The 288,358-nt window shown below is 47.9% G+C and overlaps 1 protein-coding gene across 1 annotated transcript; it reads left to right on the top strand.

Moving 5' to 3' along the window:
* The first annotated feature begins 84,875 nt into the window (after positions 1 to 84,875).
* Positions 84,876 to 243,873, top strand: FOXO6 (forkhead box O6). Its single transcript, XM_060258319.1, has 2 exons — positions 84,876 to 85,369; positions 242,382 to 243,873. Exons 1-2 carry the CDS (start codon positions 84,893 to 84,895, stop codon positions 243,819 to 243,821), a joined length of 1,917 nt encoding a protein of 638 aa, XP_060114302.1. The 5' UTR covers positions 84,876 to 84,892; the 3' UTR covers positions 243,822 to 243,873.
* The last annotated feature ends 44,485 nt before the right edge of the window (positions 243,874 to 288,358 follow it).

The following is a 288,358-nucleotide window of genomic DNA, read 5'->3' as shown; positions in this document are numbered from 1 at the left end:
CCCTCATTGTTCAGGGGGTCGGACAAGATGACCCTGGTGGTACCTTCCAACTCTGTGGTTCTATGATTCTATGAAAAGAGCCAGTGCATCAAAAGCAGGTGAAGGTCTCAGAAGCCTTGTGGATATCCACTCAGGGCATTCAAAACAGTTATGGGTGATGGCTCCATCCAGAGGGACTTTAGGAACTGTAGTCCTCTGAAGAAGTTTCCTCCAACCTTCTCCGGTTCCCCAAACTTAACTAAAGGAAGCCTAGGGCTGTGGAACCAGCTGAGAGCAACTTCCAGTGTTCAACGTGCTTCTTTTCTCAATGGCGAACCATCTTCCTCCATGCCTGTAGTGCAATGGCAGCTTCCTCCGGGCCCTCGCCTTGAGTTCGAGCAAAACGCCAGGCTGTGCGCTCGCTTTCTATGCTTAAACACATCTCAGGGTTCAGATCACAGCTTCGCTGCGGCAGTTAAGCAAAGTAACACATTCATATTTTGTAAACTGTTTCTCACAGCTTGTTTATTTAGGGTTATAACTCGAGTTGGGCTCCTTATGGAAGTGTGACTCATTGTTTAATGTGTCAGCTTTATTAGCAATTCTTGTTTTTGCCTTATATTTCCTTTGCTACCACTAATTGCAGAGCCCACTGTGAGCTCCGGTTTCCAATGGCAGTGTACGGAAGGCAGGGGAAAAGAAATCAGACGCTGCTCGATAAGACACCCGCGGAAATAAACAAAACCCAGCTACTTGCAGAGGGGCCTCGTGAGCAAGAAATGAACAATCTGCGGAGAGAGGGGCTGCTTGAAATGGAGTTTGTCCACCCTGAGTACACATTCCCTAAAAGCTATGCAGCACTGAAATTAAGCATCCATAGAGTAGAAGGCCTTGGCTTCCGTGCTAGGACGACTTTTTTCTATGGTACCATAGAGTTTTCCTCTAAAATTACTAGAGTGTCTGGGGAAAACCATAGTTTTCCCCAGACGCTCCTAGAGCGGCTGCATGTGACGTCGGGGCGATGACGTCACTTGCGAGTGACATCATCATGCCGGTGACATCGGGAAGGGATTCCCCCCACCGCCCGCAGGTTGGGGAACTCTGGTAGGAAAACCCCCGCCTGGCCCGGGAGCTTGGCAGCTCTATTCCATGCATTTCTGCAAGAACTGGTTGGCCACTGAGTCAAACAGGTTGCTAGACTATATGGACCACTGGTCTGATCCAGCAGGGCTTCTCTGCTGTTCTCACGCTGTAGGAGACCCAAGGAAAGCCCTGCTGAGTCAGACCAAAGGCCCACCTACCTAGGGATGCCAGCCTCCAGGTAGGACCAGGAGTCCCCTCAGAATTACAGCTCGTCTTCAAACTATCAAGATTGAATTATTTTAAAAATAAAACAGTATGTTTTTTTTAAAAGAGAGATTTATTTATTTGATTTTTAGACCACCTTCCCCTAAATAGGGCTCAGGGCAGTTCACAATGCCCTATAAATACATTCTATTATTCCAATCAAATCATAATTAAAAAAAATAAAGAACACAATCATGGTGATAAAATATTTGCAACCATGGCTTTTCTTGAGCAGCAGCACAGTTCCAGCTGCAGTGGCACTGGAGTGTGTGGCCTATTATGCAAATGAGTTCCTGCTGGGCTTTTTCTACAAAAAACCTACCCCTTGGAGGGGCGGGAAGATTAAAGGATAAAGGAGGCCAGGCTTGATGTCAACTGCTTATGTCCTCAACCATAGTTCATTTGGAGAAAATGGCTGCTTTGGTGGGCGGCTCTATGGTATTGTACTCCATGGAGTCCCTGTCCTTCTCAGCCTCCACCCCCAAATCTCCAGGAGTTTCGCAGCCTGGATCTGGCAACCCTAACTCCCCATCCCCTGCTGGTGGTCAGCGGGGACTTGGCAACCTTACACCTAGCCCAGCATCCCATTTCCCACAATAGCAAGTCAGATGCTTCTTGGGAAAGCTTATGCAGTCACAGGCAGGGGTCATTTGCGTATACCACACCCCCCTGACATCACCAGAAGGTGTACTAAATTATATCACCTCAGCATCTACCTTAAAATGCTTCTTGATTTAGATTTGTCATAATAAAACCTTACTCCCATCATACTTTTAAAATTACTTTCTCCTATGTAGCCACAGTGGCATGATGAAGATTTCCATCTGTCTGCTTTAGATGTTTTGGTTATTTTCCCATTTTTTGTGGGGGAAATATTAGAAAGTTTGTAAAAGAGTTCAGCAAAATTTTCCCAGGGGGTTTGAACAATGGAGCCCAGAAGCAAGTTTCTTTGCAGGGGGGAGGGGGAGGAAGAAAGAAAGAGTACAATACAATTTAGAGGTTCTGGAGTTCCGTGCCTGTGAGCTCCTACTCAAAATGAGGCCTGGTCCCAGGCCATGTATTGGCTACTCTAACTACTAGTGGTTCTCCAAAGTCTTATGGAGAAATCTTTAACATCACTTCCTATCTAACCCTTTACACTGGTGATGCCGGGGGTTGAACCTGGGACCTTCCGCATGCCAAGCAGGTGTTCTACCACTGACCCACAGCCACTTCTTCACTGGACGTCTCACATGGAGCTGCTTTGTCCTGAATCAGACCATTTGTCCATTGAGATCAGTACTGTCTAACCTGACGGGCAGCAGCTCTCCACTGTCTCAGCTGGGAGTCTTGAACATCACTTACTACCTGATCCTTTTAATAGGAGATGCTGGGGATTGAACCTGGGACCTTCTGCATGCCAAGCAGAGGCTCTACCGCTGAGCCCTGGCCCCAACCCTAACTCTGAGAAAGGCAGGATAAAGTTAGAGTCCAATAGCAGCTGCCTTAACAAAGGACAACCTCCTAGGAGCAACCATGACATCACAATGTGAGTTCCATATATGGCAAGGGGTTGGACTAGAAAAAGCCCCACCCCCTTGCCATTCAAAACCCAGAGCCCCCATGAATGAGCTAAAGGAGAGCAATTCTGCTTTCACTGGAGTGGTCAGAGCAGAATTGTAATTTGTCTTTAAAAGCCTTGGATTATTCATTGATTGATTTCACTGGACAACACCAAAGTTCTTGTAATACAGTACAGGTAGGGAGCCCGTGATACTCATGGTGGGATCCTCCCCCCCCTTCCCCCTTGCTGCCAAACCAGCTCCCTCATTGACAGCTCGGCAGGGAAGGGAGGGTGAGGAGTCCCAGTGTTCCCTCCAGGGTGGAATTCTAGCAGGAGCTCCTTGCATATTAGGCCACACACCCCTGATGTAGCCAATCCTCCCAGAGCTTACAAAAAAGAGCCTTGTAAGCTCTTGGAGGATTGGCTACATCAGGGGTGTGTGGCCTAATATGCAAAGGAGCTCCTGCTAGAATTCCACCCCTGGTTCCCTCTAAGCTGTGTTAGTGTGAGCTAGCTCACAGTTCTTTAGCCTCTGGCTCACATATTTTTGTCTTAGTTCAGGAAAAATGGCCCCAGAGCAAACTAATTTATGCAGTGGCTCACAACTTTTATGCCAGTGGCTCACAAAGTAGAATTTTTGCTCTCAAGACTCCGCAGCTTAGAGGGCACTTGATTCCTTAGAGCAGGGGTGTCGAACTCATTTGTTATGAGGTCTGGACCTAATGTTACCTTGTTGGGATGGGCCACATGTGTCATAAAATGTAATGCCAGGTAGGGAAGATATAAACTTTATAAAGGACACAGACAAACACACACACAGCCTAATCCAGTTTACTGGCTTGCTGAGCCTCACCCAACAGAAGGAAGAGAGGCTTGGCTCAGTAGCTCTGCTGTGCAACTGAGAGAGCCTGGCAAAGCTAGCTCTCCTTCCCTCACTTCCTCCCCAAGGGAGGAGCTTTGCTCTGTAGCTCCTGTGTGATTGAGCAAGACTGGCAAAGCAAGTAGTGATGCAGAAGGAAGCAAGAGAGGGAGAAGGAAGGACAGGACAGTGAGTTGCTTGCAGGCCTGATAGGAGCCCTCCAGGGGCCTAATTCAGCCCCTGGGTCACATGTTTGACACCCCTGCCTTGGAGGAAACTTCCCACTTGACTCCTTGGTTACCAGCCCTGTGGGCCCCCCCCCCCATTTTATTTAGGGGGAATTTAAGCCCCCAATGTATTTTGAAAACACTTCAGATTTTTCTGCAAACGTGGGGTTTCCCCAAGTTTGCAGAAAAATCTGTTTTGCATCATTGGGGCCTGATCTGTGGATTTAGATATCCACGAATGAAGGCCAGACTACACTATCAGATACGGAGATACTTTTTCTCCCTCTCCCATAATAGTAGAAATCAGGATCAGCTAATGAAACAGATTCAGGACATACCAAAAGGATGTCCATCATCACACACCTTATGGAATTCCCTGCCACAGGATGCAGCCGGGCTAGGCTAGCTTCAAAGGAAGGTCATACGGATTTGTGAAGGATTACTGGCTAGCAGCCCTAAGAGCTAAACAGAAAGTTCAGATGGCTGCTGCTCACACCTTGTTGTATGTCTTTGTTGCTTTCTCTCCATCCTCCTCTGCTCTGTTAGCCATATCAGTTGTCTTTCCAAAACTCTGTTCCGCTGTGCTGTTCCTCAGCTCTCCCTGCCATCTCTCTCCAGCCTCTTATTCCTGAAAATAATCTCTTCCTTTAGATTTCGGGTTTCTTTGTCCTCTATTAAGATCTTATTAAAAACTCAGCGCTCCTCTCTTCCATTTCCTTCTTGATGTTCTATTGGACTTCTTTGATTCTTTTCCTAGCCTTACGTTAATTGTTTTATAGGTTTTAGCTGCGCTCCTTGAAGTCTTACCCAGCTGGCACCAACTGTTCTATTTCCTTTTAAGCCTCTTCTCCTTTTGTCTCAAAGCCAGGGAACTTGGAGGCAGAGACTTGTTGGGTTGTGCTTCTAGAAAAAGCACCTAAGATGTTTTAGGCACTTTTGGAAAGAACGAATGCCAAGCTTGGAGCGGCTACAAGGAAACCAAGATTTTGTATATTTCCTCCTCTTTCCCAAATTTTCTGGAGCATGCTCAGTTCTCAGTGCTGTTGATCTATATGTATGTGTTAAGTGCCAATTTATAAAACTGAGGGCTGTGGCCTTCCTTCGTCGAGTCAATCTGTCTCATGTTGGGTCTTCCTCTTTCCTTGCAGCCTTCAGCTTTTTCTAGCATTATTGGCATTGCCAAGGAATCTAGTCTTCTCATAATGTGACCAAAGCACGATAGCCTTCTAGATATTTTACCTTCTAGGGAGAGGTCAGGCTTGATTTGGTCTAGAACCTACTCACCTTTTTGGCAGTCCATGGGATTTGTAAAACTCTCCTCCAACACCACATTTCAAATGGATCAATTTTGTCCTGTCTGCTTTCTTCATTGTCCAGTTTTCACCCATACATAGACACAGGGACTGCTTGCAGATGGATTAAAGGTCCAAATGTGTGCATCTGTCTGGCTCCTCTATACTCTAGCTGCTCTGAGGCAGCTCAAAAAGCTACCACTTACAAAGTGATAGCAAATTCTTTTGCCACATGCCATTCACCTTTCCGGGCTTCTGAATGCTGGAGAGCACAAGTGAGGCGGATTGGCAGCGTGAACCTGCCAATCTGCTCTAGGTGCTCACCGTTCTCCTTTCCGTAAAAAACTGCCCTAGGCGCACGGGCACATGAGCGAATGGCCACTAAAAAACCGTAAGGAACGAAACAAACCACACTAAGGGGATTGTGCGAACAACTGTCCGACTGCGCTGAAACACACCTTGTGTGAGATACAGGCATCTTGCACAGGAGTATCTTTGTCCGCTCCAGTTTGGGGTAGCACAGTTTGGGGTGCCTCCCGTGTGCTCAAAGCTGCCCATCTGTACCCAGCCATAGAGTCTGTCTTCTGAAGCTGACATTTGCTCCAAACAAAGCAATCTCTATGGTCCGGAAATCAGATGTAATTCCAGGATAACTTCAAGCTCCACTCTGAGGACAGTAACACTAGAGCTGACCTACTTCTGTCTGTTCGCTCCTTATGGCTGCCAACCGACAGGAAGGCCTGGAGTTCTTCTGGAATTGCAGTTGATCTCTAAAGAGCAAGGATCAGTTCCCCTGGAAGAAACAGCGGTTTCAGAGGCCTTGCATCTCCATTGGGTTCCCTCCCCTCTTCAAACTCCACCATCTCCCTCCCCAAATCTCCTTGAATTTCCCAAGCTGGAGTTGGCAACCCTATTCCTGTTCCTTTACTGATTCCCCCACCCCCAAACCAGACTTGCGAGTTTCCTGCCCAAAGCAGGGGATGCCCTGCCCCTAGCTCCTACTTGCTCAGCCAGCAAGAGAAAAATGTTTAAAATTTGCCATCAAGCGATGACATCATGTCTCTTCCAGGGTATTATATAGCGAGTTCAGCCGTGAGTAAGAAACATAACTCTTTACTGAGAAACTCTGAACTGAACTACAACCAGGCAAAACAGGCAATATATACAGTAGGAGGAAGGAAAGACGCACCCCTTTTAGTTGGTGGGAATCTGCCCTATTGGTGTCTCCAGGATCCTTCATTTGCATGTGCATTGATACATGCCTAGTGCCCCGACTGGCTGGTTCACAGAGAATGGCCAATTGGAGTGTAGGCATTTGAATCCCGGAGGGTAGAAGCATGTTTCAGTTACACTCAGAACAGTTTATGATCAAGGCATAATACAGGGGAAACCTAGAAGTGACACCAGTCCAATCTAGGAATCATCAGAAACTCTATTGGTGATTCCTAAAGAAGCATAAAAACAGTGCCAGGTTTTCCCTGGATATGGCATCATGCAATTGCTCGATGGTGCCCCTATGTCCCTGCCCGTCTTACCAACGGACAACTCTATTCTCAACACATTCCAGCATTCTGGGCTTCCGAACTCATGCTCAGTCCTCTTCCCCCCTCCCTCATGTTGTTTCTTTTTCTTGGGATGATTTTATGAAGTTAGGCTTTCCTGCACTGCTGCAGTTAGTTCCCTGAGTATGTAGCAACACTAGCAACCTCTTTGTAGGTGGCCTGGTTTTGCTGGCATCGTGATTTTTTTATACCGGCCACCCACTTGACTATAAGATACAATAAATAACACTGCTGATAATCTGTAGCCAATGATCCCAAGATACTAGCAACACAATGGACATTTCCCCCTCCCCATCTCCTCTAGCAGTGCTCTCCCTGCCACATTACCTTTGGTCTCACTCCCCAAATCCAGTGGAACAATAAAAGAAAAAAAAAAGTCGCCACATGAAGCAAGTCCAGGCTTCATCCTCCCTTGGCAAAGAGCACTTTGCAAAGAAAGGAAATTAAAAAAAAATAAATACAAGCGATAAAGTGCACTTGACAGAGTCCTTTTAAATTACCCCCCCGCCCTTTTCCCTCAAAACATACAATAAATCCCACGCACGGTGCCATAAAAGTACCTGAAATGCTCTTTGAAAGATTTATGGGCACCCGACTCTGATTCTCCATAAAACGAACATGCCGCTCACAAGATAATTTCTCATCAACCATATTTCAGATTCCTGCACTCCGCCAATCCCGTGGAATGCAGTGTTGCCAACCAGTCTGAATTACCGCTACTTAGAAATAACAAGAGCATCTGATTTATAGACGCTATCTGGGATCTTATCCCTTTCCTCTCCAGCTTTCTGGATCCAACTTTGTTATTTTTTCAATTTCATCAAATGCCAGCGGATGATCCCTGTGTTTATCCCAGAGAAAATCATCCTGCCGTTACCCTAAACTGGTTCAGGAAAGCTGATTTGGAGAATGTCACACCTGATGGAGAAAAGGATGGCTTCTTCACAGTTTCACACGGAGGTCATTTGTGAATGCAAAATTCGGGAGCCTGTGTGGTGCAGTATTTAAACTGTCAACACTAGGATCTGGGAAGCCCAGGTTCAAATCCCCACTCTGCTGTGGAAGCTTTCTGGGTGACCTTGGGCCACTCACACAATCTCAGCCTAGCCTACCTCACAGGGTTGTTATGAGGATAAAATGGAGAGGAAAAGGATATAAGCTGCTTTGGGTCCCACTGGGGAGAAAGGCAGAGTATCAATAAAGTAAATAAATAAATACAGAATAAATACATGGAAAAGATGGGACACAGCATCTTCCTTGTTCCTATAACACAAAAGACAAATGTGTAAAAGCAGCCTCTTAAAGCATGACTGGGAGTTAGAAACAAATTCTTCTTGGCTCAGTTTGGAATCAGCTCAGTATTTAGGAACTTTCTCAGGTGAACATTTTTTGAGGGGGAAAATCAACAATCATCTACAGATTTATAAGCCACTTTTCTCTCAGTGGAGACCTAAGTGGCTTACAACATTGTTCTCCTCTCTTGTGTTTTGTCCTCACAACAGCCACCTTGTGAGGTGGGTTAGGCCAAGAGAGTGTGACTTAATCTGCCAGATCTATGGCAGAGTGGGGATTTGAAGCTGAGTCTCTCTCTCTCTCTCTCAGACCAATTCCTTCCTAGCAGTTCCTCTGCCCCTGGGCTTCTGCTTGATCTGCGGCTCCCTCCAGTTTCTCATGTGGCTTCCTGCTCTTGTTTTAAGAGTTCCAAAAGCTGCGAGGGAAATTGGAGGGAGCCACAGATCAAAATGAGCCCGTGCAACAACTGGTGGGAAATAGATTGCTTGAGCCAGGGAAAGCAGAAGTCCAAGGGTGGAGCAACTGCTAGCGAGAAATTGGTCATACACTCACTCACTCACTCACTCACTCACTCACTCACTCACTCACTCACTCACTCACTCATGAACAAATGAAGCTACCTTATATTGAATCACATCACCAATGCATCAAAATCAGTATTGGTTATCTGACAGGTAGCAGCTCTCCTGTGTCTCTGGTAGAGATCTTTCACATCATCTATAACCTGAATCTTGATAGCCCAGGCTAGTCCAATTTTGTCAGATCTTGGAGGCTAAGTAGAGTCAGGGCTGTGATGCAGAGACAGGCAACTGCAAATTACCTCTGAATGTCTCTTGCCTTGAAAATCTTTCCTGGATGGTGTTTGACACTGTGTCGGAACCCATGAAACTGCCTCTTGTTCTGCTCTCCTTCCATATCTGATGGGGCTGTTCTGTGCTCATCTCTCAAGCCATGTCCAGGAACGGGAGCCCAGGGCCAGAGCTGTCAGCCTTCGAGAGGCAGAGAATTGTTCTCTGATCAGCCACCCTTGGAGGGCACCGGTGCATCGGATCTCTCCTGCAGCTTGACATCTCAGCCCTTCTGCATGACTGCCTCCTCGAGAGGTTGGTCTTTCCCCTCTTAAACACACACAGAGAAGCAATCAGCGAGTGGCACACAAAGGAGAAGCGGAACACATATGATAGACGGGCTGGGAGCCCATGGCCCATGCTTGGGTGAGTTTTGAAGCCAGCGCAGGCTAGAAATAATTATAACAACTAATTGTTTGGATGACAGGAACCAGGAACTGACTGCAGCAGCAACAACAAATATTTTTTTTTGCAGGATTAATTAAAAAAGACTGAGAAAGAAAAACACTGTTTAGTATATTGTGAGAAATAAATAAAACCCTTTAACTAGGAATGGTTTCCTTAGCAGAGGAAATTCCAGGGCAAAGCTTTGAAAAGAAACAAGGACAACACAAAATACTGATCTGTTTCCTGATTTGCGGTTGAACTTCACTTGCTCCTGAGGCCTTGAGATGGAACAACAACTGGCTACTTGCACAAAAGGCAGTGAGTCCCTTGCTGCAAAACTGCTGTAAAGCAGGCTGCTGGGGAAGGTAGTGAGGCGTAACCACTGGCTTCTTCCAGCTCAGATGGGGATGTCAACCTCCAGGATTATAATGCATCCACAGTTCAGTTCCCCTGGAGGAAATGGCCACTTCAAAGAGTAGACTGTATGGAATCCCAAACCCACTGGGGAGGGATGGTGGCTCAGTGGTAGAGCATCTGCTTGGTAAGCAGAAGGTCCCAAGTTCAACCCCCGGCATCTCCAACTAAAAGGGTCCAGGCAAAGAGGTGTGAAAAACCTCAGCTTGAGACCCTGGAGAATCGCTGCCAGTCTGAATAGACAATACTGACTTTGATGGACCCAGGGTCTGATTCAGTATAAGGCAACTTCATATGTCCATATGTTCACTGAGTTCTAGGGTTGCCAAGTCCAATTCAAGAAATATCTGGGGACTTTGGGGGTGGAGCCAGGAGACATTGGGGCGGAGCCAGGAACAAGGGTGTGACAAGCATAGTTGAACTCCAAGGGAGTTCTGGCCATCACATTTAAAGGGATAGCACACCTTTTAAAATGTCTTCCTTCCATAGGAAATAATGAAGGATAGGGGCACCTTCTTTTGGGGCTCATAGAATTGGATCCCCTGGTCCAATCGTTTTGAAACTTGGAGGGTACTTTGGGGAGAGGCACTAGATGCTATACTGAAAATTTGGTGCCTCAACCTCAGAAAACAGCTTCCTCAGAGCCCCTGAAACCTCCAGATCAATTCCCCATTATACCCTATGAGAATCGATCTCCACATAGGGAATAATGAAGTGCTCAGCAGACATTCTCTCCCCCTCCCCCACCCCGGTTTCTGGCAACTCTGAAGTGAGGGATTGGCCTCTCTATTCACAAGTTGCAGCCAACTTCTTCCAAGTAACACAGACACCCCATCCCAAGAGGAAGCCTTTCCAATCGGAGACTGGAGCCTCCGGAGGGGGAAAGTCACATGATGGCTTTGGGGGTGGGGCTTCCCCCGCCAGCCAGCTGACTGGGAATGGGAAGGAGCCTGGGAAAGCGGAAGAACCCCTGCTGGGACCTGGGGATTGGCAAGCCTACTGAGTTCCCTTCCCTCCCCTTCTGACTTCCCAAGAAACTGGCCCCAAATCTCCAGGAACTTCCCAAGCTGGAGTCAACTCAGCTCACTTTCACAAGTTCTCCAGGGTGATCCAAACATCGCACTCCCCCCTCCCCCGTGTAGTGAGCAACAGCACAACTGGGGATGCCAGCTTCCAGGTGGGACCTGGGGATCTCTTGGAATTACAACTCATCTCCAGACTATAGAGATCGGTTCCCTTGGAGAAAATGGATGCTGTGGAGGATGGACTCTGTGGCATTGTACTCCACTGTGGTCCCTGTCCTTCCCAGGCTCCATCCCCAAATATCCAGGAATTTCCCTACCTCAATCTGACAACCCTACCCCCATCCCCCACCAGTGGCCAGAGGGATATGACACCCCTACAAGTGGTAGTCAGGGAATATGCATGGTCAGGGCTTTTTTTGGTAGGAAAGTCCCAGAAACTCATTTGCATATTAGGCCACACCCTTGACACCAAGCCAGCTGGAACTGTGTTCCTGTGTGTTTCTGCTCCATAAAAGCCCTGTGGATGGTCCAGAAGGCTTTTTTCAAAACTGTGGTTGTGCAGTAGGGATAGTGTACTGTCCTGGCACATACAGGCCATTACATTTTGTGATCACCCCCACTCAACTTAGGTAGTGTATCCATTGCATTGACGACTGTTGAATGGAGTTTGGTTGCAAGAGAAGTGTGGCCAACCATTGCTTAATGCCTGTGACATTACTCGTGATGACAGGTGCCTACTGGATAGTGTCTGTGATGTCCACAGTGCCTGTGTCATCACTAGCGATGACAAGCAAGTTAGCAACCCAGTTCTTTCCTTCCTTCCTTCCCTGCCTGCACTCTTTTGCATTTTTCACTATATACTTTAATTAGTTTTAGCAAGAAAGGTGGACTGTAAATGAAGTCAATAAATACATTGTAAAGTCCTATGGTTATTTTCAAATGGTTATTTATTTGAAGCAGACAACAGATATTCGCTCCCGAACCCAAGTTCCTGCTACCTTGTGAACTATTTGCTCACATTCCTCTGCAGCCCTCTTCTGCAGTTGTGGAATGTGTAAGAATACTTTAAAAACAGCACCTAACCTACAGAACAGAAGTTTAGCTTTCTATCAAAGCAAGGATCTATCCATCACAGGGATTTGGGATATTGTGTTTCATGAACAATTTGGGTAATAATCTGGAAGGAGGGTGGGTGTTGATGGAAAATGAACGCATACGGGTATTGAAAATATGTATGCCCCATACTTTTAGCATATTTGCTCCTGCGGTGATTGCCTTAAGGCTTTGTTTGTTTTGTCCAGATAGTTTGCACAGAAGCAGCAAATAGATGGGGGGGAGGATGGTAGGTGGAAAGAAAGCAACTTTAACTTTAAATGCAGTCTCCAAGCCACTGACTGGCTTGGCTTGGAGAAGTGATTTAAAGAGAGAAATGCCTTCTCCAAGCCAGCCGATGGGGTGGTGGGGACTTCAAGAGCCATACAATATGTGTGAAAGAGCCACATGTGAAAGAGCCACAGTTTGGCCACCCCTGCTCCAGAGTCTCAGGCAGAGGTCTTTCCCATCACCTTCCACCCAGCCCTTTTAACTGAAAGAAAAAGAGTTGGGTTTTATCCCCTGCTTTCCTAATTTTGTGCAGGAGCTGACCAGAGCGGCGCTCCGGAACCTCTAAATTTTATTGGTCTCTTTCTCCCCGCTCAAGAAACTTGCTTCTGGGCTCCATTGTTCAAACCCCCTGGGAAAATTTTGCTGAACTCTAAGATTTGACAATTTCTATTATTTCCCCCCACAAAAAATGGGGAAATAACCAAAACATCTAAAGCGGACAGGTGGAAATCATCATGCCACTGTGGCCACACAGGAGAAAGTAATTTAAATAGTATGATGGTAGTAAGGCTTTATTATGACAATTCTAATTCAAGAAACATTTCAAGGTAGATGCTGAGCTGATATAATTTAGTCCACCTTCTGGTGATGCCAGGGGTGTGTGGCATATGCAAATGAGTCATGCAAATGAGTTGTGCTAATGAGCTCCAGCACCTTTCTCTACAAAATGACCCCTACCCTAAGGAGTCTCAAAGTGGCTCACAATCACCTTCGCTTCCTCTCCCCACATCAGGCACCTTGTGAGGCAGGTGGGGCTGAGAAAGTTCTGAGAGAACTGAGACTGGCCCAAGGTCACCCAGCTGGCTGCATGCGGAGGATCCTGATCCTCCAGATTAGAACTGACCGCTCTTAACCACTACGGCATGCTGGAGATGCCTGGGATTGAATTTTGGACTGTCTGCATGCAAAAACAGATGCTCTACCATGGAGTCATGGACCCAACCCACTTTTTGACATAAAAGCTACATTGGGACAGAACGTCTATTCCAGGGGTGTCAAACATGCGGTCTGGGGGCCAAATCAGGCCCCCAGAGGGCTCCAATCAGCAACTGGCTGTCATCTGCTTCCTTTTCCCTCTCTCTTACTTCCTTCTGAATCCCAGCTTGCTTTGCCAGGAGTGCTCAATAGCACAGGAGCAACAGAGCAAAACCTGTATTTTCTCCATTTGCTGAGACTCTTGCCTTGGGGAGGGGGGGGGGAGAAGAGAGAGCTTGCTTTGCCAGACTCTCTCAATAACACAACAGAGTTATGGAGCCAAGCCTCTCTTCCTTCTATTGGCTGAGGCTCCTCCCCCTCCTGGTCCCCTGGGGAAGGAAGGAAAGAGCCAGAGCTTCCTTTGGCCAGTTCCTGGGCCCCATGGGAGAAAACACCTTTAACACTGAGTTAATATTTTAAGGATGTTTTAAGGGTTTTTTTTAAAAAAAATCTTCGTGCTTGTCTGTGTTCTTTATAAAGTTTATATCTCTGCTAAAAAAAAAAGGTAGTCCTTTGTGCAAGCACCAGTCGTTTCCAACTCTGGGGTGATGTCGCATCATGACGTTTTCACCAGGGCTGGATTAACAATTAGGCCAAGTAGGCACTGGCCAGTGACCCCCACACCTTTAGGGGCGCCAGGCCAGCTCTCCTCCCCGGATTTCCTCCCTGCTTGCAGCTCTCCTAGCCTGCATGTGCAGCCAGGGCTGGCTCACCCACTAGGCAAACTAGACAACTGCCTAGGGCACTGGGAGGTTGGGGGCGCCGAATTGGGCTCTCCCTGCCCCCCCATCCAAGGCAATTGCCTGTTTGTCACTGCCACCTCCCGCCCCCTCCCTTCCCCTCCCCAGCACAGCACAGTGCCATACTCCACCACCACCACCCCATTCAGAGGAGGGAGAGATGAGGCTGGGCCCTACCGGCTTCAGCAGGGCCCAGGCTTCTTCTAAATTCTTTGAAGAGCACGCAGGAGGAGGAGTTTTGCCCCTCCCCCACTTCCAGAGGTGAGGGAGGGGTGAAGCCTGTTCTAGCGCCCTCTTCAAACAACTTAGAAGAAGCCTGGGCCCTGCTGAAGCCAGTAGGGCGGACTCTGAGCCTCGTCTGTGCTGGGAAAGGGAAGAGAGAGGGCGCCAAGCCTCATCTTGGCACTACTCGTGAGTAGGCTGGAGGTGCTACTCACGAGTAGGTGGGAAGCTCCCTCTTCAAACAACTGAGAAGAAGCCCGGGCCCTGTCGAAGCTGGCAGGGTCGACTCTGAGCCTCGTCTGTGCTGCGGAAGGGAAGGGAAGAGAGGGAGCAGTGGATGGGGGGGGAGCCTTGTCTTGGCGCTACTTGCGACCAGGTGGGTGGTGCTACTTGCGAGTCGGCAGGAGGCCGGCAACTCGGGCGGGGCAGAGGTGCACTGTGCCTAGGGCGCTAGAAGGGCTAGGGTCGGCCCTGCATGCAGCCAGCAACTGAGCTGCTCTTTGCCTGTTTCAAGAGCCAAGCTCCAGAGGGAAGGGCATCTACAGCATCCTTTCCATTGCCCTGGCGTACTGCTTTGCCGCCTTCCCCCGTGTTGGCTGCAGCGCTGCAGCGCTGCAGATGCCACCACAAACCCCTTGTGGTTTTTCAGGCTCAGCCCACCTTTGCGCCGCACACCGATTTGTTTCTCACTGCAGTCCTTGGCCTTTTACAAGGTGGCGTCACTAAAACCTTAATGATCGCCTTCATTTTTAGTGCAGTGACTGAAGTATCCCTGGATTTAAAAAGCCATAAATCCTTTGCACGAGGAGTGCATCTTCCCGGTGATTCATGGCCTGCGCTGTTTCTGCAGGCAATAAAAGTTTCTGTGATCTTACTTTATGTGCTGTGGTTTAGCACCTGAGGCATCGAGCATTGGCAGAAAACAAGAGGAGATAGAAACTTGAGAGGTCTTGGGAGAGAATGAAAAACTAATAATAATAATAATAATAATAATAATAATAATAATAATAATAGTAACTCAGGCATTATATATATAACAGCAAAGGGCTGCTTCTCATCCCCAGTTGGGGGTGGGGGATCCCCCAGTTTGGAAGCCCTCCCCCTGCTTCAGGGTTATCAGAAATTGAGGTGGGGGGGTTAAATGTCTGCTGGGCACTCCCACTTGATGTAGTGGTTAAAAGTGTGGACTCTTACCTGGGAGAATCGGGTTTGATTCCCCACTCCTCCACTTGCACCTGCTGGAATGGCCTTGGGTTAACCATAGCTATTGCAGGAGTTGTCCTTGAAAGGGCAGCTGCTGTGAGAGCCCTCTCAATCCCACCTACTTCACAGGGTGTCTGTTGCTGGGGGAGAAGATAAAGGAGATTGTAAGCCGCTCTGAGTCTCTGATTGAGAGAGAAGGCGAGGTATAAATCTGCAGTCTTCTTCTTCTTCCATTATACCCTATGGAGACTGGTTCCTGTAGGGTAAAACGGAGAATCACTCTGCAGGTATCTAGGGCTCTAGGTGGGCTGTTTCTTGAGGTAGAGGCACCAAATTTTCAGCATAGCATCTGGTGCCTCTCCTCACCCTACCTCCCAAGTTTTGAAAAGATTGGACCAGGGAGTCCAATTCTAGGAGCCCCAAAAGCAGGTGCCTTCATCCTTCATTATTTCCAATGAAGGGAAGGCATTTGAAAGGAGCACAGTCCATTTAAGTGTGTTGGTTGGGTTATGATTGAACTCCCTTCAGAGTTCAATCATGCTTGTCACACCCTTGCTCCTGGCTCCACCTCCCAAAGTCTCCTTGTTCCACCTCCAAAGTCCCCAGATATTTCCTGAGCTGGACCAGGCAACCCTACTTCCAATTACCTTTTGGGGTTGTTCATTTATTTTTTGAAAACGACCAGGTGCAAGAAAACATTGGTGCTGTTCTAAACAGAGCTACATGCTTCTAAATCAATTAGAGAGAAATCTGCGTAGCATTAAGGTTGCCAGCTGCATGTTGGGAAATACCTGGAGATTGGGGGGGGGGGGGAGGTGGAGTCTGATTTGGGTAGAGTCTGGGGAGGGACTCCCAAACTGGAGAGCCAGTTTGGTGTAGTGGTTAAGTGCACAGACTCTTATCTGGGAGAACTGGGTTTGACTCGCCACTCCACTTGCAGCTGTGGAATGGCCTTGGGTCAGCCATAGCTCTGGCAGAGGTTATCCTTGAAAGGGCAGCTGCTGTGAAAGCCCTCTCAGCCCCACCCACCTCACAGGGTGTCTGTTGTAGGGGAGGAAGGTAAAGGAGATTGTGAGCCGCTCTGAGACTCTTCAGAGTGGAGGGCGGGATATAAATCCAATATCATCATCATCTTCTTCTTCAATAGGGTATAGAGTTCACCTTCCAAATCAGCCATTTTCTCCAGAACTGATCACTGTCCTCTGGTGATCAGTTGTATGCCCAGATCTCCCGCTGCCACCTGGAGGTTGGCAACCCTAGCATATGACACCACTGCAGCATCCTTATATGAATGTTAAATGCAAGACCCCCTTGACAAAATGCCGCCTCCAAGCATGGGTGGTGCTAGTGATAAATGCATTGCCGATCAGGTACGATGGCATGGGCATTAGCCAGTAGATTCCTGTGACATTCAGAACAATGGCTTGAGCTGCCTTTTTGTAGGAAGGTCCTGCCAGAGTGCTCCAAAAACAGAACAAATTGGCATGCCACTGCAATAGCAGAGGGGTGGCATTAGTGGAAATGAACTGCCTCGAGCAGATCCATAGAGGAAACGTACCTCTATTCTCAGTCAATCAATCAATCAATCACTCAATCTGTGTTTGATGCAACTTGGGGCCAATGCACACACTGCCAGATCTCTGGAAATGTGTCCCTTCAATATGCAATTTGAAATAGTTCCTCTGCTACGTGACAAGCAAGCTGTCAGCCTTTCCTGGGCACAGGAAACAGCAAGGGCACACCCCCACTGAACCAGGAGAGCTTACTAGATACATGAGCTATCACTTCAGTGGTTTTGCTGATCTCCTACCAGAGCTTAGCATAATCATTGATCTAGCCCTGATCTTAATCTCAGCACATCAGCAAATGCCACCGGACACCTTCTGCCTGCTTCTGCTGCTAAGAGTCTCTCATTAGCAGGGCCAGGTTTGAGGACCAAAGGCTAGGCAGGGTCACGGGGAGACCATGGGGTTTGCTGTGTTACGCCAGGTGTGGGAAGGGTGGAGGAATGTGGGTAGGTTCCTTTGGCCTGAGTCCCAATTACCATGTGCTTTAAGTAAAGAGAATGAGAGGAGAGATCAATCTAGGACTACACACGCTGGTCTTGATGCCGTTTCCCTGCTCTTGGAAACTTACAGTTGGGTTATGATTCCTCGAGGTTGATTCAAATCTCTCTATAGCAGGGGTGGCCAAACTGTGGCTTGGGAGCCTCATGTGGCTCTTTCACACATATTGTGTGGCTTTTAAAGCCCTCACTGCCCCAATAGCTAGCTTGGAGAAGGCATTTCTCTTTGAAATCACTTTTCTAAGCCAAGCCAGCCAGTGGCTTAGAAAATGCATTGAAAGTTAACATTTCTTTCTTTCCACCTATCCCTCCCTCCCTTCCCCCATCTATTCCTTCCTTCCTTCCTTCCTTCCTTCCTTCCTTCCTTCCTTCCTTCCTTCCTTCCTTCCTTCCTTCCTTCCTTCCTTCCTTCCTTCCTTCCTTCCTTCTTGTTTTATGGCTCTCAAACATCTGATATTTATTCTATGTGGCTCTTACATTAAGCAAGTTTGGCCACCCCCAATCAATAGAGTGCTGGGTTAGGACTTAGGAGTTGTTGTTGTTCAGTTGCACAGTCAAATCCGACTCTGCAACCCCATGGACCAAGTCATGCCAGGCCCTCATGTTAGTTACATCAGTAACACTGTCCAACGCTGTCCAGTGTGATCCACTGGAAAAGGAAATGGCAACCCACTCCAGTATCCTTGCCAAGAAAACCCCATGGACAGTAATAAAAGGATCTAGGAGACCCAGGTTTAAATCTACCCACTGCTGTGGAAGATCACTGGGTGACTTTGGGACAGTCACTCTCAGCCATACCTACCTCATAGGGTTGTTGTGATGATAAAATGAAAATGAGGAGGATTAGGAACATAAGAGAAGCCATGTTGGATCAGGCCAATGGCCCATCCCGTCCAACACTCTGTATCACACAGTGGCCAAAAATTTATATATACACACACACTGTGGCTTATAGCCACTGATGGACCTCTGCTCCATATTTTCATCTAACCCCCTCTTGAAGCTGGCTATGCTTGTAGTCGCCACCACCTCCTGTAGCAGTGAATTCCACATGTTAATCACCCTTTGGGTGAAAAAGTACCTCCTTTTATCCGTTCTAACCCGACTGCTCAGCAATTTCATTGAATGCCCACGAGTTCTTGTATTGTGAGAAAGGGAGAAAAGTACTTCTTTCTCTACCTTCTCCATCCCATGCAGAATCTTGTAAACCTCTATCATGTCACCCCGCAGTTGACGTTTCTCCAAGCTAAAGAGCCCCAAGCGTTTTAGCCTTTCTTCATAGGGAAAGTGTTCCAAACCTGTAATCATTCTAGTTGCCCTTTTCTGCACTTTTTCCAATGCTATAATATCCTTTTTGAGGTGTGGTGACCAGAATTGCACACAGTATTCCAAATGAGACCGCGCCATCGATTTATACAGGGGCATTATGATACTGGCTGATTATTTTGTGTCCCCGTTTGGGAGAAATGCAGAGTCTGAATGAAGCAAATAATATCTGTCTTTCTGTCTGCTTGCCTGCCTACAGCATCATCATTTTCTCTTCCCTTTTATCCTCTTGACTGTGAGGTAGGTTACGCTGAGAGAGCAAGAGTCCAACAGCACCTTAGAAACTAACAAAATTTGTAACCAGAGATGAGCTTTCGTGAGTCACTGCTCACTTCTTCCGGTACAGCTAGAAAGTGAGTCCATCTGTCCTTATATCTTGGAGACTGGAGTGATTTCAGATGCTGAATGACAGGAGCAGGGCAGTGACTCGTGCAAACCCAGATGCTGCCACAAATTTTGTTAGTATTTCAGGTGCTCCTGGTTTCTTGCTTTTTTCTGCTGCTATGGACAGACTGACATGGCTACCCATCTTCACGGGTCCACAGTCATCCCAGTGAACTTCCGTGCTGAGTAGGGATTCGAATCTGCTTCTCCCAGATCCTAGTCTGGCACTAACCATTATACAGCTCTGGCACACGGTGTCTGTCCACCCCTTAAAGCGATTGCCTAGCAGTTCCTTGCTTGTGCTCCACCATCCTGCTGCAAATTCAGAGTTAGAAGCCGGCTTTTTATAAACTGAATAATCAGGTTCTGACGAAGAACATCTTCAAGATGCCAAATTTTATCGACAAAAGAGAGGAGGTGTGAAGTGATGGAAAGAGATGCAGCACATCGTTGAGAGTCTTCCAGCAACCGGCGGCGATGTTTGGAGTGTCTCTGTGCCAGGGCTGGAGTGCTGAGTGTCTTGAATTGTACCCTTTGGCTCAGATGTGGTGTGGAGAGAAATGTGCTGCCTGCCTGCACCTTAGAACTGCAAACATTAGAGCCCTTCAAAAACGGGCTTCCGTTCATTGCAGACAGAGAGATTTGTAGCATTAGGAGAAATAGCACTGGCCTGATGGAGTCGCGTTGGCTTGGCTTAAAGAAGTCAGTCTTGGCTTGGCCTGCTTCAAAACCTGTGCAAATCTTATTCTTCCAGGACATTGCAACCCATACTTCCACCCCACTTCCAGCCACAAGAACAGTGCCAGTTCCTGGTTCCAGACAGGGGCCTCCTTCTGCCTTCCACCAGATCCCCTTTATACCTCCCTTCCCTTCCACCTGGGCTCCCACCTGACAGTGCATCCTCCCCAGGGTTGCCAAGTCCGATTCAAGAAATATCTGGGGCCTTTGGGGGTGGAGCCAGAAGCAAGGTTATGACAAGCATAATTGAACTCCAAAGGGAGTTCTGGCCATCACATTTAAAGGGACAGCACACCTTTTAAAGGCCTTCCCTCCACTGGAAATAATGGAAGGGTAGGGGCACCTTCTTTGGGGGCTCATAGAATTGGACCCCCTGGTCCAATCCTTTTGAAATTTGCTTTGAGGAGAGGCACTGGATGCGATGCTGCAGATCTGGTGCCTCTACCTCAAAAAGCAGCCCCCCCCAGAGCCCCAGATACCCGCAGATCAATTCTCCATTATACCCTATAGGAATCTGTCTCCATAGGGAGTAGTGGAGTACCCAGCAGACATTTCCCTCCCCCACCTCCACTTTCTGATGACCCTGAAGTGGGGGAATGGCTTCCAAACCGGGGGATCTCCTGCCCCCACCTGGGGATTAGCAACCCTAATCCTTCCCTCTCATTGCCTGCGCCACATGCCAGCAGCTTGTGTTGGGGGGATTTTGCAATGCCGGTCGGCCCTGTGGCAGAGTCCCAGGCTGCCCTCTCTCTTGTGCGTGTTCCAATCTTCCCTCCCTCCCTCTAGGGAGCTGCTTTGTGTGGGCCTGGGGCAAACCACATCCTTTCCAAAGTGCCCTGGGGACTCTGGGGGTGGAACGGGTGACGTGCTGGAAATGCTCAGCCTTGGCTCTTCTAGCCAGAACGACACCCTCATTAAAGCAGCTTGGAGAGGCTGTTGTTGGGGCTGACGCCCACGTGTGCCAGCAGCTGGGCATGCTGGGTCAACCCCCCTGGGTGACGATGAGCTTGGCGCGATGTTTCTGCAGGGCTTTCCAATGGCTCATGCTTGGGAGACTGCAGGCTAAGGACAGGGTGTTCCTCCCACAGTGCCTGGCCCCACCCACACCAGGCCGTGCAACTAAAGAAAAAGGCAGGATGGACCCACAGTGTTGCAAGCCCTGCATGGAAATGCATTGGCCCACAGTGCTGAGCTGCCTCCTTCTCTCCATCGGTTGGATTTCTAGGGATGCTAGCATAAGATTGGACACTGCATGGGACAGGCCTTGTAATGAGTCATAGTCTGTTTCTAAACCAATCCTGACTTTGGCAGCCTTTAGACCAGGGGTGGCCAAAATTGCTTAATGTAAGAGCCACATACAATAAACATCACATGTTTGAAGGAAGGAAGGAAGGAAGGAAGGAAGGAAGGAAGGAAGGAAGGAAGGAAGGAAGGAAGGAAGGAAGGAAGGAAGGAAGGAAGGAAGGAAGGAAGGAAGGAAGGAAGGAAGGAAGGAAGGAAGGAAGGAAGGAAGGAAGGCAAATAGATGGGGGAGAGCATGGTGGAAAGAAAGCAACTTTAACTAAATCCATTCTCCAAGCCACCAGCTGGCTTGACATGGAGAAGTGATTTAAAGACACAAATGCTTTCTCCAAGCTGGTCAACGAGGCTGTGGGGACTCTTGAGAGCCACAGTTTGGCCACCCCTGCTATAGACATCTGACTCTGCTTCTCTGCTGTGGGTATGAGCATAGCTCACTGCCATGCTCCTGTGTTCCCTCCCTCATCCACTCATGCTCAGAGGACAAGCTTAAACATGCCTGGAATAGGGTTGCCAGCCTCCAGGTAGGGCCTGGAGATCTCCCGCTTTTACAACTGATTTTCAGCTGGCATAGATCAGCTCCCCTGGAGAAAATGGCTGCTCTGAAGGGTGGATGGACTCTATGGCATTGTACTATGCTGAGGCCCCTCCCGTCCCTAAACCTCCCCTTTCCTGGATCCACCCCCAAAGTCTCCAGGTACTTTCCAACACAGACCTGGCAACCCTATTCTGGAGCCTTTGGTTAAACTGTAATGTGAGAACCAGTTGTGGCATAGTGGTTAGAACATCAGAGTTCAATCTGGGAGATCCAGATTTGAATCCTCATTCTGCCATGGAAGCTTGCTCGGTGGCCTTGGGCTGCCAGCCCCACACTCGCAGCCTAACTTACCTCACAGGGTTGTTGTGTGGGTAAAACGGAGGACAGGAGAACAATGTAAGCCACTTCTGGGTTCCACTGAAAAGAAAGGCGGGGTATAAATTAAGCAAATATATACATTTACCCTGATGTCCACACTTGGGCCAGTCTTCATGCCCTCCCTTCCTCCCACATGAAAGGAGCAGGGGTTTTTTGGAGCAGGAATGCAGTTCCAGCTGGCCTGGAGTCAGGTGGTGTGGCCTAACATGCAAATGGTTTTTTTCCTACAAAAAAGCTCTATGTGAAACAGTGGTGATGTCAGAGGGTGTGGCCTAACAAGCAAATGAGTCCCTGCTCAGCTGTTTTTTTTAAAAAAAAAGCCCTGGAAAGGGAAATGGAAGAGGATGAGGAAAAACATGTTGGTGCATACCAGGCTGGCAGTGGAGTCTGAATGCAACTTTAATTTCCCCCCTCTACATGAGAACATTTTTTGAAGGCATTGATAATGATAACTGTTAGTTCAGAATTAAAGTCCACTTGGCTCTTATAAGACCTTGATAAGCGAGCAAGGGGTTGTTCCTTGCTCTCTATCTTGCTCGTGGATTTTTTTTTCTCATGCAAAAAAAGCGTTGATTTTGTACTGTGGCACATACAGAGACTTCCGATCTGGTGCTTCTCAGCTGACGTTCTCCCATTCAAGAGCCAGTTCTATGCAAAGAGGCCCCAGTTCTCCAGGGCTGGTGCTAGCAATTCTGCTAGCCATGGAACGTCCTACGGTCCAGACTGGTTTAAAGGAGAGTTGAGTGAATTTCTCCCATTCCATTTCTTCACTGAGCTGGAACTCCACTTCAGCCTCCCGTCTGCTCCCTCTTATTCCTGATTTAGCCAGGAAGATTTCTAAAATGACCCAAACCTTCTCCTCATCTCTCTCTGTCTCTCTCTCTCTCTCCTGTGTTCACATGTGCACTGAAAAAACCACTACCTTGCATGATTGTGTACAGATTCTTACAATGTGGTATTTTACCAATGCATCCATGCACTCCTGCAAATTGGCAGAACAACAGACAAAGCACACCTGGAGACACCTGTACCTCTAATTGCATTGAGATTGCTTTGGGGCAGTATTTTATTAGTGCACAGATGCACATCAATAAAAATTCACTGTGGTTGCAAAGAGTGTATGTGCAGCACTTGGCACAAAGACCAGAAATAAACCAACAGAACAATGGAGAATCCCTAAAGCGCTAGTCCTACTTCTCAAACAAGAAGGTTAACTCAGAACTCTGCTTTCAGAGGTAAGTCACATTGGTATGCATGGTTAGCTGTGTCGGCATGGATCTGAGTCCAAGAGCACCTTAAGAGACCAACAGGTTTTGGGATGTCTAAGTGTAATATAGTTGTCTGGAGACTGGTTGTAATAGAGGGGAGATCTCCAGGCCCCACCTGGAGGCTGGCAACCCTACCCATCCTGGCCAAAACATTAGAGATCTGTAACATCACTCATATCCTCATTATATCAAAACAGCATGGTGTTCATCCATTATTCTGGAGTGCCTTGGAAGGAAGGGGAAAGGAAAGAAGGAAGGAATGAGATGGACTCACTGTCAAGACAACTAGCCTTTAGAAAGAAAATCACTCCACTTCCTCCGTTTGCCAGTCATTTTCTGCATCTGGCTTTCAAGAGGTGAAACATGGGCATGCCAATAAAAAGAAAACTACCTAGAAGACACAACAAGTCCCTCTCTTTCCAAGATCTCACCTTTTGGGGAAGATTTGGAGTCACCTTTTAGGGGGAAAAAGGCTGCCTGCAAGGCCAATGCCTTCCCTTTTGCTTCGTTAATGTTAAATAGTGGGCTCAATGCATGAGGAGGCTTAGTTGCAGTTGATCACAGCTCTTTGTTAGTGATTACAGCATGGTAATAGTCAGACTAAGACTACTAAACTGGGCCAATGGGGCCAACTATATACACACCCAAGTTCCCACGTTTGAACGCCATTGGGTCATTTGAACCAGCAGGGGGCTGGTGATTGGATTGGGGAAGCAGAGATTTGGATCCTGCTTCCCATTGTTCCCAAGTCCCCAGGCTCAGTCCCAAGGCTCCAAAGAGCCAGGCAGGAACTAACAATCCGCATGAAACACAAAGTCACACATACACAACAGAGCAGCCATTTGCTCTGGGGGAACTGAGCTCTGTTGTCTGGAAATGAGCTGTAATTTCAGGGGATTCTCAAGTCCCACCTGGAGGCCGCCATCCGCATCCCTGTTTGCAGATAAGCATCCTCGAAATGTTCTCGGGGCTTCTTTGTGTTCTTTTGGGAGATCAAGAGAAGCATCTTTAGTGACGGCTGTGGCCCGCCAATGTATTTGGATCGGCAGCGTCTTTGCATCTGTTCAGTTTTGCAAAACCACAATACAACTCTGCTTAGAGGGAAATGGCGTTGAACCAAATGGACTCAGTGAACTGCCCATGTTGGATCAACTCATGGTAAGTTTGACTGTCAAAACAGGTTTGCTGCAGGAATCTGCAGCAGCCCTAAGTGGAATCAAACTAGGCAGGGCTGATGAGAACTGTGACAAGCCCTGGAAAAAATATGCCTTGTGCCTGGCCCATCCTTCCACATTTTGGGAAAACACACACAGCGAGGAGGGAGCTTGCCCATCTTTAATGGAACAAAGGTAGGGCAAAAATCTCTTTAGGAATCTTATTGCTTCAGCAATAGTTAGAAGCCTCTCTAGGAATCTATAATCTCTCATTTTGTCCCATTGCTTAACTGGAAAAAAGAAACAAAGCAGGTGCTCCCTGAGAGCACTTCAAGTCAAACAATTGGTTAAAACAAGCAATCTTGTAAATTCCTAGAGAGGCTTCTAACTATTTCCGAAGTCCTGAGATTACAGTGCCAGTGGATGAAACAAGACAGGAGGATGCCTTGGCTTCCATGCTGAGTTGGAGAAAATGGCTGCTTTGGAGGGTGGAAGCTATGACATTATACCCCACTGAGGTCTCTGTCCTCCCCACTCCTCACCTTCTTCAGGCTCTGCCCCCAAACTCTCCAGGTTTTTCCCAATCCAGAGTGGGCAAGCCTATTCCTCCCTTCCCACCCCGAGCAAACTGGCTTGGGGAATTTTGTTCCAGTAGGCACTTCAACAGCCCTGACTCTGGATCACATTAGACATTCATCAGAATCTGTCAGGGATGCCCCAGAGTCCAGAGGGTTCAGCCAGAATGTAGGCTGTGTAGGCCTGCCCATCTCGAATGGTTGCGCAGCCAGTTTGAGGAGTCCTTGCGGAAAACTCGGGAGCTCTGGGTGCAGAGATTGCTCTGGTGTGGCACCCAAGCATTTATTTTCACAATCACTGAACACCTGTGCGATGCAAAGTGATAATTAAGATTGTGCTGGGTGATTGCAGGCAAAGGGTCAGGATGACGTCGTTGCCATCACAGAACGTGTGTTGCAAAGGGTGTAGTATTTTCATGAGGGCTGTTGCGATGATTGTGATCGTGACATTTGTGTCACGATGACTGTGACGACAGTGTAGCCAGTGCTAGCAGAGTGTAATTTTTGAGAGATGGAAGGAAAGAGCAGAAGTGGCAAAAGTAAGCATTTGAATACATAGGTATGTGACTAATAATGTTAGCAGGGCATTGTGGTTAGCATGCTGGATGAGGATCTTGGAGCACTGAGCTCAGTTTTGTCCTTTGCCATGCAGATCACTGGCCAGATATGCTATTTTAGCCTCACCTCCCATACAGGGTTGTTGTTTAAGCTGCCAACTCTGGCTTGGAAAATTCCTGGAGATATGGGAGTGTCTAGGGAGGGTGGAATTTAGGCACAGGAAAGAGCTAAGCAAGGACAGGATGTAACTGTTCAGACGCACAGTATAATCAGATGTTGCTGCTGTTTCCTTCCAAATTTAAAGTGGCTGATCAGACAGCAACATCTGCCTCCTGGTATTTTGTGGTAGCCCCCCCTCCCAATCCTTCCCAGAACTGGATTATTTTGTTACCTGCTCCTTTGCGGTGTTTTTTGAATTCTCCAGTTTCACCTGTTTTCTCTGTCTGGATAGTTCTGCTGCGATATTAACCAACTTCTGGATGTCTGAAGGCTGTCCCAGAGAAAAAGGAGCCTCAGTCATCCGGTTTACGGTCACCATTTTTTTTTTACTACTTAGTAATATGCGCATAATCACATAATGTTTTACCTTATGCGCATGTGCGCATGCACATAATTGTGGAGGGGAGAAAGAACTGCACGGTGCCATCGTGTGGATGGCAAAAGACAGAGTGATTCGAATTGCAGTGTGGCAGTCTGATCGATAATATCCAGAACAAAGATATTCGGAACAGAACCAGGTCAGTTTAACATGGACTCAACACGCTGTTTGAACAGGGCCTAGGACTTCCATTTCTCCTAGACTCTATGGTACACCATACAGTCTGCTCTTCCAAGTTGTCATTTCCTCCAGGGAAATAGCTCTGGAGAACACTTATGAGGAGAACTCCAGGGCCCATCTGGAGACTGGCAACCCTAGTTGTAGTGAGGGTAACATTGAAGTGGAAGGCAGCAACATAAGTCTTCCATTTTCACCCTTTGCTAGTGCCAGGTTTTCTCCATTGCAGCATTTTCAAACTGTCTACAGACCTTCCCCCCCCCCCCCTTTTAAAAATTATGTTCCCAATTTACCACTGCCAAGCCAGGCAGCTTGCAGAACCAAAGGAAAGGGAACCCTGTGAGAAGTTAACATACACACACACACACACCTAACTGAAACAAAAACAGCTCATTTAAAAGAAATTGCAGCAGCAATTTGCAGAATGTTTGGAGAAAGGAACCAAATTTGGACTCATGATTTGAAAAAAGGGTAAGCATAAAAAAGTGTGGGGGGGGGGTTGGGGGGAGGATATGCTGGAAACAGAACACCGCAACAGAAAAATCTCTTCTTTCTGGCCACCACCCAGTCACTAAGAGGGAAGGCAGCATGGCATCATAGGCCAATCTTATCAAATCTCGGACGCTCAGCAGAGTCAGCCCTTAGAAAGGAGACCCCCAAGGAATACTCTGAAGGCAACAGCAGACCACCTCTGCTTCTCACCTGCCTTGCATGGCTCTTGCTGGGGTGGGCATAAGTCAGTCACAACTTGACTGCACTTAATAGGGTTGCCAACCTCCAGGTGGGGCCTGGAGATTTCACCCCCTGCATTTACAACTCATCTCCGGAGTGTGGAGATCAGTTCCCCTGCAGAAAATGGCTGCTTTGAATGGTGGGCTCAGTGGCATCATATCCTGCTGAGGTCTCTCCCCTTCCCCACACCCCGCCCTCTCCAGGCTCCACCCCCAGAATCTCCAAGTATTTCCCAACTCAGAGTTGACAACCTTGCATACATGTGTATCCACCTATGTTCAGATGATATAGCCGCCAAGAACAGAGCTTCAGAAGATGCCTTGAAAGGAAATCCCAAGGGCTGTGATCCCCCCCACAACAGAGAACTTTATTTAGATCCCACTTTTCTCTCCACCAGAGGTGCAAAGCAGCTTCCAACACTGTCCTCTCCTCCCATTTTTATCCTCAGAACAACCACCCTACAAGGTAGGGGAAGCTGGAAGGGTGTGACTAGCCCAAGATCACCTAATGGATTGGGGGGATTCAAGCCTGGGCTTCCTAGATCATAGTCCGATATGCTAACCACTGCCCCACACTGGCTTCACGAGGAAACTTTTCCCCCAAATGCCTTGACTTCCACAGTGAAAGTGGACAGCCGCTGCCAGACAATAGATCCCTTCTCACTTACCCAGCTGCCAGCTGGATTAGCTAGGCAATGCGAGTAGGTTCATTGCCTGTGGGATTGATGGGTGTAAATGAATAATCTCATAATACCAAACTCTTTCTCTCTCTCTCTGTCTTTCTGTCCTGGGCAGGCCTGCCCTAAGCCCCAAGCGCCAATATCAGAAGGCACAGCTGGCATCAATACCTACCTGCAGTGGGTTTCATAAGAGCTGGCAAGGGAGGAAATGCAGGGAGGAGTTGCGTAACCTCCTGAAATTAATCAGGGCTAGAATCAGAATCGAGAAACTGGCTTCTCACGAAGAACCAGACTTGCTAATGAGCCGTGAAACTGGGTCAAGCATTTCCCACATCGGCAGCTGGTGACTGGGGTTGGCGAGAGATGGCGGGAGGCGAATGTTACAGTAGACCTCCGGAGGAGGCGTCACAGGTGATAACAGGTGTCAAAAGGATGATCGGGGAAGAGGGAGAGGGAGAATTTCAGCTTAGCTGAAAGGCCCGTGTTGAGACAGATTCAGGAATTCATGTAAGGCTTGCTGTAAAGCATGTTACATGTCTTGAGCCCGTTTTGTTGGGATTAATCAGTCTCATAATAGCTAGGACACTGTTACCAGCTCAACAGTCATCTGATTTAAAAGACAAAGATTTGTCCACTTTAGAGGCCTATTTATTTCTTCATTTATATTCTGCCTTTCTCACCAATGGGGATGCAAAGTAGATTACACAATTCTCTCTTCTCCTCCACTTAGAGTCGGGGTCCCCAAGCTTTTTCAGCCTGAGGGCATCTTTGGGATTCTGGCATAGCATGCCAGGCACAGCATTCCAATGGCTACCGCAAAATGTCTACCACAAAAGGCGGAGCCAGCCACAAAATGGCTGCCACAGGTTACCTTTAGTCACACAATGAAGATTCTTGTGCTGTAGTGGCAGCTGCTCCCAGAAAGATGTTCTTAAAACTCCACAGAGCCAATCAAATCCTCAAAGGCCAATCAGGAGCCCTGTTAGGTCAGAGCCCCATCTAGCCCTGCCTAATTTTCTAAAAACACTTGGCCAGGGACAAGAAAAGGTGTTGATGAATGCCATGGCACCATATTCGGGGGCTCCTGATTTAAATGGAAGTGCTGTGGACTGAACCTCAGACTTTTTGTATGCCTCAAACCTCTTTCTGTTGGGACTAGGATTTAGAAGACCTAGTTTTGAATTCCCAGTCTGCCACGAAAACTTGCTGGGTGACATGTTCCACACCTAATCTACCTCAAAGGGTTGTGAGGATAAAACGCAAGGGAGGAGAATGACATTTTCACTGTTATATAGGTTTTCTGCATTTTTGTTAGCATTTTAAAGGCAAAAATATGACTTTCTAAAAGGCTGCATTCCCCACCCCTCCATTTTTAAAACAATAACAACAGGAAAGCTGGTTTCCTTTAGGTGAGTTCAGAGGAAGGGTTGAAGTATGAAACCTCTCACACCACAGTGCTGGTCCAAGTTGGAGCTGTCTGCACACAAAATTTGCTGTGACCTTTACTGCATCTGTTTGGACCCTCCTTATCAAGAGTACAGAGGCTTAAACAGAAGACAAAAGAAAAACATCTCTTATCATTCGGTTTCTGGGTTGTTGTTTCTTTGCAGGGGGTGGGGAGCAGCCCAGGTTGTTTTCCCAGGTCAGTCACTGAAGATTCTGTGCTCTGGCATGACTCTCAATAGACCTAACTCTGCCATTGTCCTCTAACGAGCAGCAAGGAATTCTGGGAAGGCTGCCAACTTTAGATGTGAAATAATATGGTTAGCTTGGTGGGGCCAGGAGATGGAACCAGGATCCATCCAGCAGGGGCAGAACTAATAGCCAGAAGTCCTTGTGCCTGTGGCAGCTGGAAACTGTGCCTCTGGGAACCTTCAGACGTAAGAGGAAGGACCAGGTGTGAAGAACAAGCCCTGCAGAGGGTGTTGCTGAGATGCCATGTTGCTCTGCACCCTCCTCCAGGTGTCTAACCATCCCTACGGCATGGGAAGGCCCCTCAATGCACCAGGCAGCCTCTTATGGCAGGCCCTATACAATAGTTCTTGAAGCACATGTCTGAGTTGCATGGCTCAAGCATGTTCCGTTAAAAGAAAAAAATGCTCCTGACTTTGTCTTGCAATGTTCTGGCTACTAGCCCAGACTACTTTTTAAAAACATGAACATCTGGCAGCTGTCCCAGAGGCCAGCCATATGGGGGTTCCCCACCCCCACCCTGCAGCTTGTTGGCAACCCTAAATCCTGGCTACAGATTCCCCAGATAGAAGGTCAAAAGGAACACAGAAGGCCCTCCCTGGATAGCCCAGGCAAGCCCGATCTCATCAGATTTCAGAAGCTAAACCAGGTCAGCCCTGGTAAGTACTTGGATGGGAGACTTCCTTGAAATACCAAGTTAGGAGAACAGGGACAGGCTTTATTCAGCCACTTCTCTGAATATCCTCCATGTCCCCCGTAGGGGTCAGTCACCAGAGGTCCCCATAGCTTCCAGGTGCACACACACACACACAGCAACACAGAAGGTGCGTGTGTGGGGGAACACAATTGGTATAACTTGCATTCTCCAACCTTTCCACCAATGATCTCCAATGGCTTGGTCTCTGAAGATATAAAATATAAAATCATCCTATAGCAAGTCAGACTATGAGGGCATCTAAAGTTTGGTGTAGTGGTTAAGCGCATGGACCCTAATCTGGGAAAACTGGGTTTGATTCCCCCTTCCTCCATCTGCACCTGCTGGCATGACCTTGGGTCAGTCATAACTCTCTCAGAGCTGTTCCTCTCAAGAGCAGTTCTCTCAGAACTCTCTCAGCCCTACCTACCTCACAGGGTGTCTGTAGTCAGGAGAGGAAGGGGAAGGATATTGTAAGCTGCTCTGAGACTGTTAAAACGCAAAGACGAGCTTTGGCTCCTTTCAAGCCTCCTGGGGAAAAAAGGCATTTCCTCAGAGACACCATGTTGGACCAGCTTGATGATGTCACATCCAGGCTTGTACTACAAGTGATATTGTCCCATCGACACAACAGTGATTTCCCAGGCAACTTCCTCCCATGGCCCTTCAAGCAGCAGTGGGGTCGAGGGGCTGCCAGGTGAGAGTGCTGGCATCCCTGTCTAAGGCCAGATCCCACAATCCCCAGCTAGATTGGGGACCCCCATTCTAATGCAACCTCCCTGGAATGGAAGAATCTGTGGGCACCCTCTTGGTAGGCCCACAACATGACTGTTGGTGGTGACTGTGGGCTGGGACAGAACTTCCTTTGCTTTGCTCTCCATCCCGCTGATATCGGAACACCACCGTCTGGCTGACCAATGACCGCCACTCCCTGCCTGCAGACTCCTTTTGCTTCACCAGAAAAGCCGTATGAGCTGCCCAGAGCTCTCATTATCCACCAGAAGGCAGATTTATAGGTTCCTGTGGTGCACTGATGGCACAGGGCATTCCCCAGCCTGGTTCCTTTGGGGCTTAGACACCGGGCTTTGTGCCCTCACTCCTACAGGCTGCTGGAGCAGCGGCAACAGTGTCCTAGCGAGTAGAGTCTCTCCCCATGAGTCAGTACAGCTGGTTTGCTACAAGGCAGGCATCAGAGCACGGGATCATTTCTCAGCAGAGCAGGTCACAGGCATGATCGCCTGGCTTTTTGATAACATGATGCAGGGGTTTGTGTGTTGGACGAGGAGCTGAGAAGCCCAGGTTCAAATCTCCACTCTGCCCAGTGCCCCAGGTAGGAATGCCAGCCTCCAGGTGGGACCTGGAGATCCTCTGGAATTACCTCCTGCCACGCAGGAGAGGGGGAAGCATTCTGCACATGCTTAAAGGCACCCTTCTTTTTCTGAGGAGCACCCAGCTCTGGGACTTAGGTCAGGAAATCCTTTTCCACTCAGGAACTGATACTTACCCACTCAGCTTGCTTTTCTCTCCCCCACCCTTCTTAGTGAATTTTATTGGTATATTCGTTGTCAGGGGTGGAATTCGAGCAGGAGCTCCTTTGCATATTAGGCCACACACCCCTGATGTAGCCAATCCTTCAAGAGCTTACAAAAAAGAGCCTTGTAAGCTCTTGGAGGATTGGCTACAATGTGAGGGTGTGGCCTAATATGCAAAGGAGCTCCTGCTAGAATTCCACCCCTGTTCATTGTAAAGATAGAGTATTCCAGCCCTGGATTAAAAATTGCTCTCCAAGATGGGACTGCAGCCCACAAGTGGTGAAGGCTGGAGATCTCCTGGAATTACAACTCATCTCCTGACTACAGAGATTGGTCGTCCTGCAGAAAATGGCTGCTGTGGTGGGCAGCCTCTGTGGCTTTGTATCCACTAAGGTCCCTCCCCTGACTCCACCCTCTCTTTGCTCCACCCCCAAATCTCCAGGAGTTCCAGAGCTGACAGCCCTGCCTCCAAGGCTGTTTGTAACAGATTAAAACAACACTGGCCTTGAGGCAGTACTCAGTAGCCTTCTTGGGAGAGAAAGGATAACTGCCTCTCTTGAGTTTTTGACTGAGGGCTAGGAATGTCAGGTTTCCCCTTGGTCACTGGCTGGGGATGGGGGGTGAGTTAGGGTTGCCAGCTCCAGGTTGGAAAACTCCTGGAGATTTGGAGGTGGAGCCTGGGGAAAATGGGGAGCTCAGTGGGGTACAATGTCATGGAGTCTACCCTCCGAAGCATCCATTTTCTCCAAGGGGACTGATCTCCGCAGCCTGGAGATGAGCTGTAATTCCAAGGGATCTCTGGGTCCCACCTGGAGGCTGGCATCCTTAGGGCAGAGACTGCTGCATCCCACTAGTGGATCTCCTGATGGCACCTGGTTTTTCTTGGCCACTGTGTGACACAGAGTGTTGGACTGGATGGGCCATTGGCCTGATCCAACACGGCTTCTCTTATGTTCTCCCTCCTGGTCTACAATCCTGGAGTAATGTGGGACATTAATCTAAAGAGAAGGGCTCATTTTACACATTTCAACCCTTGTTGCTTCCAGATGAAAATCCATGGTCCTCTTTTGCTTCTCCCTCACTAGGGTTGTCAGGTCCCCCCTGGCCACTGGCAAGGGATGGGAAGGTAGGTTGCCAGGTCCAGGCTGGGAAACTCTTGGAAGTTTGGGGATGGAGCCTGGGGCAAACTGGAACCTCAGTACGGTACAGTTCCATAGAGTTTAGCCTCCAAAGCATCCGTGTTCTCCAGGGAAACTGATCTCTGCAATCTGGAGATGAGCTGCAATTCTGGGAGATCCCCAGGTCCCACCTGGAGGCTGGCATCCTTATGCACCTCGAACTTGTGTCGCCTCCTTTTCACACCTTTGTCTGTTTCTGCTCACACTGGATTTGTCTCCTGGGTGGAAAGTCGTGTGGAAAAAGCCATATATGTGGAAAGTCATATGGAAAAAACCTATGGAATGAATCAGACAAGAGCCAACACAGAAAAGTCATCAAGGGGGAAACTGCGGACAAAAAGATAAACAGACATCTATAATAGAGGCAAAATCAGGAGCGCCCACTCATTCCTAGACCTGAGCCATGGCATGAAGTAGTTTGGTAGCCAAGGATGGCGCTTATTCTTCACCAAGGCTGTGGAGACAGCATTACATGGTCTCTGTGCCCTCTGGCACCTCTGTGCGGGGTGAACTGCCAAGATGCTTGAGAGTGAGTGAGTGAGAGAGAGAGAGAGAGCAGAAGCAGGCCCCAATCCAACCCAACAGATGGTTGTGCCTTCCTGCAGCCAAGAGACCATGTTTGCACATGCTGCATTCAAAGGGCAGGATTCTCACCACTTCACCTCCAAGAGGCTGGCCTGAGCCACACTCTCTTCTCAGCGAAGCAGAGGGGATGCTCCACTGATAATCCCAGATAATCCTCTTTTGGGCTGGATTCATTTTTGAAAGTCAATAAAAGCAGCTGAGATAAACCTCTGGTCCATCTGACCGGGACTCGGTGGCTTGCAAGAGGCAAGAGTAGGCAGGGGAAATCTTTGCATTGATGGACTCCCCTATCTCTCTTGCTCAAGCTGGACCAGGGATGCTGGGCCAGGCAATCTCATCCTTAGGTCCAGCCAACAACAACAACATGCAAGTTATTTGGGGGTTTTGTAAAGCCAATGAAAAACTGCTTATTTCACTCATATTGACTCTGGTGGGTTGAAAAACTGCACACAGAAAAGAGAAGTTGCAAAGACCATCTCAATCTATGTCTGAGATCTTTAAGAAGCAGTATGGTGGAGTGGTTAGGGGATCAGTCTTATTGTAAAGTGAGTTCAGTCAGCTTTTTAAGCAAGCAGCAACAGTTTGTTCAAGAAGAAACAGCCACACAAGAACAGGCAACACAGCAAACCATACACATTTTAGCTGAGTAGAACATGCCCCCTTTGGTTGGCGGCAATCCCTCCTATTGGTCTCTCCAGGAGCCTTCATTTGCATTTCCTTGAGAAATGCCTTGTGCCCTGATTGGCTGGTTCTGAGAGAACGGCCAATCAGAATGCAGGCATCAGGGTCCTGAAGAGTAATGGAAGCATGCTTGAAGCTCAAGCCTTCAACAGTACAACACAACAGTATAACAGGGTTGTAGTTAGGGAAGGCAAGGAATGGGGATTGGGTTGTGGCTGGGGAAAGTCAGGAACGCCATTTGCCTCCTTCAGACAGGCAATCTTCCACCAGCTGTGTCCTCCCACCTGTATTTGCATCTGGTCCAATGAGAGAACAGTGGAAGGGAGAAATGATATCACAGTACATATTGACATCACATCCACGTGAAAATTCAGACATAGTTTCGGCAGGTCAGCTGACACCTCTGAAATACCATAGAGCAGGGGTGTCAAACATAAGGCCTAGGGGACAGACCCGGCTCATCCAGGGCTCTTATCCCACCCATGAGCAACTGGTATGTATGGAAATATAAAGTACTCCGCCTTTTATGTATCTCTTGTTTAAAAAGAACTAGTCTTGCATATGGTTAAATAAATTTATTGGGGCTTTTGTGGGCTTCCCAGTAAATCAATTGCTTTTATTACTAGGAATCAATTGCTTCTGTTTATATTTTGAATAAAAATAATATTGTTAATTGGGTTTTCCTGTGTTCTTTATACAGTTTATATCTCTGGTACTTGGTATAACATTTTTATGGCACAGATGGCCCGGCCTGACAAAATGACATTTATGTCAGATCCATCCCTTGTAACCAATGAGTTTCCAGAGTGTTGGATGATGTACTGACATCACATCTGGATTTTCACCTGGAAGTGATGTTGATGTACTCCATGGTGACCTATCATCCCTAGGGAAAGCCTAGATTCAAGGCCCATTCAATCTTCAAGATCACTGGGTGATCTGCGGCATGCAGTCTTGTGGAGGTTGTTGTGAAATGAAATGGGAGGTGGTGGGAAAATGACATAGACCGTTTTCGCACACAGCTCACCTCGCAGTCACAATCCTGTTCCCTCCGCAGCGTCTGGTCAGATTTCCCACCATCTGCGCCGAAGTTACAGGAAGTGCCGCAGCTTTTGCGTAGCAAACATAAACCGCTAAAACCCAGTTTACGTTTGCTACACAAAAGCCGCGGCACTTTCTGTAACTCCGGCGCAGATGGTGGGAAATCCGACAGACGCTGTGGAGGGAACAAGATTGTGGCTGCGAGGTAAGCTGTGTGCGAAAAAGGTTATATACTGCCTAGGTTCACCAAGTACCTGCATCCAGAAGACAATTCCCCTCCATTGTGTTCATATTTCCGCCACCACTCTCTTTTGTGGCAGGAGAAAAAGAAGGGAAGGGAATATCATCTGACTCAAAAATGTAGTAACTTTCAGGTTATGCTCTAGTCTAGGACTTCTCCCCATCCCACCCCGAAATCACTTGTGGTTTGGAGGGTGATTCCTAAAACATCATCTGGAACTAGACTGTCTGACACCCTAGGCAAGGCAAACTTCTGCTCCCCCGCCCCACACTGATAATGTCACTGAGTCATATGGGAGGTGCCCAATTCGGTGCCCCCAGAGGGCCAGCACCCTGGGCAATCGCCTAGTTTGCCTAGTGACAGGGCTGGCCCTGATCTGAAAAATGACATCACTTCCAAGTCAGACAACCCTCCTCAGGTCCTGCCCCAGAAATCTTTCTTGAGTTGTGGGTAGGCTTCCCAATCCCCAGGTCCCAGCGGGGGATCCCCTGGTTTTACAGGCTTCCCCCCTCCCCCAGCCAGCTGGCCGGCGGGGGAAGCCCTTCCCCCACAGCCATTATGCAGCTCCATGAACAATTCCCATAGGGAATGATGGGGAATTGATCTGCGGGTATCGGGGGCTCTGGGGGGGCTGTTTTTTGAGGTAGAAATGCCAAATTTTCAGTATAGCATCTAGTGCCTCTCCCCAAAATACCCTCCAAGTTTCAAAAGGATTGGACCAGGGGGTCCAATTCTACGAGCCCCAAAAGAAGGTGCCCCTATCTTTCATTATTTTCTATGGAAGGAAGGCATTTTAAAAGGTGTGCTGTCCCTTTAAATGTGATGGTCAGAACTCCCTTGGAGTTCAATTCTGCTTATCACACCCTTGCTCCTGGCTCTCCCCCAATGTCTCCTGACTCCACCCCCAAAGTCTCCTGACTCCACCTCCAAAGTCCCCAGATATTTCTTGAATTGGACTTGGCAACCCTAGTTGTGGGAAGAGCCTTGTCAACCATAATGCTATGTAGGGCTGCTAGCAGGAAAGCTGGGATAAAACTGTAAGAATATGTACAATAGTAGGGATATTTTCAATGTTCTCATTCCCGTGGCTTCAACCCTGAAACTCCAGGTTCAGTTTTGCTTCCTGGTTCAATTTTATTTCCTGCTTGCTTCTTTTTAGACTGCTCTGTAGATGAAAAACTGCCTTTTTACATAGTTTAGATTTGTTTAGGTATTTGTGGGTTTTGTGATGTATTTAGGCATTACGATTTTTTAATATGTGTATGTGAGCTAGTTTTAACTGTTTGGCTGGTTTTCAAAACAACACCCTGGGGACTGCAAGAAATCACAGTGGGGGGATAAACCTTTCGGAATTCAAATATCCCATTCCTATTCTGGTTCTCAGAAACTAGAGTAAGCCAACAAACACTCAACTGCTCTCAATATTCCCTGATTTTGAGAGTATGCTTAGTCCTCATTAGTCCATTTTTGTCTGTTTCTTACACTTAACCAGGACTTTTTTTGAACAGCAAAGCACAGGAACACAGTTCTGGCTGGAGAGCCAGTTTGGTGTAGTGGTTAAGTGTGCGGACTCTTATCTGGGAGAACCGGGTTTGATTCCCCACTCCTCCACTTGCAGCTGCTGGAATGGCCTTGGGTCAGCCATAGCCCTGGCAGAGGTTGTCCTTGAAAGGGCAGCTGCTGTGAGAGCCCTCTCCAGCCCCACCCACCTCACAGGGTGTCTGTTGTGGGGGAGGAAGGTAAAGGAGATTGTGAGCCGCTCTGAGACTCTTCGGAGTGGAGGCGGGATATAAATCCAATATCTTCTGCTTCTTCTTGCTTGGCATCAGGGGGAGTGGCCTAATATGCAAACAAGTTCCTGCTTGGCTTTTTCTATTAAAAAAAGCCCTGTGTGCAACAATGGTGATGTTAGGGTGTGTTTCCTAACATGCAAATGAGTTCTTGCTGCACTTAACAGAAAATCTTGTGCAGGTGTAGTTGAAACCACTGGCTTTACTATTAGATACAGTCAGGGCTTTTTTTTTGGAGCAAGAACACAGTTCCAGCTGGCTTGACATCAGGGGGTGTGGCTTAATATGCAAATGACTCCCTGCTGGGCTTTTTCTACAAGAAAGTCATATGTGGAACAATGGTGACATCAGGGGTGTGTGGCCTAATATGCAAATGAGTCACTGCTGTGCTATTTAAACCAAAAAAGCCCTGGATACAGCACAGTTGCCAGCCATTCATGGCAGCCTGGGGGATAGGGACACCAGTGGCACGGCTGCATCAAGGGCCTGATGGAATTTCTGCGGCCAACCTGGAAGTGCCATCACACTATCAGGACAACATATTAGGGTTCACTGGTGAATGAATCCCAGAGTGTTGCATCAATGGTGCGACACCATTTCTATTTTCTCCCCTTAAATGTAAATTTAATGGCAATTTTTTGCTTATCCCCCTGCCGCCACCTTACTAAGTAGTGGCTGGGTCTGAGGGCTGCCACCAAGAGATCTCCTGCTTTCGCTGGAGTCCTGGCAGCCCTGCTATAGGGACGAGGGAATGTACATTTTCTAACAAAATCAGCAAAACAGCTGTTGAGTCCTCCTTGCTTGAGCATCCCACCAGGATTTCCGGGGCAAGAGGAGTTCCTACAGGATGAGCTAACGGCCAGCCTCCCACTCAGACTCTGAAGGACACATCCCCATACACCCATGTAGTCATTCAGGCACAACGCCATGGCTAACTTGAGTCCATCATTCCACATGTGCTACGCAGTCATACAGAGGCCAGCTGCCAGGCAAGCCCAAACCTCCAAGCGCCAGAGGCAGCAGTTCTAGTTCAGGCCTTGTCATGAAGGGCTGCGATCCAAAGAGCTATTTTTGACATGCCTGGTGGGATCTGGGGAATCTTTAAAAAATGAAGAGCAGGCCACTTGTACCATATCATAAATGGCTTTTGAAAGCCTTTTATAGGATTTTTTTTTTGGGGGGGGGGGATGGTTTGTCATGTGACACATTAAGGGATTGGTGTTTTGAAGATCACAGGTCCAAGGCCTGTTAAAGCAGGTGGAAGCTGGGTCCTGGCAAGGGATACAAGGGTGTGTGTGTGTGTAAAGTGCTATCAAGTATCAGCTGACTTGGGGCGACCTCAGTGGGGATTTCAAAGCAAGAGATTAAACAAGGTGGTTTGCCATTCCCTGCTTCTGTGTAGTGACTCTGGTATTCCTTGGTGGTCTCCCATCTAAATATTAACAAAGACCAATGCTCATTAGGTTCTGATGAGATCTCAGTAGCCTGGGATATCCAGGGGAGGACAGAGATGCAGGACACTTATCAAAATCACATCACGATTCAGAATAAACCCCTTGTCCTCCAGCCAAACTGATATAGGAGAGAGCAGGATCAACTCCATTAAATGTTTCTTTATTCATTTACTTGTAATAAGGCCCATTGTGAGGAGAAATACAATGGGCACTAGAAATTTGCTGTGGATGAGTGTCATGCCTTGGCAGGGGGCGGGAGCAGGGCTGGGGAGGGAAGGGAAAGGTAGAGGGAGGCAAGGTATGTTGAGAAGACAGCTGTTGGGAAGTGGAGAAAGTGGGGAAATGTGGGGTAGGTTATCAGAGAAGGTGGAATAGATTGAGAAAGAAGGGATGGGGCAAAAGAGATGGCGGTAGATTGCTTTCAATTTCCTCCCTCCTCTGCAGCTTCTACCTAGGAAAAGTATTGTCCTTCTCTGCAGTGGGGACCAAAGCAACTTACATCATTTTCCTCTCCCCCTTTTGATCTGCACAAGCACCCTGTGAGGCAGGTTAGACTGAAAGTCTGTGACTGGTCCAAAATCATCCAGTCAGCTTCCACAGCAAAAAGCTGGGTGTGGCAGACCCTGCTCTAAAATGCCAACTGCCATGTCACACTGGTTGCCCTTGGGGGGGGGGGGTTTGACTTCAGCTGGGTATAATGATTCAGAGTGTACCATTTTTTTCCAGGGGGACTGCCATCTGCCAGGGACTCTTTTACATCAACTGCTTCTTCTTCCATTGAATTGTAGATGCTGGGGCTCAAACCTGGGACTTTGTGCTTCTTTTCAAGACCGCTGTGCCCTTGTCCTGTTTATGGCCCTCAGTTGGACAGCTCTCAGTTGGTTGATTAGCTTTAATCCACATGTACAGATCATCTTTGAAACAGGTCACGATGAGTACATATGAACATGGGAAGCTGTTTGTCTATCATGGTCAGTACTGCCTAGTCTGACCAGCAGCAGCTTTCCAGGGTCTTTGGCAGAGGTCTTTGCCACAATGTGCTTTTCACTGGAGATGTCAGGGCTTAAACCTGGGAGCTTCACAGATTCCCTCCCACTGAGCCATGGCAGCTCTGCAGAAGTTGCAGTCATCATCTGGAGCATTAATTCGCCTCATCTAAGAATTTGGGACACCCCAGTATCCATTTAAACAAGAACTTCTTTTCAGCATATGAACATCTTTCTCTCTTTTTAATTAAAAATGTGATATTCCACTGTCTGCTTCATCAATTTGTTGTTTCGTAGACAATTTGCATTTCTCTTCTTTAAAAGAATGCTGATGTAAATTTAATACCCCCATACATACCTAGTGTCATTATTCCATCCATTTTCTTGTCCACCTTTGCCAAGTTGAAAGTCTCCTTGGTTTATGGTCAAGATGGATCCTATTCCTATTATTTTAAGTGGTCTCTGGAACCAAATCTTCTGTTAATTTGCTATGCAATAGTAGGTTGTTGTAAGGGGCTTTGCGGAAGCCCTTTATTAAAGAAAGACGTTCACTATAACTAGTTTTTAAAATTCTGAACCTCAAAATAACTCTTATCCATCGTATAGATTTCAGACAGTATCGTAGCGGCTAAAATGCCTTTCAACACTTAGTCTGGGCAAGCTGTTGGTTCCAAAAGGTTCTGTGACTTTCAACTCAATCATTTTCGAGTATGTTTCTTTGAAACCCAGCCTGGAAATTCAGTAGTCCCAACTAACAAAAAAATTACGTTTGTCTATGTTCATCATAGAGAGCCCTGTGGTGCAAAATGGTAAGCTGCAGTACTGCAATCCAAGATCTGCTCACAACCTGAGTTCAATCCTGGCGGAAGCTGGGTTCAAGTAGCTGGCTCAAGGTTGACTCAACTTTCCATCCTTCCAACGTCAGTAAAATTAGTACCCAGCTTGCTGGGGGGAAAGTGTAGATGACTGGGGAAGGCAATGGCAAACCACCCTGTGAAAAACGTCATGTGATGTCACCCCAGAGTCAGAAATTACTGATGCTTGCACAGGGGACTACCTTTACCTTTTTATGTTCATCATGGCACTTTGATGATAACCTGTGGGTTTCCCCCACTCCTTTACGCTCTTCCTCAGCGAACAATTCAGGCCAAGTCAACAGTGACACATTGCTGAGTGGCTAGAACACCCCATTCATACTTATGTGGCATCATCTCCACATTTGCTAAGCTACCTACCTGGGGCATGACGGAATGCAAAATTCAACAGAGAGATTCTAATAAGAATAAGCAGAGGGATCCATGTGGAAGGCGCTGTCAGTGGGTTTTCCCCCTCTCACGAGAACTGAACAGCTGTTCAGAATTCAAACTGGTTTTTAATTATTATTTTTATCAGATTGTCCATAGAAAGAGGGGGAAGAGAAAGGCCAATTAAAAACACTCCTGAAACTGCGTTCCTGTTGTCCACTGGACTCTGCTTCAGGGATCCTCATTCACCCTCTGGGCAGCACTGGAATACTGCCCTCCTGTAAGGCTATAGTCAGTAGATCTTGCTTAAACGCTTAGGGCGTTTTCGCACTCACGTTCAGCCGGCGCGACCCCCCTCTTCACCGCGCAGGATCTGTGCGGATTTCGCACTAAATGCCGCGGAGCAGCCTTTTGCGCCGGAAACTCCCGGCGCAAAAGCCGCTCAAACGTAAACCGCCAAAAAGCAGTTTCCGTTTGCGCGGCTTTTGCGACGGGAGTTTCCGGCTCTTCCGGCTGCTCCGCGGCATTTAGTGCGAAATCCGCGCAGATCCTGCGCGGTGAAGAGGGGGGTCGCGCCGGCTGAACGTGAGTGCGAAAACGCCCTTAGTGTACCTTTAAGAAGAGATGCTTGCGAGTTTGCTTGAGTGGTACAGCTGTATCCCATGTGACACTGCTTTCCCCTCACCATTGGGCAATTCCTTCCTCCTCTCTGTTACTACTTATTCCACCTGCACTTTTCTGTCCACGTTCTCAAGAGGTAATTACACTGGAAGCACCGGGAAAGGGCCACAGTCTTTTCACAGGATTTTTCTTTGAAGATTTAGCTCTTCATCTGCATCCTGCTAAGTCTTAATTGTCTTACTCTTACATCATAGGAACTGTAAATTTGGCTGGACATTGTGCTTTCTTATTGCATGTTGGAGCTGTGAATAAAGTTTCATTTATAAGGAAGAGCCTGCTGGCTGTCTTGCAAATGAGGTCATTCCTTGGGGCCAAAAATAATTGGAATTTTGAGAAAGGACAGTGAATGCCACTGCAAAATGGCTGCCATGGGAGTTGGGACCAATCACAAAATGGCTGCCACTATGGGGGAGCAATCAGAGAAATGTTCCAAAGCAAGTAGCCTCCCATGAGGAAGGCAGCTATTTCTGCCTGCAAACTTGAGGGTAATGGTCTTCTGAAGCAATTCTTGCTTCAGTGCTGGCTCTTTGTGCTTTGGGGGAGAGCTGTTTTATTGAAGAAGCAAATAGGCATCCAGAAATACATCAGTGGGCACCATGGTGATATCAATGCTCTACTTAATTTGTTTTGATCTAGAAAAAAAGAATTGGTTTTCGGAAGGGAGGGAGAAAAAGCTGGTCACTTTCTTAAAGGAGTGCCACCCAATGACCTCTTTCTGTGCTTCTTTTGGTGACCTCCAGGATCACAGCTCCTTCCCAGACAATCCTGTCACGGCCTTGAATACTTTGCATGCTCCTGCATTCAAAAGAGCCCAACTGTTCATTTTCTTAAATCCCAACTATGAACCTTTTTGCTGTTTAGGTTGCTAAGTAACACACAGCTGTAAGAGAAAAGTACATGCCACATGCAAATCTGGCACGGGCAACGGCAGACCTGGTGGAGATTGTCAGCCAAGATTGTTTCTTTGGAATGCCTGCTTCATGCCAACGGTCCAGCTGAGACTTTCCACCAAAAGGAAGAAAGGGTTGGATGCCACGAGATGGACAGTGTCTGTGTTAATTGACAGGACAGCTGAACATCAGTGGTTTGCTGATTCTGGACTTCCCTGTTCAGTCTGCACCCCCAAATTTGTGGCTTTGCTATCTACTGGCAGATGTGAAAGCCCCCCCACCCCAGTCAGGCCGAGTGACCAGTTGATGTTGTGCCCAATGTGGGCACAATTCATATAGCTTCCCTTTACTCCAAAGAATGTGTAAACTTAATTTTCTCCTGCACTGCCCAGTCTAGCCAGATCTGGAAAGCCAAACAGGGACAGCCCTGATGAGGACTTGGGTCCTCATCAGGCCACCAAGGAAGTCCAGAGTTCCTATTAGGGTTGCCAGGTCTTACTTGGCTCCCAGTGGGAGATGTCTCTCACATGCACTTTTCGATGTCACCCAGAATTGACATCATCCTGCCGGAGACATTGAGTGGGGGACACTCTAGCATTTGGGTTAAAAACTCTATGGTGACCCCCCACCCGACATGCCTGGTGCAATGACATCACTTCATGCTGGCGACATCAGGTGCTGAGAGAGCTTTTGGGGGGTGGTGGTCCCCCCCACTTACCAGCTGCATGCTGGCGGGTTGGGGGCCTCCAAACTGGGGGAAAACCCGCTCGCAGTGGGAGGCTGGAAACCCTAGTCGCTATAGAGTGACAGGCAATGGCAAACCACCTCTGAATGCCTCTTGCCTTTAAAACCTTAAAAGGTCATCATATAGTGGCTGTAACATGAGGGCACCTTAAATTTTGGCCAGAGTGAGGATAAACTGTGAGTGGATCCATGTGGATGAGGGTTATTCACTTCAGATTGAAAATGCAATTTGCTTATAACCTGTTATTGGCAGTTCAAAATCTTACTGACGTACAACGTGCCTTGGACGAAACAAGCAAGCAAGCGCTCCGGCTCAAAGAGAGCCTGCAGCCATGGGCTCCTCACTTCTCCCACTTCTAGGCTTGGGGGCGGAGCTGCCCAGCTCACCAGTTGGGCCCAGGGGCGGAGCCACACTGCTGCACAGCTTCCCTGGAGCCCAGCTCAATGGCCGGGCTTGGGGGGGCGGGGCAGAGCTATGCTGCTGTGGCAGCTTCCCCAAAGCCCGGCTCACTGGCTGGGCTTGGGGGCAGAACCATGGTGCTTCTGCCTAGGGTGGCAGAGCATCTAGGGCCAGCTCTGCTGGTATGTGAGACCATTTTGATTGTATGGTACTGCCATTGGATCCTCTTGCAGTAGTTTCTGACGCAACTGCTTCCATCAAAAGAGGTTTCTGAGCCCTTAAGGTGGCCTTGGCCTGGATAAGGGCCAAGTCTTCCCAGGCACATATGCCAATGGATCAGAGGTAGCTCCAAGGTCCACACTGAACCAAGCTCACCATGAGAACATCAGAAAAGCCCTGCTGGATCAGACCTGCGATCCATCTAGTCCAGCATCTTGTCTCACACAGTGACCAACCAGTTGCTCTGAAGGGCCAACAACATGGCATAGAGGCTCCCAACATTTCCTCTTGGCACTCACATTCAGAGGTCTACTGCCCCTGGATGTGGAGGTCCCCTTTAGTCAACATGGACACCAATGGACCTCACCTTCATAAATCTGTCTAATCTCCCTGGATCTGCTGAATTTGAGCTGCTCCCACAAGTCAAATCCCATAATTGTTCCTAGGAGTCAACAAAGACTGCAGTCCTAAAGATGCTTTCTGGGGAGTAAGCTTTCTGTATTCTCTAAATTACCTTTGTGTATCCAGCATCCTGCTCTGACATGGATGGTCCAGGCTAAGCCCATGTCATCAGATCTCGGAAGCAAAGAAACATCAGACCTGGTTAGTACTTGGATGGGAGACTACCAAGGAAGTCCAGGCAGGCATGTCTGTTAATCTCTTGCTTTGAAAATCCTACAGGGTCACCCTAAATTGGCTGCAAGTTCATGGCACTTTCCACTAGTTTCCTGGACCAAGGTTTCCTAAGCCCGCTGTGACATCAGAGCAGGTAAGCCAATGAAAGACAGAAGGGCCGTGACATCACACAGAAGATCACTCTCTTGCTGCTGGACAATGCAACCTCTAAACTTTCTTTAAAAAAAACAGTGATGAGAATATAATAATATAAGGAATACATTTTCAGAATAAAGAGAAATATGAGAAATGGAAATAAGTCTTCCTGAGACGGTGGGGTGTGCGTGTGTGTCTTTTATTACACACTGCCTGTAATCAGAGCACAGACTGGCAGCTTCCTTTTGGCACTCTGTTCTTATCTCCCGCTGGCACAAAAGCTGGTGCATTTTTCACAACATTCTTTTGGAAGGATTCATTTCAACTGAATAGATTTCTGCATAAACGAAAACAGTGTTATGAGTACATTAATGGTAAGAAGAAAAGAGTATCACAAATGATGTAGTCATACACAAGCTGCAATGCAAAACACTTTCAGAACTTTATTGCTCTCTGAGGCTCTCTTCTCCAGATCTAGGAGGAATAAAAGATTATAGTGTTCTAGAACCCAAACTGGTGAGTTCCAGTACCTAGGAACAAAACGACAAATTTTTTGGAGCATGTTCCATTCTCAACACACACACCCTCCCCTTTGCAGCAAACAATGCAGCAAATACCAACTAAAATTTAAGCAACAGTTTTTAGGGGTCCAACTGTGGTGCCTGGAGAAAAGCCTGCAATTTATGCTTACTGTGCATACAGGTGGCCCCAGATTCAAATTACCATTTCCCAGTTAGAAGCACAGTGGGACTTGGCCATTTTTCTTTGCCTTAGGGTGGACAGAAATCCTCTTTCCCAGAACTCTTTTTTAAAATGTACCTTCCAACATGTCTCAATTCTGCTTCAGTCCAGTTACAGCAAATGTTGATGGATTCCTAAGCAACTGGAGGTTACCTAGAATTGCTTGGGGTTGGGAGAAGCTGACCAGGCAGTCTGGGGGAATGAAGGAGGGTGAGTCAGAAGAAGGAAGAACTGAGGCCTTGAAAAGTTTCCCCATCCACAGTTAGCAACTTGATAGCACGAAAAAAAGTGAAACGATCATGAGTTGTATTTCTGCTTGAATCCGAGTAATTATGGGTATATTTGCATTTATGAATATCAATTAACATATGGGGATTTTATGCAAATTTGTCCTTTTTTGTTCTCTTTTTTGAGGACACCTGTTCTTTTTGTTCAGGGGTGTGGAACTCATTTCTTAAGGGGGGCAGATCTGACATAAATGAGACCTTGTTGGGCCAGGCTATGTGTGTCATAAAATGTAATGTCATGTAGCGGAGATATGAACTTTATAAAGGACACAAACACAATTAAATATATTTTTAAAAAAATTAAAATAAAACATGCTTAAAAGATTAGCATTCTTGAAATATTTTGTCTAACAGTCTCTGATACCTGACACCTCTTGCTCTGAATTATAGCATCAAAATCTGTAGCAATCTTGAGTATGCTGTTCAGGTGTTGTTCAGGTGTGTGTTTGTAAGTCGCAAACCTACTTTTGATTTATTATCCATTACAGAAATTGCATGGTCAATGCTTTGAGCCTAAGACCAAGAGGAAAACATGAAATGGCTGGGCATTGCAAACTTTTGTACATAAGTTGCTTCATGTGCTAATCAGCCAAATACAGAAAATACAGCCTTGGCTCTGTAGGTCCTGTGTGACTGAGCAAGCCTGGCAAAGTAAGCTGTGATGCAAAAGGAAGCCAGAGTGGGAGAAGGAAGCAGATGACAGTGAGTTGCTTGTGGGCCTGATAGGAGCCCTCCGGTAGCCTGATATGGCCCACGGGCTGCATGTTTGACACCCCTGGTTGCTCCCCTCCCCAAATGTCTGAGATCCTGGAAAGCTACTTGTCAGCTGAAGAAGACAATTCTGAGCTACCTGGACCAACAGTCTAACTTGGTATAAGTCTGCTTCTTAAGAAAATAGCAAGCTTTTGAAAGAGACAGAATGATTCTATAGCCAGAATTGATACAATGACAATGTTTATGCAACTTCAAAGGGTCCTGCTTTATTAGCACAGCCAAATCACTCGAGGGCTCCTCCTGTCTTACTTCTTGTTAGAAAAGTGGAGAGCAGCATAGTGTAGTGGTTATAGTGTTGACCCAGGAGCTGGGAAATCCAGGTTTGAATCCCTAGTCATATCATGGAAGCTTGTTGGGTGACCTTGAGCCAGTCACATACTCTTAGAATGACATCTCAGATGTGAGGGTAAAACAGAGGAGAGGAGAATGATTGTGGGGTGAAAAAATCATTTATTTGAATTTGCTGGGTGACCTTGGACTAGCCCTACATTTTCAGCCTAATCTGCTTCACAGGGTTGTTGTGAGGATGAAATGGAAGAAAGCAGAACAGCAGAAGCTGCTTTGGATACCCGACCAGTGGATAAATAAATATTAATATATCATTTCTCAGGGACGTATGTTCCAGTGTATCTGATGAAGTGAGGCCTGACTCACCCCCCCCTCCCCAAAGCACTTATTCTGGGATGCATTTTGTTAGACTTCAAGAGATCACCGGGCTGTCATTTTATTCCGCTGCTGCAGACAAAGACGGCTGCCCATCTGGAACGTGTGCCTATTGTCACAATCCCTGTGCAAATGCCATGTGCCGTGCCAGAGAGGGCAAAAGCTGGGCAAAGCAGACACGGCTGGATTTCCAAAGTGCTGAAAGCATTTGACTTTAACAAACCAGCACGCTGCAAGGGCAGCCTGGAAAGATGCTCCGTGCCAGTCGAGGCCAGAGGATGCCGGATCCCAGCCAGCACCTCCAAGCCAAGCCTGAACCATCCGCGCTTTGGCCTAGCCTGGCTGAGGAAGCTGCGGCCTCTCCTTGGACCGCACGCTTGCCGATTACTTCCACCTTCTGCTTTCAGCTCAGCTGTGCTGGGAGGAGCAGGTCTTCCCTTGGACACCGTCTTTGGTCTCCGTCTGTCTTGGGAACGACACTTTGGTGCAGGCCAAGTGATAGAAGCTTCCGCTTTGGGAAGCACTCTGTGTGTGCATGTGTGTTTCTGTGGCAGCTTGTGCATTTCTGAGGCCCTTGGAAACCTTCCTTGATTCCTCCCCTTGGAAGGCTTTCAGGGAACTGAGCGTACTTTACGAGCTGACCTCTCCTTTGAGGTCGGCAGGTCTTCCGAGCCCAAGCCTCAGGAATGTTGGATCGCAGGATTTTTCAGATGTCTTGCTAGTTAGTTTTGTGCTGCATGCATTTTAAAAATAATCCTTGGACAAATTCCTGCCTTCTTCATGAGCCCGGAATCCAGAAACTTTGAAGGGAACAAAACAGCACGGATCATTCGAAAGAAGCAGCTGTAATTCTCTGCAGTGCTGAATATCTTATCTGACTGCCCTCAGGAATAGCACATAGATAGCCTTTTCAACCTGTGCAGTGGTAACTGATTCTGCACCAATGCTAGTGTTAGGGCCACCATAGCATCATGGTTAAATGGGTAGACTTCAACCAGGGAAGATAGTGAGAGACCTCCTGTCACCCCGATGTGCCAGTGGGAGGAAATGGAAATTTTTTACTTCTAGTAAACACTGGAAGTAACATCATGGGCTCTCTAGGAATTGCAACCCCCCAACTCTATGATTTTACCATAGAGTTTTTGTATATCCAAAAGCACCCTGTGATATCACTTTTGGGGTTTTTTTAAAACTGGAATTATCATCAGCATGATGCCAGCATACCAGTTCCTTATGCCTGTTTGCTCCTGGGGGCTTCTACCTGTGGCGTGGCAACCTGAGCTAGGAGATCCAGGTTCAAATTCCCACACTCCCATAAGCCACACTGGGTCACCTGGCACCTCACATATGTTCTCTTCCAATCTTTCCTACCATCCTGGATTACTTGAAGGAGTTTCTAAAGCTTGTTGCAAAAGGAGAAATCTGCCATTCTTAGCTTTTATTGACAGCTAAACAAAAAGTATCATTTGGCATTGTTTTTTTGACCCAAATAATTCATTTCAGTCCATTAACATCCCAATTAAAGGGTTGCATCCACCCAGCTGTTTCAGTCCATCTCACCCCAATCCCCCCTTCTCCAAAACTACACCCTCCCCAGTCTCCACCCCCTCCTGAAATCTCCAGGAATTCCCCAACCCAGACCAGGCAATAGGGTTGCCAATCCCCAGGTGGGGGCAGGGGATCCCCTGGTTCAGAGTCATCAGAGAGTGGGGGGCGGGACGGAAATGCCTACTGGGCACTCCATTATTCCCTATGGAGAATGATTCCCATAGAGAATAATGGAGAATTGATCCACGGGTATCTGGGGCTCTGGGGGGGGGGGCGTGTTTTGAGGTAGACACACCAAATTTTCAGCATAGCATCTGATGCCTCTCCTCAAAACACCCTCTGTGTTTCAAAAGTCTGTTGGCCACTCCATTATTCCCTATGGAGACTAATTCCCATAGAGGATAATGGAGAATTGATCTGTGGGTATCTGGGGCTCTGGGCAGGGGGCTGTTTTTTTATGTAGAGGCACCAAATTTGCAGTGTAGCATCTGATGCCTCTTCTCAAAGCACTTCCCAAGTTTCAAAAGGATTGGATCAGGAGGTCTAATTCTATGAGCCCCAAAAGAAGGTGCCCCTATCCTTCCTTATTTCCAATGGAGGGAAGGCATTTAAAAGATGTGCAGTCCCTTTAAATGTGATGGTCAGAACTCCCTTTGGAGTTCAGTTATGCTTGTTCCAACCTTGCTCATGGCTCCACCCCAATGTCTCCTGGCTCCACCCCCAAATCCCCAGATGTTTCTTGAATTGGACTTGGCAACCCTACCTGGCAAGCCAATTTAAATGTTAGTCAGAAGCCACATTGCAGGGAACACTCAGCTCAGCGCCCACAACAGGCATTACCTTGCCCCTTGCTTTCTCCCATGAACAGAAGCAGTGTGGCAAAAGGCCAATGGTTGAGCTGACCCTGGTTATCTTGCTGCTGAAAGGCCCAGTCTGAGTGGCCCTGAGACACTGACAGAGCAGCTGGGGCTCTAGGGCCATGGCCCACCACCGGGAGATTTCCCTGTAAGTCAAATGGCCAATTCCCCCAGCCCTCATGGTAGCTATCGGCTTCCGTACTTGGATACCAGCGGCATCTGCTCAAATCCCTGCTTTGTACTCTGGCCAATCCTATGTAGGAACGACTCAAAGATACAGACTTCTTGATAACTGCTGGATGGATACCATTGAATGCAGATGCCTATACCCTGGGGGAACCCAGGTTCCACAGATTTTACTTGTGTATACTAAGCAGAGGATTTTTGTTTTTTTGCTGTTCTCCTCTTGCAGGGTGTTAGTCATAAGAACATAAGAGAAGCCATGTTGGATCAGGCCAATGGCCCATCCAGTCCAACACTCTGTGTCACACGGTGGCCAAACCCCCCAAGTGCCCTGGATATTCTCCAGAAGGAGAACCTGTGATATGTGCATGTGTGTAAAGTGCCAATCAAGTGACAGTTGACTTATAGCCAGCGAGGTGCTTTCAAGGCAAGAGAGAAGCAGAGGTGGTTTGCCAGAGTCTTCCTCTGCAGAGCCTTCCTTGGCAGCCACCCTTCCAAGTATTGGCCCTGCTCAGCTTCCAAGATCGAACAAGATTGGGCTATACCAGGAGCAGCCAAACTTGCTTAATATAAGAGCCACATAGAATAAATGTCAGATGTTTGAGAGTCGACTTGGAGTTGCAGATACTGGATTGGCTGCCTATTTGTTACCACGTAGAATAAATGTCAGACATGAATGTCAGATGTTTGAGAGAAAGGAAGGGAGGGAGGAAGGAAGGCAGGCAGGCATGCAGGCTGGCAAATGGAGGGAGGGAGAGGTGGAAAGAAAGCGACTTTAACATTAAATGCATTCTCCAAGCTGACAGCTGGCTTGGAGAAGTGATTTAAAGAGACAAATGCCTTCTCCAAGCAGGCCAATGCGGCGGTGGGGGCTTTGAAAGTCACAGTTTGACCATTCCTGGGCTATACCATGCCATCTTCCCTCCCTCCTGGGTGGGAAGCAGAAGTATAAAGGAGCCAGAATGTCTTTGCATACGCGCAGGTCTATTTAACCCTACGGGGTGTTGTAGGCATGGCTTCCTCCTCTTCATCTCAGTGGCGTTTCTGCGTGCGAGCCCTCTTGATTTTCCTCTGCGCGCTGACCTTCAAAAGTGGTCCAGCGCATTGGGCTTGGACACTGAGCCTGAGCGGATGGCCTTTCCAGGGCATGCCGGCCATGCAAATGCAGGGTTTTGGACTTGCCACTCCTGCTCCCAGGGAGGCTCAGGAAAACAACGTAGCCAGTGTGTGCTACTGGGAAAGCAGCCACGCTCCCTCAGCTTGCCGAGAAATGCTGGGCAGAGTCCAAGCCTAGGAGTGGAGTGGAGTGGAGAGGGAAGAGAGAACGCATTCCAGGAGGTGTGGGGGGGTGTGTACCTCCCCACCACCCCCATTTTAAATGTGAAGCACACAGAGAGGTCTGAAAATGCTCGGAAAATGGGTATTGAAAGGCAAAAGAGGAGGATTGGTTCTCTTGTGCAGCAGGCAAGCTTACCAGTGTGTGACATTTTTTTTTGCCAGAGAAAGGGTGTGTGTGTGTGGGGGGGGGGCGACATAAAATCAGGAATTATTTCTCAGAGGCGTAATGCAAGCGAGGCCTGCCAGAAGAGCTGAGCAGCATCTTTAGATGGTGGACAATTCATAAATCATTCTTCCTAAACCCCATCCTGAGAACGGAATGTCGTGCACAGCCATGTGCCCCTGCTCTGGCCTGGTGTATTCCTACAGCTGGTTTATATGACTGTGGATGGGAGAGTTTTTGCCTGCTGCTGTTTTACTCATTTTGTCACTCTGTTGTTTATGAAATCATGAAGCTGCCTTCAGAGCCTAGACCACTGGTCTGTGAAGGTCAGCGCTGTCTACTCTGACTGGCAGCTGGTTCTCCACCAGGGGTATCGCCTGCTAAAAAAAAGGTAAAGTCATTTCTGACTTTGGGGTGATGTCACATCACGACGTTTTCACAGCAGCCTTTCTTTAATGGGGTGGTTTGCCATTGCCTTCCCAAGTCATCTACACTTTCCCCCCAGCAAGCTGGGTACTCATTTTACTAACCTCAGAAGGATGGAAGGCTGAGTCAACCTTGAGCTGGCTACTTGAACCCAGCTTTTGCCGGTATCGAACTCAGGTCGTGAGCAGAGAGCTTGGACTGCAGTACTGCAGCTTTACCACTCTGCACCTGCGACCTGATCCTTTAACTTGTAAATGCTGCAGATTGAACCTGGCACCTTCTGCAACCCAATCAGATGATCCACCACAGAGCCACAACCCCTCCCTCCTTTGATGTCTGCAGCTCGTTTATTATCAGGCACTATAACTGGCACTAGAGAGCCAGTTTGGTGTAGTGGTTAAGTGTGCGGACTCTTATCTGGGAGAACCAGGTTTGATTCCCCACTCCTCCACTTGCACCTGCTGGCATGGCCTTGGGTCAGCCATAGCTCTGGCAGAGGTTGTCCTTGAAAGGGCAGCTGCTGTGAGAGTCCTCTCAGCCCCACCCACCTCACAGGGTGTCTGTTGTGGGGGAGGGAGATAAAGGAGATTGCGAGCCGCTCTGAGACTCTTGAGTGGAGGGCGGAGTATAAATCCAATGACTTCTTCTTCTTCTATACATGAAGCTGCCTTATACTGAGTCCGGTCCACCAAAGTCATTATTGTCCAGTTGCTCTCCAGGGTCTCAGGCAGAGGTCTTCCCCGTCACCTACTGCTCCGTCCTTTTTAACCAGAGATGCCTGGGTTTGAACCTGGGATCTTCTGCATGCCAAGCAGAGGCTTTTCCACTAAGCCACAGATCCATTCCTATGGGGCTCTTGATCCTTCAAGATCAGTATCGTTGACTTGGACTGGCAGTGGCTCTCCAGGGCCTCAGGAAGAGGTCTTTCACATCCCCTACAGCCTGGTCCTTTTAACTGGAGATGCTGAGGACTGAACTCAGGACCTTCTGCATGCCAAGGAGAGGATCTTCCACTGAGCCACAGCCCCTCTTCAGATATTACTCCCATTTTGCAGATACTGGATTGGCTGCCCATTTGTTACCAGGATCAGTTTAAGGCATTGGCTATCACATACAAAGTCCTCCATGTCCTTGGTGGCTCTCATTCGCCTCTCTCTCTGCCCAGCCATGAAAACGCTGCTCACGCCAACAAGGGTTTCTGAAGATACCAATCCACAACTGGGCAAAATCAGTAATGCTCCATACATGCTGTCACGACTTCCCTCTTAATGTATGTAATGCTGCCACCAGGAATTTAATTCCAAACACTTTATTTAACATTCCCAACAGAATTGTGCCGAAGCTCTAAGGCTTCTTTGTTGGACTATGTGGCCCTGAGAATGAGACTCATATATTTTAAAATCATAGAACTCCAGGTTAATATAAAACGAAATAAAACTTTATTTGTACAATAAGCGTATTGGTTTCAAGATGTGTATTGCTTAATTCTTCAGTGAATAATAATAACTTTTGGCTGAGGTGCCACTCTTTCACTTCACACACTCCTCACTCTCAAATCCTCCTTTCTCTTCCTAACTCAACTTTCTGACAGCGCATGCCTCTCACACTCCTATAATACTCTGACAATATTAGGGCTTGGCTTTCTATCTAGCCCCTAATATGTCCTCTAAAGTATTCCACTTTTCATCTCTAGAATCTTAATGCCTTTCACGGCACTATATGGGATTCTAATCAGAAGACTGCTTCTCTGGCTCTGTAGACTGCTGACTGACCACCACTGACAGCTAACTGCCATCATTCTCCTGAGAGTTCACCACTGACCCCCCTCTCCACACATGCGTTACCTCTACCCACACTCTCTCAATAACCTTACTCATTCATTCCCCCTCTTTCACCCCCCCTTTCTCGTCTGCAACTTACCAACATTTAAAGGAACCCACATATATAAATTCAAATGATTCCACACATGCTCCCTCTGTTATGGCCACCACCTTACAGAATAGACTGTTTATTCTTCTGGCTTCCTGAAAACTATGCAAAACTCTTCAAGAGGACATTTCTGCCCAGGCAACAGTGTTGCATTCTACTAAGTGGTTTGCAAACTTGTTAGGCTAAAGGGGCAGGGGTGTCAAACTCATTTGCTATGACGGCCAGATCTTGACCTTATTGGGCCAGGCCACGTGTTTCATAAAATGTAATGCCAGGTCAGGGAGATATAAACTTTGTAAAGGACACTGACACACTCAGCCTAATCCACCTCACTGGCTTGCTGAACCTCAGCCAACAGAAGAAAGAGAGGCTTGGCTCTGTAGCTCTGCTGTGTAATTGAGAGAGCTTGGCGAAGCTAGCTCTCCTTCCCCCACTTTCTCCCCAGGGGAGGAACTTTGCTCTGTTGCTCCTGTGCAATTGAGCAAGCCTGGCAAAGCAAGTTGTGATACAGAAGGAAGCAAGAGAGGGAGAAGGAAGCAGATGACAGTGGGTTGCTTGTGGGCCTGATAGGAGCCCTCCAGGGGCCTGATTCGGCCCCCAAGCTACATATTTGACACCCCTGGGTTAGGGACTGTGATCTCTACTACACAGCATAGCTGTCTGGAAGCAGGATCCTATGACGTCGTCGTTGCACTGCTTAATGTATCATGTGAAGACTCATGCTGTGCTTTCGGGCTGGTTCCAGACTTTGACAGCCCTCACTGACTCACTCTGTGTAATCTGCCCTGAGCCCCTGCCAGTAAATTAAACAGAACGCTGCCTTCTGAGTCAGACCCTTCGTCTATCAAAGTCAGGACTGTCTACTCTGACTAGTAGCAGCTCTCTGGGATCTCAAGCAGAAGTCTTTCACATTACATCCTACCTAATCTTTTTTCGCTAGAGATGCTGGGGAGTGAATCTGGGACCTTCTGTACATTGAGCAGATGCAGAGCCCCTTGCCCGGGGTGGCCAAACTTGCTTAATGTAAGAACCACATAGAATAAACATCAGCTCTTTGAGAGCTGCAAGACATGAATATCAGATGTTTGAGAGAAGGAAGGAAAACAGATAGATGGAGGGACAGGTGGAAAGAAAGCAACTTTAATTTTAAATGCATTCTCCAAACCACCAGATGGTTTGATTTGGAGAAGTGATTTTAAGAGAGAAATGCCTTCTACAAGCCAGCCAATGGGGTGGTGGGGCTTCAAGAGTCACACAATATGGATGAAAGAACCACATGTGGCTCCCGAGCTGCAGTTTGGCAGTTTTGGGAGTACCAAACCACCTCACATATCTCCTGAGAAACCTGTATAAGGGTCAAGAAGCAACTGTCAGAACAGGATATGGAACAACTGATTGGTTTAGAATAAGAAAAGGAGTTCGACAAGGATGTATATTGTCACCCTGCTTATTTAATTTATATGCAGAGTACATCATGCGGAATGCTGGCCTGGATGAAGCACAAGCTGGAATTAAGATTGCTGGGAAAAACATCAACAACCTCAGATATGCAGATGACATTACTCTAATGGCAGAAAGTGTGGAGGACCTAAAGAACCTCTTGTTGAGGGTGAAAGAGGAGTGCACAAAAGTAGGCTTGGAACTCAACATCAAAAAAACTAAGAAAAGGGCATCTGGCCCCATCACACCTTGGCAAATAGAAGGGAAAGACATGGAAGTAGTCTTCACATTTCTGGGATCCAAGACTTCACATTTCTGGGATCCAAGATCACTGCAGATGGTGACTGCAGCCTTGAAATTAAAAGACATTTGCTCTTTGGGAGGACAGCTATGGCAAACCTGGACAGTATGATAAAAAGTAAAGACATCACCCTGCCAACAAAAGTCCGCATAGTCAAAGCAATGTTATTCCCAGTAGTAATGTATGGCTGTGAGAGCTAGACCATAAGGAAGGCCGAGCACAGAAGAATAGATGCTTTCAAGCTGTGGTGCTGGAGAAGAATCTTGAGAGTCCCTTGGACTGCAAGAAGATCAAATCAGTCAGTCCTAAGGGAGATCAACCCAGACTGTTCACTGGAAGGTTAGATGCTGAAGCTGAAGCTCAAATACTTTGGCCACCAAATGAGAAGGGAGCACTCCCTGGAGAAGATCCTGATGCTAGGAAAGACAGAAGGCAAAAGAAGAAGGGGATGGCGAAAGATGAGATGGCTGGACAGAGAAAGAAGTACTTTTCTCCCTTTCTCACAAAACAAGAACTCATGGGCATTCGATGAAATTGCTGAGCAGACAGGTTAAAACGGATAAAAGGAAGTACTTCTTCACCCAAAGGGTGATTAACATGTGGAATTCACTGCCACAGGAGGTGGTGGCGGCCACAAGCATAGCCACCTTCAAGAGGGGTTTAGATAAAAATATGGAGCAGAGGTCCATCAGTGGCTATTAGCCACAGTGTGTGTGTGTGTGTGTGTGTGTGTGTGTGTATATATATATATATATATATATATATATATATATATATATATATATATATATATATATTGGGCCACTCTGTGACACAGAGTGTTGGACTGGATGGGCCATTGGCCTGATCCAACATGGCTTCTCTTATGTTCTTATGGACAGTGTTACTGATGTAACAAACACGAATTTGAGCAGACTTTGGAGGATGGTGGAAGACAGGAGGGCCTGGCGTGACTTTGTCCATGGGGTCGCAACGAGTCGGACTCAACTGTGCGACTAAACTTGAACCATTTCCAGAAGCGTCATGACCCTCTTTTGGATTAGAAATCAGTGCTCTAGAACACCATATCCTATATTATGCAGGGGCGTCAAGCTCATTTGTTATGAGGGCCGAATCTGACATAAATGAGACCTTGTTGGGCCGGCCCATGTATGTCATAAAATGTAATGCCAGGTAGCAGAGATATAAACTTTATAAAGCACACAGAAAAACACAATTAAAGATTTTAAAACACCCTTAAAATAAAACATGCTGAAAACATTAGCACTCGTTGCTCTTAAAGGTGCTTTCTTTGTATCTTTCCTGTGCGATCTAGGGAACTGGGCAAAGGAAGCTTTGGCTCTTTCCTTCCTTCCCCAGGGGACCAGGAGGGGGACAGTCTCAGCCAATAGAAGGAAGAGTGGCTTCGCTCTGTAGCTCTGCTGTGTGATTGAGAGAGCCTGGCAAAGCAAACTATTCCTCCCCAAGGGAGGCATCTCAGTCAATGGAGAAAATAGAGACTTTGTTCTGTAGCTCCTAGGTGATTGAGCAAGCCTGGCAACTGGCAAGGCAAGCTGTGATGCAGAAGGAAGCAAGAGGGAGGGAAAAGGAATGATGGCAGATGATGGCTAGTTGCTCGGCAGCCTCATAGGAGCCCTCTAGGTGCTTGATCCGGCCACCGTGCCGCATGTTTGACAACCCTATCCTATAGCCTATCCATTGGACTGGCTGGTCTGTTTCCAACTGGGGATAAACAACATATCATAGAGCAATTATGTCATCTTATTATCTATTAAAATAAAAGTGCAATCCTAAATAAACTTCCACTCATCTATGCCCGCTAAAGTTAATGGTCTTAGAAAGGTGTCTGTTTAGGACTACAGTACAGAAGGCCTTAGATGCCCCCTCCCCCATTTATTTATTTTGCTTCTAAATGAGCCCAGGGCACACTAGGACAGAGTTAATGAGCGTAGCAGGCTGAAAGCTTTCGGTAATGTGTAAAATTGGAGGTGGAGGCACTGCACAGTGATCCTTGGTATGAGAATAAGGGTGTCTCTGTTTTCATCTGTGACATTTAGGTGGCATGTTAAATCAGCCAGGGGTATCAGATCGGCTCTCTGGTTTTACTGCTGGAGAGTAGAAATCTGCAATGTCCTTGGAACCAAGCAGGGAGGAACCGGGTATAGCTCTGCCACAGATGTAATTTTGGAGGGGGGCTCAGTTTCACCTGATTACCCAGCCCAAGAGGATGGTGGACTGTGATCTGCCTGTCTCAGATGTAGGGCTGCCTACATTGGCTTGGGAAATTCCTGGAGATTTGGGGGGGTAGAGCCTGGATATGGTAGGGTGTGATATCACATCTAGGTAGTGTTCTAGAAATTTCCTCTTGCCTTTATGGCAAATACCATAGTGACTAACGGAAATTTCTGGAGTGCCATCATCAACACCATTTCCCTTCCATTTTTCTCCAACATCTCAAATGAACATGGCTGTAGAATTTGTGTTTCACTTGACAGGGGTGGCCAAACTGTGGCTCAGGAGCCACATGTGGCCCTTTCACATATACTGTGTGGCTCTTGACCCCATCGACCAGTTTGGAGAAGGCATTTAAAGTTAAAGTTGCTTTCTTTACACCTCTCCCTCCCCGCCTATTTGCCCTCCCTCCCGCCTATTTGCCCTTAGGTTCTTGCCCTTTATCTTGTGCCCAAGGCCTCATGGCTTCAGTCATGCGCAGACTTGAAAAACCTGCAGCTGGTGTAGAAGAAACAGTCATCTGGATCTCAGCTGGCAGCCATCTTCCCATCATTCCTCCTCCTGCTGAAAGCTCCCCTGGCCACGTCCAGGTCTTAAACACTTGTAGCAGCTATTCTAAGCCACCTACAGCAGAAGGCCATCCTGATGTCCACTGGCTTAGAATCCAGCAGCGCCTACCCCTTTGCAATGGCATTCTGCTTTTCCTTCCTGAAGAGCAGCACCGTGCACGTCCTCCTCCTGATGCCTTCAACGCTCAGCAATATGTGGAAAAGCAATCATCCCCAAATTCAAATGTCGCAGGCAGAAATTTCCCACTGCCTCCTTGAGGCTTTCAACAGAAGCCATTTGCATGTTCCGGTGCGAGTCATTAAGTGACGAGATGTTGAGAGATGGGATTCCAGGCCATGAGCCTATACACATGTCAGTCAGCTATGAAAAGATCTTATCAGAGCAGTGCGCTAAATGAGGTGTGTGTGTGTGTGTGTGTGTGTGTGCGGGAGGAAAGAAGAGGGGGGTTATGAGCTGAGACGTCAGCAGAGAAATGGTATGTTGGAGAATATAGAATTCTGTGAGCTTCTTCCTGTAAAGAGAGCAGACACCACCTCAGATGCCTCAGCCGACATCACCATTACCTGAGGACAATTCGAGGCCTCCCTTGACATTTGTCAGGAGATAAGTGCATTCACTATCCAGAATCCTCAGACCAGACCAAAACATCCGCTTGCAACTCTTGCAGAGAGCTTCAACAGTGTCCTGAAGTGACCTCTGAGGTTAGGGTTGCCAAGTCCAATTCAAGAAATATCTGGGGATTTGGGGGTGGAGCCAGGAGACTTTGGGGGTGGAGCTAGGAGACACAGGGTGGAGCCAGGAGCAAGGTTGTGACAAGCATAATTGAACTCCAAAGGGAGTTCTGGCAATCACATTTAAAGGGATCATACATATTTTAAATGCCTTCCCTCCATTGGAAATAATGAAGGATAGGGGCACCTTCTTTTGCGGCTCATAGAATTGGACCTCCTGATCCAATCCTTTTGAAACTTGGGAGGTGCTTTGAGAAGAGGCATCAGATGCTATACTGCAAATTTGGTGCCTCTACATCAAAAAAACAGCCCCCTGTCCAGAGCCCCAGATACCCACAGATCAATTCTCCATTATCCTCTATGGGAATTAGTCTCCATAGGGAATAATGGAGTGCCCAACAGACATTCCCCCCCCCCCTGTTTTCTGATGACCCTAAAGCAGGGGGAGGGTCTCCAAACTTGAGGATCCTTTGTCCCCACCTGGGGGTTGGCAACCCTATCTGTGCTTGTTTGCAACTGCTCCAGAAGAACCTAGCATGCCAAAATGGCTGCATCAACCCACATTATTCACAGACAAAGACTGATTCCTCAGCAGCCTTTGTCCTGGTCTCATGCTCCTTTTCCCTGCAGCTTTTCTGCCTGATTTTGCACATGCTGCTGTGGTGCCTTGACTTGCCCCTCCTCTTTCCCAAGTTCCCTCCGCCGCTTCAGGATCCTGGTTTACAGAGAATCCTGAGGCCACAGAGGGAACTTGGGAAAGAGGCGGGGCAAGTTGCGGCCCCATGGCAGCGTGTGCAAAATCAGATGGAAGAACCATGGGAAAGAGGAGCACGGAGTTGGTCCTGGTTTCATTCTCGGCTCTCGAGTTTGTGTGGGGCTGGGAGCAAGCAGGGAACACGCAGCCCCACTCCAGAGATGCCAGTGCAGAATCTGGGGAAAAGAGCCACCCTGTGGAACCCCACACAGAAGGGAGGCAAGTGCTAAATGCGGAATCAGACGCATTAATCTGAATGGTAATGGAAAAAGATGAGCATGTGAGGCTGCCTTATGCTGAATCAGACCCTTGGTCCATCAAGATTGGTATTGTCTACTCAGACTGGCAGCTTCAGGTAGAGCCTTACCTATTAGCGGATCTTTTTAACTGCAAATGCTGGTATTGAACCGGGGACCTTCTGTATGCCAAGCGGTTGCTCTGCCACTGAGCCACAGCCCCTCCTGTGTTTTTGCATTTTGTGATAGCAGGGGTTTAAACAGCATTCATCATATTAACTTGATGAGAGACGTTGTGTTGTGAGACTCAGGTTCAAATCCCCACTGTTCAAATCCCCCCAGGGAGACTCAGGTTCAAATCCCCACTGTGCTGTAGAAGCTCACTGGGTGACCTTGGGCCAGCCACACTCCCTCGGCCTAACCTACCTTGCACGGTTGTTGTGCTGGTGATAACAACAGAAAGGGAGAGAAGGGTACTGTAAGCTGCTTTGGGTCCCACCTGGGAAGAAAACTGGGGTATAAATGACTAAATAAATACCCATAAATGACTAAATAAATAGCCAATTAGGGCATACTAAAAATGATGCAACTAAATAAACAAATGGGCACCGTCTGAAAATGAACCAGCTTCATTGTGGAACTGAGCTCAATGGGAGGACATGTTCAAGCCGTCTTAGGCTAGTACCAACCAGAGGTGGAATTCTAGCAGGAGCTCCTTTGCATATTAGGCCACATCCCCTGTTATAGCCAATCCTCCAAGAGTTTACAAGGCTCTTTTTTGTAAGCTCTTGGAGAATTGGCTACATCAGGGTGTGTGTGGCCTAATATGCAAAGGAGCTCCTGCTAGAATTCCACCCCTGATACCAACACAGATTATGGGGGAAACTTGGAAGCTCCCATCTACAAAACGGGGGCAGCTCCCTGAGCATAGAAAGTTAGCATGTTAAGGAGCAGGTTACGTTTCTCCTTGTGTTTATTTTCCCACCCTTTTTCTTATTATCCCTCCTACAAACTCTTGGGGGAGCTCCGTGAGAAGAGAGAGCTTTATTCCAGCCCAAAACCAGGTCTGTGTGCAATCCCGTTGAGTAAGGCGCGTCTTCCTGATTATCCAAATATACCATGAAGCAAAAGTGGATACATTTTCCTACATACCTTTGATGCTGGGCTTATTTCTTCTTTCCACCATTTGATCAAAGGAAATTGTGCTGTTATCTGAATGTGTCTCCGTGGCTAATTCATTTGCAGTGATGAAAGTTTGCTATCTTGATAATAACTTGCTGGGAGAAGGGAGAAAAAAAGACAAGGCTTAAAACACACATATACATGAGGGATCAGGTAGGGGTAGGTTTGTGTGTGTGTGTGTGTGTGTGTGTGTGTGTGTTTGTCTGGGAAGCACAGAATTGTACATTTCTGACAAAGGAACTGTAGTGCATCCAGATGGGATCTAGCAAACCTAATGGCATAGCAGCTAAGAGCAAAGGCATGTTTAATGAAGGATGACCTCTTCTAAAGCAAAAAGCTAGTTGCTTTTTGGGGGGGAGGGAGGGGGTCGTGAGCATCCCTTCAGGAGACGTGAAAATGCTTGATGGGCATTGGTGATTCGCGGCACGTTCCCAACATTCACACATTCCAGGGCTGGGTTAAGACTTGCTGAGGCCCTAAGCCGGGGTGGCCAGCCTGTCTGAGCACCTTTAGAATTTTGAAACAGGGCAACGGGTGCAACCACACAAATGGCCAAACAGGGGGGCGGAGCCATCCACACGCATAGAGGATGCCCAAGCACGGGGGATGAGAGGAGACAGTTTTTAATAGGGGAAGAGGAGTCAGAGAGCAAATAAAGCCAACGCTGATAGGTGTACAGAGCCGTAAGGTAGGGAAGGTGGCATGGTATAGCCCAATCTTGTCAGCTCTTGTAGGCTAAGCAGGACTGGTACTTAGAAAGGAGAGCACCAAGGAAGGCTCTGTAGAGGAAGGCAATGACAAACCACCCTTTCTTCTCACTGGCCTTGAAACCTCTTGCTGAGGTCATCATAAATCCATGGTATAGTCCAATCTCATCCCATCTTGGAAACTAAGCGGGGTTGGTACTTGGATGGGAGACCTCTGAGGAAGACTCTGCAGAGGAAACCAATGGTAAGCCATCTTTGTTCCTCATTGGCATTGAAGCCCCCTTGCTGGGTCATCATAGGTTCATGGCACAGCTTGATCTCATCACATCCTGGAGCCAAGCAGAGTTGGTACTTGGATGGAAAACCACCAAGGAAGACAATGGCAAACCACCCCTGCTCCTCACTTGCCTTGAAAACCCCTTGCTGGAGTTGCCATAAACTGGCTGCAACTTGATGGCACATATGTACGGAGCTGCCTCTAACAGGAGGAAGACAGAAAGTGGCATTGAACCTGAGCTCTGTGAATACATGAAGCTGCCTTATACTGAATATAAGATCTTTCCAGCTAGTTTGGAAACCATCGATCAGGAGGGACCGTGGCTCAGTGGAAGATCCTCTGCATTAAGTCCAAAAGGTCGCAAGTTCAGTTCCCGGCATCTCCAGTTAAAAGGACCAGGCAGTAGGTGATGGGAAAGATCTCTGCCTGGGACCCTGGAGATCTGCTGCCAGTCAGAGTAGACGATACTGACTTTGATGGACCGAGGGTCTGATTCATTCTAAGGCAGCTTGATGTGTGGGGTGTGTGTGAGAGGGGGCGGGTAACCTGTGGGGGAGTACATTCGGTTCGGCTGAACTGAATAGACCGCCGAATACCCCCTGATTCGGAAGTATACGGCGTTGTATACTTCCAAATCCAATTAGAAGGCATCACATGGGAGCTGTATACGGATCCCCGTATACTTCTGAATCAATATTCGGAAGTATACGGAACTCAATGTAAAAGGCGGGAAAGGAGCTTCTGCAGTCTCAGGGAAGCTGCCTGCCTCCTTTCCCGCCTTGGAAGCCTTTTCCTGCCTCTCTCATAGCCTCCCTGGGATCAGGGAGGGATGGGGAGGGGGAAAGGAGCCCCAGCAGCCAATCCAAAGCATGCATTTGCAAAATGCATTGCAAATGCATGCTTTGCAGGGCTGTTGTGTAGCTGATGGCTGGGCTAATCCCCCAGCCATCAGCAACATTGTTGTTTTTTGTTTACTTGGGTATCCCAGTAAACACTGTTCTCTGGCCAATCACAGAGCAGTGGTATTTTTTGAAACTGCTCTGTGTAGAGCCAAAGAACCTTTTTAAGGAGTCTGCCTGGCTGGACGCCATTGCATTGCTGCTGTGTTGGTGTTGGTGTGTGAGAGAGATTGTGCTGTGCTGGCCCTTGGCCTCAGCTGCTGCTACTCTCTCTCAGCCTTGCTTGATCTGCCTGGAGAAGAGAAGAAATCTAAGGTAAGACAGTCTTGGAGTTCTTGTTTTTATTTTAGTTAGGATAAAAGTAAAAGGACTTTTTAAGACTCACAGTCCCTTTACTTATCCAGATTTGGGTGGGTAGGTAGCTTATTTGGGGTTAGGGGGTTCTGCTGGTGGTGGGGGGTAGCCAATTTGCCTATATCTAACTTTAGTGGGAGAACTTTTAAAAGTGCAGTGTCCTTTTACTTTTCCTGATTTGGGTGGCTTGGATTTCTTGGGGTTAGGGTGAAGGTTTTTTGAGGGGAGGGGTTGGTTAAGTTCCTGTATTGTTAAAAGTCAAGTTTTTTACTGTTTTAAAAGGATTCTGTGTTTGATTTGTTGCTGCTGTGTTGTGCTGCTATTGTTCCTTTTCTCTTCTGGTTCTTGGGGGGAGGGGGTGTTTGGCCTAATTTTTATTGTTAAAAAGTTCCGTTTTTAACTGTTGAGTTTGTTGGCCTTTTCTCAGTTGGATTTGTTTGGATCTGTGTTTTTGTTGGTTTTGCATCTTGTCCTGTTGTCCCTTTTCCTGGTTCTGGGTTTTTGTGTGTGTGTGTGTGTGTGGGGGGGGTGTTGATTGATTTGGCCTGAGGTTTTTTATTGTTAAAAAGTTCAGTTTTTTAACAGCTGAGTTTATTGGCCTTTTGTCAGATTTGTTTGGATCTGTTGTTGTTGGTTTTGCATCCTGTCCTGTTGTCCCTTTTCCTGGTTCTGTGTTTTTTTTTGGGGGGGGGGGAGGAGGGTTAAAAGTTAAGTTTCTTTCTGTCACGTTTTGGTTTTTTTTAATTACCTCTGGTTGGTGTGAGGGAGTTGGTGTGTGGGCTGTGTGGGGTGGGTTACTTTCATGTTTTTATAGAGCTATTTTTGGAGTCTGAGGGTTTCATGCAGTTTTGGGGGCTCTCCCTCAAACCCCCTGCCCCCCAGTAGCCTCTGATTATGCCATATGTTGCCATTGAGTTCAATGGCCCATAGGGTATAATGGTGGAATAGGGAACCCCTGGCCCAGTCTTTTGGGCACTTGGGGGAGTTCATAGGGGAGAGTCCCCTGCAGGTCCCCTGCAAATTTGGGGGCTCTCCCTCAAACTCCCTCCCCTCCAGGCAGCTTCCAATATACCCTATTTTGCCATTGATTTCAATGGCCCATAAAGTATAATTGGGCCATATATCCGGAAATAGCCATATATCTCCCATATATACGGCTATTCCGAATACCGGTATTTGGAAATATACGGTATTCCGAATATTTTGGCCCCGTATATTTCCGAATCCAATTAATTTAGAATTTTTTTTTGCACACCCCTAGTAACCAGTTCTTAGAGGCTTATCTTATACCCAGAAAGAGCTAAGTTCTGCAAACCCAGTTTAGTCCAATGTATAGCTCTTTGGGTAGAACCTCCATTTACCTGAGCACCTAGTGTTCTTGCAAAACCTTCAGCATTCAAGGGGAACACACACACATGAACACCTGAAAATGCAACCCGGGTGTGGGTGCGATCGCACTTTGCAGGAGCGCTCACAAATACGCCCAGTAAGTTGGCACTGCCTCATACCACTTGGCTGTTACTTGACAGCACCAAGAGAGTCCCTTGCCAATGTATTCCAGAGCGGTAGCTGTGTTAAGTCAGATGTGGGGGAAAACAGCAGACTCCGGTGGCATTCTGCAGAGCAACACGGGCCACGGCACAAGAGACTGAAGGAACCCTGCCGTTTCTGAACTCCTGCTTGCGAGAAGCAGGTCTTTTTTTTGTAGCAGGAACACTTTTGCATACTATGCCACCCCACCCCCCTCATGTAGCCAATCCTTCAAGAGCTTACAGGGCTCTTATTACAGGGTCCAGGTGGATTGGCTACATCAGGGTGTGTGGCCTAATATGCAAAGGTTCCTGCTACAACCTTTGCCACATCAGGGTGTGTGGCCTAATATGCAAAGGTTCCTGCTACAAAAAAAAAGCCCTGAAACATTCCTGGACTGAGATACAGGGGCGTGTTGTGGATAGAGCATTGGACTAAGATCTGGCAGACCCAGGTTCAGATCTCCACTCCACCAGGAAGTTGGCTGGCTGGCCTTGGGACAGTCGCTTCCTCTCAGCCTAACCTACCTCACAGGGTCACTGTATGGGTGATATGGAAGGGAGACCAAGGTTGGAAGCTGCTTTGTGTCCCCCTTGGGGTTCATCGAGAGTTGGAGAGTGAGTGAGAGCCAGTGTGCTGTAGTGGCTAAGAGAGGCAGACTCTAATCTGGGAGAACGGGGTTTGATTCCCTGCTCGTCCACCTGCACCTGCTGGGTGACCTTCAGCAAGCCACAGTTCTGGCAGAGTTGTTCTCTCAAGAAAAGTTCTCAAAAGAGCTCTCTCAGCCCCACCTACCTCACAGGGTGTCTGTTGTGGGGAGGGGAAGGGAAAGGAGATTATAAGCCACTCTGAGGCTCCTGAGTGAAGGGCGGGGTATAAATTCAATCTCCTCCTCCTCCTCCAAATAAATAAAGTGGGTAGGGGCCATGGCTCAATGGCAGAGCTTCTGCTTGGCACGCCAAAGGTCGCAGGTTCAATCCCCACCATCTGAAGTTGAGAGGACCAGTTAGCAGGTGATGGGAAACACCTCTACTAGAGACCCCGAAGAACTGCTGTCAGTCAGAACAGGCAATGCCAAAACAAACAGACCCATGGCCTGATTCAGTATAAGGCAGCTTCATGCATTCACAGTGGACAAGGACTGGCGAAACCTGGGTTCAAATCCCCCCTCTGCCATAGAAGCTGGCTGAGTGAGGGAAACTTGGGTTCAGATCCTTCCAGTACTACCAAGCTCACAGGGTGATTTTAGGCCAGCCACTTAGCCCAGCGGTGGCCAAACTTGCTTAATGTGAGAGCCAAATGGAATAAATGTCAGATGTTTGAGAACCACAAGACATGAATGTCAGATGTTTGGAAACTGCAAGAAAAGAAGGGAGGGAGGGAGGCAAATAGGTGTGGGGGGGAGAAAGCTGGAAAGAAAGCAACTTTAACTTTAAATGCTGTCAGCTGGCTTGGCTTGGCAAATGTATTTAAAGAGACAAATGCCTTCCAAGCTGGCCAATGGGACAGCAGGGGCTTCGAGAGCCACACAATATGCGTGAAAGAGCCACGCATATTGGCTCCTGAGCTGCAGTTTGGCCACCCTTGTCTTAGCCTAACCTACTTGCATGGTCTTGGGGAAGATAAGTTGTCCCAAGAGGGGCACGGTGCTATCCCTCCTGGCCATCAGCCATCCGCATGTATTTGTTTCAAGACACTTCCAAGTCGAGCAGCAGCAGCCGCAGCCAGCTTATTAAAAAGCTGAAGGCTCCCTCCGAGGAGAGGCCTTGCCCTCTTCCAAAAAGCAAAGTGCTTCCAGAGGATGATAAATCAAAAGGTGCTGATTAGCATCGGGGCTCTGACACTGCACAGGGAAATGAGTTCCTAACTGGGGGGGGGCACCCCAATGAAAATCAAGGGGGGGAGGAGAGAGAGGGAGGGAGGGAGAGAGAGGTGTGCAGGCCACACCTTGGCGAGGAGCTCTTTTGCCAGGAATCCAGGGCCGCTGACAGATCTCATCCCCAGCTGGGCACGTCTTGGGAGAAAGAAAAACAAACAGGTTGGCTGTCAAGAGAGGCCCTGTTGCTGATGGCCCTGCTGATGGGCTGGAAGGTCGGAACAGTGTCTCCGTTTCTCCCTCTGACACTGGTAGGGCTTTCTTGTCATGCCGCGCTTGGCTGGAGCTGCAGACTCCAGGGATCCCAGGCTGGGTCTCGCAACAGGTAATAACGCAAGGGCAGGCCAGCTGTTGTGGCTACGGGAGAGGCGCAATCTCTCCGATCAGACACCTGCTTCCTCCTCAAAACCAATCCCATTGACAGATAGCCCTGCTTTGCATTTCTGAGTCCCGGGAACCAACGCTGCAAATCAAGGGCAGTGCGGTTCAGTGGCTTGAGCGCTAGACGTAAAAAGGAACGGACAAAGCTGCCTTCTAGCCTTAGTCCGTCAAAGTCAGTATCGTCGACTCGGACTGGCAACGGCTCTCCGGGGTGTCAGGCAGAGGTCTTTCACATCATTGACTGCCTGGTCCTTTAGAACTGGAGATCGAACCTGGGACCTTCCGCATGCAAAGTAGATTCTCTACCAATCAGCCATAGCCAGGCCAAACTCTCTGTTCAGCTATGAGCCTCCTGCAGGGGGATAGGGTTGCCAGTTTCCATGCGGGACCTGGAGAACTCCTGAGATCACAACTAATCTCCAGAAGGCAGAGAGCAGTTCCCCTGGAGAAAATGCCTGCTATGGAGGATGGACTCTACGGCACTGTACCCAGCTGAAGTCCCACTTCTTCCCAAACCATGCCCTCCCCAAGTTCCACACCCAAAATCTTCAGCTATTTCTCTACCCGATGCTGGCAACCTGAGGAGGGGAAGAAAGCCTCTCTTGCGCCGACTAACCTACCTTGCAAGACTGTTGTGACCCTTGCAATGCTGGCCTTAGTAGTAGGGTTGCAAAGTCCAATTAAAGAAATATCTGGGGACTTTGGGGGTGGAGCCAGGAGACATTGGGTTGGAGCCAGGAGCAAGGGTGTGACAAGCATAACTGAACTCCAAGGGAGTTCTGGCCATCACATTTAACGGGACCACACTCCTTTTAAATGCCTTCCTTCCATAGGAAATAATGAAGGATAGGGACACCTTCTTTGGGAGCTCATAGAATTGGACCCCCTGGTCCAATCTTTTAGAAACTTGGGGGGTATTTTAGGGAGAGGCACTGGATGCTATGCTGAAAATGTGGCGCCTCTACCTCAAAACACCCCCCCCAGATACCCATGGATCAATTCTCCATTATTTCCTATGGAAATAAGTCTCCATAGGGAATAATGGAGTTCCCAGCAGACATTTCCCTCCCCTCCCCCCACTTTCTGATGACCCTGAAGCAGGGGGAGGGCCTCCAAACTGGGGGATCCCCTGCCCGCACCTGGGGATTGGCAACCGTGCTTAGCAGAGCTACCCCTTTCTGTGTCCCCTGAAGGCAATGGAGTTTAGGAGGCCACAATGCAGTTTAGGATTGTGCTGTAGAGCTCTGTGCAGAGAAGCGCAGGAGCAGAATATAAGAAGCACCTGCTTTCATCTTGTATTCTATTTCAACTTTCTTCTAAAGGTCACGAGAGGGGGGCCAAATCCCCAGGGTGGTTATTTATCACAAACTGCAGCCCTAGGAAGCCTCCACTGTGAATCGGGACCACAGAAGGAGGAGAGGAGGTTCATTCTTCCTGCTTCCTGATCCATGCAGGCCTGTATGGTGTTGAGACATATCCCTCAAAGGTTTAGAAAACAGCATAGTGTATCGGCGGGGTGTGTGTGTGTCTGTGTAAGGAGGCAGCAGATAGAACAATGCCTGAAAAGCAATCCAAATTTTCAAATTTATGTTCTCATTTGGGTTTTTTTTTTTGGGGGGGGGAGTAGAAGAAAATATTTCAGCCCCTTCCTCCCCAATTTGGCGTAACCCTGGTGTCACACTTTAGGGCAGAGCATGTGCCTTTATTTCAATTTGGGGTACAGGGCTTAGCTATCCAGTATGTTCCAAATGTCAACAACAAAAATGCGATGCTTTTGTTTATTCATTTATTCCAAGGGATCTCCCCACCCAGCTTTCTTTCCAGCAGTTCAGGACCCAGGGCAGGTAATGATGTAACAAAAACAACGATGAAAATAAACATGAAAACGCTCACAGTAAAAACCAATCTAGAAAACACCTTATGCCCCACAATGTGTATATTCCTCCTTTGCCCATACTCAGGCTATCCTCAAAGCTCTCTGGAACAGGAGTCTCCCAACAGGGTGCCCATGAGCACCATGCTGTCTGCCCACACCATTCTTGGTGCCCACCAAATGTTTGCAGAACTTTTTTTTGTTGCAGGAACTCCTTTGCACATTAGGCCGTACATCCCCGATGTAGCCAATCCTCCTGGAGATTACAGAAGGCCCTGAACTAAAAGCCCTGTAAGCTCTTGGAGGATTGACTACATCAGGGGGTGTGTGGCCTAAAATGCAAAGGAGTTCCTGCTACCAAAAAAAGCCCTGGTTTTAAAGTAGGTGACACAGGGTAGGGCTCTTGCCCATCATGGCTTCTGATTGGCCTCTGGAGAGTGATTGCCTGTATGGTTTAAATACTGATCGTTTTCGCACTTACCTTATCCCGGAGCGACGTCCCTCTTCACCGCGCAGCGTCTGCGCGGATTTCGCACTACTTGCTCCGCAGAACCCGGAAGTCCTGCGGCTTTTGCGTCGCAAATGTAAACCGCCAAAAACCAGTTTACATTTGCGACGCAAAAGCCGCGGGACTTCCGGGTTCTGCGGAGCAAGTAGTGCGAAATCCGCGCAGATGCTGCGCGGTGAAGAGGGACGTCGCTCCGGAATAAGGTAAGTGCGAAAACGACCAGTTTCTGAGTCAGGCAGTTGTCACCAAAGCGTTGGCTTTATTCTCTCTCCCTCCTCCTTCCCAGTGTATTTTAAAAATTACCTCTCTTTCCCCCCTGCACATGGGCTTCAGCTGTACCCACCACTGTGTGTTAGAATTCCAAAAGTGCCCACAGGCAGGTTCAAAGAGGTTGGAGACCCTGCTCTGGGATAACTCTGTCTCAATGAAAAAGCATGAAAGCAGAATTCCCATTAACTTTTCTGGAGTTTCAGAAACCCAGGGCAGCCACTGAAAAAGCCTGATTGCTGAATGCTAGAGAACATGCCTTAAGGGGGCCCTGCAAGGAAGAACAAGATCCCAAATCTGAATGGAGGGATCCCCTTTCTTTTCCCCTTCAATTCATACCAGTGCTTCTAGGAAACCAGCGGATGCCAGTAACAGATTTTTTAATTCATCCTGCTAAACAGTGTGAAAAACTAGTCCACAGTACATTTAAAAAAAAAAAATATATATATAAATTTTATTTAGCAAACACACAATATATATAAACATATAAAACGAACACAACAAACAAAACAAGACAAATCAAACAACCACTATTACATCTAAAGGAGCGTTAGAATTAAATGCACAAATCTAATATTATCATTATGTTATCATTTCTATTCCCAACCGTTTTGCCCATTCATACATAGGCTTCCAAGTTTTCTCACATTCTACTCTGTTTCCATCTTTCAGTTTAGTAGTTAATAAGTCCATTTCTGCTCTTTCTAACAATTTTAACATAAATTCCTCTCTACTCGGTATTTTACTCATTTTCCAATATTTGGCATATAAAATTCTGGCTACTGTCACAATATGGAGTAAAAGATTTTTTCCTGCTTTAGATATCAGTATTTTACAAATATTTAATAGATATAACTCTGGAACATGAGGGATAGTCCACAGTACATTTAAACATTAAAAAAGAGAGAGAGAGAATTGGAGGCATGCACTAATGGGTGTAGCTTTAACAGGAGTCCCCAACCTTTCCGAGCCTCTGGTCAGCTTTGGAATTCTGATACAGTGTGGTGGGCGCAACTACAAAATGGCTGCCACAGGAGGTGGAGCCAATCAGAAAATGGCTGCTGTAGGAGGTGGAGGTATACACACAGAGGAAACCCAAGTACAGGGGAGAAGAGATGTAATTTTAAAAATACACCAGGAAAGAGGAGTGAAAGAGAAGAAAGCTAACATTGTGGTAGCAGCTGCAGCTAAAACAATGTTGCTTTTATCTGCTCAGCCAATCAAATCTCCAGTGGCCAATCAGAAGTCCTGCTGGACAAAAAGCCCCACATGGCCCCACCATTTTCTAACAACACTTGGTGGGCACCATGTTGGTACTTCCAATCTAGAATAAAAATAATATACAACGTAGCTTTGGAGGTACAGAATGGTGCCAAGGATTCAATACCCACTGAGGATGCCAACCTGTGGCAAAGATCTTGATCTCTCTCTTCCACCAACGTCCTGCATGAGGCTACCATAGAGCGTTCCCTGACGCCTGTGCCAACGTCATGCGACCTACAGCAGCCACTTAATATGGAATTGCTAAATGGGAGCAAATGCTTTAATGGGGCACCACCCAAGAAAGTGGTTTGGCCTCTTTTCAAGGTATAGCCATCTCTCTTGCTTAACCAGCATTGTAGCTGGCCGGCAGCTCACTGTCATCAACAAGTGGGCACTCTGACAACCAGAGTTCTTTTCAACTGGATCCAAACAAAGTTGTGGTGGTTGAAAGATAAATTTTAAAGGCCAAGAATGCAAGCCATACCATATTTTTATTATTATGAGCAACCCATTGACACCAAACAACGTGCAAGCTTGTGAGTTCCTCAGAATTCTTCATCTGGCCAGATGTTACAAAAAGCAGGGCTTTTTTTGTAGCAGGAACTCCTTTGCATATTAGACCAGACACCCTTGATGTAGCCAATCCTCCAAGAGCTTACAGGGATCTTAGTACAAGGCCTACTGTAAACTCTACTGTAAGCTCTCAGGGGCATGACCTAATATGCAAAGCATCACAACACAAAAATAACACAACTTTAAAATAACATTATCATGAGAAGTTAACATTAAAACAACATAAAAAATTTATTTTATAACCTCTGAACTGATGGAAAGGTTCTCAAGAATATGGAAGCTTCCATACTGTGAGGTGTCATTGAGCTGGTCCTATGAAAAGGTTTTACATGGATTGTGCTGGCTTTTAAAACTGAATCTACCATTCATTCATTCATTCTCTCTCTCTCAAGGGCTGCTTAAATATTCATTTTATTGTACTTTATTTTTGGCTAAAATTGGCTTATCACAACAAATAAACTCAATCTGCGATCCATTCATTTTTAGCCACCAGTAACAAGTTAGAATCTGCTATCCATTCCTTCTTTTAAAAAGGTAGTCCCCTGTGCAAGCACCAGTCGTTTCCGACTCTGGGGTGACGTTGCATCACGAAGTTTTTACGGCAGACTTTTTATGGGGTGGTTTGCCATTGCCTTCCCCACTCATCTACACTTTTCCCCTAGCGAGCTGGGTACTCATTTTACTGACCTTGGAAGGATTGAAGGCTGAGTCAACCTTGAGCCAGCTACTAGAACCCAGCTTCCGCCAGGATCGAACTCAGCTTGTGAGCAGAGAGTTCGGACTGCAGTACTGCAGCTTTATCACTCTGGGCCATGGGGCTCTTATTCCTTCTTTTAGCCACTATTAACAGCTTAATCTGTTCATTATGTAGGTTATTCATTCTCTTAATTACGACTTATTTATTTATATCCTGTTTTCTCAAGACGACAGGGACCCAACTATTGCAAAAAAAGGAAAGAAATTAAACTGGGTCTTCTCTTAACCACTGAACCATGCCAGGTCTGAAAAGGCCCCAAGGATTTGGAGAGTGCTCCAATGAGGTTGTAGGGGTGTCTCAGCAGTCTCTGTACAGTCTGCAAGTCTATTACTACAATATCATACAATTATGTTCTTTGAAAAATGAAATTTACATTTTTCTTTCATGTATTTTCCCAGATGTGAGTGTGGTGACTGGAGGAAGGGTGAAAGTTACAAAAGTCTACTGGGGTCAAGAGAAAATTTATTTTGTTTATCGAGATAGTTCTCCATTAATGACCCAACATGGCTTCTCCCGTTCTCCATTTTGTCTGCACATCAACCACCCTGTGACATAGGTCAGGCTGAGAGAATATCACAGGTCCAAAGTCACCCAATGAACGTCCAAGAAAGGCTGGTGATTTGAATCTGGGTCTCCCAGGCCATAGTCTAACACCAGGGCTTTTGGGGGGCAGGAGCGTACAGGAGTGGAGCTCCGCCTAGGCTGGCCAGGGCTCTGGCTGGCACTCTGGGAAAGGTGCAGGGAGGCATGTTTAAATGCCTTCTTGATGGCTTCAGCCCTCCCCAGCATGCCCTGGGGAAGGCTTGGGGGAGCTCCTGCTGTTTTTTCCTACAAAAAAAAAAGGCCCTCCCTGGCACTATACCTCAGGGGTTCCCAACATGGTTGCCTCTGGGTGAACGGTGCGCTTTGGCACCTGTCAGCTGTTTTCAGAAAAGCAGGTGGGCCAGGGCAGGGCTCTTGTCCAACAGGGCTACTGATCGGCCACTGGAGATTTGATAGTCTGTGCACATTGACATCATGTTGTTCCACCAGTGGCTGTCCCCACAGTATTGCTTCTATTCTCTTTCACTCCTTTTCCCCATTGCCTCTCTTTCCCCCCCTGCACTTGGGCTTCAGCTGTTTTGTGACTGTGCGGCGCCCACCATCCTGTGCTGTAATTTCAAAGGTGCCCACAGGCTCAGAAAAGTTGGGGACCCCCAATTTCACCTCTATACCATGTTGACTTCCCCCCTAGATCCTAACACATGACATCAAGAGCAGAGACGCTTTCAGACAACTGACAATTGAGCATGGGCCTATGTTTGAGATTCAGTTTGGGATAGTGGTTAAGAGCATGGACTCTAGTCTAGGAGAACCAAGTTTGATTCCCCACTCCTCCTCCTCCACATGCAGCCAGCCGGGTGACCTTGGGTCAGTCACAAGTTCTTTCAAGAGCAGTTTCTGTCAGAACTCTCTCAGCTCCACCTACTTCACAGGAGGTCTGCTATGGGGAACGGAAGGGAAAGGAGATTGTAAGACACCCTGAGACGCTGAGTGAAGGACAGGGTACAAATCCAATCTCTTCTCTTCTCTCTTCTTCATTTGGCTGTAGCACCTGATTTTTGCCAACTGACCCTGTTTGGGACACAGGGCTGGAAGCGAGGCCTGTGGCTAACCAGGGGCCCACAGGGCCTGGCCCCCTGACAGGGTTGAGGACCCACGGCCACGCCCCTCCTGATTTAAATTGCATGGGAGAGGCTTGTAGGGGCAGTCACTGCCCCTCCCACGCCTTTTAAAGGGCCCACCAATCGACTGATCAGTAGGCTCTTTAAATTGTGCAGGAGGGAGACGTACGGCCCCCAACCTCTCCAGCTTTCTGCACTCAACCCATGGGCCCCTCCCCCCGTGGCCCCTAGCTATGGAGCTGTTGGAAGCCCACCTGTGTTCTGGGTCAGCAGTGACGGACGGCCAGCATTGTGCCTGCTAACCCATGTACACCATTGTCAGGAAACAAAATGGCCCCAGGCCTAAAGTCTATATGGACATAAACAGGGCCTCTCCCCTACCCTTAACTAGGCATTTGAGGACCTACGGTTTCACGAAAGAGAGGCCAACACACCTCTCTCCCTCACCGAGTGCCTTCCCCTGGCCCCAGCTCCCCGAACAAGGCTGCTAATTACCACCTTGGCCAGGATGGCAGGTGTCTGACTTAATTCCAGTGGCATAGTGTTGTGCTGAGATCATCGGGGAGTGACCGCCCCAATTAGACGGGAGGGTGTGCTTGTGCTCGGGAGCAGAGTGTGGACTCGGAGGAGGCATGCGCCCCTGGGGAGGGAGAAAAGTGCAAGAACGGCCGGCTACAGCAAAGTGGATGAGCAGATGCGGGGAGCGGTTGCCACAGCATGAAATTAGGAGGCATGCATGTTTTTTTAAAAAATATGAAGTGCGTGTTTGTCTTGCCCTTCCTCCAACGAGCTCATGGTTCTCCCTGGAGACAAACTGGGCACTGAAGCAGAGGGAAATGGTGTTGCAAATGTCTACCCCCTGCCTTAAAAAAGTGTCCCAATCTTTGCCACCTGGGTAAATTGTACAAAGGTGCCTAAATTGAGTTCTTCAGCAACAGCAAGAGCCAGCCCAGGCTCAAGCCCAAACCCCCAATCCTTGGGCCAAACACTCCCTCTCCCTCTGCAGGGTTGTTGTGAGGATAAAACAGGGAGGAAAGAACAATGTCAGAAGAAGTGGAGGAGGAGGAGATTGGATTTATATTCTGCCCTTCACCTGGCGTGTCAAAATGGCTTACAATCACCTTCCTTTACTCTCCCCACAACAGACACCCTGTGATGAGGTGGGGCTGAGAGAGCTCTGAGAGAACTGCTCTTAAGAGAACAGCTCTAAGAGAACTGTGACTGACCCAAGGTCACCCAGCTGGCTGCATGTGGAGGAGGAACGGGGAAATCAAACCCGGTTCTCCAGATTAGAATTCACCGCTCTTAACCACTACACCAAACTGGTGTAGTTTATACTGAATGAGAACCAAGGTCCACCTAGCTCAGTACTGTCTACTCAGATTGGCGGTGGCTCTCCAGGGTCTTTTGCAGAGGTCTTTCACATCATCTGCTACCTGGTCCTTTTTAACTAGAGGTGCTGGGGATTGAACTGGGGGCTTTCTGCATGCCAAGCAGATACTCTACCACTGAGCCGCTTCCACTTCACTAAGCCACACAATAATGATAATCCCCAGGGCTTTTTTGTAGCAGGAACTCCTTTGCATATTAGGCCACACCCCTTTGATGTAGCCAATCCTCCAAGACCTTACAGGCCTCTTAGTACAGGGCCTACAGTAAGTTCCAGGAGGACTGGCTACATCAGGGGTGTGTGGCCTAATATGCAAAGGAGTTCCTGCTGCAAAAAAAAGCCCTAGGACGAGAGGTCTGTCCAAGCAGGATTCTTGTCCAGTACAACAGTAGGTTTATTTTTAAAATGATGATGACAGTATCCCTTTTTCCATTTGTGCACGCACAACACAGAGGCCATTTCAGGGTGCAAAATCCGACTGCGGCTGGCAGTGCCCTCCCTGGGACTGACTCTTCTCTGCCCACCTGTGACCACTAAAGTGCAGCGGAGCTTCTCTGCCCTGCCTGGCAGCCCAGGCCTTGCACGCCCAGGCTAGGTTGGAAGAGGCCTCTGCATACAGAAGGCAGCTTGGCTGGCCTCCAGCCCAGCTGCTCCTGCACTCAGAGGAGCCGACACGCCCTCCGTGTCCTCAGCCCAACCTGCCCCGCCGCGCAAAGCAAGTCGGATTGCAGTAAACAGCTGGGATGCGACATGTACCAAGAATGTACCTTTCACACCTGCGAGACACCCCTCCGGCTGGGGAAAGACCAACCTTGCGGTGGCAGCCAAAGATAACTGACATCCCAAATACCCGTCTGCTTGTAGCAGAGAGAGAGTGTGAGAGAAAGAAAGCAGGATTGTTCTGCCCACGGTTCACTTGGCTGCAGGGACTGGCCCGACCATGGGAAGGCTGGGCGTGGATGCACCTGGGCTGGGTGCGGGGGGGGGGGGGGGAAGCAGCTTGCATTCTGCCACTGAGATTCCAGGCCCCAGCTTTTCCCACCTCAGTGCGGATTGCATGAAGCCCCGGGGAAGCAACGGAAATCGCAGGATTGCAACAAACAAGCAGGGTTATGGCCAAGGTTCCCTCTAAGCTGCAGAGTCTTGTGAGCAAGAATTCTACTTTATGAGCTACTGGTATCAAAGTTGTGAGCTGCTGCATAAATTATTGTGCTCTGGGGCTATTTTTCCTGAGCTAAGACAAAACTGTGTGAGCTGGAGGCTGAAAATCTGTGAGCTAGCTCACGCTAACTCAGCTTGGAGGGAACACTGGTTATGACAGAGACTTGCACCCTGATTTCCTTTTGGCCATGTGAGTAGGGGTTGCCAATAATGGAGAAAAGGCACAGATTAGTTTAAAAATGGGGTAACGGCGAGAAGAGATTGGATTTATACCCCGCTTTTCACTTGGAGTGTCAGAGCGGTTTACAAATCTCCTTCCCTTCCTCTCCCCACAACAGACACCCTGTGAGGTAGGCGGGGCTGAGAGAGCTTTTTCGAGAACTGCTCTTGAGAGAACAACTCTGAGAGAACTGTGACTGGCCCAAGGTCACCCAGCAGGTGCACGTGGAACAGTGGGGAATCAAACCTGGTTCTCCCAAATTAGAGTCTGTGCACTAAACAACTACACCAAACTGGCTTCCAGGGGGTAGACTAGGAAGACAAAACCGCTCCGGGAAAGGGCCTTCTGTCCCCCACCATGCCTCCCAACCCTCGTGTGGAAGAAGGACTGGTTGGCAGCAATAGCTCCAGGGCCACCACATAGAGTTGCCAGTCTCCAGGTGGTGGCTGGAGATCTCCTGCTATTGCAGCTGATCTCCAAATGGCAGATTTAAGTTCACCTGGAGAAAACAGTTGCTTTGGAAGGTGCACTCTATGGCATTATATCCCTCACTTCTCCAAACCTCGCCCTCCTCAGGATCTAACCCCAGGATCTCCAGCGGAGGGGAGGGACTTCAGCATGGTGCAATGCCCCCCTTCAATGCAGCCATTTCCTCCAGAGGAACTGCTCTCTGTAGTCTGGGGGCCAGTTGTAAAAGCAGGAGATCTCTAGGTCCCAGCTGGAGCAGTGTTCCCTCTATTGTGAGGTAGCTCACCATTGTTTAGCCTCCAGCTCACACATTTTTGCCTTAGCTCAGGAAGGAGGAGGAGATTGGATTTATACCCTGTCCTTCACTTGGAGTCTCAGAGCCGTTTACAATCTCCTTCTCTTCCTCCCCCCACAACAGACACCCTGTGAGGTAGGTGGGGCTGAGAGAGTTCTGAAAGAACAGCTCTGAGAGAACTTGTGACTGACCCAAGGTCACCCAACTGGCTGCATGTGGAGAAGTGGGGAATCAAACCTGGTTCTCCCAGATAGGAGACCAACGTATGCTGTCCCAAGCTTCTGGGATAAATGGTGGGATAAAAATGCAGTAAACTAAACTAAACTAAACCCAGAATCTTAAGATAAAACACCTTGAAACTATTTCTTCAGCAAGATACTCTCCTTCTCTGGGCTAAATCTCGGCAGGGTTTCACTTGGGACAATGATGTACCTATGCATTGTTTTGCCACAATGGGCATAATGCCAGAAGAAGCTGAAAAGGATTGTAGGAAAAAAGAGCCTTGTGCAAAAGGTATCTAGGAATCCTCCAGCCTCTCCATATGGGCAGCTGGTGTCAAAGTAGCCAGCTGTGCGCAACAGCTGTCGCAGTTTCCCTCTAACGCGCTTTCCTTTGGATCTATGGTGGCAAGCCAGTGTGACAGCAACATCATTTATACTTGATCACACTCTTGTTGCTGACGAATCCGCAACAATTGCTCCTGCTTGACTTTTGACTTTCAGCAACGCAGAATACAGATAAGACTCTCTGTTCACTCATAAGCATAAATCTACATAAACAACTTCTTACTTACAACAATGCATGGCCAACTATGGACGAGGACTCTGATATCAGGGCCTGTAATAAACCCAGGTGCTAACTTTATTTTCTCATACACTCTAATAAAAACAATTACCAGACCTAGCAAGACTGGCCATGCCACCCTCATGTTCACTCATTTGTTCATCTTTCAATGCTATATATGCCATCCAGTATCAGCAATGCCCTTCTACTTTCTATGTAGGACAAGCCGGCCAGTCCTTACAAAAAGAATAAATGGACATAAACCTGACATTAAAAAGATCACCATACTCAGAAATGAACAAGAGAATATTTTAATCTTCCACAACATTTTGCTGCTGCCCTAAGAGCAGTAGCTCTCCTACACAGAAGCCTCAAAGGGAGACTGCAATGTGATGTGGCTGAACTTGAATTCATCCACTAGTTAAAGATAATGGATTCATCAGGTACAAATGAGGACACAATTCTTATCGCATTGTGAATGCTAATTTTCTGCATCTGCCAACTTTGTTCCTCTCTCCTGGCTTTAATCAAGCTGGTTGCATTTCACATCCAAGCTCTCACTCTGAATCCAACTGGCCCATCTTCTGAACTAGACGTAAGGGTTGATGGATTTTCATTCCCTTGTGTATCTGACAAAATGAGCTCACAAAAAGGTATACCTTGGAAAATTCTGTTCTTCTTTAAGGTATTACTGAACTCTAATTAAACGTAATAGAAAAGGCCCTGGACTTGTAAAAAAATGTGGTCGGATGACTGTAACAAAGGCCTACAGCATTGTTCTCGTACAAGAGGAAAGAGGGGCAGTTTTCCCCATGCGTCTTCTCCATTGCAGTCCCTTTCACTGTGTTTCTTGGCATAGCCCTTTGGGGTGTGTGGTGTGGTGTCAAAAAAGGAGCTGATGTTTATAGGGAAGGGCAGCCTACAGCTCTAAAGTCCAATGCAGCTTAGTAGGTAACCAAATAAGACTGTTTAAAGAAAGCAAATATCTTTATGTGAAGGTATACAGAATAATGGAATGTGGAATGGTATATACTTCAGTACGATCTTGTCAGATCTTGGAAGCTAAGCAGGGTAGGTACTTGGAGGGGAGACCACCAAGGAAGACTCTGTAAATCACCTCTGCTTCTCACTGGCCTTGAAACCCCCTTGCTGGGGTTGCCACAAGCCAGCTGTGACTCTGACAGCACTTTACACACATGCAGAGAATAACTGGCATGTAAAGGGAATGGCAAGGAAAAATTCTGATAGGATTAAAGAGCTTCTTAGCCATGCGTTTCAGAAATCCAAGTGCATACCGTGCACAGCCTTAAGCCAGTGAACTAAGACAATTGTGATGGGCAGGGGTGGCCAAACTTGCTTAATGTAAGAGCCACATAGAATAAACATCAGATGTTTGAGAGCAGCAAGACAGGAAGGAAGGAAGAAGGAAGGGAGGGAAGGGAGGAAAGAAGGCAAATAGATGGGGATGAAGAGGTGGAAAAAAAGCAACTTTCACTTTAGATGCCGCCAGCTTGGAGAAGTGATTCAAAGAGACAAATGCCTTCTCCCAGCAGGCCAATGGGGTAGTGGGGCCTTTGAGAGCCACACAATCTGTATAAAAGAGCCACATGTGGCTCCTGAGCTGCAGTTTGGCCACCCCGGTGTTCCTCTGTATGTTTATTTTCTTATTATGAGACCATGTGTGTACCACTTTAATAACGGACTCATAACTACTAATTTTGGGGGTGCAGGAACTCTGTGAGTTTTTAATTCACTTGTTAGTTATTGGTAATGTTAAAATTGTATGTAATCAGTTAAGCATATGGGCTTTCTTTCACTGCTCTGAATTTTGACGTAGTTTGGTTCTAAAAGGTTGCTGATCCCCTGGCCTAGTGGAATGCTGGAAGAATCTAAGCCTAAACTGGTGCATTGAAAGGTAGCTAAGTGAATAAGTTGTCCAGCATTTGTGTGTACATGTGTGTCTATGCACATACATGCAGGCTTCGTTGCTCAACATCTGTGCAAGGAGATCTAGCTAAAGCACTGCCCCCATTATATGGATTTAAGTTTGCAGGAGACCAGACATGATGGTGCAGAAAATGGGTGGAGGTAAGATCAGCACCAGCTCTACTGTATGGTCTGTTCATTTTAATGGTTTCAATGCTGTTAGTTTCATTTACCGTTTTCGCACACAGCTTACCTTGCAGTCACAATCCTGTTCCCTCTGCAGCGTCCGGTTGGATTTCCCACCATCTGTGCCGAAGTTGCAGGAAGTGCCGCGGCTTCTGCGTAGCAAACGTAAACCGCTAAAACCCAGTTTACGTTTGCTACGCAAAAGCCGCGGCACTTCCTGTAACTCTGGCGCAGATGGTGGGAAATCTGACAGACGCTGCGAAGGGAACAGGATTGTGACTGCGAGGTAAGCTATGTGCGAAAACGGTTATTAATCATGCTTTCCTTTGGCAGCTGCCTCAAGCATGTCTCTGGAAAATTAGTGAGGTGTAGTGTTTAAAGTGGCCAACTAGGATTTGGGAGACCCTGATTTGACTCCTCACCTGTGCCATGGAAATTTGCTGGGTGACCTTGGGCAAGCTGCACACTTTTGACCTAACCTACCTCACAGGATTATTGTGAGGGTAAATTGGAGGAGAGGAGAATTTTGGGATGATAGCTATGTTGATTCGCAATAGGAAAAGGAAAGGTCCCCTGTGCAAGCACCAGTCGTTTCCTACTCTGGGATGACGTGGTGACATTTTCACGGCAGACTTTTTACAGGGTGGTTTGCCATTGCCTTCTCCAGTCATCATCCGCAATAGGAGAGAGCTAAATTTAGCTCCAGTGGCACTTTAAGAGAAGAATGAGATTTTGGGGGTATAAACTTTTGAGAATCAAAGATCCCTGTAACTAATATCTAACCCTAGTAGTCTAATCTGAAGAGGGACATACATTATTCTGTCATTGACAAGAAAATGCACACCTTCCATTTTACCCAGTGACAGAAGCAGCTGCTGTGATCTTCTTGTGAATATAATCTGGGGACAGGGAGGCTGATCCCTGCAGATTCCAGACCTCTTTCCTCAATATTCAGTTTTTATTCAAAGTTAAAAAAAAGTGTTCAGTTCTTTTATGTATGGGAGCTGAATGGGAAAGCATAAGGGGGTAATAAAAATGAAGCAAATAAAATCCCTTTGGGTCCATCCTGACTCCGTTGGCCATTAATTTGGTTGAGATCCAGGTTCGAATCTCCACTCTACTCTGAAAGCTTGCTGGGTGACTTTGGGCCAGACATACACTCCCAGCCTGAACTACACTACAGGGTTGTTATAGGGATGAAATGTAGAACAATGTCATCCACTTTGGATCCCCATTAGGGAGGCACAAGAGGTATAAATTGTGCTATATTTACTGTATATATGTATATAGGGCTTTTTTTGAGCAGGAATGCACAGGAATACAGTTCTGGTTGGCTTGGTGTCGGGTGTGTGTCCTAATATGCATATCGTGCTGGGCTTCTTCTACTTAAAAAGCCCTGTGTGAAACAACGGTGATGCCAGGCAGTGTGTCCTAATATGCAAATGAGTTCCTGCTGGGCTTTTTCTACAAAAAAGCCCTGTATGTATATATGTAATGGAACAGTTGGCTCCCTCCTCAATATCTCCCTATTGGGTAAAGCTCATTTCCATTTCCAGTTCTGTATGTTAGCTGTAGTTGTTGGTTGGAGGAGTTGTCCCCTTGCAAATCAATGGCTGATGTTTTGAGCCAGCTTGTCTCTGCTGAATGGACCTGAGAACAGGTGTCCGAGTGAGTACTCTAACCTGGGAACCCACAGCCAAAGGGGGACATGACATAAATGAAGCAATTAAATTCTGCCCCCCACCCCAAGATCCACTATCGCAGAGCGAAAGGAAAAGTTCTTTCCATTCACTTTCTCCATGCCATGCATGATTTTTATAATCATAATTCACAACCTGATCCTTCTAATTGGAAATGCCAGAGATCAAACCTAGGAACCTTCTGAAAGCAAAGCAGACATCCTCCCACCGTGTCACACACAGGCCCTTAATTTTATACCCCAACCAATGTTCCCTCAAAGCTGAATTAGCACACAGATTTTTAGCCTCCAGCTCACACACTGTTGTCTTAGCTCAGGAATATTGACCCCAGAGCACAATAATTTATGCAGGAGCTCACAACTTTAATGCCAGTAGCTCACAAAGAAGAATATTTGCTCCCAAGACTCCTCAGTTTAGAGGCACCATTGAACCCAACGTGTCATATTTTTCATGTTGAACACAATTTAGCGACAAGTTAATAAAGTGACGTTAACCATACTAGGCCCCCTATACGCAGATTCTCACTTTTCTGCACTGATTTCCCACCAACTCCGGACACCCTTCAGGCTCCCTCGTTACAAGATCGCTCATATCTTCTCTCAGGGTGCCCTCGTTCAGACGTCAATTTATGCAGGAAAGGATTAGCCCCTCCCGAAAACCCTTCAAGACGTTCCATTTGCTGATCCAGAGTTTGCTCGAGCAGCCCGCCCAGAGCAAAGGGAAGGAACAGGCTGCCCACGCATTACAAAGGAACGTCTGAAACTCACCCTGTCTGGGTCAAAGTGGGTGAGAAAAAAGAATGCCCCAGAGGCCTGGCTTTGCCACGTGGGAGTGGCCCAAGGGAGACTTTTCCCCCCCCAGGGGGCGAAGCTCCTTTGCAAAGCCTGCGCAGCAAATGGGCGGGGCGCTCGGCTCCGAATGGGCGGTAGTTACGGGTGGGCGTGGCTTCGCTCCACCGCGGCGGCGGGCTTGCGAGCCTCGTTGTCCTGGGTTACCCGCGGGTAAATCGAGAAGCGGTGACGTCACAGAGGGAGGTTCCCTTCGCTCGGCCAAACGTGTCTTCCCCCTGCCCACCCTCCTTTTCTTTTCTGTTTTTTTTCTCCCCCTTTCATAGAATCCTGGCTGAGATCGGGCCAATGGGAGCGCGCTGAGGTCCGGGCCCTCGTGCCGCGCTCTGTCCAATCAGGAGGCGGCATTCGGGTCAGGTCAGTGTAACAATCTGAACATTTTTTTAAAAAAAAGAGGCAGAGGAGGGGGTGGAGCCGGCCATGGGGCTTCCCCCTGTCCCACTGGTGGGGGAGCCCCGGTGCGCGCGCGGGGGTGAAGGGGGCGGCTTGGAAAAGAGACATGGAAAGTGGAAGCTTTTAAACAACCCCCTCCCCCCATGACTATGCATTAAGGACGGAGGGGGGGATCGGGAAGAATTCAGAGCGGGGCAACTTTGCAGCGACTTGGAAGGGCTGCTGGGAGTCCGTGAAAGTGTGGGGGGAGGGCAGTGGGGGGATTCACGGGGGGGAGGGCAGGACCGGGCTTCAGAGTTAGCACCTGAGCCTGTGCGGAGCCTGGCTTCTGCAGACAAAGGGAGAGGCTCGCCGTCTGCGGGTCCACAAGGAAATATAATAGTGCTAATAACGCAGGCGGGACAATTGGGTGGGCGGCCGGCCGGGGACTCTGCGCTCCCGAGGTCTGCCCGCGGCCGGCTGCCCTCCCTCCTTCCTCCCTCTCCCTGGCGCGTCGTCGGAGCGGCTCCCCGCCGCAGGGGGAAAGCCCGGCTTGTTGTGATCATGTGGTTTGGCTGGAGCGGCCCGCCTGGTGTGCAAAGGCGGGCGGAGCGCCCGAGCGGAGACTCTCACGCAGGCAGGCAGGCAGGCCGGCCCGCCCAGCCCCGCCGCTCCTCCTCCCGGGTAAGGTGCTGCGCGAGGCTCCGCCCCCTCCCCTCCCCTCCCCTCCCCTCCACCAGAGGTGCAGCCGGCTCGCCTGGCCGGGCGGCGAGGGAGTGTGTGCGTGTGTGCCACAGGCGAGCAAGAGGCGCACGAGTGGTGGCTGCCTGGCTGGCTGGCTGACTGCTGCCGGTGGTGGCCGCTGCCGCTTCTTCCTCCTCCTCCTCCTCCTCCTCCTTCCCTCAGCATGTTGCCATCCCGCCGGGTCGCCAGAGAGAGGCGGCGCCCGCTCGGGGCGGCACGGGCGCAGCAGCGGCAGCAACAGGACGGCGGAGAGACGGCGACGCTGGCCCGCCGCGACGGCTGCAGGTGCTGCTGCTAGGTGAGCGCGCTGCCTGCCCGGGCAGCCCAGGTGTGGGGGCCAGTCGGAGGGGAGGCGGGAGCAGCATGCCCGCCCCGCTCTGCCCAGGCCTTTAGCGCCGGAGTCGGCCCGCTTTTGTGGCTTCCTTTTTTGGGGAGGGGGAGAGAAACCGCCGCCGCCTCCCTCGACGACCTTCCGCGCAGCTCCGGGACCTGCAGCCGCCTGGCTTCTCCCTCGAAAGCCCGCCGGGCGCGCCTCCTCGCTCATCTGTTGCTCGCGCCCCCCTTCTCCGCTCGCTCTCGATGGAGGCAGCCGGCGCCGCTCCTTGCCCTGCCCGCTGAGCCGGCTTGCCGCGGCCGGGGAGGGTCGGGGGTGGGGGTGGGGGAAGCGATGGACTGAGCCGCCCGGGCCACCCCTCGCCTCCAGCCCCGCCGCGCCTACCTGGCTCTCTCCTCCTCCTCCTCCTGCCAGGCCTCCGCTCCGGATTACGCGCCCCCCTCGGGGCCATGCTGCCCCCCTGAGCGCCGCCCCCCCCCGCAGCCCCGCGTGGGAATCTCCCCGGACGACCCTCCCTCCTCCTCCTCCTCCCCCCCGAGGGGACCCGCACCGAAGGCAGAGAAGCGAGGCGGGGGGGAGGCCGGAGGACCATGGATGAGAAGCTGCAGGCGCATCAAGTAGACATCGACCCGGATTTCGAGCCCCAGAGCCGGCCCCGAGCCGGCACCTGGCCCCTGCCTCACCCGGACTTCCCGGGCGAAGAGGACGATGGAGCCGCCGCGGCTGCCGGCGCCGGAGGAGGGATCGGGGGCGGCGGCGGCGGCGTGGGCTCCAAGCACCCCCTGGCCGGGGGCACCGAAGGCGCCGAGAACGCCGGAGTGGCGGCGGAGCGAGGCAAAGGCGCCCCGGCGCTGCCTTCCCTGGGCGCCGACGTTGGACAGCTCCGCAAAGCCAAGACCTCCCGGCGCAACGCTTGGGGGAACCTCTCCTACGCCGACCTCATCACCAAGGCCATCGAGAGCTCGCCGGAGAAGCGCCTCACCCTCTCGCAGATCTACGACTGGATGGTCAGATACGTCCCCTATTTTAAGGATAAAGGAGACAGCAACAGCTCGGCCGGCTGGAAGGTACACCTTTGGGGCGACCCCCCCCCCCCTCTTGCGACCCCTCAGCCCTAGTTTGCACCATCCCTAGTGAATTTGTTGTTTTTTTTAAATTTAAACTAACCAGGGTTGAGTTACTTTGCAGAGCGTCTAATCCGGATTAGTTGCTCAGGGCCCCGTGGGAATCCCCCCCTTTTGCTTTCCCTAGATGGAAGAAAAGGTGTTAAAATGGTGTTTTGATGCCTCCCCCTCCTCCCTGCATGCTTCTCTAGAAAACCTGCTTTGAAACAAATCTGAGGGAATGAATTCGGTCTTGAACAACTCAGAATTGAATCCCGTCCAGAAACAAGTCTGAATTAAAGTACACGGTCATGCTCCTTCTATCGGTGCACCTTCTTTTCTTTCCAGGGCCCTTATTGGAAGGGTCTGGATAAGTTTCCTGAAGGGTCTGGTGTGGACAGGGAGTCTGGCTTTGCAGCGCCCACGGCTCAGGGTCTTGTGTTAATTGCTGAGAAGGAAATTGCTTCTTTATCAGGGTTCAGGGTGGAGAAGACCGACTTCTCTGGAGGCATGCGGCGGGGGGGGGGGGGGGGGAGAAGGGGAAAATCCTCTCTTACTCATTATAGGCAGAATGGATGCGGGAGGTTCCCGTTGCATTGCTGACAAGGGAGATCATTACAGGGATCAGCACCTGTTCAGCTGCCTGGCCCACCGACCAAACTTCCTTCCCCAAAGCCCGGGAGCAAGGGGGGAAAAACCTGTCCTCTCCTCTCCGTTGTAGCCGGACAGCCCCTGCCCATCTGTTCAGATTGAAATGGTGCCCCAGTTTCCATCCCCCCCTTTAATTGGTGGGAAATGCAATTGCAGGAAATGGGTTCTGCAGCTTTCGGTCTCTAATTTGGGGGCGGGGAACGGGTGGTGATCTTTTTTAGATGATAAAAATTCTTCCGGAAGGCAGGGTTGGATTGCAGGAATCGCCGCATCCCCGGGTAGGCTTGGAGGTGTGATCCCCCTGAGAAAACCACCGGCTGGCGAGGCCTTTGGAACAGGAGTTGAACTTGGCGGGGTGCATGAGACAGTTTTTTTTTTTTTGAGGGCTTGGCTTGGCTTGAAACTGGGCAGTACAATCGAGCGGTTCTCCATGCACTGGTGAAAAACTCTCCCAGCCTAACGACCACAATGGATTAAATTTTGTGTGCATCCCTCCCCCTTTAAATATATATATTGCTTCTGTGCAGTTCTGTTGTTCTTGGTTTGGAGAAAATGTGATCCCATATTTGCCAGGTTGTTGCTGCATTTTTTGATCAGGTAGGATCTGGTTTCTGCCAAGCGTGCCTTTGATGGAGGGCATGAAAAAGGATGCTCTTCCTCCAGGTGACCACAGTGACCCTTGGGATGCTACAGCGAGCAGAAGAAGGCTGCGTGGTCTTCTGTTCTCCGGGTCTATCTCTTTTAGAGACGTGCATGCAGCCCTCTCTGCTCTTTAGATTCGGTTCCACTGGCAAAGCTCCAGGCAGTTGCCTTTGGATTGTTAAACATTTCTGTCAGTAGTAATCGATTCCCCTCTTATTGTGATTTAACGTAGATTCGGGTTGCTCTCCCAGAGCTTACAAGGAAGAGGAGGGGAGAAAAGAGTCTACTTTTCTTCACTCCACTGAGATGCCCAGCTCTGGTCTGGCTGAGGAGGAAGACTGTCTCTTGCGTGCATCTTTGGGGGTTACAAAGGCTGGTGGAAGGAGAGAGAAAAGGGAGACCGTGTCATGTTGGAACCCACAGGTGTCAGCGCTGCTCTATTTCTCCCCCCCAACCCTCCCTTCCATCTAATTTTTTTGGGGGGGGTTAACTAGTAGTGTGTTAGGTTAGGCGGCAATCTCGTTGATTTTTCAGGCTGACCTTTTTAAAGCATTTGGCGAGCCTCTGTAACAAAGCAAGATTTGCTGTTCATATCTTTTTTTAAAATAATTTCTCTCTGTGTTCTGATGGTTTGTCAGTGGCTGAAGAAATGGGGGGAATGGGTTTTGGGTGCACAAGGACCTGGGGTGGGGGCAGTTAACCAAAGCCATTTCCATGGGGCTTGTGTGGGTGTCCCGACACAAACCCACCTGCCAGTCTCTGCATCGAGCAGCGTTGAATGGATGGTGCACCTGTCGCTGATGCTGTAACACTGAGGTGTCCCAGAAATGCCCATCTGAGATTACAATTCCAAAGAGGTGGCAGAATTACCTAGGAGTCCAGTTGCATCTTAAAGATGATCAAGACGATTTCAGCCTGAGCTTTTGAGAACCTGCGCTCACTTCCTTAGATGCATCTAAGATTGTGACAGTATCACTCCAGGCACTCTGTGCATAGGTCTGTCCTCCAAAATAAAGCAGTGGCCCACTAGCATCTTCAAAACTAACAACATCGATCCCAGCATTAGCTTTCATTGACTTCTCCAGCGAGCTTACTGCCAGGCAGACAAAGCCGACGCTGTTCTTAGATGCGTGGCCCAAGTTTGCATGGAGAGTCCGGGGTGGAGCCACGCATGGACCTTTGCCTTGCTTTTATTCTGAGTTTCTTTGTAGTTAGTACCTCTGACGCCGTCTCTCGCCCCATCTTGAGTATTGCGATAGCAAGGGCCAAAATAGAACAAAGTACAGTAAGACCCTGTTGCATTTCCTTCTCTCTTTCCTCTAAATGATAAAAAAACCAAACTGTTGAGGAGGTTAGATTCCGACAGCAAACGAGGTCTATCTAGTGGTTGGCAATGACAGTGGCGAAAGTCAGGGGGCCAGGGTGAGGGGTACGTGGCACAAGGGTGATGTGGGATGCCAAAGAGCCCACAGGGTCTGTTCTAGAGCTGCAAAGCTCCACTGGTCTCTCTCTCTCTCTGCTGTCAAGTCACAGCTGATATATGGCAACCCCATAGAGTTTTCAAGACAAGAGGTGTTCAGAGGGGGTTTGCCATTGCCTGCCTCCACATCATGTCCCTTGGAGATCTCCCACCCAAATACTAGAGAGGGCCGACCCTGCTTAGCTTCTGACATCTGATGAGATCAGGCTAACCTGGGCTATCCAGGTGTCCATGGTAGCTTTCCGTGCTTCTGTGTTCGGCAGTGCAATTCCCTGCTTGTAGTATCAGGAGCTCCCTGCTCAAAATAGGATTCTAATTTTTCTCCTCCGCTGGGGTATTGCAGTACTTCTTCACCTGGGTGGCCCAAGCTAGCCTGATCTTTTCAGATCTGGGAAGCTAAGCAGGGTCGGCCCTGGTTAGCGCTTGGATGGGAGACGGCTGAGGAAATTGAGGGTTGCTATGCAGAGGCGGGCAATGGCAGACTACCGCTGTTTGTAACTCTTGCCTCAAAAAACGTATGTGGGTCACCGTGAGTCAGCTGGGGCTTGAAGGCACTCTCCCCCACCCCTGTGGTTCTTCACTACGGTGAACCATGCAGCCATTCTTGGTTGCTTCCATGCACGGGACCAACGTGGACCAAATCTCTGGCTTGCGTGGCTCAGATGTTCTATGCACACATTTCCTGATTCTCCCCCCCCCCCCTTCCTGAAATCTGAGCTGTCTGGACATGTCCTTAGAGGGTGCCAGTGTGCTTCCACTTAAGAAAGTTCATCTGCTCAGCAGCTGGTTTTGCTGTCCCCAGAGGCGCCTGCATTTAAGGCTTGGGTAATGAGATGCCTTCTCTAAACATGCCCCTCTGCCTCAACCCCCCCTCCCCAAGGATGCTACAGTACAGACTTTCCTACAACCTTGCCATTCGCCAGCTTTTGCAGGTAGATTTGCAGTTGCAGTAGGGGGTGGGGAAATCTGGGAAAGCTTTTGCAGGTCAGGGAAGTCGAGCTGAATCAAATCTGATTGGGAGTCCCTGGACTGCAGTTTGAATGCTGGCCCCAGCCCTGGCCCCATGGGTGAACACATGAAGCTGTCTTCTACTGAGTCATGCCGTTGGTCTACCTGAGACTGGCAGTGGTTCTGCAGGGTCCCACAATGGGGCCTTACCCAAGGGTGGAATTCTAGCAGGAGCTCCTTTGCATATTAGGCCACACACCCCTGATGTAGCCAATCCTCCCAAGAGCTTACAAGGCTCCTTTTTGTAAGCTCTTGGAGGATTGGCTACGTCAGGGTGTGTGGCCTAATATGCAAAGGAGCTCCTGCTAGAATTCCACCCCTGGCCTTACCCATTCCCTGGCTGTTGATCCTTTTAACTGGAGATACTGGGATTGAACCTGGGACCTGGAGCCAAAGCAGATGCACTACCGCTGAGCCGCAACCCCTCCGCAGGACAGGTGAGATGCACGTTGAAGGACAAAGTTCCCGCTCCGAGTGACCTGAGCTTCAGCCAAGGTAGCCAGCAGAGGAACACTTCCAAGGAGCAGCCTGAATCATTTCCGTCGTGCGACTCTGGCAGTTCTGCAGAACGTGGTGTGCAATTTTTGTTTTCAAGAAAGAGGAGCTCAAAAGCAAGGAAACTGAATAGTTTGAAAACTAGCATTTTAAACGGAACGCACCAGCCAAGGGCTATGGATATAGACACTTGAAACCACTCGGTCTTTGGAGAAGTGTTTTAGAAGTACTCCGATCAAGGTGCTGAATGGCTTGAGATGTACGTTTGCCCACCTGCCTTAGGTATAACGGCAGCCCAATTGTTGAGAAATGAAACTTGGTGAGAGAATGGGAAAGGGTGTGTGTGTGTGTGTGTGTGCGCGCACGCTGTGACAAGTCTTCTGTGTAGATGGGAGGCCTTTCGATGCTAGTTCAATTTCCAGCATTTCTCTTGGGACACCCTACTAGATGTGCAGTTTGAAGGCTCTGAGGCCTGAAGGGGCTTCTAAAACCAGGGAAGGACTGACCCATGTTACATCCTGGAGGGTTCAGGAGAGAGCTCGCCCCCCATTTTCTGGGGCCGTCTCCAGTGACGCAGCCAGCCACCGTTGTTCGTTCGCCTAGGCCCTCTGTCCTTTTGTGGCTCCCCCTAAAGAGCAGATGTGGAATAGCAGCTCCAAATATGGCTCGCTTCTTTCTGCTGTGAAGAACCTGTTGGGTGGCTTTCAGCAAGCCGTTCCAGTCTCATCCTCGGCACCCCTGGGAAGTTAAAGTGGCCCTGGAACGAGCCACGCCAAGTGGCCTCTGCAGCGTGCCAAGCCGGAACTGCCAGGGCAGCTTAGGCCACGCCAGCTGGGCCGATGATAGGCATCAGTTCGCCTGCTGCCTCTAGCAGTGGGGCAGGAAGAGGTGGCGCTGAGCCGAAGCTCATCTGTGGGAAGGGTCAGAGCCAGGGGTCATTTCATACAAAAAGAGGTGCTGGAGCTCATTAGCACAACTCATTTACATACGCCGCACACACCCCTGACCTCAGCAGAAGGTGTACTAAATTATATCAGTTCAGCAGCTACCTTCAAATTCTTCTTGAATTATCATTGTCATAATCAAACCTTATTCCCATTATACTTTTTAAATTACTTTCTCCTATGTGGCCACAGTGGCATGATGAAGATTTCCATCTGTCTGCTATAGATGTTTTGGTTATTTTCCCATTTTTTGTGGGGAAAAATATTAGAAAGTTTGTCAAATCTTAGAGTTCAGCAAAATTCTCACAGGGGGTTTGAACAATGGAGTCCAGAAGCAAGCATTTTTTTTGGGGGGGGGGAGTGTTAAGAAAGAAAGAACACAATAAAATGTATAGGTTCTGTAACTCCGCTCCTGTGAGCTCCTGCCTAAAATGAGGCCTGGCTCAGTGGGGCAGGCAGAGTGGCCGGTGGTTCTGTGAGGCGGTGGCCTACCAAGAACTTTCCCTGTCAATGAAATGGCCAGTCTGTCCTTGGAGTCTTCTTCCTCAGTCTGTAAAATGGGGATAGTGCTGCTCTACCATGCAAAGCTCACAGCAAGACATAGCTAAGATGGTCTCTCTCCTTTTCTTGTGAGCAATGGAAACATTAGCCTCCTGGACCCACGATGACAGCAAAAATTCAAGATTGATGATTTACAAGAGAAGCTTGTTTGCCTGCGAAGGGTGGGGTCCTAATTGGAAGATCAGGGCACAGTGGTAGACGGCTCCATTAGATTTAATCACGAAGTGGCTGGGGGTGGCGTAGAGGGAGAAAGACGAAAATCTCCTCCGGGGCTTTAAAGTGACAATTACAAGCATGGATTATGTTGTGCTTTGAGTGGCCAAGAGTGCTGGAGGGGTGTCCGCAGGGAGGAGAATTGTTAGGAAGGGCCATCGTGATTTTGTTTTTCCCTCTCCCACACTGAAGCAGGACACGCCTCGGCCTCCAGAGAGGGGTGAAAATGCGCATGGGACAGAAGGAGAGCTCACTCCCGTGTGGGTGGCTGGGGGGTGGGGTGAGAGTTTTCTCAACCCAAAATATGGTGATTAAATTGGACTGGGAACACCAAATGGTCTGGAAAGGAAATGATGTTTTTGTGCAATGGGGGCATTGAAAAGAAATAAGCTTTCTTTCTCACACCCGGTGAAGAAGAATTGCAGATTTATACCCCGCCCTTCTCTCTGAATCAGAGACTCAGAGCGGCTCACAATCTCCTATATCTTCTTCCCCCACAACAGACACCTTGCGAGGTGGGTGGGGCTGAGAGGGCTCTCACAGCAGCTGCCCTTTTAAGGACAACCTCTGCAAGGGCTATGGCTGACCCAAGGCCATTCCAACAGGTGCAAATGGAGGAGCGGGGAACCAAACCCAGTTCTCCCAGATACGAGTCTGCACACTTAACCACTACACCAAACTGATTCTTTCTGGTACTTTCTGGTACGGTGTACTTTCTGGTGATGTCAGTTGTTTTGTTCTCTGGAGAACCTGTCCCTTCCACCAGTGACATTGGAGGAGCGCCTTTCCTCATAGTTTGCAAGATAGTTATGCCCAGGGCTTTTTGTTGTTGCAGGAATTCATTTGCATATTAGGCCACACCCTCCTGCTGTAGCCAGTCCTCCAAGAGCTTGCAGTAGGCCCTGTAAGAAGAGACCTGTAAGCTCTTGGAAGATTGGCTACATCAGAGGGGTGTAGCCTAATATGCAAAGGAGTTCCTACTACAAAAAAAAGCCCTGGTTAAGCTATTTAAAAGGGTTAGTTGGCGCTGCTCAGCAGCACGGTACAGCATTGATATCAGGGCTGGCCCTAGAATGTCTAGTGCCCCCCCCCCCCGCACTGATAACATAATTGAGTCATGTGAACGGTGTCCACTTTGGTACCCCCAAAAGGCTGACGCCCTAGTCACCTAGTTTGCCTAGTGGCAGAGCGCCCCTGATGGCCATACACGAACTGTGACTTGATGGCAAAAAAAAGTTTAGTTGCTTGCGTGAAGCTCTGAATCTGCACTTCGCACATGCTCCCGGAGGCCACAGACTTCTTCTCTGCCTCCTTCTTAATCTGTATCTCAGCAACCAGCTTTTCCGTCTGCCTGTCTGAACCACTTTCTCAGGTTCAGTCTTTTCCCGCCGACTCCTGTGCACTGCCAGAATAAGGCTTTCTGCTCCCCCCAACGGAGAACCTGAAGCAAAGGGATACTCAGTCTTTCAGTAACAAGCTGCACGGCATGCTGTTTATTGGAGGTCCGCAAGGGATCCGCTCCTCCTCTTCCTGCCTGCCTCAGGTGCTGAAGCTCTGCGGCTTGCAAGAGTCTTGTGGTTGCCTCTCTGCATGTGTTGGGATGGGGACACACCTGCCAGGATGCGGGACTTAAGCCTTTAATCGTGCCCTCCTTAGGCCAGCGATGCAGTGTGTCACACTGGGTAAGGGCCCAGCCAGCAGCTGAGAAATCTTGAGCCTTTTCCCCTGGAGTTGTGGAGAGGAACACCCGACCGGTCGATCTTCAGGGTGGGATTAGAAGCAAAGATTTAAAGCTCCCGGCAGACCCCTCAATCCTCTCTCCTAAAGCCAATAACGAATCCCATCTCCGTGCATCGTTTAACTCACACCAGAGCATCTTTCTTGGCAGTTTACGTAGATCTTCTGTGCACCAGGGTCTGTTTTTTTGAGAAGTCGTTCTTTTGGAGAGGAGAGGAGGGGAGGGGGAGTTCAGCCAGGCCCCAAAGGGAGTGTGGGTATATTTTTAAGCAGGGTGTGTGTGGGGGGAGGAAATCACCGATTCTGTCTCCTGAAATCTCAGCTCCCTGTCCTGCCTGCATTACAGCCTAGCGTGGTTTTGTAATTAGGTTTGAAATATGGCCGCATGCAGCCCACTGGTTGTTCCTGTGTGCCACAAATTGCTTTTGGAGGAGGGGAGCCTGGGCCGGGAAGCGAGAAAGGGCTTCTAGCACATGTGCGCACGTGAACAGAGCTGGGGCTCATCTTGTCCACAGGGCCAATGGAGCAGAGGCTGTAGCCCAGGGCTGCCAACCTCCAGGTGGGAGCTGGAGATCTGAAATGGCTACTGACCCTAGACTGCAGAAGTCATTTATTTAATGCTTTTATTCCACTTCTGGAGAAAATGGCTGCTTTGGGAAGTGGACCGCAGGACAGTATATGCCCTACTGAAGTCCCTCCCCTCCCTCAATTCTGCATTCCCAGGCTTCACCTTCAAATCTCCAGGTAGTTCCAAAGCCAAACCCTCTTATAGGCCCACACTGGAGGGCGAAGACTTGCAATAAGAGGTTCCTGGGTTCTGTAAGTCCAATAATGCTGTATTTTGTTTTCTCCCCAAAGAGCCGCTTTTTGTCTCTCAGGAGCTAAGTAGGTCAGGGTATGGCCGATAACTGCATAGCAGCCCCCTCCCCATTTTGAAGCCCTTGGGCGTGGGGAGGGGAAGCTGGTGTCTTGGGACTCCAGGGGTGTTGGGTGCATCTCTACTTGAGTGAGACCACCATCTGAGGGAGTGCTTGGAACATGATACTCTTTCTTGGGTCCTGAGACTTTCCCGACTCCATTAGCACAAGCACTCTGGGGTCAGTGTAGTGTAGTGCTTAAAGTGTTGGACTGGGACCTGGGAGACCCAGATTCGAATCCTCACTCTGCTGTGGAAGCTTGCTGGGTGATCTTGGGCCCGTCACACTTTCTCAGCCTAACCTACATCATGGGGTTGCTGTTAGGATAAAATGAAGGAGAGGAGAGCGATATACGGTTCTTTGGGTCCCCACGGGGGAGAAAAGTGGATATAAATGAAGTGAAGAAATAATAAAAATTAATTCTTGCTTCCCCCTTGGGGTTGCTTCCAGGGGAGCCTCAGCCTCTGGCCCTTTGGGGTTCTTGTGGTTCCTGCCAGGTGAGAAAGACTGTGGATGGCTTTAAAAGAGGAGAAGATGTAGAAATTGTGGGGAATACATCAGTTGGCTGGTACCTATGATTGTGAAATGGAAACATTCTGAGAGGCACTATGTGCAGCGGTCAGAGTGACCAAGTAGGATCTGGGAAACTCAGGTTCAAATCCCAGCTGAGCCTTGGGATTGTGACCTTGGGCTAGGCACAGTCTCAGCTTCCCCTACCCTACAGCCTTGCCGTGAAGACAAATTGGAGTTAGGGTTGCCAACCGCCAGGTGATAGCTGGAGATCTCTTGCTAATACAACTGATCTCCAGGTGACAGAGATCAGTTCACCTGGAGAACAAAACGGCTGCTTTGGCATTATTCCCCAAACTCTGCACTCCTGAGTCTCCACCCCTCAAATCTCCAGGTGTTTCCCAACCCGGAGCTAGCAACCCTATGTGGGAATCATTTACATCACCCTGAGCTCTTTGGAGAAGAAACAGGAGAAAATTGCACAGAGAGAGAACCTCCATGTTCAGACAGGTCCAGGTGGGCAGCTGTGTTGGTCTGAAGTAGCAGAACAAAGCTTGAGTCCAGTGGCATCTTTAAGACCAGCACAAGTTTATTCAAGGTACAAAGTTTCATGTGCTCATACATTTCCTCAGATACATAGAAATGGAAGTTAACAGTTCATCTATAGAGAGGCATCTGCTCCATGTTTAGAGGTGGGCTACCTTGGAATACCAGATTCAGTGGGTAGCAGCTGGTGAGGCCGGGTTCCTCCATGCCCTGGACCTCTCAGAGGCATCTGGGTGGCTGCTACTGGAAACTGGAAGGTTCAGCACAGCTCTTTGCAGGTTCTTGGGCTTCCTTTTGGAAAAAGGGGTGGGTGGGGACCAATGTTCCCTCTAAGCTGCAGTCTTGTGAGCAAACATTCTACTTGTGAGCTACTGGCATTAAAGTTGTGAGCTCCTGGCATTACTGTGAGCTGCTGCATAAATTATTGGCTCTGGGGCCATCCTTCCTGAGCTAAGACAAAACAATCTGTGCGCTGGAGGCGAAAGATCTGTGAGCTAGCTCATGTTAACTCAGCTTAGAGGGAACACTGGTGGGGACTTCTTCTTGCTTCTGTTTCTTTTCGCTTTCAATTAGGGGTGTCAAACATGCGGCCCAGGGTCTGAATCAGGCCCTCAGCAACTGGCTGTCATCTGCTTCCTTCTCCCTCTCTCTTGCTTCCTTCTGTATAACAGCTTGCTTTGCAAGGCTTATGAATATATGAAGCTGCCTTATACGGAATCAGACCCTCGGTCCATCAAAGTCAATATAGTCTACTCAGAGTGGCAGTGGCTCTCCATGGTCTCAAGCGAAAGTTTTTTATGCCTATTTGCCTGGACCCTTTTTAGTTGGAGATGCCGGGGATTGAACCTGGGACTTTCTGCTTACCAAGCAGATGTTGCTGAATTGCACTGGAGCTACAGAGCAAAACCTCATTTTTTCCCATTGGCTGAGGCTCTTCCCTTGGGGAGGAAGGGAGGGGAAATACAGTTTGTTTTGCCAGGCTCTCTCAGCTGCACAGCAGAGCTACTGAGCCAAGTCTCTCTTCCTTCTATTGGCTGAGACTTCTCTCCCTCCTGGGGAAGGAAGGAAGGAAAGAACCAGAGCTTCCTTTCCCCACTTCCTTGGATCCTATTGGAGAAATACAAAGAAAGCACCTTTAAGACCAAGGAGTGCTAACATTTTAAGCATGTTTTAAGGTCTGTGTTTGTTTTTTTTTAAAATATTGAATTGTGTTTGTCTGTGTCCTTTATAAAGTTTATATCTCTGTTCCCTAATCTTAAATAGGTATATACCTGGCCTGGCCCAACATGGCCCGACCCATCAAGGCCTCATTTATATCAGATCTGGCCCTCATAACAAATGAGTTCGACACCCCTGCTTTAAATGGTTCTCCGATGTGCTTTTATTATGCTGCGGGTGCCATTGTAAGAGTGCAGCAGAAACAGAGTAGCCGTTTAAATAAAGGAGGGGATTCAACTTTAGTGAATCCAAGCGTGAGGTAATTTTGTAGCCTTTTTTTAAAAAAAAGCTTACTGGGAAACAAAGCTGCCTTCCCCCCCTCCCCCACACACTTTCTGGGTGTTTTAAGAATGCTGTCAGCTTTTCTCCCGAGTAATCCCACATCCTCCACTGGGGACAGTCAGGAACCAGCAAGTGGATTGCTGCCTGTGAGGAGGACGTGATTAGCTGTCTCATTGAGGAGCCAGAAGTCTTGACCTCTTGACTCTCCCTCATCCTGTTGTGACCCTCGAAGCTGCACTGAATGGGAAGGCCTGTCGGGTAGCTCTGGGTCATGACCTGGGGCTTTCCCCCTCATGCTTTTCCCACTGTGGGTCTTGGCGCCTGTGTGCTCCGCAACACGTGTGGCAGGGAGCGCTTTCTGCTTCCTGATGCGGCACCGAAGGGCCCCGTTGACTGACAGCTCTGCTTAATTAGGGAGTTATTTTATCAATTCCAAAAGCGCTTGAAGTTTTCTGCTCCAGCTCCCGCATTCCGCCGGATAATGGGGAAACCAACACCCTCTGTCAAAGGAGCAGCAGCTCCCTGTGCATTTTAAGGCGCCCGTCTGTGCCACTTTGACATCCAAAATACAACAATAAAGCTATCAGCTTGGCTTGTTTGATGTAGGTGTGACAGCGTCAAGAACCTTAAACTCCAAGGCTCTCCCATGTTTTCTGTCCTACTTCTTGGTGCTGCATCCTATTGGGGCAGGGGGGGGGGGAGAAGTCTCAAAACTAGAAGGGCAGCATGAGGTTTTTACCTAGCAAGGGCTGTGAAAGATCCATTGCTCAGCCAGGGTGGTGTTTACATTATATCTCTACCAGTAATGTAGGGCAGGAAATTTTCCACCCGCCATGTGTAAATGTAGTTCCTTCCTTCCTTCCTTCCTTCCTTCCTTCCTTCCTTCCTTCCTTCCTTCCTTCCTTCCTTCCTTCCTTCCTTCCTTCCTTCCTTCCTTCCTTCCTTCCTTCCTTCCTTCCTTCCTCCCTTCCTTCCATCCTCCCTCCCTCCTTTCCCTTCCCTTCCCTTCCCTTCCCTTCCCTTCCCTTGTTGTCAGGGCTATTGTATTGCAAATCAATTGTGCTGGATGGGCTGAATGTGGCATATCAAGCATGGGCAGACCCCAATGTTTCTGCATGGTCCAGTCTTGCACATGGGGCATTTGCCTTCTGCTAACATTCTTTACATTTCCCTAACGTTATAGCGATGATTTGTTTAAATTTGTCAGAATATCGTCCCATTTGAATGTTTCCAGAAAACCCACATTGCCCATCTTTGCCACTAATTGCATCACTTAGAATTGCCACTGGAACCTCCGAACTGTGATCCCAGTTGGTGGTTTTATTTCAGTGGTGGTTACTTTCTTATCCAGACTTGACTGTCTGCAGGGGACACCGTGGCACAGCGGTAGAGTATCTGTTTGGCATGCAGAAAGTTCCGGGTTCAGTCCCTGGCATGTTCAGTTTGAAAAGGCAGCAGGTGACGAGACAGACGTCTGCCTGAGACCCTCTTGAAGAGCCTCCACCAATCATAGGAGACAGTTCTGATGCTGATAGCTGGAGGGACTGATTCCGGATAAGGCAGCTTCATGTGCAGTGCCGGATTAAACTCTGTGGAGGCCTCTACGCAGTTGAAATCTTGGGGACCCCCTTGCAAATTATCTCAGAGTCTGAGTGCCTGCCCCACCACCCACAACCCTCACTGCAGGCACCTTCTTAAAAGTCCCTTTTACTAAGCTGCAGGGAAAAGACAGGGAGAGGCAAACTTGGTGACAACGCCAGCAGCAGCCGCACCTGGCAAGTCGGGCAAAAAGCAGCTCAGTTGCTGGCTGCTCATGCAAGCTGGGAGGGCTCCAAGCAGGGGGGGGGGGGGGAATGGGAGGAAAAGCCAGCCCGGAGCCCCTAAAGGCATGGGGGCCCATAGGCCAGTGCCTGCTTGGTCTAATTGTTAATCCGATTCTGTTCATGTGTTCAGGAAATATATGTTATACTTCTCTCTTCTGGGGCACGAGCATGCAGTGGGTTGTACTCTCCCTTCCTTGCTGATTGGGTCAAAACTACCTGTCCACATAAAGCAGATACCTGGCCACACTCCCAAAGCTGACAGCATTACCTGCAGTCCATGCTACGTAACTTTTGAAAAAGAAATGATGGATGTCACGGCCTGTGTAAATGAAACAGATGAAGTACATTTACATATACTTTCCATTATGGAACTGCTGAAAGGTCCATCTGATTCTGCATCCGGCATCTTGTTTTGCACCTGATGCAAGGCCTTCCCTGGCTGTTGTTCTTCACAAAGTGCTGAGGTAAACTGCTCCTGACCTGGGAGATTCTGTTTAGCCACTGTAACTAGATGAGGTGACCAGGGTCAACAAGTAAGTACAAGCTTCTGAAGACCTACTCTCTGAACATTGGAAATACCACTCTCCTCCTGTGGTTTCACCAAGCATCGCTTTTTGAAGCTTCCTTGCAGAGTCATGAAGCATTAGAAATCATCTCTTTTTTTTAAAAAAAGCTAACTTTTCCAGAACTAGTGCACCCAGGAAGGGTTGCTGCCGATGTTCCCTCTAAGTGCAGACTTGTGAGCAAAAATTCTACTTTGTGAGCTACTGGCATTAAAGTTGTGAGCTACTGCATGAATTAGTTTGCTCTGGGGCCATTTTTCCTGAGCTGAGACAAAAATGTGTGAACTGGAGGCTAAAAATCTGTGCGCTAACTCATGCTAATTCAGCTTAGAGGGAACAATGGCTACTGCCAACTCTGGTTTGGGGAATTCCTGGAGATTTGGGGGTGGAGCTGGGGAGGACATTGATTGGGGAGGTTTCTCAGTGCAGTTAAATGCCACAAACTCCGCCCTCCAAAGTAGCCATGTTCTCCAGGAGAACTGATCGCTGTAATTCAGAGATCAGTTGTGATTCCAGGAGATGTCCGTGTCTCACATGGAGACTGGCATCCGTAGCAACCAGTGAAAACTTCTGGATTAGCGAAGAGCAACCGTGAAATCAAGGGAGACTAATCCCCTTCATTAAAACATAGATGCCTCTGTCATTTGAACTACTCTGGCCTATGATGGCCTTTGCTGCGAGGTAGAAAAATGGGAGATTTTGTGAAACTTCAAAGGGTTTTTAGAGCAGAGGCAAGATGGCCATCTGACAGCAATGTTGATTCTATGGCTTACTGTGAATTTAGGCCAGGGCTTGTCCCTTGTAACTCTTCCTTATTTATTTTATTTATTTATTTATTTTATTTATTTATGATTTGTATCCCGCCCTTCCCACAAGTGGCTCAGTGGCATAATGCCAATCACCACTTTGGGGTCAGGAAGGAATTTTCTTCCAGGCCGCCTTGGTACAGACAGAGTTCCTGGCTGTTGCTTACTTTCCTCTCAGCGTAGAGCAGGGGTCGCTGGGGATACGGGGGTGGGTGGAAGTAGCAGTGAATTTCCTGCCTAGTGCAGGAGATTGGACTAGATGACCTTTGGGGTGCCTTCCGGCTCTATGTTTCTCAAACCGTCCTCTGTTGTTAAAGGGGTTGTCGTCTGCCAAGAAAGCTGCATGTGGCGTTTGAGCTGGTGATGGAGGCAGCTGTGGTCCAAGTGGCCCCGAGTGGCACTGTCTCTGCAGGGACTTCCATCGTCCTCGCAACTCAGCCAAGGGTCTGCTATTCCTCAGCCCGGGACTGCTCTCCCCCTTCTCACCGGAACGAAGACAGGCTGATCTGTGTCTAATGTGTTCAACCACAGTGCTAGCCCTGCCCCTTATATGGAGATACTCTCCCCCTAGTATTCTGCCTTAGCTGTGGGAAGGTTTCGTCCTCAACGGAGGTGGCAGTGCTGGGCGGGTGAAGCTGTGGGCTGCTAGGAGGAGATGAGACAGAGAGGCTGTTGGTGACTGGCTTGAAGTGGGAAGAAAATAGTGCCATTCTTTAGGGTTAAATCCTGCTCTTCCTCCAAGTGGCTTGAGGGGACATGCTTTATTTTTATTAATTTAATTCATTTATGTCTTGCCTTGCTCCCCCAATGGGACCACCAAAGTAGCTTGCAGGATTCTCCTCTCTGTTTTTTCCTCACAACAACCCTGCAATGTAGGTCAGGCTCAAGAGTGTGCGACTGGCCTGAAGTCGACCAACGAGATTCCATGGCAGGGTGAGGATTCGAAGCTGGTTCTTCCAGAGCCTGGTCTGACACTCTACACTACACTGGCTCATAGTAGCCATGGGCATACCTGGGGATCTTATTCCTGTCCAGCGTTCAACTAAGGAGTGCAAGAATTGGCCCAACCATCTCAACTTCTTTTGGGGCCAGTTTAGGGTGGCCAGACCGTCCCGGTCTCCCGGGACTTTCCCGGATCTGGCCCCCAATTCCCGGCTCCCGGGCTGGGTATACCGGGACCATTAAGAGGTCCCGGTTTAGCCAGCCAGAGAGCCGGGGGCCGCGCGCCCGGGCGGGGAAGGCGGCGAGTGAGGGAGAGAGCGACCCTGCGCCTGCGCAGATCGCCCTGCGCACGCGCAGGGACGCCCTCCCTCACTCGCCGCCTTCCCCGCCCGCGCACGGGGCCCGGCGGTGGCGTCGGAGGCCCGGGAGGGCGTCGGAAAGGCCCGCGGGGGTCGCTGGAGGCTCTCCAGCGACCCCCGCGGGCCTTCCCGACCCTTCCCGGGGCTCCACACCCCCACCCCCCGTCCTCCTCCGCCCTCCCCGGGCGTCGGAAAGGCCCGCGGGGGTCGCTGGAGGGCCTCCAGCGACCCCCGCGGGCCTTCCCGACCCTTCCCGGGGCTCCACACCCCCACCCCCCGTCCTCCTCCGCCCTCCCCGGGCGTCGGAAAGGCCCGCGGGGGTCGCTGGAGGCCCTCCAGCGACCCCCGCGGGCCTTTCCGACCCTTCCCGGGGCTGCACACCCCCACCCCCGTCCTCCTCCGCCCTCCCCGGGCGTCGGAAAGGCCCGCGGGGGTCGCTGGAGGGCCTCCAGCGACCCCCGCGGGCCTTTCCGACCCTTCCCGGGGCTGCACACCCCCACCCCCTTCCTCCTCCGCCCTCCCCGGGCGTCGGAAAGGCCCGCGGGGGTCGCTGGAGGGCCTCCAGCGACCCCCGCGGGCCTTTCCGACCCTTCCCGGGGCTCCACACCCCCACCCCCCGTCCTCCTCCGCCCTCCCCGGGCGTCGGAAAGGCCCGCGGGGGTCGCTGGAGGGCCTCCAGCGACCCCCGCGGGCCTTTCCGACCCTTCCCGGGGCTCCACACCCCCACCCCCCGTCCTCCTCCGCCCTCCCCGGGCGTCGGAAAGGCCCGCGGGGGTCGCTGGAGGGCCTCCAGCGACCACCGCGGGCCTTTCCGACGCTTCCCCGGCCTCTACCACCCCCCCCCCCCCGTGCTGGCGGAGGCCCGGGAGGGCATCGGAAAGGCCTCTCCGCCGCCGCCGGACTCGCCGCCGCCGGACTCGCCGCCGCCGTAGGTAAGGGGGCCGAAAGCGGGGGGGGGTGGCCTTCCTTTCCCTCCCTCCCTCCCTCCTTCCTTCCTTCCTTCCCTCCTTCCTTCCTCCCTCCCTCCCTCCCTCCTTCCTTCCTTCCTTCCTTCCTTCCTTCCTTCCTTCCTTCCTTCCTTCCTTCCTTCCCTCCTTCCTTTCTTTCTTCCCTTCTTCCCTCCCTCCCTTTCTCCCTCCCTTTCTCCCTTTCTCCCTCCCTCCCTCCCTTATGTGACGCAGAGTGTTGGACTGGATGGGCCACTGGCCTGATCCAACAGGGCTTCTCTTATGTTCTTATGTGACACAGAGTGTTGGACTGGATGGGCCACTGGCCTGATCCAACAGGGCTTCTCTTATGTTCTTAAGTGTGACGCAGAGTGTTGGACTGGATGGGCCACTGGCCTGATCCAACAGGGCTTCTCTTATGTTCTTAAGTGTGACACAGAGTGTTGGACTGGATGGGCCACTGGCCTGATCCAACAGGGCTTCTCTTATGTTCTTATGTGACACAGAGTGTTGGACTGGATGGGCCACTGGCCTGATCCAACAGGGCTTCTCTTATGTTCTTAAGTGTGACGCAGAGTGTTGGACTGGATGGGCCACTGGCCTGATCCAACAGGGCTTCTCTTATGTTCTTAAGTGTGACACAGAGTGTTGGACTGGATGGGCCACTGGCCTGATCCAACAGGGCTTCTCTTATGTTCTTATGTGACACAGAGTGTTGGACTGGATGGGCCACTGGCCTGATCCAACAGGGCTTCTCTTATGTTCTTATGTGACACAGAGTGTTGGACTGGATGGGCCACTGGCCTGATCCAACAGGGCTTCTCTCATGTTCTTATGTGACGCAGTGTTGGACTGGATGGGCCACTGGCCTGATCCAACAGGGCTTCTCTTATGTTCTTAAGTGTGACACAGAGTGTTGGACTGGATGGGCCACTGGCCTGATCCAACAGGGCTTCTCTTATGTTCTTATGTGACGCAGAGTGTTGGACTGGATGGGCCACTGGCCTGATCCAACAGGGCTTCTCTTATGTGACAATACTGACTTTGGTGGACCCAAGCACTGATTCAGTGTAAGGGAGCTTTGTGTTTGTGTCTTCTAGTGCAATTTTGTTCTCAGATCCTGTATTTACTTCATCAGTATATGGGATAAGGCACTTTCTCAACTGTGCTGCATAAATCAGCCTATTTATTTTGTCCTGTTGGCTCTGTTGGCTCTATCTGCGCCACCTTCATCACTTTCGGGGTGTGGATCTCCCAGTGGAGTGGTCTCCCGACTCCCTCCGCCGGCTGTTTCTGATAGCCCTGCGCCCCCTCTTTCATTTGATATGTGTCCCGTGCGGGTGCCACCCTCCCGCCGGGAGATGCCGCAAAATGAGCCCCCTCGAGGCTTATGGCGGCAGGGCTTGGGGGAAGCGAGCTAGACTGCTGTTCTTTTGAGGGGTTATAGAGTGTTTCGAGCCCGTCCCTGTGGCATTGGTCCCATCATTGTGGGGACCAGGGGGCCGGCGCAGCGGCACGCTGAAGCAGCCTGTCGGTCACTTCCAGGTTCCTGTCCTGCATCTCGACCTGTGTTATTAGTGACAGGCTGCTTCGGCGTGCCGCTGCGCCGGCCCCCTGGTTCCCACAATGATGGGACTGATGCCACAGGGACGGGCTCGAAACACTCTATAACCCCTCAAAAGAACAGCAGTCTAGCTCGCTTCCCCCGAGCCCTGCCGCCATAAGCCTCAAGGGGGCTCATTTTGCGGCATCTCCCGGCGGGAGGGTGGCACCCGCACGGGACACATATCAAATGAAAGAGGGGGCGCAGGGCTATCAGAAACAGTCAGCGGAGGGAGTCGGGAGACCACCCCACTGGGGGATCCACACCCCGAAAGTGATGAAGGTGGCGCAGATAGAGCCAACAGAGCCAACAGGACAAAATAAATAGGCTGCATTATGCAGCACAGTTGAGAAAGTGCCTTATCCCATATACTGATGAAGTATATACAGGATTTGAGAACAAAATTGTTTCCGGCGGTGATATTTGGGGGATTTTTGGGGACGTCACAGGAAGTGCTGTGAAGTCACTTCCTGTTTCCGGCAGTGGCATTTGGGGGAAATGATGTCATTTGGGGGAAATGATGTCACAGGAAGTGATGTCACTTCCCGTTTCCGGCAGGTGACGTGGGGAAAATGATGTCACAGGAAGTGATGCCACTTCCTGTTTCCGGTGGTGGCATGACGTCACCGGAAGTGACGTCACCGGAAGTGACGTCACTTCCTGTTTCCGGCGGCGCGCGCGCTTCGCGCGCGCGCACCCCTGCCTCTTCCCCCCCCCCTTGTCCCTGGCTGGCCTTCAGACATTATGGTCACCCTAGGCCAGTTGGCAGTGAGGATCCTTGCCTTTTTACTTGATTACTTGCTTTGCTGAGGGAGGTCCTGGGATTCAACCCTGGGCACCTCGAGCTGAAGATCTTAGGCAGCTGCTGGGAAAGACATTTCAGTGATGAGCAAGCTGCTGTCTCAGGCTGAGAAGACATGTCCTGAGCTAGATGGACTGATTCTCCAATTTGGTATAAGGCACTTCACTAGTGGCTAGATGGGCTGATTCTCCAACTTGGCATAAGGCACTTTATGTATTGGCTAGATGGGCTGGTTCTCCAACTTGGTATAAGGCACTTCACGTATTGGCTAGATGGGCTGGTTCTCCAACTTGGTATAAGGCACTTCACGTATTGGCTAGATGGGCTGATTCTCTGACTTGGTCTGAGTCACTTTATGGTCTGATTCTCTGACTTGGTATTCATAGTTGCCTCTAAGAATGCTGCTGGGGCTTGTATCCCCTCTAAGATGACCTGAGATGGCTTCGGGTCGTCATCCTATTGATTTCTTCTTAAATGTATAGACTGCTTCCTAGCTCGGGCTACTTAATAATAAATATATAAAACTACATGATAAAATACAGTCGTGAGACAGCCTTTTTAGAGATGGTAAGAACCGAAAGGGACTTGATAGGCTGTAACACCTGAGACTATCCCAGTCAGATTCGGCAAGGATCCGCAAAAGGAGCTATTTTCACCAGCCTTCTAAATATAAAGCTGGCCAGGCAGGCCTGGGCCTGCCTTGGCAGAGAGGTCTGCATTTGGGGCATTGCTGGCAAGGAAATTCTAGATTTTATAGCCATCCAAACTCCTCTCTGGTGACAGGGGTGTTTTGCAGGAGAGCTTGCTTGGATGATCTGGATGTCTAAGGAGAGAGAGGGAGAAATCTTCAAATAACGTGGTATGGAGAAGACTACAGCCAAATAGCATTTTGCTTATAGTCTGTCCATGTAGCCTTTTAATTGGGGCTCATTCCCAAGAAAGCATGCTTAATATTGTGCAGCAAGATGTTAAAAAATTGCTCCCTCATGATTTGTCTCACGCGCGTGTGCTGTTAGTGTGTGTGGAAGTGATTTTGATCCAAGGAAGAAGAAAATGTGTGCACAGCCCAGAGTTGTTTATGAATAATAAAGATTTCTTGTAGCACCCCTGGTATGTTTCCCTTTTCTTTCTCATTTATTTATTTACTGAAATGATACTACTCATTTAACCTATAGGTTTTGAGTAGTGTCACATTAGAATCCATATAAAGAGGCTAAATAACCATCTTAAAACCATTTTCTGCTCACTATCACTTATGAAAAAAAAATCACAGTGGCCAAAGTAACTTTGAACCAACCCCAGCCAAAAGTCTCCAAATTTTTCTCCCACTGATGCAACTACCATCCCATTCTTTCTCATATTGATGCAGAATAGAACACAGAAAAGAAATGTACACTTGATTAAGGCCTGTGCATGTGTGACAAGTGAACTCCTGTCCACCTTGCATGGATGCGTGTACATCTGTTTGTAAGGAAGAGCTAATGTGCATTCACTTTGACCAATGAGCCAGTTTGGTGTAGTGGTTAAGAGTGGCAGACTCTAATCTGGAGAACCGGGTTTGATTCCCCACTTTTCCATGTGCAGCCGGCTAGGTGACCTTGGGTCAGTCACAGCTAGAGCTCTCTCAGCCCCACCCCAGGGTGTCTGCTGTGGGGAGAGGAAAGGAAGGAGACTGTAGGACACTCTTGAGACACAGAGTGAAGGGCAGGTTATAAATCCAATCTCCTCCAACCAGTAGCTGCATAAATGTGCAGTTTAAATTTCACATTCAGTTGAATGTACAGTGAACGGAACATGAGAATTATTCAACAGACATATACAAAAAAAATCAAGCTATCACTGCATGGGTTGTACATACATTCACTGTAACTTGCAGGGCTTTTTTTGGTAGCAGGAACTCCTTTGCATATTAGGCCACACCTCTCTGGTGTAGCCAATCCTCCAAGAGCTTACAGGGCTCTTAGTACAGGGCCTACAGTAAGCTCCAGGAGGATTGGCTACATCAGGGGTGTGTGGCCTAATATGCAAAGGAGTTCCTGCTACAAAAAAGCCCTAGTAACTTGTGAAGTGGGCTAAATTGACATTGCTGAGATGAGCAAAGCTCATGTGCGAAAGTGCCCTAAGCATCCCCCTTCTCTAATTTGCTGATCTGCAATTGCTGCTTGCAGACCTCCTCCCCAGGGCTTACATGGCACAGCCAAACCAAACAGGGTGCTGATGCTGTTCATTGGGTGGGATGCAGGAGCAAAGTCTTCGTGCTCGGCAGTGGTCCAACATCTTTTTTCCTTTCTCCTTTGCTCAGGCTGTCTTGCGCTTGACCCATTTGGTTGGACCCCAGGGTCTTGGCTTCTTTGAAATCAAACCCGTTGGCACGAGGTGGTCTGAATCTCTGGTGGCTCTCAAAACAAAGGGGAATGGAGCTGGCAGAAATACACAAGAAGTTTCTCAGTATCCGTTTACTCCAGAAAAGCCTGGTTTGCATCATGTCATTTGCAAGTTGCTTTGAGTCTCTCTTAGAGAAGGGGAAGAACCTCTTACGAAGCAAACTGCTGCCCAGATGGGGAACCCTCAGCAGATTTGTTCCTGTCCTCTGTGGTGTAATAGAGAAAGGCTAGAGAGAACTTTTCCCTCCCTCTCCTGTTATTCTAGAAGTTTAGAGTCACAAAATGATAATTGTGGGAATAGATTCAGGACAGATGAAAAGAAAATACTTCTTCACACACAAAAAGGCATGGTTTATGGGAAATGAAGATACAGGGATAGCCCCAAGTTTTGACAGGGGTTTAAATGAATTCATGGAAGAGGACACAGTGGTGGTCACTGGACTAAACAGCTGTAAAAGGGGATTAGATAGATCCATGGGGGAGAGGTCTTTCTGTGGCTACTAGCCATGGTGACTGAGGGGGGGGCTCCACATTCAGAGGCAGTTAGCCTCTGAACCCCAGAGTCAAAAGGCCACATCAGGGGAAGGTCTTGACCTCTGTGCCCTGTGGTTGGCCTTCCAGAGGAACTGGTTGGCCACTGTGTGAGACAGGATGCTGGACAAGATGGACCACTGGTCTGATCCAGCAGGGCTGTTCTTTCGTCTAGCCACACCTAGTAACTGGGAAGGTTCAATGAGACCTCCAAGTTCAGAGGCAGGCAGTATACAATTGGATCTCATGGGCAATGGGAGGGCTTCCTGGAGCATATTTCGATGGCCTTTCACTGGGATCTGATAGGGCTCTCCATTTCTAAGTGCTCCCTCTTAATGAACTACAATGCTGTCATTGGAAGGGAGCAAAGCCTAGCCTATTGTTTTAGGCACTTCTGTGGTAGTTTCAGGGGGGTAGCTGTGTTAGTCTGTTTTAGTAATGACAGAGTCGGGTAATACTTATCTCATGAGCGTTCATGAGTCAGGGCTGTCTTCCTCCAATACAGGGGTGGCCAAATTGTGGCTTGGGAGCCACATGTGGCTCTTTTACACATATTTTGTGATTCTCAAAGCCCCTGTTGGCATTTCTCTCTTTAAATCACTTCTCAAAGTCAAGCCAGCCGGCAACTTAGAGAATGTATTTAAAGGTAAAGTTGCTTTCTTTCTACCTCCACCTCCCTCCATCTATTTTCCTTCCTTCCTACCTACCTACCTTCCTACCTACATCTGATGTTCTTGTATTGTTGTCTGTGACTCTCAAACATCTGACTTGTATTCTATATGCCTCTTAATTAAGTGAGTTTGGCCACCCCTGCTCCAATATGTAGAAATTTGCATCCATAGGCTTAGTTAAACACTCAGCCAAGAAGGGGGACTGGTGTAAGACAAGATCACTTAGACTAGTTGCAAGCCATTTCCAGCTCCTTTGCCTAGGGCTGCCAACTCTGGGTTGGGACATTTCTGGAGAGCCTGGGGAAGATGGAGCTTGGGGAGGGGAGGGACCTCAGCAAGGGATATTGCCATAGGGTCCATCCTCCAAAGCAGGCATTTTCTCCAGGCGGATTGATCTCTCTTGTCTGGAGAGCAGTGGTAATTTTGGATGTTCTCCAGGCCCACCTGGAGGTTGGCAAGCCTTCCCCCAGTGGATGTACCCTTCTGTGCATCCGGCAAAATGAGCTTTTTTCACAAAATCTCACATTTTGTCAAGCTGTAAGGTGCTCCCAGGCTCTTGCGGAATTGTCTTTTAGGTCGGGCTCACTTGGGCTTACATGTTGAGGGGTGGAAAAGGATGATTTGAATTCCAGCAGCTTTCTAATTCTCCCCCTCCACTGTGTATCCCCCCCCCTCTCATTCTTTTGAAGGTTCTTACCCTCTCCTCCCCCCCTTTTTTCACCTTTCTGGAATTGCTTTTCATGCAGTGCTAACTGCTGAAGTAACACAAACCTGCTAAATGGACCGGCTTTATGATAGTATAAAAATGATACTACGGCAGTGAGTGGATCTTTATTAAACCCGAGGGACCGGCTGCAAATGAACAGCTTGCTCTGCTCTTAGCTCTTTTTTTATTTTTAATAACTACTGGAATATAAACTACGTTTAAGATGCTGTGGACTAGAAGCGCTTTCAAGTCACAAGCTCCCTCCCCCAAACTCCCCCCCCCCATGCTCCCCCCTCTCCATTCCAGAACAGTTTCTCAACCCCCCCCCCCCCCCTTTCGTTCTTCAGCTTAATGCAAGCACCAGATTCTTAGCCTCGGGAACTGATTTCCCAGTGTTTTGGAAGATGGCTTTAAAAGACCTTGTAAATATTTCACACTGACTCCGGTTTGCAGATAACTCAGACTTGATCCCTCGGCGGATCAGAGCGAGCGGCTGCTGGAAAGACCCCAAAGGTCTACTCGGGGCAGTCTCTTCTGGTTGAGTGGCAGACGCTTTCTTTCTTCCTGCGATGCTGCTTCCTTGAGAAGGCTACTTAGCCGACTCTTCTGTCTACAGCAGCCGGAGAGGGAGGAAAAGCATCTAGGGAGAAGGGGGGGGGGGAGGAGAATCGAGTGTGCTATGCAGAGAAGAAGCAGACGCCGGGTGCAAATGCAGTCTACATCCTGAGAATATTCAGGCAATGAAATATGGCCCTTGTAAGTGCTGCGTTGGATGGAGTGTTTGGCCGGCCCAACCCAAACGGCTTCTGTTAGGATAGTGTTTAATCCTCAGCCCTTGGCTGATCTTGCCTTTCTTTTTTTATCCAGAATAGGTCTTGCTAGGAGTGACATGGATAAGTCTCCTATGCTCAGTTTCATGTCTGTAAGGGATGGCCTGATGCGGATAGCCCCGGCTAGGCTGATTTCATCAGATCTTGGAAGCAAAGCAGGGTTGGTTCTGGTCAGTGTTTGGATGAGAGACCACCAAGGAATACCAGGGCCACGATGCAGAGGCAGGCAACCCATCTCTGAACATCTCTTGCTTTGTAAATTCTATGGGGTTGCCCAAAAGTCACCTGTGACTTGTTGGCAAAATAAGGGGGGAAGCTAAAACCTAGTGAGAGGGGAGGCCCTACACAGTCAAGAGCTCTTAATGCTCTCATGCGTCATGAATTGCATGCGGAAATAAAGTTATGGCTCTCATAACTGATGACTGGGGCCAGTGTGCTGTAGTGCTTCAAGTGTGAGCCTAGGATCTGAGAGTCTTGGGTTTGAATTCTCCAGTCTGCCATGGAAAGTCACTGGGTAGCCTCTGGGTGGTTGATCGTTCTCAGCCATACCTGCCTTGCAGGGTTGTCATGAGGGAGAAATGGAAGTGAGGTGAACAATGCCATAAGACTCTTTTGGATTCCCCTTGAGGGAAAAGCAGGATATAAATATCTATACAACTACATTTTCCACCCACGCCTTATGTTTGGCTGGAAGGCCACACAAATTATGTCAGCGGTTTGCAGATCTTGACACTGGAGTAAAGAGAACTTGTTTCAGTTTGGTTTCTGTGATGGAACTTTTTTCTCCCCCTCTCCGCACTTCGTATCTCCCAGCTTTTATATTAACCCAGAAGGACACAGTTTTCAGTTGAAAATTGATGTGCTCACATGACTTTAGCAGCTGAAACAGGAAGAAAGGTATGGAATATTGCCAATGATGCATCTCTGTGCTTATGCAGCTTGGAACACGACTCTTCCATGTACAAGAACTCCTAAGTGCTTGGGGACTATGGTGCTAAATAGTTTCTGGAGGGGCCAGAGTTTTTATGCTGCAGGAATCTGAAACTTAGTTCCACACCCTTCTGACTCCTGTGCACATCCAGAACTCCAGCAGAGCAGGGAACTGGTCTGGTGTAGCCAGTGGCTGAGACTAGAATTGGGGAGAGATGGGTTCAGTTTAGCAGAAAGATCACTGGGTGACAGTCTCTGTCAGCCTCAAAACAAAGAACAAAGCTGAAGTCCAGTAGCACCTTTAAGACCAACAAAGTTTTATTCTGAATGGAAGCTTTTGTGTGCATGCAAACTTCATCAGACAATGAAATGGAGTGCAGTGAGCAGAGCTACATATAGCAGGTGGGCAGTAGTTAAACATGCAAAATGGTACCAACTTAGAATCCATGGCGAATTCACAAATTGAAAGAACAACCTGTTTGGTTTAGATGCCTAAAACAAAGGTCCCCGACAGGGTGCCCATGGGTGCTACAATGTCCACCATGGTGTTTTTTTTTAAGAAAGTGGGTGGGAGAAGGTGGGGCTGTTGCCCAGCAGGGCTTCCCACTGGCCACTGGATAGCCTGTGAAGATTAAAATAATGTTTCAGCAGCAGCTGTCACCACAGTGATGTTTGGATTCTCTCCCTCCTCTTTCCCAGTGTATTTTTAAAATTACCCCTCTTCCCCCCCCCCCCCCCCGTACTTGGGCTTCAGCTGCTTTGTGATTCCGCCCACCACTCTGTGTCAGAATTCCAAAGATGCCTGCGGGCTCAGAAAGTTTGGGGACCCTGCACTGGATTCTTCTGTCCTAGATGGAGAAGGAAAGAGCTCCACCTTCAGTGCTTCGGAGCATGCATGTCATAAAAATAAATGAATAAAGTCTGCTCATATGACTGTCGAAACCCATATTTAAAGCTGCAAAAAGATGATAGGCCCACCTCCTGAATGAAACTCAAGAAGGAGATAAAGGGAGGGGAAATCTACAGTGTCAAGGACAACCACTGAAAAGGCCCTGTTCATCTTGGCCATCGAACATCTCTCTACTTGTTAGTAGCTTTCTGGGCCTTATGGTGAAATCTTAAGAAACAGGAAAGACTGCATGGGAGTACATGCTACCTTGGGTCCTTTGAGGCCCTGAACCTTTAATGTTTTGAAGGTCAATGGTAGTACTTAAAACTGGGAATTGTAACAATGTAGCAACTGGTATGGCTGATTACACCCTGGCTGTCTTGATTTTCTTTAGCCCAACAAAATACTTTTCTAGTAACAAGTCACTTATTAGCCAGTTTGAAATGGATCTGAATCCTAACCTGTTCCACAATCCCATATTCTGTTGGGATCTACCAGGCCATTTTAATTCTGGCAGACTCTTACACTGTCTTCAGTCAATCAATCCTGTTTTTTTGTCCTTTCAAATGATCTGCTTCTGGGCTGATCCATTACATGTCCCCCCCCCCCCCAAAAAAAAAATCCTTCAAAGAGCTTAGCATAGCACACAGGGTCCCTCCCCCGTTTTACCCTTACAACTGTCTTGTGAGGTTGGTTCAGGTCCAACGACAGCTCCATGACTGAATGAGGATTTGAACCTGAGCCTTCCATCAGTCACACGGAGAAAACCAACCAGGTTCAACACTCCCTTTCCTCAAAGGCTGAAGCTGTGTGGCCTTGCTTGTTCCCTGGGTAAAAAGGAGCTGTCTGAGATGGTTTGTGTGTGTTGGGGTGGGGGGGTGGGGAGGGACCTTCAACTCCCAGCAGCCCACTGGCACCCTCCTGCCTCAGCAGCAGGGTCTCGATTCCTGACCCCCCTCCCTTTCAATGAGACAGCCTGGCGGCTTCTTCCCGGCTCCTGTCTCCCGCTGAAGGTGGGCTGCTTGCCGGCTGAGGTGAAAGGCAGCTTAGGTTACGGAAGGACACTCGAGGCAGTTTGCCCACGTGCCGCTGAAGCTCATTTTGGACGGCATCTGTTCATTATTACGACGCGGCCGGGCAGCTTGCCAGCCAGGAGAACGGAACGTGAGGCACAAAGATTGCTTTCACCCACCAGAGGAGAAACGCTGAGGGGAGGCGAGGGAGAAGGAGCTGGAGTCATCTGTGTGTGAGGGGTGGGGGAAGACTGACATTCAATATTTATAGCTCAGCAGGGCTTGGCGTCCGTGGCCGGGATCGCAGGGACCCATTTGCCAGGTGTTCCCTAGGCACAACTGAGCCATCTCTCAGGCCCCTCAGGAGGGAAAGCCCCACTTTTCTAAGCAAGCAGGAGATGAGCGAGAGGCAGCAGCTCCTACAAATGTGCTTCTTTCTGTGTGGCTTGGCAGCCCTCGGACAGATTTTTTTCAAAAATCACGGCTTGCAAGGCTAGCCTGGTGTGTTGATTAGAAGGTCAGACTCGGATCTGGGAGACCCAGGTTCAAATTCCACCCTGTCATGGAAGCTCTCTGGGTGACCTTGGGCTACTCACACATTCTATACCTAACCTACCTCACAGGTTTGTTGTGAAGATAAAAGAATAGGAGGAGGGTGAAGGAAGAAGAAGAAGAAGAAGATTTGATTTACCCTGTCCTTCGCCACCCAAAGGAGTCTCAGAGTGGCTTACAAATCTCCTTTCCCTTCCCCTCCCTACAACAGACACCTGGTGAAGTAGGTAGAGCTGAGAGAGCTCTCCCAGAACTGCTCTTGAACAGAACAGCTCCGAGAGAACTTGTGGCTGATCCAAGGTCACATCAGCAGCTGCAGGTGGTGGAGTGGGGAATCAAACCCGGTTCTCCCAAATAACCACTACACCAGACTGGCTCTCTTATGTGGCTTACTGGGGAGGCTGGTGGGGTAAATGAAGGAAGGACAACTTCTCCATTTGGCTTCTTCCCCGCATTAGAATTCTTGGTTATCTCTGTCATCTCTGACTCCTTCAAGTCAGAAGGAATTGGATCACTTTAGTTTATATGAGAGAGAGAGCGCTGAAGTTTTTGGGATCTTCTCACAATGTTACATGGGAAACCAGAGCTGAGAGAAGCTTAGAAGCTATGGTGGCCAAACTCTAGGTGGGGCCTGGATATCTCCAGGCTGCAGAGATCTTTTCCACTGGAGAAAATGGCCACTGTGGGATGTGGACTCTTATGACATTATAACGAGTTCCTTCACCTGCCCAAATCCTGTCCTCTTTAGGCTCCACCCCCAGATCCCTAGGAATTTCCCAACCCAGAGTTGACAACTCTATTAGGTCTGCCCATGACATGCACAGGTGCATGAAGCTGCCTTATACTGACTTAGACCCCTGGACCATCAAGGTCATCCACATTGTCTACTCTGACTGGCAGGTGCTCTTCAGGGTCGCAGGTGGAGATCTTTCATATCTCCTACTGCCTGATCTTTTCAATTGCAGATGCCAGAGATTGAACCTGGGACCTTGCATGCAAAACAGATGCTCTACCACTGAACCATGACCCCTCTCCAGAAACCCAACTGCCTTGGCTTTCCCAGATGCTGGTTGCTGTATTCCTAGCTATTAAGGGACTCCTGCTCAGAAAATCACAGTTCAGCATTGCCTCTTTATGTCCTGTAATGGTGTCTTCTTCCCAGCCTGGGGGACATTTCTCCTACCTGCTGTTCTCCTTTGGATATTAACAGTACGATTTCACATCTGAAACATGAGTGGGCTGGGCTTTCCATGGGCATGCATTCATTACATTATCCAAAATAGGAATCTGGTGTTAGTTTATGTGTGGTTCAAGCAATGGGGGTTGTGGGCTTCCTTCTGGAGGAGATATTTGGATACCAGCTTTCTATGGTAGTTATGTGTGTAAATATGGGGAGCACTGCTTAGTTGTGCTTTCAAAAGTGGCTCATGACATTCATGTCTATGGGTGAAGTAAAAAATCCTAACAGGACAGTCTTTTAATCTGGATCTATATAGCAGAGGTCCATGAGTGGCTATTGACCACAAGAAGAAGAGAAGAGATTGGATTTATACCCTGCCTTTCACTCAGAGTCTCAGAGCAGTGGACAATCTCTATTCTCTTCTTCTCCCCACAACAAAAACCCTGTGAGGTAGGTGGGGCTGAGAGAGCTCTTTTGATAACTGCCCTTGAGAGAGGAGCTCTTTGGAGAACTGCAATGTACTCGAGGTCACTCAGAAGGTGCATGTGGAGGAGTAGAGAATCAAACCTGGTTCTCCTACATCAGGGGTGGCCAATGGTAGCTCTCCAGATGTTTTTGCCTACAACTCCGATCAGCCCCAGCCATTGACCATGCTGGCTGGAGCTGATGGGAGTTGTAGGCAAAAAACATCTGGAGAGCTACTGTTGGCCACCCCTGTCCTAGATTAGAGTCTGTGCTCCTAACCACGACACCAAACCGGCTGTCAAGGTATAGTCAAGTCAAGTTAGCCTTTATTGGCATAAAATATATAGATATATCAGAGCAAATTGGTTAAAAAAAAGATAAAATGGAACAATTGCATACATATACATCAGGAAAAGCATAAACAAACTATTTCTATGAGATCCTCTGGCATGCCTTTAAAACAGAATAAAGAAACTTAGCCACTTTCTCAGTGACACTAGATGAAGTATCGTTCAAAAGACTATAGACCTTAAGTGCATCAGAGCAATCAACCATGCTAACTAAAAGAGGATGTAAATACTTGTGATGAAGATCTGTATACAAATTACAATAAAGAAGAATATGAGTAACTGACTCCACACATTTTTGCTTACAGAGACAGTATCTGACTGTCTTGTTAAATCTGCCATAAAGAATGGCAGAGGGCATGGCGTTGCATCTGGCAAGGGAAAAAGCTCTATGCTACTGTGGTACCTGCAAGACGGATAGATATGAGGCCATTTTCCCAGTACTAAGAGAGATCTCAAAACTCAGTGGGGAACAAGTTTTCTTAGCCAGACTGTATAGGTCTTGGCGCTCAGTATCTAGCAACCTGTTTTTAATTTGTTGGACTGCGGTGGTGAAGGACAGCATGGACAATAGTTCTAGGGATAAACCTATTGCTTTGATTTTTCTCTCAATATGTGCTGACCAATTTGACAAAGTAAATTCAGAGAGCATTTGAGAGATATAGCTCCCTGGTTCAGAGTTGTAGTGCAAGCGTAGCCAGAATTTGAAGGTCATGAGCCATGCACTAGTAACCATTAAAGACATGCCAGTTTCTAAGCAGATAACTGCACATGGGACACATTTTGGCATGCCCAGAATTTTACGCAAGAATTTGGATTGGACACGTTCGATAGCACATTCATAAGATCCAATCCAGATTGGGATGCCATACAGAAGTTGTGAAATCACTTTGGCTTTGAATATTTTTATGGCAGCTGGCGCAAATTGGTTACCTCTGCCATAAAAAAGCGAGCTATGGCAGATGCACTGATGTTAGCTATCTTCACTGCATACTTGCGATGGGTAGACCAAGTCACATTGAAAATAAACACCTAAGTATTTAAAATACTTGACTTGCTCTATCTCTTTACCATCAGTAACCCATTTGTAAAGTCTTCACTTTTTTGAGAAAAATAAGATTTTGGATTTCTCATAATTGAGCTGGAGGTTATTACTAGTAAAATACAGAACCCAATGGGACAACAGGCGTCTTAAGCCCACTCTAGAGCAGGACAACAGCACCGTATCGTCAGCATAAAGTAACAAGGGTACATGTAATGCACCGAGTTTTGGACTATGGCAGTCAGGACCAGACAGCTGAATAGCCAGGTCATTAAGGAAGAGATTGAATAAAAAGGGAGCCAAAATGCAACCCTATTTGACACCCTTATTGGCAGCAATCTTCGATGTTAGGTTGCCTGCTAATGAGCATTTGATCTGGCAGGTGGTAGAAGTGTGTGATCTCTTAATAAGCATAAGGAGTTTTTTTATCCATGTTTAGTTTATCTAGCTTAATCCAGAGGAGGTCCCTGTCAACTGAATCAAATGCGCCTTTTAAATCTAAAAAAGCAATAAATAATTTCTGGTTATTTTGCACAGTGTACTTGTTGACTGGATGGGATAGGGTAATGCAGTGGTCTAAAGTGGTCTTCCAGGTGTTCAGGGCCTAGAATTTTTTCCTGCAACATCCAGAGATTGAGCTTGACTAATAGATGTTTGGAGTAAAGCTTGCCAACGATGGAGAGTAGGCTAATCGGCCTGTAATTGGCAGGGTTAGTGTGATCACCTTTTTTGTATAGCGAGAACACTATTGCATTCAACCATGGCAAGGGAATTATGCAGTTCGATCTACAGTTGTAAACAGAGATGCAAGGGGAGAAGCCCACCAATCTGGGTCTGATTTTAAGATTTTGGAGGAAATGGCATCCGGGCCAGGAGTCTATCCTAATTTCAGTTGTGTAATTAATTATTTTATTTCCTCTAGAGGGACAGGAGGCCAGTCAGGTAAATCGGCTAGAGGAAAATCAGATGGTTGAGGACAAGTTAGATCTTGATGGAACAGAACTGAGAAGTGCTGAAACCAAACATAAGAGGAAATGGCAGACATAGATGGATCATCAGTCTGGAATACACCCAGAATTTATTAGAATTTTTTAAGGTAGTAGCATGGTATAGCTCTTCCCATTGCGTTTTAATATAATTGTGCCTCTGTTTTGTGATAAGGTGGTGCAATTGAGTCTTAAGTTCAAAGTATTGTGATGGCAAGGTCAGGGCCTTTGAATTGCAGTATTGGTTGTAAACTTTACGCAGTAGAGTTTTTGTTTCTTTACATTCTCTGTCGAACCATCGGTGTGTAGAGTTTACTAGAATAGTTGCACCTCTTCTTGGGCACCCTGAACTGACACAGTGATATAAGATGTTAAAGAATTGTAAGTTGATACAGATACATTAGGGTCAGATGCACATATTAAAGAGGATCTGTATTCTACAATCTGAAGAGCTGTTGGGTTTTCCAAACTGTGCAATCGTTCCATGGAATTCTGGGCAGTAAATCAGTCTTTTAAGGTTGCAAGGACAAGTTACAGAAGGGATAAATGTGAGGACCAATTTGAAGAGTCAAAATGAGGGGGAAATGGTCACTAATAATAAAATCCCCCAACGTAAAATCTTTGACATAAGGTTTCAATAAAGGAGAGATTAAAATGTAATCGATTATGCTACAGCCCCTTGGGGAGACAAAGGTGAATTCTCCTGAATTTGGGTAGCCAATCAAACCATTTAACCAAATTCTGTTGTACTGCATACAGAATTTGGCAAGACAGATGCCTGCTGAATTTAGAAGGCTATCCTTGGAGTATCTTGGATAGGAGAAAATGGGCGGAAGGGTGTCGTCTTGGTTAAAATCAAGAGCTTTAAAAAATATGCTACTGTCCTTCCCTACCCTAACATTAAAGTCACCCACTAGAATTATTTCTATGGTTGGTAATTTCCTCTCTAATTCCTCCATTAATGTGGCCAAGTGTTCCCAATATTGCAAAAGAGTTAGCTTATCTAGAGAGGGTGGTACATATAAATTCACAATAATTAAGGAGAATTTTTTGAGGAGAAGCTTGACGACCTGCACCATAGAGATGTTTGCCTATAGAGTGATGTTTTCCAAGGCAAAATGTGAGGAGACAAGTATAGACAATCCTGCTTGAAAACGACCCCTTGTATTATTCCTGAAGGCTGGGGGGGAATAGGACTTGTACCCTTCTAGTTGGATCTGGTGTGGAGTCCAGGTTTCTTGGAGTAGTGTAACATCAAACCCCTTAAGATATCTTTTAAACTCAGCATCCTTGGCCTTATTCTGCCAGCTGGCCACATTCCAGGAGACGATCTTAATATCTAGAACGGTGAAGAGTTTGGATGGCAAGAGTATGAAAGGGGTGGTGAGTCAGTCTTCTCTAGTTAGTTGTTCAAGGGTGCCATTGGTATCATGAAACACAGATCCATTACCCAAGCCGCTTGAGATGTTCTTAATTAGTTGACTTGTATTTGGCTACACGATCTCACTACTGCTGCTCAGAAGGGGGATCTCAGCCATTACTGGAGACGTATGAACTTCAGCTTGTGTTGATGACTCTAGGTTCTCCTTGAGACCCAATTTATCTTCTGTGGTGGAAATTAAATCAGTCTTCTCTTCAGGATTCACTTGTTGGGAGGGTGAGTGGTTTACTCCTGTTTTCCTTTGGTCTACCTCCATAGAAATGAGAGGAGTTAGAGGGACTGATAAAGCTAAACCATTCTCAAGAGTGTTGGGCATCATCAGCAGGTTAGATACCTGTTGCGTGTGATCACTTTTTGTTTTCAAAAGTTTGTCCCTCAACATTTTGAGTTTAGTTGTGATTGCAAGTTGTTCCGTAGATGGGAGGGCTGTGAAAGAGTTAATTAGATCCTGTTCTATGGAGTTCTCAAGAAGAAGATGCTCTGAACCTGGGTTCAGGTAGAAAGGTGAATCAGGACCCTGAGCCAAGCCACTCTGGTCTCCAGTTTTCGTCACTCCTGCCTTGAAATTGATGTCCTCTGTCAAAGAGCCCTCTTTTTGCCAGTGGGGTAGCAGGGGGTTTATAAGAGAATTGACAAAGACCCTAGCTGGAAAACTCCCCTTGGTGTGAAGAAAGTCTTTCCAGGACTGCAACAGACTGGGGATCCTGGAACTGCTGAAAGTGAGCAAGGTTCTTTGAGCCTGATTTGGGCTGATAAGAGGTTCCACCATAATTAAGTCAATTGATGGTAATTTCACCCGTAGAAGGGCTTTTAGATGGTAAGTAGCCCATCAAATTGAGTTCCATAAGAACTTCTGTCCTTTGTAAGGGCAGACAGTTAAACACACTTTGGAAGGTTGCAGCTTTAATTTTACTTGGGCTCCCTCCTCACACTGCTGCTGTACCAAGTTCTTTGGGCGCTCTACCTCTTCACTTGCTAATTTCTCAGGGTTTGTTTTAACTTTGGTATTTAGCAAGAATTTCTGAGACAAGTGGTCAATTTTATTTTCAATTTGTCTAAGTCTCTCAAAAATAGATTCAACAGTTTTAGCAATTAGCTGTATATCATCACTTGTAGCAAGTTTAAAGTCTTGCAACTGTTTGCAGCAGGAGAGATTTATCTTCCCTCCGGTCAGTGGACTTGGTATCTTCCTCGAGATTTATGAGGGGTGTAAAGCGGTTGGAAGTTGGAATATCACAGGTTGGTGGGAGTAGACTTGAAGCATAGAAATCATTCATTTTAGTTTGTTTATGTGCTGGCTGAGAGAAAGAGTCATCTAGGTCATGAGTTCTTTTGCTGATGCCCATAATGAAGAACCGGAATTCAGACCTAGGCTCAGAAGGGGAGAGAAAAAAACTCTAAAAGCCGCAAAGCCAGACACAAGGTACTGAGATTCTTAAAAAAGAAAAGAAAAGCCTAGCCCGAAGTTCAACTTTTTCAGTAAAGGCTTTCCTTCTGCTGAGGTATAAATCTCAAGGCTAAAATCTCCAGCAGTCAGAGACCAAATGTAATGCAGTCAAAAAGTCCATGGGAAGTGAGGAGCAGCAGTCTTGTTACTGTTTGCTCATTAAAAGCCCTCACTCCCTCCCCCCCATCTCTGCAACCATTATAAAAGGTTGCAGATAAGATTACTATAGGAGTATGAAGGCTAAAACTGAAATAAAACCAAACAACAGTACTCCCCTCCGACGGATAGGCTTCCCAAATCCCCCGCCTAACCGGGGGACCCCCAATTTGGAGACTTCCCCCCCGCTCACCAAAAATCCGGAAAGCGGGGGGGGGGGGGGGGATGGCAGCCCTTCCCACCCAGCCCCGATCCCAGCAGCTTCTCCTTGCCCTTCCCTTCCCACCCAGCCCTGATTGCAGCAGCCATTCTTCAGTTTTCCCAGGCTGCTTCCCGCCCCCAATCAGCTGGCTGGCGGGGGTGGGGGGGAGAGGGAGCCCCGCCCGCAAAGGACCATGTGCCTTTGCACCTCCGGAGGCTTGACTTGAAAGGCTTCAATTTAGGATGGTGTGTCTGTGTTTCTGTGAAGAAGCTGGTAACAACTGGTGAGTAGAGAGGCCGATCCGCTGCTTCAGACTCGCCAGAAAGCGGGGGGGGGGGAGAGGGAAACGTCTTCATTATTCCCTATGTGATCGATTCTCATAGGGTATAATGGGGAATTGTTCTGGAGGTTTCGGAGGCTCTGGGGGAGCTGTTTTTTGAGGTAGAGGCACCAAATTTTCAATATAGTATCTAGTGCCTCTCCTCAAAGTACCCCCCAAGTTTCAAAACGATTGGACCAGGGGGTTTAAGTCTATGAGCCCTAAAAGAAGGTGCCCCTATCCTTCATTATTTCCTATGGAAGGAAGACATTTTAAAAGGTGTGCTGTCCCTTTAAATGTGATGGCCAGAACTCTCTTGGAGTTCTATTATGCTTGTCACACCCTTGTTCCTGGCTCCGCCCCCAGTGTCTCCTGGCTCCACCCCCAAAGTCCCCAGATATTTCTTGAATTGGACTTGGCAACTCTATCGACGGAGCTCAGTCAGCAGGCGTCTGCTCCCTCAGAGCTGGAGGAACCGGAGACCCACTGTCAAGACATAGATAGAACACTATGTCTGTGGCAGTGTTGCTCTGTATTCTTAGTGCTTGGGGGCAACAGTGCAAGGGCTTCTGGAGCTTTGGTCCTGCTGGTGGACCTCCTGATGGCACCTGGGTTTTGGCCGCTGTGTGACACAGAGCGTTGGACTGGATGGGCCATTGGCCTGATCCAACATGGTTTTTCTTATGTTAGCAGAACCAAAGTATAGGATTGAGAATTTTGTCAATCCTGTCTGCCAGACCATACTTGCCTCACCTGTCTGGGCACAAGTTTCCTTGTCATGAGGGCTTCCCCCTTCCCTTCTCTTTTTCCTGGCTGGCAATTCCAGTGGCACAGTTTATATTGTAGCTTTAGAGCCGTTATCACATGGACCTGCATGGCCCAGGCTAGCTCTCAGAAGCTAAGCAGGGTTGGCCCTGCTCTGTATTTGGATGAGAGCTCAGAGGCAGTCCAGGATTGCTATGCTGAGGCAGGCAATGGCAAACCACCTCTGAATATCTCATGAAAACCTTACGGGGTTCCTGTTAAGTTTGCTGGGACATGGCAGCACTTTCCGTCACCACCATTTATCGATGCTGAAATGGTCCCTCTAAAAAAAAAAAAAAGATCAAGCAATTGGCTACAGAAATTCAGATTTTTTTTTTCCGAAGGACAAACAACATTGTCCAAGTCTAGCTGTTTTAGCTGTTGGGAGCCTGGTAGGCCTCTGATTTAGATCAATGCTTTGCTTTTCTTCAAAGTCACAAATGAAATCTTCCTTCTCTCTGCTGTCCTCCCCCTCCCCCTCTTAATATTTTCTTCAAGGTCATTTGGAGTTGAGGCTTTTAAAGAAATTACAGTGACGGGAGATGAAATCTAGAGATATTGCCTCCAAACCAGCACTGTGGACCAATCCTGTAACTTCCTTACTGAGTTGGTCCTGAGTGGAAGACATTGAACATTGGAGAGATGGGCAGGATGTGCCCATATTTTGAAGAAATTAAAAGAGTTTATAGGACTCTCCATTTATGAATTGTGAGGTTCAGTTTAATTGACAGTATTTATTTGCTTCTTTCCACATATGTGCCCAAAAGCAACTTCTGATTAAATGCTTAACACTAGCCATTGGTTTAAATTGACAGTATTAAAATAGTTCAGTGAAAGAAACTGCAAACAACAACTGGTCAAATGCATCAAGAATCAGTGAACAAGTATGGGTTGCCAACCTCTAGGTGGGGGTACAGATTTCCCAGAACTGATCTCCAGACAACAAAGATCAGTCCTCCTGGAGAAAATAGCTGCTTTGGAGGGTGGACTGTATGGCATTGTACCCCACTAAGGTTCCTCCTTTCACCAAACCCTTTCCCCCCTAGGCTCCAGCCTCAAATCTCCAGGAATTTCTCAAGCCAGAGTTGGCTACCCTGCTCGAGAGAAGAATACTGTCTTTAGCTGGTGCCTAGAAAAGTAATAAAGATAGCTGGTGGACCTAACCAGGAGGCTGTTTCACAGATAAGGTTCCACAACAGAAAAGGCCCTGTCTCTTAACAACAACTAGTCCAATTTAGGGTTGACAATTTCAGGTGGCAGCTGGAGATCTCCTGAGATTACAGCTGATCTCCAAGTGACAGAGATCAGCTAACCTGGGAAAAAATGACTGCTTTGGAAGATGGACTCGGTGGCATTATACTTCCTTGAAGCGCCTCCCCTACTCAAAACCCACCCTCGAAATCTCCAGGTATTGCCCAAACTAGAGCTGGCAACCCTAGTCCAATTTCTGAACGGAGGATGGGACTCAGAGAAGGCCTCTTTGGATGAGCTCAACACACACACAGCTGCCAGCCCTGGCGTGGGAAATGCCTGGAGATTTTGGGAGTGCAACCTGGGGAAAGTGGGGTTCTCAGCAAGGTATAGTGCCAGAGAGTCCACCCTCCTAAGCAGCTATTTTCTCCAAGGAAACTGTAGCCTGGAGATCAACTGTATGTCCATGAGATCACCAGGTGCCACCTGGAGGTTAGCAACCCTAGGGCAATAGCATTCCTTCAGAAACCTTGTACCCAGACAGGGGAAGGATTGACAGGTCAATACTGGTGTGGCTGAGTTCAGAACACATGGTTGCCCAGCATTCCATCGAGTGGATGTTGCGGCTGCAGAATGTGCCTTCAGAAATTCTGGTCTGGCCACAAGAGGTTTCTACCAGAAAAACCCTTCCCTGTCTTAGGGGCTGAGGACAACAGGAGGTAGCCCAGCTGAACTCCTGCACCCGGCAGCTGTGAGTCAGGACCTGAGGGCTTAAGTACCTGGTGGCTTGCCCTGTCTATGCACCTGGCTGCCGCCATAGTCGGAGGTGGGTGGGGAGCAAAGGTGGATGGGTGAATAAAAGGATCAGCAAGAGGCAGGCTGTCACCTGCCCAAACCCCTCTTGGACACCCCCAAAGGCATCTGGCTTTCTTGTAGCAGGCATTGCTAGGGTGGGGATTGAGTCACAGTGTGGTTGTTTATTCAGAAGTGATGTGCTTTGTCTAACAAAGTTGCTTATAGAAGGAAGAGAAGTGCTTTGAGGAATACCGCAGTGGCATAGAACCTGCCTTTCCATGGCTGTCTTTCTGAAGAGCCAGTTTGGTGTAGTGGTTAAGAGTGACGGACTCTAATCTGGAGAACCAGGCTTGATTCTCCACTCCTCCACATGAAGCCAGCCGGGTGACCTTGGGCCAGTCACAGTTCTCTCAGAGCTGTTCTCAGTCCCGCCTCACAGGGTGCCTGTTGTAGGGAAAGGATCAGAAGGAGTTTGTAAGCAGCTCTGAAACTCTGAGTGAAGGGCAGGGTATAAATCCAATCTCCTCCTCCTTCCTCACACTCCACTTTTCTGGCAGAGCAAGGAGTCAGACCTGGGTCTCCCAAGATCTCAGTCTGGCTCACCAACCAGTACCTCAATTTGGTCTAGTGAGTACTGATTAAAAATCAGGCCAAAGACCACTGACTGGCATACAGAACGAGATGTTTATGTAGGGACCACCTGCAGTTTCTTTTCTCCTGCTGGCTTAGAAAATTGGGCTTTTCCTCCTGAGGGGACTGAAAGGTGACTGGGTTGTGATCTGTACACAAGCTACCCTTACACAAAGGGTGGGGAGTTAAGGAGGTACCTAGAAGAAGTCCTTACATTTCTTATTTTTGGTAAGGTCAAGGCTTTTTGTGAGCAGGAATGCACAGGAACGTAGTTCCAGCTGGCTTGGTGTCAGGGGATGTGGCTTAATATGCAAATGAGTTCCTGCTGGGCTTTTAATTTAATTTTATTTAATTTTATTTTACAACAAAAAAATCCCTGTGTGAAACAATGGTGATGTCGGGGTGTGGCCTATTATGCAGATGAATTCTTGCTGTTGGAATTTTTCTACAAGAAAAGCCCTGGGTAAGGTCCATGCTTGAGAACTGCTCTGTCGCATGGTCTTTCACTATATTATATTGAAGGAAGTACTCCTGAGGCAAAAGAGATCCAATAGGGTGTACGCATAGGGTCAAGGGACAACACTGACAGAAAATAATTTATCTGAGGTCCATAACCCTGTCTGTGTGTTTTCTCCACCCTCTTTCTGGGCAAGGAGATACCAGGACAGGAAGCGAAGCATCCAAAGACAGTGGCAGTGTTTAGAGAAGCTGTTTTCGAAATGCAGAAAAAAACCCAGGTGAAAATGGAACCCCCCACCCACCTGGTTGTAAGTCTAGTACTGTGAAGGTCCTGAAATTGTAGCACAGCCAATTCTTTTGACTTTAAAGGCACTGGATATATATTTTTAAAAGCATTTCTTTTATTCCCTCCACTATATGAAAACAAATCCCAGTAGAAAACTGGTCAGTTGGCAGCCTAAATTGGGAAAGAAGATGGCTGTGTACAAATGTACTTCCCACTGGCATACCTTCTGGACCTTGAGATATGGGCATGGGTCCATCACAACCTCCTTCTCCTTCTCTGGGTCTCATACATGTATATATGGGAAGGGTTTTTTTTTTTAATTAAAGATCTACTTTTTTGTTTCCTCAGGGAGGCCAGCTAGTCAACCCCTCCAAACGTTCTTGGAAAAGGCTTGTCAAGCTCTCATCCTTGTATTCTACTGAGCACAATTAGTTCATTATTCAATGATCCAAAAAAGACATTAAGCCGCACAGACACTTACCTCAGCCAGTGAAGGACTGAATTAAGACAGCTGAAAGATTCATCGGCAGACAGGAATTATACCCTGGTCTGAACCCATATGCGAGTTAACAACCAAATTTCAGCGCTCAAAGAGACATGAGGAAAAGACACAATGTAGAAGAGAATTATTCCCATCAGTAGTTCTGTAACCAGGGCGACCAAGCATTTTGAGGCCAACCGTGCCTGTGTATCCTTCAGTTGTGCACACATCTGCATTCTTCACAAGATGCAGCTGGTTCATGCAAGTGGTGGCACCAAAGAATCCCCTCCACATGATCCTTCATGTAGCAGTGTGCGCTTACCAATGTGTGGAGATTATTTATGAGCTGAAAAAGCACATGTGTACGCAGCTGCCACAGGATGGCAAAGGTTCCCATGATCTCAGCAGCCCTTTGGGGAGGTGTTGGGATCCAAAGGAACCCTTGGAACTGCATGCTTCTTTCACATGGGATTATGGTGCTGAAGAGCAGTGGTGGAGATACATGGCCCTTTGGTGTGGGCAAGGAATTTACTTATTTATTTCTGTTTATTTCTGTTGAGAGCCAGTTTGGTGTAGTGGTTAAGTGTGCAGACTCTTATCTGGGAGAACCGGGTTTGATTCCCCACTCCTCCACTTGCACCTGCTAGCATGGCCTTGGGTCAGCCATAGCTTTCACAGGAGTTGTCCTTGAGAGGGCAGCTGCTGTAAGAGCTCTCTCAGCCCCAGCTACCTCAAAGGATGTCTGTTGGGGGGGGGGGGAGGTAGAGAAGATTGTGACTGCTCTGAGATTCAGAGTATGGGGGGGGGGGTATAAATCTAGTTATTCTTCTTTTTCTTCTTGATTTATACCCCACCTCTCCCGTGCATGGCTCAGGGTGGCTTCCAACATAATACATTAAGATCATACAATAAATACAATTAAACACAATTAATGTCATAAAATATACCATAAAGCAGGCGTCAAAGCTCTACAAGCTATAGGCAGTGGTAGTGGCCATGTGACATATCAACATAGATGGTTTTTATTTACGGTAACATTGGCAGGGAGCTAGATCATTCTTGCCAATGGCCTCAAGATATTAACCGAAAGCCATCCGGAAAAGCTCAGTTTTACAGGCCCTGTGGAACTGTAGCAAGTCCTGCAGGGCCCTGAGCTCCTCTGGCAGTTCATTCCACAGCTTGGGAGCCAGGGCTGAAAAGGCCCTGGCTCTAGTCAAGGCCAGATTGACATCTTTTGGGCCAGCGACATAGGGCAAAGATTGACTTGTTTTACGGCATGAAATTGACAGGTGGAAGTCCACCTCTACTGAGAATGAACAACAACTTTGTAAGCCATCTCAAAGATCTAAGATGAGCAGACAGGATGAGAAAGCCACAAAGAGTGGTTGGTGGAGGTACTTTAGGCATTGCCAAATGCCAGAATATGTGTGGTGTGGCATGGTGGAGTGGGTCGAGGGCTTTCAGGAGTAATTTCAAGAGGGGAAGGGGACGACTTGGGAAATACCTAAAAGGCCATGTTTCCCTTTCAGTTTCCAGCCTTCTTTCCTATCAATGAGCTTGCCAGAAAATGGAGAACCAGGCAAGGGAGATGAGGAATAAACCTTGTGGGCTTGGTATGGGGGAGAAATGGAGAGTGTGTGTGTGTCTGTGTCCCTGGCAGGGGAAGTGCACTGAACTTCTGAACCTGAAGTCTGCAGACCAGTTCATTACCTGAACATGAGTTAAAAATAAACGTCTCATCTCTTTAAACGAGTCTGTCTGCAATTATAGCTTGGCCTGTCTGCTTCAGAGCGTCCCGAGTGCTGGCATCTCTCCAGGTGGCAGGCGGCTTCTTTTCTTCCCCCCCTCCAGAATAAAATCAAAGGTGTCTGCTCTGCTTCTCTGTCTCCATCTCCCTCTGCTCCGCAACCTCTCTGAAACACAGGGAGAGTTCTTCAAAAGCGGCCTTCAGTTCCCCATCCTTCTGAGGCTCACTGCTCCAACAAAAACTCTCCTTCTTTGCTCCTTAGACCCCCCAGAGTGGCTCAGATTACTCCCTCCTTCCCTTCAAGGAGAAAAGGGGCTTGGGGTGGAATGAGGACAGTTATCTTTAAAGTGATTACACTACTCGCCTAGTTTAACCAACACACGCACACAATGGTTTGGTATATCTCCTTTCCATGGCAACAAAATGCATGCATTTAAAGAAGCAACAACCACGTAGGCACCATACCTGGGGCTGGTATTGCTGTGCTGAAGATGCCAGGGGTAAATGCCCAGGTAGATTTGCTAGAGGAAAGAGCTCCCATACCTTGGCTGGACAGTGGCCAGGAAAGCCATAGAGGTAGCTGTTGTCAGGACAGTGAACATACCAAGGCTGCCTTGCTGAACATCTGTCTTCTCTATGGTGCAGGAGTCTTCTGATCAACACAGGAAGCTGTCTTATACTGATTTGGGCTTGATATATCAAGGATAGTATTGTTTACTTGGAATGGCAGTGGCTTTCCAGGATCTCGGAAAGGGTCTTTCTGGTATCTACTTCCTGGGGATTGAACCCAGGACCTTCTGCAAGCAAGGTAGACATTCTACACCCAGACCTTGGCTCCACCCCCATGGTCACATTTAAACACTAGGAGGAAAGTGGATGTGTCACAAATGTGTTTTTTTTTGTTCATACTGGAAGCCAAGGATTCTGACTGCAGTTGTACCCTTCAGCAAGAAAACATGGGGATCCTAGGTGCATAATTATGGAAAACAGCAGGAAACACCAAGGAAAGACGCTCAAAAATACATGCACACACACTAGAATTATCTGAATATAGACTATATGGTAAGAATATTTATATTTTCAATAAACATCTATATAGAGTTGCTCTTGTCATATAGAGTTGTTGGCCCACAACCCAACACAGACACAATTGTTCATGTCGTATCATGCATCAACTTTGAGAAACAAAATAACATCATAGTTGCTGTGCCCACAGGCATCAACAACAAGGTCTGCCCATCCATAAATAGACCCAACAGATCAACCCTTCTTGGTTGGATGCAATAAAAGTGTCCAAAAGCAGTTGTTCCCTTAACACCAAGCAAGCATCTCTCAGGTCTTCAGCGGCCTAGCCTCTGCTCCCATCGTGTGGGACACTTGGCCAAGCTGAGCGACTACCTCTTTACCCAGTTCTTAATTGAGAGAAGCACCTCAAGCCAATGACAATGAGTCAAAGGCGCTTATTAGGATCAAGGTAAATTGGGCAAGAGAATGTGGGATGAATGCGCACTTTAAAGGTGTTGCTGGGTGTTGGTTTTTTTTTTTTTAAATTCAACTTGGTGTTAATTTGTGCATTCACATAATTTATTATATCTTGCTTTTCTAAATGCAATTTGCTTAAAATGGCAAACACAGTTAAAGCAACTCAATAAAACCTGTCTCAGCTTTAATGACTGAAGAGAAAGCACACTATAAACAATACACCTGAAAGGTAGACTGAAGCTATAAAAGAGTTTCCTGACAAACCTAACTCATAGGAGGCCAGGTTCTTCTGCTTATCTCTCAGCTTCAAAGCTAGGCTTTTCTGGCAGTCACAAATTGTGGTCAGGTTCTAGACCACATGTAGAGTCTAGAAGAAAGGCCAAGGCATGTCTCCAACCAGTGGTATTATCAACCTCAAATAAAATCAATTTACTGACTCCCTCCCCTCTTGGTAGGCTGTCTTTCGGGGTCCTCTGTCAATCCGTATTTCTTCCAAAGGTTTATAAGACTTGCTAGCAGCTGTGGGTGAACTAAGATTAAAGTCTTTTCTGGTTCCAGCATTTTTAGCAATCATTGACAATTAAGGTCTTTGTTTTTGCTATCAAGTCACAGCCGATTTATGGTGACCCCATAGGGTTGCCATATATGAGGGTCAAAGCTGTCAAAATAAATTATTATAAAAATACAAATATTTATTCTGGTGTACCCTTTAGCAAAAGATACAATAGGTTAAAAGATATCAGATATCAGACTTTTAAAACTTTTTACATACAGAGATGATGGTTAAAAAGGTAAAGCTAGTCCCCTTTGCAAGCACCAATCGTTTCAGACTCTGGGGTGATGTCGCATCATGACGTTTTCATGGCAGATTTTTTACGGGGTGGTTTGCCATTGCCTTCCTCGGTCATCTACACTTTCCTCCCAGCAAGCTGGGTGCTCATTTTACCAACCTTGGATGGATGAAAGGCTGAGTCAACCTTGAGCCGGCTATCTTAACACAGCTTCCTCCGGGATCGAATTCAGGTCATGAGCAGAGAGCTTGGACTGCAGCTTTTCCATTCTGTGCCACGGGGCTCCTAGATAATGGTTACACATATGCAATTGATAGATACTGTATATCTTATGATCAATAGACCATAAGTGTTTTGGCCCCATAGGGTCAGTGGTTAATATTACTAGTATAAAACAACACCCATCCAGGAGTAAATATATGAAAAAAAAGATTTTCTTCAAAGCAAGGTGCTGCTTTCTCATGTGATGTGCAATTGCTAAAAGTTTACAGTCGGCCATGGATGTTCTCTCTTGGTAACTGCACATGCTCTCCAAATACTCTGCACGGAAATAAAATATCCAACGTGTCTGGACATGTGTTGCTTCCATCAAAAGTAGCAATCAAGTTGAAAATCCCATAGGATTTTCAAGGCAAGAGACTTCAGGGGTGGTTGGCCATTGCCTGCTTCTGCATCATTGCCCTGGACTTCCTTTAACGGGCTCCCAAGCAAATACTCACCAGGTCTGAACCGGCTCAGCTTCTGAGATCTGATGAGATTGGACTAGCTTGGGCTACACAGGTCAGGATGCTAGCAACCCATCAATCACTGGTGCAAGACTCTGAAGAACCTCCAAAAATATTTTTTGCTTTTAATGGCATGGGCAAGAGCCTGTTTCAGAACCGAATTTTATTGTATCCATTTAAGTATTTCTCTCTTGCTGTTCTTTTTAAATAAAACAGCCCCTATGTGCTCAGTGGGGTAGCAGAATTATTGTACTCCCCTAGTCTTTAGATATTATCTTGTTTACTCCCCCCCTTCTGTATTCCCAGCATCTTTATGCGATCTAATTTATGTATCTAATTGAGCAGACCAAATGCAATACAGTTCTTAAGGATATTAGGGTACATTCAGACATACCATTTAACCTCAGACCAGTCCTGTCTTGCATTCTGCTCACATGCACACCTGGCTCCTCCTCACCCCTCCCTTCCTTCTTGCACAGCAAAGGATTGGGGCTTTAGAAGAAGGAGACTGTAGATTTATACCCTGCCCTTAACCACCTGAAGGAGTCTCAGAGCGGCTTACAATCTCCTTTCCCTTCCCCTCCCTGCAACAGACATCCTGTAAGGTAGGTGGGGCTGAGAGAGCTCTGGAGAACTGCTCAAGAGGATTATGACTGACCCCAAGATGATTCCAGCAGCTGCACGTGGAGGAGCAGGGAATCAAACGTGGTCCTCCCAGATTAGAGTCCATGTACTTAAGCACTACATCAAACAACTCTCTCTGGTTACTAGCGATGTACTAATAAGTGCAGTGTGGGGCTTAACCAGCGTCAGTTTCCATGCCTTTTTTGTACAGCACCCTGTGGAGAAAAAGGTAGCTTTTCTTTGTAGTCTCTTTTGGTTGGAAGTCAGGTTGCTAACCTCAAGATGATATCTGGAGATTTCCTGCTATTACGCTTGATCTTCAGATGGCAGAAATCAGTTCCCCTGGGGAAAAGGGCTGCTTTGGAGAGCAGGCTCTGTGGCATGATGCCCTACTGAGGTCTGTTCACTCTCCAAACTCTGCCCTCCTCAGACTTCATCCCCCAAAACACCACCTATTTCCCCACCCAGAGCTGGCAAATATACCAGTGCCAGATCAAACCCTGTGGAGGCCCCTAGGCAATCAAAACCTTGGGGGCCGGCTCGCAAATTATCTCAGAGTCAAAGCACCTGCTGCAACCCATGGTCCCTGCTGCAGCCTGCAGGCACCTTCTCAAAAGCCCCTTTGACAATGTTGCGGGGGAGAGGCAGAGAGAGGCAAAATTGGTGATGATGCCAGCAGCAGCCACACCAGACATGTTGGGCAAAGAGCAGCTCAGTTGCTGGCTGTGTGTGCAGGCTGGGAGGGCTGCAAGCAGGGGGGAGACTGGTGAAGGGGAGCCAGTCCAGGGCCCCTAAAAGTGTGGGAGCCCATAGGCCAGTGCCTACTTGGCCTAACTGTTAATCCGGCCCTGGTTGGAACAGCTAACTCTATATTGCTCACTTCGTTTGCTTTCATGATTTCATTGAGATGAAGAAAGAAAAGTCTAAACAGCCTGACTGTAATGCTAAACAGTTTGGTGTAGTGCTTAAGTGTGCGGGCTCTTATCTGGGAGATCTGGGTTTGATTCCCCACTCCTCCACTGCAGCTGCTGGAATGGCCTTGGGTCAGCCATAGCTGTCACAGAAGTTGTCCTTGAAAGGGCAGCTGCTGTGAGAGCCTTCTCAGTTCCACCCACCTCACAGTGTGTCTGTTGTATGGGAGGAAGCTAAAGGAGATTGTGAGTTGCTCTGAGTCTCTGATTCAGAGAGAAGGGTGCAGTCTTCTTCTTCTTCTCTAAGGTTCCCAGGTCATCCCTGGCCACTGGTGGGGGATAGGGGGTAGGGTTGCTAGGTCTAAGTTGGAAAACTCCTGGAGGCTGGGGGGTGGAGCCTGGGGAGGACAGGGATCTCAATGGGGAACAATGCCATAAAATCCACCCTCCAGAACATCCATTTTCTCCAGGGGAACTGATCTCTGTAGTCTGGAGATGAGTTGTAATTCCAGGGGATTCCCAGGTTCTACATGCAGGCTGGCATCCCTATAATCTGAGGCCACTGACTTTGATGGATTTAGAATGATGTAGTTTTGTTTAGGATTTCACTGTAATTTTAAAAAAAATCTAATCTACTAGATATAGATATAGACAGAGGTTTTTTTTGTAGAAAAAGCCCAGCAGGAAATCATTTGCATATCAGGCCACATCCCCTGATGCCTACTCAAAAAAAGCCCTGGATATAGATATATAGATATAAATAGATAATATAAACATAATATATGCACCATAAACTTTCACAGGCTCTGGTTCTCTTGTTCGATGAAACATGAACGCTCAGAATCCAATACAGCATTTTGTAAAATATCGTTTCAAAGAATACTTTTGGATTTCACAGTCAAGAGTACCCGACGAACCCCTCCCCCCCTTGTGTGTGGCTTCCTCACCACTTGTTGCTGCCTGGCTTAGTGTGGGCTTGGCACAGTGAATACTGATAAGTCTGATAGAGTTGCCAGAGTGAGTCACTGGTGAATTGTGAGCCATTATCTGTTGCAAACTTCTTAGGAATCCCGTGGGGAAGAAGCTGGTGGGGGTGTTATTAAGATGATTATCAGTGTGGCAGCACCCAAAAGGCGTTGGGCACAGAGCGGCTTGACAGGAAGCTACAGTCCCTGCCCCAAGGAGAGGAGCGATTATATTGTTACTTGGCAAGTTTGGCAATAGATCATGCTAGGAAGAAAGTAAAGAAGGCTTTTCAGATTTACATTTTTTTTAAAAAAGGAGCATTTTTTTAGAAGATGATTTTGGCTCTTAATACGGTTCTTAAGTACTGTGATTTTTTTTGGTGTGTGTGTCTTGCTTCAGTGTGATTCATAAGCTGTGGGTTTGCAATTTGCAGTTAATGATGACTTGAAAAGGCTCTGCTTTCGGGTTAGATGCTAAAGAATCCATTTGGGGAAAACAAAATTACCACCGTGCTTCGGATTCTTCACTTTCTGCCTCTTTCTGTGTGCGTGTCTTTTCACGTCAACTGGAGTTGTCAGTGCGCAATTTACGAATGGCAAAAAACCCCCACAAAAACCCTGCAACTTATGTACTGTTGGTTTAGGAATGAATTAGTAACAAATGGTAAGATTTTGTACAGTTACAAAGTGTGAACGTAGATCTGGTGCCCTATGAGATCCAATAAGGGAGCCTGTTGGAGATATCTGGGAAAATAAATACCGTGTTCTGCTCTGGCCAGATGCAGAACTCAAGTCTTAAGATAGCTGAACTGCACAGTACCCCTCCATATACAAAAAAGCTGGGTGCATTCCAAAACACATACCCCTCCCCAAAAAAGGGGCACACAAATCCCCAAATCAACATGCATGAAGCTACCTTACACTGAATCAGGGCTTTTTATGAGCAGGAATGCACAGGAATAAAATTCTGGCTGGCTTGGTGTCAGGGGGTGTTCCTGCTGGGCTTTTTCTACAAAAAAAAACACCCTGTGTGAAACAATGGTGATGTCAGGGGGTGTGGCCTAATATGCAAATGAGTTCCTGTTGGGCTTTTCCTACCAAAAAGCCCTGCATGAAATCAGACCATTGGTCAATTGAATATTGTCTACTCAGCCTGGCAGTGGCTCTCTAGAGTTTCAGGCAGAGGTCTTTCATGTCAGCTACCACCTGATCCTTTTATCTGGAGATGTGATGGGTTGAACCTGAGACCTTCTGCATGACAAAGCAGAGGTTCTTCCACTGAAGCTAAAGCCGCATCCTTTCATTTTCTAAAAGGTTCTAGAGTCCTTAAGACTGCGATAATAGGTACGAAAGGTGGTTGACAAAGCCTAATGAACTCTCAGAAGAACTGCCGCTTGCCGCTTTTAAAGCTGCCATGGTTGTAGTTGCTCTCTGGGTGTATTATTTTCCTTCATAACCAGAACGCTGGGTTTGCCTGCCTGAGTATGGAACAATTATTTTCTGAGTTGAAGGGAAATTTAAATGGATCAAGATGGGCTTGCTCTTCAAACAGAAGTACTTCCGAATACATTTTGTTTTATTTATGAAACAGATTTACCTGAACCCTCTCAACACAAGGTTCCCAAGGTAACTTTGAATGAATAAATCAGATAATTCAAAATATCCACAATGAAACCTACAATAACAACAGTACTTAAAATCAGCAATAATGTCATCAGCAGTAGCTAAATAGCACTTTCAAAACAGTAGAAACCACACACACAGTGGGTTGGAGCCAGACTAAATTGGCAGTTTTAGTCAATGTGGTTCAGTGGTTAAAGAGTGTTGGACTACTATCAGGGAGACCCAGGTCTGAATTCCCACGTGCCATGGAAGGTCACTGGGTGACCTTGGACCAGTCACACTTTGAACATATGAAGCTGCCTTCTACTGAATCAGACCTTCGGTCCATCAAAGTCAGTATTGTCTTCTCAGACTGGCAGCGGCTCTCCAGGGTCTCAAGCTGAGGTTTTTCACACCTATTTGCCTGGACCCTTTTTTGGAGATGCCAGGGATTGAACCTGGGACCTTCTGCTTACCAAGCAGATGCTCTACCACTGACCTCACCGTCCCTCCTCACTGAGCCACTTTCTCATAGAATGAAGTTGGAAGGGGCCATACAGTCCATCTAGTATTCCTCGGAAGTCTCCCATCCAAGTACAACCAAGACTGACCCCTGCTTAGCTTTTGAGATCTGATTAGATTGGGCTAGCCTGAGCTATCCAGGTCAGGGCTAGATAACATAGTACTAGACCATTTAGGGCAAGGGTGTCAAACTCAATTGTTACGAGGGCTGGATCTGACATATATGATACCGTGTTGGGATGGGCCATATGTGTACCTATTTAAGATTAGATAGCAGAGATATAAACTTTTTAAAGGACACAGAGAAACAAGACAAGATTTTTTTTTTTTTAAAGAACCCTTAAAACGAAACATGCTAAAAATGTTAGCACTTGTTGGTCTTAAAGTTGCTTTCTTTGTATTTCTCCCATGGGATTGAGGGAACTGGGCAAAGAAAGCTCTGGCTCTTTCCCTCCCTCCCCAGGGGACCAGGACGGGGAGGAGCCTCAACCAATGGAGAAAATCAAGGTTTTACTCTGTAGCTCCTATGCCATTGAGCAAGCCTTGCAAAGCAAGTTGAGATGCAGAAGGAAGCAAGAGAGAGGGAGAAGGAAGCAGACAAGAGCCAGTTGCTCAATGGGCTGATAGGAGCCCTCCAAGGGCCTGATTTGGTCCTTGGGCTGCATGTTTGACACCCCTGATTTAGGGTTTTAAATCCTCACTGCCACATTCTGAACCACTTGAACTTTCCAAACGCTCTTCCATAGTGTCCCCTCGTAAGGCACATGCATTCAATGCTCAGTGACAGCCTTGCTGAGGCATAGCTTGAACATGTGAAACAGCCGAAACACACCACGCATCACAGATGGAGGATTCACGTCTCCTGATTTGTCTTAAACACAATGCCTTTCTATTCACCATGAACAGATTCCCCAAGTGCTGTTCCTTTTGTTATTCTGGAAGTTTGTCTATCTGCTGATTTTTCCCTTCCCCTTAATTCTGTTTCCACTAGAAGGATTTCTAAATCAGTTCTGGGCTTGGAGGTCGTGCAGTCTGCCGCAAGTTTCAATTATTTCAGTTTGTGGACCTCTTTTCCCCTTTTGATATTTACCAATAATGTGCAGAGGCATGTTTAATAGAATACTGCAAAGAAAGCAGTGGGATTGTACATGTGATTGCTCTGAAGATTCTTTTGGTGCAATGTTTCACTCATGTGGTCCTTTGCGCTAGTCAGACACTGTATCAAAAGAGCGTTGATGCACTTTGTACATCAGATTGCTTTTTTGCACTGTTTTGTCAATGCCCATGTGTGTTTCAGCCACGCTGAACAGCACACATATTATACATTTTATTGTATCATTATTATTTACATTGTAAACTGCATGGAGATCCTATAAGGCACAAAGGCAGCTAATCTTTAAAACAGATAAATAAATTATGCCATGCTCTACAGAATCCAGTTACACAAAAGGAACAACAGAGGATTCCTAATATGTCGGTTTCCAGCTGGGAAAGATAGCGAGGTAGTTTGGACCTTCAATATCCAGGGAGGAATTTGAAAAAAGTTGTCAAGTCATAGCTGGCCTATGGTGAGCCCAGGCCAGAGACCAGGGCCGGATTAACAATTAGGCCAAGTAAGCACTGGCCTATGGGCCCCCACACCTTTAGGGGCCCCGGGCTAGCTCCCCCCTGGTTTCCTCCCTGCTTGCAGCCCTCCCAGCCTGTACGTGCAGCCAGCAACTGAGCCACTCTTTGCCCAGCTTGCCTGGTGCAGCTGCTGCTGGCATCGTTGCCAAGTTTGCCTCTCTCTGCCTCTCCCCCACAGCTCTATCAAAGCGGCTTTTAAGAAAGTGCCTGCAGGCTGTAGCGGGGGCCATGGGCGGCAGGGCCGTTGCTTCAACTCTGAGATAATTTGCAAGCCCCCCCCCCCCCCCCGAGATTTTGACAGGCTAGGGGCCTCCACAAGGTTTAATCCAGCACTGCAAGAGACCTTCTGTTTCTGTTCTAATAATGACGTGTGTGTGTGTTTCTTGGCGGCTGACCTCATGCTCAGTGATACCCTGAACATTTTTTTTTTTAAAATTCTACCACTTACTTACTTTGGGGTCTATCCAAACCCAACACCAGATTGGTAGAATTTTTTTTGTTCCGTTCAATTGTGCCTTGATCTTTGATACCTGCTGCTTGAAGGTCAATGGTCATTTTGGGACAGGCCTCTCCTGGGAGTTACTGCCTTCTATAAGGGGAAAAAATATGGAAAGGATGAATGCCTAGCCAAAAGCTTGAAGCAAGAGACCAGTCTTCCTAAACTACTTCAGTAATCTTTTATTACCTGTGGCCTTTTTTCCTAGCTAGTTTAAGCACGTCCACCCTGCTTGTATAAGATTTTTTTCTGGATGAACTTCCCAAACTTTGAGGTTCATTAATCTCTGTTTCAGACGAGGCACGGCCTTAGGGGCTGCTTCATGTGCTGCTGTAAAAATAGGGTTCAGTGGAGAACAGGCTTTAGCGTAAGAAGCTACAATGTGCTTCTGTTCCACTACAGTCTCAGTTTGGAGAGCTGCTTCTAGTCCCAGGACCCGAACATGGGTTTTGCTGCAGCAAAATATCTCAAATGTTAAAGAGGAGAAAATCTGCTTCACTTTTTAGAACCGTGTTGGATTTTTATATTTTTTTCTGTGAAAAGGGGGAATTTCAGCCCTTCCTCACAAAATTTCTTCAAAAGACTGATAGAAAATACTCTCTTTTTTGTATCAATCTTCTTTTTCTTGCTCTCTTTACTTTATTTACTTGTGTAGCCAATAGGATTACAAGTCCCTAGGTCCAGGTGGGGGATCCCCCCAGTTAGGGGGGCTTCTCCCTACCATGGACCAACTGGCTGGTGGGGGAAATCCCACCCCTAAACAGAGATGTCATTGTGCAATGCCCCTAATGTGATGACATCACCATGAAGTGACATCATTGCATTGGGGATGTAATGAGGGGATGCTCTGGCTTTTGGGCAAAACTCTATGGTTTGAGGGTGAATTTACCATAGAATTTTGCCCAAAAACCAGAATGTCGCCATCATAATGATGCTACTTCTGGGTGCAATGTACAATGACCCCATCCACTCCAGAACTCCCCCAAATCCTCCTGCCAGAGTGACAAGAGGACCTGGCAACTCAGGTAGCCAGGCAGGGACTACTTAGCAACAGGGTTACCAGTTCTGATTTGGGAAATACCTTGGGACTGTGGGGGTGGAGCCTGAGTGGGTGGGGTTCAGGAAAGGGGTGGGACTTCAGTGGGGTGTAATATCCTAGAGTCCACCTACCAAAGTAGTCATGTTCTCCAGGTGAAGTGATTTCTGTCACCTGGAGATCACTTGTAATCCCAGGAGATCTCCAGCTACCACCTGGAGGTTGGCAGCCTTGCTTAGCCAGTATGCTTTCCCTGCAGAGCCATATAGGAAGGAGTGAGCTGTTCTGATATTGCAGCCCAGCAGACTTGGTTCTTTCATGAAACAGCCGCCTGCTATCAGGGCCTTTCAGAGGTTGAGAGGGGCCCAGGCCACTTCCATTTTGAGGAGGAGAGGGCAGGGAGGCCTGCTGGGGCCAGGCACTAAGGTTGCCAGCTCCAAGTTGGGAAATATCTGGACATTTTGTGGGTGGAGCCTGAGGAGGACATAGTTTGGGGAGGGAAGGGACTTCATTGTCTACCTTCCAAAGTGGCCATTTTCTCTCACTGTTTCCTGGAGATCAGTTAGGAACATAAGATAAGCCATTTTGGATCAGGCCAATGGCCCTCCAGTCCAACACTCTATCACACAGTGCCCCCCCCCCCAAAAAAAGTGCCATCAGGAGGTCCATGACACCAGAAGCCCTCCCACTGCTGCCTCCCAACTAAACACCAAGAATACAGAGCATTACTTGCCGCAGACAGAGAGCTGCATCTATACCTTGTGGCTAATAGCCACTGATGGACCTCTGCTCCATATGTTTATCCAGTCTCCCGTTGAAGGTGTCTATGCTTGTAGCTGCCACCACTTTCTGTGACAGTGAATCCCACATGTTAATCACCCTTTGGGTGAAGAAGTACTTCTCTTTATCCATTCTAACCTAACTGCTCAGCAATTTCATTGAGTTCTTGTATTGTGAGAAAGGGAGAAAAGTTCTTTCTCTACCTTCTCTATCCCATGTGATATAATAATTAGCTGTAATAGTGGGAGATCTCCAGCCACGCCTTGGAGGTTGGGAGCCATCCATGGGAAGGCTCCTGGCCTCATTGCTGCCACCAGAGAAAGATAATAATTTGTCATGTGCACAACAGGTGGTGTGGGGCACGAGTTTTAAGCTGTATATGGTGAACGTCATGTTCTTTCAATCCTGTGAGACTGTATGTGTCACCTCATATTGAGATAATGTCAGAAGTCTAAATTTGATGCACTCTCTGAAGGTGAGGCCTTGGCCAAGTGGCCCTCCCCTTCCCACCCTGTGAGAGGCCCTGCCCAGGGGCGAACAGGTAGCCAAATCCAGATCAGCCAAGGAAAATCATCGGAGGGCAAGGAAAGAAGAAGATATCGGATTTATATCCCGCCCTTCACTCTGAATCTCAGTCTCAGAATGGTCATCACAATCTCCTTTACCTTACCCCCACAACAAACACCCTGTGAGGCAGGTGGGGCTGAGAGAGCTCTCACAGAAACCTGCCCTTTCAAGGACAACTGCTGTGAAAGCTATGACTGACCCAAGGCCATTCCAGCAGCTGCAAGTGGAGGAGTGGGGAATCAAACCCCCTCCACCACTACACCAAACTGGGAGTTGGGTGGCTGAAGTGGATTCAAAGTTCTTTGTTGTCCAGTACTGTCCCCGTGCCCCAGACCGAGAATGTGCACAGAGGCAGATTAACAAGCTTGTTATAAATCGACAACCTCATAAATTCTTCTCTTCTGGCTCCCCCTTTTCTGTGCCTCCTTTTGGACACTGTCAAACCTATTTGATTCCCAGAGATGTTAGCTGCCGTTTTATTACTGCCGTCTGGGTAGCTGGCTTCTCTATTTCGTTGGGTTTTTTCCCCCAGCGGCTTTGATTTATCTCTGCACTTTGCATTGATTGGATTAGAAGTTTAAATGCTTAAAAGTGCATAACAATATATTTTTCTTATTAATATTAAAAAATCACTGTTGGCTTTTTCCATAGTTCTGGTTTGAATTGAATCTCTCTTCCCCCTCTCCCCCCCGCCTCCAATTTGATTTATTCTTACTCTGCAATTGGAATCTAATGCTAATAGGAGCAATCATTGGTTTTTTTTTTTTTTAAATCCTTTCAACTGTTTGGAAAACTTTCCCTGCAAAAGGGAAATTACAGCATTATTAAGAGTCCATTAAATAGTAGGCTTGTCTGGCATTTGCTAGCAATTTACCTGTGAGGGAGGGACAAGTCCAAAAATGGAGAGACAAAGAACCTGTTTGGCTGAGTCTTCTTTCCACATCCATCCTTAGCTGTAATGCAATTATCACAGCAGTTGTTATAATCACGTCTATTATATTACGCATATTAATTGCAGGATCCCTTGGTTAAATTTCTTGTGGGACGCTAGGCTAATAATGAGTTCAGCTCAATAATGAGCATGACTCTTTTGTGTTAACCTGTGGATTAGGTGTCCTTGCGGCACTCAACCGAGGCCCAGAAACCATGCGCGGCACCGTTTCAGCACCTCTTTCCAAAACTTCTGCCTGGGCTGAATTCTGTAGGGGGCCTGAGAGAGACTCAGAGGCAGCTTTTTCTGGCTGATAAGCCCTCCCATGGATTGAAAAAGCTGAAGCTTTTTATGACCTGAAACTGAAGTTGACAGACAGGCATAATTCAGCCCTGTTATGGAAGGTTGTGTGTGAGGGTGGAATCAAGGCATTCCCTCTGTTGGTCTCTTGGAAAGCTGATATTGCTTTAAGCTTCTGTCCCTGGGAAAACACTCAGAACAAGGATGGCTGGATGAAACTGATTTGTCCTCTGCTGTCAGAACTGTAGTTGCTGGAACATGAAGGCTTGTTGCAGGTAACTACTGGACGGTACCCATGACATCGTTGTGTGTATGTGTGTGTGGCATGTCACAGCAAACTTATGGTGACCCTTTAGGGTTTTCAAGGCAAGAGACTAATAGAGGTGGTTTGCCATTGCCCTTTTCTGCCTAACGACCCTGGATTTCCTTGACGGTCTCCCATCCAAGTAGTAACCATGGCCAACCTGCCTAGCTTCTGATATCTGATGGGCCATCCAGGTCAGGGCACACAGTGTCACTAGTGATAAGTAGAACATCCTCCTTCTATGTCCCATGCTGTTGTGGAACTACTTTGTGACCTCCCACCACCCATCCATCCATTTAAAGGAAAACTAATCTTTCCCCCCCTAAAGAGTGTTGACAAGCAAAACAGGGGGTCATCTTAAATTTACATACAGCTATGTATTCTAATAAAAAGCTTCCTCACTCTGCCCACTCCTGTGTGGCCTTTTTGGGGAGACAGCATTTTACTCAGGTTGCCAATTCTGGGTTGTGGAATTCCTGGAAATTGGGAATAGGTGCCTGGCAGGGTTTTTTTTGTAGCAGGAACTCCTTTGCATATTAGGCCACACCCCCTGATGTAGCCAATCCTCTGAGAGCTTACAAGGCTCTTAGTACAGGGCCTACTGTAAGCTCCAGGAGGATTGGCCTAATAGTGTGGCCTAATAGGCAAAGGAGTTTCTGCAAGAAAAAAAGCTGTGGACCTGGGGAGAACAGAATATGGGGAGCGGGAGGAACGCAGAAAAGGTGTGATGCTGTAGAATCCTCAGAAGCTGCCATTTTCTCCAAGGAAAGTGATCTCTGTAGTCTGGAGATCAGTTGTAATTTGGGCAGAACTGAAGGCTCGCAACTATACATCTTGGATCCAGATAGGTAGCCATATTGTCTGTCGATAGCAATAGAAAATAGCAGGAGTCCTGTAACGCCATAAAGAGGAACAAAATTTGTGGCAGAGTATGAGCTTTTGTGAGTCTCTCTGATCAGTGATTTGTGAACGCTCATACCCTGTTACAGGTTTTCTACATCTTAAATTCTGGATCATCATCCTTTTGGGTAAGGATGTCTCCCGCTCTCCCTCCTATCTACCTCCCTCCTTCCCTCTGTCTCCCTGAGGAAATGAGGGGAGTGCAGTTCCTATAAGTTTTTCAGGAAATGCTGCAAAGCCAAAGGGGGGTAGAGACTGCAGGTAGGTGGGTTAGTGGAGATTTCATTATACATAAGAAGTTTTAAATTAGACTTTGTATGCTAAGAAGGAAAGGCAGGGTATAAATGTATTAATCAAGGAATTAAAACACACGAATGGAGATATCTTTATTTGCTGCCTGGTCCCTGGAACTGCTGTCATAGCAATGCAGGCTGGGATACCTGCTGGGACAGCGATGAGAACAAAACCAATGAAAGCCATATTTGTCCAAATACACCACAGGATTGGAATGATTGCTGAGATTTTGGTTCTGTGAACTAACCATAGCTAACATGGAACATAGTTTTGCATAATGCCAGAGATAGCGGTGTGGTTTCCAGTAGGGCTGACAGGTGTCCTGCTATAGAACAAAGCAGGAGCCAAGTAGCGCCTTTAAGACCGACAAAGTTTTATTCAGAATGTAAGCTTTCATGCTACGTCCTGCTATATCAGCGATCTTCTGATGTGATGGGAGATCTCCTCATGTGGCAGGAAATCTGAGCCAGTTTGATGTAGTGGTTAAGCACAGAGATTCTTATCTAGGAGAACCAGGTTTGGTTCCTCACTCCTCCACTCCGCCTTGAGTCAGTCATAACTCTGTCAGAGCTGTACTCTCAAGAGCAGTTTCTATCAGAGCTTTCTCAGCCCCGTCTATCTCACAGGATGTCTGTTGTGGGGAGGGGAAGGGAAAGGAAAGGCGGTTGTAAGCCACTCTTTTTTGGGTAGTGAAGGGTGGGGTAGTGAAGGGTGGGGTGGACTCCTCCTCCTTCTTCTTCTGCTTCTTCTGCTTGTGTTTGCTGCCACTTGGTATAGTGGTGAGGGAAAAATAGGGGTGGGAATGGGCATTGATTCAATACCATGATGTCATTTATGGTGTGACCCCCTAGGAATGATATCATCACATTGGTGCAATACTCTACAGTTCCCCCCATAAAGTCTTTGGGGGAATTCTAGAGCATTGCACCGACGTGATGCCACCATCACTTCTGGGATTGTGCCAGAAGTGACATCAGAGCACTTGAATGACCCCTATTTGCATGTCCCCGCCTCTGCTTACCTCCTGCTGGTTGCCAGTGTTGTCCTGGCAACCCTGATCCATCTTCTGCCTTTCCTGCACTTTGACTAATAGGACATTAACGGCCTTGCTTCTCCATTTGGTATGTGGATCTGCTTAACTTTGACTTGGTGAGGCTGCATCCAGGCCATGCACAACTCCTGTCTTTATTGCTGGCTTTTAGACTGACACAAAGACATTTCAGTCAAGAGGAAGCACATTGTGAACATTTAAAATAAATTTAACAAATTCAATAAGCCAAAGCTTAACTCCCTTTAAGCAGTGTCCTTTTAAAAGTGAATTGTCATTAGGGGAAAAAACCACAAGCTTCGGAGGAATCATTGCATAGAGGCTGCGATGAAGAGGTCATGATCGAAGGCATAATTCGTGGCCGCTTGGCATGCTAACCGTTTTCTGTGTGAGATTAAATATATTCAGGTACGGCCAGGGCTTTTTTGGTGGAAAAAGCCCAGCAAGAACTCATTTGCATGTTAGGCCACATCTCCTAACACCAGGCCAGCAAGAACTGCATTCCTGTGCTTTCCTGCTCAAAAAAAGCCCTGGGTATGGCCATCTTGGTTGTGGCCCCCTGATTATGGAATTCCCTTCCCAGTGAGGTTCCTCCTCCTTGTAGAGATACCAGTCTCCAGGTGGCCGAGGATCTCCCAAAATTCCAGTTCATCTCCAGACTACAGAGTTCAGGTCCCCTGGAGAAAATAGCTGCTCTGGAGGGTGAACTGTATGGCATTGTGTACCTTGCTGAGGTTCCTGTGCTCCAGGCTTCATCTCCAAATGTTTAGGAGTTTCCCAAGTCAGATCTGGCAACCCTACCCCCCACATCCCCTGCCAGTGGCCAAGGGTATCTGTCAATCGTATGTGGCAGCCAGGGTTTTTTTTGTGGCAGGAACTTCTTTGCATATTAGGCCACAAACTTCTGATGTAGCCAATCCTCCTAGAGCTTACAGTAGGCCTTGTACTAAGAGCCCTGTAAGCTCTTGAAGGATTGGCTACATTGGGGTTTGTGGCCTAATATGTAAAGGAGTTCCTGCTACAAAAAAAGTCCTGGTGGCAGCCATTTTATTGTTGTGCCTACCACCTTGTGTCAGAATTCCAAAGGTACTCCCAGGCTGAAAAAGTTCAGGGACCTCAGCTCCATGGTATGCCAGAGTCTGTTTTCCAAAGTTGCTATTTCCTCCAGGGGAATTGATTTCTATATTACAGAGGTAATTCCAGGTGAACGGCAGTCCCCCTGTTGAAGTTGGTAACGCTAGGAGACAAGACTAGGCTAGACTTGGTACTACTAGGCAATTTTGTAGAGCTATCTTTGGGGAGGGGCTGTGGCTGAATGGGAGAATAAATGCTTTGTTCACAGATGGTCCCAGGTTCATTCTTTGGCAGCTGTACTAAATGGGCATTAGAGAGTAGAAGAGATCTGAGATCCCAAAGGGCCACTGCCCGTCTGAGTAGACAATATCTGTCCCATACCTGTGTGTCGAGTAGACAGTCTGAGCTGGATAGACCATAGGTTTGATCAGGGCTTTTTTTGTAGAAAAAGCCCAGCAGGAACTCATTTGCATATTAGACCATGCCCCCGATGGGACCATTTTCCACACAAGACTTTTTTGTAGAAAAAGCCCGGCAGAAACTATTTTGCATATTAGGCCACACACCCCTAACAGCACCACTCTTTCACACAGAAAAAGCCCAGCAGGAACTCATTTGCATATTAGGCCACACTCCCTGATGCCAAGCCAGCCGGAATTGCGTTCCTGTATGTTCCTGCGTAAAAAAAAGCCCTGGGTTTGATTGGTATGAGGAATTTTCACATCTATTTGCACGATACCAGATTGATCCCTTTTTAATATTGTGTTGGTACTTCTGGGTTTTGTTACCTGCCGCAAAGCTCTTCTTAGAGTGAGAAGCAGGATAAAAATAAAATAAAAATTAAGATCTCTGCGTGGGAAACAGCATGTATATTGTAATGTGTGAAGTGTGGGATGGTGTGCACAGTCTGTGTACACACAGCGGGGAGCATGCTCCTGCCAAACTTGCATTTCTTAAAATAAACACACACATTTCTTATATGGAGGATAACATCTATCCTGAATGTTGTAATTTCAGAACTGGCCCTAAAAGAAGTTCCATATCTTGTGGTGATTGAGTTTGGTTTCTGCAAAGGTATATTTCCCTGCCCCCCAACAATTAATGAAAGAGTAGCAGGAGATGCAGCATTCAAAGGAAATTTGAAGGAGAATGATAGCTAGTGTTGCCAGTTTCCAGGTGGGGCCTGCAGATTCCCCACTTTTATACCTGATCGCCAGACTACAGAGATCAATTCCCCTGAAGAAAATGGCTGCTCTGGAGAATGGAGTCTATTGGCATCATATCCTGCTGAGATCCCTCCCCTCCTCAAACCCCACCCTTTCCAGGCTCCACCCTCAAAATCTCCAGGTATTTCCCAGCCTGGACCTGGCAGCCTTAAAGAGAGCTGTGTGAATCCACCCTAGGTATGTTTGACAGTTCAGAGAATGAGGAAGAGGAACAGGCAAGGAAAAGAATTTATCTGCATTTATAATCTCTCGTCTGTAGCAAAACTGAGATGAAAGGCCAGATCTGATTTTTCACCTGCCATTTCCTCTCACTTGGGAAACAAAGCTTTCACAGTAAAAGTGTGATTCGCCTCTTCTGCAGAGTGCAGTTCTGCTGCGGTGGAGGCAACACCGCAGCCAGTGACATGGGTTTCCCAAGATAATTTGAATCGGAAAATCTTCCAGTTCAGATTTTAATAAATAAGAGAAATATTTAAGGGATGCGTATGGAAAGTGCTGTTGAGTCAAAGCCTCATGGGGTTTTCAAGGCAAGAGTTGCATAGAGGTGATTTGCAGTCACCTGCATCTGCGTAGCAACCCTGGACTTCTTCAGTGGTCTCCCATCCAAGGACTGTCCCTGTTTAGCTTCCAAAATCTGACAAGATTGGGATAGCTTGGGCCAAAATAATGCTATCAGAATTTAAATCATGTTAACAAAAGACAGCAAATGCAGCATGTGCAAGCACTGGGGGTTTGTCCTTGCATTATACCCCACATTTAGCCTGTCTAACATGATTGATATCCTGCACAACAGCCCTGACAACTATAGATAAACAGGGTATATTTACATAAGAAGAGCCCTGCTGGTCCATCTATTTAGTCCAGCATCCTGTCTCACACAGTGGTGGCTAACCAGTTACTCTGGAGGGCCAACAACAGGGCGTAGAGGTTGAGGCCTTTTCCTGATGTTGCTTCCGGGGCACTGGGATTCATACGTTTACTGTCTCTTTAGTCACCATGGCTAGTACCCACTGATAGACCTGTCCTCCACGAATTTGCCGGTTTGGTGTAGTGATTATTTATTTAGCATATTTCTATTCCGCCCATTCCCCATAGGGCTCAGGGCGGAATACAACATATAATAAAACAATAAGATACAATAAAAACATTTTATAAACGAACAACTCAACAGCACTCAGAAAATTTTCCATATCATCACAATATTGCGCAGCCTGGCCATCTCACATCATGATGAGATGTTATCCCATAGTGTCAGACTCTAATCTAGAGAGCTGGGTTTGCTTCTCCACTGCTCCACATGCAGCCACTGGGTGACCTTGGGCCAGTCACAGTTCTCTCAGAGCTGTTCCTTCAAGAGTAGTTCTCTCGGATCTCTCAGCCCCACCTTCCCCTCAGAGTGTCTGTTGTGGGGACAGGAAGGGAAAGGAGATTGTAAGTCGCTCTGAGACTCTGAATGAAGGGCAGGGTATAAATCCAACTCTTCATCTATCTAACCCCCTTTTAAAAGTTGTTTATGCCTGTGTCCATCGTTACATCCTCTGGCAGCAAATTCCTCATTTTAAGAGGCCAATTCTGCACTAGACTTTTAATCCTGGTCCAGCCCTGTCCCCAAACTGAAATTCTACACTTGAATCATGGAATCATAGAAACCAACTCTGAGTTTATGATTCTAGTGCAGAAAATCAGTCTGCAGACATGGCTGGACCAGGATTAAAGGTCTTGTGTGGAATTAGTGTAAAGTAATATTTCTTTTTGTCCGTCCTGATTCTACTGTCCATCAGCTTCACTGGATGCCCTTGAGTTCTAGTATTTTGGGTGAGGGAGAAAAAGTTTTCTTTGTCAACTCTCTCCACCCCATGCATAATTTTATAAACTTCTGTCATGTTCCCTTTAGTCTCTTTTCTAAACTGGAAAGTCCCAGAATCTTCAGCCTTTCCTCTAATCATCTTGGTTGCCCCCTTCTGTATTTTTTCCTTCTCTGTGATGTCCTTTTTCATATATTGTGACCAGAACTGTTCACAGTATTTCAAATGAGACGATGCCATTAGTCTATCTATAATATCGTATTTTATATAATATAATATAATATGTATTCATAACATGGGCATTATAATATCATCCATTTTATTTTCCGTCCCTTTCCTAATAATCCCCCAAAAAGAGTTTGCCTTTTTCACCACCGTAGCACACTGAGTTGACATTTTCATTGAGCTATATCCACTTCAACCCCAAGATCTTTTCCCCTTTTAGTATCAGCACGTTCAGACTCCATTAGCCTATATGTGAAGCTGGGATTCTTCCCATTGGGAAGAAAGGGGGGGGTATAAAAATAATAAATGAAAGTAAATGAAATGTGTATTTGCAAGAAGTCAACTCAAATAGAAGGAGACAGCATTCAGCCAATGGAAGGCTATATGGCGAGAGGATCTTGTAGTGAAGCCAATGTGGTGTAGTGTTTAGATGTCGGCACTAGAACCTGGGACACCCAGATTCAAATCCTTCCCCAGCCATTAAGCTTGCTGGGTGACCTTGGGCAACTTACTCTCTCTCAGTCTAACCTACTTTGCAGGGTTGTTGGGTTGATAAAACAGAAGAGGCCCGCTGAATAAGCCGCTCTAAGCCCTTTGAAGAAAGGGCGGGATAAAAATATGAAGACAGCTATTTCTAGAGTTCATTCCACTGCGAATAAGGGGTGCTCCAGTAAAAGACTTTTGCACAAAGCAGCGCAGTCAGCCTGAACATTGACTGTGCATGCGCAAAAATCCCACAATGCATTCTAAACCAGAAAAAAAGGATTTTGGGGGAAATGATACTTAGTTTTGAATATATCTGAGCATATTTTGAATCAGGTAATTATGAACTTCCATCTTGTTTAAGCTTCATCTTCTCAACTCCCTTCTGGCTTTCCGGGCTCAGCTACTTTTAGTTTGAATTTCATGCATCTGTGATATGCAGTCTGTGCAGATTGGAGCATAAGAAGCTGTAGGAGAATTTCCACGCCTTGGCAAAGGACAGCTCTTTTGACCATGGCTATTGAGAACAGATGGGCATGGTTGAGAATGGCAGTAAACGAATGGCACCATGCCAGCTTGGCTGCTGAGGTCACAGTGAACCAGCTTGCATTAAAGAAGTAATCACCGTTTATAAGTACTCCCTAGCTTGCCAACTGTTTTTTACTAGCTCTGCTCCTCTGCTCTTGACAGGAAATTTGATAGGCAGAAGTGAAGTGAGTGAAACCTGCTCCAATGCCCTTTCTTTGCATAAGCAGCCTCCCCTTATAAATTATGGTTGCCAGCTTTTCAACTAGATGCTATAGCTATGTCCTTCCTTCCTCCCTCCCTCCCTGATGGGGACCCAAAGTGGCTTATATTGGTCTCCTCTCTTCCATTTTATTCTAGCAACAACCCTGTAAGGTAGGTTAGGCTGAGAGTGCATGACTGCCCCAAAATCAGCCCACAGGCTTCCATGACAAACTGAATACCTGAACCTGAGTTATGGCTGCTAACTTGAAGCTCAGAAATACCTGAAGATCTGAGGGTACAGAGTGGGAGAGTGTGGTTTAAGAAGCTGAAAGGTCTTCGTAGGGTATGATGCCATGCTCCAAAGGAGCCATTTTCTCCAGAAAAAGTGCAATAAATGCTTTTAAAAAAATAAACAATTAATGTAGACTGGAGATAAATTGTCATCCTGGGAGACTTCTGCCCCCTACCACCCTTGGAGGTTGGCAACCCTAATCAAGTCTTCTAATCTAGACCCTAGCCTGGTTTAAACGCTTTCCCTCCAACTTCCCCAGGTCAAATCTCTGTGATAGGCATAAGAGCTGACTGCTGTATTGGGATGTGGTGGGGGTGGTTATGCCAAATCCCGGTGGGTCCGCCTTGTCCTTAATGCCACTGGCTGTGGCCACTGTTGGCAACCCTGGTGCTTTTCTCCAGGCCTCTTCAAAACCTCATGTTTGTGAAGCGACTGAAAGCCAGGCCTCTTCAGGGAGTCGGGGCCCTCGGGGAGGCACGGACACCTGCCTCCTCCTTTCTTCCCCAGCAGCTTATTCCTGCTCACACCTGCCACAGGTCTCTGAGGGTTTCAACCCTTGGAGAGGTGCAGTGCTGGTGCGGCCTCCCTGTCCTCCTCCTAGGGTTGCCAGCCTCCAGGTGGGGTCTGGAGATCACCTACTTTTACAATTGATCTCCAGCTGGCAGAGATCAGCTCCCCTGGAGAAAACAGCTGCTTGGAAGGGTGGACTCTAATGTTCCCTCTAAGTTGCAGAGTCTTGTGAGCGAAAATTCTGCTTTGTGAGCTACTGACATTAACGTTGTGCACTACTGTCATAAAAGTTATGAGCTACTGCATAAATTAGTGTGCTCTGGGGTCATCCTTCCTGATCTAAGACAAAAATGTGTGAGCTGGAGGCTAAAAATCTGTGAGCTAGCTCACGCTAACTCAGCTTAGAGGGAACACTGGGAGACTCTATAGCATTGTACCACGAGGCCCCTTCCCTCCCCAAATCCCGCCCTCTCCCGGATCCACCCCCAAAGCCTCCAGGTATTTCCCAACACAGACCTGGCAACCCTGCCTCCTCCACCATCACCACCACCGCCCGCCCGGCTCCTAAACCCCGGCGATCATATGACCCAAGCCGGGCCGGGGTGTCTCTTTGAACTCGGCTAATGCGGGCTCCTAATACGCCCAGGCTGGGGAGATCTGACAGCAGCGGGGGCTTTCAGCTCATCAGGGAACGGAGCACCGCGTCGCGGGGGAGTTTGGCCCAAGGCGGCCAGGGGGGAGCAGCCTTGCCAGGCGGGCGGCAGGCGAGCCTTTCTTCTCTCTCACCCCCCTCCCGGTGCACGGATTCCTCCGGTTCCCCTGGCCTGCCCGCGACCTCATTCCAGGGCCGCCAGCAGCCAGCCAGCCTTCGCACGCGAGGCTGGCTTGCCCCAGAAAGGCTGGCTGGGGCTTGGCGGCCCGCTCTCAGCTGCAGACGCGCCGCTTGGCTGCTCTTTGGCGGCGCCCCCGCCTGCTCGCCTTGCCCCAGTGTGCGAAGGCCTCTCTGGGCCCAGCTGCTGCCAAGGCGGAAACGAGGCCGATGTGCTCTGGTTTTATGTTCAAAAAGAAGGAGGGGGAAGGGGGGAAATCCCAAAAGGCTTGGGAACACACGTAACGGAGCGCGCATGGGAATGCAGATCTGGGGAGGAACTGTGGTTGCCATTCTCCAGCGGGGGCCCTGGGATCTCCCAGCATTGCAGCAGGAGAGAGCAGTTTCTTTGGAGAAACTAACCGCTTCGGATGGTGGGTTGTGGGGTATTATACCCCACGGAGGTTCCCTCCCCTCCCAAACCCAGGGCCCACCCCCAAGTTCTGTGAACTTAGGCAGATGATGGGAAGGAGGGCAGGAAAGGTTGAATCGCTGCTTAGTATTTGCAGCTTTTTGTTATTATGTCTAGGGAAATACTGGTCGCCACTTTGGAGTCTGGCAGTAATTTTTCTCCAAGCCGGGTTTGGCCAGGGATCGAGGAGGGTTTTTTTGCCATCTTCTCGGCATGGAACAGGGGTCACTGGGGTTTGGGTGGTATTTGTGAATGTCCTGAATTGTGCAAGGGGTTAGACTACGCGGCCCTGGAGGTCCCTTCCAACTCTATGATTCTATGGAATCTCCAGGAATTTTACAACTTGGGAGTTGGCAACTCATAAGAATGAATGAGTGGCATATGAATGCTGGGATGTACGCTGGGTGTGTGCAGTTGGATAGGTGTAGAACTGCATGTTCCCAGCCTAAGTTTGGGCAGCAGTTTTCTTTTGATTTTTATTTACATGTTGCTTTCCTCCCTGTTGGTCCCCCCCCACTGTCCTCACAACCACCACCCTGTGGAATAGGTGAGGCTGAAAGAGTAAATGGCCCAAGATCACCCAGCGAGCTTCCATGACAGAGTAAGGATCTGAACCCAAACCTCTCAGATCCTGGTCTAGCACTCTAATGGCCACGATGCAAAGCAATTGCGTCCTCTATATTTATTTACTTCATTGATATGCTCCATCTCCCTCCCCCAAAGGGACCCAAAGCAGCTTACATCATTTTCCTTTTCCCATTTTATCCTCACAACAACCCTGTGAGGTAGGTTAGGTTGAGAGATTGTGACTGGCACTGGCCCAAGGTGACCCAGTGAACTCCTTCAGGTAGTGAAAAGTGGGGTATAAAAACTAGCTTCTTCTCTGGGGTGTAAGTCAAACTTGCTTAACATAAGAGCCACATAGAATAAATGTCAAATGTTTTAGAGCTGCAAGACATGAATGGCAGATGTTTGAGAGCCACAAGTCAGGCAGGCAGACAGGCAAATAGGTGTGAAAGGAGCAAGGGAGGGAAGGTAGAAAGAAAAAAGAAGCAGAAGATATTGGATTTATATCCTGCCCTCCACTCCGAAGAGTCTCAGAACAGCTCACAATCTCCTTTACCTTCCTCCCCCACAACAGACACCCTGTGAGGTGGGTGGGGCTGGAGAGGGCTCTCACAGCAGCTGCCCTTTCAAGGACAACCTCTGCCAGGGCTATGGCTGACCCAAGGCCATGCCAGCAGGTGCAAGTGGAGGAGTGGGGAATCAAACCCGGTTCTCCCAGATAAGAGACCGCACACTTAACCACTACACCAAACTGGCTCTCCAAAGCAACTTTAAATGCATTCTCCAAGCTGCTGGCTGGTTTGGCTTGGAGAAGTGATGTGTCTTCTCCAAGCTGGCTGACAGGGCCGGAGTGGGCTTTAAGAGGCGCACGATATGTGTGAACGAGCAACATGTGGCTGCAGAGCTGCATTTTGGACACCTCCGATTTAAATAAATTCAGTTTGAAGGATATGGTTTTGGGCAGGAAACTAGCTTGGGGGAGATGGGTAAAAAGAGTCCTTTCTTTATCATATAGGCCTCCCCTCTCCAATGCCAGCTGTACTTTATTTTAAAAATGAGCAAGTCCCTAAAAATAAGCGTACAGCCAGGGAATTACAAGGAATGTGCCATTCTGCCATAGGTGAAGGCAAGAGTTTGTGTGTGGGGGAAGTATGTAGGGGTGTCGGGAGGGTTATTAGGAAAGGCCTCAGGCTCCGGCCTGCCATCCCACCCCACCCTGCACCTTCTTCCATGTAGTGTGGGTAGCCCTAAAAATCCTAGCAGGGTAGCCATATTAGTTTTTGTAGCAAAACGAAACAGAAGTCTGGCTGCACCTTAAAGACTAGCACTGTTTATTCCAGCGTGAGCCCCCTGAAGTGATGTTTTGTGTCAGTGGGGGAGGACCATGAGGGAGTTGCAGGTTACCACTCAGAGGAAGAAAACTGAGCTGCTCCCTGAGCACTGTAGGGCCGGCTGCCACCCTCAGCACCCCTCCCCCAAAGGCCCTTTGCTATTGTTGCTTCCCTGGCTAAGCAGCCGCCTTCCCAAGAGTCCCCCTGTGGGTAGCTTTTGTCTCACTCCATCTCAAGTGCTGCTTCTCGGAGACCCGGTTCAACCTGGCTCACCTGCTGTCTGGCACTTTTCAAGCAGCCTCCTCAAACTCTTTTCCAGCTGCTTGGCTGTGGCTGCGAGGGAGGCCTGACCTCGCCTCACCAAATGCAGCTGGGGAGAGCAGGCAGGCAGGCTGAGGGCTTCTCAAAGGCGGGTCCTGGTCTGTCTTCCTCACCTAGGGCTCATTCCGATGGCTTTTTGGCCTTTCTTCATTCCTGTGTGCCTCTCTGTCTTGACTCATCCTTGAGAAAAGAGTGTGTGAATGGTCTATCGCTTGATGTTTTACGTATTTATTTATTTCTTACACGTATCCCCTGCTTTTCTCCCTAGCAGCTTACATCGCTGCCCTCTCCTCCATTTTATCTTCACAACCACACTGCGAGGTAGGCCAGGCTGAGAGTCTTTGATGGTCAGTTTTAAACCAGAGAGTTCAAAATAAGTGTTCCAGGGGCTAAGAATGCCAGCCTCTGGATGGGAACTGGAGATGTCCTGGAATTACAAGTCCACAGGGTTTTTTTGGTAGCAGGAACTTTTCTGCATATTAGGCCACACCCCTCTTATGTAGCCAATCCTCTAGGAGCTTACAGGGCTCTTATTACAGGGCCTACTGTAAACTCTTGGAGGATTGGCTACATCAGGGGTGTGTGGCCTAATAGGCAAAGGAGTTCCTGCTACAAAAACTCTGGACTACAGAGATCAGTTCCTCCAGAGAAAAGGGCTGCTTTGGAGGGTGGACTCTATAGAATCACATCCCTGCTGAGCTCCCTTTCCTTCTCAAACCCTTCCCTCCCCAAGCTCCACCCCCAAATCTCCAGGAATTTCCCAGCCTGGAGCTGGCAACGCTAGGGCTACTAAACCTGGTAGCCTTTCATGGATCTAATGGTGAGATAGATACATGAGCCATTTTTTTCCGCAAGAGGGAACATAAAGAAGGAGTCCTCAATCTCTCTTTTCCAGGAAAAAAATTCTCTTTTCACACCTTTCCAGCTCCCCAGTGGGGAATGGAGACACAGCAAGCTTTCCCCCCCTTTAAAAAAACCCAAAAACCTGGCAACTTGCATAGAGGCAGAAGGAAGAGGCTTGGCAGCGAAGGTCAAGATGATCCTTCAGTTTGCAGGGCTCCTGGGTGCCAGAGGACAGCCGTCTCTGGGGCCGGTGGCTCCTTCTTTTCAGCCCGGAACACATTCATTGTTTAACGATAACGTCCCTTGATTATTAATCAGCACACCCGCCCGCCTGCAATATGGTGGCTGCTGTCAGCCTGCCAACTCCCGGCACAAAAGGGGGTGGGATGACAAATAACACCTCAGGCTAAACAGGCAAGCCCGCATTTTGGGAAGGGGTGGGGAGGCAGCCACGTTGCGGGTTGCAGGAGTTATCCCCTCTCGTATTTCCCTGCAAAAGACATCTGCTGGTAATACTTTTGCAATTCTTCTTTTCACACCCAAGATCACCGCCTGAACGTCCTTCCCTTCTCTCGCTCTCCCTCCCCCTCTACCCTCCGCCGTAACTTATCAGGAGGAATAAATACTCCTCTAGGACTCAATTACTCTGCACTGATTTCAGAAACGAGATATGTTAATAAACCGAGTGTAGCGGTTTCCTTTAAAGAAAAAAGAATGCAAAGAATGTCAAATAGACCATTTAGATTTGAATAGGTTATTATGGAATTATGACAAGTCAAACCAAATTCAGTGACATTGACTATCTGGACAGGTGGTTACTGGGCAGGGGAAGTGGGATAGATGTACATGCTCTGACCTTCTGTATCCAGTTTGGTGTAGTGGTTAAGTGAGTGGACTCTTATCTGGGCGAACCGGGTTTGATTCCCCACTCCTTCGCTTATAGCTGCTGGAATGGCCCTGGGTCAGCCATAGGTCTTGCAGGAGTTGTCCTTGAAAGGGCAGCCGCTGTAAGAGCTCTCAGCCCCACCCACCTCACAGGGTGTCTGTTGTGAGGTGGGAAGATATAGGAGATTGTAAGCTGCTCTGAGTCTCTGATTCAGAGAGAAGGGCGGGGTATAAATCTGCAGTCTTCTATCCATGTTTGCCATGTGTAGAGTATTCATGCACACCATCGCCGGGCACCTCAGATTTTGGGGTGTTTAAATGTCCATATGTGTACCATTTTAAACTGCATCTCTCTCAAAAAAAAAGCAAGAATGGGCACAACACAGGGACAGTGTTTTATTTGGGACAGAGACCCCAAGATCTGCACTGTTTTTTTAATAAGGGCAGTCGTGCTGGATCTGACCAACGTGGCCCATCCAATGCAGCACCCATTTTTGCACAGTTGCTGAGCAAACGCCCCTGGAATGCCAAAGAGCAGCCTCCCCCTGTTGTTGCTCTGCACCATGGATATTCAGAGATACGCTGCCTCTGAACATGGAGGTTCTGTTTAGTCATTGTGGCTAATAGCCATCGACAGACCTATCCGCCATGATTTTGTCCAGGGCTTTTTTAGTAACAGGAACTCCTTTGTATATTAGGTCACACCCCCTGATGCAGCCAATCCTCCTGGAGCTTACAGGGCTCTTAGTACAAGGCCTACTGTAAGCTCTTGGAGGACTGGCTTCTTATGGGTCATCCCATCCCAGCTCATCTTCTCATACACGACCCAGTTCTCCAGATTGATTTGAAGACAGACCTCAATTCCCAAAGGAGAATCCAGCAAGTTGTATGCGGTTTTTAGTCCTAGGAGCAACTCCATATTAAAGGTCATCCATTGGCTTCTTGCAGGCTGGCCACTGTTGGAAACTGGGTGCTGGAAGGGACACCAGCCTCCTGGTGGGACGTGGGGATCCCCTGGAATTACAGCTCTCCTCCAGACTATATTGTTGTGCTCTGGGGTCATCCTTCCTGAGCTAAGACAAAAATGTGTGAGCTGGAGGCTAAAATTCTGTGAGCTAGCTCATGCTAGCTCAGCTTAGAGGGAGCACTGCCCACTATTACAATTGATCTCCAGGCAACTGTGATGAATTTACCTGGAGAAAATGGCTGCTTTTGGAAGCTGGACTCTAGGGCATTATGCCCCATTGAAGGCCCTCCCCTCACCCCCCCCCGCAAATCTCCAAGTATTTCCTAATGAGGAGTTGGTAGGGTTGCCAATCCCAAGTGGGGGCAGGGAATCGCCTGGTTTGAAGGCCCTCCCCCCGCTTCAGGGTCATCAGAAAGTGGGGTAGGGGAGGGAGGGAAATGTCTGCTGGGCACTCCATTATTCCCTGTGGAGACTGATTCCCATAGGGTATAATGGAGAATTGATCAGCAGGTATCTGGGGCTCTGGAGAGGCTGTTTTTTTGAGGTAGAGGCACCAATATTTCAGCATAACATTCAGTGCCTCTCTCCGAAATACCCACCAAGTTTCAAGATTGGACCAGGGGTTCTGATTCTATGAGACCCAAAAGAAGGTGCCCCTAACCTTCATTATTTCCAATGGAGGGAAGGCATTTAAAAGATGTGTGCTCTTTTTTAAATGTGATGGCCAGAACTCCCTTTGGAGTTCAATTATGCTTTTCACAACCTTTCTCCTGGCTCCACCTCCAAGATCTCCTGACTCCACCCCCAAAGTCCCCAGATATTTCTTGGACTTGGCAACCCTCCCCTTTTTGCTTTAAGAATGAGACCTTGCTTTATATCCAAGAACAATAACAACAAAATGTTTTTGGAGTCTTTAACCCCCCCCCCCCCTGGTCTGCTGCTGCTGCTGTTGCGATCTCAGAATCTGATCTGTATAAATATATAGGAATCGATTAAGAGGGGAAGGGATGTTCAATTGACATTATTTATGGAACGGATTGTTTGTGGTCCACCACGATAGGGTAAATTCAAGTCCACTGCCACTGAGATAAATGCCTGACCTGAGCGAAAGGCGGCTCGCTGCCGTAGGGTTTGGGTGGCCATGGGGGCAGAGCCAGGCTCAGAGCATGAAACCCTGCCATGTGGGGCCTCTGCGCTCCTGCAGCTTGTCCTCAGAACACCTCTCACCGAGCGGTAGCCATCTGGCTGAGGTTCCCACCACCCTTTTTACAGCCAGCCAGGCAGCTCTGGAATCCCAGCGAGAGGATCAGCTCAGCATCGTTCTTGGCTCGGCTTCTCCCTCCCTCTCCCTCTCCGAAAAAGAATTTCCATCCTGTAGTCTCGGTGCCCAAGCCAAGCTGAGGTTGTTCAGGAGGCCGCATGCCAAGCCAGAGCCAGCTGTTAAGAGCTTCAGATTTATGGCAGGCGGAGAGATACTGCTGGTGGCAAGTGGGTTAATTTCGAACATGGGGTCAGCGCCTGGGATTGCGTGGGGGCACATTCCTCATCCTGAATCTGGGAAACGCCAGCCAGATGCTGGAGAGTCCCAGCCGAGTTGAGCAACGAGACCTCAGCGCCAGGTAGCGACTTTTAAGGGGTCATTCTGGCCGCGAGTTCTACTCTGTTTGAAGGACAGCAGGCAAAATGGGAGGAAGTTAGGCCTGTAGCCACATGTGTGAGATGCGTTCATGGCTGGGCCTGTAAAGAATCACATGCAGGTGCCATACTATGGGGAGGGACTGTGGCTTAGATGTAGAGCACCTGCCTTGCATGCAGAAGGTCACATGTTCAATCCCTGGTGTCTCCAGTTATAAAGGACCATGTAGGAAGTGACCTCTGCCTGAGACCCCAGAGAGCCGCTGCCAGTCTGAGTAGACAATACTGACTTTGATGGACCAATGGTCTGATTCAATATAAGGCAAGTTTCATGTGATCACTCACATGGTCATACACTGCTGAAGTGCAATAGTCAGGGCTTTTTTGTAGCAGGAACTCCTTTGCCTATTAGGTCACACCTCCCTGATGTAGCCAATACTCCAAGAGTTTACTGGGCTCTTAGTGTAAGCTGCAGGAGGATTGACTGCATCTGGGGTGTGTGGCCCAATATGCAAAGAAGTTCCTGCTACAAAAAGAGCCCTTGTCAAAGATGTTTTCCAATTGCCTGGGAGAGAGGGATGGCTGGAGAGGAGATTCCAAATGGAATCTGGGTTGTGTTGGTAAAGATTGTGAGTGCTTCTATTATTTGCTGGCAACAGCCAAAGCATGTGTGTTTGTGTGTGTATGTGTAGAAGATATGCACCATGAAACTCAGATTGCATGGTCAATATAATTTAATCATCGCTGGACATGCTGCAGTAAACTGGGCAGGTTGAACCCATTTATCTGCTGTATACTGAATCAGGCCCTTGGTCTAGCAAAGTCACGTGGTCGACTCTGATTAGCAGAGATTCACCCAGATCCTTGGCAGAGGTCTTTCACACATATTGCTACCCAATCATGTTAACTGGAGATTATGGGGACTGAACCTGGGACTTTTTGCACACAAAACAGATATTCTATCAATAAGCCATAAGAAGATGTGAAGCCGCCTTATTCTGGTCCTTCAGGTTCCGTATCGTCTACATGGACTGGCAGTGACTCTTCAGGACTTTCACATTCCCTGGTACCTGACCAGGGCCGTATCCAGCAGTGGGGCGCTGGGAGCAGTGCTCCCTATAGAATCTATAGAGAGCCAGTTTGGTGTGGTGGTTAAGTGTGCAGACTATTATCTGGGAGAACCGGGTTTGATTCCCCACTCCTCCACTTGCACCTGCTAGAATGTCCTTGGGTCAGCCATGGCTCTGGCAGAGGTTGTCCTTGAAAGGGCAGCTTCTGTGAGAGCTCTCTCAGCCCCACCCACCTCACAGGGTGTCTGTTGTGAGGAAGGAAGATAAAGGAAATTGTGAGCCACTCTGAGATTCGGCGTGGAGGGCAGGGTATAAATCCAATATCATCATCATCATCATCATCATCATCATCATCATCATCATCATCATCATCATCATCATCATCATCATCATCATCATCATCATCATCATCGAATCTGTAGTACTCATGCCCAATCAGTGAAAGGGAAAATTTGGTGGGGTGCTGCAGGTTCTATAGGGGCACTGCCCCCCTGCTGGGTATGGCCCCGATCTCGCCAGATCTCATCAGATAAGCAGGGTTGACCTTGGTTAGTCCTTGGATGGGAGACCACCAAGGAAGACCAGGGCTGCTACGCAGAGGCAGGCAATGGCAAACCACCTCTTCTCATCTCCTGCCTTCAACACTTCATGGTCCTGGGGGTGCTGGAAGTTGGTTGCAACTTGGGAGCATGCAATTGTTATATTAACTAGAGGCTCATTCTCCACAATTTACCCTTTTGTCAGCGAAACAAAATCATTAGCAACCTTTGGACACACTTAAGTCTCCTGGTGTGAACATGTTTATTTGCTTTCTGGAGAAAGTTTGTGTGTTCTCTTGCTGGAGCCCTGCTCAGGGTGTTTCGTTAGCTAAAAAGGGACAAATAAGATCATTAACCCCCCCCCCCCCACACACAAAACAACAAGAAGATATCAGTAATGAAACAAGACATAAAACCCAAGGCACGGCATAAAAGCAGCATAAAGCAACAACATTCAGCAGCTTAAAATTATATCAACAAAATGGTCCTTGGGCAGCACACCAGAAGAACAAACTAAAAAGATCAACGATCCCTTCGTTAAAAGCTTGGTTAAAAAGCAATATTTTTGGCCTGGAAACTTAAGTTGCTCACCTCGCTGAAAACGCCTGCATGCAGTTCTCTTGGACGTAGGGATGGCAGCCTCCAGGTGGGACCTGGGGATCCCTCAGAATTACAGCTCATCTCCAGACTGCAGAGATCAGTTCCGCTGGAGAAAATGGATGCTGTGGAAGGTGGACTTCATGGCATTGTACCCTACTGAGGTCCCTGTCCTCTCCCAGCTCCAGTCCCAAATCGCCAGAAGTTTCCCAACCTGGACCTAGCATCCTTTCTCCCCCACCCCCACAGACAAACACACTGCCAGTGGCTGGGCGACCTGGCAACCTTAACTGGACAGCAATGGATAGCTCCCATATATATTGATGCATATTTGCTTTTCGCCCTGCTAGAAGGCTGCTCATTCCACTGAAAACAGTGTGGAGCATTGACGTGCAATGGATAGCTCTAGAAACTGTGTGAAACTCTTATCGTTTTATTTCCAGTTATACCTAGATCTTTTCTTTTAAATTTTTCTCCTGCCGTCTAGGGTTGCCAGTTCCAAGTTGGGATATCCCTGGAGATTTGGGGGTGGAGCTTGAGGAGGATGGGGTTTGGGGAAGGAAGGGACATCATTGGGGTATAATGCCATAGTGTCCACCTTCCAAAGCAGCCATTTTCTCTGACCTCTGTCACCTGATAATTGATTGCAATCCCAGGAGATCTCCAGCCGCCACCTGGAGGCTGGCAACACTACTGCTATCAGTCCTCGTGGAGGAGCTTGCCTGTGGGAGGCGTCCCTCTATAGCACGGGTGGCCAAACTGAGGCTCGGGAGCCACACGTGGCTCTTCCACACATATTGTGTGGCTCTCAAAGTCCCCACTGCCCCATCAGCTGACTTGGAAAAGTCATTTCTCTCTTTAAATCACTTCTCCAAGCCAAGCCAGATGGTGGCTTGGAGAAAGCATTTAAAGTTCAAGTTGTTTTCTTTCTACCTCTCTTCCTTCTCCATCTATTTTCCTTCCTCCCTCTCTCTCTTGTGGCTCTTGAACATCTGATATTTGTGTTTTGTGGCTCTCAAACGTCTGACATTCATGTCTTGCAGCTCTCAAATGTTTGACGTTCATGTCTTGAGGCTCTCAAACATCTGATGTTTATTCTATGTGGCTCTTATGTTAAGCAAGTTTGGACACTCCTGATCTATAGCAAGAGACCTGGCAGGCCTACTGGGTTTCCTTGGCATGGTTTCTTCTCATAGCTTGGAGTACTTCGAGGGGGTTGTGGTGTTTCTGTGTGGTGGGGCCAGAAGGTCTATGGATGATAGAAACCAGGTGGGTGTGGCTTCTTTGTCAAGCTTGCGTCACTCTGGATGTTCCCTGAGGAGAGAAACGGTCATCTCTGCCAAAGCCCCCCTTCAGCATCCAAGATTTGAGGCAGCTACCTTTCTGTCAATGTTCCTGGACCATGGAAGAGATTTCTCTGGCTCAGCACGAGGAGGAGGAAGAGGGGGAGGAGGTAGCTGCGAAACCTCTAGTTTATTGGAGGGCAGGGAGCTTCCTCTGCTGAAACTTCCTTGGACTGCTTCTCCGCACAACAGCTGAAGCAGATCTCTGCTGCTCTGAAGACTGAGGCAGCTCAAGCAGTTTGGGAAGAGGTGGGCCTGCGTCTGGGCCCAGCCAAAGGGCACAGCAAGCAGAGAAAGCACTGCCAAGGAACCTGCCCGAAGGTAGCAGGACTCTTCAGTGCAGGGAACCGCGGTCTAGTAGATAGAGGGGAAAGCAGGGGGCAGGAGAGGGCCTGGCACTCCTCCCGACATCTGCCTGTGGCTTGGCTGCCCTGGTTTCCCGCCATCTGCCCTCCCACTCTCTGCTCTTGCTGATTTGGAGGCCTGCGTTGCCGTGGGAGGAAAGACGCATGTCAGGGCCTCCGTGCGGCACTGTGGCGGGCATCCAAAGTTAATGGCCCCTAACCCAGTCCTGGCAGAGGGAGAGCTTTGGATCCGGAGTCTGCTTGTCACGGCTGCCGGCTCCTACCCTCGCTGGCAGGGCCTAAATAATTGATGCAGTCATGACTCTAGTGAAACGACCTTCCCTTCACGCAAGTTCTGTTCTGCAAAAGAGGGAAAGGGTCTCATATCTTGAGCCTCAGGGCCCCTAGGGTAGAGTTGCCAACCTCCAGGTGAGGTCCGGAGTTCTTCCAGAATCTGCCTACTGGGATAGGTTCCCCTGCATGAACTGGCTACTCTGGAGAGTGAATTCTCTGGTATTGCCTCCCTACTGAGTTCCGTCTTCTATGTTTCCCACAGGTACCTCTCCAAGTCTCTTGGAATTTGTCAAGCCAAAGTTGGCAACCTGCCTATGCAAGCCGGGTTGGGGGGGAAGCAGGAACTGCCCACCCCTGCTTCTCATCAGGGTTGCCAACAGGCAGGGCTTTTCTTGTAGCAGGAACTCCTTTGCATATTAGGCCACACATCTCTTATGAAGCCAATCCTCCAAGAGCTTACAGAGCTCTTAGTACAGAGCGTACTGTAAGCTGCAGGAGGATTGGCTACATCAGGGGTGTGTGGCCTAATATGCAAAGGAGCTCCTGTTACAAAAAAAAAGCCCTGCATTTCTGAAAGCCAGACGAGATAGTGGGCCCCGATTCTCCACCACAGGTATCTGAACTCTCTCTTCTGGGTCTCACGTTAGGTTTGCAGGAAGACAAGAACTGCCTTTCAGTTCCAGTGCGCATCATGTGTGTAAAAGTCACTGCATCCTTTCCAAACCCCCCCCCCCCCCCCAATCCCTGTTCTGATACCAAATGGTGCTGAATTCTCAGGCAGGTGCATCTAGATGAGGCAGCCAGATCTGTAGTTCAACATTAACCTTTTAACATTTGGTGGCGGGGAGGGGGGGAGAATCTGTTCATGGTGAATTTACAAACATACAGGATTCAAAAGCCATGATCATAACAGGCCATTCCATAGTAAATGAACACAGGATACTGAGTCCCTATTTTCATTTTGCCTACAAAATGTTGGAAAGAGGATAAAGGAAGATGCCCTGCTTGCAGGGGACATTTCATAGAAACAGAGGTGGCAAAGCTCATTAGCATAACTCATTTGCCTAACTCATTTGCATATGCCACACACACCCTGACATCACCGGAAGGTCTACTAAATTATGACAGCTCAGCACCTACCTTGAATTATAATTGTCATAATAAAACCATAGTCCCATTGTAATTTTAAAATTACTTTCTCCTATGTGGCCATAGTGGCATGATGAAGTTTTCCATCTGTCTGCTTTATATGCTTTGGTTATTTCCCCATTTTTTTGTGGGAGAAAATATTAGAAAGTTTGTCACATCTTAAGAGTACAGCAAAATTCTCACAGGGGGGTTAAACAATGGAGCCCTAAAGCAAGCGGGGGTGGGGTAAGAAAGAAAGAACACAATAAAATTTAGAGGTTCTGGAGCTCCACTCCTGTGAGGTTCCGGAGCTCCACTCCTGCCCAAACTGAGGCCTGCCCGCTTTCATTTGCATGACACCGAATGCTACGATGCCTCACTTGCACTGAGCATGATGTTGCATTGCCCATTTTGACTGATTTACTTTAATTATTCTCTACTTTTCTCCTCAGCAAGGGCTCACAGCTGCTTACAACACCACACTGTTCCCCGCTTTATCTTCACAACAACCCTGGGCGGTAGGTTAGGCTGAGCGCGTGACTGGCCCCAGAAGGACCACCATGAAGATGTCCCTCTTGCACTGCCCAAGCTGTTGTATTGCACACAAAGATGCCCTGCTTGTGTTGTGCACAACCTTGCATTGCATGCGAAAATGCCCTGCTCGCATTACGCATGTCATTGCATTGCACGGGAAGATGCCCTGCTGGCCTTGTGCATGGCATCACATTTGCACATGACAAGGAGGGGGAGAAGAAGGAACTCCCTTGCTGGCTGCTGGCAGAAGGTATTTATCCTCTCCCCCCCCCCCCCCCGCCTTTTCTTTGTGCAGTGCTCCAGGGCTGCCTACCAGGGGTTAACAGGAATAAAGCCCCTGCACAAAATTTTGACTTCAGCGCTGCAGGCCAAAAGTACATTTGTAACCTCAAGTGGCCGACTGGAAGACGCTCCAGATCCCATCTCGGAGCCGTCTGCAGCTAAAACCCTTTGATCCATTCACTCTCCTCTGGGGATCAGACAGCAAGTAATGGTTCTAATGCCCCCATGGCGACAAGGGTTTAGCTGCTAGACGGATGTAGGCAAGAACCCCCCCCCCCCACTTCTATCTTGCCAGTCTGGAAAGCAGCACAGGGAGGGGAGAGGGGAGCTTTGTGACAAAAGGAGAGGTGCCTGGGGCCGTTAACTCTTGAGGCGCTGAACGCTTGGCTCTGATAAACCTCTGGAGTGCCAAATCCGGAGGAGGAAAGTCATGAATTATTTCCAGACTCTTAACAATCTCTCTCTCTCTCTCTCTCTCTCTCTCTCGGGTGTGTGGATTGTTCCTTCTTCTTGGTAGAAGTGAATTATTATAGGTTGTGTTCTGAGGGCTCCCTGCAAATATTCTGGGTTGTTGACTGGAAAATAGATGTGTGTGCGTGTGCATTGCCATGCGGCATCATTTGGCAAATCAATTCTGGGACTTCACGTGGAGCCAAGTCCTTGATATTTCTCTCCCCTTTCCATGTAGCTCAGCTGATGTAGTACAGTAGACAGAGAAATGGACTAGGCAACCTGGGCTGAGCAGGTTCGAATTTCCGCTCTGTCATGGAAGCTCACCAGGGGAGGGGGGGCAGAACCTGAGTTGGGCCCCTCATAATCTCTCAGCCTAACCCAGCTTTACAAGGTCCTTGTTGTATGGATTAAGCAGAGGAAGGAGGGAAGAGCTGAGAAGCCACTTCAGGTCCTGATTGAGGAGAAAAGCAAAACAGAAAAAAATATTATTAACAATGGTTTTCATAATAATAATAAAAAGTACATGCTAATTTAAATTGGGCTTGGTATAGCTGCATAATGCTGATCTGGATGGCCTGGGCTCCGAATAGGGTTGCCAAGTCCCTCCACCGCTTCAACGTGATGACGTCACCAAGACGTGATGATGTCATCGTGCTGGGGACATCGCATGGAGACACTCTAGGACTTGCACTAAAACTCTGTGGTACCATGGAGTTTTACTATGATTCCTAGAGTATCACACCCGGGAGGGGCCAGACCCCATTAATCTTCCCCCCTGCTTTACCTTTCTGGCACCTCCACTGCTCGCCCGCCACCTTCCTTGCTTGCGCACAGCCTTTCTTGTCTGCCTGCTGCCTTTCTTGCCCTCCCATTGCCTTCCTTGGCCACCCGCTGCCTTTCTCGCCTGCCTTTCTCTACTGCCCATGACCTTTCTCAGTCTCCAACTGCCTTTCTCAGTTACCTCCTCGCCTTCCTTTCTCTCCTGCTCGCCACCTTCCTTGGCCGCCTGCCACCTTCCTGACCACCACTGACCACCTATTTCGGTCATCTGCCACCTTCCTTGCCTGCCTTTCTCGCCTGCTGCCTTCCTCAGTAGCCCGCTGCCTTTCTCACCCACCCATCGCCTTCCTCCCTCACCCACCTGCCACCTTTCTCAGTCTCTCGCTGCCTTTCTCGCCCACCCATCGCCTTCCTCCCTCACCCACCTGCCGCCTTTCTCAGTTGCCCGCTGCTTCTCGCCCACCCATCACCTTCCTCCCTCACCCACCTGCCACCTTTCTCAGTCTCTCGCTGCCTTTCTCGCCCACCCATCGCCTTCCTCCCTCACCCACCTGCCGCCTTTCTCAGTTGCCCGCTGCTTCTCGCCCACCCATCACCTTCCTCCCTCACCCACCTGCCACCTTTCTCAGTCTCTCGCTGCCTTTCTCGCCCACCCATCACCTTCCTCCCTCACCCACCTGCCGCCTTTCTCAGTCGCCCGCTGCCTTTCTCGCCCACCCATCACCTTTTCAGTCACTCACTGCCTTTCTCACCTGCCCACTGCCTTCCTTGCCCACCCACTGCCTTCTTTGGCTGCCCACCACCGCCTTTCTCAGTTGCCCGCCATCTTTCTCGCTCGCCCATCCTGTGGTCCCCTACCTAAATTTTTATCCCCTGCCCCCCCCTCTAAAATTTTTTGGCTATGGGCCTGCTCTAGAGCCCGAGATACCCACAGATCAATTCTCCATGATACCCTAAGGGAATTGGTCTCCATAGGGAATAATGGATTGTCCAGCCTTGTGGATCACCGGGAGAGAGAATGTGCTTAGCATGCAGCACATTCAGTTCCCACTATGTCTTGTTCAAAAGATCAGGCTGCACGTGCGGCGTAAGACCTGAGACCCTGGAGAGCAGCTGCCAGTCTGAGCAGCTAACAGGGCCATTGGTAGACCAAGGGCCTGACTCAGGATACAGCAGCTTCCTGTGTTTATCAACTCCCTGGGCTGCTGCTTAGCTCTCACGCACCTCTTCTTGGGCCTTTGGGACTCTGCCTTCCTAGTTCTCCCCTGACACTTTGCAGTCCTGCTTGGGACAGCCTGAACCAGATGCAGGAGAGAGCCTTTTTATCCTTTGCATAACAAAACATTATACAGATTAAACACTTTAGAAAATACCCAGGGTCACAAAAGTAAGGTTACAGAGTTCACATCTTCCGTCTTATACCCAGGCCGTCTTTCCTTGATGCCTGCAGCAGAGGGTTCCTATTTCAATATTCAGCTTTCTGTAGGCTGATAGGGACACCACCCCCAGGCGGGACCTGTCACCTGAGGATTACAGCTCATCTCCAAACTGCAGAGATAGTCTCCCCTAGAGAAAATAGATGCTTTGGAGGGTGGACTCTATGGCGTTGTACCTGTCCTCCCCAGGCTCAACCCCCAAATATCCTAGAGTTTCCCAACCTAGATCTGATAACCCTGCCCTCCTATCCCCCACCAGTGGCCAGGGGGACTTGGCAACCCTATGTAGGCAGGGCGCCTTCATTAGATGAACTCGAATCCAGCACAGCCAGTTTCCTTGTCCAAAGCTTAAAGCTGAAGGGGCTTTTCATATGTGGAAAGGGTTAATTTGCTAAAAAGAGGGTTAAGGATTGGAGTCCGCCAGCTGCTCAGACTGGGTGAGGCTTCCCCAAATAGAGTTGTCAACCCCTGGAAATTTCCAGGAATTACATGTGATCTCCAGGTGACAAAAATCAGATTACAGGGTGTGTGTGTGTGTGTTGGGGGGATAGCTGCTCAGGAGAGTGTACTATGACATTATACCTTGCCGAGGACCCTTTCCTCCCCCCCCCATGAGGCTCCACCCCCAAATCTGCTGGAATGTCCCAACCCAGCCCTGGCAACTCCCCCAGCACAATCGGGGAAACCGAACTCTGCCTGTGCTCAGAGGCACTCTGGGCCAGAGCCGACTGGAATTCAACAGTCCTGAAAGCCAGAGGGCAAGAAGGGAGCGCGGGAAAGAGAGAGGGGGGAAGGCCGGCGTTTGGCAAGCGTTGAAAGGCAGCGGCGCGCTTGGAACGAGGGGGATGAATGGGAGTCTTCAGCCTGCGGCGTCGGGGACAGAGCAGGGCCGCTCCAGAGGCCTGGCTTCCGTGAGGCTTTTGGCTGGCTGCTCCGGGACTCCGGGCCTTGCGCAGCGTGCGGGGCGTGGAGGCGAGCACAGCGCGTCCTGTCCTCGCTTGGACTGGGGCTGCCGCTTGGAACATTCCGGCTCTGACCCCGGCTGGGTGGGAGAGGCTTCTAGGCCCAGGGCTGCGCCGCTGTGTGCTCTCTTTCTCTCTCTCTCTCCCCACCCCCTTGCCTTGCTGTGCCTAATGGGCTGCATAATGGGCTCCATTCAAGCCGGCCAGGCCCCCCGGAGGCTGGAGGCCGAGAGGGCTGTCAGTTCTAGGTCAGCGTGGTGGAAGGAGCCGGAGAAGGAGGAGGCAGAAGCAGTTAGGGCGGATTATTGCGGGCAACCTGCTCTGCCCTGCCCCAGCGGCAGGAGCTCAGGTTGCCAACAATCTGGAAGCGTTTGATGAATGCCCTCCCCTTGAACAGAGGCAGATGAATCGGTTTGCTGGTTTTGGATTGGGAAAGTCTGGGATATTTGTGTGTGTGTGTGTGGAACCTGGGGAGGGCGGGGTTTGGGAAGCGGCCTGAGATGAGTTCCCCTGGAGAAAATGGCCGCTTTGGCATTATATCCCCTTGAAGTTCCTCTCCTCCCCCAAACCCTGCCCTCCTTTCAGGCTCAAACCCCTCCCCCCAAATCTCCAGGTATTTCCCAATCCAGAGCTGGCAACCCTAGAGTGGGGAGACCTCTGTGGGCCATTTTCTATAGGCATAGGGATGCCAGCCTCCAGGTGAGGCCTAGGGATTCCCTGGAGTTGCAGAGATCATTTCCTTTGGAGAAAATGGATGCTTTGGAGGGAGCAGGTGTAATTCTGGGAGATCTTCAGCTACCCCTTGGAGGCTGGCACCCCAAACAGATGACTTTTTTCATGGCACTGCGGTTAGTCACATCACATGATAAAAAAGGTCCCATTGAGTCTCAAGTAAATGTGCAGGATAGGTTTCTTTTCCCCCTCCAAGTTGTTGGCAACCCAAGCACCCAGGTAGCAGTAGATAACCAGATTACAGGCAACTCTGCATGGGTAGCTTTTGTCTCTGTGTTAAGTGCTGTCAAAAGCGTTTCTGATTTCAGTCATGGAAAAATGACCTTCAGAATGTCCTAACTAATTTTAAAAGCAGATGATGCTAAGGAGGCAGCAAGAAGAGAAGCTGCTGGTCTAAATGCACACATGCATGGTGCTGAATACTGAGTCAGGTCTACCAAAGTCAGTGCTGCATTCTCTGGCTGGCAGCAGCTTTGCAGGGTCTGAGGCAGAGGTATTACATGTTGCCTGATGCTGGGAACTGAAATGGAGGCTTTGTGCAAGGGGAATAGATGCTCTGCTACCAGGTCAGGCCATTGGTCAATCAAATCCAGTATTACCTCTTTGGACTAGCATATCCCTTCAGTCTCCACTGACGGGCAGTGATTGACCACTGTGCCACAGTCTTGCCCATTCTGTTCCTGGGCTCCTATTCCAGTCATGGATCCAAGCTCAATATGCAGGTTATAGATCTGATCTGTGTGTGTATGCGTGGGGTGGGGGTGTCTTGATTTCACATCAGGCTTGTAGGATTCCTGGAGGCATCTGGTTTGCTGCTGTGGGAAATGGGATGGAAGACAAGGGCCGACAACAGACGGCTGGCTCGGGGCGGCATGAAGCCGCCCCAAAGAGAGCTGGCCAGAAATGGAGTGGCTGGGAGCCTCCAGACTGCATGCAGCCCGCCTCTGGAACAGGGACAGGCTGCATGTGCCCTGGAGGGGCTTCTGGAGCGCTCATGTGCCTCTTGGCACTTCCCAGCTGTCCAGATGGCCAAGAAGTGCCTCAAAGCTGCCTTGGAATTTAGGCACTGCTTTGCAAGTGGTGCCTTTCCGAGGTGGCTTCGATCCAGCCACAGGCGGGCTGCAGGCAGGACGGGGATGGGAGGCAGATGTGCTCGTGTGGACGGGCTTTTTTGGTCCGCCTGCCTCCTATCCCTGGGGCGGCTTTAACCACTCGTCTTTTATCACCCTAGGTGGACCATCAATCTGTTTTAGCAGGGCTTTTCTTGAGACTTATGGAGGCAATTCAGCTAGAGCTATGAAAAACTGTGGAGGGCAAAATTTCCTAATTCAGGTTTGCTTTCCAAATTTAATTGTTGTAGATATCTAATTTTATTTCTTTTTACTTTTGCCACACACCTTATTACGCACAATGGATCTTCAGGTTTTTGACAAACAAAGCTGTTCCATTTGGCAGGTAGTTATTTAGCAGTATTAAAGTTTCTCAGCAAAACAAACCTAGGTCACATTTGCGTTGAGAGAGAGGGTTGCTTATGCTCCTTAGTTTCAAGGAATCATTCCTTATTTCATTGTGTAAGGCAAGGGTGTCAAACTCATTTGTTTTAAGGGCTGGATCTGACATAAATAAGACCTTGTTGGGCCAGGTCATTTGTGTCATAAAATGTAATGCCAGGGCACAGACAAACACAAATACTTTTTAAAAACTTAAAACATGAGCACTCGGTTTTAAAGGTGTTCTTTGTATCTCTCCCATGCAATCCAGGGAATTGGGCAAAGGAAGCTCAGGATCTTTTCTTCTTTCCACAGGGGACTAGGGTGGGGAGGAGCCTCAGACAATAGAAGGAAGAAAGGCTTGGCTCAGTAGCTCTGTTGTGTGATTGAGAGTCTGGCCAAGCAAGCTATTCTTCCTTTCCTCCCCAAGGGAGGAGCCTCAGCCAGTGGAGAAAATAGAGGCTTTTCTCTGTTGCTCCTGTGCTATTGAGCAAGCCTGGCAAAGCAAGTTGTGATGCAGAAGGAAGCAAGAGAGAAGGAAGCAGATGACAGTGAGTTGCTCGCGGGCCTGATAGGAGCCCTCCAGGGGTCTGATTCTGGCCCCTGGGTTGCAGTTCTTTGGATTGCACTGTAACCACACTCTGCAGTTCAGGTACATGTAACCAGCTATTTTTGTCTTGGTCTTGAAAAGAGTTCCTTATTCTGGAACTCTCCAGGTACATTTCCTTGAAGGTTCCCCCTCCCCCTATTTATTTCTGACGTTTTCCCTCACTGTGTGGGCATCGGGTCTGCTCTCATGGAAAGCTGCTTCTGGTAAAGGGGAGATCTGTGCCCCAGACCCTGGCATGTGTGGTGCTCACTGAATGAGTCTAAGGACTGGCATGTAATATTTCAGAGGGATTTTTAAAGAGGGAGAATATCGTTGAAAATCTAGTTTTAAAGCTGAAATGTGATTTTAAAACAATTGAACATACAGTCCTGCCGTTTGATTAAATTTGCGCTAAATGCAATTCCTGGCCTCTGCTATGAGCCTTGCCAAAACCACAGGCCCAATAATCTGTGCCGAGCAGAAGCATTTTAGCATTTTGATTCCCACCAAATATAGTCATTGTGAGATCGCCAAGCCTAGATTCAGGACAGAGACACATAATGCATAGTTAAGCTGCACAATCCATTGCCAAAGATTTTCGTGTTGGATCTTGTGGTTTTAAAAACAAACAGATCAGATACATGCTTGAAGGATAGGTCTGTGGTGGCTAAATGGAGCCTCCATGCTCAGAGGCAGTGTACCGATTGCTGCTGGCAATTGAGGGAGAGGACTGCTGCCTTCATGCTTGCCAATTATGCTTTTATCCCTCCAAGAGCTGAAGGTAACATACATGCTCCTCTCTGCCTCAGTCCTCACTAATGGTGCTGCTATGTAGGCTAGGCTGAGAGTGACTGGCCTAAGGTCACCCAGCAAGCTTCATGGCAGTGGGACCATTTGAACTCTGGTCGTTTCAGATCTTTGTCTGGCAATCTAACCACTCCATGGCCTGCTTGTGGTTTGTACAGATAAACATCAAAAGGCAGCAAAATAGTCTCATCATGTCAAGCATGTGGACGAGGTGCCTGCATGATTTGTGCAGGGTTTTTTTGTTTTGTTTTTAATAAGTAGGCTCCATGGTTCATGCAGAACAGCATACCTTAAATACTCAGAAGTGACCTGCCCCGACTGCAGGCTGAACTAGCGATGCAAATAGTTGTGAGCAGAGCAAGCGGGTCAGTTGAGAACATTGCGCCTGAACGTTTGCGTGCTACATAACCAGCCATCTGCCAAGACAGGATTCCAGCTGATGTAATCTTTGCCATTACAGATAAAGTTTTGGCTCCTTTGGGGCAGAGATCCTCTGGGACCCTGTTAGGTTTTGTGCCCACCAAGCTCTCTGTGGAACTGTAGCAACATCGGCTCCTCCGCCACATCCATTCGCCTTTGCAGGACTTCACAGGTAGCCACAGAAAGAGTCTCTGCTAATGCTCTGTGCCCCACCCTCCAGATATTCCAGCAGCTGCTCTGGGAAGCTGGAGACTGCCCTGCTGTTGCATGTGCAAATCAGAGTTGTCATTGCCCAGGGATTTAGTTCCTCGGCTGGTTCTGGAGCTGCCTGCAGCAATGTCGTTCCAAGCGACCTGCCACCCCAGTGGTCTCGGACAAAAAAAAAAACAAGTCACATTTGTCTCCGCTCTCTCTTGGGAAGCACCCTTGCCTTGCTCTGTTGCCCCTGTGCACAGAATGCAGCCTCTCGGTGCCTCAAGGCAGCTTGGCGGAATTGTTGGCCCAGGGGGTGGGGGGGGGGTGGCCGTTTGGCTTCAGACGGTGTGGTTTTGCACAAGTGTCTGGCTGGCCACCAGCCTCCCCATTCCGAGCCAGCTGGTGACGACCAAATCGGGAAAGAAATCTCTCTAGTTTTCCATTGAACTGCCAAGCTGAGCCTCTCCCAGAGAGCCCAGGGAGCCACAGGGCTTGCAGAAGTGCCAGCTCTGTCATCATAATTAGGGGCCACTTCCTGTTTGCACAGCCATGGCCGCCACACATCCTGGGTGGGGTTAGCCCTGAGATCATGGCTAGAAAGGAGGGTAGGTGGGCACACAGGCAGGCAGCTGGAAGCCACACTTGCTCCCCCCCCCCCCTTCCCGCTTTAGGCCTTTCCTGAATTCTCAGTGCTGACTTTGTGACTCCACTCCCCTGGAAAAGAGGAGCTTAAGTTGTAAAGCAACCAGCCGCTAAACTGGGTGATCCCAACATCTGGAAAGGGACAGGGCTCTTTTGCAGGATGTCTGTGGGAGGCCCAAGCATGGAGGGGGGGGGGGAGAAATGGGTTCCCTTTATTGGGGCTTGGAGGTTCAAGCAGGGCAGAAGCTTGAACTGCAAACCCATTACCATGACACAAAGTCTTTTTGTAGAACAAAGCTTGAGTCCAGTGGCATCTTTACATCCAGCAAAGTTTAGTTCTGGGTATAAGCAGGCTTCAGATTCAGCAGGAGCTGCTCCTGAATCTTTCTGAGAGTTCTCCCTCTTCCTCCCTACCTATTTTGTCTATTGAATAGTAGGTGCAGCTGCATAACAATCCCTGGATTAGGAGAGTGGGCAGCCAGCCAGCCAGACACCATGGGTTTTGCCACGCCCACAGCAGCTCTCATTAACCTCTGGAGAAACCTGCGCCACCCTTTCCCCACTTCTTATGTGATTTTGGGCAGTGGGTTGCGTGCTGGCCTTTTGACTGGGGGGGGCAGGAGAGCCCCAGGTGAGCGAGGCCTGCTTGGGCTGGCTGGATCTCTAGCCAGCCCAAGCAGGCCTCACTGGTCCGGGGCTCTCCTTTCTTGCATTGGGTTGCTTTTGGCTGGTAAGGGGGCGGCATATGCTAATGAGTTATGCTAATGAGCTCCACTACCTATTTCTCCACAAAACAATCCCTGGGTATAAGTTTTTGTGTGTAGGCACTAGGATTGCCAGGTCCAATTAAAGAAATATCTGGGGACTTTGGGAATGGAGGCAAGAGACATTGGAGATGGAGCCAGGAGCAAGGGAGTGACAAGCATAATTGAACTCCAAAGGGAGTTCTGGCTATCAGTTTTTAAAGGGACCACAGACTTTTTAAATGCCTTCTCTCCATTGGAAATAATGAAGGATAGGGGCACCTTCTTTGGGGGCTCATAGAATTGGACCCCCAGGTGCAATCTTTTTGAAACTTGGAAGGTGGTTTGAGCAGAGGCACCTATGGGAATCAGTCTCCATAGGGAATGATGGAGTGCCCAGCAGACATTTCCCTCCCCTGCTTTCTGATGACTCTGAAGCAGGGGGAGGGGCTCCAAACCAGGGGATCCCCTTTCCCCATCTGGGGACTGGCAACCCTAGCAGGCACCCAGAATTAAACTTTGTTTGTCTTAAAGGTGCCCCTTGTCTCAAACTTTGTCCTGTCGCTTCAGAACAACATGACTGTCCACCTGAAACAGTCTATTTATGTCATTTCCAAAACCAAAATGGGCTTTCCCTGCCTTCTGTGACTCATAATACTGTATATATGGGACAGAACTGTATGCTGTATGTGCAGGGTTGCCAGCTTTTAGTTGGGAAAATCCTCAAAATTTTGGGGAGAGGGGAGTCTTGGGAGGGCAGAGTTTGGGGAGAGGGGGGACCTCAGTGGGGAAGAATGCTATAGAGCTCACCCTCCAAAGCAGCCATTTGCTCCTGGGGAACTGATCTCTGTAGCCTGGAGATGTGCTGTAATTCTGGGAGATCTCAGGCAATACTCCCTCTAACTTGTGGAGTCTTCTGAGCAAAAATTGTACTTCATGAGCTACTGGCATGAAAGTTGTGAGCTACTGCATAAATGAGTGTGCTCTGGGGCCATTTTTCCTGAGCTAAGACAAAAATGTGTGAGCTGGAAGCTAAAAAAGTATGAGCTAGCTCACACTAACTCAGAGGGAACACAGATCTCAGGCCCTACCTGGAGACCGGCCACCCTCTGTATGTATGTGCATGAGAATGTTGTAGCTGGTGCTGGAAAGCAACATCGAGCGAGTCACGGCCGACTTTAGCAACCCGGTAGGGTTTTCAAGGCAGGGCATGAACAGAGGTGGTTTGCTATTGCCTCTCTTTGTCTAGCAACCCTGGGCTTCCTGGGTGGTCTCCCACTCAAGGATAAACAAGGCCTGGCCCTGCTTAGCTTCTGAGATCTGATGAGAACGGGCTCTCCAGGTCAAGACAAACTCTAGCTAGGCTCAGGGAAACACTGCCTGGCCCTGGCAAGTGCATCCCACTTTGCTGTCTGCTTTAACCTACATCTATTGTGTGCTTTGTGTACCACCCGCTGATGGAGATAGACAAGGAGAGCAGGTTATAACAGCAGGGATGTGGGGCAGAGCGTCAGACTCTTCTCCCCCTTCCCCCCCTTACAGAAATGCACGCTTTAGCAAAGGACTGGGCATCCTTCACTCGAGCGCTTCCCAAGAAGAAAATGGCACACACAAGGTTAAAGACAAAGAAAACCGACATCACATTGAACATCAGCTCTTCCCTAACCTGCCAGGACCTCATCTCAGGGTTCTGTGTTTCCCTGGCAACAGGAGGAGGCATCCCTAACACCTAAAGCAGAGAATCTCCCCGGCTTGGCTTTAAGGTGGTTGCAATGTCATCAGCCGTTTCCCAGGCAACGCAGAATCCGGAAGCCAAGTCCTGGCAGGTAGTTTGGGGAGGGGCTGAATTTGGCATACCCATTAGATGCAGATGGATTTTCTTTCTTTTCTTTCACTTTGCTGTCAAGTCGCCACTGCTGTGATTCCAGTCGGGAGAGAGCTGGTGCTCTCTGGAAGGTCTCCGCTTGCCTTTCTGTATCATCCCATCAGTCAAGGGTGCCTTGAGGAAGGTGTTTTTAGCATTCAAGATCTCAGTGTGCACAGGTTCTGGATTGGGTCCTCAAAGTCTTTCGAGTTGGAAGGACTTGGGCCCATCCTTACTCCTTGTCTGAATGCTTTCTGTGGGAAACCATAGTCCTCGGATGACCTCAGTGGTCTCCACCAACTGAACGTTCCATTTGTTTATGAAAACAGTGGCATTTCTATGGTGCTTTTGTGCCATTCGCACAAAGTGGACTCCAGGTATACGGATAATACCATAACCATTAAAACCAAAGGAGGTCTGGTTTTCAAAGGCCTTTGTAAATCAATTCAGCTTTACTCTTCCTACTCTGAAGATTACCAGAGATACATTTCTGAAACAAACAAACAAAAACCCATCATGGACCCCTTCATATCCCATCCCCCCCAACACACACATTCAGAACACACACACACACACACACACACAAGATCTTCTTTATCTGTTTAGTACATTTTAATCTAGTCCTTTCAAAACAGGGTGCCATATATCCTTTCACTGCTTTGTCCTCACAAGAACTCTGTGAGGTTGTTTTACCTCTGCCTGATGTCTCAGTTTGTGTGAATCAGGTCTCTCTGTGTCTGTTTTTGGGGGGTTACAAGTAGGGTTGTGGAGTTCTCCTGAAATTACCCCTGATCTCCAAACTACAGTTTCTCTGGAGGAAATGGCAGCTTCAGAAGGTGGACTCTATGATATACCATAGAGAACAGGAGAAACGAGTCTAGAGTGACATCATATCCCTGCTGACCTCTCTGCCCTCCCCAAGCAATGACCCCCAAATCTTCTGTAATTTCCCAAATTAAGTTGGCAAAACTAGTTACAGCTTTTAAAAAACCTGCCTTTCTTAGGCAGACTGATGGGGTTGAAGGGTCCTTTGCCTGGGGGCAAGGAAGTCTCTTAAATGCAGGTCAAGTTCGCAACCGAAGGCGATCAGAGAAGTTTCCAGAATTGGACAGCTGCAGTCATTCAAGACTCACACAGCTGCCTGGTTGGAGAGGGAGAATTACATTGAAATGCAGCCTTGGGGGGAATGTCTGGTGGCTCATACATTCTTTGCTCTGCCGTGAGGGGCTTTCCTGAATCCCAACCCAGAGGAAGCCAGCCAGTCGTTGGCCATCTTCCCACAGTCCTTTCTGCTGAGTCCAGAGACGCACATTCCTTCCTTCCATCCCTGGGGCTGTACAGATACACAGCCAAAGTGCAGGAGATATTGATCGCTGGGTTGATTTTGATTTCTTTTTTCATCCCGGCTGGCTAAAATAATAATAAAAAGTCTCTGATTTGGTTTTGCTTCTCTATTGTGTAGCTTGAATCTGGGATTCCTTCTATTTTTTATTTTGATACTTTACACCAAATTTCTTCCTTAAAAGGTGCATTTTCCCAGTAGCATCTGAGAGCCCATACAGTGTACCACTTAAAGTGTTGGTCTAAGAGCTGGGAAACTCTGGATTGAATCTTCACTTTACTATGGAAACTGGCTCTGGGTGGCTGCTCAGGCATTCTCAGTTAAACCTATCTGACAGGGCTGCTGTGAGGAGAAAATGGAGGAGGGTAGCTGCTTTGGGTCTTCATTGAGGACAAAGGCGAGATAAAAATGGAGTCAAGTAAATTAATATTTGTGCATCAGTCAAATGCCATTGCATGGCCTTTTTTTCTTACCACTGACTCTGGTATCCCCAGCTCTGGGTTGGGAAATACCTGGACTGGTGTGTTTGGATCCTGGAGTGGGCAGGATTTGGGGAAGGAAGGGACCTCAGTCTTGGTACAGTGTCATAGAATTCACCCTCCAAAGCAGTTCATTTGCTCCTGGGGAAGAAATCTCTGTGGTCCGGAGATCTATTCTAAAAGTGAGAGATCTCTAGGTCCCACCTGGAAACTGGCAACGCTATAAAGCACTCCTTCACTGCCCACTCCAGCTCTGCTACTTCTTGCTGTCTTCAGCGTTCATCCCTCCTCACCTCTTTGGTAATTGCTGCTGAAATGTTGGGAGCCATTTTGAGGTTGCTGTGGCAACCCCCAATACACCCAAACCCTGGTGGTTTTTGTGTGTGTGTGTGTGTGTGTGTGTGTGGCAATATCTGCAAATGTGCAGACATCGGTATTAACATTTTAGGGCTTTCACCCCCTCTTCCATTATTTTGTATAAGATTTTGTTTTGACAACATTGGGCCTGCTTCTTTTGCCAACCTCCAGGTGGGACCTGGAGGTCTGAAATTACAGCTAAGATCCAGAGTACAGAGATCAGCTCCCCTGGAGAAAATGGCTGCTCTGAGCTCCCCCACCTCCAAAATCCTCCCCTCTTCAGGCTCTACCCCCATAATCTCCAGGAATTTCTCAACCTGGAGCTGGCAGCCCTATCGGGTTCCCTTTGGTTTGCAGAATCCTAAATCATCGCTATGGCTGGGCCTGCTATATGAATTTGCCTCCCCATGTGGGGCCAACTATTTGATATAGGAAAGCGTATTATGCGTATCAATGATATATCAAGTTCCATGCACCTGGAAAGCTAGTGTGCCAGGGGGAAGACTATGCTGGACCCTTCTCTGCTGGCATGCTAGTTTTCTATATGCAACGGAAATGGTTGCTTTCTTTTGCCTGTGCTTTCAGTCTGAAGGCATCCATTCTGGGAGGAGGAAACCCTTGGTCATTTGAAGTTACTACTGCACAGTTCAAAGGACTCCCAATAGCCATGGGCTTGAGAAACTGGTGGGCTAAACACCAAACATCATTGCTTCTTTTCACCATCTTTCAGTTTATGCAGCATTGCACTGATTTCCCATTTGGCTTCCCTACCAGAATTCAAGGTAGCTCGCAGAGGAGACCCAGCCCCTCTCTCAGCCCACATACTGACCAGATTGAGACCTGCTCAGCCTCAGCAGGGATGCTGCAATATCAGGGTTGCTGCAACCCTCCCTGTGAGCTGCTTGGCCTAATCTTGCAGGCTCAAGGGCTCTTCAGCTGATGGCTTGCCCCTCCCTTCCCTTCAGGCTTTGAGCCTCTTTGTTCCTCTCTCCTCCTCTCTCTACAGTCTGAAAGGACCCCTGGACTTTTAGAAGCACCTGTCCTCCATCTCCCCTCCCCCTTCTTATGCTCTGGCTGGCTTGGGCGATTGGTGCAAGTGGTGGAAAAAAATCGAAGCTCTCCACAAGAAAAGAAACTGGGATATTAGGCAGGCAGTGGGCAGAGCCTGTGACTCAAGCTGTGTTGGTGTCCCTTGTTTGTTTCTCAATTTCCCAAGAAAGCCAGGAAGAGGGTAGGGTTGCCAGTCTCCAGGTGCGGCCTGGAGATCTCCTGCTTTTACAGTTGATCTCCAGCTGGCAGAGATCAGCTCCCCTGGAGAAAATGACTTCTTTGAAGGGCGGACTCTACGGCATGGTACCATGCTGAGGCCCCTCCCCTCCCCAAACTCCGTCCTCTCCCAGATTCACTCCCAAAGTCTCCAATTATTTTCCAACACAGACCTGGCAACCTTAGAAGAGTGGTGTGTGTATGTGTGATTATATCCCACTGACTCCTTTTATAACAAATGAAGCAGTAAAGTCTGCTGACTTAGTTCGTCAGAGAGAAGCCATGTCAAACCTTTTATTAAACCAAATTACACAAGACATTGTGCAAGGTTTCGGGCTCTGCAGAACTCTTCATCAGATGAGATGCTTTTAAAAAGCAAGAAAAGATGTGCGTGTGAGGGAGAATTTTCCTCTCTCTCTCTCTCTCTCTCCGGGCAAGAGTTGTGGCTCAGTGCGGTGGTAGAGCATCTGCTTTGCATACAGAATAGAGTGGCCAGGTCCCCCCTGGCAACCGGCAGGAGATAGGGAGAGGGCTTACCCAGAGAAAGAGAAATGCCCAGGCCTCACTGGTGTCTCACAGGAAGTGATGTCAGCACATGATAATGTCCAGGTGATGCACTGGTATTTGAGCAAAAACTCTATGGCAGGGGTGGCCAACGGTAGCTCTCCAGATGTTTTTTGCCTACAACTCCCATCAGCCGCAGCCATTGGCCATGCTATGGTAAAACCGATTTCTATCATACAGTTTTTGCCCAAATACGAGAACATCCCCTAGTTGTTGCTGGGTGATGATGTCACTTCCTGTACAACGAGGACGAGGCCTGGTTTTTCTTTTTCTCCAGGTAAGTCTCCCTTCTGGCCAGCTCGGGGGCATGGCTTAGCAGCGGGGGAACCCCACCTCCACTGGGGAGGGGGGGTCTGGCAACCCTAATGCAAAAGGTCTCAGGTTCATTCCCCAGCATCTCCAGTTAAAAAGACTGGTTAGTAGCTGCGGTGAAGGACCTCTGCCTCAGACCCTGGAGAGCCGCTGCAAGTCTAAGTCGACAATACTGACCTTGATGAACCAGTGGTCTGATTCATTAGAAGGCAGCTTCATGTGTGTTCTCTCTGCATCCTGTGTGGGATGTTAGGGGAGGGACGGTGGCTCAGTGGTAGAGCATCTGCCTGGGAAGCAGAAGGTCCCAAGTTCAATCCCCGGCATCTCTAACTAAAAGGGTCCAGGCAAGTAGGTGTGAAAAACCTCAGCTGGAGACCCTGGAGAGCCGCTGCCAGTCTGAGAAGACAATACTGACTTTGATGGACCAAAGGTCTGATTCAGTAGAAGGCAGCTTCAGATGTTCAGATGTTCAGATGTTTGGGTTTTTTTGATGGGCACAGAATGTAGCTAACTAGTATCAAGCTGGGCTGGGAAGACTTAGATCCTGTTGCAGATGCTTTTATTTGGCACGTGTGGACCTTGCTGCACATGTATATGTACCCTCAGAGTGGCACAATCCTGCTTGCAAATCTGCAGGGCTGCATTGTTTTGTTGTGCAGGAGAACACTGCTTTTGCAGTTTGCATATGTCCATGCAAAAACTGCCTTACATTGTGCGTGTCGAAAACTCAGGAGCACAAAGGGGAAAAGAACACGTATACAAGATAAGCTCCGGCGATGATCTTGTGAAGCTCATGGAACTTTGTAGAGCTTGTATGGGACTGAATTGGTGTTTCCCAGTGGTTAGAGTGATTGTCACTTCTCAATGAAGCTCATTGGAGAACTGTGGCCACACACTCTCAGCCCAGCCTACCTCATAGGGTTGTTGTGAGAATAACACGGAGGACAATGTTGTGAGCCACTTTGGGGTCCCTACTGAGGAGGAAAGAAGATTATAAATTTCTAAATACATAAAAATGGAATATGTTAGCTTTCCTATCCCTTGTTTTTCAGCCTGTTTTAAAGCCCTAGCTTTCTTTGAATGCCTCCAGGAGATGAGCTTCGTAAAAGCTGAGGCGGAAGGCCAGAAAACCTCTGTACCTCTTCAGAACCATTTGTCCAAAAATCCCTTGTCTAGGGTTGCCAGCTCTGGGCTGGGAAATTCCTACAGATTTGGGGAATGGAGCCTGGGGAGGGTGAGGTGTGGGGAAGGAAGGGAGCTCTGCAGGATATAATGGCATTGAGCCTATCTTTCAGAGCAGCCATTTTCTTCTGGGGAACTGACCTCTGTACTCCTGGAGATCAGCTGTAATGTTCTGAGATCTCCAGTCACCTCCTGGAGGCTGGCAACCCTACTGCCTTGTCTCTTTCCTTTTATCATTGTGTCCTTAGATTCTAGCAGGAGCTTCTCTGCATATTAGGCCACGCCCCCTGTTGTAGCCAATCCTCCTGGAGCTTACAGTAGGCCCTGTACTAAGAGCCCTCTAAGCTCTTGGAGGATTGGCTACATCAGTGGGGCATGGCCTATTATGCAGAGGAGCTCCTGCTAGAAAAAGAGCCCCAAGGACCACATGCATGCAAAGATGCTGAGGCAAACTAATCCTCATTCCGACTGGTGTATACATTTTCTCCTCTTGAGACTTTTTTGGTTTGTTTGTAGCTAGAGCACCCCCCCCCCCCATGACTTGATTTTGCTTGAAATACGGTGGGTGAGTGGAGGACACTTCGCCGTCCCTTGCCACTCTGTCTCAGAGATTACTCCTTCACACTACAAAATAATAATAATAATAATAATTGGGGCCTCATTTCTTTGCATTCATCCAATCTGAGCATCTTTCTATTGGTTATGGATCTTTCATCTTTTGCTAGTGCTAGCCGAGTAGCTGTTAATTATTCTAGAATGATTATGCTCTGTCCTTTGAGACAGGTTTGCCCCCTCTCCCAAGCAACCAAAATCTGGTTTCGGAGCAGACCAGTATTCTGTGGGCTTATTCAAAGTTGTCCCTGGGTTACCTGGAGTTGAATTTAGCAGCCAATAGCAGGAAAAAACATTGTAGCCAAAATAACGCCCGCAACTTGCCTTCTAGTCTCCTGGATATTTGAAATCCCACATCTACAAGATTGATGGATTTATTTATTATTAGGGTTGCCAATCCCCAGGTGGGAGCAGGGGATCCCCCGGTTTGGAGACCCTCCCCCCGCTTCAGGATCATCAGAAAGCAGGGGGAGGGGAGGGAAATGTCTGCTGGGAACTCTATTATTCCCTATGGAGATTTAGTCCCATCGAAAATCATGGAGAATTGATCTGGGGGGGGGGCTGTTTTTTGGGATAGAGGCACCAAATTTTCAGTATAGCACCCAGTGCCTCTCCCCAATATACCCCCGAAGTTTCAAAAAGATTGGACCAGGGGGTCCAATTCTATGAGCCCCAAAAGAAGGTGCCCCTATCCTTCATTATTTTCTATGGAAGGAAGGCATTGAAAAGGTGTTCAGTCCCTTTAAATGTGATGGCCAGAACTCCCTTTGGAGTTCAATCATGCTTGTCACAACCTTGATCTTGGCTCTACCCCTAATGTCTCCTGGCTCCACCCCCAAAGTCCACAGCTATTTCTTGAACTGGACTTGGCAACCCTATTTATTATGTATGTTCCAGCTCAGGATTACCCAGTAGGCATACTAAGCATGCGCGCACCAGCAAAACAGGGGCACCAAAGATAATAATGTTTTTTGGGGGAGATCATTTGATAGTTCAACACCCCCCCATTCATTTAAAAAAATAAAGCTGCATTTTATGGTAAAGTATTGTTTTTATTTTGAATTACATATGGGGGAGTGCATAATAGGCCACGCCCTCCTGATGTAGCCAATCCTCCAAGAGCTTTACAGTGCTTAGAGCTTCTAATGGTATTAATCTGGGCCCTTCTGGGGTGAGAAGGACTTCTGGTGACATCTGATTTCACATCTGTCCAAAAACCAGAATGTGACTTAAGCACCTTAGGCAATGTTCTGGCCATCGCTCCAGATTCCAAGGTAAGTACAGATGTCATATCTGGAACTGGGGCAGATGTGACATCAAGGGATGCCATTTCTGACCCAGGCCTTTACCCCCGCTACCCAGAGGAGCAAGGGCCCAGCCACCAAGAGGTCTTCTGCTGCGGGTTGACAAATAGTCTCCCTGTTTATATCCTAATTTTCTCCCCCCCAGTGCAGACCAAACATGGCTTGCAACATTGTTCTCCATACCTCCATTTTATCCTCAGAACAACAATCTTGTGAGGCAGATTAGGCTGAGAGTCAGCAAGGCCATCCAGTAAGCTGCCAAGATAGGGTTGCCAGATCTGACTCAGAAAATATCTGGGGACTTTGGGAGTGGAGCCAGGAGCAAGGTTGTGCCAACGACGACTGAACTCTGAAGGGAGTTCTGGCCATCACATTTCAAGGCTCCTTTTAAATGCCTGGTCCAATCATTTTGAAACTTGGGGTGGGGGAGGATTGAGGAGTGGTACCAAATGGTATGCTGACAATTTGTTATGTCTACCTCAAAAAACAGCCCCCTAGAGCCCCAAGATACCCATGGATCGATTCCTGGGCTTTTTTGGTAGAAAAGACCCAGCAGGGAACTCATATGCATATTAGGCCACACCCCTTGACATCACCATTGTTCTGCACAGGGTTTTTTGTAGAAAAAGTCCAGCAGAAACTCATTTGCATATTAGGCCACACCCCCTGACACCAAGCCAGCCAGAACTGCTTTCCTGTGTGTTCCTGCTCAAAAAAAGCCTGATTGATTCTCCGATATACCTTATTGGGACTGGTATCCATAGGGTATAATGGAGTTCCCAGCAGACATTCAACCCTCCCCACACTTTCTGCTAACCCTGAAGCAGTGGGAGGGTATTTAAACCAGGGGATCCCCTGCCCCCAACTGGGGAATGGCAACCTTATGCCAGGACTGGCATTCAAACCTGGATCTCCCAGATCTTGGTCCAGCTGTCTATGGCTGATTTCTCCTTTGTGTGCAGATGGGAAGGTCCTTGGGGCAGGGACTTCTCTCCTTGGAATAACAGCTTTAGAATGCTGTGCACACTGATTGTGCTGCATTTATCCACCTCGACAAAACAATGTCATCTTGTGAGTTTGTGCTCATCCTTGCAGTACTGCTTGAGTCGTGTTTTAACAATTTATTGATAGCATATGGTTACACAACTTAATTATTTCTTCACTATTTCAGTATTAACCCATATGACATTTCTATCCCCCCTCCCTCCAATGATGACTTCCCCGAGGTTATAAATTCAAGTTCAATACTAAAGGTACTACTAACTGATCAAAATTCAATATATATATTCTTACTACTAAAAAATTGTCCAATATCTTTTTACTTTCTACTCTTCCTCCATATATCCTTTAAATTTCCTCCACTCCCTTTTGAATATCTCTAAATCATAGTCTCTTAGTGTTCTAGTTAGTTTGTCCATTTCACACCACGATAAAACTTTCATGGTCCAGTCCCATTTCTCCGGTATCTTTTCTTGCTTCCAAAGCTGCGCGTATAGTGTCCTAGCAGCTGATAGCAGGTATCAAATTAGAGTCCTGTCTTCCTTTGGAAATTTTTCTAATTGTAATCCAAGCAAAAACGTCTCTGCAATTTTCTTAAAATCATAGCCCAAAATTTTGGAGATTTCTTGTTGTATCATCTTCCAGTATTCTTTCGCTTTTTCATATGTCCACCACATATGGAAGAAAGAACCTTCATGTTTTTTACATTTCCAACATCTATCCGACATTTTCTTGCTCATTTTAGCCAGTTTTTTCAGAGTCATATACCACCTATACATCATCTTAAAACAGTTCTCTTTTATACTCTGACAAGTTGATATCTTCATTGAGTTCTTCCAAAGATATTCCCATGCATCCATTTGTATTTCTCTGTTCACATTAATTGCCCATTTGACCATTTGGGACTTTACTACTTCTTCTTCTGGAGACCATTTCAATAATAACTTATATACTTTTGATATCAGTTTTTCATTATCACCAAGCAGAACCCTTTCCAACAGTACTGCTTGAGTCAATGGGAAACATAGGAAGCTCTACTTATCCTGAGTCAGAGCATCAGTCAGTCAAGGCCAGAGTCATCTGCTCTGACTGGCAGCAGCTCTTCAGTGTCTTTCACATCCCCTCCTGCTTGATCTTTTTTAGGTGGAGAAGCTGAGATCAAACCTGGATCCCTGAACATGCAAAACAGCTGCTCTACTCCTGAGCCATAAACCTTAAGGGGAATGTGGAAAGTCACCTTACACTGAGTCAGCCCAAATATAAGGCAGAAAAGACTCAGGCCATAGTGACGAGTCTTTCACTTGACATGAAAACGATGAAGGCAGCTTTTGCTGCATTCCAAAGAAGCTACAACCGGTGATAGCTACTGCCAATCATCAGCAACACAGACACGTAAAATGTGCCTTCCCCTGTGTGGGAACAGGATTCAGCAGTGAGCTAGCATCTTGCCAACAGGATCGTTGCTGGAAAAGTGATGTTGACACTGATGTCATTTGCTGTCCTGCACACAAAATGTATTTTGACTGATCTAGCCAAACACACTGAAGGCCTTTTCAACTCCTGAGGTGTGCGCGCATGCCCATAGACTTCGGGTAAATAAAGCATGCATTCGCTGAACATGGAAATTCACTGCTTGTTGCTGTGGCACCTTCCCCCCAAAGTGTGAAGGTGTCACAACATGACTCCCACAATACAGAACGGTGTCTCATGTGCAGCTTGGCTTGAGCTCTGCAGGAATGCTGGCCTTAGGTTTGGATTGTTAGGTGTAAAGAAAGACTCAGTTTTCAGCCTGCCATCTAGGGTTGCCAAGTCCAATTCAAGAAATATCTGGGGACTTTGGGGGTGGAGGCAGGAGACATTGGGGCGGAGCCAGGAGCAAGGGTGTGACAAGCATAAATGAACTCCAAGGGAGTTCTGGCCATCACATTTAAAGGGACAGCACACCTTTTCAATTCCTTCCTTCCATAGGAAATAATGAAGGATAGGGGCACCTTCTTTTGGGGCTCATAGAATTGGACCCCCTGGTCCAAACTTTTTGAAACTTGGGGGGTATTTTGGGGAGAGGCACTAGATGCTATACTGAACATTTGGTGCTTCTACCCCAAAGAACAGCCCCCCCAGAGCCCCAGATACCCGCAGTTCAATTCTCCATGATTTTCTATGAGAATAAATCTCCATAGGGAATAATAGAGTTCCCAGCAGCCATTTCCCTCCCCTCCCCCTGCTTTCTGATGACCCTGAAGTGGGGGGAGGGTCTCCAAACCGGGGGATCCCCTGCCCCCACCTGGGGATTGGCAACCCTGCTGCCACCTCTGCGCTGGGAAATTTCTGGAAATTTAGAGGTAGAGTCTGGGGAAGGCAGAGTTTAGGGACCAGAGAGACTGTGATTGGATATGCTGTACAGTCCACCCTCTGAAGCTGCCATTTTCTTCATGGGAACTGATCTTCAGGTCCCACCTGGAGGTTGGCAACTGTAATAGGGCTGCCAGCCTCAAGGGAGTGGCTGGAGATGTCCTGGAACTACAACCAATGCTCCCTCTAAACTGTGGAGTCCTGTGAGCAAAAATTCCACTTTGTGAGCTACTGGCATTAAAGTTGTGAGCTATTGCATAAATCGATTTGCTCTGGGGCCATCCTTCCTGAGCCAAGAAAAAAAAAGTGTGAGCTGAAGGCTAAAAAACTGTGAGCTAGCTCACACTGACTCAGCTTAGAGGGAATGCTGACTACAACTGATCTCCCGACCAAAGACATCAGTTCCCCTGAAGAAAACAGCATTTTTGGAAGGTGAACGCAATGGCATTACACCCCGCTGAGGTCCCTCCCCAAAGCCATATTTTGGTGTTGGACAAGGCCATTTCCTTTCCCAATACTTAACCCTGCTTAGCTTCTGAAATCTGATAAGATCAGGTTAGCTTGAGCACCCAGCTCTTAGCAGTGGCAGTTCCCAATGCAAGTGAAAACCAACACTGCAACTAGAAAAATAAAAACCCTGTTGTTAACTCCAGCAGGCCATACCTGGGGTATCAAATTAGAAAAAGAGAGAGAGAGAATAAAAAAGGTAAAGGTAGTCCCCTCTGCAAGCACCAGTCATTTCTGACTCTGGGGTGACATTTTCACGGCAGACTTTTTTTTTATGGGGTGGTTTGCCATTGCCTTCCCCATAAAAAAATGAAAACCCTGTTGTTAACTCCAGCAGGCCATACCTAGGGCATCAAATTAGAAAAAGAGAGAGAGGAAATACACCTGTTATTAAATAATCACACCAAATGAAACCCTTCTCTGTTCTGGTCTGACCCACAGAAATGCTATGGGGCAGTGAAGGTAGAGTATACTTGTCATGATATAACATTAGGAAAAATTGCACCTTGTGCAAAAAACAGGGCCTGTATTGGAGCAACCTCCTTTCTGCATGCCATCTTGATGACCCTGCCGCATGGCCTGGCGCCTAGTGTTCTGGGGAAGGTCGGAGAGTTTCCAGCAGCATTGTAGATATTGGAATGGAAAATGGTATTGGCCTTTCCTCAAAAGGATTTGGGTTTCCCTTAGCAGCCAGCGGCTGGCTGCTCCCTCAGGCTTCTCCGGACAAGAATTCTGCTGGAACGGAGTCTCAAGGGGATAGCTCTAAACCTCCTTGTGGTGAATGAATAGTTCTCTTGGCAAGATCATGGTATTTCTGTCTCTGCCTCCAGCATACTCAAAGGAAGAGGGAGCAGAGAAGAGAATGCATTTAAATGAAAGAGTGTTCCCCCACCAGTGTGTGTGTGGGGGGAGAGATATCTTCAGATCTCTGTTGGACCAATCTGGGGCCAACGCAAAGCGGATGCGGGATGGCGTTCTCTTTTCCCAAGTGGGCCACTGAGTCAGCTTTTTTAACAGCATGGTAGATTGCGCAGGGACGCAGTCTACTTAGACAAATATACATCTGTATTAAGTAGCTATTGTCCTGACCAAGCTAAGAGAAGGGTGCTGTTTTTTTTTTTTTTAATGTGTGTTTAAACATCAGTGATTGGCCACACCCCAATGTGGTAAGGAATCCTAGAAATGGACAAGGGGTAGGGTTGCCAACCTGCAGGTGGCACTTGGAGATCTCAGGGCTTTTTTTGTGTCAGGAACTCTTTTGCATATTAGACCCACACTCCCCTGATGTAGCCAAACCTCCTGTAGCTTACAGTAGGCCCTGTACTAAAAGCCCTGTAACCTTTTGGAGGATTGGCTACATCAGGGGTGTGTGGCCTAATATGCAAAGGAGTTCCTGATACAAAAAAGCCCTGTGATTACTATTGATCTCTCCAGAGTAAATAGAGGTCAGTTCCCCTGGAGAAAATGGCTGTTTTGGAAGGTGGACTCTATGGCACTCTGCCCTGCTGAGGTCCCTCCCCACTTGAAGCTCCACCCTCCCAGGGTCCTCCCCCCAAATTGCTAGCTATTTCCCCATCCAGAGCTGGCAACCCTAGTGAGAGGATAGGAAGCCTTGTTGGACCAATCTCTTGGGAAGCTGCAAGACAGTTCCCATTGCACCCCATTTTGAGTTACTGTGCTCTGAGTGAAGGATTTTGAAAATCTGTTTTGCAGCCCAGAGCAGTTCTGTTAAATACCTGGTCGCAGGAGTCAGTTATCATTTGTCTCTAAAGAGATGCATAACATCAAAACTCAGAGTAAGATATCAACAAAAGAGCCAGTGTAAGAAAGACTATGGTTGCATGTGAAAGGAGCAGCGCTTTTTTTTTTTTGGAGGGGGGGGGGTAGAAAAAGCCCAGCAGGAATTCACTTGCACATTAGGCCACACCCCCTAACACATCACCATTGTTTCACACGGCTTTTTTGTAGAAAAAGACCAGCAGGGACTCATTTGCATATTAGACACACCCCCAACACCAAGCTAGCTGGAACTGCATTCCTGTGTGTTCCTGCTTTTTTTTTTTAAAAAGCCCCGGAAAGGAGCGAGAGTTTAACCATTACAAACAGTTCACATTTTGGGTTGAGGATCCTCAAAGTTTGTGCAGCGCAAGCACTGGTTGTTGCAGGTTCTTTATTAGGAAGTGGCACACACAAGGCAAGTATCCAATACACTCAAGCACAGCCTATGTGACTATCATAAACATAGACACAGTTCACACTTGGATGACTGGGCTTGCCACCTGGTGATCTCCTACTATTTCAGCTGATCTCTAAATGACCAAGACCTATGGAGAAAATCGCTGGTTTGGAAGATGGGCTCTGTGGCTTCTCATCCTCACTGAGCTCCACTCTCCAAACTTTGCCCTCCTCAGGCACAGAGCTAGTTTGGTGTAGTGGTTCAGTGTGTGGACTCTAATCTGAGAGAACCGTGTTTGAGACCCCACTCCTCCACTTGCAGCTGCTGGAATGGCCTTGGGACAGCCATAGCTCTCAGAGTTGTCCTTGAAAGGGCAGCTTCTGGGAGAGCTCTCTCAGCCCCACCTACCTCACGGGGTATCTGTTGTGGGGGAAGAAGATAAAGGAGATTGTAGGTTGCTCTGATTCAGAGAGAAGGGTGGGGTATAAATCTACGGTCTTCTTCTTCTTCTCCCAAATCTCCAGGGATTTCCCAAGCTGGAGCTGGCAACCCTGTCAGTTCCCCTCCTGTCTTTGCAGTCCCAGTTTGGTAGTAAAACACAAGATGGGCTGATAAGATTCCTGGGAGCCACCACACATGGCTGGTGGGCTTTTCTCAGCTTGGTGAGCTAGAAGTTGGCTTGCTAGCTCCAGGTGGGGAAATTCCTGGAGGCTTTGAGGTGGAGCCTGGGAAAGTGAGGTATTGGGGAAGGGAGAAACTTTGTGGCATATAATGCCATTGAGCCCACCCTCTAAAGCAACCATTTTCTTCAGGGAAATGGATTTCTGTTGTGTGGAGGTTGGTTGTAATTCTGGGAGATCTCCAGGCACTACCTGGAGGTTGGCAGCCATGCCTGCAAGCCATCAGGGCTTGTTACAAACGTTCCGTATTTTGCCATCAGGACTTTCAGTAGCTTTGAAATGTTTTTCACCTGCCTCTTCTTAAACTATCTGGAGTTCTGTGTCTCTTCCTCATAAAGATTGTGGTTTATAGCTTCAGTTGTCCCCCGCCCTTCCCTGTGTGCCACCTCACCTTCCACTTGCACCAATTAGCCGTGGCCCTTAGGAAAAGGGGGAGGACCGGAGGAGGAGGGACCGAATCCCCTACAGGGAAGGGAGCGTGGCTGCTTTTAATGAGGGGGATACTGTAAGAGCTTCAGGCAGAGGAAAATTGAACTCAGGGGAGAGAATACTGTAATTTCATGCAAAAATTACACGTTAGCTTGGCGAGTTGTTCTGTGCTGCTTCTGGTGACCAGCACAGGGGGGTAATTAGAACTTTGCCTATTAAAGAGCCGAGGGCGTCTCAGGCTCCGGAGGGAGGAATCCGGGTCCCTTAGGAAGCCGCCTCAGCTTTACCAACGATCATGTGGCACTTGTGGTAATTGCCGTTCTGGAATTAGGACTCACCTTGATCTAAAGGCAGGCCGGTGATTACAAGGAAAGCCAGGATGTTGTAGGCCCAGCCTTGGCATTTGAAACCTCTTCGAGATATTAGGAGAAGAAGAAGATATTGGATTTATATCCCGCCCTCCACTCCGAAGAGTCTCAGAGCGGCTCACAATCTCCTTTACCTTCCTCCCTCACAACAGACATCCTGTGAGGTGGGTGGGGCTGGAGAGGACTCTCACAGCAGCTGCCCTTTCAAGGACAACCTCTGCCGGAGCTATGGCTGACCCAAGACCATTCCAGCAGGTGCAAGTGGAGGAGTGGGGAATCAAACCCAGTTCTCCCAGATAAGAGTCCGCACACTTAACCACTACACCAAACTGGATCAAGAGTGGCCAAATGCAAAAAGCCACCTTAGTGTGGGTAGGGTTGCCAAACTCCAGGAGCCGCCTGAAGATCTCCAGTATTATAACTGATCCCCAGGCAACAGAGATCAGTTCCCGGGGGAAATGGCTGCTTTGGAGGGTGGGCTCTGTGGTATTTTACCCTGCTGAGGTCTCTGCCCTCCCCAAATCCCATCTTCCCAAGGCTCCACCCTCCAGGTATTTTCCAATGCAGAGTTGGCAACCCTAAGTATGGGCAGTGGGAAGGCTTGTTTGATAATATTTGAGAAGTCCTTCTCTGGACAAAAGGAGCCTTGTGGCACAGAGTGGTAAGCTGCAGTACTGCAATCTAAGCTCTGCTCATGTCCTGAATTCGATCCTGGTGGAAGAAGGGTTGCCAAGTCCAATTTAAGAAATACCTGGGGACTTTGGGGGTGGAGCCAGGAGAAATTAGGGGTGGAGCCAAGATCAAGGCTGTGACAAGCATAATTGAACTCCAAGGGATTTCTGGCCATCACGTTTAAAGGGATGGCACACCTTTCAATGCCTTCCTTCCATAGGAAATAATGAAGGATAGGGGCACCTTCTTTTGGGGCTCATAGAATTGGACCCCCTGGTCCAATCTTTTTGAAACTTTGGGGGTATTTTGGGGAGAGGCACTAGATGCTATACTGAAACTTTGGTGCCTCTACCTCAAAAAACAGCCCCCCCAGAGCCCAGATACCCGCGGATCAATTCTCCATTATTTTCTATGGGAATAAATCTCCCTAGGGAATAATTGAGTTATCAGCAGACATTTGCCTCCCCTCCCCCGCTTTCTGATGACCCTGAAGCGGGGGGAGAGCCTCCAAACCGGGGGATCCCCTCCCCCCAACTGGGGATTGGCAACCTTAGGTGGAAGCTGGGTTCAGGTAGCCGGCTCCAGGTTGACTCAGCCTTCCATCCTTTCGAGTTGGTAAAATGAGTACCTAGCTTGCTGGGGGTAAAGCGTGGATGACTGGGGGAAGGCAATGGCAAATGACTCTGTAAAAAGTCTGCCAAGGAAATGTCCTGATGTGGTGTCACCCCCTGGGTTGGTAACGACTTGGTGTTTGCACAGGGGACTACCTTTACCTTTACTTTTTTCTTTGGACAAAATGATCAGACTAAGGGGCAAACAGGAGGCATGTGAGTCAGTGTTGCAGTAGTTAGCATATCTGGAGAGTTGAACTTTCTATGCAGCTAAAATGTTCACTTTGTAACCTTGGGCTGGTCACTTGGCCAGTTTCCCTTGCAACACTTTTGTGAGGAGGTTGTGATAAGAGAACCAAGTGTGCTTCCTGAGCCTCTTGGATGGAAGAAGGGCCCTGCTGAATCAGACTGGTGATCCACTAGTCCAACATCGTGTCTTACACAATGGACAACTCGTTACTACAGAAGGCCAACAACAGGGTGTAGAGGCTGAAACCTTCCCTTGGTATTGCCTTCTGGCCATGCTTTTTTTTTTTTTTAGCAGAAACTCCTTTGCATATTAAGCCACACACCCCTGATGTAGCCAATCCTCCAGGAGCTTTCAGGGCTCTTAGTGCAGGGCCTACTGTAAGCTCCAGGAGGATTGGCAACGTCAGGGGTGTGTGGCCTAATATGCAAAGGAGTTCCTGCTACAAAAAAGCCCTGTGACTCCTAACATTGGTATTCAGAGGTTTACTGCATCTGAATATGGAGGTTCTCTTTAGTCATCACTGGTAGTAACTATTGATGGATGTCTCACCCATGAGTCTGTTCTACAAAATTCTAATAGATGAATTGCAAGCTACTCTCTCATCTCACATCTTTCTACCTCCCAGGTATAGTTACCAACTCTGAATTGGGAAATACGTGGAGATTTGGAGGGCATGGAGCCTGAGGTGGGTAGGGTTTGGGCAGGGTCAGCGCGTGGGAGTCAGTGACCTCCGCAATTGCCTAGAGTGCCAGCTCCAGCAGGGGCAGGCGGCCCTTTCCTACTCACACTGTCCCTGAGCCTCCGACTGGACTCTGAGGGGTGGGAGGAGGTTCCCGTCCTTGGTGCCTGCCGAACTCAGCGCTGGGGAGGGGAAGTGCTATGTGTTCTTTCTGGGCACTAAGGGGACAGAGGAGTGCCGGGGAGGGGAAGCATTGAGCGCCTGGCGTGATGACGTCACCTCTGGGTGCTGTGCGCGATAACTTTTTCCCCGGGGTGGGTGGGGCGTGGGTTGGGGTTCTGTCTCGGGTGGCAGAACCCACACACCAGGCCTGGGTTTGGGATGGGAGGGACTTCAGCAGGTGCAATGTGATAGAGCCCCACCCTCCAAACAGGTATTTTCTCCTGGGGAATTGATCTGGAGATCAATTGTAAAAAGAGGGAGATCTCCACATGCCACCAGGAGGTTAGCAGCCCTGTTCCCAGGAGATGTCCTGCGGAACATTATTTTTCACTCCCAGTATTCTGAAATACATTTTCCTTCTGGCATTTTTTTTTTTTTTTAAATGGTTCTGGTTGCAAGATCAAAAGGTGCTTCTCAGCAAATGGCCACTTTTGCCGTGGATGTCAAACTTAAGCAGGATAATCTCTAAAAGTGATTTTTAAATTGGTTTTCTGAAAAGACAAGCACAGCCAGGAACATTTTACTATGCTCAAAATGTTACTATGCCATCTCAAAATTAAATAAAATGACCTTGCTACGATACTGCGCCATGGCATGCTTAGTGAAACATGGGCTTTTGCATTTAAATAGTCTCTTCTTTATCCTTGGTGTCTCTAGTGGGTTGCCAACCCCAGTTAGGGCAGGGGATCCCCCAGTTTGGAGGCCCTCCCCCCTGCTTCAGAATCATCAGAAAGTGGGGAGAAGGGAAATGTGGGGAGGGGGGTAAAGACCAATTCCATATGGTATAATGGAAAATCAATCCATGGATATTGGGACTGGGGGGGCTGTTTTTTAGGTAGAAGCACCAATTTTCAGCATAGCATCCGGTGCTTCTCCTCAAAACACCACCCAATGTTGCAAAAAGATAGGAGGTCAGTTATGAGCCCAAAAGAAGGTGCCCCTATCCATCATTATTTCTAAATGGAGGGAAGGCATTTAAAAGGCGCACAGTCCCTTTAAATGTGATGGCCAGCACTCCCTTAGGATTTCGATTATGCTCATCAGACGACAGAGATCAGTTCCCAGTTGGAAACTGCCGTATCGGAAGGTGGACTCTCTGGTGTCTCCACTGAGCTCCCTCCTCTCCCTAAACCCCACCTTCCCTAGGCACACCCCCTCCCCCCAATCTCTAGGATCTTCCAAGCCTGGTTGGAACTCTTCCTGGAGAGCATCTGCCAATCAGACATACAATACTCAGCTAGATGGGTTCCCCATGATGTTCGGATGGGTAATTAGAGGACTGTGGCCTGGACTCTAAGCTAGTTAGGTGGACAGGGAACTGATTGGAGGACTGCATTCAAAGAGTAGTTGTCAATGGCATTCATCTGAATGGAGGGAGGTGTCCAGTGGGTACCACAGGGCTCAGTGCTTTTCAATATCTTTATAAATTATCTGGATGAGGGTGTGGAGGGGCTACTCATTAATTTGCAAATGACACCTGGAGATTTTGGAGATGGAGCCTGGGAAGGGACTTCAGGGGTATAATGCTGTAAAATCCAACTTCCAAAGGGGCCATTTTCTCCAGGTGAATTGATCTCTGTTGCCTGGAGAGCAGTTGTAATTAGGCTTGCAGCTCTGGGTTGGGAAACACCTGGAGATTTTTTTTGGGGGGGGGGTGGAGCCTGTGGAGGGTGGGGTTTGGGGAGGGGAGAGACCTCAGCATTGTAGAATCCCATAGAGTCCACCCTCCAACAGCCATTTTCTCCAGGGGAACTGATCTTGGTATTCTGGAGATCAATTGTAAGAATGGGAGATTCCAGGTGCCACCTGGAGATCAGCATTCATAATTGTAGACTTAGGAGATTTCCAGTCACCACCTGGAGCAGGGGTGTTGGGAGCGGTTTGTGGCTCTTTCACACATATTGTGTGGTTCTTCACACCCCCACCACTCTGTCAGTTGGCTTAACGAAGGCATTTATCTCTTTAAACCACTTCTTCAAGCTAAGCCAGCCAGTGGCTTGGAAAATGAATTTAAGTTGAAGTTGCTTTCTTTCCACTCCTCCTCCCCTGATCTATTTTCCTTCCTTCCTTCCTTCCTTCCTTCCTTCCTTCCTTCCTTCCTTCCTTCCTTCCTTCCTTCCTTCCTTCCTTCCTTCCTTCCTTTCTTCCTTCCTTCCTTCCTTCCTTCCTTCCTTCCTTCCTTCCTTCCTTCCTTCTGGCTCTCAACATCTGATGTGTATTTTATGTGGTTCTTACATTAAGCAACTTTGGCTGCCCCTGACCTGGAGCTTAGCAACCCTACAAAGACTGCAGCACTGTAGGGCCATTCAGTCTTGTTCCACCACCACCATCACAAATGCCATAATGTCTAGTTCGGCTTTTTTTGTGTGTGTATCTCTTTCCATGAAGCAGCCAGGTTTGCCTGGCTTGCAGTCCCTGTTTGCTTCCTTTACTTCTGATTATGGGCTTTTTCCGTTCTTTTAATTTTTTTTGCCCTGCTCTTTTTTTAACCATGCTAAATTTGTGCACAGCTAGACATCTGCCTTTCTCAGACACCACTAACTTTGTGTTTGTGTGTGTGTGTGTGTGTTGTAAGTATCTGAAGGGTGGGGGTCTGGAAGAGAAAGCTCTACAAGTTGGCGAAATCAGCAGGCACGAAGAAGAGCAAAGCAGAGAAGCCAGTGGGCGTATGCCGGTGAGATTTTGAAGATAAAAAACCCGGAGAAACAGAGGAAGGAGGGTGGCACAATACCCAGGCCAATGAGAATTGTAAAATGCTTTGCAACTGCTGAGGGTTAAAAATGGATCCCACCTATATTCAGAGGTACTATTTTAGCTCTTAAAACAGCCACCCCAAAGCGAGCACAAACCAGGACAGTTTGGGAGGGAAAGGAATTACTGTGCAAACCCTCCCCAAGACCTAGGAGAGTTTGAACCTCCATCACATGAACCTACACAAAGCTGCTCACACTGAATTTGGCCATTGGTCACGTGCTCTCCTGGAGGAGGTCTTTCACATCACTGCTATTAACTGGAGATGCTGGGGACTGAACCTGGGACCTTCTGTTTGCGGAGCAGAGGCTCTTCCACTGAGCCACAGCCTCTCCCCTTTGCCTCAGATCCTGGAGAGCCATAGCTTTGTGCGTGCCCAGTGGATGGACTGCCACAGAGCCATGACCCTTCCCCTCAGACTGACTCTGAATCTCAGCCCCAGGACTGTATTCATGCTGCGTGTTCTTGAACTGGCTGAATGGCACCCTCAGAGTAGATAAGGATCAGTTTTGCCAGGGGGGAGCGTAGCATGCATCCAGGCTGGTTTTTACAGTCAGGAGAGCAGCTCCTCCGAGGTGGAGTGGGGATACTTGCGTAGTTTTGCAGGCCTCCGTCTCCAGCTTGGGTTGCATCGCCTGTTACGTGAATGCCAGCCATGCAACTGCCTGCAAGGGCTCGCAGCGCTGAGGTCTGTTGCCATGGTGCTTGTAGAGTGTCCGCAGGGAAGCACCTGGCCTTCTCCCCCCATCCCCACCCGTGGCTGTTAACTCCTTCATGGCACTGCTCTGGGAGAGTTCCTCCCTAAGGGCTGTGAGTGCCGTTGCCAGGATTTTCTCTGAAGCTTGCTGCTCCAGCTGCCCAGGGGAGCCCCTGGGGGGGAAAAGAGGCAGAACACATCGGCCAATTAAAATAATCCAGGCTCCAAGAACAAGACCACTGAGGCCCTGAACGCCGCAGCTCCTGGGAGACGATGAGATAGAAGCAGAAACCTGTTAGGCTTGGAAGCGTGAGGCTTTGCGTCAGCTTGGCAAAGGGGCAGGCAGTGCTGTACAGGCCATGGTTTTAGGGACATGTGGCCATGGTGCAATTCAGTGGCATGCCACAGGTTAGATGGGATCTCCATACCAGTGAATAATGTGGGGCTGCAAACTGCTTGAAGTAAGGTTGCCAGTTTTGGATTGGGAAATTCCTGGCGACTGGGGGTGGAGCCTCAGAAGGGTGAGGTTTGGGGAGGGAAGGACTTCAACGGGGTATAATGTCATAGAACTCCCAAAGCAGCCATTTCCTTCAGGGGAACTGATCTCTTTCGCCTGGAGTTCAGTTGTCATCCAGGAGATCTCTAGCTACCACCTGGAGGTTGGCAAGCCTAGCTTGCAGAGTTGCATCAGGCACACTCTGTGCTTGAGAAAAATGTAAGGTTGCACCTTATTTTGCACGAAGAAGAGAGTTTTGCAACCTGGGCGAATTATGCTGATAGATGAAATGTGCATATTGGCTTCATTTGATTTAGACTCAGGTGGGTAGCCCTGTTGGCCTGAAGCGGCAGAACAAACCCTGTCCACCACCAGCAGCCATCTAAAATCTGAGGAAAGTTGAAAACGAGCTGAATCTGTTTCTTCGTTGTTCTTAACATCTCAACTGTGCTCCTAGTTAACCCCAGAAGTCACAGTAGCACTGGAAATGACTGGAAGCAGGTGCCAAGGGAGTCTGTGGGCAAACCAGGGTGCATTTTCGCACCGAGCTTTTCAGACATAGGGGAGCCCCCCCCCCCCTTCCAGAACTGCGTTCTGCATCTCGTCTGGGAGAACCCAGCCGGCAGCTTGGTTAAAAATAGCTCCGAGGAGGCTGTGCTTGAGCATCTAATCAGCCGCCAGTCAATTGCCCGCCCGTCTGAAGAGCAGCTCATCAGAAGCGGCTTGGCGGCAGTGATGGCGGCGGCGGCAGCTGCTAATCAACAGTTAACCCAGAGTGGCTCGAAGATCCTGGCAGCCCTAGGCCGAGGGACCTCAAGCTGGCAAGCAGGCATGCCCAGAGGGCCAAGGTCAGCCCCGGGGGCTGATGGGAGATCGGTAGTATCCCCACCCCTCCACTCTCCAGGGACTAGCTGCAGTAGTGACACAAGCCAGGCCTTGAGTGACAGCTCCAGGGTTCAGTGCCAAGGGAGCATGTTGGCATAGCTCTGCCTTGGCACTTCCTCAGACAGGGACCGGGGCCAAGTCGGCTTGCCTGGGCTTTGTGACGGGGAGAATGTAACCGACGCTCCCCTCTCCATGCCAAATTGTCTTTGTAACATATGCATTTTGTCACAGTGCCAGCATCCCTTGCTGTCTCTGATGTGCCCCTGTTCTCACAGCTTGTATGCATGTGTGTGACCTCACCTGTATGCATACAACACCCTTTTTGCAACCCTCTCAGACAAAGTGTTTGCCCCATGTTGTAAAACAATCACTGGGATTCTGACCCTGCCGGAACTGTTTCTAGGATGAGGTTTTGGATTTGGAGTTAGGATACATAACACACACTGTTGTCCAGGGCTAAATCTCACATTGCCATATTCCCCCTTCATTTTTATCAGAAGGAGTAATAGGAAGACACCTCTGACATGTATTCTAGTGTGAAACGCACCCATCTGCAGAAGCAAGCATATCTTACACAGCTTCTGTATTCAGACAGCAGTAATCTTGGACCACACTGGAAGTACTGTGTTCAGGTTGGGGCACCACAGTTCAGTAATCTGGAAGGAGTCCATCACAGGGCATTGAAGCTGGTTAGGGGTTGGAGACCACCATGTCCTATGAGGAGAGGCTGAAGGAACCAGGAATCTCTGTGTCAGCGATGAGATGCTTGTTGGGAGGTGATATGATTGCCACTTTGTGATTCCTAAAGGGATACCACATGAAGGATAGGGCAGATACGTTTTCCATCATGTTGAATGGCAGGACTCAAACTAATGGATATAAACTACAGAAAGGAAGCACTGGTCTGGTCTAAATTTATTTACTTTATATATATCCCACTTTTCTCTCCAAAATGGCTTACATTGCTTTCCTCCATTTTATCCTCACAACAGCCCTGTGAGGTAAGTTGATCAACAAGCAAAGGAGACTTGGGGTAGTTATGTAGCTATAAAATACAAGAAAAGCCCCAAGGTAACAAAAGACTTGAATACTTAACAACACTATAAAGTATTAGACAGCTGTAATTACAAACAATATATAAAGTAACGAAGTCCACTCTAACAAGGAATATTTTACTAACAAGTAAACCAACAAGCAGTGTAACGCAGTGCAGTAATCAGTACAAATGCAGGTTGCTCTTAACAAATAAATATCAAGCCAGTCCAAAAGTGTGGCTCAGCCAACAATATTCTTCTCTGGTCACTACAGACTTGACCACCATAAAGAAGCAAAGTTGGACCGGTGATCGATGGTATCCGGTTTTGGGTAGCCTTAATCTTCAGTTTGCATAAATCTGAGAGCAATGTCCCCATGCCTGAAATATATTCCAAAAGGGGAAAAAATATATATTCTTGCTCTCGAAACGTCTGTCGCCTTCCTTTGGATTGAAATATGATCCTTCTACTTCTAGGCTCAGTGTCCTAAAGTAAGTTAGGCTGCAAATGCGTGACTGACCCAAGGTCACCCAGCAAGCTCTCATGGCAGAGTGAGGATTCGAACCGGGGTTCACCCAGATCCAAGTCCAACACTTTCACCACTACACTGTTTGGGCTCTCTAAATTTGAGGGATAACTTTCTGATGATGATGGTGTGTTTGACGCTGGAACACTCCCTTATGTAGGTGGTGAATTATTCATTGTTGGATGTTGTTAACTATCAAACAGATGCCTGCCTGTCAGAGATATTGTAGTTCCTGCATTGGCGGGGGTTGGACTAAATGACCTAGGTGCTCCATTCTAACTTCCAAATAAATAAATTAATGTACCTGCAAACAGAGCATTACATAAGCAGACGAGCTTGCCTACGCACTCACCCTCCTCTTCCTCCTCGTCATACACAGACTGTTCAGAAGGACGCCACTGCTGAAGGCAAATGAAACCTGTGCTCCGCAGGCCCCTCTCTCCCACTAATGTCTCCCTACAGGGAAAGATTATGTTAATTATGAAAGGCCTATCTGTTTTGATCTAACAAGCCCTTCAGAGAGCCTTCAGTCGGGACAGACTGTGCTGAGGGGATTCCAGGCGACAGAATTTGCAGAGGAAAAGCCACGGGAATCCTTGATCTATTTATTCATAACGATTTTTTTTTAAAAATCCCACAGCTCTTGACTAAAAAGGCTCCTGAGGTGGCTTCCAAAAATATGAAAAGACAATTTTAGATTGAAAATAAAGCCATCGATGAAGATGACGTCTCATAAACAGGTCAGCCATGAAACCTGTTGATGCTGGCACTAAGAATGTTTGGAATAACCCAGCAGCTTACGAGATGACGCAAAAAGATCAATAATGATCATTATAAAATTGCAACAATGATTTCATTCCTGGTGTTCTTCACCTCATTGTTTGTACCTGCCATGTGTATAATTAACACACTAAACACAACTACTCTTGAGACATCCCAACATATGCACATGGTTGTCTCTTTTTGCACTTGCAAAATATACACACTCCTATATAATATACCCCTGTAGCCTTAAATTTTAGACAGGGTTTCTGTGATCCATTCCCACAGTTGCTTGTAAACATAACAAAGGCCGCCTCAACCATCTTAGTCTAAACGTTCCTCTTCCATTTGGGTATACATGTCTGACTCCATACGTACATGCGGGTGTATGTATATGTAATATGATATGTAGCTTCGGTTGCTCAGAATTTTTTTTTTTTAAAAAAACCCCTCCGTTGTCCTTTAGACAGATGTTTTTGCTATGAACATATCTGTCAGTGTGATTTCATGAGGGACACTGAGTAAGGGCTTGGACCTACTAGAACAATCCAAGAGAAGCAAAACCATTTTCCTCTCAGAAGTACTGGCTGAGGCCAAGGTTGCCAGATCTTGGAGTACAGCCCTGAGAATCAGGTCTGTGGCTTCATTCTCAGGGCGGCAGATTTGAATCTCAGAGCTGTCCACCAGCTAGCATACTCAGTGATTCCTTCAGAACATTAGCTTGTGGTAACTATAGAATGTGGCAGCTGAAGATGGGAGACAATTATCCAGCACAAACTATACCAGTTTGGGAGATCTTGTGGCTCAGTGGCAGAGCTTCTTCTTGACACATAGAAGGTACCGGATTCAATCCTTGATATCTCTGGTTAAAAGGATCTGGTAGGATGTGGTGGGAAGGACCTTACTGGAGACAAGCCACCTGGTGGTAGCTGGAGATTTCCCTCTATCACAACTGATTTCCAGGCAACAGAGACCAGTTCATCTGGAGAAAATGGCTGCTCTGGAAGGTGCACCCTATGGCAGGGGTGTCGAACTCATTTTTTATGAGAGTCAGGTCTGACATAAATGAGACCTTGTTGGGCCAGGTCATGTTGGGTTGGGCCAACCCATGTTGGGGCGGGCCATGTGTGTACCTATTTAAGATTAGGTAGCAGAGATATACATTTTATAAAGAACACAGGCGAACACAAATATACATATATATTTAAAAAACTAAAACATGCTTCAAACGTTAGCACTCATTGGTCTTAAAGATGCTTTCTTTGTATCTTTCCCATGGGATCTAGGGAACTGGGCAAAGAAAGCTCTGGCTTTTTCCTTCCTTCCTCAGGGCACCAGAAGGGGAAGGAGCGTCAGCCAATGGAGAAAATAGAGGTTTTTCTCTGTAGCTGCTGTGCAGTTGAGCAAGCCATGCAAAGCAAGCTGTTATGCAGAAGGGAGCAAGGTATAGGGAGAAGGAAGCAGATGGCAGCCAGTTGCTGGGGGGCCTGATAGGAGCCTTCTGAGGGCCTTATTCAGCCCCCGAACTGCATGTTTGACACCCTTGCCCTATGGCATTATATCCCACTGACGTTCCTCCCCTCCATCAACCCCACTGTCCTCAGGCTCCACCCTCAAAATCTCCAGGTATTTCCCAACCTGGAGCTGGCAACCCTACTGGAGACCGTGAAGAGCCATTGAGGCCAGAACAAAATTCAAGTTCAGTAGCTCCTCAAAGTCCAATATAATTTTCCAGGGTATAAGCTCTGAGCCTAGGCTTGCCAGGTCCCAGGTCCATGTGGGGGACCCCCCAGTTTCAGGGGCTTCTCTCCCCCATGGATCAGTCTGCTGGCAGAGGAAGCCCCTCCCCTAAACTGGGACATCACCACACAATGTCCCCAACATGATGACATTGTGCAATGATGCTCTGGTATTTGGGCAAACTCTATGGCTTTGAAGGTTTAAAAAACATAAGAGATTTGCCGAAATATAGTGCATCCCCATGCAACATCCCTGCTCACCCCCAGAACACCTCTCCAAATCCCCCCACCAGAGCAACGAGGGAACCTGACAACCCTAAATGAGTCAGAACTCCCTCCCTCAGAGTAGACATATTCTGATACCATATGGTACCATTCTGAATTGCGTGAAGACATACTAGCATTAGTACAGCTATGACATCACTAAGCTTCATCCCATTGTATTACCAGGGACTGACTAGGGTTGCCAATCCCCAGGTGGGGGCAGGGGATTCCCTGGTTTGGAGGCCCTCCCCCCGCTTCAGGGTCATCAGAAAGCGGGGGGAGGGGAGGGAAATATCTGCTGGGAACTGTATTATTCCCTATGGAGATGTATTCCCATAGGAAATAATGGAGAATGGATCCGTGGGTATCTGGGGCTCTGGGGGGGCTGTATTTTGAGGTAGAGCCCCCAAATTTGCAGTGTAGCATCTGGTGCCTCTCCCCAAAATATCCTCCAAGTTTCAGAAAGATTGGACCAGGGGGTCCAATTCTCTGTGCCCCAAAAGAAGGTGGCCCTATCCTTCATTATTTCCTATGGAAGAAAGGCATTTAAAAGGATGACACTAAATTGTTCAGGGTGGTGAGAACCAGAGAGGATTGTGAGGAACTCCAAAGGGATCTGTTGAGGCTGGGTGAGTGGGCATCAACGTGGCAGATGCGGTTCAATGTGGCCAAGTGCAAAGTAATGCACATTGGGGCCAAGAATCCCAGCTACAAATACAAGTTGATGGGGTGTGAACTGGCAGAGACTGACCAAGATAGAGATCTTGGGGTCGTGGTAGATAATTCACTGAAAATGTCAAGGCAGTGTGCGTTTGCAATAAAAAAGGCCAACGCCATGCTGGGAATTATTAGGAAGGGAATTGAAAACAAATCAGCCAGTATCATAATGCCCCTGTATAAATCGATGGTGCGGTCTCATTTGGAGTACTGTGTGCAGTTCTGGTCGCCGCACCTCAAAAAGGATATTATAGCATTGGAGAAAGTTCAGAAAAGGGCAACTAGAATGATTAAAGGGCTGGAACACCTTCCCTATGAAGAAAGGTTGAAACGCTTAGGGCTCTTTAGCTTGGAGAAACGTCGACTGAGGGGTGACATGATAGAGGTTTACAAGATAATGCATGGGATGGAGAAAGTAGAGAAAGAAGTACTTTTCTCCCTTTCTCACAATACGAGAACTCGTGGGCATTCGATGAAATTGCTGAGCAGACAGGTTAAAACGGATAAAAGGAAGTACTTCTTCACCCAAAGGGTGATTAACATGTGGAATTCACTGCCACAGGAGGTGGTGGCGGCCACAAGCATGGCCACCTTCAAGAGGGGGTTAGATAGAAATATGGAGCAGAGGTCCATCAGTGGCTATTAGCCACAGTGTGTATGTGTGTGTGTATATATATATATATATATATATATATATATATATATATATATATATATATATATATATATATTTGGCCGCTGTGTGACACAGAATGTTGGACTGGATGGGCCATTGGCCTGATCTAACATGGCTTCTCTTATGTTCTTAAGGTGTTCAGTCCCTTGAAATGTGATGGCCAGAACTCCCTTTGGAGTTCAATTGTGCTTGTCCAACCTTGCTCCTGGCTCCACCCCCAAAGTCCCCAGATATTTCTTGAATTGGACTTGGCAACCCTAGGATTGACCCATGACCTCACAAGACTCTGCCCTCAGGATTTTCAGCGTTTATGAGGCTGGCAACACTGAAATAAGGCTACTCCCTAAGAAGGGTCTGAAAAAACCAGGGAGAGTGTAGGATATGCTCTGAAAATCCCCCCTGAGACGGTTGTGAATAGGCCTTATGTGATTAAATTTTACCTCAGGAACATTAATTCCTGATTGGATAGCCTCTTTCTGGTGGGTGAGTCAGACCGTTGCTGCCAAATTCATCTGGTATTTCCCCCACCCTCCCCAACACGAAACATGTGTTTCAGTTGCTCTGAGGTTGCCCAGATTACTCAAACAGCTGCTTGCTGTGAACTTCTGAAATGGGAGCACAGTCTCTCCGTTGACAGAGTAGCAGATTTATTGTAGCCAACCAGGAATCTACCTGGCTTCACTGAAGAGAGAGGCAGCCCATGGGGAAAGAGCCCTCAGTACATAGAAATTGTTCTGAGGTAGCTACAACACACTCCTCCGGCTGTCTGACACTGCTGCGGCACTTCATAACAGTGCCACCATCCTCTTTGCCTCACAGCTTTTCCTCATCTTTGTCAGGTGCCTGGCAGCCAACTACTTGATGGAGATCAGTAGGCCAAAGTCTTCCTTGTTCCTCCCTACCCAACACTATTGCCATTTGTCGTCGAGCCTCTCATTGCCTGCGCTAATTCTGAGCTGAGCCCAGAGAGAACGGGTGGGGCAGGGGGTAGGCGGCTGGTGTGGTTAGATTTGCGTCAGCCAGTTAGCCTGTCGGTTTGAAAATAACTCTCGTGGCTTGTGGTCAGGAGGCAAAGGAAGCTGGCCTGATTGGGAAATAACCCTCCCAATGCCAAGTCTGTAGCGGAGGATGCAAGGGTGGGGCATCCTGTTGGGGGGAAAATTAAACATCTCAACCTGCCCAAGCCAGGCTCATTTGTGGATGTCGACCATAGGATAATAGGGAAAAGGGCGAGGAAAGGAGTGTGGCTTGGATGGACTCCCCTTCTTAGCTGCCCTCACCCACCAGCTGGCCCATCATTAACATGAGAAATCACAAGTCACACTTTTCTGTACTGTTGAAAAACCTGGGTATTTAAGGGCCAAAATAGGAGTCTCAGGTGTATCTGTTCGTCTGTCTGCTTGAGCATTAAGTGTGAGGGGAGTGAGGTCAGAGTGTCAACCGATCATTACGGCAGTCTTCTGCTTCAGATTTGTGAATTTAACGCTTGACTTCAGAGAGAAAGGGTGTCTTCGCTCACAGATTCTCTACAAAGCAATAGCTGTGGGTGGCTTACACAACCAAGATCCACATGATTCTGGGACTGTGGTATCCATTGTGGCAATCATTGCCCACCATATTAATACAATGAAGAAATTGTTTTGTTGCACAGGGAGGCTGTTCATCACCCTTTGAACTTTACACATTGATGGCATTGTTATTACTAGGAGATTGCCCTTGGTCAATCATTGGCATAGGAGACCAGGAGGTTTTCTCTAAGGCATGTTTATGGTTTGTGGTCAAGCCCAGCCTTTTAGAAGGTGCATTGAGGAAAATGTGAACCTACCAAGATGCTCTCTTGTGCACATGGGCATACTCAGGGTTTTTTTTGTAGCAGGAACTCATTTGCATATTAGGCCACACACCCCTGAGGTAGCCAATCCTCCCGGAGCTTACAGAAAGCCTTGTACTAAAAGCCCTGTAAGTTCTTGGAGGATTGGCTCCATCAGGGGTGTGTGGCCTAATATGCAAAGAAGTTCCTGCTACAAGAAAAGCACTGGGCATTCTCATGGACCTGCCTCCTGAACATATACATGAATGTGTGAAGCTAGCTTCTTCTGAGTCAGGGCCTTAGCCTATCAAGGTCAGTATTGTCTCCTGACAGGCAAGGGCTCCCTAGGGTTTCAGGTGTAGGTCTTTTCCATTACCAACTACTTGATCCTTTCTATGAGCTTGAACCTGGAGTTTCCTGCATGCAAGCCAGATGTTCTACCACTGAGCTCTATCACTTCTCCCATCTTGTGGGTTTGATTGAGAACCTCAAGGCTTGAAGAGATTAGTCACCGTCCCACTTAATGCTGGTTCTGTAGACTTATTATCTATCTACTGTGTTGTGATCCTGCCTGTTTTCCCAGTTGTTCAGGATGGCTTACAGGCCTCCACCATTCTCATATAATCTACACAACAACCTTGAGGTGTAGGTCACTTGAGAGGGTGTTGCCAGCTCAATGTCAGGCAGTGAGCTTCACGGCTTAGTGGGGTTTTCAACTGGAGCCCCTCCAAGCCTAATCCAACACTCTAACCACTATACCACAATGGGTCACTAAGGTGCTGCCAGTCTCTTTCAAAACTGGCAGCAGAAGCCAGTTCTGTCAGCTCCCACATTAGCAGTTTTGTCTTCCCTGCCTGCCTCCTAATGGGATGCTACACCCAGCATCCTGTCCTGGTCAAAGAGAGACGCAGTGGTGACACTGCCACTTTGTCACTCAACAAGAAATTGAATTGTACAGTTCATTGCAGTGGACACAGAGACAGCCAGGAGCCTAGATCACTTTTAAAAGGGTTTAGACTGGGGTGGCCAAACTCACTTAAACTTAAGAGCCACATAGACTAAATGACAGATGTTCGAGAGCCACAAAACATGAACATGAGATGTTTGAGAGCCACAAGACATGAACATCAGATGTTTGAGAGCCACAGGACGGGCGGGCAGGCAGGCAGGGAGGGAGGGAGGAAAAAGGAAGGTGGAGGAAGGAGGAGGGAAGGTGGAAGGAAAGCAACTTTAACTTTAAATGCATTCTCTAAGCTTCTGGCTGCCTTGGCTTGGAGAAGTGATTTGAAGAGAGAAATACCTTCTCCAAATCAGCTGATGGGGCAGTGAGGGTTCTGAGAGCCACACAATATATGTGAAAGAGCCACATGTGGCTCCTGAGCCGCAGTTTCGCCACCCCTGGTTTAGACAGATTCACAGAAGAGAGATCCATCAGTGGCTATTAGATGACTTAAGAGCTACTACTAGCCACATCCAGAGGCCTCTGAATAGCAGTGCTGGGAGACAGCTATACGGAGGGCCTTGGCTCATGTCCCCTGTTTATTGGCTTCCCAGGGCAATTTCATTTTTCATTGGTTGACTGGACAAAATGGGATGCTGGTACTAGAAGGACCACTGCTCTCATCCAGCAGAAATCTCCTTCTGTTCTTATACAATCCATGTCTTACTTGATTGATATGATCTCATGTTCTTATACGAGACTTTTCAAACGTGATTGCTTATGCGTATAACCATATCAAGCCACTTTCTGAGTCGGACAATTGTTATGATGCGGAACAGATGAACACGTGAAGCCGCCTTATACTGAATCAGACCACTGGTCTATCACAATACCGTATTGTCTGCTCTGATGGTGGCTCTCCAGGGTTGGAGGTAGAAATCTTCCCATCAGCTGCTTCCAGATCCTTTTAATTGGAGACGCTGGGGATTGAACCTGAGACTTCCTGCATGCCAAGCAGATGCTCTGCCACTGAGCCACGGCCTCATCGCTGCCCATCTAGCTCAGCATTGTCTCCTCTGCAGGGCTTTTTTTTTTTTTTAAAGAAGGAATGCACAGGAAAGTAGTTTTGGCTGCCTTGGCATCATAGAGGTGTGGCCTAATATGCAAATGAGTTCCTGCTCAGCTTTTTCTACAGAAAGCCCTGTGCAAAACAATGGGGACACCAGGCCGTGTGGCCTAATATGCAAACACGTTCCTGCTGGGCTTTTTCTACTAAAAAAGCCCTGCTCCTCTGATGGATGGCGGTACTCTGGGCTCTCAGGCGGCAAAAGGTCACTGGCAGCACCTGCTGGTCCCTGAGACCTTTCTAAGTGGAGACGCCAGGCTTCAGGCCCTTCTGCATGCAAGCTGGGTGCTGTGCCACCCAGCCTCAGCCCAAAGGTCGCCTGTCATGCTCTGGCGTTCTGCTCATTAAGCAGCCTAATGCAAAGCAGACCAAGTTCCCGACTGGTGAGAAGAGACCGTAGCAGGCCAGAGCGCATGACAAGCAGAAAAGAGTCCCGGCCAAGCTGCCACCAACACCCGGGAGATGCCAGGCTTGCTCGCACGTCTGCCCCTTGCAATGCAGACCTCGGTGAGTGACACAGTCTGTCATGCTCCTAATGGGCTTTTGGTTCAATTATTGGCACGCCAGGTTGCTTTTGGATCAGGCGACGCGCTGACCCGTGCGCACTTGCCTCCCCTGAACAGCTCCCGACAAAAACCCTCACGGAAAGCAGGTGCTAATGAACGTCAGGCATGGGGGGGGGGGGGTTGGCAGCATGAGAACAGCCGGTGGGCTTCCTCTGTAGCCTAGCAGGGTGTCTCAGGTGGGGGCAGCCATGCTTCTTCAGGTCAGAGGAAGGGTATCCTCTGCTCTGGTGACCTGCGCCTTGCACGCTATTGAACGGAAGTGGGTACGGGGGCTGTTGTAAGGCAGGATACAGCAGGTCTATGCTGGGGAACGGCCTGCAGGGATAACGTGCATGATGCCTCCTCTGGCCCCGTTCCTTTCCCTCCCTGAAGCCTGCGCTGTAATGGATTACACAGGAATGCCAAGGCCCAGGCTGTGCCGCTGCGAGCAAAGATTATCACAGCGAGAGCAGCATTTCTGGGGAGTTAGAGAATTAATTAAGGATGAAAGGACAGATTTATCAGCCTAGGACTGAATAGCTGAAATGCTGCAGCGACTCTCCTCCTGTATCGCTTTCTCTGGCTGCTCTTTGGCACAGAAATGGCTACCATTTGGGCGGCTCTGGGATGCAGGACTGGAGCTGATGGATCATCGTCCACTTTTCCCTGTGCTGGGTAGCTTTGCCCCCAAACAAACTGCATTCTATTTAGGAAGTGTGGGGCCTTAGGAAGACTCCTTGAATGTTTTCACTCCCATCCAACCTTGGGACTTCAGCCTTGACACCAGGAAGCTCCGTATATGTGCTTGTCTGTGGTCCACCCACGGTAGATAAACCACTACCCTAAAAAAACTGAAGAACAGGAGAAAAAATGGCTGGAAAATGGCCTCCACAGTGACACTCTATGGATTTCCCCATATCTCTATGGTATTTACCATAAAGATTAGGGAGATTCTGTGGAAGTGATGTGACTGTCACATCCTCCCAGGGTAGCACCTTCAAAATCTCTCGGCATTGGCTCCTTGATGCTCTAGGGCCATGAAGCAGGATGCCAAAGCTGGGTTAATGACAACTGGTTCTTCATGGTAAAGTGGGAAGACCTCACCCCTTATGCCCTGTCGTTGAACCTCCAGAGGAACTGTTTGGCCATTGTGTGAGATGGGATGCTGGACTAGATGGACCACTGGTCTGATCCAGCAGGGTTCTTCTTATGATATTATCCTATGTGCGCACACATAAACCAGGAGCTGTGCCCCATAGAATGATGCATTTTGTCCTCTACCTAGTCCAGCATCCTGTTTCATACAGTGGCCAACAGTGGCCCTGGAGGATCAGTCAACAGGGCATAGAGGCCAAGGCTTGACCTTCCAACACCGGTACCTCTTGCCTCTGGACATGCAGGATTCTCTTTTATCATCTTGGCAAGTAGCCATTGATGGATGTATGCTAAGGATTCCTTGGTAAGGGTGGGGAATCCCCCGCCTATAGCTCCTGTTGCCTTCCCCCCACCACACCAAATCGCAGAGGCAGAAAAATAAAACAAAACCTCATTGGTGTCCTCCACGCCTCTATGTCACTTCCAAGGAAAACCTGGAAGTGACATAGGCTACCTGTAGAAATTGCCAGAATCATCATTGTTTATGGTTTCCAGCAATTCTTAGAGCTGGGGGTGTCCCAGGAAGTAGCACGGAGGACATTGACACTCCCCCCCCCCCGCTTACAATTCTAATTGTTTGTGATTCTGTCACAATCCTTTTTAGAGCCCTGCACTTCTTCTCACACACACATATGCCAGGCTCTTTCCTTTAGTCTAGAGAGACAGTCTTTGTCTCCTAGCCCTGGTAGTTCCTTGGTCAGTGCCATTAAGGCCCTCTGAGGAGGTATATACTTTTGTTATGTAATATCACCCTCCTTTCACTACATGTTCTGGTCTCCTTAGGCCAAGACTGTAGGACAGAACAATTCCTGGCTTACCAGCTCTTAATTAACTGCCACAGGAGGGGGGGGCAGTTAACATAGAAAGCTTCAAGAAGGAATTGGATAAGCATCTGGAGCAGAGGTCCATTGGTGACTATTAGCTACAGCCTATTGTTGGAACTCTCTGTCTGGGGCAGTGATGCTCTGCATTTTTGGTGCTTGGGGGGGAACAGTGGGAGGGCTTCTAACGCCACTGGTGGACCTCCTGATGGGACTTGGGGTTTTTTGGCCACTGTATGACACAGAGTGTTGGACTGGATGGGCCACTGGCCTGATTCAACATGGCTTCTCTTATGTTCTTAAAAGTATTTAAGGGAGTGATGGCTCAGACAGAAGACTTCTAAACATTAGGATATGACCCAACAGTTCTGAACTTACTCAAAACTGGACGCTTGCACGGCCGTGTTGTGTGTGCTCTTGGCAAAAATTGATCATTTGTTTTGCTGTCGAAACGAAAGGCCATAAAAAACTGCAACAACGTATTACACCTTACACTTACAGAATTGGAAAGATGACCGAATCGATAAAATGAAAAGGATCACCCTGCGATGCATATACTTAAAACTCAAACTAATAATGTGTCTAGGCCAGCAGCAATTTACAATATCTTTGCTGACAATAGTTTTGGGTCGATTTTTTTTTTTTCCAAATTGGCCACCGCAAAGAAAAGCTTCTCTGCAGGTAACGAGTTCCTCACTATCTCTTAGCAGAAAGCAAATTACTTGAAGCTGCTTTTTACTGATTCAGACCCTGGGTCCATCAAAGTCAGTAGTGGCTCTCTGGGGTCTCAGGCAGAGGTCTTTCTTTCACATCACCTACTGCCTGGCCCTTAGAACTGGAGATGTCAGGGATTCAACTTGGAACCTTCTACATGCCAAGCAGATGCTCTACCACTGAGCCACAGCCTCTCTCCATGAATTATATACTCATATATCTGAGGCAAAACTGGATCTAACATACAAGACGGGTTGGAAAGCAGAGAGCTATTGCTGTGTGGTGTTATATAACAGGAAGGACCTGGCGTCAGATCCTTACTCTGCCAGGAAGCGAATGGGATAATTCTGGACTAGAGTTTTTCTCTGATTCTACTTTCGTTACAGAGTTCATGGGAGGTTAGGATGGAGATGCTTATCCACCACCCTGTGGCTCTTGGAGAAAAAGATGGGAATGACAAAGTAACAGATACAGAAGGAACAAGAATAAACCTTCAGTAGAACTTCCATATTCCATAGCAATATACCCCTGACTATGAGGGCTGACATCTGACTGATTAACTAGTCACGTGTGAATAAAAATGATATTCCTAACAAAACGAACATCTGTTCTTTTACTTTTAGATGATGTGCACATGGATATTACATCTGGAGCAAGTCATATACATGTTTTCAGTTCAATAAGTTTGGGGGCAGAGAGTTGTGGGCCAGTGGTGGCAGAGCCTCTCTTTGGCATGCAGAAGGTCCCAGGTTTCATCCCTGGCATCTGTGATTCAAAGGAACAGACAGGAGGTGATGGGAAAGACCTCCGCCTGGGACCCTGGAAAGCGGCTGACAGTCTGAGTAGACAACACTGGTCTTAATGGACCGGTGGTCTGATTCAACATAAAGTTTCATGTGTGTAAATAAATAAAATCTTGCCAAGCACCATCTTAGCATTTCCCCCTGTGTGAGGGAGCATGAAAAATACCTCTTCTAAGAGGGCACCAACTCCTTGCAAGTTATTGTAAATAACAATATTTTTTAAAAGGTAATGGGTTAAGAAAATGTCTGCTTCCCAATTTCTCAGAGACCCTCTCAAATCAGAAGGGCTTGAATGGATGAGTCTATTGTTGACTGATTTAAGGCTGAAGAGCTGTCCCTGCCCTGGAGCCAGGAAGCAGGGGAAGGGCAATGCCTTTTGTGTTGTCTTTGTGGAGCTTCCTAGGAGCATTTGGCAGCCTGCCACTAGAAATGGGATGCTGAGCTGGATGGCATTTTTCTCCAATCCATTAAAGAGCCAGTTTGCTGTAGTGGTTAAGTGAGCAGACTCTAATCGGGGAGAACCAGGTTTGATTCCCCATTCCTGCATCTGTGGTATGACCTTGGGTCAGTCATAACTCTCTCAGAGCTGTGCCTCTCCAGAGCAATACTTGAAAGAGCTCTCTCAGCCCCACCTACCCCCCCAGGGTGTCTGTTGTAAGGAGTGGAAGGGAAAGAAGGTTTGTAAGCCACTCTGTGAAGGGCAGGGTATAAATCCAATTTCTCTTTCTTTCTTTCTTTCTTTCTTTCTTTCTTTCTTTCTTTCTTTCTTTCTTTCCTCCCCTTAAAATAATGTATTGTTAGCTAAAGAAGGAATTGCCTACTGATGAAGAAAGCTCACACTATGGGATTGCATAAATCAGTGCAAAAATTCCACTGCTATGAATGAAGTGCCATGTAATCCTACAACAAGTTCACAGAGAAGGTTTGGGTGATGTTTAGTGGCTACTGATTTGAATTGGCTAGGCAATAATCAGACAGTGGAATGAATGCACATGAATCCACCAGTGATTTCACATTTAAACAAGTTAACACAACTCTGCTTTTAAGCCGTGGAGGTTCTCTCTGATAATAGTGAGTACAGTACAAAGTTAATGCAAAATTCATGTTAACCTACGCTATCTAACACCTACTTAGCACTTAGTAATATCTAGTCAAGTCATTTCAAGTTCTGAATTAACTGATTTGTGCATTCAAGTCAGCGAAGTGTTTGTACTGACTTCAAAATGGGAGAGTCACAAGACGCTAATTGCAAAGTCATGAATTGCAAATGATGACATCACGTATGCCCAGATTCATGCATTATTCCCAAGTCTGCAAAATAAATCTGAAACAATCAAATAAATTTGAGAAAGTGTAAAAAAAAAAAAAAGTTTGGCAAAAGGGTGCAAAGGTGCATTTGAACAGCAGTCAGGGGAAGGCAATTTAAAATTAAATGACTCGGTTCACTACCAGTGTACGTAAAGATGGCCAGGAGCATAGATGGCTTGAAAATGGGGATAGATAGATTCACGAAGGAGAGATCCATCCACTGGGCTGTCTTAACACGTGGGCCTGATAGGCACTTGCCCGTGGGCCGCACAAGCATAGGGGCTCCATACTAATCTGTGTATGATGCAGTACTAATAACCATTTACATTTTTATTCCTGTGAGTAGTTGTCGTAAGGGCTCAGCACACTGCTTTGCCTGGGGCCCATAATGCTGCTAAGATGGCGCTGTCCATCCATGGCTACTAGCTACAGTGAGCAAAGAAGACCTCCATATGCAGTGGCAGTCTCTATATGCCAATACTAGAAGTTATCATTAGGGGAAGGTCTTGGCCTCTGTGCCCTTTTCATATGCTCTCCTGGGCAACTGGTTTGGCCACTGTGCAGCTCAGGATGCTGGACTAGAGGGACCACTGGTCTGATCCAGCAGGGCTCTTCTTAATTTGGTTATTTACAGTTCAGTTATTTACAGTGATTCTTTATTGATCTCTTGCTCTGAATTTTGATGTTGTTCGGTTCTTTAATTATGAAAGGTCAGTGACCCCTAATGTGGAGATTAGAGTCCAAATCCCCGTTGTGCCATGAAGCTTGCTAGGTGATCTTGGGCCAGTCAGCCTAACCTGCTTTGCAGGACTGCTGTGAGAATAAATGGGAAAGGGGGTGGCAGAGGCCATGTACTTCCTCCTCGAGTTTTTTGCAGGGGTGTATGTGGAATATACATCAAACAAATAATGAGGACTTGCTGAATGCATTCTGTGTATGATTGGCCTGGGCCTCATTTGTTAAATGACAATAACAACGGTAATGTGAAATCCCAGGGGAGCCATGTTGCTACTTTATAGAGGCAAAGAGAGCAAAGAGTCTTGTAGCACTCAAAAGACCAACACATTTTACATGATATCAGTGTTGACTGGTTTCTGGCTGCTTCACCTGCCTAGTATTTTGATTGTGCATAAGAATGGTGTTTGCATCACTGTTGCTGACTGCGGGTGGGCTGTGTATTTTAAAACCCACCCCATAGAACAAGCAGCACGGCATGGAGAGACTGCACCTGTGCTTGTGCATTCCGACGCACATCAAATCCGTCCCTGGTCTGGTAAACAGACATGTGAAAAACCTGCTGTCTATAGTTACAGATCATCTTAAATCAGTCATCTCCAACCTTTTCGAGCCTGTGCACATCTTTGGAACTCTGACCGAGTGCAGTGGCTGCAGGCGAAAAATGGCTGCTGCAAAATGACTCTCACGGGTGGTGGAACTAGCCACAAAATGGCTGCCTCAGCTTACCTTCAGTTACAAAATGAAGATCCTTGTGCTGCGCAGCTCATCAAATCTCCAGTGGCCAGTCAGAAGCCTTACTGGGCAAAAGCCTCTCTTGGCTCCACCCACTTCCTAAAACACAGTGGGTATCAGTGGGCACCACATTGGGGACCCCTGACTGTAGCCAACCCTCCAAGAGCTTACAGGGCCCTTCTTACAGGGCCAACTGTAAGCTCTTGGAGGATTGGCTATATCAGGGATGTGTGGCCTAATATGCAAAGGAGTACCTGCTACAAAAAAAAGCCCTGGTCCTTTTTAAAAAAATGCAAAGTAGATTGATAGATCAGTGGTCTGACACAGAAGAAAGCAATTTCACATGTGACCGGCTGGATCCGAGGTGGATCTAGGAGCACCACTGAAGCTCGGCTTGATCCCAGTATGACTGGCCAAGCACAGCCCTCACCTTTCCCCCTCTTTTATTTCATCATTACATATAACTGTTGGATTTCCTCCACCCCCAAAAGAATGCCTACCCAATCGATGGCGCTAAGCGCATAGCCAGCCATGAGCATGGACCTTGGCGCATGCCTCACTCTTTTACCCTTTTCTGTTGCTCTGCTGGATTTGATGTGACCTTTCAGCCTAATTTGGAGCAGACCTCAAGAGCTGGTCTGGGTTTGTGCCCGTGCCTATTGTCTGAGGCATATTCCATGGTATGTGTGTGTGTGGCAAAATCAACAAACACCAATTAACCCCACCGCCATGCGCATTATTAGCCACCATCAAGGGCACAACCGGGCTCTGCAGTGTGGAATCTCATTAGCGGCCTGTCAGCATTTGCTCTTGTTAACCTGCACAGTGACAGGACTGGCTCTTCCCGGGGAACCGGCTTATTAAGCCAGCGGCCGGAGATCAGCCCAGCTGCCAGCACTGCCGATGCGCCCCTCATGCGTCTAGCTGGGAATCCATCCCTGGGCCTTTTTGCTTTCTGAGTTACACATGAAAGGAACACCTTTGATGCTGTTGAGGAACCGAGAGGGCCCTTCTTGAGAGCGCCGCTCACGGCTTCTGTGGCCAAAGCAAACCTTTCGGAACCGTGATACTCTTGCCAAGTCCCTCCGTCGCCATTCACTTGGCAGGCAGCTGAGAGCAGAGGGTTAAACTGGAGGCTTAAGAGACACAGAAAGCTGACTTGCAGGCGGCAAGTTTCAAGTACACTAACTAAGCACTGGGAGGATCAGCGTGATGGAGAGAAGCAAGCAAATCAGAGGTCTGGCTACGTTCACAGGAGTCCAGCCGGCAGCCACACAGATTGGCAGGAGCTGACCTTTCCTGTGCATCGCACCCAGCCAAGCTCCCAGTGCCTACAAAGGCCTCCCAAAGCTACAGACGCTCCAGTCTAGGAATGGGAGTTTTGTTCTCCTAGTTAAGAGGAAGGTCAGACAGCTTTCTGAGATTACTTTCTTTCAAGAAACTCCTTTGCATATTAGCCCCCACCCATGTAGTCAATCTTCCAAGAGCTTACAGGGCTCTTTTTGCAGGGCCTAGCCCCGTGGCGCAGAGTGGTAAAAGTACTGCAGTCAAACTCTCTGCTCACGATCTGAGTTCGATCCCGGCGGAAGCTGGGTTCAGGTAGCCGGCTCAAGTTTGACTCAGCCTTCCATCCTTCTGAGGTCGGTAAAATGAGGACCCAGCTTGCTGGGGGGGAAAGTGTAGATGACTGGGGAAGGCAATGGCAAACCACCTCGTAAAAAGTCTGCTGTGAAAACGTCGTGATGCGACATCACCCCAGAGTTGGAAACAACTTGTGCTTGCACAGGAGACTACTTTTACCTTTACTGTAAGCTCTTGGAGAACAGGCTACATCAGGGGTGTGCGGCCTAAATATGCAAAGGAGTTCCTGCTACAAAAAAGGCCTGCATTTCCTTTGAAGGAGACTGCCCCAAGTTAAAGGGTCTTTGTAATACTCTTAATACCAAACATAGGCTGAACAGGGATCATGGATTGGGGCAGGCGAGGTCCTTTCAGTCATTTTTGTCAACTTGCAGAATATGGTTTTGACACAGCCCCCTCACGCTAAAGAAGTTCTGTAATTCTGGGGGGAAGAGGAAGGTTGGGCAGATAATTCCCATTGGTGTCCATCCTATTTATTCTTGCTTTCGTTTACCTTTAGTCGACCTTTTTTGCCAAGACTGAGGCCAGTCCCATACTGTATACTACAGACAATGAAACAAGGGGAGTGCAAAAATCGAAAACTGAAAATGAGATTAACACAAACGACAAACAGCGCATCACGCTTTTCTCCTGTTCCATCTATGCAAGTGCACTGACTGGTTCCATTTACTGCAGCCCCTATGGCCTTTCTGCCCTGACTTGGATGGCCCAGGCTAGCCTGATCTGGGCAGATCTCGAAAGCTAAGCAGGGTCAGCCCCCAGGATGCCACCCTCCAGGTGGGGCCTGGGGATCTCCTTGAATTGCAGCTCATCTCCAGACGACAGAGATCAGTTCCCTTGAAAAAATGGATCCTTTGGAGGGTGGGCTGGCATTGTGCCCCGCTGTCCTCCCCAGGCTCCAACCCCAAATCTCCAAGACTTTCCCAACCTGGATTTGACAACCCTAGCCAGCCCTGGTTAGCACTTGGATAGGAGACTATCAAGGAAGTCCAGAGTTTCTATGCAGTGGTAAGCAATGGCAAACTGCCTCTCTTCCCCAGGAAAATCGCGCAAGGTCACCATCACTGTGACTTGATAGCACACTCCAACACCATTCCCTTTCTAAAACGTCCCCCTAAACAATCTTGTGTTACACTTTCAGTGGATCAACAGTGGTGTGGGAGTCTTCCTAGAGCCACAACAGAAGCCCCGTACAGACCACCTCCCTGCAAGTTGACTGAATGCCTGGGGAGGGAGAGTGCGCTGGCTGCACCCCCTGCCTCCACATGATCTCCGTGTTCTCTGCAGGATGAGAACACATGGAGGAAGTGTCTGCACATGTGCTCCCTCCCTGTGATTGGCAAGGTTCATAAAACAGCGTTGCTGATCAAGGGGAGGGAGCATGCACACTGATACTTCTGCTCAGGGCTTTTTTGTAGCAGGAACTCCTTTGCATATTAGACCACACGCCCCTGATATAGCCAATCCTCCAAGAGTTTACAGGGCTGCTCTTAGTACAGGGCCTACTATAAGCTCTTGGAAGATTGGCTACATCAGGGGGGTGTAGCCTAATATGCAAAGGAGTTCCTGCAACAAAAAATGCCCTGCTTCCACTGCATGTGAGCACTGTGCTCACAAGCTAACAATGTCATGGAGGAAGGGGCAGGGCCAATGCCTGCTTTCTTTCCCCATGGACTTAGTTAACGTGTGTGTTTCCATCTGTATGCTTGGATGCAGCAACTGTTAAATCTCATCCATTTGCAAGGTGGCACCTTCGGAAGGTTTCGCTGAGATCCCAGCATCAAGATGCACAGTCCCCTACTGCTAACCAGCTTGCTTCCACGGATGGTGCCAGGCTACCCACTCAACACACCAACCATCTTGCTATTGCACACGGTGCTCTGTTGCTCTTGCTCAAAAGGCCTGCCTATATTGCACATCCTTCCTCATTCTGGGCAGGTGGTTTACAGGCTGCTCCTACGCCTTGTTTACTCAGAAATCCCACTATGTTCAACTGGGTGCAATCCCAAGAAAACGTGCCTAGGATTGCAGCATGAATCGTGCGGTTTCTGAGGAATACAAACCGTCAGTGAAAAACGGACTCGTTTTCAAAACTGGCACGCCTGCGTACCTAGCAGCTGAATTTCGGGGTCTACGCTGAAAAAAACACACACCTTGATTTGGGATATTTTCATTGCATTAGGTCATGCCCTAGGCTGCATTTACTTTGATAAAAACACAAATCTCAACATTCTAAGTGCCAAGTGAGTTTGCCTATTGCACAAATTATGTGAAAACTCAAAAAGATTGGTTTACCCTATGCAGATTAAGCAGATTTACATACATCTGCTTATTTTGCATGTTGTATTTTGATATTTTTGGGGGGAGGGGAAATGAAGCCTCTCTGGAAATCTCTTCCTCCGGCTGCTGAGACTTCACCAAGCCTGGATTCTAGACTTTCATGTTTATCTTTGTGGCCTTCTGTAGGGACAGAAAACCCACTCCTCCCCCCATTTTAAAAGAGAAAAGCTGAAATTCCAAAACATGACAACTATTGCAGACTTATGAACCACCACCACAAAGTTATGGAAAAAGCACACAGTCTTGTTCATGTACAATATGGTTGCCTGATCTGTTCTGACAATCTGTGGGAACTTTTTTTTTGGGGGGGGGGAGAGCATGGGAAGGGGAAGTGTTGCTGTTATAGCAATGCTGTGGGAGTTCCCCCAAACTGATTAGAGTACCATGGGTGTGGTGATCAGAAGTGACATCACTGCATCTGTGACATCATTTCCTCCATGTCATGTAACTTGAGAAGCCTAATCGCTCTTGTCCCCAAAGTCTCTGGTTCCTACGTCTCACCTAAGCCAAGGTCCAGTCAGACACACAGAACTGCCTTCTACAGTCAGAGCACTGGTTTATCAAACTCAGTCAGAGCACTGGTTTATCAAACTTGTCTACTGTAAGAATCGAGTTTGATTCCCCACTCTTCTACATGCAGTTGCTGGTGTGACCTTGAGTCAGTCACAAGTTCTTTCAGATCTGTTCTCTCAAGAGCAGTTCTCTCAAGAGAGTTCCACTTACCTTACAGGGTGCTTGTTGTGGAGAGGGGAAGGAAAAAGAAACTGTAAGCTGCTCTGAGACTCTGAATGAAGGGCAGGGTATAAATCCAGTCTCTTCCTCCTCTTCTTCTACTCTTGACTGGCAGCAGCTGTCTCAGGTCACCCACTAGTTCTATTAAAGCTAATGCTGGAGACTGAACTTAGAAAAGCCCTATAAAAGATCCTCCTCATGTTAACTTTAGGAGGCCCTATTGATTTATGTCATTTATAACCTGCTTTTCTTCCTGCAGGACTTTCTCCATTTTATCCTCACAACAACCCTGTGAGGCAGGTTAGACAGAGATGACTGGCCCATCGTAACCCAGTGTGATCTTGTAGCAAAGTAGGGCTTGGAACCCAGGACTGGCACTCTTACTGCTAGCACCACACTGGCTAGCATTTCCACCTCGCGGTGGAAAGTGCCATCAAGTCACAGCCAATTTATGCCCAGCCCTGCAGTGTTTTCAAGGCAAGAGATGTTCAGAGATGCCTGCCTCCCTTTAGCAACCCTGGGTTTTTTGGTGGCCTCCCATCCCTAAGTCCTAACCGGGGTCCACCCTGCTTAGCTTCTGAGATCTGATGAGATCAGGCTAGCCAGGCCCTCCAGATCAAGGCAGCATTTCCACCTATTCCCCCAAACAATTCCGTAATCTTGGGGTTCTTATCAGGGATGGAATTCTAGCAGGAGCTCCTTTGCTTATTAGGCCACACACCCCTGATGTAGCCAGTCCTCCAAGAGCTTACAAGGCTCTTTTTTTGTAAGGTCTTGGAGGATTGGCTACATCAGGGGTGTGTGGCCTAATAATGCAAAGGAACTCCTGCTAGAATTCCATCGCCCCCCCCCTCCCCGGTTCTTATGTATTTCAAGGGCTCTGACTATCTGACAGCCTAAACTGTAGCTCACTTAAGTCCAGCTTTGGTGTGTATCCAGAGGTGGTCAGCAGTCCAAATGAAATGGGGAAGCAGCATGGAGCAATGGGGACTTGGAGCATGGGGTGGAGGAAGACCCAAACTTCTGGGAACAGAAATAAGTACTGCAACATCGCCCAAACAGGAGTTCATTAAAGTATGGCTCTAGACAGCTCTGCAAAGCAGCCTGCCTGCGCCGTATGACCTGTCCAGTCCACCTTGGTCTGTGTGCCCACGTTCTAAGGCTTCCTCCTCCTGCTGCCAGAATCCTCAAGCCTTCTCTGGGACTATCCCGGCTGCGGAGGAGAGAGAGGCATGCAGCTCCAGCCTGGGGGCCCCTCAGTCTAGACCAACAGCTGCTTCCCACCGGTTCATCTCAGGACAAGCACGTGATGCTGAAGCGACACGCCTGCTGTGTGCAGCCGCCAGACTTGCACAGAGTGTGTGTTTGTGTGTGCGTGCGTGTGTGTGTGCAGGGATGGGGGGGGGGGGAGCTGTCTGTATGGGATGGCTTCTCCTGGAGAGAAGAGACAGGAAATGGAGAGGGGAAGAGAGGGAGGGGATTCGCCTCCTGTAAAGCGAACTGGAGAGTTTTCTGTCCCTCTCCCTTCATGCTCTGCTTTTGTAGCTCCCGAAGTTGCAAAAGGGTGGGGTGGAGCACAGCTGGGCAGCTGCAAGTGCCTGGTAGGATTGCCAACTTCCAGATGTTGCCTGGCGATCCCCCACTACTGCAGTTGGTTTCCAGATGGCAAAGATCAGTTCCCCTGGAGAAAATGGCTGCTTTGGAGGGTAGGCACTATGGCATTATACCCTGCTGAGTTCCCTCCCCAGGCTGCACCTGGAGGTCTCCAGGAATTTCCCAACCTGGAGCTGGCAACTCTGGGATGGAGGCAAGGCTAGTTTAGTTTTCCAGCCTCCCCAAATCCCTCTTTTAAAACCTTTCCAGAAGACGAATTTTGAAGCACGGAAAAAGGTCCAGATCTTGTAATGCATTTGGTCACAGGCAACCCCGAGGTGTTCTGGGTGGGGCTGTGGCTCAGCGGCAGAGCATCTGCTTTGCAGATAAAAGATCCCAGGTTCAATCCCCGGCACCTCCAGTTAAAGGATCAGATAGGAGATGAAGGGGAAGACCTCTGCCTGAGATCATGGGAGAGCTATTGCCAGTCAGAGAAGACAGCCCTAGTCTTGATAGACACAGGATCTGACATTGGATACGGCTGGTTCATGCCTCCCTGTTAAGGGGAGAGGCCGTGGCTTAGTAGTAGAGCCTCTGCTTTGCATGCAGAAGGTCCCCGGTTCAATCCCCAGCAAAGAAAACCGCTCTCTGCTATGAAAAGGAGGGCAGAATTATGGCAAGAGGGAACAGAATACGGGCAGCTGAGGCCCAAGCAAAAAGGGAGACACACACACACGCCCCAGGAAGTGCCACAGAAACAGTGAGCTATTTCATAGGGCTGTGGTAGGGACACACCCCACTCTCATGGGAGGGGAGACAGATGAGGGGTGAATCGTGTGTGCCATCATGAGCTCTTTGGAGGAAGGCCAGGATAAAACTTTAATACACTGGAACTTCAAGAATTGCCAGTAAGGCATAACAATAGCCAGTCTGAATGAAACGGAGGGGCTGAGGCTCAGTGGTAGAGCATCTGCTTTGCATGCTGAAGGTCCCAGGTTCAACCACAGGTGTCTTCAGTTAAAAGGAGCAAGTGGGGAGGGGTCAGGAGTGAACACCTCCTGAGACCCTGGAGATCCACTGCCGGTCAGAGTAGACAACTAAGACCTTGAAAGACCATGGGGATAAGGCAGTTTCATATGACACATTCTTAATTTTACCCACCTTGAGCTCTATGTTTCTTTGTTGTTATGTGATCTGGTGATGGCATTTCAGAAGCAGACATTTTTCTTGTATGACTCACCAGCTTTGTACATATGGGATGGGATATCTGGTGGGAACATGTTATAAGTTGGGGCTGGCCAAAGAAACAGAGCTGGCCCCCCATATGCGGGCACTCTGACAGCAAACACCCCTGGCATCCTTACACTTGCACGGCTGAAACTGATCTAATGAGGATCAAACATCTTTGGTTTTTTATTTCAAAAAATCCCAGGAGACTGAGTCTCACAATGAGCTCGTAACATTGTTTGACTATTTATCTAGTTCATTTCTCCCCCCCCCCCCCCGAAACTCTTAGGTCAGTGCAGCATCCCTGGATCTCCATGCCCTCATTTTATCCTCACAACAACCCTGTGAGGTAGGTGAGGCCAAGAAACCTCCAATCAGTTCCCATTCCTATTATATATCTTGCAGGTACCTTTCATTAGGATTCACTAAAATGACCACATGGAAAAGGGGGCACACTTTCGAGTCTTCCAGATCTCTTTGAATTGGGCCAAATAAAGAAGAAGAAGAAGAAGAAGAAGATATTGGATTTATATCCCGCCCTCCACTCCGAAGAGTCTCAGAGCGGCTCACAATCTCCTTTACCTTCCTCCCCCACAACAGACACCCTCTGAGGTGGGTGGGGCTGGAGAGGGCTCTCACAGCAGCTGCCCTTTCAAGGACAACCTCTGCCAGAGCTATGGCTGACCCAAGGCCATCTCAGCAGGTGCAAGTGGAGGAGTGGGGAATCAAACCCGGTTCTCCCAGATAAGAGTCCGCACACTTAACCACTACACCAAACTGGCTCTCCAGTTAGCTTCTGCCTAATATACAAATAGGTTCCTTCTGGGCTTTTTCTACCAAAAAAAGCCCTGTGTGAGTGCTGTCAGGGGTGTGGCCAAATATACAAATGAGTTCCTACTGGGCTTTTTCTACAAAAAAAGCCTTGTGTGAAACAATGTTGACAGGGTGTGGCCTAATATGCAAATGAGTTGTAGCTGGGCATTTTCTACAAAACAGTCCTATGTGAAAGCATAGTGTTGTTTGGGGGTGTGGCCTAATATGCAAATGAGTACCCGCTAGGCTTTTTCTACAAAAAAGTTGTGTGTGAAACCATGGTGTTGTCTGGGGGTGTGGCCTAATATGCAAATAAGCCCCTACAAAAACCAAAACAAAACCCTGGCAGCCAGCACTGAGCAGGGACACCTCCCCCACACTGCTGGCTGAGCACTAGTTGGCTACCTGGATGGATCCGATGTGTGAAGCCATGGTTTGAAGTGCCTGGGGGTTTGCACGCACCCTTCTCTTCTGCCCCACTGACTTCTGGGCCTCTCCTCTGTTCCAGCCTGCAGTTGGTTCACGGTTGTCCAAAAGGACAGGGGAGAAAAAAAGAAAGCACCCAACGCTGGCACCAAGGGCGGCTTGTTCTATCCCAGATGCCAATTGATAGTCAAGTCACTCATTTCAACAATGGCTCTTCCCCCCCCTCCCCCGCTAATCCTTTTACAATGGGACTAATTGCTAATCAGACGGATTTCACACTGGCTGTTTCCCTTGACAGTGAGACTCCTTGGAGGAAAGCGGGGGAGGGGTGGGCAGAGGAGAGGGAGGGGGGATGGGCAGCAGCCACCCCGGCACGCAGCTCCCCCGGTGCCAATTGGCACCACGGTCCTCTGAGCTACTGCTGGCACCCGCCGGAGCCTACCCGGGCAGCGAGGAGACGGAAATGACCCCTTGCCTCGAGAGCAGGCCTGTCTCCCGCCGGCCACCGAGGGGTTTGCCTCCACGATACACGAGAGGTCCCGACGGCCTCGGGGAAACAGGTGTGGAGGCGGCGGGGCTCAATTTCCATCTCCCGTCTCGCTTTCCTGCCTGCAACCGGCTTCACTGCCCCAGCTACCCAATGCGGCTTTCTCTCTGCATGCAAAAGACGTTTTGCACATGCAAATTGCTGTGCCTCGCAGCCAGCCGCGCCAATCTTAGCGGCGGCGGCGCGCCTGGGTTTTTAGGGGCTCGGGGTGGGGGCTTTACCTCCTCCAGCCTAGCACAGAGAGGATCCAAAGAGGAGGCGGAGCAGAGGTTATCTCTCTCCGGCGGGCTTCCTCCTTTCCTGGGCAGACGGCACAGCGGTTGTGGCCTAGGAAAGCACAGCGACTCCCTCCGCAGGCAGCCCCCCACCCTTGCAGGCTGTGCGCTGGGCGGCAGCAACAGACGCATCTAGAGTTGCCAAGTCCAAGAAATATCTGGAGACTTTGGGGGTGGAGCCAGGAGCAAGGTTGTGACAAGTACTATTGAACACCAAAGGGAGTTCTACCCATCACGTTTAAAGGGACCACACACCTTTTAATTGCCTCACCTCCATTGGAAATAATGAAGGATAGGGGCACCTTCTTTGGAGGGTCATAGAATTGGACCCCCTGGTCCAATCTTTTTGAAACTTGGAGGGTCTTTTGGGGAGAGGCACTGGATGCTATGCGGTAAACTTGGTGCCTCTACCTCAAAAAGCAGCCCCCCTAGAGCCCCAGATATCCACAGATCAATTCTCCATTATACCCTATGGGAATCAGTCTCCATAAGGAATAATGGAGTGCCCAGCAGACATTTCCCTCCCCCCCTCTGCTTTCTGATGACCCTGAAGCAGGGGGAGGGCCTCCAAACCAGGGATCCCCTGCCTCCACCTGGGGATTGGCAACCCTAAATGCACCAATATTTGTGCAAGTGTGTGTGATTGAGCAGCGTTTACGCTACTGGGAGTGGAGACTTTGGAGGTCGTCGTGGACGTGACTGCTTCTCTTCCTAGAACCTCACCTCTGTGGGCATTGATTCGCTCACTTGGGCCTGCATTCAGAGTTTAGCAGACGTTGCTTGGTGCTTCTCTCGGTTGAGTTAGGGTTGCCAGCCTCCAGGTGGGGCCTGGAGATCTCCCACTTTTCCAGCTGATCTCCAGCTGGCAGAGATGAGCTCCTCTGGAGAAAATTACTACTTTGAAGGGTGGACTTTATGGCGCTGGACCATGCTGATGTCCCTCCCCAAACCCTGCCCTCTCCCGGATCCACCCCCAAAGTCTCCAGGCATTTTCCAACACAGACCTGGCATCCCTACTCGGCTCCCTGGAGACATCCTTTGTTTGCCAGCCTTCAGGTGGGGCGTGGAGATCCTCTGGAATTACAGCTGCTCTCCAGACAACAGAGATCAGTTCCCCTGGACAAAATGGCTGCCTTGTAGAGCAGAGCCTGTGGATATACCCCAGTGAGGTTCTTCCCCAACCCCCCAACCTTCTTAGACTGCGTCCCCAAATCTGTAGCCGTTTTCTAACTGACAATTCAAAACCCTAGGATGAACTTTTCAAGACTTAGAATGCTGGTTCCATAGGGGTGCCTGCTCTGGGTTGGAAAGTACCTGGAGATTTGGGAGTGGGTGGAGCCAAAGGAGGGCAGAGTTTGGGGAGGGGAGGGACTTCCAATGGGGTATAATACCATAGAGTCCACCTTACAAAGCAGCCATTTTCTCCAGATGAACTGATTTCTGTCATCTGGAGAAAAGTTGTAACAGTGGGAGAGCTCCAGTCACCAACTGGAGGTTGGCAACCCTGCGGTTGTCCAATGCAACTAGGCTGACATCTTGTCCTGCTGTAATGCTCAGAAGAACCAGATGGATACCCCTCCCCAATTGGGGGAGTGTGTGCTTGGCACTGAACAGAATTCTGCACAAGTTTGAAAGTTCTCTTTTCCAAAGGACACCCTCCCTACAAGTGCTTTGCGGCTGCATTCATAGTTATTTTAGGCTACTGGAGGCATCTGAATAGTCTGTGAAGAGGAATTAAAGATCAGGAAACAAACAAAACCAGGCAGCATGGTTGTAGGAGACAAAGGGAAGCAATAGAATCTCCATTCCGTGATGTCACAGACAGTTGCCCAATCACATTTCTGTGCTGTGCTTGAAGTACAACCAATGCTGTAGTGGTGGATGAGAATCATACTTTCCAATTAACCAGATGCTGAATGCCTGTGTGTGTGGGGGGGGGGGGCGGGTAGGGAGACAGCACTTCCCCCCTTTTGGGTGGAAGCCCTACCATAAGAGAGATACCAGGACCATCCCTATAGGATTCTTGGCTTGGTCTCAGGCACTGTTAGAGAATTCTCTTTTCAAAATGTTTCAATGAGCCACTTAACATTTATTGTGAATGATAAATCCATCAGTGATCTGTAATGGGCTTTCTTCTGTAGTCTGATCTTATCTACTGGAAGTGCCCTGGGCTGGTTATGCAAAGCAGGGCCTTCTCAGCAGTGACACCAATTGAATTCCTTCCCTAGGTAAGACTGTTTTGTTTTCTATCTTCTCAACCATAGACACTGGATGTCTTTCCAGAGCTGAATATACCAATATCACTGCTGCTTTTTGTCTGGCTCTTATAGAGTTGCCAGCTCTGGACTGGGAAATCTCCAGCTCTGAAGATTTTGGGAGTGAAGCCTGGGGGAGGCAATCTTTGGGGAGGGATCTCAGCAGGATATGGTGCCATATAGAGACCACCCTCCAAAGCAGCCATTTTCTCCAGAGGAACTGATCTCTGTAGTCTGCAGACCACTTTTAATAGTGGGGGATCTCCAGGTAGTAGTAGAAGAAGAAGATATTGGATTTATATCCCGCCCTCCACTCCGAAGAGTCTCAGAGCGGCTCACAATCTCCTTTACCTTCCCCCCCCCCACAACAGACACCCTGTGAGGTAGATGAAGATATTGGATTTATATCCTGCCCTCCACTCCGAAGAGTCTCTGAGCGGCTCACAATCTCCTTTACGTTCCTCCCCCACAACAGACACCCTGTGAGGTAGATGAACATATTGGATTTATATCCCGCCCTTCACTCCGAAGAGTCTCTGAGCGGTTCACAATCTCCTTTACCTTCCTCCCCCACAACAGACACCCTCTGAGGTGGGTGGGGCTGGAGAGGGCTCTCACAGCAGCTGCCCTTTCAAGGGCAACCTCTGCCAGAGCTCTGGCTGACCCAAGGCCATGCTAGCAGGTGCAAATGGAGGAGTGGGGAATCAAACCCGGTTCTCCCAGATAAGAGTCCGCACACTTAACCACTACACCAAACTGGCTCTCTCCACCTGGAGGCTGGCAACCCAACTATTCTAATTACTGCTATTTCATATTTCCCCTTTTGGGAAGTTTGGTGTAGTGGTTAAGTGCTTAGGCTCTAATCTGGTTTCAGCTCTATTTACATATCAAGGGGCTTCATGTGAGTATCATAAATAAAGCAATATTTTAGAAATCGCAGATAGTCTAACCCAGTATTGCTAACCTGTACCGGGTGGGTCATCCTCCTCCCAGTTCTGCTACTAGGGATCCCAGGGATTGAACCTGTCATCTTTTGCACACAGAGCAGATGTGCTGCCACTGGGCTACCAGCTGTTCTGAACTTTGCACTTAAATTGATAGCCCAAGACGTGGGCAAGCCACAGTAAGAGCTGCAGATTTTGCCGTGGGCGGGGGGAGAGTGCCTTGAGCAGGATGTCCTTTGGTGCCCCCAGCCCACAAATCGCATTGCCTCTTTCCCCAGAACTGTTTCCCAGTCAAGTTCAGAGAGAGGCAGAAAGCAGGTGGTGGTGATGGTGGGAACTGTTGCCACTCGAGGCCAATGTTGCTGCTCGCTCACCCGGCAAACACGTGGCGACGGTTGCTAGGAGGATTAGCAGCCACCGCTGCGTAGAGAGAGAAGGCAGGCCAGGGGGTGCCAGTGGCTGCCATTCCTCTTTCAACCTGCCATCTCCGGTCATTTACCCAGGCAGAATTGGAGGGGGCATAAAGGCCTCAGCCTCCCCTCTGCCCCATCTTACCATCTGTTACACAGCAAAAGAAGATTGGATGTACCGTAGTTGTGGTCGTTGATGTGCCACAGCGGGTACATGGCAAGTCCTCCTGAAGCTCTTGGGCCTCGACCGGCGGTGATGCCATCTTCTTTCTTTCCCTGGCTAGTGGCTGTGGCTCGTTGAAACGTTTTGAAAAGAGAATCCGCTGACAGTGCCCGAGACCAGGTTGAGAATCCCACAGCCTCACAGAAGCAAAGTAATCAGGATAACTTTTTTTTTTTGCTTTATTTATACCCCTCCTTTCTTCCCAATGGGATTCCCAAGTGGCTTACATTGTGCTGTTCTCCTCCAATCTAACCGTCACAGCAACCCTGTGTGGTAGGTGAGGCTAGAATACGTGACTGGCTCAGGGTCACCCAGCAAGCTTCTGTGGCAGAGTGAAGATTCAAACCTGGGTCTCTGAAATCTTCATCTGATACTCTAACCACTACACCACCACTGCCATCTTCAGCAGGTCTGCTCAGAATCCTATTCAAGTCCAACCAGTGGGGCTAACGCCCAGAAAAGGGCTGCGCTGCATGCTGGCTTAAAGATTTTTGTGCAAGACTTCTTTAGAGTTACTATTCATCTTCCAGTTGTTTTAAGAGCTGTTGCTTTTCATGTGAAGTCTTTATCTGTGAACCCACAAATTTAACTACGAGGCTTCCTCCCACCAAATACTCTTCTAGGAACTGCACATTTCTTCATTTTTGGAGTTAGCAAAATGCCTCCTGGGATGGTGCGCTGCAACTCTCATCCCTGAAATAAGTGGGATCACTGGACATCCTGATCCTATGCTCAGAAGGAAGTACCACTCTATGCAGTGGGGTTTACTCCCAAGTAAATGTGTGCAGTATTTCTGCTTAGGGCAAATGTATTTTTCCCCCTATGTGACCTAGACTCTGAGTTTGAGTTTCTCCAATAGTAGTACAGTTGCCGACATCAGGTTGGGAAATTCCTGGAGATTTGGGGATGGAGCCTGGGGAGGGCAGGGTTAGGAGAGGGGAGGGAGCTCATGGAGCATAATGCCATAGAGTCCACCCTCCAAAGCAGCCATTTTCTTCAAGGGAAAATGATTTCTATTGGCCTGAAGATCAGTTATAATTCTGGGAGCTCTCCAGGCCCCATCTGGAGGCTGGCAACCACAATTAGTAGAGGATAGTTCCCCAATCCTGAGTCGGTCATTTGAGCACTGCAAACCATCTACTGGCAGCCCATCTTCCTTCCTGGCTTAGCTTTGCCTGTTTGGAGCTGCATTTCACCTGCTTTTCTAATATTTGTGGCTCCTGTCGATTCTGGTTCAGGCTCATTTACGTGGCTGAGCCCTGTGTGTGTTTGTGTTTGTGTGTGGGATGTAGTCCAAAGAAATGTTCTGCCAGATCATGGAGTATCGGGTTGGCTTTCAGTTTCACATTTGGTCTCCAGGTATCAGTCTGGCTGGGAAAGGGGAGTGGTGTTTGCCACCCCGTTTCTTTCTTATTCTAACCAGTGAGTTGCCGGCGGAACCCACATGCATTCCAAGACGCCGGTGCTCTGGTTTCTGACTGCGTAACATACCAGACAGATTTTATCCCTGTTCTGACAGGGTGGTAGCCTGCCAGGATTTGGATAGCGGGTGTACCACACCACCTGGAGTACCGGCTTGTGCCACCAAAGAACTCTTTTAAAAAACGTAGAACAAAAATAGCCCCTTTGCATGTGTAGCATTTCTGTAAAAAGAATGAGAGCTTCTGTTTCTAAAACAGGACAATTTCTGTTTTGTTGTTTTTGGGAGGAAGCTAGGATCTGCCCTAGCATGGTATTTTTAATTTTTTAAATTCTTATTTTACACCTTTATACCCTGCCTTCTCAGCCACAAATCCTCCAGAGTCTGCCCACCTTTTCACCAGTAGATTTGTCAGGCTTTCTGTGGGAGCAGATCTACACAGAAGTGAGTAGGTTTGCACAGGTGAGTAGGGTTCCCTGGGGCTTACTCCCAGGAAAAGATTCTCAGGATAGCAGCTGGTCTATCGCTTTCATACTTGGATGATCCTGAAAAAACCCCCACCTTTATGCCCATTCTTTATTTTGTTTTATTTATTCATTTAAAACATTTATATGCCACATTTCCACCCCTGTGGGGTCCCCAAGGTGGCAAACATCAAGGCCTTAAAACAGCATTTAAAATGTATATATAAATATTTTAAAACACACACACAAACACAATAGACACCGCAGGATACTTCAAAGGAATAACTTCAGACAATTATTCTTCTTTTTAAAAGGTGGCTGTTCATGTGGGGAAAAAGCTTTGGAACTTAAAAAAAATGTGTCTTATTCAGATTATATTTCTAATGCATCGCTATGAAAACATACACTGGGAGTTGGGAAGAGGGTTTTAAACTGTTTATGTTGATTTTGAGGGAATTGTGGATTTCCCCGTGATGATGATGATGATATCAGCTCAGAAGAACATCAGTTCAAATAGCAAACATGTGCTAAAGTAACTCAAAGCTAACAACAACAATAAAACTCACTTTGACAACTGGAAGGAAAAGCATTTGCATGGGCAATATTGAGAATAAAGTTGACACCTGGAAGTCAGGGCTGGCTCTAGACTGTCTGGCATCCTAGGCTAGGTTAACTTATGGCACTCCCCCTCCCACACTGATAATGTCACCAAGTTACATGGGGGGGGGCATCCAATTCGGTGCCCCCAGAAAGCCAGCACCCTAGGCGATTGACTAGTTTGCCTAGTGGCAGGGCCAGCCCTGCTGGAAGTGGCTCCAAAATGGGCACTTGAAGAAAGAAACAGGACTCATTCTAGCCGCACGTGAACAGGCGTTCAAAATGAATAATTTGAAAGTTAAGATTCAGAAGACCAGTGATAACAGCAGTTGTCAATTTTCAAGACAAAGGATGAAGCAGTCGACCACCTGGAGCACAATACCCCTGATATCAGAATTGCAGGAAAAAAATGAGAAATAGAACTTGGATCATTGACAGTGCAATCCCAGAAGACAGCAGAACAGAAAAGAAAGAACAGGAGAAGATCACTAAATACCAAGGCCTATGAATAGAGTTAGAGTGCCTCTGGGAGAAGAAGGTGGCCATTGTGTCAGTTGTCATTGGAGCCCTTGGAGCAGTGCCTAGAAGTCTCAAAAAATGCCTGGACATTCTGGGTGTTGAACAAATAACATCAGTTCAGCTCCAGAAGATGATATTACTTGGAACTGCAAGGATCTTGTGAAGATACATCTGCAGCTCCCAAGAATTTGACTAGATTTTAGGGTTACCAGATGTCCTCTTTTTAGATAACATGTCTGTCATCTTTGGGGCTCTTTTAAACAAACTGATGAAAATGTTGTCTTTTGGGGTTGGGAGGCTGAGCCTGTTTTGCCTGATAGTCCCCCAGTCAAGGAAAGCTTCAGCTTAAATAGTAGGGATATTTAAAACGAGACAGTGGTCAGTTGTTTGAAGTAGTCCATCGGGAAATATGCCCTCTTTTTTTGCTTTTCAAAACATGGTAACCTTACTAGATCTCAAATTGCAGAACATTATCTACCAGTCAAATGTCTGACTGTGACAGTTCTAATAATAATAATCAGCCAGTCTCGCATAGTAGCGTTGGAACACTGCTAAACTGCATAACTGGAGGAGACAAGACAAAGGACAGAAAGGCACACAGGCCGAGAGTATCTTGGTATGTATGTGTTGATCAGGAATCCTGAGCTGTTTCCCCAGGAAATTTCACGGGGAAAGTGTAGTCACGCTGCATCAGAGCTTAAATTGATCTTTGACCTCCACAGCCACTGCTGTGAGGCTGGCCATCATGGGCAGGCGTTTGCCATTTACCCTCAGCTCTCATGTTGACAAAGGTGCCAGACAGTGCTGAGAGAGCTCTCTTGGATGATCCTGGCTGAGGATCCGAGGAGATCCTTGAGTGCATCTCTTCTCTCTGAGTCCATAGAACACTCAGAGAAGAGCCCACCAACCAGTACCACAGCTCCCATAACTGTGTAGCATGGCATCAGGAACGCAGAAGTCTCGCTGTCCAGCAGTTCCCCAGAGGGTGAGAGCATCTGACCCTTGGTTACTGTGGAGGCAGCAAGCAGCACAAATGAGCTCCTTTCCCTTGTGCTAATTAAGCCTGCTTTCCCCATCTCCCCCCCACCTCTGCACCCGCCGTTCTTGGTCAGCCGTGCAGTGCCCACACAGTCCTTCACAGAGTCAATGCCGGCTCCTTGGCGAGGCCAAGCTGAGCCTTAATGACTGTGGCCTTTTCGTTTTTAATGAATCTTCGTTGGGGAGGAGGTGGCTGCAGCCCCCGGCCCCCCCAATCCTGTTCTGTGCCAGTCACTGCTTGGCAGAAATCTGCCTTCACCTGGCCTGACCATGACAGTAAAAGAAGGAAGCCTTTCCAGTTCCTTCCATCTCTTTCAGGAGCCCAGACAAGCTTCCTTCATCCCTGCAGATGCCGAATGAGGCCTGGGGCTCCATGCCAAATCCTTGAAAAGGCAAAGTGTCTCATTTGTGGGCTTCAAAGGCAAAAAGCCAGCCAGGGCTCAGGCTGTCGAGGCATTTTGATCAACAGCTCCCCCTCGCCTTGCTTACGGCTGCAAGAGAATTTCAGGGCAGAGAAGCTTCCAGACGGCCTCACCGTTACCTCACAGGCGTCTGTGTGCCTGTCCTTGCTTGCCCCTTCCCTGCCCCTTCCGGCCATGGAGGCTGCCGCATGTTGCCTCACCTGCTCAGACAGGCCCCTGAGGCAACCATTTAAACTGTGGTCACATGAGTGGAGACTTTCCCCCTACCCCCAGTTCAGTGTTCCTGTCAGAGGTATAAGTGAAATGTTCAGAGCGCTGGGAAATGCCAAAGTGGTTCAACCCTGTGTGAGCATAGCGTTCTGGTGTAATTTTATGAGAACACTGGGTGGGGGAATGGGTCTGTTTTCATGACTAACGGGGGAGAGGTTAGTCACAAGGCATGTACCCCATAGTTGCTCTGTTCACCTCTGTCGTCCACATTCCTCCACCCTTTTCTGGGAAACATTGATATGTACGCTGTGGAGTTCAAAGTGGACTGAGGAAACCTGAATGCTGGTCTCCTCTCTGCCATGAAGCTGAACCTTGGGCCAGTTCTTATTCCCCTCCCCCCAGGATTGCCAGCTCTGAGTTGGGAAATATTTGAAGATTTTGGGAGGTGGAGCCTAAGGAGGGTGGGGTTTGGGGAGGGGAAGGAGAATGTCACGTTGGAGAGAATGCCATGGAGTCCACCTTCCAATGCAGCCATTTCTCCGGGGGAACTGATCTTGATTGTCTGGAAATCAATTATAATAGTGGGAGATTTCCAGCCATCGTCTGGAGGTTGGCAGCCATGCCCTTTCAACCTAGCTTATCTTGCAGGGTTGTTGTGAAGATAGAACAGACGAGGGGGGGATGAATTGCAAATGCTGCTCTGAACCCCTTGTAGGAGGGCTGTGATAGGAGCTAAGAGCAGCAGCAGCTCTGCTTTCAGGGTTTTTCTAAAACGTCCTCCTCAGTACTTTAATACAGGCATAAAATATTGGGGGTCTTTCCTCTTGTCTCTTCTCTTGTCATGTACCAGAAGCAAAAAGTCAGAATGCCACACATACTTTAAAACACACACACAAACATAAAAGATGCACAAAGACGGGGATGGGAGGCAAAGAAATGGTGCCACTTCTGGAAACTTATGCCTGAGGCCACTTCTTTGCCTCATGTCATGACATGGCTGATCTGGGCATCCTTCACTGGAAGACGGCTGCATAACCCAAGAATTGACACGTGTAGGGACAATTCATTTACCTACCCGCCCACCCCGCCAAAGTCCTATCTGGAAGAGCCCAGTGGAAACAACTTATTTATGTGTTTGACACATTTATGCTTTGTAATCTTGGTACAGCTAGTGTTAGCTTCTGCTCCGCAGAGGAGACTTGGCAATGATGTCACCCGGAAGTGACATCATCATGCCGTTGCTCGTGGCTGCTCTAGGCGTTTCCGAGGAAACTCTATGCTCTAGCTATTTGGGAGGGGAAAACTCTATGGTACCAATGTGGGCCGGTGAGTTAGGTGGACGAACCCTCGCCCGGACTGGGGGCTTGGCAGCCCTAGTTATCCAGTGTGGTAGAGTCTTGGACTAGGATCTGGGAGACCTGAGTTTGAATCTCTCCTGTGCCATGAAAGCTCATTAGGTGATCTTGGAATAGTCACACACTCATCGTAACTTAGCTCAGAGAGTTGTAAATGGAGGGGAGAGTGATGTAAGCCACTTTTGGTCTTCACTGGGGAGGAAAAAGTGAGATATAAATGCAGTAAACAAGCAAAGAAATAATGAAGCAGAGGAATCCTGAGGCGGCTTCCAGCCTCAATAAAGACAGTATTCCGCATATCATAAGGTTAGACACTTCTGTGGCAGCTGACAGAAAAGGAGGCAGGCCTTTTGCGTAGCACATAGCTGGGACACCGCCGTTCCTGCTGACAGCCAGACCTTTGAGGCTCACTGTCAAAACAATGGCACAGCCTGGGCTGACTGCTTGCATAATCCTCGCATCAGATAGCTCAGAGGGCTAGCAAAATGGGCATCTCCTTCCCAGTTGTTGGGGTGCACTGCCACAGCCGTGGCATAACCTGAATCAATCCAAGGAAGCTGGAGAAGCAACTTGCAGAGGGGTGACAGCTCAGTGGTATAGCTTTGGGTTCATCTCTGGTATCACCAGCGAAAGAGTCCCAGGTGGCAGGCACTGGAGAAAGACTTTTCAATGCCCAAAACCTTGGAGAGCAGCTGCCAGTCAGAGCAAGCAATACTGAGCTAGAGCGATCAATAGCCTGATTCAGTATCAAGCAGGGTCATATGGCCACATTTTGGGAAGGGGCTGTGGCTCAGTGGTAGAGCACATGCTTTGGGTAGGAACAATGTCTACCTTTGGCCAGGGGTCATTTAGTAGAAAAAGAGGTGCCAGACCTCATTAGCACATGACTCATTTGCATATGCAACACACCCCTGACATCACCGGAAGGTGTACTAAATTATATCATAAGAACATAAGAGAAGCCATGTTGGATCAGGCCAATGGCCCATCCAATCCAACACTCTGTGTCACACAGTGGCCAATATATGTCTGTCTGTCTGTCTGTCTGTCTGTCTATCTATCATCTCTCTCTCTCTCTACACACACACACACACACACACACACACACACACATATATATATATATATATATATATATATATATATACACACACACACACACACACACACACACACACTGTGGCTAATAGCCACTGATGGATCTCTGCTCCATATTTTTATCCAATCCCCTCTTGAAGCTGGCTATGCTTGTAGCTGCTACCACCTCCTGTGGCAGTGAATTCCACATGTTAATCACCCTTTGGGTGAAGAAGTACTTCCTTTTATCCGTTCTAATCCGACTGCATTAGCTCAGCATCTACCTTAATAAGCTTCTTGAATTATAATGATCACAATAAAACCTCACTTCCCTCATAATTTAAAATGACTTTTTCCTATGTGGCCACAGTGGCATGATGAAAATTTCTATCTGTCTGCATTATATGTTTTGGTTATTTCCCCATTTTTTGTGGGGAAAAATAGAAAGTTTGTCAAATCTTAAGAGTTCAGCAAAATTCTCACTGGGGATTTGAACAATGGAGCCCAGAAGCAAGAGTTGGGGTTTTTTTTTGGGGGGGGGGGATAAGAAAGAAAGAGTACAATACAGTTTAGAGCAGGGGTGGCCAAACTGTGGCTTGGGAGCCACATGTGGCTCTAACACATATTGTGTTGCTCTCAAAGTCCCCACTGCCCCATTGGCTGGCTTGGAGAAGGTATTTCTGTCTTTAAATCACTCCTCCAAGCCAAGCCAGCCAGCAGCTTGGAGAACACATTTAAAATTGCTTTCTTTTCACCTCTCCCTCCCCCATCCCCCTTCCTTCCTTCCTTCCTTCCTTCCTTCCTTCCTTCCTTCCTTCCTTCCTTCCTTCCTTCCTTCCTTCCTTCCTTCCTTCCTTCCTTCCTTCCTTCCTTCCTTCCTTCCTTCCGACTTCTAACGTTCATGTCTTGTGGCTCTCCAACATCTGACATTTATTCTATGTGGCTCTTGCATTGGCCACCCCTGATTTAGAGGTTCCAGAGTTTGGCCACCCCTGGCCATTCCTGATTTAGAGGTTCCAGAACTCCGCTCTCGTGAGCACTTCCCCCAAATGAGCCCTGCCTTTGACACAGGTGCATCAGCATAAGGAAACAGGAAAAGGTGGCAAGATAGAAAAATTGTGGGTTCAATACATTCAAGGAAGCAGAGAAATTAAAATGTCCCTCCCCTCAACCAGAGGAAGAAGAGATTCAAAATCATCCCTAACCCCAACCTTGCTTGCAGCCAAGCCTCCCAAATTCCTGCACAGCCAGCCTTGAAATAAGGAGCTGGAATGATTGTCAGAATACCACTGATGCTGTTTAGAGCAGAAGCTGTTTATGGGGTGGAGAGGTGGATCTGGAATATTGTAGCCATTCGAATCTATACCTTCATAAGCCCTAATTCCTTTTTGGTTTGCATTTCAGCGAACCTGTCATGGAGTGGTTTGAAATCTGCAAAAGTTATTTATTTTACCAATCGATTCTTATTGTCTATCAGTTCATTCACCGGGGGAGGGGGGGGAGGGCAGCAGTTATCTTTGAATGTTGAAATTCCAAAACAAAATGTATTAATAGTTACATATGAATCCAGGTATAATAGTTACAATCAGGGGTTGTTTTGTAGAAAAATAGGTGGTGGAGCTCATTCAGGGATTGTTATGCAGCTGCACCTGCTATTCAATGGACAAGGTGGGAAGGAGGAGGGGGACCCTCGGAAAGGTTCAGGAGCTTTGCTCCTATGAGGTCCCACTGAATCTGGTTACATGTGAATTCAATTGTGGGGGGAGGATTTTGCTTTTGGTTCCACACCTGCTTTCAGAGTGCTTCGAACTAAAGAGAGCTGCTATTCTGTCATGCCTCCTCTTCAAGCTTCCTGCAGAGTGAGGCTGAGGAGAATCAGACGGAGTGTGATCGGGGTTTAGTCTGAGCCACACTTCCCTACACCATAGCCTCAGGAGTTGCTTTTCAGGATTGTGAATAGCACTGAACACCTAACTTCCTGCATAAGCAATACCTGGACTTTTGGGGGTGGGTGGGAAATATGCATCTGAGCCAGGCCTGTAGCTGCAGGGGGGCCTGTGGGGGTCCTGCCCCGGCTTCCTGTCGGGTGCCCCTGACCTTCCATCTCCCCACTGCTACTACCACGGGGATGAAAGCTGAGAAGCTGGGGGCTGCCCCGTCCTTCCCCCCATGATTTAAATTGCATGGGAGAGGTACTTAGGATCAGCCACTGCTCCTCCCAGACCTTGAAATGGTGTGGGAGAGGCAGTGGTTGCTCCCGGGTGCCCCTCCTATGCAATTTAAATCACTGGGGAGGGAGGGGATGGCTCTTGGCTTTCAGCGTTCACCTCTGCTGGCCCCCAAGTGGCGAGGGTGGGGAGATGGGGGGAGGGAAAGTCGGGCACCCTGGGTCACGGCCACAGCAGCCAGGGGATGTGAGCTGTTAAGTGCCCCCTGACTTTTTAATATGCCCCTGACTTTTAAAATCCTGGCTACAGGCCTGCTTTGAGCTGAGTAGGAATGCCAACCTTCAGGTGGGACCTGGGGATCACCTGGATTTCAGCTCATCTCCAGACTACTGATTTCAGTTCCCCTGGAGAAAATGGCTTCTTTGGAGGGTGGAGTCTATGGCACTGGACCCCACTAAGGTCCCTGTCCTATCCAGGCTCCACCCCCAAATCTCTTAAGAGTTCTCACCCCACCCCCTGCCATCAGCCAGGGATGACTCAGGAAGCCTAGAACAGAATACACTCCCTCCTGAAGTTCATCGGGTGTTCTTCTCTAGACTCCTTCAAACATTATAATGAGTTCTGTGCACAGGCACTCTGCATATACATGCATGCGTTTGTAAGAAAGAGCTGGTGTGCATTCACTTCAACCCATTAAAGAGGGGGAACAGTCCCTGGATAAACGCACTGTTTCAACTACACATTCAGCTGGGCAGACATTGAATGTCGGATGAAAGTTATTCAATGTGTGCATACTGAAAAAGCAAGTGTACGCCGATTGTACGTGTGTTGGTTGTAACGTATGAACAGGGTTTAATTAAAGGGTTTCGGTTTCTTGAGACTAAGTGTATCGCCAAATACCTAACATGAGCCCATGGGTCCAGGTTTTGGAGGGAGGATGAGGTAACCTTCACTGACCACCTTTCTGGCCATCCTGTCCTGCTGCTGGGGTTACCACTTGGGGAATGGGGAGGGGACTGGTGGAAATGTCTGCTTGCTGCCCAGTAGCAGATTTCAGGGCTCACCAGTGCTTGCTTCTAGAGGTCCTCTACCCTGACAGGTGGTACTGACTAGCTGACCTGCAGTTCGGAGTGCCAGCAGATGTGGAACAAAATAGACTGTCCCTTTCCTAGAACAGTATATGATTCTGTGTGCTGTGTAGTGGTTAGAGTGTCAGACTAAAACCTGGGGAAGCCCACATTCAATTCCCCGCTCGGCCATTTGAGTTTGCCGAGAAGCCTTGGGCCAGTCACACATTTCCATCTATATCTGCTTAGCAGGGTTGTTGGGAGGATGACATGAAGGACAGGAGAAGGATGTAAGTCGAGAAAGACTGGGCATGGAAGAAGAAGAAGAAGAAATTGGATTTATACTCCATCCTCCACTCTGAATCTCTGAGCAGCTTACAATCTCCATTATCTTCTTCCCCCACAACAGAAACCGTGATCGATTTCCCACTAGCCTTACCTCGCCATCACTCTCCACTTCTCAGCAGGGCTTCCATCGGATTTCGCACAAGCTGCCCCAAGGCTGCAACTCGCTCTGCCTCTTTCATGCAGCAAGCAAGACCCTCTAAAAACTGGTTTCTGTTTGCTGTGCAAAAGAAGCGAAGCTAGTTGCAGCTTGTGTAAAATGCTACGGGAGCCCTGCAGAGAAGAGGAGAGTGAGAGCGGGGTAAGGCTAGTGGGAAATCGGTCCCTGTGAGACAGGTGGGGCTGAGAGTGCTCTCACAGAAGCTGCTCTTTCAAGGACAGCTCTGTGAGAGCTATGGCTGATCCAAGGCGATTCCAGCAGCTGTAAGTGGAGGTGTGGGAAATCAAACCTGGTTCTCCCGGTTAAGAGTCCGTGCATTAACCACTACACCAAACTGGCTCTCAGGAGCAAAGAAATATAACGAATCAAAGGAATATTATTTACCTCTGTGCTGTGAGGTAAATGAGCATTCAGCTGCTCATATCCCTGGATTCAACCTCTGTTAAAGGGGCTGAGCATTTCTCACCCAGCCTTGTGGGCAGCCCTAGCTGAAGTATGAAGTCAGGGTCATTGGGCACAGAGGAGCTGAGCCTAGAAGCCTAGAGGTCCCAGCTTTTAAATGGGTCCCTCTAGCTGGCCCTTTAAGACCAGTATGATCAGCAGCAATTCCCAAATGACTTTATTTACCTCTATGCCACGAGAAGCTTCAGTGGCCCTCTTTGATGCTGTTAGCCTCTATGCAAAGGAACAGCATAGGGTTGCCAGCCCCCAGAGGGGAGTGGGGGATCCCTTGATTTTGTGGGTTCCTGTGCACCACCAGCCACGAGCCTGGATGTCCCTAACGTGATGATGTCGCATGAAAGTGGCATCATCACGTCGAGGACATGGCATGAGGCAATGTTGCCCCGCCCCATCCACTCCTGGAGAGCTCCCTCCCACCCCCTGCTGGTGTCTGGCAACCCTAGAGACAGAAGGACACATTTCTGACAGCTGACAGACCTTCAGGATCCTGGTGCTATCTGCAAGGAGTGTGCCACGGAGTACAAAAAGGCTATCTTGAGCTCTCTTCTAGTGTCCCCAACCAGTATTCCCTCTAAGCTGAGTTAGTGTGAGGTAGCTCACTGTTTTTTTAGCCTGCAGCTCACACATTTTTGTCTTAGCTCAGGAAGAATGGGCCCAGAGCGAAATTTATGCAGAAGCTCACAACTTTAATGCCAGTTGCTCAAGAAGCAGAATTTTTCCTCACAAGACTCCATAGCTTATAGGGAGTATTGCCCCCTAATGGTCCCCCCTTCTGTTACTGTGGCTTTCTCGCCCTAGGAAGAGATCCAGCCAAAGGAAGGCATTCAGGGCGGGTATCGACAAGCAATCCTTGGACTAACCCTGTGGCTAAAAAACCAAACTCCAGGTTCTCTGCCTTTTCCCAGGTGCTTCTTGCCTGACACGCTGGCTGATTTCGAGTGGCAGGAGGGAAGGGGTTAACCGCCTAGACCCTACCTGCCACCGCCTTTTAAAGATGCTGAGATGAAAGCCCATAATTTATTCTCCCCACACACGAAGGAGCAATTAGTTCTAAACACGGCTTAATCAGTCAGCGCAAGATTGATTTCTGTAGACTTGGATTTGGTGGCTCCTGGCACGGTGCCAGCCTGCAAGCAATCTCCAAATAAATGAAGTGCAGAGAAGGAAGCCATTACATAATATGATCTATGGGGCCTGTAACTCGCCCGCCTGCTCGTTAGCATGCCTCTGGGCAAAGGCAGGACACCGAACCCCTCCGCAGACTCCTCGGCCATTCCTGCCAACTCCTGCCCGTCTCCTGTCCTACCCTTTTGCTCACTCGCTCATTGGACTCGCCCCCAGGCCTTGCTGATTGCCACTCTGGTTCCAGGCTCCCAGAACAAGCCTCTCATTAAAAAATGAGAGAGAAATCACCAGCTGAGGAAGGAATATGCAAGTTTGGGTGTTCCACTGCACCCTTCATCAGGCACCGTCTCCTTTGCTGGAATTATAACAATACTTAGGGCCGCATTAGACAGAGTAATTGCAGGGTAACCAGAGCCACCACGGTGAGATTATAACAACAGACTCTCTGGGGTAGAGCTCAGTTCTCTCCTGCAATGAAGCCTCAGACCAAATCAGGAGCTCCCTCCCCTGCCACTGTAGTATGCAGTTTAAAATGAGAGGGAGATCTGTCATCGTGTTTATCTTTCCCCCCAAACAACTTCCAGCCTTCTTCCACTCTCCTCCGTTCTATCCGTGCCAAAACAGTACTGTGATATAGGTTAGGATGAAAGAGAGTGACTAACCAGGGTCATCCAGTGAGCTTCCATGGCAGAGTGCAGGGATTAGCACCCGGATCTTGCACCTTCTAGTCCAACAATAACCCTGACAACATGGTCGCTCTCTTTAGGTCTACAGCCGTCTCCTATTGACATTGTCAAGATACCCTGTATCAGGGTGGCCAAACTGTGGCTCAGGAGCCACATGTGGCTCTTTCAAACATATTGTGCAGCTCTTGAAGCCCTTGCTGCTCCGTCAGCCATCTTGGAAAAGGCATTTGTCTCTTTATATCACGTTTCCATGCCAAGCCAGCTGGTGACCTGGAGAATGCATTTAAAGTTAAAGTTGATTTCTTTCTACTCCTCCCTCCTCTCAAACATCTGACGTTCTTGTCTTGGAGTTCTCAAACATCTGATGTTCTATGTGGCTCTTACATTGCGCAAGTTTGGCCACCCTTGCCCTATATGATTTCCTCAGTACAATTCTATGGTTTCTGAACCTACCCCTCTTACCATTTTCCCCCAAACAGTTTGGTGTAGTGGTTAAGTGTGCAGACTCTTATCTAGGAGAACCGGGTTTGATTCCCCACTCCTCCACTTGCACCTGCTGCCATGGCCTTGGGTCAGCCATAGCTCTGGCAGAGGTTGTCCTTGAAAGGGCAGCTGCTGTGAGAGCCCTCTCCAGCCCCACCCACCTCACAGGGTGTCTGTTGTGGGGGAGGAAGGTAAAGGAGATTGTGAGCCGCTCTGAGACTCTTCGGAGTGGAGGGTGGGATATAAATCCAATATCTTCTTCTTCTTCTTCAAACACTGCAGCCCTGATTAGATTTGTTCTTCCTCTCCATGATAGCTTTGAACTTTTTTTTTTTTTTAGAAAGGAGGGGAGAGGCGGGGATCACAATTGCTGATCTCCCATGTATTGTCAAATTGGACCCTCTGAACTTTACAGGAGAGCTTGAATTTGAACTCAGGATCTGGCAGTCCAAGTTCAACACTTGATCTCTGACGCCGCCCTGGTTACTAGTGTAGCTGCAGCATAGCTCCTCCTCCATCTCCAGGGCTAGTTCCTCCCCTCTCGAGAAAGGATGGGATGCAAACATTTTTGCGACAGGCTTGAGAATCCACCCTTCCTCTCTGTTTTCTCCTGCTGGCCGTGTTTGCTGGGGGGTGGGGAGGGCTTTGCTCTGACACATGCTATTGTCTGGCAGACTAATCAGCTGTGCAGAGCCCCACTGAGAATTCCATGGGAAAATTCCCTTGGATGGCAGCAGAGGCATAATCCACAGGTCACAGGCAAGAGTTTCCCAGCATCCCACGCCTGTCACGGATCGAATTCCCCGCTGCTTCTCTTTGCCCGCCGGGCATTAGGAATGAAAAGCGTCTCCGGGAGCCGAGAAAAGGTGGGGCTCCTCCTCTGGCTCCATTTTGCAGCATCGACGCTTTGCTTTTTTGGATAGTGTAAAAAAAAAAAATGTATCAGATGTCAGGGAGCCCTGGCAGCAGAGTGCGCCAGCAGCTGCAAGAGCTTTTGTTTGCCATGGGAATGGGAGACCTGCGAGGCCTTTCCGTTGCTGAGTCGCTGAATGGGGCACTCCGTAACCGGCCAGGGTGCCAAGCCCGACTGATGAAATGGTTGAGCGAGGTGGAAAGATGGCCATTCCCCCAGAGAGCAGCTTTTGTGGAAAGGGACATTCAGGGCAATCCTTGCAATCTAGTGCCGCTTGGGTTGGATAATGAAGACTGGCACCTGTCAGGAGCTGGAAGTACAAAACTGTTTAGAAGGAAATGAGAGGTTGGGTCAAGCAGTCATTTTTGCTGATGTGAGGGAGTTGAGGCAGCAGAACAGGACTTTCTTGTCTCCCCCGTCCTGCTCCCTAAAATGCTGCTTCCCGGGGAGGGGGATAGGGGACTACAAGGAATAGGCTGAGAAGGCAATTGGAGATCTGCAGTGGAAAAGGGGAATCATCAAAAATCACATGCCGCCGTTCCATCAGCTATCTGTAGATCTAACCCGCAACCTGAGGAAGTCAGAGGTGTCGCAACAGAATTCACAAAATTGCAACTGGTTTATAAAGCTGGAGACAGTTCTCTTTGGGCAACCCAGGTTATCCGGGTTTCCCAACCTTCAGGACTGCTGAGACGTGGAGAGGAAGAATGGGGGACAGAATTCTGGAGGCTACGGAGGTGGGCAAGTTGTTGTCAATGTGGTTTATTTCCTGGGGGAGAAATAGAAAAATATGATCTTGGATCAGTCACTCTCTTTTTTTTTTGCCTGACCTACCTTGCTGATGATATAACAGGAAAAGACCATGTTCACAGACCTAAATTCCTTCATGGGATGTAAGGAAGGGAATAGGAAACAAATTGTGGGTATGCACAGAGAGGGCCAGTCACTACTAGCCTGTCCATGTTAACAAGCTAGTCCTGCCCTGTGCATCTGGGAAGATGGGATGAAAATATGGGGGTGGTTTCAACCAGATTTTCCACTGGTGGCAAAGGGAGGTGGGGTTTTGCTTTGACCACTAAGAAGACTCTGTTAAGGATCATGGATAAATAACATGTGAGATGGGGGCTGTAACTAGAAGGGGAATTAGATGAGTTTGAGCAAAATAACTGGTTGGATCTAACCCCCCTTTAAGAACAAAATATGACAGGGTGTTTCCATGTGTCACTTTTTTCAGTGATGGTAGTGCCATACTAGAACAGGTATTTGCTATGGTGGTGCATTAGCTCTAGTTGTTCAAAGGAATGGCTGACGTTTTCTCGAGCTGAACACTGGCAACACTCAGACGAGCAGTGACCAGCAAAGGAATTTTACTTGGCGGCGGGGTGGTGGTGGTGGTGGTGGTCAAAAATCTGATTCAGCATGGAAGTCACCTGCAAAAGCATTCCAGTCTCTGGGAACTGAGGGTATCTGGAAGCACCCCAAGGTCTCACATATGAGGCATTGGGCAAGGAGTTCCAGGCATAGAACTGTGGGCACCACTGTTTGACACTGATGCAATCGCTGTCTTTTCTCTCTCTCTGCAGAACTCCATCCGCCACAACCTGTCCCTGCACACCCGCTTCATCCGTGTGCAGAACGAGGGCACTGGGAAGAGTTCCTGGTGGATGCTGAACCCAGAAGGGGGCAAAACTGGAAAGACACCACGCCGACGAGCCGTCTCCATGGACAACAACAGCAAGTTCTTGCGGATCAAAGGCAAAGCCAGCAAGAAGAAGCAGCTGCAAACTGCTCAGGAGCGCGGGGAGGACAGTCCAGTGAGCCAGCAGGCCAAATGGTCCGAGAGCCCAACTTCCCATGCCGGTGAGGAATACGATGCTTGGGCTGACTTCCGGACACGGGCCAACTCTTCAGCCAGCACACTCAGTGGGCGCCTCTCCCCAATCATGGCCAACCATGAGCCAGACGAGTTGGAAGAGGATGACGGGACTCCATCCTCACCCCTGATGTACCCAAGCCCATCTAGCACTATGTCCCCCTCCCTGAACACCCGCTGCTCTGTGGAGATGCCCAGGCTGACGGACCTCACGGGCACCATCAACCTGAACGAGAGCCTGGGCGAGAGCCTTCTTGATGACCTGCAGGACAGCTACAATATGAGTCCCGCTCAGCCGCTCCCTGCTGGGGGCCTCCGACAGAGGAACTCCAGCTTCAGCTTCAACTCCAAGTGCTCAGCAGTGGGCAATGGAGTAGGGGGAGGAGGAGGAGGAGGTGGAGGGAATACCTACTGCGGGACCATCTACAGCCAGTCTGCAATGAGCCTCATGCGCCGTCTGCCCATGCAGACCATCCAGGAGAACAAGCAGGCCACCTTTGCCCCCATGAACTCCTATCGCAACACCTCCTTACAGGACCTGCTCTCCTCTATCTCCTATGCGCACAAGGAGGGTGAGCAGCACATGCCACAAGCTGGCAGCATGGTGCCACCTCGTGGCCACAGACAGAACGCCCTTGTGTGCGGTGGTGGGGGTGGGGGTGGAGGGGGAGAGATAGGCCTGGTCCCCTACCCTCCCCACCCCTCTGCCCTGATGAAGAGCAATGCGTTGTATCACCCGTCACCAGCCAGCCACCACCCTCCTATCAACAACAGTGCCTTACCCTCTCCTATCAGCCTTATGAGCCTGCCTAATGACTCTTGTGGCATGGTGGGCATGCCTCACCACATCCATTCCTATGTCAACAACCAAGGGGCACATATGAGCTTGCTAGATTCCTTGCAGGGACCCTACCCAGAAGCCATGCACACTCCCGTTATGGGCCCAGACAGATTCCCAGCAGACTTAGACTTGGACATGTTCAACGGTAGCTTGGAGTGTGACGTGGAGTCCATCATTCTCAATGACTTCATGGACAGTGACGAGATGGACTTCAACTTCGACTCAGCTCTTCCGCCACAAAATGGTCTCAACATGGCCACGTTGCCCAGTGCCCCACAGCCCACCAATCAGAGCTGGGTGCCTGGGTGAGAGGACTTAACCTAAGAGCTCCAACCCACCAGTCAAGCGGGGGGACAGGGGGATGGGGTTGAAACAAACTTTCTCTGCCTCTCTCTCCTTCCCTCCCACAACTTTTTCTTCTTGCCTTCGTTTGTTCAGCCAGGCTAGAGCCATCTGTTTAAACTTGACAAACAACACTAAAAACACACAGACACACAATGTAGGGTAAAAAAATGTTTTGACAGGTACTGGCGGCTTCCCGCTCGTGCCAGGTGTATTGTGCAGTAAGTCGGATCTGTCTTTGATGTGTGCAATAGGCACAACTTAGCCATGGCATTGCAGAGCTGCTGGCCCTCTCCCACCTTCTCTCTCCCTCCCTGGGCACCTGCACTACTGCACAGAAAGAGGGAATGGGTGATTTGTGGCCCAAAGAATGTTTTCGATCTTATTGTCCATCCTTCCCCGTTGGCTTTGTTCCTTAGGTGGCCTCCTGGGCAGGGCAGTTCTAGAATTCCATTAACTCCTAAATGCTCATTTGGTTCCCTCCCCCGCAGCCTTGCCTGACTGTGGTGTTCCTGAAGCAGAGGCCAATGGACTAGGCTCCCTGACTCTTCTATGGCAGTCTTATGAGCCCTCACTGAGCACTAAGGGGAGGCCAGTAGACAAGGCTCTCTGACTCTTCTACAGCAGCCTTGTAAGCCTCATTAGGCACCATAGAGGTTGATAGACTAGGCTCCCTGACTCTTCTATGGCAGCCTTATGAGCCCTCACTGAGCGCTAGGTAGACCAGTAGACTAGGCTCCCTGACTCTTCTATAGCAGCCTTGTCAGCTTCATTAGACTCCACAGAGGCTTATAGACTAGGCTCCCTGACTCTTCTATGGCAGCCTTATGAGCCCTCACTGAGCGCTAGGGAGGCAGGTAGACTAGGTTCCTTGACTCCTCTACAGCAGCCTTGTCAGCCTCATTAGACACCACAGAGGCCAATAGTCTAGACTCCCTGAATTTTCTACGGTACTTTTGTTATCAATACTGCCAAAAAAGCAGCATTCTCTGGCTTTAGCTCTCGGGCAACCCTATCCAACAAATCTTTGTGGATTTCTTCATAGCGTTCAGGGGGGAAGGAAACACTGTTATCTTTGTGGTTCATAAGGGGGGAAATTTTCTGATCACTGTGGATCCAGCAGCTGCCGCTAGGGATGCTCCAGGAAGTGGAGCCAAGCTGATCAAAGCCGGCTTCGCTGATGGTTGCATCTTCTGTTCTCAGTGCCTGAAAACAGCAACGGGCAGTTGCTGGTCTCAAACTGGATACGCATGTGGCACTAACAAAGAGCGTGAGTGCTGACACATGCCTGCTGCAGCACACACAAGTGCACATTTTGCACATAGGCATGGCTCTTGGCACTCTATGGAGAGCTTGTTACAGGAGTGATATTGTTGCTGCTGGCCTGGGAACTGGGCCTGGAGGTAGAGGTGAGCAGGAAGGAATGGTGAGGCAAGGGTTATTTATTTACTTTTGTGCGCTCTCTTGCCTTTGAATATTCACCATCACTAAGGCCGTTCTTAGGCTTTGGAACAAGGTAGTTGCAGCTCAAAGTCCAAAAAGCAGACAGGCAGACATGCCATAGATTTGGAATAGGCTGTTTAAAAAATTTGGAGTTTCGCTGTCCTGAGATAGTCCAGACTGGGGAAGAGAGTCTATTTCAGAGCTTCGGTTTCACAGGTTGCAGGAGAACCTGAAAAGGACAAGTCTTTCTGTAAACGACTGGGGGTGTCCAAGCCAGTTTGCAGTAACTGGATTTGTACCACCCAACCCTTCGCAGGCAGGTGATGACCAAGGGATCACAGGGGTGATTTCATAATGAAAAGTGCTGGCCACAGCTAGGTATCTCCTCCCCCTGGCACTCTTAGATGCCAGGCTGCCATCCGTGATCTTGGGTTCCACTTGGACTTGAACAATCTCACCAGTTTGTGGGGTTGCTGCAGGAGCAAAGACAGGCTGAGCCGTATTGAGAAATGTTCATCCTTACTGAGCACTGGAAGTGCATCTGGCTGCAGAATCAGGATGTGTCCACATGCACAGCCCTGGCTCTTAGACTGGAGAAATAAGCTGTTCTCATAATGCATGCTGCCCACTAGAGTTACCAACTTTTCTTTGGCAAATGTTGGGAGATTTGGGGGCAGAATTTTAGGAGGATATAATGTAACTTCTAGGCAGCCTCCCATAGTCTCTATGGTCTTTATTGCCCCACAGTGCGAACTGAATTACAGCCAGTATGCAGACCTCGGTATAGTCATGCTGAAATGAAAGAAGCACCTATCCTGAAAAGGTTTTTCAGGACCCCTCTAATGCAATGAAAATAGCGTCACTGAATATTCTCAAAAGTGATATGATAAGAGGTGTCCCCCCACTTTTAATCAACATTTCCATGTTCCCCCCTTCACACAGTGGGCATAAAGGTTAATTTAGCATAGAACGGAAGGATATTTGGTCTGTGCCAAGAATAAATGTTATGACTGATGAGATGGGCCCCCAGAAGCAACGTCCGGGGCTCTTCAGTGCTCTGACTTTGAACATTCTGCAGCCTGCGGACACTGAAAAAACAAGGATTGCCTTCCTTGCTCCTCCATTTCAGCCTTTTTAATGGTCACTATTATATCTCTCCCACCCCACTCTGTGATGGCACAGAGGTCAGAGGCTCTCAGCGATGAAGGAGCATATCCTGCTGCCCTCTCACAATGCTGGGAAGCGGTGCTGTGCTTCCGATGCACTTGGCCGGTGACAAGTCAGAATCACCAGCGTTATTCTTTAGCTCCTGTGATCAGCGACTGGCTAAGAATCATCCCAGGTTCTAGAAAAGTTTACATTGCTGGACGAGTGTACTAAATTTAATATATCAAATTTCTTTAAATTGTAATGAGGATTGTTGTTTTTGTTACAATTATTCAGTCATGCTCATGAAGTCAGGCTTTTTTTTAAAAAAAAGTTACAGAATCAGGTTTACACAGGGCTTTTTTTGAAGCAGGCACTCCTTTGCATATTAAGCCACCCACCCCTGATGTAGCCAATCCTCCTAGAGCTTACAGGATTCTTTACAGGGCCAAGTGTAAGCTCTTGGAGGATTGGCTACATCAAGGGTGTGTGGCCTAATATGCAAAGGAGTTCCTGCTACAAAAAAAAGCCATGAGTTTACTCAAACATATTCAGTGAATCTGGAAGGAGGATTCCAAAGCCAGCCTTCGGGCCCTCAGAGGCAGGAAGTTACCTCAGACTGTTATTCTGAGAAGAATAGGAATCCCATGTCATCTATGGTCATTTTCTCTCATACACACTTATGATCCAGAAGGGAGGAAGGGGAACTTGCCAGGAGATCAGAGATGGGAAACCCTTGCCGTTCCCATTCATAACCTTCACGTTCTCGTCCCCTCCTTGGTTACCAGAGGTAGCAAACTGAGTACTTTCTCACAAGGGTCAGCAGGAGACTGAAGAGAGGGGAGGAGAGCAAACAGGGCTGCTGGTATCACCTGGTCGTGTAGAATGTTTGACTGGAGATCCACAACCCCCCACTCCCGGAAGTGCCCTCTTGCTCAGCCATCTTTGTGGTGTGTGAACTGTAGGGTCATCGTGTGTTGCAATGGAGTCATATTGCTAAGCGTTGTGTTGACTGTCTTTGTGCAAGTGAAGTGCAGTGCCAAGGGGCCGAGATGGTGAGCAAGGGTGTGCCAAGGAGTCATTGAGGAAGGTGCCTGTAGAGAAGGGGAGAATGGTCCAGGTGGAATGGGGACACACCCCTTGGCAAGCGAAGCCAGTGTTGCCAGCTTTGGGCGAGAACCAATAAACAAGATGGTGGGTCTTGTCTAGAGAATTCAAAGTGTTTCCCTGCCAATTCATCAATTGAGAGACCGGGCTATTTGTGAAGGGTGAGAATAAGTCATTGCCCTGGAAACAAAGACAGTAATTTGATTGGAGCTTTAGTAGGGATACTGTTGCTGTTAGAAGTTTTCAGCAGGGATCCTCCTGGTCAACACATGCAGCTTTGACCATTCTGCTTGCTAGGGTTGCCAACTCCAGGTTGAGATATTCTTGGAGATTTTGGGGGTGCCTGGGGAGAAACCGCAGCAGGGTATAATGCTATTGAGGCCACCCTTCAAAGCAGCCATTTTCTCCATGGGAACTGATGTCTGTCATCTTGGAATCAGTTGTAATTCTGGGAGATCTCTGAGCCCGACCTGGAGGTTGTGAACCCTACTGCTAACATAGCTGTCTGCTTGCATCTTAGATACCATCTGAGCCCAAAACCTGCTCCTTTCCCAAAAATCGTTCTTTGAAGTTAGATTGTGATCCCCCACCACCATATACACATACTTCAGTGAGCGGCTGACAATCTTAAAAAGTACAGATGTTGACTGATTTGCTCAGTGAAGCAATGAGTGCCATGTGGCCAGAAGTGGCAGGGATGTACTGTCATGTGCCTGTGTCCTCGATGCATCCCTGAGACTTGGCTCCTTGTGATAGAGACACCCGAGAAGTAAAGTAGAGCTTCAGTCTTTGGCAGGCTATGAATTGTCTCCTAATGCACTTAAAACTTTAGAAGTCTTTTGAGGGGGGAAAAATCCATTAAAATATTCCTATATGGGGAAGGAGGTATTTTCCCCGCCCAATTATTAGAATACCAATTTAACCCATATTTCGTTCCCTTTAAAATGGAAATATCCTTTCTGCTCCCACTCACAAAATCTGATGGATGTTGACATGAGGCTCTTTCACAAGTTACAGAGAATGCACATTCAATCCGTGTGCTCTTGATTTTTCTTTTTACGTACATTGAATAATGATCACATGAAGGTCAACACACGCACAAATGAACATGTGATCGAAACCCTATGTCTGGGTACTGGTCCCCTGTTTTGTTTGTAAAGCGAACATTCGTTTGCTCTTTCTTACAAACAGACCTGTAGGATATTCGTGTGTTTGCTGGAACATGTGAACAGGGTACTATTGCTTTGAAAGGCTATTGTTCTGATCATGGACACAGGCAGGGGTGGAATTCTAGCCGGAGCTCCTTTGCATATTAGGCCACACACCCCTGATGTAGCCAATCCTCCAGGAGCTTACAAAAAAGAGCCTTGTAAGCTCTTGGGGGATTGGCTACATCAGAGGTGTGTAGCCTAATATGCAAAGGAGCTCCTGCTAGAATTCCACCCCTGGAGACAGGTGAGATTCCATCATCTCAATGAAGGCTCTTCACTAGTGGAATAATCGATGACTCCTGCCCTTCCCCCTGCCCCAAATTTTTTTTGCCCAACTCCACACATAATACAACTACATTTTATCAATGCCAGAACCTGCGGGGCATGTACACACCCAACAAAGGAGGAGAGAGTGTTTCTGTGCATGTGCAAAACTCGTTTCCTTCAGATCTGGCATATTGAGCTGCTTTGGGTGAACAGGGGAGATCAGACCTTGTTCAAACAGCACTCTTAAGATGACTTTGCTGGATAGCTATTGCATTGTGCCAGAGGCAAAGGTATGACTCCCCAACAGCTCCTATGACTGTCCGTCCAGGGCCTCACCCAGCACCTCAAGGTCTGCAGGATTCCTGTTTTGCTTGTGTGTGTGTGTGTGTGTGCGTGTGCATGTATGTCCCAGATTTCGTCTCACTATAAGGAGCGATTGGCTGGCATGGAAGATTCTGCTGAGCCAATCCCCCGGGGGCAAAGGAAGCTGAGTCAGCTCGAGCCCGCCTACCAGGAAGGAACTGATTTGTCTGCCACACCCCTGAACTAAGCACAGTTAATAAAGGCACCTGTTCTGCCGTCTCCACCCTGAACTCTACCATGGGTACCCACCTTTCCATCCCTGCGTTCTGACTCGCCATCTAGGGCGTGGCCACTGAAGTGGGGCCAGGTATCAGCTGGGTGGTGTTCAGTTCACATACTTAAAAAAATGCAGGCCCACAGAGAGGGGAATGGCCCAGATGTCAGGAGCTTTTACAAATGGGTTGGGCCAGCCCAGACGTTTCTCAAAGGTTTGTCTTTTCCTCCTCGTATTTATAACTGTACAGACTTGGGTGGGGAGGGGAAGGGTTTTCGACAGGCTGTTATCTCTCACCGCACATATATTGTACGCAATGTAACCTTCTTGATTGTGCTATTCTAGTTTTGTGTATGTGGCAATGTAAAGAACTGTGTATAGTGCATTGTACAGCATATTTTCATGAATAAAATTGTTTTAAATATGACCAAAACTGCAGTGTTGTGTAAGGTGGGTCAAAATGGCCACACAATCCAAGAGCTTTGGAACTCTGCTCTTCTTCTTCTTCGAAGGGGAGTAAGAGTAATGGCCTCAATATTTAACAATTACTCTCTTGAAAATCTACAAGAAATTCCCAGATGCTGTCCCTAATCTGAATAGCACAGGCAAGCCCAATCTTAGATCTCAGAAGCTAAGCAGGGTCAACTCTGGCAAGTACTTGGATGGGAGACCTCCCAGGAATACCAGGGCCAGGACACAGAGGCAGGCAATCCAAGCCAGCTCTCTGAAAAACATCCTAGCCCCACTAGGGGTCACCATGACTTCCAGGCATGCAAAAACACAGAGAGCTTTTGGTTTTTTTGTGTAGAAAAAGCCCAACAGGAACACATTTGCATATTAGGCCACACCCTCATGACATCACCATTGGTTAGCACAGGGTTTTTTGGTAGAAAAAGCCCAGCAGGAACTGATTTGCATATCAGACCACACCCCTCCTACCAAGCCAGCCGGAATGCGTTCCTGTGTGTTCCTGCTCAAAAAAAGCCCTAAACACACACACAAAATTCCTGGATGCTGATTACCTAGGGTCATTTTGAGGTCGTAGTGCTTTTGCATGGAACTATATACTTTGCCCAGTAGGAATAACAGACCCACTACTGTCCATAGGGTTGCCAGCTCTAGAGTGGGAAATACCTGGAGATTTTGGAGGTGGAGCTTAAGGAGGGCAGGATTTAGGAGAGGAGGGGCCTCAGCACAGCATAGTGCCATGGAGTCCATCCTCCAAAGCAGCCATTTTCTCCAACAAAGTAGCAAAGTCCAATAGCACCTTTAAGACTAACAAGCTTTCGAGAAACACAGCTCTCTTTGTCAAATGCATGCAAAATTTGTTTGTCTTAAAGGTGCTACTGGACTCTTTACTGTTTTGCTGCAACAGACTGACATGGCTAACTCCTCTGGATCTATTTTCTCCAGTGGAACTGATCTATGTAATCTGGAGATCTGTTGTAATACTGGGAAATCTTCAGGCCCCATTTGGAGGATGGCAACCCTATGTCATGGGGAAGTCTAAAAACCTGGAATCACCAAGGGCTGTTGCTGTTCTGTTAACTAGACTTCTGAATTACCCTGCCTTGGATAACCCAGGCTAGCCAGATTTCACCAGATCTTGAAAACTAAGCAGGGGTGGCCCTGGCTTGTATTTGGATGGGAGACCTTCAAGGAATACCAGGGTCATGATGCAAAGGCAGGCAATAGCAAACCATCTCTTGCCTTGAAAACCCTATGGGGTCGCCAAAAGTCAGCTGTGACTTGACAGCACTTTCCACCAGGGCCGGTCCTGCCACTAGGCAAACTCGGCAATCTGGGGGCACCAAATAGGGCACCTCCCCATATGATTTGGTGACATTATCAGTGCAGGAGGGGCGCCAGAAATTAGCCTTGTCTAGGGTGCCAGACAGTCACATGGGATAGAGGCTACCATAAGGAGGGAAACTGGACAAGACTGAGTGAAAAAGCTGGCTGAATCAAACCCAATGGGTGACATACCAGGAATCAGACCTGGACTGTGGATTTTTCTTCCTGAAATCAGAAACTGGAGTCCAAGTTTGGACAGGGACTTGTGGCTGAAGCGTCTACTTGTACTTTGTTAACCATGTAAACAGAGTCAATGGACCCTGAACAATTGTGAGGTCTAGTCCATCATAGGAACTTCTGTTGCACACCCTTGTTCCCTTCTGTGTTCCAAGAAGACTTTAGGACTTGAGTAATGCCAGGGAGGTTAAATGTCTAAAATGTGCCCTTGCTTTTGAATATTGAGGGCGCATATTTTTTTTAAAAAAGGAGCCTGACATGTGTAGACCTGATCTTGTCAGATCTCAGAAGCCAAGCAGGGTCAACCTTGGTTGGTACTTTGATGGGAGATCACCAAGGAAGTTCAGGGTTGCTAAAACACACCCACACCACATCCACACCCAGAAGCGTAGAATGTAGATTCTTCAGGGCAGGAGCCCCCAACATGGTGTGTGCCAGATCCTTTCAGAAAGTGGGTGGGACTCGGCATTCTAAAGATACCTGCAGGCTTGAAGAGGCTGGGAACGCAGCAGGGCTTCTGATTGGCTGTGCAGAAGGCATCTTGTTAAACAGAGCTTCTGCCTGAAACATTGAATCTTGGCCTCCTTGACATTTTGTGGTTGGCTCAGCCTCCCTTGGCAGCCATTTTGTGATTGTACCCACTGTCCCTTGTCAAAATTCCAAAGGTACCCACAGGCTTGAAGAGTCTGGGAACCTCAGCTTGAGGGCAAGCCGGCAATTAGCTTAACTTTCTTGCCTGTGTGACGCCACCTTACATCTCATTCTCTGGGAAGCTGAATTCAGGCTATGTCTTCCATTCTTTATTCTTTCACTGAAACAAAGGAACTGCTCCCCAAGTGCTTGGATCGCTTAGGGTTTCCAACCTCCAGGCAGAACCTGGAGATCTCCTGCTATTACACTTGATCGCCAGATGACCAAGATCTCCAAGACCTTGGAGAAAACAGCTGTTTTGGAGGGTGGAGCCTATGGAATTATACCCAGGGCTTTTTTTGTAGCAGGAACTCTTTTGCATGTTAGGCCACACCCCTCTTATGTAGCCAATCCTCCAAGAGCTTACACGGTTCTTCTTACAAGAGCTTACACGCCTACGGTAAACTCCAGGAGGACTGGCTACATCGGGTGTGTGTGTGGCCCACTATGCAAAGGAGTTCCTGCTACAAAAAAGCCCTGATTATACCTTGCTGAGGTCACTCCCCTCCCCAATTCCTCCTCCCCAGGCACTGCTTCACAAAACTCCAGGTATTTCCCAGTCCAGAGCTGGGAACACTAGATCCCTGACATGTCCATCGAACACATGAGCATCAGAGGCTGTTGTGGCTTTAAAGCTTATTGTTCCAGGATAAGTAATAATTTAAATAGGGCTCCTTCAAATGTGTGTTATGGGTGGTAGTTTTACTGTCAAAACGTCCACTCTGACAATTCAGTGTTTATGACTCATAGTTAATATGCTACCCTGAGATTCTGATACCGTTGGTTTGAGTGATTGATGCTTTGGTTTGGCTGTGTTCTTGTTGTCTTTTTTGGGGAGGGGGAATATTTCTTATTTTCATTTATTTGGTTAAAACAGATCTAGCTCACTTTTCTCCCAAAGGGATCCCAAAACATTTCACAAACAATTATTGTTTAAAGAAACACAAAGAACAGCAATATATCCAAACAACCAACAGAGAGCCAGAAAGGAAAGAGAAGGTTTCATTGCCACGAACTTGATTTGCACAGCCTTCAAAAGGATGTGCAGCTGTCGGGAGCCAGTCTGGTGTAGTGGTTGAGTGCGTGGACTCTTATCTGGGAGAGGTTTGATTTCCCACTCCTCCACAATCCGCATGTACCTGCTGGAATGGCCTTGGATCAGTCCTAACTCTTTCAGAAGCTGTTCTGCTCAAGGACAGTGTCTGTAGAGCCCTCTCAGCCCCAGCTACCTGATAGGGTGTCTGGTGTGGGGATGGGAAGGGAAAGGAGATTGTAAACCGCTTTGAGACTCCTGTGTTTAGTGAAGGGTGGGATATAAATCCAATCTCCTCCCTGACAGTTTCCAGAAGACCATTCCATAGCTCAGAGGCCAACACTGTAAAGGCCCAAGGACAGGGCTTTGTTTTTTTTTTTTAAAAGAAGGAACACACAGGAACGCAGTCCCTGCTGGCTTGGCTAGGGTTCCAGCTGGCTTGGTCAGGGTTCAAAGCATGTGATGTCTATCCATGCTAGTTTTCACATTTGCATTCCCGCTTGGCTTGAGGGCAATGGCATGGTACAGTGTCTGTCCCAAAGAGCCACCAAACACTATGCTTTGATGATAAAACATTCAAATGCTTCAAATAGGGGTCGGGGAGGGGGGAAATTTATAAAAATCCTTGTTTCCAGGGGTTTTCTGAGCAGGAACATACAGGAATGCAGTTCCGGCTGGCTTGGTGTGAGGGGTGTGTAGCCTAACATGCAAATGAGTTCCTGTTGGGCATTTTCTACAAAAAAGCCCTGCCTAAGGTAGGCTTCCCAAACCTCCCGCTCTGGCGGGAGACCCCTGGGTGGGGGGGGGAGAACATACCTGTAGGCTTCATGTTATTATAGAGCTCCTGAGCCGTTTGTAAAATGTATGCCCCTTTAAGGCTGGGCAGGAAGCAGGAAGGGCTTGGGAGAACGGCCCCTTCCTTTTTTTTGCTTTCGTTTTCACAGCAAGAGTTCTCTGGAAGAGGATCTGGTAAGTATTTGTGTGTGTGAGAGGGAGGGGGCAGGGGATTCCCTGGTTTGGAGGCCCTCCCCCCTTTAGAAAACATGTGTGGGGGGGAAATGTCTACTGGGCACTCTATTATTCCCTATGGAGAATAGGGAATAATAGGGAATTCATCCGTGGGTATTGGGGGCTCTGGGGGGGTCTATTTTTTGAGGTAGAGGCACCAAATTTTTAGTATAGCATCTAGTGCCTCTCCCCAAAATACCCCCCAAGTTTCAAAACGATTGGACCAGAGGGTCCAATTCTATGAGCCCCAAAAGATGGTGCCCCTATCCTTCATTATTTCCTATGGAAGAAAGGCATTTTAAAAGGTGTGCTGTCCCTTTAAATGTGATGGCCAGAACTCCCTTGGGGTTCAATTATGCTTGTCACATCCTTGTTCTTGGCTCCACCCCCAATGTCTCCTGGCTCCACCCCCAAAGTCTCCTGGCTCCGCCCCCAAATTCCCCAGATTTTTCTCTAATTGGACTTGGCAACCCTAGCCTAAGGACAAGCACTGGCATATCTGCTAGGGTTGCCAGCTCCAGATTTGGAGATTCCTGGAGATTTGTGGGATGGAACCTAGGGAGAGTGAAATTTGAGGTAGAGCAGGACCTCAGCCAGATATAATGCCACAGAGTCCACCATCCAAAGCAGCCATTTTTTTCAGTGAAACTGATCTCTGTTATCTGGGGATTGGTTGTAATACTGGGAGATTTCCAGGTGGTACCTAGAGGTTGGCGATCTTAGCAAGAGGGCACCGAGAGAAGGAAAGGCTGAGAAGGCCAGGATATCTGCATAGGTTCAGTTAGGGAAAGGCAGCCCTTTAAGTACGCAGGTCCACCACAAACTCAAATTGAACCCGGAAAAAATTAGCAACCAGTGTGATGATTTCATGCCTACAAAGCAGTTAACTCCTGACAACAGGCAGGCTGCTACATTATGAACCAATTAAACATTTTCATGCTGTCTTCAAAGGCAACCCTGCACAGATTTTTTGATGTGGTAGCCTAACCTTGAGGTGGGTCAATCAAGCAAGGTCAGTTGCATCCAAGAGGAGAGGTAACCAATACTAAATCCAACCAGTTATTTGGGTCTAAGAAATCACATTTACTAATTATTATGATTAGCCACCTTTTTGAAACGGGGAAAATAGAGATGGGGTGGGGTTGCTAAACAATAATAAAGGTTTTCTTGGAGAGGGCAACCAGCACAAATTATGGATTTTCCAAATTGTGACAATTCAACCAAATTGCAATAACAGCAGTCATCATCATCATCATTGAATCATTGACACCGCAATTTCAGGAGACAGTAGAACAGAAAAGAAAGAACAGGAGAAGATCACCAAATACCAAAACCTATAAACAGTTAGAGCACCTCTGGGAGAAGAAGATTACCATTGTGCCAGTTGTCATTGGAGCCCTTGGAGCAGTGCTTAGGAGTCTCAAAAAATATCGGGACATTGTGGGCATTGAGCTCAGCTCCAGAAGACGTGTTGCTTGGAACAGCAAGAATCCTGCAAAGAGAGATCTGCAGTTCTCAAGAACTTGGCTAGATCTTGAATCGCAAAACACCATTTACCAGTCAAATATGTGGATGTGACTGATGATGATGATGATAATAATGATGTTAATAATAGAAGAAGAAGAAGAAGAAGAAGAAGAAGAAGAAGAAGAAGATATTGGATTTATATTCCGCCCTCCACTCCGAAGAGTCTCACAATCTCCTTTACCTTCCTCCCCCACAACAGACACCCTGTGAGGTGGGTGGGGCTGGAGAGGGCTCTCACAGCGGCTGCCCTTTCAAGGACAACCTCTGCCAGAGCTATGGCTGACCCAAGGCCATGCCAGCAGGTGCAAGTGGAGGGGTGGGGAATCAAACCCGGTTCTCCCAGATAAGAGTCCAGACACTTAACCACTACACCAAACTGGCTCTCCGAAGAAGAAGAAGAAGAAGAAGAAGAAGAAGAAGAAGAAGAAGAAGAAGGAGGAGGCAGTTTTATTTCTGGTCTACTGCAACCCTAGAATCCATAGTGCTCTATCTTCCAGGACAACATTCAATGCAAATTGAACAAACACTTTGTCTAGAAAAATTAATCTCAAGCTGAGAGTACAAATAATGCACAATACAATCTTATCCCGCCATGGCATTGTGGCCCATTTGAAAAAAAAAATAAAAATAAAAAGTAAAGGATGCTAGTCAACAGTGCAATCCTATGCAGAGTGATGCCAGGCCTAACACATTGATTTCTATGTGCTTTAGACTGGAGTCACTCTACATAGGACAGTATAACAACAAATGACTCATTGTGGATTTGGATAGCTGTACCTGAAAATTCAGCAGGGGACCAGCAAGGGAAACAAGGAAATAAAAATAGACTGAAACAAATTTCTATATATAGACAAATGAATGCAGCAAAGCAAAAAGCTAACAATCAGCTAACAGATAAATAGAGGGAAAAATGAAATCAAAGCAAGCAGAAGCAAAGAGACATATGCAAACAATGGGGAAAGAGGAGACAAGGACGTTCCAAAAGTAAGCAAGGTATTACATCTATGGTGCAATCCTCTGCAGAGTTTCTGCAGTCTAAGCCCATAGCAATTAATGGGATTAAATTGGAGTAACTCTCCAAAGGACTGCAAAGCAGTACCATCTTCAGAAGGGCTGATGCGGGGTGTATGTGTGTAGGGATGTGTGTTTGTCTTGTGTGTCTTGCTCAGTAGTGCAAATCTGAACCCACAGTATGGTGGCCAACTCCAGGCTTGGAAACACCTGGAGATTTGAGGATGGAACCTGGAAAAGTGGGGTTTAGGGAGAGGAAGGACCTTGGTGGGGTATGCTGTCATGCAGTCGACCTTTTTAAAAAAGCCATTTTCTCCAGGAGAAGTGGAATAATTTTTAATTAATTAATTAAGGTTTCATACAGTCTGAAGGTCAGTAGTAATTCAAGGAGACCTCCAGCCCCAACTTTAAGGTTGTCACTGTCAGCTCTAATGCAGGGCCACCCAAAGTGTGGGAATGGAGGCACAAAATTCTCTGGGCTCTGTTTGCCCTGGCAAATGGAGACAGTGAAAAGCCAGGCAGCCCTCTGACTATTAGAACTTTGTCCTGGCCCAGCCTTGACTTGGGAGGAAGATTTCTTGGAAGACCTGAGGAACCCTTTCAAGGTCCCCACCAGCGGGGTTTTTTTTGTAGCAGGAACTCCTTTGTATATTAGGCCACACCTCCCTGATGTAGCCAGTCCTCCAAGAGCTCTCAGTACAGGGCCTACTGTAAGTTCCAGGAAGACTGGCTACATCAGGGGTGTGTGGCTTAATATGCAAAGGAGTTCCTGCTACAAAAAAGCCCTGGTCCCCACTATACCCAAGGTCCCTTGAACCCAGAGCATCCTGAGAAATGCTTCCCTGCCTTCTCTACCACAGCCAGTTCCCATTCAACAGCCAGTCAAACAAGCAAGCTAGGAACCTTCTTAGTTTATCTGTTCACCTCCAGAGGCCCTCCCCCCACAAGCTGGACAGAAGTGCAAATTTGTTCCCTTTTTAGTTCTTGAGAGCCAGTTTGATGTAGTGGTTAAGAGCAATTCGATGTATCTATATTGTTTTATCGTGACATATGGGCAAATTGTATGCTCATTACTTTCTGTAAGCTATTGTTATGCCATTAAAGGTTACTGGAATTGGAACTGGAACTGGTTAAGAGCTCAGACTCTAATCTGGGAGAACCAAGCTTGATTCTTTACTCCTCCACATGCAGCTGCTGGGTGACCTTGGGTCAGCCACAGTTCTCTCAGAACTGTTCTCTCAGAGCTCTCTCAGTCCCACCTACCTCACACGGTGTCTGTTATGGGGAGAGAAAGGGAAAGAACTTGTAAGCCACTCTTTGATAAGTGAAGGATGGGGTATAAATCCAACCTCCTCCTCCTCCTCCATCTTCGTCTTTTTCTTGTATGATGCCATCTTTTTGTGTGATGTCAGGAGCCTTTTCTGTCCTGCCCATTTCAGTTGCTGGGTGTTCCAGCTTTATTTATTTCCTTGATGTCATTTGCACATTGTTTTTCTGCAATTTTATGCAAAAGAGACATTATATATTTATATAGGACATGGATCAATAGCCTTTTGAAACAAAGTGTTTATGTTCAGGGTCAGGGGAAATAATTTGCCCAAGAAAGCAGAAAATGGTGCCCAAAGAAAGACCTCCAAGTTTGATTGGAATAGGGATTTCTAAGTTGAACCAGTCAGAAATTCAATAGAGTTCCAAGTTAGCTTGCCACAACCACTGAAGTAGGGGCGCTTGATGAGGTCTTTGTGCTTAGCCATCTAGTTCAAAAGGATAATTTCAACAGAGTAGATTGCCTGAGGTGGATGGATTGTGGACACTGGCAGATACCTTCCATCTTTGCATGGACATCAACACCAGAGCATTGATACTGGTGGGGTGGTGCTGGTGGAAAGTGCCATCATCATAGCTGACTTATGGCGAGCCTGTAGAATTTTCAAGGCAAGAGACATTCAGAGGTGGTTTGCAATTGCCTGCTTCTGAGTACTAACCCTGGACTTCTTGAGTTGGCCCTGCTTAACTACCGAGATCTGACAAGAACAGGCTAGCCTGGGCTATCCAGGTCAGGCGACGTTGACACTAGGGAAGGGGGAATATAATGAATCACATGCTATTTCCATATGCAGAAATGCTCCCTCACTCAGCACTAACATTGTCTTTAGCATTTCCCCCCACCCATAGATTCAAATGAAGGCAGAATGACAAAATAAAGCAACAGAACTGGATAAATCTTTACCTATGTTGTTTCATCTTTGCAGGATGCATTAGACCAGGGCTGTTAGACCTGTGGGCTGGATGAGGCCTCCAGAGGGCTCTTATCAGGCCCGTGAGCAACTCACTGTCATTTGCTTCCTTCTCCCACTCTTGCTTCCTTCTGCATCACAGCTTGCTTTGCCAGGCTTGCTCAATCACACAGGAGCTACAGAACAAAGTCTCTATTTCATCCATTGGCTGACCAGCTCATGAAGCAACTTATATACAAAAACTTGCAGTGCCCACCCATTTCATATTTTGCCCTGGGTCTTAGGCTCAAAGCATTGACCATGAGATTTCTGTAATGAATAAATCAAAAGTAGTTTTGCAACTTACAGATACGCACATGAACAACACCTGAACAGCATACTTAACTGAACAGCACAGTCATTGTCTCCAGATGTTGATGCAATAATTCAGAGCGAGAGGTATCAGTTATCAGAGACTGACAAACAAAATATTGCAAGAGCGCTAATCTTTTAAGCATGTTTTATTTTAAGTTTTTTTAAAAATCTTTAAGTCTGTTTGTCTATGTCCTTTATGAAGTTTATATGTCTGCTACCTGGCATTGTATTTTATGACACATGTGGCCCAGCTTTCTGACACATGTGGCCCAGCTTTTATGACACATGTGGCCCAGCTATTAGCCACAGTGTGTGTGTGTGTGTATATATATATATATATATATATATATATATATATATATATATATATATATATATATATATATATATATTTGGCCGCTGTGTGACACAGAATGTTGGACTGGATGGGCCATTGGCCTGATCTAACATGGCTTCTCTTATGTTCTTATGTTCTTATGTTCTCATTCATGTTAGATCTGGCCCTCATAACGAATGACTTCGACACCCCTGCGTTAGACCTTTCTGAATTTTTCTCATGATTTTTTTACTTTTGAATTACTTGATCTCCTTTTGGAAGTGGAACTGGTGCATCACAGTAGGTGTCTTCCATCCTCCCCATCCTGTTTTCTACAGATCCTGCCCAGTTTGCCACACTTTTGAGTTCTTTGCCCCTTCAAATTCTGCATTCATAAAATGCTGCAGAAAAGCAAGCTTGATGATCTGTATAGATAGACAACTGTGTGATCCCTTGTATACAGAGCTTTACTGGTGCCCACCAATGCGAGTGAACCTCGGTGACACACTGGGCAAAAAGAACTGTGATACAGTCAGATGTCTGATTGCATGAAGATTGCTTTTTTGTCATGTTGCGTTAACACAAATGTATGTTTTGCTAACTCAGAGAACGGGGAATACTGCACATCAACTAGAAAACTGCATATGCTTCACTTCCAGAATCAATTCAGCTGGAAATCAAGAAGATTCAAGTGGAAATTAAGAGAAATATAGGACAGAGCCCACCCACACTGGAATGAGAGGACGGAATGAGAGAGGATGCTCATGCCTAATGTCCACTCCATCTGGCTGGAAAGATGCAGCACCATGACTGAGCTCCCGTCAGAGAAAGTCTGTCATGCCTCAGCTGCCAGTTCAGTGCAGGCATAATTGCTGAGGCTGTTATAAAATTTTACAAGATTGGATGCTCATTGTACAGTTGCTTGCTTTGTATTCACAAAACAAGGACGTTAGCATGTATTCTTTTCATTTGCAAATTCAGCGGCATCTCGCAAACACTGAGCCCCATTTCGAGAGCCACTCTCAGTGCTTCAAGAACTTCCTTCAGAATATGAAGCATGACTTGTCTCTATTTCCAGGAGTGCTGTCCTTCCCGATGAGGATGAAAAACCCCTTCTCCTGGGCAGACATCTCACACAGCTGGATTTCCCCATCTTGCGGATGTCATGGAATAAACCTGCTCAGACATTACTTGGGATCGAGGCAAGGGGAGGGGTCTTCCAATGATTGCTGAACATATAGAAAGATCTTATATATATGCAGAAAGATGTTATATCTATTCCTGGTGAGTCCTACAGCTACCAGGAAGTAACAAAGGGTAGCTAAAGGGATTGCCAGAACCTCTATGGCAAAATTGGTTCAGTGGCAGAGCATCTGTTTTGTATGCAGAAAGTTCCAGGGTTGAGCTCTGAACTATTGAAAGGAACAAGGAGTAGGTGATGTGAAAGACCTTCATTTGGGGTTGCCAAATCCCTCCCTGGCCACTGGTGGGGGGTGAGGGGTAGGCTTGCCAGATAGGCTTACCAGTCCCCAGGCTGAGGTGGGGGATCCCCCAGTTTTGCAGGCTCCACTCCTCCATCAGCCAGCTGGCTGGCAGGGGGAAACCCCACCTCAAGAGCCACCATATGCCTTTCGATCTCAGGCAGTTTCAGAAGCTTGCAACTGCTTCTGTTTTGGAAGGTGTGTGTGTGCTTTTAAATCTCAGTAAGACTGAAGCTGCAGAGGGGGGAGTGCAAGCAGGAACAGCCACATGTGTGTGAGAGAGACAAAGCAAGATAGCCCAGTCCTTCTGTTCATTTTGCATTCCTTTCAGAAGTAAAAAAGGATAGTAAAGAGTTAATTAGAACCTGAGTAGGTGATAGAGGAAAACTCCACCCCCTAGACCTCTCTCTCCCTAAATTGGTTGAAATACAGCAGATTGATTCATTCAGCAACTCTGGTGAGTAAAGCTATCTATAACATTGCACTAGGGAGGTCACGAAAGCATGGGCATGCAAACTATTTATTGTGGCTGCTTTGTGAGTGTGTGTTTGTGAGTTCATTTTCATTTTAGTGGAAGTGCAGCTGCTGGGAATCATTTGAATGCAAAAGAGAGAAGGAGGAAAAGAAGACTGTATCCAGGGGAACTGTACTGCTGTTTTTATTTATTTTTAGGAAGTGGGAAAACCTCCCAGCTCCACCCCCAAAATCCCCAGATATATTTCCTGAGTTGGACCTGGCAACCCTATTGCCAGATCCAGGTTGGGAAACTCCTGGAGACTGGGGGATGGAGTCTGAAGAGAACAGGGACCTCAGTGGGATACAATGCCTCTGAAGCATCTATTTTCTCCAGGGGAACTGAGCTCTGTATTCTGGAGATGAGCTGCAATTTTGGGCGATGCCCAGGCCCAGGCTGGAAGTGGAAGCTGACATCCCTACCTTCACCTGATAACCTGGATTACTGCTGCCAGTCAGAGTAGTTAACATTGACTCTGATAGACCAATGATCTGATTTGTGGGTTCATCAGAGTTAGCATGATCAGGTAGAAGATGAGGCCCACACCTTAGCAGAGGGTCTGTCAATGGCTGTAGTGCCTGGATAATGCTGCTCCCATTCCTCCTTGCTATCCTTGGTGCCTGATGACAAGTCAACAATTCCTTGCAAGCACCTAGGGTTGTCAGACTCTAGATGGTAGCTAGAGATCTGGGAATACAACAGATCTCCAGGCAATAGAGATCATTTCACCTGGAAAAAATGGCCGCTCTGGAAGGTGGACAGCATTATATCCCACATTCTGCCTTCCTCAGGCTTCAACCCACAAACCTCTGGGTATTTTAAACTGGAACTGGCACCTCTACAAGCACCACTGCTGATTATCTCTCCTTTTGGTGGGCCTAATAGAATAGCAGTTTGGGTGATGGGAAGATGAGTGGCAGATGCTGTTACCATAGCAACACTCCCCATAGTCAGCTGGCCTCCTCAGAAGAGGCGTGAATGGGATGAAGAGGAGGCCCACTGCAGGCAGAGGGGGACCCACTGTTCATCTCCAGCCCAGGCCTACTAAAAGGGGGCAGAGGGTGCCCCGCTTCTCCCTCTCCATATTGAGCAACAGCTTCCAGGATCCTCCAGGTCGACACATTATAAAAAGTGTTGAGACCTTGACCATTGCAATGTTCATAAAGGTTGTTGGAAGAACCTTTTGGGCCAGAAAGGGGCGGTGGAAGGGTTGCTGTTTGGAGGAGGGCATGCTTCTGTCATAAAATATTCTATTTGCAAGAATCTTGGAAGCCTTTGAAAGAGGTTTCTTCTTCTTCTCAGTGTTATTAATTAAGGCAAAAGAATCCCCATATGGAAAGAGAAACAGTCAAGTTGTATTTTTGCTAAATACGCAGCACCATATGGTAACATACAGAAAATTGGCCACATAGGCGGCTTTGGCTATATTTTACCATATGGTCCTATGTGCTTTATAATTTCTTTGTTTTTCAAAGAGGGCATTGTCTTATGGGGTTGAAATGAACAGCCTGCCCCTGGGGAGGAGGAGGAGGCGAGGAGGCAGCAAAGGCCGGCTCCACTCCGCAAGGAGGCTGGGAACGGATCCAATCTGTGAGTCTCAGAGGGGACCAGCAGCATCAGTTGGAGGCATCGGGAACAAGGGCTGTTGCAGAGGAGACACTTGTTAGATGCGCATGTAGCAGGAACAGAGGCGGGGAGGGGGCAAGCCAATGGGGGAGAGGCTGAGGCCTGATCTTCATGGGCTTAGGGCTGCCAGGAACCCCTGACCAACAGCGGGGGATGTAGGGTTGCTCAGACCCTCTGCCACTGCAGTGGGAGACTTGTTCTTTGCACGTGAGACACGCGCATGGCACGATGTCATTACCTGGAAGTGTCATCATCACGCCAGTGATGTCCCCTGTCACCGGCGGAAGTTTGGCAGCCCGAGGGGGATGCAGGAGTAGAGTTTACAGATCCAGGTTGGGAAACTCCTAGGGATTTGGGGATGGAGCTTGGGGAGGACAGGGACCTCAGTGGGGGTACAATGCCATAGAATCCACCTTCCAAAGCATCCCTTTTCTCCAGGAGAACTGGATCTCTGCAGCTGGGAGATGAGCGGTAATTCCAGGGGATCTCCAGGTCCCCCCTGAAGGCTGGCATCTCTACGTGGGCCAACAGAACAAAAAGGAAAAACTGCCAAGTGATATTTGATTTATTGTTGTACAAAGTCCTTATGTGTTTCACTGTGCAGCATTCGTCAGGGGGAATCGGAGCATTTGCCTAGTGGTGGAACTGTCCAATGAGGAAGAAGAAGAGGAAGAGAAGAAAAGATTGGATTTATACCCCACTCTTCAGTACCTGAAGGAGTCTCAGAGTGACTTACAATCTCCTTTCCCTCCCCTTCCTCATAACAGACAACCTGTGAGGTAGGTGGGGCCGAGAGCTCTCTGAGAACTGCTCTTGAGCAGAACAGCTCTGTGAGAACTTGTGTCTGACTCAAAGGTCACATCAGCAAAGGAGTGGGGAATCACATATGGTTCTCCCAGGTAAGAGTTTGAACACTTAACAACTACAGCAATGAAGATCCTGTGAATTTAGGGGGAGGTATTTGTGAGTTTCCTGCATTGTGCAGGGGGTTGCACTAGACGACCCTGAAGATCCCTTCCAACTCTATGATTCTATAATTATACACCAAACTGACATGGGACAAAGCTTACATAGCAAAATGTTTAGGGGCTTTGTTGGGTACAGTCCATTTTTTCTTCCTCCTTACGTGGGCTGCAGCTAGAAGTAGGAAATGGTTGGTAGGATTCGGAGGAGGCTGAATGGCTTGTGTCACTTTACACCACAGTTAAGCATTCTTTTATAAATGCTGCATTGCCAACTTCTAGGGGGAGTCCTCTGGAACTGCAGCTGATCTCCAGACTACACGGCTCCCCTGGAGAAAATGGCTGCTTTGGAGGGGGAATTGTTTGGCATTATACCCTGCAGAGACCCTTTCTGTCCCCAAAGCCCACCCTCCCCAGGCTCCACTTCCAAATCCCCTGAGATTTCACAATCTGGAGTTGTCCACTCTATTATTGCAATTTGGGTTGCCAACTTCCAGGTGGAGCTTTCAAGCATTGATCTCCAAGCAACAGAGATTCATTTCCCTGAAGAAAATGGCTGCTTTGGAGGGTGGACTCTATGACAGTATACCCTCTTGAGGACCTTCCCCTCCCAAATCTTGCTTTATATGCTGCAAGCCAAGGGCCAAGAGCCCTAGGGCTGTTGTTCTTTGAGCTGCAACAAAAGACTCAGGTTTCTGGCTACACTCACACTGAGCACCTGCACCTGCAACAAAGGAGGAAACAGAAACTAAACCCAGGTCTCACTCAGCTGGCAGAGATGTCCCCGAGAGCCCCCTCCTATGTTCTGTCTCAAAATCCTACTCCCATTCTTAGAACCAGAGCTTTTTTTTTTTTTGCAGGAAAAGCAGGAACTCATTTACATATTAGGCCACACTCTGATGGCCCCATTATTTCACACTGGGCTTTGTTTGTAGAAAAAGCCCAGCATGAACACATCTGCATATTAGGTCACATCCCCTGACACCAAGCCAGCCGGAACCGCGTTCCTGTGCATTCCTGCTCAGAAAAGCCCTGCTTAGAACTATAAGCTGCCTGGTTTTTCCTTCCTCTCCAATGACCTGTCCTAACAAGAGAACCCCTTTGCATCACAGCCAGTGTGGAGTAGCTGCTAGCCCATGACCTCATAGGGATGTGAGTGGCAGGGGAAAAAATGGAAGGGCCAGAACAACATCCTGTGATGCTGCAGTGACATATCTGGGTCACATAAGAGTGTGCTGTATGTTTTTAATCTAAGCTGAGGCCTTTAATTTTTTAAAAATATATATATTGTAAATAAATACTGGTGTTTTTGTAAAACTGTTCTATATTTATATATTATATTCATTTCATTGGGCCCATTAATTTGGATTCATTTAAGCTTCTAGGTTCTTAATTAATCCTTTTGGATTAAGTCCCCCATCCTTTTTGTTCTTCCAGTTACGCAGCAGGAGATGATGTGGTGGTGCCACAACATGCCATTTCTTTGAGCCTTCAGCCCCCCAGTCTTCCGGGGTGGGGGAGATTTCCTAGCCAAGGGTTTATGGCTGAGGTAATATTTGAACTGGCAGGTTCCCAGATTACAGATTACCTAAACTATTATGCAAAGCAGTTTCCAAATGTTACAACAATCCTATAAGGTAGGACCAGGATTAGTATCCCTATATTGCAGCTATAAAACTGAGGTTTATCTAAGGAGCTAAATTTAGGGCCTAAAATGGGATTTGAACCAGAAGCCAGTAGGACTACAGCTCATTTTCTTAAATACAATCTGATCTGGGCAAAGGCAGAAAAGAATTGGAGGAAGGGTGATCTGGAAATCTGACCTTATTAATCTAGAAATAGTTCCATGTGCATCACAAGAAGGTTCATTAATTTCAGCAGGTTTTTGTGGCTCCTGAAGCTTTGTTATTTTTAACATGGTCTGCCATCTGGAATTGAGATTTCAGTTGCTGAAAACTGAAAGGGTGTGTGTGTGTACACACACACACATATATACACATATTTCAGTACAGGAGATCATTGGGAAAATAATTATCAGGAGAAATTGCTACTTTTTAAAAATCAAAAAGCCTTCTCTTGTTTTAACCAATTTATTGATAGCATATGGTTACAGAACTTAATTTCCCTTCGTTGCTTCAATACTAACCCATATGACTTTTCAATCCCCCCTCCCTCCAATATAGACTTCCCCGAGGTTATAGATTCTAATTTAATACTAAAGATACATCTGACTAATCAAAATTCGTTATATAAATATTTCCCCCCCCCTTCTTGCTTCTTCGTTTCCCCCCCCCCCCATTATTACTAAAAAATTGTCCAATGTCTTCTTACATTCGACTCTTTCTCTATGTATTCTTTAAACTTCCTCCACTCTTTTTTAAATATCTCCAAATCATAGTCTCTTAATGTTCTAGTTAATTTATCCATTTCACTCCATGATAGAACTTTCATAGTTCAATCCCATTTATCCGGTATTTTTTCTTGCTTCCAAAGCTGCGCATACAATGTCCTAGCAGCTGATAGCAGGTACCAAATTGGAGTCCTATCTTCCTTTGGATATTTTTCTAATTGTAATCCAAGCAAAAATGTCTCTGCAATTTTCTTAAAGTCGTAACCCAATATTTTGGAGATTTCTTGTTGTATCATCTTCCAATACTCTTTCACTTTTTCACATGTCCACCACATATGGAAGAAAGAACCTTCATGTTTTTTACACTTCCAACATCTATCCGACATTAAACAGAGGCAATTGTACTTTGGACACCTTATGAGAAGACAAGAGTCCCTGGGAAAGACGAGAATGCTAGGACAAGTTGAAAGCAGCAGGAAAAGAGGAACATGAGGTGGATTGACTCAATCAAGGAAGGAAAGGTCCCCTATGCAAGCACCAGTCGTTTATGGCTCTGGGGTGACGTCGCTTTCACAACGTTTTCACGGCAGACTTTTTACGGGGTGGTTTGCCATTGCCTTCCCCAGTCATCTACACTTTCTCCCCAGCAAGCTGGGTACTCAATTTTTGGAGAGAACTATGAACAACAAGGACATCTTGGAGGACATTCATTCATGGGGTCTCTGAGAGGGTTGCCAATTCCCAGTTGGGGGCAGGGGAATCACTGGATTTGGAGGCCCTCCCTGTGCTTCAGGGTTAGTGGGGAGGATGTTTGCTGGGCACTCCATTATACCCTATGGAGACCAGTCTCCATGGGGTATAATGGAGAATCAATTTGGGGCTCGGGGGGGGCTGTTTTTTGAGGTAGAGGCACCACATTTTCAGCATTGCATCTGGTCCCTCTCCTCAATCCCCTCCCTCAAAGTTTAAAAAAGATTGGACCAGGAGGTCCAAAGAAGGTGCCCCTGCCCTCCATTATTTCCAATGGAATGAAAGCATTTAAAAGTGCATGGTCCCTTTTAATGTGATGGCCGGTAGCAGCAAATAAGAGCATGCGTGGATCCATGTTGTAAAGAGTAGAGCTGTGGCTCTGTGTAATGTCGGGAGAAAGAGGCTGAGGAAGAATTATCGAAACCGTGAGGAGTCCTTTTAAAAGCAGTTCCTTATTCTCTCTGTACCATCACGAGTGGAACACTAAGAACTTAAAGATTTCACTCACATCTTCATTAAGTCCTATTTGAAGAGTCTATGATTCTTTGTGACTGTTGAGAGACTTTGTGGGAAAAATTTCAAGAATGTTCAGTGTTCCTTAGTTTTGTTTTTGTTTTACTTCACTAAAAATGCATATTTACATGCTTTGCTTCCAGTGGTTATCTTATATTGCTTATTTTCTCCAGGGGAGCTGATCTCTGCCAGCTGGAGATCAGTTGTAAAAGCGGGAGATCTCCAGACCCCACCGGGAGGCTGGCAACCCTAATTTATGAGAATTAGTGCTCTGTTCATCAGATATCTGACAGAGCTTTAACTCTTGAAAACTCATCCCCTTAAATCCTTGTTCTCTAATGTGCTACTGGACTTGAATCTAGCTCTTCTACCGCAGACCGACATGGCTACCCTCTGAAACTATGTATAGCTGATTGCTGAATGTGTGATACCAATCTCACACTTAGCAGGTACTGATCTCTAGTTTTGATTGCAAAGCAAACACATTTTAGCTCTTTCTTGTGCACAGATGTACACACAGACATACAGAATGGACGAGCATTCATTGTGAACAGGACTAGAAGGCCCCTGGGGACTCAAGCAGGAAATGGTATTGGGGAGGGGGTGTACCCTAAGATATTCCCTTTCTCTAGCATAAAGACGGGATATGACAACATTTCTGGGTGATGCTCTAGAAATCCCTACTGTCTCTATGGTCTTTATGATCAAAGCTGAGGGAATCCCTAGAGCATCACCATCTATAGCAGGGGTGGCCAAACTGCGGCTCATGAGCTACATGTGGCTCTTTCACACATTGTGCGGCTCTTGAAGCCCCTACCACCCAATTGGCGAGCTTGCAGAACGCATTCGTCTCTTTAATCACTTCTCCAAGCCAAGCCAGCCAGCGGCTTGGAGAATGCATTTTAAAGTTAAAGTTCCTTTCTTTCCACCTCTCCCTCCATCCTCCCACCTATTTTCCTTCCTCCCTCCCTCCCTGCCTACATCTGACATTCATTTCTTGTGGCTCTCAAACATCTGACATTTATTCTATGTGACTTTTATGTAAAGCAACTTTGGCCACCCCTGATCTATAGTATTCCTCCTCTCCTCTCCCCTCCCTCTCCCTCTTCAAATAATCAAGGGCAGGGGACTGCAGACAAGGGCAGGGGTTTGTTCATTATTGGTGGGTGAATGGTGTGCCCATTTTAGGGTTGCCAATCTCTGGTTGTAACCTGAAGATCCCCCCACTATCTCCAGATGACCAAGATCAGTTCCCTGAAGAAAATGGCCGCTTCGGAAGGTGCACTTGATGGCATTGTACCCTGCTGAAGTCCCTCCTTCCCCCAAGCCTCACTCTCCCCAGGCTGCACCCCCAAAATCTCCAGGTATTTCCCAATTCAGAGCTGGAAACGCTACCTCAAAGGATTGTCATGAGGATAAAACTGGAGGAGAGACTTGTCTGATTCTGAGAGGAAAGGCAGGAGGAAAATGTAACTCGACTGCTTGGCGCACCCAACTGGTGATGTTTCATGCTTTTGGATGCCTCCTGAGGCAATGTGTCCACTGAGCCACTTCTTGGCCTCCTTCCTGCCCCGCTTCCAGTGATGGAAGCCACTGCTGGTCTGAAAGGCCAGCGCTAAAAGGGAGAGAGGCGGCAACAGCACTTTTTGTGGCTGGCAGCCCTTGGCTCTTTTCTGTGAGTTATGAGGCCTCACATTCTTCCCAGGGCAGGGGGAAATGCTTATCTCCTAAGAATCCATTATGTTTCATTTGGAGTTTCAGCATAATCAGGGCTTTGGCAACAGAGAGGACCTTCCCTTCTCACCCCTCCCCAACTTTATCTCCCTATTTCATTACTGCAAGTTGCCCAGCTATATCAGCGTGATGAAGTGGATTGCTGAGTTCACTTGCTGTTCTAGTGGGCGGGGGGGAGAAAGAGGTTGGAGACATTCTACTTCAGGTTCCTGCTATTTTCAGAGACCTTGGCGGCATGATTTATTCATAAAAAGGCCATTATTTATGCCAAAGAAAGAAGACAGAATGGGTTAGCTTTTTAAGTGCTTATAATGCATTATATGGTACCGGAGACTGCCAGACATCATTTATAATTGTAGAATCCCTTCACCTCCTCCCCCCCTCCGCCGCCTATATTCCCCTCCCTCCTTCATATCAGCCAGGAAGGTGATAGCAAGCTCAGTTAATTAGCAGAAGTTAACAGATGTGGCAAGGAGAGGTAAGGTGAAATATCATTGAGAAGAGCTGTGTGGCTCAGGCACCTCTCTGAGGAGAGAACTTTTCACCATGCAGTGGACTCAACCAGGCTGAAGAAGTGACCAGGGTGTTTTTTATAGCAGGAACTCCTTTGAATATTAGGCTATGCCCCCCTGATGTAGCCAATCCTCAAAGAGCTTACAGGACTCTTAGTACGGGGCCTACTGTAAACTCCAGGAGGTGTGTGGCCTAATATGCAAAGGATTTCCTGCTACAAAAAAAGTCCTGGTGGTGACTCACAAAAGCTCACACCCTGTCACAAATCTTGTTAGTTTTTGAGGTGCTGCTGGTTACTTTTTTCAAACAAGTTGGGAAGGCAGTGTTGTTGTGGTAGGTCTCCATCCGAAGTAGGGTTGCCAATCCCCAGTTGGGGGCAGGGGATCGTCTGGTTTGGAGGCTCTCCTCCCGCTTCAGGGTCATTAGAAAGTGTATGGGAAATGTCTGCTGGGCACTCCATTATTCCCTATGGAGAACGTTTCCCATAGGGTATAATGAAGAATTTATCCTTGGGTATCTGGGGCTCTTGGGGGGCGGTCTGTTTTTTTGAGGCAGAGACACCAGATTTTCAGCATAACATCTGGTGCCTCTCCTCAAAACACCCTCCAAGTTTCAAAAGGATTGGACCAGGGGGTCCAATCCTATGAGCCCTAAAAGGAGGTGCCCCTATCCTTCATTTAAAAGGTGTGTGGTCTCCTTAAATATGATGGCCACAACTCCCTTTGGAGCTCAATTATGCTTGTCACAACCTTGATCCTGACCTCACGCCCAATGTCCCCTGGCTCCACCCTCAAAGTCCCCAGATATTTCTTGAATTGGACCTGGCAACACTAATCCAAAGCTGTGAGGAAAATTTCCTGCTCCTCTCCACCTGGCCCCCATCAAGTCTCCCCATTTTGTTCCTTAAATCTTCCAGATATCAGTAGGTGATAGTCTGTGGTAGACCATGCAGAAGGTCCCAAGTTTAACCCCTGGCATCTCCAGTTTAAAAGGATCAGGGAGCAGACAATGAGAAAGACTTTTGAAATGAGAACCTGGAGACCTGCTGCCCAATCAGAATAGACACTATTGACCTGGATGGATTGACTTAGTATCAGGCAGCATCATGTGTTCAGTTACTGGTGAGCTGACCATGGCCCCTTTCCGACAGCCTTTGCAATCCGTTTATTAGCAGGTTGCTAATGGATTTTTTGTGTCAGTTCACACACAGCCATTTTAGCGACTAGCTGCTAACAAATTTTATTTACCTGTTCATACAAAGACCCTAGGGTCCCATTTGCAAAGTGAAGCTGAGCCGTTTTTGAAGGAAACTGTTTTCTTCCATCTTCACTGCTCTATTGTATTTCTGCATCACTGTGGTATGCTATTTAAAATGTGCATAGCACTTCCTACAGTGTCGCTTCCCCTCCACCTTTTTTTCGCTGTGCAATCTTCCTTGCATCGTTTCCTCCCCAAATGTTCTAAGTTGAGTACTACAGAGCTAAACCAATATAGCACTTCAGTGTTACAGCTGCACCATTGAGATGCCCTGACTCAACTGAGAAACTATATTGGTTTAGCGCTATAGTATTCAACTTAGAATTTTCAGGGGCGGGGGAAAAATGAGGAAGACAGCACTGTGAAGAAAGGTGTGTATGTATGTGTGGGGGAGAAGCAGTACAGTTTGAAATGGCCATAGCCCTTCAGAGATGGCTCGTTAATGGGATAAAGTTTGCTGTATGAAACCCCCATCCCTGTATCACATTATTTGGAACTTGGCCAAAAACAAATAACATACCAGTGTCTGTATTGTGACATTTGAGGAATATTCTTTTTTTTCATTGGTCTCTGGCTCTAATATTTGACAAATCAATCTTAGCTAGCCATAAAAAAAATCCAAATATCTTGTTTTTTTTCTAGAAACAAACCTCAGATATTGTCTTCTTGTGTGATTCCCCACACCACTACCACTACAGACAGCCTTCCTTGCTAGGTGGGACTATCACCATTCCTAGTGAGATATGAAAGAAATGAATGCTCTGTAAGGTGATTTCTCACGACTTACAGAAACTTCTGGAACCCTGTTGCCAATCCCAAGTATCTATCCTTCATTAGCCTCAAATGTATATATGGAATATGTTCAGAAGCAATGTTTATTATGACTGCACAATAAGATTCACTGCTTTCACACACACTAGATAATCCATTCCATATTCAATGCACTTTGCAACAGGATTATATGGTGTGAAATGGCAAAATTCACCTGCAATCAGTTGCTGAAGTGGATTGAAACTGTGTGAAAATGTCTATTGAAACAGTGCAGGGGTCCCCAGCCTTTTTCAGTCTTTGGAATTCTGACAGAGTATGATGGGTGCAGCCACAAAATGGCTTCTGGAGGACGCAGAGTCAGATGTAAAATGGCTGCCACCGCTTACCTTCAGCCACACAGTGAAAATCCTTGTGCTGTGGTGGCAACTGCTGCTAAAGCACTGTACAACCATTAAAATCACCAGTGGCCCATCAGAAGCCTTGCTAAGCAAAAGATCCACCAGGCCTCACCCATTTTCTAAAAACTCTTGATGGGCACCGTTTTAGCAATATGCTACTCAACTTTGAAGGATAGCATCCAATACTTTTGGAAATAGCTGAGATAAGAGTGTGGATACTGGTTAATTGTTTGTAATATTGTAGGGGACAATGAAAACAGGAAACTTCCTTATCTTCATTGTAGGGTTGGCAACCCCCAGGAATTTCAAGAGGGAGTGGAGGAGACACCCAGAAGTGATGTCAGGCCTTGTACAATGCTCTGAGAATTTCAGGGACCTCTATGGTTTTTGCCATTAGTCTTGTCTACTCTGATCGACAGCAGCTCTTCACTATTTCCCAACTTGAAATTTGGGTGATAGTGGAATGGAATTCCTTTTTGTTTTTAGCAGAGGGGAAATGCAGTCTTCTTAAGTAGGGGATCACAAGCCAACACCACTGCCTTATTTAGAGTATTAAGATCCTGTTTTTCTCCTCATTGACAGAACTCCCCTAAAAGCGCACTGTTAAAATGCAGTGGAAACAACAAGAGAACAAGCCATTTACCCCTCCATAGTAACTGCCTTTCACTCCCAAGCCTCCCAAGCACTGCTTTACAGAGTTTCTAAAATATTCAATTGCGTCTCTTTTCACCAGAAGTGACATCATCTCATTGGTGTGATCCCTAGGATTCACCCAGAACTCTATGCTAAAGCATTGATGCAGTGATGCCACTTCCAGTCATTCACTGGAGACAGGGTGGCCAAGTCCCCTTGTCTATCTAGTGTGTGTGTGTGTGTGGGGGGGGGGGTTGGAGCATTCTGGGGGTGGGCAGGGATGTCACATGACATTCCCAATGTGATGACATCACCTGGAAGTGATGTCATTGCATCAGGGATGTCGCACAGATGATGCTCTGGTTTTTGGGCAAACTCTATGGTTAAATTGGGCTTAAACCGTAGTGTTTGCCCAAAAAACAGAGTGCCCCCCATGCAATGTCCCTGACACAATGATGTCATTTCTGTGTAACATCATTGCATTAGAGATGTCTCATGGCAATGTCCCTACTGCCCAGCCAGTCTGTGGCAGAGAGGAGTCCCCAAAACTGAGCAATCCTCTGCTGGGACCTGGGGGCTGGTGACCCTAACTGGAAGTGACAGTGCCCCATTGATGCAATGTTATTCTTATTCACCTGACCTCACTATCTCCCACTTTAGTAAGTGCGTGGACTCTTATCTGGGAGAACTGGGTTTGATTCCCCACTCCTCCACTTGCAGCTGTTGGAATGGCCTTGGGTCAGCCATAGCTCTTGTAGGAGTTGTCCTTGAAAAGGCAGCTGCTGTAAGAGCTCTCTCAGACTCACCCACCTCACAGGGTGTCTGTTGGGGGTGGGGGAAAGGTAGAGGAGATTGTGACCACTCTGAGGCTCTGAGATTCAGAGTGGAGGAGGGCGGAATATAAATCCAATGTTGTCTTCTTCTTCTTCTATTCCCCACATCACTGCTGGGGGGAGGGGTTTCCAGAACCTCCATCTCCAAGCTCAGGAGTTTGAGCTTCAAGGTCCACCAGTGAAAGAGTCCAAAATCACTGTGGGGTCACAACCCACAGTCAGAGAAGTACTGTTGTAATGTTTAAGTCTATGAAGATTCACAGAGGAGTCTTGCAAGACTAGCTTCCCAGGCAATAAAACGGCAGATGAAATTCCACATTGGCTGATAAGCGAAAAGTAATGCATTCAATGAAAAAAAAAATTCTCCATGCACAAGGCTGAGCCTGAAATTAGCTGTTATCACTGGAGAAAGACAAAGGAATGGAAGCGAGTTCGGCGCAGCACACCGATGCTATTAATGTGACAGAACAAATTCAAGGGCCTACTGGAAAAGGGATTAGAAATACACACGCACACAAAGCGCAGTGCCACTTCAAAAGGAGCTACTATGGTGAAATGGCAGGGCACGGCTGCTAGGTAAGGAGATGGCCTTGGCATTGTTTTTCAAAAGCAAGGTGAATGCTCTTTAGAGGAATATATCAAAGAAGCAGCAGGTCAGGTTGGACATCACTTTGTTGTAATATTGCAAGGTTTTTTCTGGCAACTGGTGGGGGGTGGGGAGCACATACCAGAAGCAGGAGGGAGGCCAAGATCATGTCACCATCACCAGCGGGGTGATCTCACTTCCAGTGTGCGCTGGAAGCGACGTGATTGGTAACCCTCTAGTATTTGGGTGGGGAAAAAAATCTATGGTCACAAGAGCTTCCATCATAGAGTTTTGGTTCCCAGTTGGACATTGCTGATGTGATGAAGTCACTTCCAGTACACACAAGAAATAGCATCATGACATTGCCAGAGATATAGCCTTGGTCTCCCTCCTGATCCCGGTAAGTCCCCCTGCCAGCCAGCTGATTAGGGGCAGGGCCTATGGGGAGGAGATCCTCACTCCAGCAGAGGGCTGGCAATCCTAGTTGGTGTGACCTTGGGCCAGTCACACACTCTCTGCTAAGGCTGCCAGCTTTGGCTTGGGAGATTTTGGGGGTGGAGTCTGAGGAGGGTGGAGTTTAGGGAAGGGAGGGACATCATCAGGGTAAATTGCTATAGAGTCCACCCTCCAGCACAGCCATTTTTATCCAGGGAAACTGATCTTGCTTACCTGGAGATCAGGTGTAATTGTGGGAGATCATCAGGCCCCACCTGGAGGCCAGTAAATTCTAAGAAGTTTTTGGATACAGGATAGTCACAGTACTGACCTGATTAAAATCATACACTTAAGTGGCTTTGAGCTAAATTGCTGTCAAAAGAATGGCTTGCTTGAAATTAAAATTTAAAAATGTACAATTAATTATAAAGAGTATAAGAGCAACTGGCCATCTTAAGAACAGCTTGCCTTTAATATATTGTAGAGAGCTATAGGCCAGCAAACTCCAGAAGTCTTGTGCATCTGGTTAAATGAATACGTTTTGACTGGCTCAAGCTCCTATACAATATATATATATGTGCTTAAGTGTCCTTGAGTGAATGAGAGAAAAGATGTTGCAGAAGAACATTAACATTTGGTCGGTACTAGAGACTGTTAACCCTGGAAGAAATATAGAAAGGATTACTCCCGAGGAAGTCTATTGACAAAATGAGCCTACATCTGGGTGTTCATAGACTTTTTTTTTTTGTAATATGGAAATGTTAGAATTGGACCTCTGTTACAATATGGAGTACTAAAATATATGAAGGTTTTTAATTGGTTTTATTAAACTTTGTTAGCCAGCATATCACAGTAGCTGTTTAACTTTCATTGCTTGTCCCACCTGGAAGCTGGCAGCCCTATTTCATAGGTTAGTTGTAAGAATAAAAACCGAGATGAGGAGAGAAATTTATGCTGCTCTCAGTTGCTTAGAGGAGGGGCAGAATAAAAATGCAGCTTTTGGTATGGCTTTCTGGGCAGGGCCGGCTCTAGGGCATGGGGCGCCCCAGGCAGGCTTGCTGCCTCCCCACCTCCCCACTCTTGCCACTTCCCCACCTCCCCAACCTCACTGCCTCCCCACAGAGACTGCGCACCAGCCAAGCACCCTCCCCGTTTGCTCTCTGATGACCAGAGTTATCAGAGAGTGAGTGGGGAGGGTGGCCGGCCAGTGTGCAGTCCCTGCTGGTTGGACACTCAGAGAATGCTGTAGAGACTGTGCACTGGCCGGGCACGCTCCTCACCCGCTCTCTGATGACTCTGTTGATTCTGATCATCAGAGAGTGGGCAGGGAGGGCGTCAGGTGGCAATGTTTGAGCATTTCCTGTGGCAGCAGGCTGAGAGGGCCCAATTTGGCACCCTCCCCAGCCCGGCACCCTAGGCAAATGCCTAATTTGCCTAGTGGGAGGGCCAGCCCTGTTTCTGGGATATCTAGTTGGCTGTAGTGTGAAACGGTATGCTGAACTAGAGGTTCCTGCAGTCTGATCTAGGAGTCTCTGTGTTCTTAATGGGACAGATTAAACAATAAAATAGTAATTTACCAGGAAGAGTGCAATCCTGACCGAGCACGTCTTCTCACATGTAAATCCAATTTTATTCAGTGGGGCTTATTGCCAGGAAAGGGTTTGTGGGATTACAACATACCTTACCTGAATGGAATGTTATGCTATAGAATACCAGCAAAACTTTACTGGTATTAAGCTAGGGTTGTCAGGTCCAGCTAAAGAAATATCTGTGGACTTTGGGAGTGGAGCCAGGAGACATTGGGGGTGGAGCCAAGAGAAAGGTTGTGAGAAGCACAATTGAACTCCAAAGGGAGTTCTGGCCATCACATTTAAGGGACTGCACACCTTTTAAATGCCTCCATTTGGAAATAATGATGGTGCACTGCTTTTGGGGCTCCTAGAATTGGGCCCCCTGGTCCAAGGAGAAGGACCAGATGCTATGCTGAAAATTTGGTGCTTCTACCTCAAAGAACAGCTCCCTCAGAGTCCTAGATATCCACGGATTAATTCTCCATTATACCCTATGGGAATCAGTCTCCACGGGCATAATGGTGCGCCCAGAAGGCATTTCCCTCACCTGTTTTCTGATAACCCTGAAGTGGGGGGGGACCTCCAAACTGGGGGATCCCCTGTTCCCAAATGGGGATTGGCAACTCTATTTAAGCCAGTGTTAGTGGCAGTGAGACTCTAGTACTACAGTGTCATATAATTTTCTATGAAACTGAAAGAAAGATTTACTTGTGTTTGTTCTGAATCTACTACTCAATTTTGTTGGATGACCCCAAGTTCTCATCCTTTCTTTGTAATAGCTCCTACACCATAAGTTCAGAAGGTCTTTTGCTTTGTTGGTCTTTGGGAGAAATGTGAGACAGACCTTTTTAGGTGGTCCGTGATTCATTCCAGTTTTAGCCTCTTTCTTTGTCTGCTTGTTTGCTGTAGAAATGCTGGTTATATCTTATACATTTGGGTTTTGTGAGTTGCCTTAGTCTTCTTGTGAACGAATGTCCAGGACCAGGATATTCATTTTCAGAATAACAAAATAAATACCTTATTATTTAGATATTTATGCCCTGCTTGTCACCCCAATGAGAACCCAAAGAAACTTACAACATCCATGGCTGGGCATTGTGAGCTTTCGTACATAAGTTGCTTCACGTGCTGGTCAGTCAATGGAGAAAATAGAGGTTTTGCTCTGTAGCTTCTGTGCACTTGATTAAAGCCTGGCAAAGCATGCTGTAATACAGAAGGAAGCAGATGACAGTGAGTCGCTTGCGGGCCTGATAGGAGCCCTCTGGTGGTCTGATCCAGCCCACAGGCCATGTGTTTGACGCTTCTGCTCTAACAGTTGTGTTATACTAGCTTTGGGAGGCGGTTAAAAAGTTCTCTCTCTTCACATTGCATCTAATTCTAGAAATCTCTGTCATGTCTCCTTCATTTTAATTGCCTTTTCTTCTAAACAAAAAAGAAGAAGCCTTAAGTTAGGTGTAAAATGGGGTTTTGTTACAGTTGCCAGTTCTGGGTTGGGAAATCCCTAGAGATTTGGGGGTGAAGCCTAAGGAGGACAAGGTTGGGGGGGGGGATTTTAGCAGGGTATAATTCCAGAGTCCACCTTCCAAAGCAACCATTTTCTCCAAGGGAACAAGTCTTTCTCATAGGGCCAGATCTAAGGGGTGGGGGCAGAGGGGGGTGCTTGTCCTGGAAGCCGATGGGGGGGGCAAAATCGGGGATGGAGTCCATTGTATTCTATGGGACAATAAGATAGAATGGTCCATAAGGGGACATCATTTTTTAATTTTGCCCCCCCCCGAAAAAAAAACATGTAGATCCTGCTTTTTCATATAGAGAACAGTTTTAATTTCAGGAGATATCCAGACCGCATTTTGAGGTTGGCAGTCCTAGGAGTTGTACTTGATATGTAACCAACAACAGTGTGGAGAAGATGTGTGTCAGCTACACTGAGTGATGCTCGAAGTCTCTTTTCAGAAGGCTGCCTTCTCGCTCCCTGAAAGAAATGGAATCCCGCTTTGTTTCTGGTTTGAACCTCATCTAAAGAGAAATATAGGAAACAGAATAATGCAATTAGCCATGAGGAGCAAAAACCAAAGGCATAACTTGCACGCGTGGACACACACACAAATATAAACACCCAGAGAGTGCAAACACGTTTCCAAGCCAATTAAATTCCCTTTGCCGAACAAGCTCTTTCACCCACTTGCCCCAGGATCCCAGGGTATCTGTTTCTATGGCTCTTGGTATATGAATAATTAAAAACTCAACATACTTTAAAAATGCAAACAGTATATGATACCTGTGGTAGGCCTGCTTGATTATAGAGTTACATTTTTTTAAAAAAAGATTAATAATAATAAATGTTCAGTCACAAAAACTGTGGGAATTAAGTAACCTTGGAAGCAGTTCTGGTGACTCCCCGCCCCCTCAAACCAGCCAAGCAGGAGTTAAAGCCATTTGGCAGAGACTAACCCATTAGGTCTAATAATTATGAAATTATAGAGGTACTCAGGTGACTGTTAATTTCACACATACTGTTCAGCTCGGTGGCTAATGAGGGCCTGAAGAACTCAAGTGCCTCATCTTTCTTGTTGAATGGTGACCCGCAATTAATGAGCTTCTGCAAGGAAAGGCAGCATTTTGCACTTGGGGCTAATAAGAAGTCTTTTGTGCAGCAGCATTGTGATACCGGGAGCTTTCGAATGAAGATTAAGAACTTTCTCCCCCCCCCTCCCTTCTTTTTATTTATTTATGAGCAGCGTGTGGTCCCAGGGACCGCACAGGGAGAGATGCGGCCAGAGTGTGAGTCTTGGAACCCACTCGAGAGTGTGGCTTGCTCCAAGTTAATGGCAAGAAAAGAGCCTCTGTCCTCTCCTCAGCTGGGGAAGAAGCAGGGGGAACCAGCAAGAAAATGGTTCAAAATGAATCTTGAGTGGGGGAAAGAGGAGGAAGGCAATTTGTACATCTGTCTTTTGCTATTCCGGTTGGCACACAAGCCCTTTCCAGTCGTTATGCTTTTCTTCATGCACAGGAGTTGCCAAGATCCCAGTATGCATGACTATAATGCCTGAAAAGGGCTACATTGACAAGCAAGGACACGATAAGTTTGCAAAGGAGGCACCAGGTTGTGTGCAGGGAGACAATTTGGTGAGATACCCTCATAGGTGACCCTCTCCACCTCTCTGCAGTCTTAACACCAGAGTCCAGGTTAGAATTTGACATGAAAGTCTGAAATCTCTGTTCCTGGATTCACCAGCGGGGCCCAAAAGCAGGAAGTAGCTTCACATTTGACCACCATACTACCATCTACAAGTGGGTCCCTCTTAAGACTGGCGTTCCCAGTGTGGAGCCCATGGGTGCCTTGGAGTTAGGGTTACCAGGTCCGACTCAAGAAATATCTGGGGACTTTGGGGGTAGAGTCAGGAGACTTTGGGGGTGGAGCCAGGAGCAACATTGTGACAGGCATGATTGAACTCCAAAGGGAGCTCTGGCCATCACATTAAAAGGGACTGCACACCTTTTAAATGCCTTCCCTCCACTGGAAATAATGAAGGCTAGGGGCACCTTCTTTGGAGGCTCATAGAATTGGACTCCCTGTCCAATCTTTTTTGAAACTTGGGGGGTGTTTTGAGGAGAGGCACCAAATGCTATGCTCTACCTCAAAAAACAGCCAGAGCCCCTGATACCCATGGGTTGATTCTGCATTATACCCTATGTTAACTGGTTTCCATAGAGTATAACGGAGTACCCAGCAGACATTTCCATTCACTCCCCCTGCTTTCTGATGACTCTGAAGCAGGGGAAGGGCCTTCAAACTGGAGGATCCCCTGCCTCCAACTGGGGATTGGTAGCCCTACATGGTCCCTACCAGTGCTTTTTTGTAGAAAAAGACCAACAGGAGCTCATTTGCATATTAGGCCACACCACTTGGCCTGGGAGCATGTGGCTGCTGTATGGCAGGTCAGGCCAGCTGGAGCCTTGGCCAGCCCAGGTGGAGCTCCACTCCTGTGGGCTCCGGCAGAAAAAAAGCCCTGGAGCCCATCAGTGCCTTTCCCAGTGCCTGCTGAGTGCTGATTGGATGTGGACGTTAAAATGCATTCAGCTGCACAGAGTTTCAGTCTGAAGTCTTGAAGAATTACTAGAGTAACATATTACCTCAGTCCCTGATATTTTGTGGTTCACTTTACCTCTTGCAGCAGCCATTTTGTGATCGGCTTCGCCCCCCCCGGCAGCCATTTTGTGATTGCGCCCACTGCCTTTTGTCAGCATTCCAAAGGGACCTGCAGGCATTAAAAGGCAAGGATCCTCACTGTGAAGACTATTGCCTTGTGTCACACCACTCCATAAACTGATTGCTTCTCCCACCCAGCCTAAGGATCCTTCCACCAATTGAAGTGGTTTTTCATCCACTGTATAAAAGGTTGGCATGTCTTCTTATCTATGTTGTTTTCCTGTTTATTTTTTTACCAAATTGTTTCCATATTGTTGCTACCCACCCTGAGGCCAAGGATGCTCAAGAGGAAGGTGGGTATGTAAGTATTTGGAAATAAATGGAGAGTGCCTATGGCTCATTTGCAGAATATCTTCTTGGCGTGCAGAAGGTCTCATGTTCAATCCCTGTTATCTCCAGCTGAAGGATCAGGCAGTAAAAGGTAAAGGTAGTTCGCTGTGCAAGCACCAGTCGTTTCTGACTCTGGGGTGACGTTGCTTTCACAAAGTTTTCACAGCAGACTTTTTACAGGGTGGTTTGCCATTGCCTTCCCCAGTCATCTACACTTTCCCCTCAGCAAGCTGGGTACTCATTTCACCGACCTCGGAAGGATGGAAGGCTGAGTCAACCTGGAGCCGGCTACCTGAACCAGCTTCTGCTGGGATCAAACTCAAGTCATGAGCAGAGAGCAGTAGGTGATGTGAAAGACCTTTGCCTGAGACCCAGAGAGCTGCTGCCAGTCTGCACAGACAATACTGACCTTGATGGGCTGATGTGCTGATTCAATATAAGGCAGCTTCATGTATTCACACATACTGAGGGTCCGGTGATCTTCACTGAAGCCATGCAAAGTTCTGTGCTGAATGTCAGATCTAAGCTCACTGAGATTTGAAGACACGGCAGGTGGGCATGACATAAACCCTGCAAAACAAACCATGGGCTGCACTGTAGCAATAGCTCAAAACTGTATTGTTCAGTGTGGACAAGAGAGTCCAGTTGCCAATAATTACCCTTGTGGTCATACTGGCTCAGTGAGCTGTATGTGGCTCTTTCACACATATTGTGTGGCTCTTCATGCTCCCACCACTCCGTCAGCTGGCTTAAAGAAGGCATTTCTCTCTTTAAACCAGGCCTCAGATTCAGCAAGAGCTCACAGGAGCACAGATCCTGAACCTTTTTGAGGGTTCTCCCTCTTCCTCCCCACCTTGTCCATTGAATAGTAGGTGCAGCTGCATAACAATCCCTGGATGAGCTCCACCACCTATTTTTCTACAAAATGACCCCTGTTTTAAACCACTTCTTCAACTAAGCCAGCCAGCAGCCTGGAAAATGAATTTAAAGTTGAAGTTGCTTTCTTTCCACCTCTCCTTCCTTCCTTCCTTCCTTCCTTCCTTCCTTCCTTCCTTCCTTCCTTCCTTCCTTCCTTCCTTCCTTCCTTCCTTCCTTCCTTCCTTCCTTCCTTCCTTCCTTCCTTCCTTCCTTCCCTCCCTCCCTCCCTCCCTCTGTCCTTCCTTGTGACTCTTAAACATCTGATGTTCATGTCTTGTGGCTCTCAAGCATCTGATGTTTATTCTATGTGGCTCTTACATTAAGCAGGTTTGTCCACCCCTGCCCTAGCCCAGTGACCGCCCAATAGCCCATACTTTGCTGAGATAGGCCCCTAGTTTCAAACATTCATCTTGGATCCCAGTTTTCTGTCTTTCTATGGAACATAAGGTATGGCCCAAGTTTTGCACCCTTGGTGCCGATCTGGCCACCACGATGGAGACAGAGGAAATGAGAGAGGATTTTGTGCTAGCAAAGGAGAAGTGTCACATCAGAGCATCTCAATAAGCTAATGTGCAGTGAGGGGCACTCGCAGCCTGTCAGGCATTGGCACGCAGCCACCGATCTGCATCCTTCTGTCGTTTGGCCTCTTTGTATTTAAAGTCAATCACAGGACATTGCAGGAGGCTTCTTTCAGATAAATGGGAAGGAAGGGAAGGCATGGGAATCTGACTGACAAAGCAGATGATGAGTGGCATGTTGCAGACAGATGAGAAAGGTAGAGAGGTTGGTCATTCTCTTAGGTGGCCACAGGATGAGGTTCTGTATGAGAATCAGCTGCATGGGATGAAGTGGAAAGGCTTAAGATGCCTTCCAGGACTGCCCTTTCCCCATAGTTTGGTGGTAGAGTATCTGTTCTGAAAGAAGAAGGTTTCTCTGTTTGATCCTTGGCATCCCCCATTGTAATAATCAAGGGGCAGGTGATATGAAAGACCTGTGCCTGAGATTCCAGGCAGCCAGAGTAGACAAGACTGACCTGGATAGACCAAGAGTCTGATTCAGTAGATGACAGGTTCATGTGTTCCTGTTAAGGGAAGGAGCTGTAGCACAGTGGTGGAGCATCTGCTTTCCATGCTGATGATCCATGGTTCAATCCTTGACATCTTCAGTTCAGAAGATCAGGTAGCAGGTGATATGAAAGACCTTCTGTCTGAGTCTCTGGAGAACAACTGCCAATCAGAGCAGACAAGATTGAGTCCGATAGGCCAATGGTCTGACTCACGATAAGGTAGCTTCGTATGACACCTTCTTAATTCTTCCAGGTAAGGAGTTTACATGTTGTCAGGGCTAAACATGTTTGGATATTGAAAAACTAGGGGGTCCTCAACCATACATCCTTTACTATGATGTGGCCTGCTGATGCTGTTTCAGAAACAAACATTTAACTGACTCAACAGAAGGTACCTTCATATATTCAGCTTCATTCATTTTCTCACTATTTTGTGAAGGAGAAATGGCTCCTGGGGGGGGGGGGGTGTCTCTCACATGCATTTGTTTCTGTGAAATTTGCAGTCAGCTGAGCAACATACATAGTTATGAGCTTACTTTTCACAAAGACCTAAAAGAAAACCGAGAAATACTCCTATTTATGAACTGGTAGCATAAGCAAGAAAATTTATTAGATGAAGATCACCTATCAAAGACAATTCACCGGACAGTCATTTTTAAAATTAAGGTCATGCTAAATTCTAGAAGGTGAGCAGAAATATGAATTTCTGCAGTTGTGTCTCAAATGACTATTACACCCACACATATTCAGCTTGTCCATCCTGGAAAAGTTCTCTACTCTGACATATGATCTTCAAGAATTTTTAGCTATTTATGTAGCCTCAGGTATACATAACTTATAAAGCAGTGTGACTATAATCTAAACAGAAATGTATGAGAACTGCTTAAATATTGCTGATATAATGTCACTATAAGCTACGTATGTCTGTGTGCTAATTTAAAAAATGCTGCCTGAAATTATAAAATCCATGCTGTACCTAGGCAAACTGGTAAATGCTAATGGTTAGTAATTGTTTTGTGGTCTTAAGACTACAAAACCCTTGATTCAGCATGACTGTGAGCAAAATACATATGTGGAGGAGATACACTTGATGCAGCCTTAAGACTACAAACCTATGGTGCAGTGTAACTGTAAATATATAGGATCTCCATAGCAGTGCAATTGAAGATCATCTAAAGGTAAAAAAGGCAGATTTCATATAGTGGGGTGGCCAATGGTAGCTCTACAGATGTTTTTTGCCTACAACTCCCATCAGCCCCAGCCAGCATGGGCAATGGCTGGGGCTGATGGGAGTTGTAGGCAAAAAACATCTGGAGAGCTACCGTTGGCCACCCCGGTCATATAGAAATCCATTACTTGGAACAAGGATTAGTATATGAGGATGCAGTTCCTCCTGGAGGTTACACACAAGTTAATGTCAAGACAAGTTGACTTGTTCTCTGAGCTCTTCAGTCCATTCACATGACCAGTTCGATGCCCCCCAAAAATCACTGGAGAAAATCAGCTGCAGCAAATGCCAGCACTTCACCACATCTGAACCAGTTGTCCCTGCCATAAGTTCAGCTTGGCACACTGGAAGCCATTTACAGGGTGCAGCTCCAAGGAAAGGAGTGTCCCACTGAAGGAAGAGGCAGGACAGAATGATTTCATACCCTTCCTCCTCCTCACTATAGCTCACCAACCTCCACCTCACTATAGCTCACCAACCTATTACTCCTGGTGTCCCATGACCAGTGTTCCCTCTAAGCTGAGTTAGGGTGAGCCAGCTCACAGTTTTTTAGTCTACAGCTCACACATTCTTGTCTCAGCTCAGGAAAAATGGCCCCAGAGAAGAAGACCACAGATTTATACCCCGCCCTTCTCTCTGAAATAGAGTCTTGGAGCAGCTTACAATCTCCTTTATTTTTCCTCACAACAGACACCCTGTGAAGTAGGTGGGGCTGAGAGAGCTCTCCCAGAAGCTGCCCTTTCAAGGACAACTCCTACAAGAGCTATGGCTAACCCAAGGCCATTCCAGCAGCTGCAATGGAGGAGTGGGGAATCAAACCTGGTTCTCCCAGATAAGAGTCCGTGCACTTGACCACTACACCAAACTGACTCTCTTAGAGCAAACTAATTTATGCAGTAGCTCACAACTTTAATGCAAGTAGCTCACAAACATGGAGAGCATGTTTCGTGTAGTGGTTAAGTGTGCGGACTCTTATCTGGGAGAACCGGGTTTGATTCCCCACTCCTCCACTTGCACCTGCTAGCATGGCCTTGGGTCAGCCATAGCTCTGGCAGAGGTTGTCCTTGAAAGGGCCGCTGCTGTGAGAGCCCTCTACAGCCCCACCCACCTCACAGGGTGTTTGTTGTGGGGGAGGAAGGTAAAGGAGATTGTGAGCCGCTCTGAGACTCTTTGGAGTGGAGGGCGGGATATAAATCCAATATCTTCTTCTTCTTCTTCTTCTTCTTCTTCTTCTTCTTCTTCTTCTTCTTCTTCTTCTTCTTCTTCTTCTTCTTCTTCTTCTTCTTCTTCTTCTTCTTCTTCTTAGCAGAATTTTAGTATCCACAGCTTAGAGGGAGTATTGCCCATGACCATGGGAATAAATTTTTCCAGGATGAGAAATAGCAGCCACTGGAGGCAAGAAGCCGAGGAGATTCCCATGCCCTGCACCAGTGGATGAGCATCTACCCCATTGTGAGCATGTACCAAGAACAGGTACCTGGACAGCTGCATATTGAATGGTGCCAACTGAGCATTATAAACTGATCCAATTCATTTCTGTAAAAAATTATCAACAAATCATCAATGCAGTCCTGTGAGATGCTCTACCAAAACAGAAACGAGCATTGTGATCAAGATAATGTTTTCGAGCATTTCTTTTGTGACACTCGAACACCATTTCTATAACGATATCATGGAGACTGGGAATGATAGACACATTTTATTTTTAAAAAGACACAGCCAATGATATATCAGAGTCAAGAAACTCACAGATTATTTTTATTTTTTTGGGTTTTTTTAAAAAAAACTTTTTCAGCTAAGGAAAGATTGACTTGTCTAGCAGCCAGGAACCAGCAAAGCAAGCAGCAGGAACCAAACAAAAGGCTGAGCGGTGAAAAAGGCATGCTAGCAGCTACCAATTCACACCTGTTAACTGCTGAGCACAACACCGGGAGTGCCATTTAAATGAACTCTCCCCAAGCAGGTGTGCCGTTTAGCCATTGTTTAGAGCACCCCTCCAACGCGGACTTTGACTCTCTCCTTGGCAACATGCCCAAGACAGTGGCCGTGTCGAGTTTCAGCAGCCCTCCAACAAGCGAGAGCTTTGTTGTGAACGGGGGAGGACATTAGACAGCTAGGTGCATAGAACCACAGCAAAGGATAGTAGTGAGGGACAGTATCCCCTCCCTGTCCCCACCTCAGGTAGGAATGTCAACTATGTGTTTGGAAATTCCTGGAGATTAGGGGGTGGAGCCTGGGGAGGGCGGGCTTTGGGGAGGGATCTCAGAGAGTATTAATGCCATAGAGTCCGCCCTCCAAAGCAGCCATTATCTTCAGGGGAACTGATCTCTGTATTCTGGAGATCAGTAGTAACTCCAGCAGATCTCCAGGTCCCACAATCATTTTTTTTTTTTTTGGCCGTCAAGTCACAGCTGACTTATGGTAATTCTGTAGGGCAGGGGTGGCCAAACTTGCTTAACATAAGAGCCACATAGAATAAATGTCAGATGTTTGAGAGCTGCAGGACATGAATGTCAGATGTTTGAGAGCCAGAAGGAAGGTGAGGTGGAAATAAAGCAATTATGACTTTAAATGCATTCTCCAAGCCTCTGGCTGGCATGGCTGGATAACTGATTTAAAGAGAGAAATTCCTTCTCCAAGCTGGTCAATGGGCGGTGAGGACTTCAAGAGCCACACAATATGTGTGAAAGAGCCACATGTGGCTCCTGAGCCACAGTTTGACCACCCCTGCCATAGGCTTTTCAAGGCAAGAGATGTTCAGAGGTGGTTTGCCATAGGCTGCCTCTGCCCCATGACTCTGGTATTCCTTGGTGGTCTCCCTTTCAAATACTGACCGACGTTGGCCCTGTTTAGCTTCTGAGATCAGGCTAGCCTGGGCTATCCAGGTCAGAGCTGACAACCATTGGGCATGCTTTAAAAAGATGCTGAGAAATCAGGGCTTTTTTGTAGCAGAAACTCCTTTGCATATTAGGCCACACACCCCGATGTAGCCAATCCTCCTGGAGCTTATAGAAGGTCCTGTAAGCTCTTATACGATTGGCTACATCAGGGGTGCATGGCCTAATATGCCTGCTACAAAAAAAAAAAAAGCCCTGTGAGAAACCTACACCGATTTCCCACAAGCCTTATGCCGGTCTCACGCTCCTCTTCTCAGCAGGGCTTCCGTCAGATTTCACAAACAGAAACTGGTTTTTAGAGGATCTTGTTTGCTGCACGAAAGAGGCAGCATGAGTTGCAGCCCCGGGGCAGATAGTGTGAAATCCGACAGAAGTCCCGTTGAGAAGAGGAGCGAGAGAGTAGCATAAGGCTAGTGGGAAATCGGTCCTAGTGTCAGTTCAGAAAGGACCCCCATGTCATCTCAGGCAATGAGGAACAGCTCAGTGAAGATCTGAGTGGGAGCAGTACGGAGCAGAAGGTTCTGTGCACCTTGTATTTTTTCAAGAGGACAAAGAGCTAAACTACTGCCTCCTTCGAAACTGACATCACCTCATGACCCCACAATTAGGGGCAATGATGGGCCCTCACTGGGGCCTGACCACACCCCTGCAATGCTAGTAAGGGAAAGGGTAGTGCTTTTTGTGTAGAAAAAAAGCCCAGCAGGAGCTTATTTGCATATTTGGCCACACCACCTGGCCTGGGAGCACGTGGCTGCCTCATGGTGGGTCAGGCCAGCCGGAGCCCTGGCCAGCTCAGATGGAGCTCCACTCCTCTGTGCTCTGGCAGCAAAAAAAGTCCTGGGTAAGGATAATATTTGGTTATAAAAATAAGCTGAATCCTTGGGCTGTTCCTCAAGGACAAGAGATAATGACCTGGCTGAAAGGTGACCGCGGTGGGAAAATTCCAGCAAATGCCTGTGTATAACTGCGC

This window comes from Heteronotia binoei, chromosome 17, assembly GCF_032191835.1.
Source record: "Heteronotia binoei isolate CCM8104 ecotype False Entrance Well chromosome 17, APGP_CSIRO_Hbin_v1, whole genome shotgun sequence".
NCBI classification, from domain to species: Eukaryota; Metazoa; Chordata; class Lepidosauria; order Squamata; family Gekkonidae; genus Heteronotia; species Heteronotia binoei.
The sequence above is the reverse complement of the archived record's forward strand: the minus strand, read 5'-3'. Positions and strand labels throughout refer to the sequence as shown.

What these genes read in the sequence shown, in the direction of transcription:
- FOXO6 (XM_060258319.1), top strand. Translation starts at nt 84,893, where the DNA reads ATGGATGAGAAGCTGCAGGCGCATCAAGTAGACATCGACCCGGATTTC. An exon ending in ACAGCTCGGCCGGCTGGAAG is followed by an intron (nt 85,370 to 242,381) that starts GTACACCTTTGG and finishes CTCTCTCTGCAG; the next exon opens with AACTCCATCCGCCACAACCT.